Source organism: Callorhinchus milii, unplaced genomic scaffold (genome assembly GCF_018977255.1).
Source record: "Callorhinchus milii isolate IMCB2004 unplaced genomic scaffold, IMCB_Cmil_1.0 Scaffold3, whole genome shotgun sequence".
NCBI lineage: Eukaryota > Metazoa > Chordata > Chondrichthyes > Chimaeriformes > Callorhinchidae > Callorhinchus > Callorhinchus milii.
The window spans coordinates 24,083,459-24,294,950 of record NW_024704744.1 but is presented as its reverse complement, the minus strand read 5'-3'; the positions used below and the strand labels follow the sequence as shown (position 1 = coordinate 24,294,950).

Genomic DNA, 211,492 nt, shown 5'->3' with positions numbered 1-211,492 from the left:
GATGGTTGTTATTGTTTTAAAAGTGCCCACGGAAATTTGCGCGTATCTGTGGCATATCTATGTGGAACTCTGGTCTGGTGTGGATACTCTTAAGTATGGTGGTGGCTTTCCCGTGGTGTCAAACTCTTAACTGACCAAAAAAAAGGTGAACAAATCTTCCATATGTTCCCATGTGCAAATGGATTTGCATTCTGTGTTGATCATTATTGTCACTCCTAACATTTTCTTGAAGTTGACTATTCTGCGTGTGCAGTCAGTCTCTATGGACACCATAGTGTTAACCCATGTTTTTTTTAAAAAAAAGGCTTGTGTATTTGGCAATATGACGTACCCAGTCAGTGAAGAGTCCAAAATCATACCTCTAAACTCTAATCTGTTGCACAATGTTTAGCATATAACGACAACAAGATTACATTTGTATAGCGTCTTTCACGTTGGGAGGACGTCCTAAGGCGCTGAACAGTGTACAGCATTTCAGACCCAAGCTGGGGTCAGGAGGGGAGAAGGGAGGGGAGTGGCCAATAGCATGGTCGAAGAGGAGAGTTTTGAGCTGGGACTTGAAGGAGGCTAAGGAGGGGGCGAGGTGGAGTGACTGGGGGATGGAATTCCAGAGGTTGGGGGCAGAGTGGCTGAAGGCTTTCCCACCAATGGTGGGGCGGATGGGTCGGGGGGCATGGAGCAGGCCAGAGCCGGCTGAGCGGAGGGAAACAGGCGGGTTGGTAGGGGGTTAGGAGGTTGCAGAGGTAGGGTGGGGCGAGGCCATGGAGGGCTTTGTAGGTGAGCACCAGGATCTTGAACTGGATCCTCTGAAGGATAGGGAGCCAGTGGAGTTGGGCGCGAATGGGGGAGATGGGGTCACAGAGTTTGGTGCGGGAGAGAACACGGGCTGCAGAGTTCTGGATTATCTGCAGTCTGTGGAGGGAGGAGTTGGGAAGGCCATTATAAAATGTACAATATTTTTTGTGATGCCTTGTGTCCAAATTTATTGTGAAGTGAAAGTGAAATAAAGCTTTCATTCGATTTTGCTGATATTTTGTGATACTTTAGAAGAATGGCATAATAATGATATAATGGCATAAAACACATGTAAATGAATAAGTAAATTAGGATGCAAATAATGGCTATACAATGTTTCACAATTCTTCTAGTTACAAAATTGCCTGGTAGACTTCTATTTAATCCAAACACAGACTCAGACCACTTTCTTCCCACACTATTTATTTAAAGGATTTTTGAATTTAAGCACTCTTTTTGTTAATACTGTGAATTGTGGTTTACTGTAGGAAACTTTATTAAATTTATTTTGTTTTTTTAAAAAAAAGTTCCTGAGCATGCCCATAGTATTCCAGGACACTGCTGATGACAGCACAGCCTGGCTCATTGGCAGAACTTGAATAATTATAATGATTATAATTGGATATATAACCCATTAATGAGCGGTTTCAGCACTTGGCAGAGTCTAGTCATTATATCTGAGGTACCACAATATAAATGTTTGTCAACGATTGTATATGAATGTTCTTGAGTCTAGATGATTAAGCCTTATATGGAAGGGATGTTTGTTTGGTGATTTTTATGCAAACTGGCTAGAGTGAAACAGGGAAGCCTGAGGTTGAAATGGGAGGTGTGCTGAGTACAGACTGAGGGAAGTGTCCTGGTATCACTCATGTGCCTTGTAAATGATCTGGATTTGCAAGTTTTCAATTTCCAGATGATGATCAAATCAGAAGATGAATCAGTACTGTCAAATCAGAGGTTGTAGCCAATATAGACTTAAGGAAAGGATATGTACCTGAGTTAATCATTGACAATTGAAGTTCCCTACAGGTGAATGATGCAAGTTCCTGCATAAAGACAGTAAAAATAGGAGCCACATGTGCTCCATAGTTGCCATAGTATTAGTTGACTTGACATTTACTATGTCCAAACTATGAGAAGTACCAATAAATAATGCAAACAGGATAAATAGCCAATTCTGTACCAACCATGCTCTGATCAGGCTATAACTGGACTTGCATTTTAGTCGGCAAAGCCCAGATCCAAGACATACTAACGACAGCAACAAAGTTGATTCCACCACTGTTCGAGAGTTGTACTATGATGAGGAACCAAATAAGATAGACTTAAAGAGATGTCTTAGAGAGGATATTGCCAGCCTGGCTGAGTTGTAGATGTATATAAGATGGTTTAATAATAATCCTTGCATTTGATATAGCACCATATCACGTCTTCGAAACGTCTCAAATTGCTTCACAGAATGTACTCTAAAGTAAATTGACAGTATATTTTTGTGGGCAAAACACGACAGCCAATTGCGCATAGTAGTGTCCCACAAACAGTTGTGGTTTGAAGTGACCAATTTATTATTTTTTTTGAAGGAATTATTACCCCCGGAAAAGCGATTCACCAATTGACTAACAACCGGATTCCTACTTACTACTAGGTCAACAGAAGCGTGTGGATTATGGAAGCTTGCCCAACATTTTGCCCTGCCAGGCATCAAACCCAAGTCTCTCTAACCACTACAGAGCTACAGGACTCCACTGTACATGGTTTAAGGGAAAAGATGTGTAAATCCTGAGCAGTACTTTTGGATATGCAAAGGCAGTAGGCAAAATGAATAGTGTTCTTAATTTTCTCACTGAGTCACTAGATTAACAGAACCATAGAACCATAGAAATGTACAGCAGAGAAGGCCATTTGACCATTTGATTGTGTCTTTGCAATCCTTTCAGTCCCATTCACCTGCCTTTTCCCCATACCCCTGTAGTTTACTCCTCTTTAGCTATTTATCTTGTACCTTTTTGAAAGTTAATTCTAATAGAATAATAGGGAAGTTTGAATTTCATAGGAGATAATCCTAGCCTGAAATGAAGTTCCAGGAAGGTGGTTGAGGACGAATACATATCTAAGAAATAATTTGATGCTATTATGAAAAGAAGGTTTGGCTTGCTATTCTGGAAGTATAATATCAATAAGTTCTCTTGTGAACTGAAAGATCAACAAAGAGATTCAATAGTTTATATCCTCATATTAGTAATACAAATTGTATTTAATTACATAATGGTGGAGATCCAAACTTACCTTTTACCTTATTAATCTAGAGACCGAGTGAGTAGTAAAGTGTGAAATATTTTTAATTTTGCTAAAACCATTATCAATATTTGATCACATCAAATATTTTTTATTTGATTACAAACCACAATAAATGAGCTTGGTTTTGACATTTTATTAAAGTATTATTTGAAACAATCTTTTACAAATACCTAAAATAATAATAGGTAGACTTTATGTTGATCACCTGTTCCTACCACCTACTGCTTTGTTGGTAAGGTATCAAGAGTAGTTTGAACAAGCTGCAACATAAATGTACATGAAAATCTACACTGAGGCAAATTCATTATTTTAATAGAAGCGTTGAGACACATTTGAATGTACTTTGTTAACATCTGCAAAGCTGCTCCTTTGTAATAGGCAGATTAAATAGGAATGCAAAACAGTATTGGACCATTTTCCAATGTAATACTACAAGGGCTGAATCACCTTTCCCCCACAACTGCTCAGAAAATCCTACAACAGAGAAGGATTCTATGATTCTATGAGGATTCGGCCCATTGTGCTTGTGCCGGCTCTTTGAAAGAGCTATTCAATTAGTTCCACTACCCCCGTTCTTTCCCCAAAACCTTGCAATTTTTTTCTTTTCAAGTATATATTCAATTCCCTTTTGAAAGTTATTATTGAATCTGCTTCCACCACCCTTTTTTCGCTCTGAGAGTCGTTATATATTTACCAATCATATTGAGTGGAATGGACAATCAGGTTGGAAAGAAAAGGGAATGAAGTTGATTGAATGGGAGCAACTCGAGATTAAACAGTAAATAATAACCACATCACTTTAGATTGAAAAAGAAAACCTATCTTCACCAAAATTAAAGCATAGAAAAACTATTTTAGCATTTCTAGCTATTTTCTCGGTAGATTTGCACAATAATGTAAAAATTAAAACCAGGATAATAAATGTGTGGTCAGAAAGCTCTGCAATGTTGGGGATCTTCCAGCTCAGTGCATTTAACTTGGAAACCAGCAGAGGGAGCAGGCATTTAATATCATGCCTTATCAAGTCTTCAAAACATTTCAAAGTGAACTACAGAATATACTGGAAAGTGGATTGACTGCATATTTTGTGGGTGAAATGTGGCAGACAATTGTACACAGCAGTGCCTACAAACAGTCGTGGATTGAGTGACCAAATTCTTCTTCTTTTGAAGGGATTATTTTTTGAAGGAAGGACAGTATTCCTTCCTTATGTTTTTTCCTGTGATAAATACCTACTGAAGCATTTTTCTTGGGTTTCCCTAAAGACCTCCATCTTTCTTCTGAAAAAAAATCTTTTTCTTGTTTGCGAAATAGCTGCCATATATCACCAATTCTCTGTCCCCCTTCCAGGGTTTCTTGTTTTTCACTGTCCAGATTGTTGCAAGCATTCAAAAATCTACTTGGGACGGGATGAACAATCTAACATTTGTGATTTTATTCTTGAATAGATTGTCAAGTTTTAGCTGAATAAATTAAATATTTAGGTTTGAGAGTTCCAGAACTTGGCTCATTTTGCTGCTTGGTTGAGTACGGTTCAATCTTATTGTGACTATTGTTAATCTGAATCCCAACTAAGGCTGTGTTTTGAACTCTAACATTCCAAATAAGCATCTGTTACCCAGGATATAAACGATGCCAAGCCAGATATAACTTATGGTTTGGTATTTTTAGCAATATTCATCTGCACTTAGATTATGCGGCCACCAGGTGACAGCAGAAGCTGAAACAAAAGAACCGGAATTGACTGTCAAGTTTCTCTGATCACTATTCACTATCCAGTGACACCTATTGGAAAGTGCTCATTTATGTATTGAAAACGTGGAAGTTTCACTTGCGTACCAGTTACTACCGTGTTTGCGGTTTCCTTTTTTGATTTAAAAAAAAATCAAAGGCCTTCAGATCACTCACCCTGCCCCTATCAGTGTCGCTGAAACACTCATTCGTGCCTTCGTCACATCCTTTTTTCAGGTGCGTTTTCAATTCTTGTGCCCCCATCTTCTGGAACTCCTTCCCTTTACCACTCTGTTTTGCTCCTGCCTTTCTGTCTTTAATTTCCACCTCTACCACTTTGAACATGCCTATGGCACTTCCCTCTTAGATTTTACCAATACTCTCCTCGCTAGTCTCTTTGCTCCAGTTTATAAGTGGCGTCTTATCTAAAGCTCTCCAGCCGACATCCTTATCAAACTCCACACGAGCAAACACCCCAGTCCTCATCAGATTCCACTGACTCTCCATCACCCATTTGATCGATTTCAAGGTTGTCACCATCATTTACGAATTCAGCCACTCCCTGGCAGCCCCTTATCTCTCTGATCTCCTACCTACCTACACTCACTCGTTTAATTCAGCTAACGTGGGCTTGGTACACACTCTACTGCCCTTTCCCTGCCACAACTGTTGGCCATCTTCAGTTCCTACACCCCTAACCTCTGGAACTCCCTCCCTGTACCACTCCGTTCCACCCCTCTTTCTGCCTTTGTCCCACCTTAAATCCTACCCATTTCAACACACCTATGGCGACCATCCTCCCCCTCCCCCCAATGCCCCTCGGCTCAGGGTGCAACCCTGTCCCGTTGAAGGGCTCTGAGACATTACCGTACATATACCTGTGCTGTTTTTGTGTGCTTATCAATATGTGGGATGTCAATCTTTACCACAACTAATTGAGATTGCCAATTTTTGTTGATTTGTATACATTGGTATACAGTGGGTTGATGTTGCTATCTTGTATAATTTACAATACAAATCGTTTGGGAAGATGGAATTTGAATTTGAATTCCATTTTCCTCAAACGTGAAAGTTGTGCTTATCAATTGTTTGAAAAGGTTTTCTGTGATTCAATACATTCATCATTCTAGGTTTAAGATAAGGCAATAACAAGAAAGTCAAACCTTCTCTTATTTTTGATAGATATTTTGCCAACAACTGATCCTAACCCTTTGATCACCGGAGAATGGGACAGACAGATTCAAGTTCTTTTTGTTTACTTTTGTATTCAATCTGTCAAAGCGAAACAAATCACTGTAAAGTACCACAAAAATTTTAAGAGTTTAATTTTTGAAAGAATTGATGCAGAGACAAGAAATGCAACATCCTCCCAGGATTTTGGTCACAATAATTTCAGAGGTTACTTTAAGCATGTTCAGTAATGCTCACAACATTCCAGAGATGGTCCACACTTTATTTTGTAAATTTACTTTTTATTAAGGCATATGGGTTTGCATTTTAAAGTATCACCTATAATTTGCATGCTACGCTACTGTTTCTACAAGCAAGAGTGAAATTCTATCCTAAAATAAGCTTTGAAACAACTCAAATTTGGGGAAACAAGATCAAAAAGAAGTTGTTTTAAAACCTCTTCTACTTTTCCCAATTAATACATTTCAAGATTATAAATGTAGTTGATTGAATTTTTATTGACAACCGTAGATGGTGGTATGTACAAAGCTATTAAGAAGGTATCTCCACAAAGCGGCAAATGTTTTTTTTTCTGAAATCACTCTTCCCCTGCATTGGAATGGCATTATTTTAAACTTGTCAAATCAGGAGCACGTTTCACTATTGGGGATAGGTTTCCACAATCATTCCATGACCCTGAAAGAAATTAATACAAATTATCATCACACTTAAACAATTCAAGGAAGAATTTTTTTTAACAGCAAGGAAGATAATTTGAATAGATGTAGTTCCATCAATCAGCCCAGATTATGAACACAAGTCTCAGAATAAATTTAAACGAGGTATAAATTTCAAATTTTTCGGGCTTGTAATGAAAGAGTAGACACCAGGATAGCACTGATTTGGAAAGCGCTTTAGGACGCTACCCTGGGTTTTGTTGTTGATAGTGTATTGGGTAGAGCTGCAGTTTATGGACCAGGAGCTCACTGGTTCAAATACAATACAAAATTACATTTGTGTGGCATCTTTCACGTCAGGAGGACGCCCCAAGGTGCTATACAGTCAGGAATTTGGACCTGAGCAGGGGTTTGGGATCAGGGAGGGTGGAGGGCAGGGAGGGTGGCCGAAGGCACGGTTGAAGAAGAAGGTCTTGAGTTGTGCCTTGAAAGAAGCAAGGGAGTGAGCGAGGTGAAGGGAATGTGGGCTGGAGTTCCAGAGGATGGGGGCAGTGAGGCTGAAGGCCCGACCTCCAAAATTGGGAAGGGTCGGGCAGGAAACGTGGAACAGGCCAGAGCCTGCTGAGTGGAGGGTGCAGAGAGGTTGATATGGGGTAGTAGGTCACAGAGGTAGGAAGGAGCAAGGCCTTCAAGGTGAGAACAAGGATTTTGAACTCTATCCTCTGTGGGATGGGGAGCCAGTGGAGCCAGGTGAGGGTGGAGGTGCTAGGGTCACAGAGCCTGGTGCGGGAGAGGACATGAGCTGCAGAGTTCTGGATGATCTGCAGCTTGTGAAGTGAAGTGTTGGGAAGGACGACAAACAGGGAGTTGGTGTAGTCGAGCCTAGATGTGATGAATGTGTGTATGAGGGTTTCGGTGGGTGGAGAGGCGAGATAGTGGTGGAGTCGGGCGATGTTGTGGGGGGAGGCAAAGTGCGTCAAGGCGCAGATGTGGGGGAGAAAGGACAGGTGAGGATCAAACAAGACACCAAGATTCCAGACTGCCTCAGTGAGGTGGAGTGTGCATCCATGGATGGTGATGCTGCCAGTGCCTGGTCCGTGTCGAGTTTGTTAGTTTCTCAAATATACGTGGAGTCTTAACCTGGTTTACATTCACCTTCTAATCCATTTTAATTGTCTGATCATCTCATTTTGTTTATGAGATACTGATGGTGCAGATGAGCTGCTGTGTTTACTTATTACAGAGTATTCACTTCATTTCTAGTCATTTATATTTGATAAAGTATTTTAAGATATTTGTTTTATGTCAAAAGTGCTTGCATTATTATTCCAAAAATATGTCAAATCAATGTGATCCATTGTAATGATTTATTCTAGAAAGCATACGTTTCAGCAACTTGATATTCTTTACCTTCACTATGACTTGCTGGAAGAACTGCTTTGATGTTAGACTGCACAAAACAGTACTTTGAGCAATGTTGCCAAGTCATTTGAAAGTATGACTTGCTGAAGAAAAAAAGTCACTGTCCACAATATTAAAGATGAAATATATATTTACAATACAAACAAAAGCCATACCTGCCCACCAGCAGCACAAGCTGCAACCAGTGCATACTGTCCACCGTTCTTAATCAGTCTATGAGCAGCTGTTGTCACAAGACGGCAACCAGTGGCACCAAAAGGATGTCCCAGGGATAGTGAACCACCCCAACAGTTCAACTTATCGAGTGGGGGAACCCCAACCTAGCCAATAGTACAAAAACAGTGAGTCAATCTAAAGACAGGCATCCTGCAGACTGCATAGTTTAATGTGGTGGGCGCCCAAATAAAGGTAACTGGAGGTAGAGGCACTAAGGTCATGAAACTGAAGGTGTATGAGTAATTGAAGACCTGGAATATCAGGATTATATTGCCATTCTTATTGTGGGTAATCTCTGGCCTGACTGACCAGCTTCCTGCACATAGTGCACAGGGCCTCTTGGTGTCAGTGCCTTTCATGAGCGATTGCCACTGGCCGCAGGCTTGTTGTACACAGTGGCTTAGTGACATTAGTGGTGATGTCATTGGCGACCAGACATCATGCAAGTGAGGATTGGTAGATACATTTCTAATGCGTTCATCAAAAGGCTGGGTCTAATTTTATGGACCCAAACCACTGTGTTATAATGAGGTCTGATTGTATCAGCTTCCCAAACATTATGTTAAAGAGGAGGTTAATGCTGAGGGGATATAAGTAGTGAATGGGTTTCTATTGGGCTGTTGGTTATACAGTGAAGGAGAATAGAAGAGATCTTGATCTTGTAGGAAGTATTGTTGATGGACTATGGAAACTATTCTGGAGGAGACACGAACAGTGAGATGTATAGTGTTATATGAGGCTACCAGCTGAACCCTAAAGACGAAGCATTTGATATGTTAAATGCAAGGAGATGTTAGGTATTAAACGGGAGATTGGAGAGGCAAAAATTGAAGTCGTGAGTGGTTTTTAGACCGCAACATGGTAAACTGCAAATTGAGTTTGTCAAGGTGTATATAAAATACAATGGGAGGACACCTATATAATTATATGCTATATATCATGAATACCATATTGGCAGGAGACTAGTGTCTCTTTAAAGTAATCAAATTAGTTCCAATTTAGAAAGATTTATAGAAAACAAACTTGGACACTTTTTTTGGTCAGCTGAGTGTCTGATACATGCAGAAATCGATCACCATGCTTAAGAGTATCCAAACCAAACAAAGTTCCAGTAATCCCAGCTACACATTCCAGAAACTGTATCTGATACATTGGAACCGGCAAGGCAAGGAGCAGTGAGTTGGCATGACAGGAGATTACGTGCTTTTTATGATCTGACCCATTACAATGGCTGCTGACCCATCCATCCAGGAACTTTGTTAAAATGACAGGGATTAAAAATAACTGGTTAATGTTGAACACACCTTCGATTTTCTTCCCATGTAGTTCTGTGCAAACCAGTCAGAGTCCATTGCTTTTAAATTAGATAGAATCTGGGCCTGGAAACATAAAATAGTAGCAACAATTTAGATCCATCAATGTCACGCAAGTAAAATATTGAACTTGTAACATTACATACTCAAAAGATAATAAATGCTGGTGATCAACATGGAAACAACTGCTCCAGTGCTGACTATAAATTTTGAGAGACTCGTAGAAAGGACAAGATTCTGCCGAATGTTAACTAGATTAATTGTGTCAGCATGTCTTGCTGGTAGCACAGAAAGGTGCTATGGCATGACAATCACAACTAAAATGGAAGGTTACCTTTCAGCTGATCCAATACTATAGCAATTTATTATTTTGTTTTCAATGTTGTTTCCTGTTGCTTTTTACCATTCAAAATGAACTTACTGCAAAAGCTTCATGCAATTCAAAGGCAGCGATATCATCAAGAGATAATCCAGCTTTCTCCAAAACTTTAGGAATAGCATACGCTGGCCTACAGAAAATAGGAGTCTTAGTTTAAAAATAACATTAGAAGTATTCAAATTTCTTTATTATATATTTTAACAAAAAACACTCTCACCCCAACAGTAGCTGATCCTTGGGATCCTGGGAGACGTATACAAAGTCCCTGAAATAATCCACAGAATAAATTGAAATTTATTGTTCATTAGCATTACAAATATGTATTTATTTCCATTATCTATCTGCTCCAGAGAGGATTTACAAAGACTACTTGCCTCAGATAAGCAATTGGTTTGTAGCCCATAGACAGTGCCTTTTCTTCAGACATGAGCAACACTGCTGATGCACCATCGGTCTGAAATTTGAGACAAATTCAGGGTTTAACATAAAAATATGAAGCTAATATGAATAGTATTGACTTAATTTAAGCAAGATTTAATATGAATAATATTCTTGAAAAGGCACATAAAAGTTCTCATACATTTATTTCTAAACAGAATCAGTTACCCTGTATAAAGATCAGCAAATCTAAATTCAGGAAAGGAACATGAATATTTATAGTCTATCTGCAATCATAATCTCAATTCTTGTTAAAAATAACATTTATATAGCACACTTCATGCAAGTAGTATCTTAGAGAGCTCAACAGCATTGCAGTTTGACACCTAGCTGGAAAGAGAGGGTAGGTGATCAAAGGCACAGTCAAAGAGGAAACGTCTTCAGGTCTGATTTGAAGACTGGTAAAGGGAAGCAAGACAGTGGGATTGAGGCAGGGAGTTCCAGAGATTCAGGGCATAGTGGCTGAAGGTACGCAGAAGAACCCAGGTGAGCTGAGCGAAGGCGACAGGTAGTGGAGTGAGCAATCCCTGTGGAATTAAAAATTCACAATTCCACAAAGAAGAAAATTCTTAGAAAATAAGAAATGAATTAGAGCAAAGGAAATTAAAATTACTTTTTGTCTCAAGTTAGTATGTTATTACCAGAAATGAAGCGTTGGCAGCAGTAATAGTTCCATGTGGTTTGACAAACGCTGGTTTCAATTTGGACATCATTTCCATAGAGGACGGTCTAATCCCATTGTCTTTCATGACTGTCTGATTTCCTGGTTTAAAAGAAAATTATTTTTAAAAAATGTCAAATTTCTCATTCATATTAAATACATTCCTTAGTTGAAGGAATAACTTGTAAAAGGTGAACTAGAAACCTCCATCATCATACATATTTCTGTGCATTAAGCGGGATAAAAGGCGTAACATAGCTTTGTTGAAATAGAAGAGCTGAATTTGTATGGATTAATCGGCTAATGGTCAGCACAGAACTGATGCATCTGATTCACCAAATTTGTTCCAACATTGTGAACCCGTTTTAAGGTGTATGCTCACCTGAACCACCAATGACTAATTTGTGCTTCACACTTCTTGGATTCAGCAAGTCAAGAATTGCACAGAAAACTTGACCTAACCTGTCAGTCACCATGAGGTCAAGCTTGAATAATCTGACTTCTAATCATCTGACAGCCAGATTCAAAGGTTGTTTATTCAACAACAACTTGCACTTATATAGCACTCTCCATGCCGGGTAGTGTCTCAGAGCGCTTAGACGCTAGTTAAACTGCATTAACCGTAAAACAAAACGATAACCTGAATTATAGAATATTTACTTGTTTCAACAATGAGGAACTAGGTATATACCAACTAATTTTCTGCACTTTCCAGTAATACTTAGAAGATTGCTTGAAGCACACATTGTTTGATTATAGAACAGTCACACACACAAAGCAGATTCCCTAGGCTCCCCGCTAGTTTGCTGGAGTAAAAAGGAGGAATAAACGATTGTTTCATGGTGTCTACAGAATATATATGGGGTGTCTAAAATGTGCTATTTGTAATGGATTTCTAAGGATTCCCATAGGACTGCAGGAACCTCATAACAGAAAGAGATGTAGATGGAAGGGAGATCAGGCAGTTCAGCATGACTTACTTCTTGTTACCCAGAAAAAAATCCACATTGGTGAACTTGGATTCCTTTTTAATATATTTAAACCCCTCCATTGTATATACATACTTAATTAGGATTATAATATTTTCAATAATAAATCCTTGCTCCAGTGTTCCCCCAACACTGCACTGGTGTCAGCCGAGACAATGGGGCTTGAGATCATAGCCTTCTAATCCAGAAGCAAGAGTGCTGCCAATTAAACCTGATTGGCAGCACTTAATATTACTTAAGGGAAAAGTTTTGTCTTGAAAAGTTAACTGCAGATTGATTTAATTATGATTATATTTCTGCGCAGACACAAGGCAGTTACCTGGAACTTTCAACGGGATGACATCTTTAAGCAGCCCTTCAGTCTCGGCTTTCTTAGCCAAAATATGAGAACGCAAAGCATACTCATCCTGTTCTACACGTGATATGCCAAAAGCAGCTGCAAGTCTATCTGCAGAGTGACCCATGACCTCATTGGAGGAAAACTCAGCTACAGCTGGAAGCTAAAGAAATAATGACAAGCAATGTTAAATCATATCTATAGAAATGTACTTTGATTTAGTTGTTAATTTCTCCTACCCGGTTTACAATATTAATTAGGATTTCACCTCTAACCACCTATTATGTAAGACTTGTTTTACATACTGCAGTTCACCTGCACCTTGGATAACTTGGGACATTGGATTGAAAAAGTGAACGTTGAGAAAACGACAATGTAAATGGTTCCTGTGACGCCAGAAAAAGCAGTTTAAGGAGGAACCTATTTGAAGTGTTTAAAATTATAAAAGGGTTTGAGAAAGGTAACATGAATAGGATGCTTCCACTGTTTGGGGAGTCCATAACCAGGAGGCACAAGTAAAAGATAGCGACTCAGGGATCTAAGAGAATTTAGGAGGAACAACTTCATGCAGAGAGTAGCGAGATTATGGCACTCACTGCCTGAAGCGGTGGTTGAATAGATAGCACTGTTGCATTTAAGAGGAAGCTAGATCTTCATATGAGGGAGAGGTGAACAGAAGTGTATGGAAGGTAGTAAGGAATGCGTAAAAACCTGTGTGGAGTGTGTATACCGGCACAGACTGATAGGGCTGAGTGATTTGTTTCTGTGCTGACACATTCTTTGTAACACTTTGTAAATTCAGCATGTAAAATGCATCTCTCTAGTGAGTATGATGCACATCATTGTGACTAATGTAAGTTAAACTCTGACCTAAATTGTTTCAGAGCTATACTCTTTCAAGACAGTGTGGCATTCATAAGGTTCTTGAATTCAATGCACTGGATGATAAGAGCCAGCAGAGCTGAGCAAGGATGGGGGTTGGATTCAGAGCTTGGTGTGTACATAGAGAGGGCACCCAAACATCACAGTTACAGCATCAGCTTAACATAAAATGAAATAAACTTTAAAAAAATAATTTACATCAATAAAGATAGAGGAAAAAGATCCCAAACTTTTTTTGCCCATTTTATCACAGAAACGTGCTGTGTGTATACCTCAGGAGCAAAATAGTCCGGTCGGATTTTCCCGATGAGAGACAGTCTTTGTCCTACTGTCTTAGCTCTATTAAGTGAGAGCAAGGTTTTCCTCATCTTCCTGCTGTGACGGATGGGAACGTCTGACATAAACTCCACACCACCAGCTACCACTGTGTCGCACTGGCCAGAGGCAATGAGGCTAAAAGCTGCAAAAAAAAACAAAAGCATTAATTTATGTGCGTCATGTGCATATACAAATGTAATTTTGTTGTTGCAGGATGTACCTGTGGTCATGGCCTGATTTGAGGAAATACAAGCCATGGTGACCGTGTGAGATGGAGTTTTATCTGAAAATCCTGCTCCAAGTGCAGCCTGGCAAAACAGTAGAAATAATTACTTCTAATGCAGTGAATGCACAGATGCACATGCAAATACATAGAATTCCTAAGCATAGTTAGAGCATTAATTCAGTCATATAGGATATGAATGTAGTTAAGATTGTCAGTACACTATTTCAAAAGTAGTATCCACATAATTATATATTTACAGTTGATAGATAAAACAGCTGGTATGTCAGAAGCAGAAATGTCACTGTTGCAGTCCAAGCTCTGGAATTAAATCACATTTTTGGTACTGCTTTTGTTTTGCTAAAATCTACTTCTAATACCACATTATGCCCTTTGGTATAGCACTGTTTTTTATATAGCTCTTGTATACTGTAGATTTGTGTTAATTGGAAACCAAGTGGGATCGACTCCCAAAGCTAAAATATGTCTTAACTGCTGGGTCGTCAGGTTGCCTCTGATGTCGCTTAGTAAAATCCCACCACTAATGTCATTTCTCACATATTGCTTATGTGCAGGAAGTGTTGCTGATGTCCTTTTGTGAATAATAATAATATAATAATCCTTGCATTTGATATAGCACTTTTCGCATCTTCTAGACGTCTCAAAGTGCTTCATAGAATATACTGTAAAGTGAATTGGCTGCAGCCAATTGCATACAGTAGTGTCCCACAAATAGTCGTGGATTGAAGTGACCAATTTTATTATTGTTTTTTTTCTTGAGGGATTATTATCTGGCGTGTGGCGTAAGGAAACTTGCCCAAGGTTTCTCCCTGCTGGGAATCGAACCCAGGTCTCTCGCTTGCAAGGCGAGTGCTCTAACCACTGAACCTCAGGACTCCTGTAAAGTAGTCAGTACACTATTTCATTTCTTTTGCAAAGGAATTGATCACAGTGGCATTTCTCAAATTTACTGTGAGTGTGCAGCAGAAAGTGACATAAGTGGTGCATCCTCCAAATAGCATCCAACCTGACTACAAAAGATGGCTACTTTTTTCAAACATCTCTTATAACACAGCCTTTCAGACAATGGACCAACATGCCTGCGCTAAAAAATGGGTTGCCCTACAGGTTTTGAATATGATATTCGCATTTTTCACAGTACAATTTATATCTTAATACACAGATTCAGCATAATTATTTAAAAATATAGTATCTTAACATACCTCTCGAGCAATATTACTCGTCTTGACTTCTTGAATAACAGTTCCATACACAATGTAATCAACAGCTGATTTAGGTATGTTGGTCCTTCTCAGAAGGCCCCTGTAACAAATAATTTTAAGTAAGCTTCCAAAATACATTAGAAAAAACCTTGATTAATGGAGACATAGAAACACAGCAATGTGAGCTTAACTTACTGCAGTGATGCTCTGGCCAAGTCATGTGGCATCATGTTGGCGTATCTATAATAAAAGAATACAAGTCAGATATTCTCCACATCATTAACGTGCAACTGTTTTTAAGTAGTCAAATAATAAATAATAATAATCCTTACATTTGATATAGCACCTTATCACGTCAAGACGTCTCAAAGCGCTTCACAGAATATACTCTAAAGTGAATTGACTGTATATTTTGAGGGCGAATCGCAGCAGCCAATTGCGCACAGCAGTGTCCCACAAACAGTTGTAAATCACAATTATTTTAAGGGAGAACCCCTGGAAAAGCAATCTACCAATTCCTCAATTTAGTATATGGACTATCTGAAGCAGAATTATTTTAAAAAAATAGGAAATAGACAAATATTTGAAACAGAAAAGCATAGAAAATGAATGATTTTAGTTATCATCCTGCAATCTTTTGCTGCAATTTTTATTTATTACACTAACTAGAGTATGTCTTAATCTGTAAAACCAGTCTTAAACTGAAAAATGCAAAACCATTAGACAGGATTAGCAGCCTCTCTACAGTAAAAATCCCTGGATTTATGTGCAATCTGGTAATTGAAAGTTTGTTTCATAATTTTTCTTCCAAGACCCTCTTGGAACTGGTTTGTAAAAATTCTGCACAAGTAGCTTTCTGCTTATAAAGAGAAGCAAACATACTGGCATTCACTGCATTCAACGGGGGTGTCAAACTCCCACGTTCACGTGTTTGCTGCTGAATGGCTGGGTTCAGTAGATCAGTGTTAGTTTGTAAAGCACTAACACAAGTGCATTTTTAAGATGACTTCTCTTCTTGGCAAACAAGAAAAGCAGCTTTTATTCCAGTATATAGATAATTTGAGAATCCTTCATAAACAAGTTCTAGTTCAGGAATGTCATTAAATTCAATTCCTTAGATTTTCTAAAATAAGATGGCAAAGAGAAACAGAAACAAAACACAAGAAATTTGGAGGTTTCACTCCAGTGGAAATTCATTTTGCTTCAACAAAAGAGAAATTGTGCTTGCAATGTGAAGTAGCTCCATGACAGATATTAGGGACAAGCTAAATGGCCTTAGACTCCAATACAAAGCTTTCAGAGAATGTAAGATAGGTAATGCAGATTTGAACCTCTCATTTAAGGCAATCATTATTACTTACGTGGTACCAGACATTAAGAACGGAGTCCGGACGCCTTCAACAAGAACCACATTGTTGAGCTTTTGGTTTACTCGAGCTTTGGGGATTTTTACTTGCACTGTTGAAGAGAGAATTTTAAATAATAATAATTATCCTTGCATTTGATACAGTGCTTTATCATGTTGTCAACACGTCTCAAAGAACTTCACAGGATATACTATGAAGTGGTGTGACTGTTGTGCTATTATATCTATATACATTATCAAAAAAGTCCAAACTATTTCATGTAACACAATCATGTAACATTTGGTCATTCACTTCATGGCTGTTGTGGGACATGCTGTGTGCAAACTATCTAACAATTTGCCTACAAAATATATAGCCACTCCACTTTATAGTAAAATGTTGTGAAGTGCTTTGAGATGTCCCCCTGACGGGAAAAGCGCTATATCAAATGCAATGATTATTAAAATTATTATTGTATATGTAAAAATGTCAAATGTTGCAAAGCCACATGTTTCAGACTATCAGAAAAATAGATAGAAAAGTACTTACCTGCGGTCCGAAGGTCAGATGTTGTGCTCAAGGAACGTGTACCTAATTTAATGAGACAAGACATGATCTTATTATAAATACATTAATTTTCTTTCTAACAAAATTCAAACATCTAAATTGTGTAATGCTGTTTCTCTAGCACTAGCTGAAGAAAAGATTACAATAACACTCAAAACATCTAGATTCAAAGTTTTCAAAAAATGAATTTGATTCAATATTGCTTTCAGTTTGTTAGCCAAAATTATGAACATTCAATAAGGTGTAATTTGTCTTAAGAAACATCTTTCTCAATAAGATCAAGAAGTGAAATGCCCTCTACCTTATCTAACAATGTTGCGATGACTGTCCTAATTAGGTAATATAATCATATTAATTCAGTTTATTAGTGTGCCAAAATCTGAAAACTGCACGTTTCACCTACAAATATACGGTCAATTCACTTTACAGTCTGTTCTGTGAAACGCTTTGCGATGTCGAGAAGACGTGAAAAGCGCTATATCAAATGCAAGGATTATTAGTATTATTATATGGCCAGAGATTTTGAATAAAAAAAATTATGCAGGAATAGAAACAAATTACAGTACAAATTACAGTGCCTGCCAACTAGAATCAATAACTCTATCATAACTGTTCTTATCCATTTCCTATACGAAACATGAGAGGCCTGGGGATGATTTTCTACTCTTCTCCAAAAAAATGCTGTCTGTCTCGCACCCTCACCATTACTGGGAAGATTTGAATGTTAGCAGAGGAGATGAAATCTAATTTGCAGTCCCCCACTTGATTACTAATGCATCAGACTTCAGCACTCTATGTTATCAATCACATTATATGTAAAATAAGAGTGGTACTGGAAGAAGATCATAAATACATGCAGTGAGCTTCACAGTCCACCAAAAGTCTTCAAAACATTTCAATTAGTAGTGGTTTACACCACATCTTCTGGTCTCAGTATGAACTTGGTGTTCATGCTTCGTATATGATTCAAGGAGCTCATTAGGAAGAAGAAGAATGACAACTCGAGTTTATGTGAAAGTTATTCTTATTGACCTCATGTTTATTTTGGCCTGCTTTTCTTGTTTTGTAATGGGAGTGCACACTGCAATCGGCTATACAAAATATATTGTGTTTAGCTCCAAAAAAGGATCATTAGGAAATAAAGAACAAATAAAAAAATCATATCTTGATATAAAATGCATAGTTTGAAAGAAATCTTTAAACTGTACACATACTTACTTAACTTGACAGCCCATGGTGAATTGATGGGGATATTTCTGAATGCGTGTGACAACATGGAAGCCATGTTTAAATGTTAATTTCTGAATATAAAAAAAATTAGTCATAAGAGTTTAGGCACAAATTGAAAACTACTACCTAACAAGACTGTAAAAGCTTTCATTACATCATCAAGCACTGAGTGTGAAATAGTACGATGTGCTATCAGATCTCTCGAGAACAGAATTCAAATACCTTCAGTCAGAACAATGTATGTCAAACTTTATTTTCTCTAGGATTTCCTTGCCTGCTATTACATTAGATTACTAAGAAATCACAGTATATAGTTAAGAAAAGTCAAACTATTTTATTTTAAAAAAATTCAGCCCAAAAAGGAGACAGGTTGGGAGGGGCAGGGGATGGGGGGGCTTGGGTCGGACAAGCACGCTGATTGCATTCAAGCAGTATTTGAATTTAACATTTACCTGAGCATTCTTGTTCACTTTAGTCAATGCACAATTACACCAAGTGCAATTCAATAACCAATGGTATCTTCCAGTGGCTCAAGGTGTTAAAGGTTTTCATTACAGAGAATTATTCAGCATAGGTTGACGTAACGTATGACAACTATTCAAACCACCTAACTCTTATTTAAAACCATCAAGATTTGTCCAGTCATAGGATTGCAATTGCAGCAATTTTGAAGTTTTATCATCATAATTAGAATGCCTAATATATTGGGGGAAATAGCGGATCTGGGGGTGGGATGCGAATTATGATTATGTGATTAATTATTACTAGTGATAATTAGCAGAAATTCAGTAATTTTCTGGAGATGGTTTCAGGATTGAATTATCACCTTGTTTGATACTGAAATTAAATTTTGATTCTTAGTCAATGGAACTAATTTACAAAATTATATTTTTGACTTTTAAAATAATTTTAAAGCTACTGAATGGCAAAAAGCTCATTCTCCACATGTTCTATGGTACGATTCCAAATTTTCCTGATACTAAGAGAAAAGCACCAAATTGTACTTTGAACCCTTGAGCGCCAACGAGATAACTAATTTTGAAGGTACTGAGCCAACAAGCTAACTTGTTTGCTTCAAGCTGCCAAGAGTCCAGACATGATGTCAGGGTCTGACCTTTATCACTCCAAAAATATGATCGGATCAACCCACCAGGTTTAGTCCCTTAATTTTCTTATGAGACATCTTTGGAACCAGTTATTTTATTATATCAAGGTCCCCAAAAAGATCTTACTGAAGAATGGTATTCAAGATCCTAAAGGGCATAAATAAAACTGAAGCACAATAATATAATTAACATAGTTACAAACTCTACAATCAGGAGCACAGACAAACCTGAAAAAGTGGAGATGAACAAACAGTTTAGATTAATTTACTAAACATATGTTCATATGGACCAATGCAATATAAATTTATACGATCTCACAATGTACAGAATAGTGGAGGTTCAGAAAAACATACTTTTTTAAATATAGTTCACAAAAAAAGTGCCATGGATCTAAGTACAGTGATCTACAAAGGCTTACAAAGACTGTATACTATGGAAGCAGACCACTCAGCCCAACCATTCCGTGCTGATGTTTATACTCCATGAGTCTCCACAATTCCTTCCTCCCTCCCATACCCTCTCCCTCATGTAAAGGTCAAGCTTCCCTTTGAATGATCTGATCAGAATTACACTACCGTTTACATCAATACATTTGGAAATGATTTAACAATGGCACACAAGCAGATCGGAGTCTATCGTAACATTAATGTCACGATAAAGGCGAGTGGAATATGTGCACACATCCTTTATGACACTGTACAGATGTGGAACCGAGGTTACATTAGCTATAATTATTTTGAAGCTACACTGAAGTTAATATGAATTGATCCTTAAGGAGAGTCCTTCACAAAGGAAATCTAAATTCATGCTACACTTCATGCAATTTTTTTGGTCAGCTGGGTGTCTGGCACATGCAGAAACCCATCACTGTGCTTAAAAGTATCCAAACTGAGGGTTTCACATACTTATATCACCTACACATGGAAAATTCTCTGTGAAAGACCACATGTAAGAAAATCAATTTATACTGCACTATTTGTATCAGGTGGATTCCAATCATACAAAAAAGGGAAATAAATAAAGGAAAATGCCAAAAGATGTTTAGATAATAAATTATCTAAAAATTAAAAGCAAATAAAATAGAGGGAAGGTTAAGGTGGAAAGAAACTTATTTTTTTTAAAAAAATCTATATAATCTAACGTAAATAATAATGTAGGAATTATACTGCCAACATCACTTTAAAGTAGTCCTTGATGTTGTGATTGGAGTGAACATCTAACAACAACAACTTGCATTTATATTGCACCCCTCCTGTAGGGTAGCGCCTCAGAACGCTTGACAGTGGTCCAGCCTCATGCCAAGCGTGAGGGTTGGGGGGCTGCGGGTGGTGGGGGGGGGGGGGTAGGGGACACAACACTATTCAGAGTCCCAGCTCCCCAAAACACTGTTAATTTAATTGAAACCTACATCAAGTCAATACAATCTGTGCAATTAATAATTGCTGGATTAAACACTTCCTGACATTTGATATCACTATTACAGTAATACGAAACTTGCAGCATCCCATGGAATGAATTGAATTATTAATGGCTGACTCAGGAAACTGAATTTCTCAAAATTTGCTATTACATGGATAAAGCCATTTCAATTTCAGTTTTGGTAGTTCTAACACTATCTGAAACAAATTCTAAATACATGTACATTTATGTTAGTTATGTGCTTTCTTCTTTTTGGTCTTTCAAATTAATGTACTTAGAAAACTGAAAAACAAATGGATCTCTTTTCACTTTTCAACAGTTCCCCATGTTAGTTCAAAACTATATCTAAGGTTGGAAATATTCTTTATTCTTAAAAAAAATTTAGTCCAAAATAGCTTTCTGAAAACGGATTAGGAAGATGGATACTCTGAATCTGCTGCATTGGTAAAGGCAGCAATAGCTACACTGCAAGCATTGACTGTTGCTATCCTTCCACATTTATTCACAAACGACCAAGTATCAAGTAAAAAGCTCACAATAGAGTACATTAATAAGACTTGCAGAGTAGCAGCTAAGCTGCAACAGGCTGCCTTGTGTTTGCATTTCAGTGACAACATGCAACAGTGGAGCAGAGAAATGTAATAAATGCGAAACTGGCGATAGTGTCGGCCTTACATGCGTGTGATTAACAAAACACCTGGAGAAGAATCAGGTTGAAATGCAGCGGCAGTGGTTGGTTAACCACTGAGATCCGTTTCTACGATTCATACTTTTCTTCCTCTCAGTCAGCTTGACGCCGCTCGGCAACTCTCACCAACAACCCTAGGGCAACCACAACCCCGACAAAGTTCTACTAAAGCGACCACGGGATAGATTAGCATTGATTGTACATTTATATACATTTAGAGGTTGCTTTATGTGCAGGGGTAATAACGTGCATTGGATATGATGAGTGGAGTCCTGTAGCTCAGTGGTTAGTGCACTCGCTTTGCAAGCGAGAGACATTCCAGGCAGGGCGCAACCTTGGGCAAGTTTCCTTACTCCACATGCCTAATAATAATCCCTCCAAAAACAAAACAATAATAAATTGGTCATTTTCAATCCACGACTGTTTGTGGGACATTGCTGTGCGCAATTGGCTGCCGCGTCCACCCAAAAATATACTGTTTTGAGACGTCTAGAAGACGTGAAAAGCGCTATATCAAATGCAAGGATTATTATTATTATTATCTTCAGTACTAATGCAGTTCTGACACACTGCTTGTCGGACATCAAGCCCTGAAAGAGCCTTAATTTTCTCCAACCACAACATCAATAAAACTGTCCCTCCCTGTTCGGCTTCCATCAGTTCATCCTCACTTCATGGGTTGACCTCTCTGGTTGCTCACTCCAATTCATGAGTAGAATCTCACCATTTTGTTCAACTCTCAATTCTGCTTTAAATCAGGCTCAGACCAAGTCTGTTTCTCTTTATCACCACAGCATCATCTGCCTCTGCCACTACCTCACTAATCCCATCCACACGTTTATCACTAGACTTGACTTTTCCAATCACCTCTTTGCTAGTCTCTCTGGATCATCCTCCATGAGCTGCAGCCCATACAGAACTCCATTGCCCGCATCCTCTCCTGAACAAGACTTCACAACCCCATCCTCATCTGTTTCCACCTCAAGATAGATCCTCATCTTTACCTTTAAATACCTTCATGACCTTGCCTATCCTTCCTCAGTGACCTCCTGTGACATATTTCTCCATCAATCCCTCTGCTCCGCTATATCTGACCTGCTTTATGGACTTTTGGCCATCTGCACCCTATCCCTCTCCATCTCCATCTCCCAGCTGGGGGTCCTACTCAGTCTTTGTGCAGTATTTTGAGGCATTTTCCCTATATGAAAAGTATTATATAAGTGCAATTTATTGTTGATATACACTCAAGAGTATCACTATACACCCAGTTATAATCACACTCACAGACAAAATTGTACACTTAGAGATCTAATAATTGTAGTTATATTACACATTTAGAGATGTAATGAAGGAAGAATACTGTAGCATTGAGGAGTGTGTAGCACAGATTTACAAGAATGCCATCAAGGATGAGTGAATAGAGCGATCAAGAAGATTGAAGGGTTGAAGCTTTTCTCTCTGGAGATGAGATATTTGAGAAAGGATCTGACAAGAAGTTTTAAGATTCTGAAAGGTTTCAATAAGGTGGATATTGATGAGCTGTTTCCACTCTGCGACCTCCTAACCCCCTACCATTCTGCCCTCTCCCTCTGTTCAGCGAGCTCCAGCCTGCTTCACATCCTCCATCTCGTCCATCCGCCACTCTGCTCCTACCCTCTGGAACTCCAGCCCGTAGTCCCTCCGCCTCGCCCTGCCTTGCCTCCTTCAAGACCCATCTCAAGACCCTCCTCTTCAACAGTGCTTTCGATCTCCCTGCTTCCCCCCCGCTCTCCACTCTCTCCAATCTCGACCCCCAGCTCGGGTCCGAAACTCTGTCTGTCCGGCACCTTGGGGCATCCTCCTGACGTGAAAGGCGCTAATACAAATGTAATTTTGTTGTTGTTGTTGCTGGTGAATCCAAACAGGTCAGACACACTGTAAACCCAGTCAGACACTGTCAGACACACTGTACACAGTCAGACACTGTCAGACACACTGTACACCCAGTCAGACACTGTCAGACACACTGTACACCCAGTCAGACACTGTCAGACACACTGTACACCCAGTCAGACACTGTCAGACACACTGTACACAGTCAGACACTGTCAGACACACTGTACACCCAGTCAGACACTGTCAGACACACTGTACACAGTCAGACACTGTCAGACACACTGTACACAGTCAGACACTGTCAGACACACTGTACACCCAGTCAGACACTGTCAGACACACTGTACACAGTCAGACACTGTCAGACACACTGTACAGTCAGACACTGTCAGACACACTGTACACAGTCAGACACTGTCAGACACACTGTACACAGTCAGACACACTGTCAGACTGACTGTAAACAGAATCTCACACTGTAGTTAGTTACCTGTTCTATTTCTGACGTTGGTCTCTTGACCTCTCCTCTCTCTCACACTCTTTTTCTCCCTCTCTCCTCTCTCTCTCTCTCACACTCTTTCTCTCTCTTACACTCTCTCTGACACTCTCTCTCTCTCTCACATTCACACTCTCTCTCTGACACTCTCTCTCACACTCACTCCCTCTCTCTCTGACACTCTCTCACACTCACTCTCTCTCTGACACTCTCACACTCTCTCTGTGACACTCTCTCTCCTCTCACTCACTCTCTCTCTCTCTCACACTCACTCTCTCTCTGACACTCTCTCTCCTCTCACACTCTCTCACACTCTCTCTGCTCTCTCTCACACTCTCTCTCCTCTCTCACAGTCTCTCTCTCTCTGACACACTCTCTCCTCTCTCACACTCACTCTCTTCTCTCTCTCACTCTCTCTCTCTGACACTCTCTCACACTCTCTCTGCTCTCTCTCCCACTCTCTCTCTCTGACACTCTCTCTCACTCTCTCTCTCTGACACTCTCTCTCTCTCTCTCTCTCTGACACTCTCTCTCACACTCACTCTTCGGTCCTCGGGGACACAAACCGTCTCCGCGGCCCCGAAGCCCCCGTTCCCGATGTGGCCAAACCGCGCCCGAGCGCAGGCGCACTATCCTTCCGCGTTCGTTACAACCGCCTGACAGCCGGCGAAGCGCTCAAACCGACGCAGTTAAACATTAAAACGTCGGGGAAGCTCTCGGGAGGGGGAGGCGGAAACGGCGTGCGACGCACTTGACGGCAGACGGGCTTGAGGTCAGGCGGGTGCGGGGCGCCTGGCGTGAGCTCAGGACCCCTCGGGCTGGGCTGGGCTCGGCTCAAGATGGCGGCGCTGAGAGCGGTGGGGATGTGGCGGCGCCTGTCGGGCCGGAGTCTGCGGCTCTCAGGTACTCAGCGGCCCCGGGGGAGCGGGCAGTGCCGGAGGTTTAAACCTCTCCTCCATCCCCGACAGCCGAGCGAGGGGAGGGGTGGGGGGGAATGAGGGAAATAAATAACCGGAAACCTGGTTCGCGTCGGGTGGGTCTGAGCTCCGGGAACGTCGCGGTCACTTTCTAAATAATATTAATAATCCTCGCATTTGATATAGCGCTTTTCACGTCGGGAGGACGTCCCAAAGTGCTTCACAGAACACACTGTAAAGTGAATTGACTGTATATTTGTGGACGAACGCGGCAGCCAATTGCACACAGCAATGTCCCACAAACAGTCGTGGATTGAAAATGACCAATTTATTCTCTCTCTCATATTCATTCATTCGTTGGTTCGTTGGTTGTTGTTCCTTCATTTAATGATTCTGTCACTTTTACTTCCACGGCTGTTCGCACGGCTTCTCTTTCATCAAACACGTTACCTCTGCCCCCACCGGTCTCTCCCGTCAGCACTGTGTCGCCGCCGGTTGTGTTGCACCGACTCAACCAGGTTTATAATAATAATACTATAATAATAATAATAATCCTTGCATTCTATACAGCGCTTTTCACGTCTTCTCGACGTCTCAAAGCGATTCACAGAATACGCTGTAAAGTGAATTGACTGTATATTTGTGGGCAAACGCGGCAGCCAATTGCGCACAGCAATGTCCCACAAATAGTCGTGGATTGAAAATGAGCAATTTATTATTGTTTTGGAGGGATTATTATTAGGCTCTGTGTGGAGTAAGGAAACTTGCCCAAGGTTTCGCCCTCTGCCTGGAATTGAACTCATTTGCAAAGCGAGTGCTCTGACCACTGAGTTACAGGACTCCACAGGTTTGGGTTCATTATGTGAGATTTTATTTGTGAGGGGTGGTGTGGTGTGTTGGTGCTAATATACCACAGAATATATATATGTGTGTGTGTATATATATATATATATTTAAGTTGTGTTTTAATGCTGTGACCATTCACTGAATTCATTCTCTCATTGCTGCTCCCATAGTTACCACCTGATGTTGATAGCACTAAGCGTTGCTTTCTTGACGGAAAATTGTGGAAGGTGGAAATCTGTTATTAGTTTTTTAACCCCCTCTCTCCCCTCATAGTTCCAGTGGATACAGTAGAAACATCTTGCACTTTATTGAATTCATACTTGTAAATTGTTATACAGTAGTAATATTATTCCTTGCATTTGATATAATGTTTGTAATGTCAGAACTTCTTAAAACTAGTAATTTATGTTATGTGTTATGGGTGTGCGTATGTATATATATTATATATATATGTGTAGCAAGTACATATAAGTTGAGATCTTTTCAAAGTTGGAAGAAAATTCAGTGGTTCAATTCAGTAAATTTTCAGTTGTTTGAAAATGTCAGTTCTTGGCAGACAAGTTCCAAATAAGTAACCAGCTGGAGCCCACTAGTCCCAAATGCCTTGTCTGCCAGTTTTAGTTGCAGCCACCAGACAGACCTTGACCACTGTACTTTTATATTTATATTGTCAACATTCATGAAAAAGTGTAGTATAATGGATCTTCTCTTACAATAAAACAACAACTTGTATTTATACAGCGCGCTTCACATGGGATAGCGTTCTGGAGTGCTGGACAGTGGCAGTCTGACAACGAACCGGGGGAGAGGGAGGGGGAGCTGTAATACTTATTCTCCTATGTGAAAGATGCTATGTGAAGTGTAAATTGTTGTCTTCGACACCTTATATAAATGATTGTGTTGTAATCTTCGTTTAATATATTTGTAGAATATAACTAATTCTAAAAAAATTATTTTTTTGAGGGTTTAGATCGAACAACAAAGTTGTTATTTTTGATGTTAAGCAAAAATATAAATTTACGTTTATATAGCGTTTTTCAAGTCGAGAGGATGTCTCAAATGGCTTAAATAATGATGAAATTGAAATATGGGGAAACAACAAATTGCATTTATATAGCACCTTTCACAGTGGGAGGATATCCCAAGGCACTGGACAGTCAAGGGAAAGAAAATATTGATAGAAATTATCATTGACAAGGCAGCTACTTTATTTGAAATTAACTCTCCTAGTACTAGGTTGGGGTTCCAAATTATATTTAGACACAATCATTTTATCTTGGATCCTATTAAGATTTAAATGAGCATCTGCCTCAGTCCTGGGGTCAATGCAACGTACAGTAAAACTTGCATAAGTCTTATCTCTATAAATTGTATAATTGCCAAAGTCGTACATTCACTTAAGTCCCATTCAGTTTCCTATCAAAACCACTTTGATTTATTTACACTACTCTTATTACTCACCTCCTAACTTATAAAGCCGCTCCACTACCCTCTATTACTACCGCGCTTACCGGAGGCCTTGAATCGCGGGCAACAATGTCCTTACCTGTCAAAGCATGTACACTTACTAGGCGGAAACCGAATAGGGGTTTAGTGAATGTATGTTTATACAATTTATAAAAAAATGAGACTTGTGCAAGTTTTACTGTATACTTAAACTGTTAACTCGGACTTTGCATAAGTCACATTAAATGTTATGGTCCCAACTGATATGACTCGTGTGAGTTTTACTGTATATAAATACAAGGTTTATTATTATTTACTGCTTCTTTATATATCAAATGGGACCAAAGGCCATGATTTGATATGTAAAGATTCTGATGAAGGGTCGTGGACCCGAAACGTTGCCTCACTTTCCTTTCTCCATAGATGCTGCCTGACTTGTTGAGTGTTCCCAGCGACTTCTGTTTTTGTTTCCAAAGGCTATATCTGACAGACCAAATACATTTTGATTTCATCTTGAATCAGATCAGTTATTAGATCAGACATCAGTTCATGGTTTGTGAATCTAAATGATGAATACATTTTAATATTTCATCAATAACTACTTGCCTTGTATGTATTTTTTTGTTCAGCCCGACACACAAAGAAACTTAAAATCATCCGAACTACTGAGAAATTCACACATGGATAGTTTAAGTTGTCTGGTGTAGTGTGCACTCTTTCCTGGAGGGATGCACTCTGTTTACCTAGTCTCAGAGATGTTATGCATAGGATTGCATAAGCCAAGGTTTGGGGACTCCAGAGGGTGCATTGTGATGATGCTGGAGTTTAATCAGTTAAAACTGATTAGCTTGTCATGATGAACACTGGCCAGTTTCCTCTTTTTTTTGTCCAGCTAGGACACTCTACATTTTTGGTATCTGATTTGCAAGGCTAACATGAGTGGATCCAAGCCCATAGTGACAGCTCTGATCTTCCAAGTCCTGCTGATGAGCCAGACTGACCGACTTGTCATTAAAAGTGCTTTGGAATATTGTGGTCGTGTATCTCTCAGGCACCAGACTACTGAAGCAGAGGAGCGACTCAATTCCCATATTCCATTGCCAGGCATGTCACTTGGGAGCCAACTGAACCCCAGAAACCCTGCACATCCGGGGAATAATAATAATAATCCTTGCATTTGATATAGTGCTTTATCATGTCTTCGAGACATCTCAAAGTGCTTCACAGAAGAAACTATAAAGTGAATTGACTGTATATTTTGTGGACGAAATGCTGCATTGTCAGAGGTGCCATCCTTGGGATTAAACCAAGGTCTCATCTATCTATTCAGGTGGACATTAAAAATCCTCTGAAAAATTATTGGAAAAGAGAAAGGAGCTTTGCCCAGTGTCCTTGCGAACAGTCCTCCAGATAAAACGGGTCATTCACTTCATGGCTGTTTGTTGAACATTGCTTTACAAAAATTGGCTGCCGTATTTGTCTATAGAATACTGTCTTAAGGAAATTCTGTGAAGTACTTTGGAGCTTATACGGTCTTATATCAAATGCAAGAGTTATTTATTGAATTTGTGTGGCAATTCAAGGGGATTCATTAGAACAGCCAGGATATCCCTGGATACACTTGACAATAGCTGTTTATTAAAGTAAATAGCTACAGACTTGAGGAACTTGTAAGGTACCTTATGGTGACATTTCTTAACTTTCTCAATCCATTTTCTTCCCTGAAACAAGTAGCCAAAGCATAATATGTAGATAGTAGTGCAATAGTTCCAGGTAAACCTGTAGAAATATTAACATAAAAAGATGCATATTAACTAAAATCTAATAGAATTAACTAATTCTGGAAATTGAGCTTGTCCTGTTGCTTCAACACCTACCTATCCATTCATTCTCTGAAAGCTTCCAATTTTACTGGTTTTATGCATTGCTACATTGTTTTCCATCCATCTGCCTCAGCATTATACAGATAGGGATAGAGTGTAGTATAATGCAAAATTTTGGTTTGATCGAGCTAAGCGGTACAAACAAGTGCAAGGCCAACAGAAGGGGAGATACATTAGTCTGCTGACTCATTGATTTTTTCCATGCTGGAATGGGACAAAGGTCATCCTTGCCCTGGTATTTAACCATGTAAAGAATCTATGCCAAAGTTCAGCAATAAGTAGAACCCAAAGTCCTGTATGATTCAGAAAGTGAATGAATTCAGCAACAAAAAAAAACTGAGCTGCTTATTCTCAAATCCAACTGCAATTCCAAACCATGTCCAATAATATCATTTTTTAGATATCCGATGGTTTGTGAATCTAAATGATGAATGCATTTTGCACATGTTATACATTTAGAATGGTAATATTCATTGCTGCATGGCAGTCAGTATCAAGACGTGCAGACCAAATAGACACTAACTTCTAGAAATACTGGGTGCTACAAGTTTAGCTTTTGTATTGATAGGTTTAAGCAGTTTTAATGCATTTCATGGTATATTGTGGCATATTCTAAGTAATGTAGAGCTCATTCCTCCCACTCCACACAGCCAGGCCCATAACCTACAGATAGGCAGCTGCGACATTGACCTTTATCCCACTTATATTAGCTCAAGATAATATTGTGCAATTTATCCATGTGGTTGTTTTGTGCAGCAAAGTAAATTGCACCATAGCGGTTATTTTAACAGCAAAAAGGTGAAAGGCCATGCAGCAGAGATTTTTTTTGTTGCAGCTTTGCAATACTTTTAACAAATGTTTCTCAAGTAGAGTATATATTCCCTATAGCGTACAGTTTTCAAAAACAGAAGGGAGTTTCTTTCTCCTAGTGTCTTGGCGAACAAATCCTCCTAATAAAATTAGTCACTTACTGTTTGTGGGACATTGCTGTGTGCAAACTGGCTGCTGTGTTTCACCCACAAAATAGACAGTCAATCCACTTTACAACACCATCAAAATTACATTTGTAAAGCGCCTTTCACGTTGAGAGAACATCCCAAGGCTGAATAGTTGGGGATCAGGACCCAAGCATGGGGGGGTGGGCAGGGTGGGATGAGGGAGGGCAGATGGGGTAGGTGGGCGGCTGAAAGCATGGTCGAAAGCAGTGTCTTGAGTCATGCCTTGAAGGAGACAAGGGAGGTAGCAAGGCAAAGAGATTGTGAAATGGAGTTCTAAACGTTGGGGGCAGAGAGGTTGAAAGCCCAGCCGCCAATGGTAGGGCGGGTTGGGCGGGAGACTTGGAGCAGGCCGGAGCCTGCTGAATAGAGGGATCGGAGCTGTTGTTAGCGGATCAGCAGGTGAGAGATTGAGGAGGGGCAAGGCCATGGAGGGCTTTGAAAGTGAGGACAAGGATGTTGAACTCTGTCCTCTGAGGGATGGGAAGCCAGTGGAGCCGGGCAAAGGTGGTGGTGAGGGGTCACAGAGCCTGGTCCGGGAGAGGACACGAGCTGTAGAGTTCTGGATGATCTGCAGCTTGGGGAGTTAAGAGTTGGGGAGGCTGACGAGGAGGGAAGTTTCCTTAGTCGAGCCTTGAGGTGATGAATGCATGTACGAGGGTCTCGGCGGCCTGAGGGTTGAGGCAGTGGTGGAGTCGGGCAATGTTGCGGAGGTGGGGGAGCTCGGAGCGGGTTATGCACGGATATGGGGGAAGAAAGAACAGTTGAGGGTTGAACAAGATGCCCAGGTTCCTGACTGGCGTAATGAGGAGGAGTGGTGTGCATCCGTGGATGCTGATGCTGCCAGTGCATGAGGTGCTGAGGTTCTGGCGTGAGCCAAACAGTAGGGCCTCGGTCTTGCTGACATTCAGCTGTGAAAAGTTAGCTCTCATCCAGGACTTGATGTCTGACAGTCAGTCTGTCAGGATGTCAGTTGTCTTGAAGTCAAGGGTGGAGGCAGAGAGATAGTTGCGTGTCATCCGCGAACATGTGGACGTTGACCCCATGTCTGCAGATGATGTCGCAAAGGGGAGCATATCGAGGTTGAAGAGGAGGGGCGACCGGGGACAGAGCCCTGGGAGCACGACACGACACTGTGTGGGCCTGGAAGAGAAACCGTTGGAAGAGACAAATTGGAGACGGTGTGAAAGATAAAACCTAAACCATTCAAGGACAGAACCTTGAAGATTGAGATGAGAGGAGAGGCAGTTGAGGAGTCTGGAGTTGTCCACAGTATTGATACTTTACAGTATATCCTGTGAAGTGTTTTGAGATGTCTCGATGATGTGATAAGATGCAATATGAAATGCAAGGATTATTATTATAATGCCACAGTTTCTATAAACCACAAGTTGTCACTCAGCAATGTAGATTGCAAATACAGATTCATTCCCTGTTCACCTTATTGGTCCATTTTGTTTAGAACAGGCATAGTTGTAACATACTTGCTTCAATTAATGTAGTAGTGGAGTCCTGTAGCTCAGTGGTTAGAGCACCTGAGTTCAATTCCAGGCAGGGCGAAATCTTGGGCAAGTTTCCTTACTCCACACGCCTAATAATAATCCCTCCAAAGAAAAAAAACAATAATAAATTGGTCATTTTCAATCTACGACTGTTTGTGGGACATTGCTGTGCGCAATTGGCTGCCGCGTTCGCCACAAATATACAGTCAATTCACTTTACAGTGTGTTTCTGTGGGACGTCCTCTCGACGTGAAAAGCACTATATCAAATGCAAGGATTATTATTATTATTAAAGGGGAGTTGAGTGAAGGTTGGTTTGCTGCTGGATAATTTGAGTCCACTTTCCCATTGTGATAAACTGCATGGCATCAGAGAAAGTTAGGTCTGCAGTAGCCAGAAAACCCTCCACCAGCCTGCCCGCTCCCTCACGCAGTGGGCTCCGGCCTGCTTTACATACCTGCCTCGCCCGTCCCACCATTGGCGGATGGGCCTCCAGCCACTCTCCCCGACCCTCTGGGACTCCATCCCGGAGTCCCTCCGCCTCGCCCCCTCCCTTGCCTCTTTCAAGACTCGTCTCAAGTCCCTCCTCTTCGACCGTGCCTTCAATCACCCTCCTCCCCCACCCTCCACCCTACCACATTCCCGACCCCCAGCTCGGGTCTGGAAAACTGATTGTCCAGCTCCTTGGGAATTTCTCCTGACGTGAAAGGCGCTATACAAGTGTAATTTTGTTGTTGTAAACCATTGTAGCTTTTCTGAGCAAGTTGAGTGGCAAATTGATTTTTATTTGAGAGCTTTAATTATTTAAAAAAGGAATAAACTATGGCTTGATTAGAATTAACCTTTGACGTTTTCCCAAAAATCTATTCAATATAATAGAAACCTGATTATAACTTTTCTTTGTAAATGTGTGGACTATTTTATGCTTGGCAGTTTTACCTAAACTTACTGTTCTTTCATTTTTATTATATGTGATGCTGTAAACCTTTCATTTTAGGTTATAACTGCCACAACTTCACAGTTTCTTCAGCTACGATGAGTAAGTTGTTTCAAAACTATCTGTTTGATGTGAATCACAATGCAGCTAAAACTTTTCCATCCACAACCCACACAATTGTATTTTATATACATAACATTATGTGCCCTACTATATGAAGTTGTGCACCATCTTTCTGGGAAAAATACATTTTGCTAAAATCTGTAATAGTCAATTTAAATTATGAAATTCCAAATAATTTGCATTGATGAGGTAAATGCAGCATAATTATTTAAACATGGATTGTTGGGTTTCTGATTTTGTGTGATATGTTGAACTGCAAGATACAATAGAAATGGGAACCCTGCATTCTAGCATTCGTGGGTAGTGTTCCACCATTGCTGCCCCAGTTCAGATCAAATCGAATCCGAGCAACCAGGGATTTAACCTGGAACCTCTAAATTCCACGTGATAGATTTGTCATTGTGTGTCAGCCTTGCTCAGTTGATAGCACTCTCATTTCTGAGTCAGTAGGTTGTAGGTTCAAGCCCCATGTCGGCACTTGAAACTTGTATAGTCTAAGCTGTCACTCTAGTGCTGAGGACTCTATTGTTGGAGGTACTTTCCTTTGGATCAAATGTTAAATCATGTTCTGCCTGTTCAGGTGGACATTAAAGATCCCACAGAACTATTCAAAAAAAAAAGGCAGTCTTGGCCAACAGTCCCCCAAATAAAATTGGTCACTCACTTCATGGCTATTTGTGGGATATTGCTGTGTGCAGATTAGCTTTTTAATAATATGTGTTATGTTGTATTTTTAAATTCCTGTTTTGAAGTTATGTTCTTTTACTCTTCAATCTCCCCATGTGGCTAGCATCATTGTTAGCTTCAAGGAATAGGTATGTAGGTAACTTGCTTCTAAATTTTGCCCAATATCTAATCTGGCAATCACAAATCATGCAAAGCAGTGCAGGGAGATTTTCCTGCCAGTTCCTCTTTCTGCATTTCTTTTGGAGAAACATTTGAACTTGCAATCATACGAGGATCAGAAACTCACCATGTACAGAATCTGTTTTTGTTTCCACAATTGTCTTGTTTCCAACTTTTTTGAAACGTATATTTTACTTCTAGATATGACCCATATTAACTATGAACTTAAAGGAGATGTGGCGGTTGTTCGCTTCAACACACCAAACTCTAAGGTAATTTTCCATGAAGTATGCATTACACTTTTTTTTAAAAAAAAGAAAAATTTAGAATATCTTTGCTTTGTAGATTAGGCTTTGCGCAGTGGAGTAGGAAGAAAACCTGATTTGGTCATTAAGGGCATATTTGTTGTTCAGAAGTGAATTGGATACTTTTTGTTCAGAACCAGTGATTTTTCTCTTTACCCACCCCATTACAAACTCTTATTTGTGTGTTTTGAAACACTGTTGTGAGGGATGCTATTTTCCTAGCTTCTGAGCTAGGGAAGGGAAAACTCAGCCAGAGTTCATGCTCCCAGTTGCTATTGGGACACATTTGTGGACGCCAGCATAAGACACAGGAGTCAACTGCGATGCCCATAACAGTTGAGTAGCTGCTAATACTCGCTCTCTAAGGTTAAATATCATCTCAGAAAAATATCAATCGAAGTCATATCGAGTTTTATAATCTGATTTCTTATGTGTTCTTCACAGGTGAACACCCTGTCCCAACAGCTACAATCAGAATTTCTTCAGATAATGAATGAAATCTGGTCAAATGATGCTGCTCGAAGTGTTGTTCTGATCTCGACTAAACCAGGTTGCTTCATTGCTGGTGCTGACATCAAGTAAGTTAGTTACATTTTTTTAAAGAATCCTTTCAGACCATAATTTGCATATAAAATCTTTTCCGAATCCAAATTATTTTCTGGTGATTCTGCCCAATTCCCTTAATATTTAATACCATGTTTATAGGCTAATTCACAGAATTGTTTGTAATCCTTCCATCGAAGCAGTGACATTTTTTTAATATGTGCTAATAAACACTTAGCCCTTCTGACAGTGACATTTTCGTTGTTGTTTCCTAGGTCTCAGTACTAGTGTAATCGCTAGTTATTTTGTCAATGGTAATGTTCAAATTCTACAGATTCTGTCTGGAGGGGTGAAGTGAGGTCATTTATAGAGACTGACCATCATGTCTACCTGTCATGTTTTCACCAAGCATACTTCAGAGCATGAAATTTGCCTGAATCACAGCAGTTAGGCATGGCTAGGAAGACTGAAGTAATGGAAGATTATCCTTGAGGAAAAGATAACAACATTTTCCAGTGGTGAGCCAGCAGAATTAGAATTAGATTTCTGAGATAAATCTTTAAGTAGTACAAACATTCAAAAGTCAAGAAAGGGTTAGATAAATAGTGTGTATTACTCAGGATTGATCTGATGAGTATAAACTTGAATTACAGATTCTTCATTGACATTCTTTGTCAAGTGTCTTCATTTGCGGGGTTGGATTCCTGCATTTTTGAGTGAAGCATTGAAAACATTGATTTATTAGCTTTTTCATAGAATTATCCAGCACAGAAGGAGGCCATTCGGCCCATCATGTCTGGGCCGTCTCTTGGAAAAGAGCTACCCGAATCAATCCCATTCCCCCGATCTCTCCCCATAGCCCTGCAAACTTGTCCTCCCCAAATAATTATCTACTCTCTTAAAAGTTGTTATCGAATCAGCTTCCACCGCCCTTTCAGACAATGCATTCCAGATCCGAACAACTCGCTGTGTGAAAACATTTCTCCTCACCTCCCCTCTTTATCTTTTAACAACTATTTTAAATCGGTGTCCTCGGGTTACCGACTCACCCGCCAGTGGAAATAGTTTCTCCTTGTTTCCCTATCAAATCCCCTCATAATTTTGAAAACTTCTATTCAGTCTCCTCTTAATCGTTTCTGCTCCAAGTAGAATAATCCTAGCTTCTCTAGCCTCTCCTGATAACTGAAGTCCCTCATTCCTGATACCATCCTGGTAAATGTCCTTTGCACTCTTTCCAATGTTTTGACATCCTTCCATACATGTGGTGCCCAGAACTGAACATAGTACTCCATCTGAGGCCTAACCAGTGTTTTATAAAGGTTCATCATAACTTCCTGACTTTTGTATTCTATGCCCCTATTTATAAAGCCTAGTGTCCTGTATGCTTTTTTAACAGCTTTATCTACTTGTCCTGCCACCTTCAAAGATTTACTTATATTAACCCCCAGGTCTCTCTGTTCCTTCACCCCCTTTAAGATTGTACCATCATCTTATATTGCCTCTCCTCATTCTTCCTCCCAAAATCCATGACTTTGCATTTCTCTACATTAAACTTCATCTGCTACATGTCTGCCCATTTTACCAGTCTGTCTATGTCCCCGTACAGTCTGCTACTGAACTCTTCACTATTTACTACTTTTTCTAGCTTAGTATCATCTGCAAACATGGAAATTGTACTCCTTATGCCCAAGTCCAGACATTTATATAGATCAAAAACAGCAGTGGTCCCAATACTGATCCCTGGGGGACACACTCCTCTCCAGTCAGAAAAACAACCGTTCACCATCACTCTCTGCTTTCTGTCTTCTAGCCAGTTCTGTATTTATGTTGCCACTGTCCCTTTAGTACCATGGGCTTCTATTTTGCGTACAAGGCTCTTATGTGTGACTTTTAACCTTCTCTGCTCCAAGCTTTACCTGGATGTCTCAGAAGTTTGATTGCTACCTTACTGTTCCTATTGCCATCTCAGTTAAGATCAGCTAATTCAGCACAGACCAAGAATTGTACCTGAGCTTTTCTGGTTCATATGGCTTGGCATTGTACTTAAGCTACATGCAGTGCCAAGAACAGCCTGGGACATAGAAAAATCATGCTTTTATTGTATTTTTAATGGTATATTTCTGACAATGTGCATAAAAGTGCAGCAATGGATGCCAGCCTCATAAATCATACAATGGGTCTTTAATTGAGGTACTATTGTACCATGGGATATTGAGGAAGTTTTTGGGGTTTCATTTCACCTTGTGTTGGGGTATGTGTGTGTTATAACTAACAGCTGCAATAACATGCAAACATGGTGGTTTGGGAAGCAGATATTGACACTTAGGAAAAATGACTTGTTTTAATTGCAGAATGATCGAACAGTGTAAAACTGCTGAAGAAGTGACGCAATTATCTCAGGAGGGACAGAGAATGTTTGAAAAGATTGAGAAATCTGTCAAACCCATTGTGGCTGCTATAAATGGTTCCTGTCTTGGTGGTGGATTGGAGGTATACAATCTTAAACCTTTTTCCTTAATTTGTTTCATTCAGTTTTCTCTTCTCCCCTCACCTGAACATCTTACATATTTTTATTCATGTGAATCCAGAGAGTGAGTGCTATCTAGGAGCCTATTTGACTTTGGGACTTTGTAGCTGACTGGTGTCCTTTTCTGACATCTACCCATGCACACTTCACAGAAAGCATTAATGGAGTCGGACCTCTGACTTTTCTCCGCCCTGCTCCCTAGCATATGGTTGCTTGTGACTATTTATAGCACCCCGACTTCTCTGTTTGAGAGAAACTATCTCAAGCACAGATCAGTACTAAGGCCTGCAATCTTTTGTTATACAGTATATCGCTTAGGTGTTGCATTGAAAAGTATGCCTTCATCCAGTAGGCAAGAGTAACGTGTTAAAATATATTGTTTTCATTTTATGTTAGAATGGATTAATTTTATGATTATTACATTTTGTTACAGGTTGCAATCGCCTGCCAATATAGGATTGCAACAAAGGACAGAAAGACTGTACTAGGTACCCCAGAAGTCATGCTTGGTTTGCTGCCAGGAGCTGGTGGCACTCAGAGACTGCCAAAAATGGTAATTGTTAATGTGTAAATTAATATGCAATACAAAAATTAAATAATCATTGCTTGATCATAATAATCCTTGCACCTGTAATTTAACAAGAAGTCAATTGTTGTTTGTTGCTTGCAATAACTGTTTATTTGTAGCTAAATATGACAGTCAACTTGTGCCACACTATCCGAAAACAGTCAAAGGATATTTTTATTATTCTCTTTCTTTACTTGCTTACTCTAGTAGGTCACCTTCTCCCTCCCCCTGGCTCGGCCTCGGGCTCCGCCAGCGTGGAGGGTGCTATGTGAATGCAAGTTGTTGTTGTTATTTTTACTCTGTTCAGAATGAAGGTTATTATTATTAAGGTTCTGCAAATATAGTTTTTCATAGTTTGTGGAAGAGGGCAATCCAATGATTTCCAATCGTATTCGCAGTTTGCCTTGCTCACTGGCTCATTCTTATTTGCCTCATTTATCATGGGCCAATTGACACTTTCAATCAGGTATTCTGTTGCTTATCTCAGATTAATTGATGTCTCCAGCTCCACATTTGGATTCCTAGTTGCTACTAAGATTTCTTTTAATTGTGAAGAGCTAGATATATAGTAGGTTGCACATTACTTGTGAGGTGCTTTGAGGAAGCTATCATCTCTTAAGGTTATCTGACCAGACACTAGAAGTTCAGAGAACGTATGAATTTTGTACATTTGATCAAAATTAACCCCTTCTATAAAGATTTTGAGCTGAGCCTTTTACAACTATAGTTAGATAGAGTGATTCTTGAACTCCCTTTGAATGCAAGTTGCAGAACCAGGTGGCTGAATTTGTATTTTTCCTTTGCATTACTTTCTGAATTAAATTTCTGAAGACCGGATCCTCCACTTCATTGTACGTTAGATTATTAAACCTTTATCATTATTTTAACCTGTTTGAACCCATAGTTTTGATATCTGAAAGTTAGAAATAAATAAGAAAATAGAAAATTAGCAATATGAAGAGCGGGTGTAATTATATACTGGAAAGTATATTTGATTTATTATTGAAAACATCTTTATACAAAAGAAATTTGAATTCAAACATTTGGATAAAATATTTACATTTTAAAGATTGAATCTTAATATGCTGGTTCACCTTTCAAAACACTTTTTAAAACCAATTATTTTATTTGTCAGGTTGGCCTTCCTAATGCTTTTGACATGATGTTAACTGGGAGAAATATCCGTGCAGATAAAGCAAAGCGAATGGGTTTGGTTGACCAATTAGTTAATACAATTGGTAAGCTATTATATTTAAAGTATCCAGGATTTTTTTCACTTTTTAACAATTAATGGAATAAGCAAAAGGCATTTTTAGTGACAGTAACATATTATCTTTAACACCTATTACCTTTTAATGTTTTTGGTTGCTCTGCTATAAAATGCCTTGAGGTTACTTGACTGACCTTTTGTAGCTCGTAAAATGCATTTGCATTGAATATGCTAGATTACATCACATGCTGTTATGTATTCTAGATATTGTGGAAAAATTGTTGTATATAAATGTAGAGGTTTTAATGCAGTTAAAAATATATATTATACACTATATATAATGTATTTTAAGGGCCAGGTTTGAAGACTCCAGAGGAAGGGACCATTGAATACCTAGAAGAAACAGCAATTCATTATGCCAGAGGAATTGCAAACAAGCAGATCTCACTTAAGCGGGAGAAAAAACTATTTGACAGTAAGTCCTTGTATTTGAAATACTGAATAGATAGCAATTCAAGAATGGTTGAAGTACATTATAAATACTTAATTTAGTAATGCCGCCTATATTTTGAAAAACAGTCTACTGTATTTGTTAAACAATTATGAAGATTGCATTTTAGATTTAGATTTTTGTTTAATTATTAAAAACTACTAAATTATTTCCAGTTTCATTTTGTATATTTGGTGGTGGTTTTATTAAGTTTATTGTATATTGACTGGTATCCTTGAGGAGAACAATCCGCAATACTGGAACATAAGTAAATGCAGTCCATAACTTAAATTGAATACATTCAAGGCTGAAATGAAAAGCTGCTTTTATAGTACAGTGTAGAATACTCCTATTTAGATTTATCAAATGATGGTATAGAGATTTTTTTTCTAGTGTACTCACTTTTAATTTGATTTAATACAGAGTTGCAGGATTGGGTTATGAGTTTCCCTTTCATTAGACAACAGATCTACAAAAAGGTGGAAGAAAAGGTAAAGAAGCAGACAAAAGGACTCTATCCTGCTCCATTGAAGATAATTGAGGTAATGATTGAAAATGTCACTTTTATAGAGCCTTAAGATTATTTTGTCTTTCAATAACATTAATGGAATTCAAACTATTGATTTTACATTATTTTAGGTAGTGAAGACTGGATTGGAGAATGGATCAAATGCTGGGTATCTGGCTGAATCGCAGGTAATTAACGAAAATAATATAAATTATTATATAATATTTGCTGTACTGTGCTACTACCAATGCTATTACTGTGCTACTAATGAATTTCCAATGTGACTCACTAGTTGCTGCTTGGATTAATGTGAAATAGAAAAATATTAAAAGGAGTACACCATTACTTCAGGTGTATAATGCAATACATTTTACTTAAAAATGTTTAAAAACCTGTGCCAAGAGGTTCTTGATAGCCAGAAAAAAGATGAGTTTTACGCTGTCCCGCCTAGTACTAGAGTGTTTAAACCCCATCCTTGCCTGGATCCCATCCCCAGAGGATTGAGTTCAAGTCCTCACTTTTAAATCCCTCCATGGTCTTGTTCCACCCTACCACTGTGACCTTCTAAAACCCTACCATCATGCCCACTTCCTCTGCTTGATGCCTTCTTCACCATCACCATCGAATGTCTGGCCTTCAGCCTTTCTACCCCCACTCTCTGTGGAACTCCATCCTGGAGTTCTTTCCCTTTCTTCAAGGTCCGTCTCGCGACCTTCCTCTGACTGCATTTTCAGTCATCTTCCCACCACAATCCCCCTTTGGCCCCCACAACCAAATCCAATCCCAGTTTAGGTGCAAGCTGTCGACAGTCCAGCGCTTTTGGACATCCTCCTGACATGAAAGGTGCTATATAAATGCAATTTGTTGTTGTTATTGAGTAGAAATTTGGAGAACTGGCAATGACGAATGAATCAAAAGCTCTTATTGGACTTTATCATGGGCAAGTTGCCTGCAAGAAGAACAAGTTTGGAAGTCCACAGAAGAACTTGGAGTAAGTGCAATTTTTGTTTAAAATTGTTTTCAATGGTCTAGCCAAATCTGGCTAAGGTTGTTCAACTTTACTTTTTTTTCTTGTATACATTGGTATGTCTCCCAAATGTTTTCTTTTGATATTAACATTACACAATGTTATTTTGTATATTGTTTTGAAAGTATTTCTACGGTATTTCCTTTAAACTCTTGTGACTAAATAGAAAAATTCCTGTGTATAATCTTTTTAATATACAGTTGTGATGGGGCATTGGTAATTGTTACAATGGTTATTTCTTTCTTTAGGAAAGTGGCTATTTTAGGTGCTGGTCTTATGGGAGCTGGGATTGCACAGGTCACTACAGATAAAAATATTAGAACTATTCTGAAGGATGCTACTCTGGAAGGTCTTGATAGAGGGCAACAGCAAATCTACAAAGGGTACGTAAATGGATTAGTATAACATTCAATATTTGTCCTTTGAATAATGGATATATTATCCAGCATTCCCAAATTTGTTTTGAATGTAATGCATGTGGAAAAAACACTTGATTCAATTAACTGAAATAGTTTATTGTTAATGTTTGTAATAATTAAAATAACATTTTATTTCATTCTTAGATGCTCTGTTTATTTTTTATTTAAAACTATGATTTCTTTTGTGAACTTTTCATCTTGAATATTCTGAAATGTTTGAACTACAAGTTATTATTCGTTTGAATAGTTGTTCTCACAGTTGGTAAAGAAAGATTGCGGGTCTGAAAAAGTTTAGGTGTCTGAACTGTCTAATGAAGCACTGAAATCGCTGGATAAACAGCTTTACTGTAACAATTGAATTCTCATTGGTATCTAAATAGGCTGACTGATAAAGTGAAAAAGAAATCATTAACATCATTCGAGCGCGATCAGATTCTGTCAAACTTGAACAGTCAGTTAGATTACAGTGGATTTCACAACACGGACATGGTGATTGAAGCGGTATTTGAAGACTTACAAATCAAACATCGTGTTCTGAAGGAGGTTGAAGCCGTGAGTGTTGCAACAATGACTTGCATTTATATAACAGGATAACATTGTGAGGTGCTTTTCAGAGTTGATGACCGATACCTGGGGAGAAGGGAGATTGACTGTTGGCACAGTTGAGACCAATGACAATTGGTGGAACTTGGTAGAGAGATTTATAATAATAGATTTAGGTTGGGTGTTTCAGATTGTCTGTTCATGCAATAGGCGTGAGATTTCCGAGCGAAGGTTGTGAGCAGGAGAGTTTGGCTGCAGAAAGTTACGAAAATGGGGAAGGTCTTGAAGGGATTTGTCAATGTGAGTGAAGATTTTGGAATTGATCAGCTAGAGGAGCCCAGCAAGGTCAGAATTTTTGGGCATGCAAAACTTAGTGCAGATGAGAAGAGTTTTGGTTGGTTTGTAGCTTGGGAAAAGGGCATTCATTAGGATAGTAAGCAATTGTAATACAGTCAACCTCTGGCAAAGGATGGGGGGAGATCTAGTCTAGCTAGTTAGATTTTCGAGCTCACTGTTTGGCATAAAAAATAAAATAGACAACAAAAATTATATAGTTCTGTTCTCACCACGGATGCAATGTAGCTGTGTTGATGCCCTTGGCAAAACCAATCAGTGTGGCCCTGTGGGCCTCATGTCAGCTGCATGGTCCGTGTCGTGGGTCTGTACCAGGAGAGTTGGGCTGGCGGGAGTTTGAAATCGTCTAGGATAACAGAATGTTTTCTCCCCCCTCCCACCCCTCCCCCTCCCGCCCCAGACAGACTGGCTAAGTCTGAATTTCCAGTTAATTGAGGTCTGTTAGATGGAGGTTGAGTGTAAATATAAAATTATCAAATACTCAGGTGGGAAAAATTTCAAATGCTCTGCACAGTTAATATACAGGAAGTGTTTCTCTGAATTAAACTAATGTTTGAATACCTAACTGCTACAAAAACCTATAAATATTTGTTAGTAATTTTATCAGTAGTCTGCACAGTTACACTATCAGAAGCTGAATTGTATTATTTGTAGACACAATGGACTACATGGCTGCCTTCTGTGCTGTAAAAATGTCTACAGTGTCTTTTTGCCATTTGTAGAGCATTATTCCTTTCCATGGCTTGAACATGTGCACTAAAAATCCAGGTTTGTCTAAATAATTGTCATATACCCCACATTGCTTTGCAAATCATTTGGCAAATTATTGATGTATAAATCGGCAAAAGTAAATTCATTAATTAATATTATTCCATGATTTTCTTTGCAGAATATTTCTCCTGATTGTATATTTGCCAGTAATACGTCAGCTCTACCAATTTCTAAAATTGCCGCTGGCAGTAAGAGACCAGACAAGGTATGTGACAAAGTCTTGGTTATTACATTCATGAAGCAATAATGAAAGGTACTTTTTCTTAATAGTAATAGTTCCTTCATTTAATGTAGCACCTTTCAAGTCCCGCCTCAAAACCCTCCTCTTCGACCATGCCATTGGTCACCTCCCTTCTCCCCCCCAACCCCAGCTCAGGTCTGAAATGCTGTACATTGTCCAGCGCCTTGGGACGTGAAAGGCGCTATACAAATGTAATCTGGTTGTTTCATATTGGGTGGACGTCTTAAAATTATAGGACAACAGAAAATGTAAAGTAAGAAAATGGATTCCATTTTCAAAGAACTGAAAGTGTTTTAAATATTAATTTGTATACACTATTTGTATTGATATTAATATTGATGTATTTAATATAAAAAATTAAAGTTATAATTATGTTGCATTTTGGAATAATCTGACTGTTTTAAGTCATCTGAGCCATTGCTCAGTTGTAATATTCTCCTTTCCTGCTGGTATCCAGGTCATTGGCATGCACTACTTCTCACCTGTGGACAAGATGCAGCTCCTGGAAATCATCACCACAGATCAAACCTCCAAGGATACAACTGCAGCAGCTGTAGCTCTTGGTCTGAAGCAGGGAAAAGTCATCATTGTCGTAAAGGTTAAATGGCCATTTTATTTCAATGATTTTTGTATCTTTACTGTGGTGTGTTTTGAAGTTCAATTTAATCTGCATTACCTAACTGTTTGTGGAACGTAAAATTATTTCTCCCAAATGATTCTGACATTTGATAACGTTGTAGTCGTACTCACTATCCACTATCACTATTTTAAAATCTGAGTTACATAAAATGATACAACATGGAAATGGGCCATTCGGCCCAATCAGTCCACACAAGCCTCCTCCCTTCCTATCCCCCTATTTCCTTCTGCCTAGTGTATACATTTAGTTTCTTAACTGCATCGATTATTTTATCTTGAGCTTGCTGGTTAAACTAATATAAAATGATTTTAACAGGTTTAAATTACATCATTATCAATATTTTCTTAATTGTAACTAGATTAATATAGTTAAACTAACTAAACCATGTAGCAGATAGTGGAGTGAGAGAATCTTTGGTTTGCCATGCAGAGCTATACCTGATTTCTGACATATTCAGTCCATGCAGGACATTCATGTATGCATTCTACTGGATGTCTGTCCTGTTCACAAAATGTCACTCAATGCTTCGTGGCCTCAAATGGCCAAATTCAGTCGGTTGTCACTTGACCTGGCTCCCTTGCATGACCTTCCAAAATAGTGCCCCTGTCTCCCTTTGTACTGTATTTTGACGGTTTTAACTAAATTCTCTGTATCACTTGCTCTGTTTATGTTTCTCAAAGTTGAACTAATTGTTTTCTGTTTTAAATGCACGTGTTATATACTTTTCTTCCTGAAAAGGAAACTGCCTATTAAATGGCAACATACATCTTATTTGCAGTAGTTTGGATACTTTAGTATGGATAATGTCAAACTTGGTATGTATGAACAAAGTTTTTTTTCAAAAAAAGGATAGGTGAAAGTTGAGAATTTGATTGAATTATATATTTTACTCACTGGCTTCCTGGTAGGAAATAATGCCACAACCGTGCTGTGTTCTCTTTAGGATGGCCCTGGTTTCTATACCACAAGATGTCTTGCACCTACGTTAGCAGAAGCGATCAGAATCTTACAGGTGTGTTTGGCTCAAACCTTTGTATCTTTATTTTAATATTATATTGATTTTTTTTTTAAATGTGCAGTGTACACATTGTTATATCGTTTACCAAAAAAGTAACAAATTTATTTGCCTCCTTCACCCATTTTCTCTCCTGCTTTAAATCCTACTCTGGAGGAATCCATGGAGTTTGGCAGCCAATACATTGCCACTAACCATGTATGATCCATGAGAATTGATGTGTTATTGAGCATGAAAGGCGTCACACTTTAAATAGATAAATAATCCTTGATATGGTACCTTATCACGTTCAAATATCTCAAAGTGCTTCACAGAAATTTTATGTAACTGTATTTTTAGACAGGTGCCTACAATTTGAGCCTTATGTTCTTTCTTGTGGTTAAGATGTGTACATTCCAGCCTCAGTCAATGGACAGAGATCAGGAGAGGAATCTCTGGTTTAATTTTTTGAAAGGAGATTTTCCTATTGTTGAGTGAGTGCAGGATCCTTGGATGAGGTACTGAGAACCTGCTGAGACAATGAACTTGTATTATGAACATATTGATCTTTATTTGGATTTGTTTGGACCTTGTTCGGATAAAAAAATATTTTAAGTTAATTTCAGCCTATGAATTAAAATAAAAGTTCTTCCAATCTGCAAAACATTTGGTGGGAGACTGAAGGGTGAAGAATGTGGGTACCTAGCCAGCAGTGTTAAGTGTTTGAGACGTGCTCCTGACTTGGAAAGGTGCTATATAAATTATTGTTAGTATATTGTTACGGAATCATTTTTAATTTTTAGCCAAAATATAAATGACAAATTAGTCATAAAATAATTGGAAAACTGTGAATGTGTTGTTCAAAAATCAATTGGTTAGGTGCTCATTATTGTAGAAATAAAATGGAGCTACTCCTTACATTTAAGTAGGTTTATTGCTGCATTTGTGTTTACATCAATATTGGAGCTAAAATGTTTTTAAAAAGGAAAGGAGTTGCTACAGGGAAATGTTATTTCTTTGGACCTCATGGTTGTTCAGAGATTGATTAGATGTCTTCCTTTTCCCAAATCGATCATCACTATATCCTTTTCAGTGACTCATTTTAAATAATTGCTGTATTAATATAATCCTTACATTTACAATACAAATTTACATTTATATAGCGGCTTTGCAGCGCCTTGGGACGTCCTCCTGACGTGAAAGGCGCTTTATAAATGGAATCTTGTTGTTGTTGTTGTTGTTTCACATTGGAAGGACCTCCCAAGGCACTGGACAGTTTTCAGATTTACACCCGAGGTGGGGGTTGGGGTAGGGGAAAAATGGCTGAAAGCTTGGTCGTTTCATAAAGGGGGACGTCTTGTTGTGCTTCACAGGTAGTTAGTGACTGTGTATTTTATAGGCAAAGATAGCTGCCAATTTGAGTACAGCAATGTCCATCAAACAGCCACAAAGCGAATGACCTTATGATTGTTCGTCAGGATGCTTGGAGAAATTTGCTTTATCTTGTCGTCAAAAATCTGGGTAAACTCGTAAAATCTTGTGTGTGTGTTTTCTTTGAAGGGTTTCCAGGTTTATTTTGTGTAAATATTTAGATATTTATGTCTCATTTCCAGGAAGAGGGTGATCCTAAGAAACTTGATACACTTACAACTGGCTTTGGTTTTCCTGTTGGCATTGCTACACTGATTGATGAAGTTGGTATTGATGTAGCAGCCCATGTTGCAGAAGATCTTGGGAAAGTCTTTGGCGCTCGAATGGGAGGTGGAAATGTAGAAGTACTAAAGAATATGGTAGCAAAGGGATTTTTGGGTAAGTAAAACTATATGTGATGTAGTTCGTCTAAATACAGCTTAGAAATGTGATGATTCTCCATTTATTCATCCCCTAGGAGTGGAAAGCATGTAATTGAAATAGAACTATGTTCAGCATTGTATCCTCACTAACCGTATGATATGATGATCTCCAACCCACATTTTATTTAACTCCTTTTTAATGGAATGCTATCTCAAGTCACAAATGAAATCAATCCAGTCACTCAAGTTCATAAAATGGCTGGATAGAAATCTGGATTGGGAAACACTGGCTCAAGCTGCAGTAACTGGAGGGTATCAATTGTTCTTGAGGTAGTCGGCACGGACACGATGGGTCGAATTGCTGCCTTATATGCCGTAAATTTTTATGGATTAAGATACTTTTGGCAGTAAACTGTTAGAACTCCTAATTGCTTCATTTCTGAACCACATCTTGGAAATTAAGTGGTTGATTTATTATTCACAGGTATGTTTACAATTCGTTGCAATAGGGAAATTGACTGACCCAAATGAAACCCAAGATCTCTCTTGGCTATATATTTGCTACCTATAGATTTGCTACTCTGGTGAAAGTGCGAATAGCCCTGATGCTGCGGTGGATAGTAAAGCTGTAGCTTTACAGCTTTTAGAAGGGATCTTGCTCAGTCGAATCCTAGTTTGTGCTGATGCTCTCGGCTGGGGTCGCAAATGGAGACTGAATTGGCCCAGGCATTCCCAGATGTAGACTCGCCAGGGGAACAGAGGTTGGGCGTGGCTGTGATGCCCTCTACAGTCACATGGCCTGCTCACATTTGCTATTGAGGGCATGTGAACAATAGCCATTTGGGTGAGGTACTGGAGTATAACCAGTGCCTGTGAAACTGCACCCCACCAAGAGAAAGGTGGAGAACAGGAGCAGAGGCATATGCCAATGGGGCAAAAATCAGGGAAATAATTTGACACGCTAAATTTAAAAACAATAAATAAAATGGGGTGATCAGTCCCTTATTGCTGTGTACCCTATTTCAATTAGCTGTGGCTCTTTTATTTCAGGACGCAAGTCAGGGAAGGGCAACTTCATCTATCAGCCCGGTTCGAAAACCAGAGCTTTGAATCCAGGAGCAAAGGAAATCCTAGAGCAGTTTAAGCTGCCTATAAACCCTGCTGCGTGAGTAAAATTGTGATCTAATTAGTTGTAAATACGTGTTTCAAATACAATATGTTGGTTACAGGATCAGTGTAAATATACATGTTTACATGCATTTTTGCTCACTTGTACATGTCTTGCTCACTTCCAAGATTTGATATTAGCTTGGATCACAATAAATGGCTCATAAACTAAATTACGATTGGGGAAGAATTCATATTCAAAGTGCTCCTAGAAAGCATGGCAGGTGGTTGATGCTTTGTTTATTAAAAAGTAAATCACTTATTTGTGCTCTAAGCATAACTTGCTTGTGCCATTAAATGCCTGTGGTCACTTAGTATTTTGATGCTTTTTTTTAATATATAATGTGTGTGTGTGTGTACATACAAGTTGATTTTTTTAAAAATTGCATTTGTCTAGAACTGGTAATGGTTGCGCAGTGTGTATTTGAAAAGAACTTGCAGTAGTATAAATTAAGCGATCCTCTTCAACAATGCCTCATATCCCTCAGATTTATTTTGTCTAAAAATCTGAATTTAAATTTGCATTATAAATTGATGCATTAATACACAATTTCCTGTGTGAGTAACTAATATGTAGTGTATTTTTAAGTTAATGAGTATATCCACTATCACAAAAGAGGACAAATCCTCCATTACGTATTTTTACTTCTGAAAGATAATGCAGAGCCTTTATTTTAATGTCCAAGTAAAAATTATTTTAACTGTACACTAATTTATTCAGGTTCTTTCAAATATTATTTCTGGGTGCACAAATCCAAATACGCTCATGTTGGTAAAAATTGATTCGCATGTTTCTTCCCTTTTCAGTTCATCAGATAACGATATTCAGTTGCGCTTGGTGAGCAGATTTGTGAATGAAGCCGTTTTATGCCTTCAGGAAGGAATTCTAAGTGACCCAGTTGAAGGAGATATCGGTGCTGTTTTTGGGCTGGGATTCCCACCATGTCTTGGAGGTATGACACCTGTTGCTTTTGAGCAAAGGACTTATTCAGTATGAGCCACTAAGCAGCTAAAATTCTTTGTATGTTTTTGTAATTTAGGTTCAGTATAATAACAGCCATATCTAGTGCCACCAAGTGTGTTGTGCATTTGAGTACAATGGTATAAAATTTGCTGGTGTGCATAAGACGATGATTAAATTCAGTTGTTGCAGCTTTTGATTCAAGTATCCTTATCAATTGAATGGCTAACTGACCTGAGAAAAGCAACAATATCATGAAGAAGATGCTCAAGAAAGAATCTTAGGCATGGCTAACTATTTAGCTGTTTGTGGATACCTTGAAACAATACTAAAAATGAAGTTTCAGCTCTAGAACAGATAGAGAAATGTTTAGTATTGCACAAATGTTAAATATTTGCTTATAGATGTCAATATTCAGAAAAAAATAGATGTTTAATGTGTATTTTCATCCATTTTAGGGCCATTCAGATATGTAGATAGCTACGGAGCAAGCAATCTTGTTGACAAGATGAAGAAGTATGAAAGTATTTTTGGAAATGAGTTCACACCTTGTCAGTTGCTGCTGGACCATGCTAAAGACACTAACAAGAAATTCCACCATTAAACCAAAGCTTGCAGTTAACAATTACTGAATTAATTCTGCTACATAAATATGTATATATAAACAAAATTGTGATGCTGTCAAGAGGTTCAGATCACATTTCTCTTGAGAAATGTATACATAAGGTAGCACTGTTAAATAATTTCATTGATATTAAATGAGGTTCTTGAGTATACAGTCTAATTATGCCCATTTTTAAAATTGAATAGTTCAGCCTGAATCTGCTTTGATTAGTGCCTTCAGTTACACTATGCAAGAATGTGTTGTTGCCTAAAATCACACCTTCAATTTATGCACTTAATATTGTAGATTTGTTTCCACTCAATTTTTTTGAATCTTGGTAAGTTCGTATTGTCAATTTGTCTACTCGAGTAGTAATGATTGACGCCATTTCAATGCAATGTGTAAAAATAAAAGGTGTTTTGGAATTTGTGTGTAGATAGGTTTTGTTGCCACTAATTGGAATGGTTATTATAAACCTCAGATGTGAAATATTCTGAGGCTAGACAACATGTTCACTATCCTCCCCATAAAAATTAAATCTAAACTGTTCACATGCCCTCTAATGAGCTTGAGCAAGCATTGACCTGACCAACTGAAGATTTGTTGAGGAAGAACAGTAGGGCATGTTTATTTAGTTTGTATCCAATTAGTCTTTTATTGGCATCTTGAAACCAAGCAAAAGGTTTTAGCTCTAATTAGGCCAGTGAGAATAAATCGCACAGAGGTAGATTTCCTATTAGCCGACTTAGAGACCAATAACTAGGGCAATGAGAATTTTTCATCTCTAGATAAATTGGCAGTTTACTGCATGGCTATTTACAGGACCTTGGTATGCACACATAACCTCTATTTGCTTACATATGAAGAGTCACTTTGACTGCAGCTAGCATCAGCACTGGGAATGCCATCTTACGCTATACACGCTTTAAGATTCTATATCAGTATTTTAAATACACATGTATTCCTCTTCCAAAAAAACTGATAAAATGTGCTTCCAGGTAGACAATTTCTATAAACGTTCAGATCAGCAGTGCGGGATACTTTCATACAACCTAAGAAGAAAAATGTTGAGAAAGAGAGGTGAGTTTGTGTGTGCAATGCATGTAGATGGAATAACAGATTTAAGAGACTGAAAACCCAAAGGAAAGATGGATCTATTCTTCAAGCAGCCGATGTTTATCAACAATCAGTATATCCTCGAATGTAGTGGAGGCTTAGTTATAAAACAATTTATAATAATAATCCTTGCATTTGATAGCGCTTTTCACATCTTCTAGACGTTTCAAAGCGCTTCACAGAATATGCTGTAAAGTGAATTGACCGTATATTTGTGGGTGAAACACGTCATCCAATTGCACACAGCAGTGTCCCACAAACAGTCGATTGAAAATGATCAATTTATTATTGTTTTTTTGGAGGGATTATTATTGGGCGTGTGGAGTAAGGAAACTTTCTCAAGGTTTTGCCCTGCCTGGAATTGAACCCAGGTGTCTCGCTTGCAAGACGAGTGCTCTTAACCACTGAGCTGAAGGACTCAATTTTAATTTGAAGGTCTTCCCGCCACACTACGACAAATGTATGACAGATAGTTGATGGGTGAATTCTGAGGTGACAGCTGCTGGAAGCTATGTTGCTCACCATGAGGCTTGCAGAGAGTTCCTGGTACCTCGTCAGGGCTCAAACCTGAGCTTGTGGCTGTCCTCCCGGGGGTGTGCTTAAAGCTGAATCATCTGAGTTGAAGTTGAACTTTGTTTAAGGTCCATATTAAGATATACCTCTTTGATAGCACATTTAGTTATTGCCCTTCCCAACCCTGCACCCACCCTCTCCCTTTTCCCCTGATCTGAGCCTTGGGTGCTCAGCCGCCAGTGTTAAATCTCCTTGGGGCGTCGTCTGTACATGAAAGATGCTATATAACTGTAAATTTGTATTGATTGCTTGCAATAGAATTTAATAACAATAATACTTGCATTTCATATAGCACTTTCCATTTCGTTGAGATGTCTCAAAGCACTTCGTAGGATATGCTGTAAAGTAGATTGATTGTACTTTGCGAGCGAAATGTTGGAATCAAGTTGGCTCTCTGTAGCAGTGTCCTGAGCCAGGTAGGTCCACAGTACTCCAGGGTACTGTTGATGTCTCGTGCGGTGTTCCTCAGTGCTCTGTCCTTGGTCCTCTCCTCTTCAACCTGTACATGCTTCTTCTTGGTGACATCATCCGCAGACATGGGGTCAACTTCCACATGTATGCAGATTCCACCTTCAACCCCAGGACAATTGATGTCCTGACAGACTGACATCAAGTCCTGGATGAGAGCCAACTTTATATAGTTGAATGTCAGCAAGACTGAGGCCTTTTTTGATTGGCTCGCACCAGCTCCTGGACCCTCAACTGTCCTTTCTCCTCCACATCCATGCCATGACCTGCTCTGCCTTCCCCACCTCTGCAATATTGCCCAACTGCCACTGCCTCAGGCCGCCGAAACCCTCATATAATTGCCTTCATTACAACCAGGTGCAACTGCCAACTCCCTGCTTGTCAGCCTTCCCAATTCTTCCCTCCACAAGCTACAATTATCCAGAACTCTGCAGCTTGTGTCCTCTCCTGCACTAGGCTTCATGACCCCATCACACTTGCCCGGTTACACTGGCTCCCCATCCCTCAGAGGATCGAGTTCAAAATCCTCGTCCTCACCTTCAAGGCCCTCCATGGTTTTGCCCTCTCATACCTCTCTGACCTGCTAACCCCTTATCAACCTGACAACTCCCTCCACTCAGCAGGCTCTGGCCTGCTCCATGTCCCCCACCTGGCCCACCCAACCATCAGTGGTCACGTCTTCAGCCTCTCTGCCCCCACCCTCTGGAACTCCATCCCACATTCCCTTCCCCTCACTCCCTCCCGTGCCTCCTTCAAGGCACACCTCAAGATCCTCCTTTTCAACTATGCCTTCGTCTGCCCTCCACCCTCCCTGATCCTAACCCAACCCCTCGCTCCTTACCCCACTGCTCGGGTCCTAATCTGACTGTTCAGCACCTTGGGACGTCCTCCTGATGTGAAAGGCACTTTACAAATGTAATTTTGTATTGTATGACGGGCGAGCCAGCCTGGCTCATTGGTAAGAAGATAGAATTCTTCCTACTCGACTCCTATGAAATCCTGCCAACGAAGTCCCTCATAGATAGGTTAGCCCAAGCTGGACAAGCAGCAGGAAAGCTTGCCAGACAATGCTTTCAATGGCAATGGTTTAGCTGGTTAAAACTCTAGCAGTACCCCAACCATTCTCTGGGGTCCCAAACCTTGGTTCTTGCCCAACTGCACCTCTTTATACTCTCCAGATTTAGGCAAGCAGGATGCTTTCCTTCAGGATAGGGTGCACATTCCATTCCAAGCACAGGAATTTCCATGTGTAGGTGACATGCATGGAACTCTGGTTTGGATACTTAAGGCATAATGATGGGTTTCTGCATGTGTCAAAATCTGATTGATGAATATTAATTAAGATGGCACAGAGGCAAATTTGCAAAATGAGAGATAAGGTAAGTATTTAAATAGTGGAAGGATCTATCATAGTCAAACTCTTTTAATAGGAACCCCTGAGTGATATATGGGCAGTATGTAATGAATGGAGAGCAACTTTTGTCCAGTTACTGGTATTGACTATGACATGTCTTCTGTCTAACATTACCTTTTATTGTAGCTATTTCCACAAATAGACAGCCCAGTTTAGATATGTTGTCTGGAATAAAACTGTTCAGTGATTGTACATCATTTGTGTAGATTTGGGTGGAGAAATGGATTTGCTGGAACATTCCTGCAAATCATATGGCAGCAAATCAATCTATCTGTGAAAGAAGAACTGAATATTGAATAAATGCTGGGGAAAAAAAAATTAAAACTACTATAGCTGATGGAAATTCAAGTTGCTGGATAGCACAATGCATCAATCTTATTTATATATTTTTAAAATCTGGGAAGAAAATGGCTTCTGTCACTATGAACATCCAGCAGGTGGTGCTCCTTTCATATAAATTTCAGGAACCCAGCTCTCCTGGGCAATCTACCTAAATACCATTAAGCAAAAGATTAGTTTATTTTCCAAACTGTATTGACCTGTTTTGAATACTGATCAATCACACTGGAGTTGCTAGATTTCTAAACAAAACATCTCAAAGCACTTGACAAGATTTACTGTAAAATACCCTGCCTGTATTTGTAGCTGAGCACAGCTGCTAATTTGCACACAGCAATGAAGCAATTTCTGACAAAAAAATTGATCAGACAAGTTGGCCCTCATATTAGCATGTTATCTGAAGGAAAACGCTACCTACAATACAGATTACCTCCCCCCCATCGCTGCATTGGAGTGTTAACCTAGATTGTGAACTGGATTTTGAAACCACAACATTTTGGCTCAAGAGACAAGAGTGCTACCAACTGAATTAAGCTTACACCCTAAAGATAAACAGTTAGAGATTAGAAATGGCATTTCAACCCATAAAACTGGTACATTATTAACTATCCCTGCATTGTATCTAATTATATTTCAGCTACTTCCATTTTCTATATTTATTTTCTCACTTACTATTTTTTAACTCCTGTAACTTGAGGCAAAATATTATTTTCAGATTTGGTTTCATTTATGTACTCTAGACCTGCTCTGAAGTAATAGTGTGGATCATTGATCTACACTATTTAACATTTTTTTGGCGTCCATTTTCATGAGGTAACCCCATAACCTGCAGAATATTTAAGATTATTCCTTTAAATTCTGGTAACATAAAATGTTCACGCTATTTAAGCAGAAACTGAAGATAACATTTGAATTATAAATTAACAAGATGCTCTCAACGTCATGATAAAGTGCTATACTATTATTATAATACCAAATGCAAGAATTATTATTGTAAGATCCTTTCAAATAACTGAAGATGCATACATACAATTAAACAATATCCTCACAATACTTACTTTTTTGCTTTTGTTTGCAACTCTGCCATTTGCAACATACAATAAGAATCCTTACATTTGATAGCGCCTTATCATGTCTTCGAGACATCTCAAAGCATCTCGTAGATTATGCTGTAAAGTGAATTGACTATTTTGGAGGTGAAACACGGCAGCCAATTATGCACAGCAGTGTCCCACAAACAATCGTGGATTGAGTGACCAAATTATTAATTTTTGTAGAAGGGAATATTACCTCTGGAAATGCGATCCACCAATTGACTAACAACCGGGTTCCTACTTACTGGTAGGTGGAGTTCGGAAACTTGCCCAATGCTTCTCACTGCCTGGGAATCAAACCCAGATCTTTCCGTAATCCAAAATACCCACCCTCATTTTACAGCATCAAGTGGTTTCTTAAATAAATCCAGTGTCACTTAATCGCTATGTATCTTATAGTCATCTTCAAAGCAATCATCATAGATCAACAGAATATTTCAGCTTCTAAACACGAGTTGTACAGCAGTTTTCAGACCAGCTCTGGACCAAGAGAACTTAAGGGTTTTCATCTTTGCGTGTTTAAAAGTGTTGCTTGATTTATTCATTTTTCTGCACAATAACGTTCTCAACAGTATTCAAATGTGGGCTTCTGCCAAAGGAAGTACTTTATTTAGATTACCTTGTATAAAGCAGTTGCACAATTAAATTTTAGTGGTGCTTTAGAAAAAACACAACTGCTTGTGCATAAGATCTTTTTCATATTCTTTTTAAATTGTTAATTTTGTGAACCAGCTGTCATGCAGAGGACAGGATGGTAACATTTCAAGGCTGTTTACTGGCTATTAAAAGGACAAAAGTAGGTGGGAGGAAGTAGAGATGCCATTACGTGCAAGGAATGAGAGTGGAGTTCACTTACTGTTCAATTACTCCGCCTGCAAGTTGGTTTACGCCTTGGAGCCACATCCGAGATGGATCTTGGCCAAGATATCCAAGGCGAGTTGTTGAATTCGAGAATGTTTAGTATTCCAAACGAATGTTAGATTGAGTAAAATTTGCATGCAAATTCCACTCTTTAGAACGCTAAATGGAGCGTTGAAGTCTGCCCGAGAACAACGATTACTTATTCCACAATGTAATCATTTCATGGTATGCTCTGACAGGTTCCTTAAATAACAGAAATATGTTGAAGAATATTTGTTCTTTCCTACCACTTTAAGTTTACATGAACAGAATTTGAAAACAAACAGTGAGCTTTTGAAATGAAGCCCATCAAATGGATGTGTTTATTGGACCCTATTAAGACTGTTGGAAGTCTAAACAAAAAAGCAGCTGGTAAACCATAATGAACTTTGGATCATTTGCACATCCTGGTTTAAAGCAACCAAGCTGCTTACCCTGTGCTTAGTGTTTGAATTTCTGCTATCAATGCATCTTGTTTTTTTAAAAGGGAGCCTGATAATTCAGTGGATTCTTATTTTAATCCTATGATTAATGTTTCAGTTTAGCCGTGCCAATGACCGTTACAAAGATATTGTTTGGTAGATTGTGTAAATCACAATGCAATATATCTAATTAATATATGTTACTTCACTGTTGTATGCATACGGTTTTGTGAATGTGGCTATTAAAATACAAGAAAACAAGATTTCAGAACACATTGACTATCCTGTCTGGTGGAGAACAAATAGTTCCAGCACTCAATGTGAAGGCTGTCAATCCCTGTTTGACTTATTCCAAACACCATGAGGTATCAACAAACAATAATAACTAAAACACTCTATTGCCAAATCAGTTTAGTTCAGATATCAAGAAATCATGCACAAGTTATACTTGGTTAGCATCAGCTCCACCTTAAGTAGTTTTCCCACTCTAACATAGAGGAGCTTTTTCTTTGATGATTTAATTGCATAACTGTTTTTTGGTGCAAAAAAGTGTCAGCCATAGATACCAGTGTTTCTCTTCTCCCAGCATTACTTTCTTAGGATCAGTGCTGTTTGGATTAGGAAAATTCAATTGAATAAGATGGCTGCCAACGCTCACTTTGCCATGCACTAAGAAAAATAAAATTAAGTCAGGCAGAACAAACATTTGTGCTTGTGCATTCACTGGTAAGCAAACTCCATTGTTGAGCTAATAAAAGTTACGAAGGCAGCAAGAGTTTAGACTGCCATTCACACAGTAAAACACCAGAGCCATAAATGCTTTCTTTTTTTATCTTCTATTCTCTGTATTGATTTGTATAGATTAAATTAGACGTGAACTCGGGAATTTCAGTACAATTATGGTACTATCAACTTTCATTGTTAAAAAATCAAAATTATATCAACAAGAACATCTACATTGAGAAATTTTGCTTGCTCAGAAATATACATATTCAGAAATCTCCCAAAAATTAGTTGGAAAAACCATAACCATTAAAAGGGTATAATTCAGAATTGGTGCCAACAAATAACAGACTACACAGTTTTTGAGACAGCAGAGTTAGAGTGGTATATTTTTAGCTGAAATTACCATCTTAAACAATGTGCTAAATTATAGTCTTATATGTTTAGTGTACTGTGGAGAAGGGGCAAATATATATTCCCTCATGGACATGTTTTATATCTTCTTCTTATAGCTGTCACAATAACTGCATGTTGCATAATAGTTACCTTGCAAGCTGTGAATGTTACTCTGGATTTTCTTTTAAAAGGGAAAGAGGGAGGATGGTCACTGAAGTCTGAACATACCAATAAATTGTAATATAAAACCTCTGTTTTTTACTTTGAGTTCCAAAGTTTCATTAGTACTATTAGAAGGAAAGTATCCATGATTAATCTAATTTATCCTCAGTAACACGTGCAGCAGGCACGTGTTTGAAGAATTGATGATTGAAGAATAGCAAACTACATTTCACCACTCCAACAGTGAATTTTTTTCAATAAAACCTTAATTAAATTGTTCAGAGCTTGACCAGAAAAATGTTAGCCTGCTGCTTGCATAAACTGATGATTATTCTACATCCAGTAAGTCAGCTTTGATTGCATTGTGGAAAGAATTTTCAACTCTTTAGCTCATACCTGATCCTACAAATTGCATTGCATTATGTAGTTAATACTTTGATTATTTCCATACTGGAGATGGGAGAGGGAAGTGGTCTTAAACTGTTCACTGTCAAAAGCATATTATATTTTGATAACTTCTATTCATTAAAACGACACAAATTGTACTTTGTATGACAAACAGTATTTTCTGAGACACTTCAACCATCTAGAGATGCTAAATAAAGATATCCAAAGGTGCTTCTGTAGAAATTCTCACAAATTTTCAATGATGTTCTTCTGTGAGTTAAAGATTCAAACCTTAACCCAATAGATTAAGCAAGGAATCAGATCAAATCTTGGGCCTCCATCCTTTAATGAACTGCATAATCTTTTTTACTTGCAGTTTAGTAAGTTTAAAATCATCAGATAGAATTTCCTCAGTCAGCTGAACAAATATGCTTCCATCAATTCGCTCTCGCACAAAGAACGTCACCACATCTTCTGAAAGACCTATGAACCTCAGGCATTTGGAGACTTCCTCTACTGACAGACTGGATAGATCAGAGGGTGGGTGCCATTGTGAACTACTGCAATGTAATCTGGGTATTCCTGGAGTATGAGACAAAGGGAGGGAGATGGGTATCTCTGCATTACTTCTAGACGAGACAGGTGGGACCTCTATAACTCCTTGAGTGAGATAAACCCTTGTGACACCTCCTTCAGCACCTCTCACAATAGTAGGAGAAATAGGAGCCGTACTTCTGATGATGATGTTGTTGTCAGCCTCACAGACTTTTGGAGGGCGCGGAGGTGGGACTGGGCAAGATATGCTATCAGTCTGTTTGTACAATGTGTCCTGCATACAGTTTCTAAACTCCTGGTTGTACCTCAGGTCTCCAGCATTGAGGATAGAGCCTGGATCGGGGGAAGAGCTACGGCTGACCGTGAGGTCATATGGATCAAAATGCTCTGAAGTTGCAGAAGGAGACTTGTAATGGTCAGACGGTTCCAACCATTCCACTGCTGATGGGCTAGAAGAGTAATTAGGATTAGCAAAAGGGTTCAATGCCCCAAAAGGGGCAAATCGTTTCTGAGAGCCTGGCGGTTTCAGTCTGGGGCAGCTGTAGTAACTTTTGAAGACAGCATCTCCGGGAACCAGCTGTGTAGGTCGTCCACTGACAACATTTGGAACATTCTCTGAGTACGCCCACGGATCAGACCAGGAAGGCTGCAGAGGCTGGATATTAGATGAAATATTCCCCGACACTGGATGACTGGAAGAATCTATAGCTTTGCAGTCTCCCCATGTGCAAGGATAGCAGTAGAGCGAGTATGAGTCCGGGGATGGTGAGCCATTACCACTGCGATTTCCAGACCTGAAACCAGAAAGAAATATATAATGATCACTTTGTACTCATGTAGTGTTGAAGAGGGACTTTATTAATCCTGTTATTTTTATTTAATTACCACGTTATGAAAATAAATCTACTCAACAGCACTTAGCCTTGACCACTTAGCCTTGGGTTACAAAGAGTTAAACCTTAACCCAATAGATTAAGCAAGGTGTCAGATTAAATCTTGGGCCTCCAATGAACTTTAATGAACTGCATGATCCTTTTTACTTGCAGTTTAGTGAATTTAAAATCATTGGTAAAATTTCCTCAGTCAGTTAAACAAAACTAATAGGGAGCAAAGTTAGCAATGGAATTTCCCAGGTAAATTAAATTCAGAATGTAACTTACACCCAATAGGTTCTCTCTAATGCTGGTATAGCTTTCAGCATTCCCACACATAGGAGGAATACAGAAGGCTATTCAGCCAAATGAGCCTCCTCTGATGGTTTTTTAGATTTTGCCAGATCTTTCATCCCAGTGTCCCACCTTTTCACCAAACCTCCTTAATTTGCTTACCAGCCTAGTATCTGTCTTTTAAAACATCCCTATTGATTATATAGCACCCAGAAAAGCAAGATCAATGATGCCCATCTAACCAGAGACTAAACTCTGGCAGTCATTGATCGAGAAAGAACTGCATTTAGCAAATAGCCCATGCATTGACAGATCCATTTGTTTGAAGTTGTAATAGTTGTGTTCATTATATTCCCATATGTACAAGACAGTGCAGTGGGAGAGATGTATGTAAAGGCACGCTTCTACTAATGTGAACAATCTAGTCAGTTTTATTTTATGAATTTAGTTACTCTTTATAAACAGTAAATTTAAAAAAAGGTTGTCATTAGTAAAACTGATCATGTATCGATATCTAAAAAACACTCTAGAGGTGTAAACATTGCATGACTGCAACCCAAAATGGCCACAACATAAACAGTATTTTGCCTAGGAAATCCCTTGTAACCGGTGTAGAATCATGAGACTTCAGTTTTGATGAGAGATCTCATTTCTGTGGTAAGGACTCGCAGGGACACTGGGACTACAAGCATCAATTACCCCCACTACAGCACTTTTTAGGATTTTGAAAAATCAAATTGTTGCCTTAATAATAGTTACAATATACAATAGTATACTGTGTAATGGAAGCTTTCTGATTGATATTTAGTTTTTATGATCTTTTGTGGCAAAAGGATTTCAGAATCAGGCTGACACTTGCCTCTTGTATGAAGTGTTGATCAACTATTATTGTCCCTGGATCTGCATAAAGGTTTTCAATGCACATGTACTCATATCCAGGAAACATGGGCTATTTGTTAGCTGGAAGAATAGTATTGGAGGATATAGCCATAGACATGCTGAAATAAACAAATACTCCATGGAACAAACCGTTGTTTTGCGAAAGGGCAATAGTAGGCATAATGTTGTCTATGGAAGGAAAGAGGTCAGGGTTGAATAATTGAAAACATAGGGATGAATGAATAGTCAGGTCTGTCCTCAATCATCTTTGACAATCCAACTGTATCTATAAAGTGTTCCCCAGGAAATACAGTGGGTGAAGTCCATATAATAATAATAATAATCATCCTTGCATTTGATATAGCACCTTATCACGTCATTGAGATATCTCAAAGTACTTGACAGAATTTACTGTAAAGTGGTGTGACTGCTTGTATTTTGTGGGCAAAACAGAGGATTACTGTTTGTGGAACTAGCAGACTTGATTTTGATTTGCCTAATGGTCTTTTCTTTTCCACTCTTTCTTTCGTCCTCTTTCTTGGGACGTCCTCCCGACGTGAAAGGTGCTCCATAAATGGAATCTTGTTGTTGTTATGCTTCTCTCTTGATTTAGGACAGTGTAATGGTGTGGAAATCCTGTATGAGTGTACGCTTTTCATTGAATTGTGAAGGAGGGGAGGAAGGTGGAATTCATTTGCTTTCCTGAGCAAATATGAATTAATCCATAGATTTTTTTTAACCAGGAAGGGAAAGAGGAGCTCAACAGACCCTGCGGTGCCACAGAGTTTACACACACGACTTATATTTATTAATACTCTTAACTATAATTGAATTGAAAATCACTTACATTTCATGTAAACCTGATGAATAATAGGAGAGGCTGGGGCTTGGAGAATGCGCTTGCTGCAGTTGAGCCTTTGGGAACCGAGGTGGGACAGGTGGACTTGCAGTCTGAACTCCTTTTGTGCCTCGTGGAGGAATGGGCGGGGCATTTAGAAGACGGCATTCCTCTTTCACCTGTCAAATAAAACAACCAAACGTGACACACTTCAAGACTTAACACAGTACCAAGTAAAGTCACACAGTGTCAGAAACCTGGATACAAATGAGATGCTTGTCACTCAATGGGTTGTAATACACAATAAAAAAAACTACAATCATCACATAATAAGTCATTTGAGACATTTCAGACCAACCTTATATGCCGACTGGAAGACTATCCTCTCTGAGGACAACAGTGGTTAAATAAATTTGTTGAAGGCAGAATATATTTCCATTGAATCTTGGAATAGCAGTCCATTTGTTTCACAAAGAGAGCAAAATAAATACTATAGATGATTAATGATTTCCAGGGCTAACTCATGCATACGCATATTAAGCATATTTTTTGTTATAAACAAAATAACAAGTGGCATCTCTTGAAGTCATTACAATTAAAGCACAATGAGCTGGAATATTTGCTGCTCAAAGAGTCAGAGCTGATCTCTTCACATTGCACTCAAGCTAACTTATCGTAGCATTTGTTATCCCACTGAGGAAAGCAATGACTATGGTGCTTTAATTAAACTGTCTGAGTTGTCACTTCCAGCAAAGGCACTTTACCACATAGTTCAATACAGAAGAATTAGTGTGATCTTTATACTCTTCTAATTGAACACTGAACTTTCACAATAATAACACTGAAGAGAGTAACTGAAGAAATAACACTCTCACATCACTACCATGTTGCTGTATACAGTGTATACGCTTGTACATTCTGACTTCTCAGGCACTGATTCCTTACTTAAATGATCCTTTTTAAAACATACCTTCTCAGGCTTTTTCAGGCTCAGATTCAGCCCCATTTCTGCAGAGAGCAGATCAGCTGGAATTCACAGACTGGCTCAGCTCAGTTCAACGTTTTCTTGCTGGTGCAAACAGGCTGATGATGGCCTGACGCCTGCTCTCAATTCGAGACGAACACAGAAATGAGTGAATCCAAATGGGATCAGTTACATTGGCTGAATGTCAAGTAATGATCACACAAAGAGCAAATAAATCCAAATGTGGCTGCTTCAATTAGGATGATTTTCAATCAGAGCTGTTATCAGCTTCAGCACCTGGCCACTAGTGTGATACGAATTAGATCAGATTCTCAGACAGGCTCCTTTCTGCAGATGAAACCTCCAGCCATAAAAAGTATCAGGTTCACTGTCCCTCCTTAACCCGACTCTTCCACTGACTCTGTACTATTGGTACTCAAAAATATCACAAATCTCTAGTGCCACGTTGTAAATCTAACTACTCCTAAAGGGAAGCAATACTGGTTTCTACAGGCAAGTGATTTGTCCCCAAATTTCACCTGACCTATTATAATTCTCCTCACTGTTTTCAATCCCTTATTTTTCTTTATTTGAAACAATCCATAGATTTCCTCAACTACAAAAAATAATAATGATGATAATGATCCTTGAATTTGATATAGTGCCTTATCATGTCGTCGAGACATCTCACAGTGCTTCACAGGATATACTGTAAAGTGGATTGACTGTGTATTTTATGTGAAAAATAGCAGCCAGTTTGTGCATAACAGTGCCTCACAAACAGCCATAGACTGAGTAAGCAATTTTAATTTTATTGCGGGGATTGTTGGCCAGGACACTGGAAGAAACTCCCATCTCTTTACAAACAGTGGTGTGGGATCTTTACCGTCCACCTGGACAGGGTGTCGGGACTTCGGTTTAACGTCTCATCCGAAGATGCAGCACCCCCCAGCATTGCATTTGGAGTGACAGCTTAGACTATGTGATTTCAAATCTGGCCATGGGGGTTGACCCAACAACCTTCTGATCAGAGGCAAGATTGCTACCACTGAGCCAGATTGACATACATATGTAAAAGAATACATAAGAAGAATCTGGGATATGAACTGGGAAAGGCTCATTTAATAATGCTCTCTCATACATATGTATACGTATGTTCAGTAAACTGCTTCAATCCAATTGTTTCTCCTTCATTGATTAACCCGCAAGTAGCTCCTCTAATAAACTCTTCTGATCTCCTCAGGTTTCTTCCAAATGGTGTCAAGCCAAGATCATGAAACTAACCTGTCTAATTCAACAAAGCAAGCAATAACCATGGATGAAATAACTAGAAGTTTTTACCTACTCTACTCTGGATATTGACATTTTGAATATCCTGTGCTGCAAGTGCTTACGTTCTGACTAAAATAGGTCATGAAACGAATCAAGGTAACTGTCTGTCATGAAGATATTTGTATATATTTTAAAATATTTACCTCACTTGTAATGGCTAAATGAAGTGCTCTAACAGTCAGTGCTCATATGAAATGCAAGAAAGCCTTAAAGATAGATAACTGACACATACCGCCTCTGAAAATATTTCTTGCCGGTTGCATTAAAAACCATATAAAGTGCCATACATTATTTAACATGAGCAGAACGAAGGACCACTTTGTCAGTTGGCAGACCATCTGAGCTACAGGAAGAGACGACTGCAAGCTAAGCACATCCCACAGGAACAGTTCCTGCACCCAAAACCATTAACTAGCAACCCTAAAGCCTGCAGATTACCAAAACATATAGCCCTCCCGTTTCTCAAGCAGCACTGTGCTGCAGATATGTCTGTTGCCACTTTATAAAGGTCAATAGTTTTTTCTACAAACACCTGTTTGCTTTTTTTTAACCCTTCATAGTGGACGAGAAACATTTTTTGTCAAAGTTACATTTTGAGCGTTGCAGCAATCAGCGATTTCAACCTAACTGGTTTTAATTTCGCTTAATTGGAAAGTTGATCCATTTCCTACCATTAGAAGCAGCTACAGGCCTTATAGCTCATGATCACAACCAGCCATTTGCATTTGGGGCAGTTTCTTGGGAGAGAAAAGATTCGGAAAGCAAAATTATCTTTGCTGGCCTTTGGAGTTATTACTTCTGAAATTTTTAACTTTTAAAGCAAATTTGATATTGGATTTTGTAGTGAATTTCACACACAAACTGGAAACTTAAATTAGTCCAGTTTGTGAATTACTGAACTTTCAACCCCAAATGAACATCAACTAGACTATTTATCATAGAATCATAGAATCGTACAGCACAAAAAAGAGGCCATTCGGCCCATCGAGTTTGTGCCGGCTCTTTGAATAGAGCAATTAATGTCAGTCCCACTCCCCAGCCCTTTCCCCATAACCCTGCAAGCCCATCCTCCTCAAATACCCGTCCACCGTGTTTTTAAAAGTAGTTATCGAATCGGCCTCGACTACCCTTTCAGGCAATGCGTTCCAGATTCGAACAACTCGCTGCATGAAAAAAATTCTTTGCACCTCCCCTCTGCTTCTTTTAGAGATTATTTTGAAGCTGTGACCTCGAGTCACCGACACACCCACCAGTGGAACCAATTTAAGTGAGGACATGGGTATTAAAGTAGATAGATTTAAAGCAAAGAAAAAACAAAGTGAAACAGGATCTGCTAAACGGATGAAGATGTCAATTGGCTCCACTCTCACCTCTAAGTCCATAGGTTTTGTGCTCAAACCCCAAGTTGGGACCAAGTTGAGCTAACACTCCAATGTAATGCTGAGGGTGTGCTGGGTTTTGGAGGTGCTGTCCTTCAGATGATATGTTAAACTGAGGTCCCATTCTCTGGTTCGGGTGAAAGCCAATGACTCCATGGCACTATTCAAAACCAAAAAGGTGTTTCTCCCAGTCCTCTGGCCATCAACTCCGAGATAAAATTGATCATTCACACCATCACTGTTTGTCGGACATTGTTATGCACAAATTGGGTGTTTGCAATGTCCTCCTGATGTGAAAGGTATTATATAAAATGCAACGATTATTTTATTCATTCAGTCACACAAAGAGGCACTAAACGTGTACAGGGGACTGGTTTCACATCTCCTGTAGTTGTACATGTAAATCTGGTCACCATATTACAACAAAAATATATTGGCATTGGAAGGAGTACAGTAAAGGCCAATTGGATATATAACTAATGAAACGGACAACAAAAGGAAAATGTGATTGCACCTTCCGGTTTGTGGTTGTTGCCAGCAATTGGCTTTCAGGCTGAGCAAAGGCTTGAAAAATCCAAAATGTTAGTGAGTAGCTAAATCCTGGTGTTAAATGGACTCCATTGACCTTCAAAACTCTGTTCAAATGTTTGGACTAATATGTTATTAGTTTTACAAACAATTAAAAATTTATTTGGATGATAGATTCTTTGCTGGTTTATGTTGGTATCTGCATTCAGTACCATTTGAGGGGAAATTCCAGGTTATGTATGATTTTATACAGGGTGAGGTAATACATTGTGCAGAATAACTGCCTAGAGTATACCTGCTATTTTGACAACAGCATTGAAATGTTTAGTTCTGTTTAGTCATAGCAGATAACAGTATTCTTGTATTGTCATCAGCACCAGTTTACAATTGATCCCCAACTGTTTTCCACTGTTGTCGGTGAGATAGTGTAAGTGTTGGCCAATAGATTCTCTGTAACTTCTGACATATTTGTTCTTTTCATCAGCCAGGTGTCCAACACATGTGGAAATCCATCACCATGATTAAGAGTATCCAAATCAAGCTGAGATTTCCATGCATCCCACCTACACATGGAAATCCCAGAGATAGATTGTTCGAATGGAATGTGCACTCTCCAAAACTGCATAGCTTGTCAGTGAAATCACTGACTGACAAGCTTCCCTTTGTTTATCCAGCTGGGACCAGCAGTGCCCAGTAGACCTGCAGGATTAACATAAGCTGAGTAGGAAGAATCCCTGCCCCAACAAGTCCTACTGATTATCCAGGGTGGCTGGGCTATCCTCAGCAATGCCCTGGAGTACTGCATGTCTGCCTGGCTTAGGAACCTGACTACTGAGACCGCCATAGAAGATTGATTCAATTCCAAGATTTCAGATCAGCTCCAATTAAGCCCCAATTACCTTCCTTTCCACTCCTGCTCCCTCCCCTCGGAGGATAGGGAGAGGAGAAATTTGAGTGGGAAAATTGGAGGGGTTACAAAAAGTCATTACAAAATCTGCATTTTATTCAGGTCTTGTTTTTTTTTGAGAAATTAAATATTAAACCAGCCTCAATAAGTAACTAAAGCAGATATTTTCACACTTTTTTCTTTATAAAATTAAATGACATGCAGTTTACTGGGAATGAAGGTTACATGTACATCAGCTGTGAGGTTTTACCTCACCTTGCAAAGTGAGGGGCATTTTACTTGGATTTTGAGATTATTTCAGGCTTAGACTTGAACATCACGCTTAGAACTGTTTTAAGGAGTTGTCTGCAAAACACCTCTTCATATTAATTTACCCCAATCATATGGTGGGAGGGTGGGGGTGGGGTTATACAATGTGAAGTTATTTCATGTATTTTCTGGCAATGAATTCGGAAATATGCTTTTTTTTCAACAAACAAAAATAAACGTGAATTTGTCATTGTTAAATGTGAGAGACTTTCACCAATCCATGCTGGGAATGTTCCAGATTATGTCACTGATAAATTATATAGCTGATTTGAGGGCTTTATGTGCAAGTCACTGAAGGATATAATTCTCACTGTTGAATCTGTCAACAATTGTGTCTGGAAAAAAGCTATTTTTCCATGTTCCTCAGTCTTGAAAGTTCAATGGCTGATCGAGAGAAATATTTAGCGTTTAATTATTTGACAATGGTGAAGCTTTCGTGGCTATTTTTTACAGGAACAATTCTTGGGAATGTCCTCTATGAAGTCCTCCTTTACACTTCCTGTGCTTTGGACAATTTTACGCACTTCACAGAACCCATTAAGCAAGCCTTGCCAGACAGACGTGACTGGAAGCTCAAGCAAATCTATGCATATGCAATTTGTTCCTTCACAATGTGGCCTTGGGCCTTGTTCATTGTAAGTGAGGCTGAGCTTACTTTGGCTTCCAATTGGGTACTTTGGCCCAACAATGTGGTCTGTTTACCAGAACACAGATTAAAAAGACCACAAGGGCAAGGTTACAATCCCACTTTTCCCTGGGCAACACCAGATTTTATATATATGTATATTAAAAACCTGTGTTTTTTTATGAGCATTTGGCCAAGAAATGTTATGCTTAGATTAAGATTCTTTTATAGACATTTGTTTAATTACCTATTTGTACCTTAATTCTTTTTGACACAACAACTTGAATTTATATCTGCTCTCACGCAAGTTTTCCCTAAAACTGAAAGTAAGCCTTATAATATAGAAAATAGGATAATTGATATGTGATAAGGTGAGCTGAAATGACTATATAGCAGCCACTCACGAAAGTGATTTGTCAGAAATATGCTCAGATCAGTTGTATATTTAAATAGAATTAGCTGCACAAGACTAACCTGTTTGTATAACTCATTTTGTTCAGTCACTAAAACTGGGGAAAGACCCTGCACAAACCCCTTTAAATGTGAGGGTAAGGTATGCGAATGCCAGTTTTAAGACCAGGGCAACTGATCAGAACAAGCTCGGTTTTTAGAGTGGGGGCATTTCACACGAAAATTGCTCGACACATGTGCAGCTCTTGGCATATGTTCAGTTTAAGCCAAATAAATTGGAGGGAACTAGCCCCACCCAACAGCAACTGGGAATCACTATATCAATAATTTGGCCTCAGACTCCTTCCTGGACTTGGATTCAAATAGGGGTTGACAACCCTCTTGGATTGTCCTGAAGTCTCCAGGAATTAAGGGTTAATCTCTCAGATACTGCTGCGAGCAATCTGGGAGAAAAATCACAGGGAATTCTCGGGACATCATAAGGACAGTTTATATTTCCTGATGCTACATAAAGTCAGTGATGTCTCATTTTACAATAGCAAGCATTCCTCCCGGAATATGTCTGACCAGAGTTGGAATCCCTTGGTTCAAGTCCAAATTAATCTTGTGGGGTTCTTTGAAAAATCCTGGTTATGCCACTGACTGAGCAGAACATCTTTAAATGACCATTTGTGAAAAACGTGATCTAGTTCAGTTTAGTTTGATCTCAATTGTCAAATAGCAAAACACAGCCTAAATATACCATTTAATGAATGCACTTATAGAGCTCCAGAGCCCTACAGACAGCTTCTGTGAAATCATTATAGATTTCAGTGCCATAAATTTTCCCAATGTCTAGCCTACATCTTTAATGTAAGATGCTGTTCAGACAATCCTCTTTTTCATGTACGCAATTAATATTAGATCAACTCCAGCACCAGACAATAGCCGGATGTCTGAACATGGCCTGTTCTTGGATTAGAGCCGGGTAGAATTAATAGAGAATGACACTATTCCAATATCCTTCTCTTAAGCTAAAATCCGATCTTGATCAGTGTCAGATGCATTTACCCAGTAACGTATTAATGAAATATTCAGTTTACAACAAATTATTGAAGGATTTTCAGCTCAAAGATGCTTATCACATTCACTTCACAAGCAGGTGGACTTCAGCCAGACCCAGAAAGGGGATATATATTTGTTTAAAAACTTACACCTTTTGTATCTCATAAAAATGTACACCTCCCATTTTCCTCATCCCTCACCTGTCAGTCTCATGTTACTGCTGTTTTGTTTTTTGTCACTATTGTATTTTGTTGAATATTGTGATCATCAAGCTGAGGAGTGACAGTGCTGGTGAATGAATCATTTCGTCCTGTGAGCACTCAATGTGAACATCAAGCATTCCCAGGTCAGGTAAAGCATGGTAAAATTAATAAAGTGCCTGAGTTCCAACCTCAGAAAAGCATTCATAACTCACCATCATTTTCAGGGCTATGGTTCTGACTAAATATATGTCTTGAGCTAAAGTCCTGGTTAAACCATCACTTTCTGAATATTAACTAGACTGAAGAAATCTAGTTAAGGCCTTGCTCGTACCCAAATGCCTCTGGGTCTGTTGCCATCAACCTCTCTGGGTCTTCAATCAGGAATCAGCTGCTGCACAACTTCACCCTAAACCAATTTTCAAACCCACATTTGACCCTTCGAAGAGACTGCATTTTAGCATCAAGATCAGCTCTTTGTGTTCTTCTTCCACATCTGTGCCTTGATTATTCAGCTTTCTCCCACTTCCCCTCAGGGCGCCAAGACCCTCATTCATGTATTCATCATGTCCATGCTTGATTGTGCTAACTCGTGGAGTCCTGTAGCTCAGTGGTTAGAGCACTCACTTTACAAGCGAGAGACCTGAGTTCAATTCCAGGCAGGGCGAAACCTTGGGCAAGTTTCCTTACTCCACACGCCTAATAATAATCCCCCCCCAAAAAAATAAACAATAATAAAATTGGTCATTTTCAATCTACGACTGTTTGTGGGACATTGCTGTGCGCAATTGGCTGCCGCGTTCGCCCACAAATATACAATCAATTCACTTTACAGTGTGTTCTGTGAAGCGCTTTTGGACGTCCTCCCGACGTGAAAAGCACTATATCAAATGCAAGGATTATAACTCCCCCTGATCTCTGGACTTCCCTACTCTTCGCTCCACAAGATGCAGATTTTTCAGAATTCTGCAGCTCCATGTCTGCTCCCACACCAAGCTCCGTGAACCAATCACCTCTATACTTACCCAGCTCCACAGTCTTCCCATCCCCCAGAGAACTGAATTTAATAATAATATAATAATAATAATTCTTGCATTTGATATAGCGCTTTTCACGTCGGGAGGACGTCCCAAAGCGCTTCACAGAACACACTGTAAAGTGAATTGACTGTATATTTGTGGGCAAACGCGGCAGCCAATTGCGCACAACAATGTCCCACAAACAGTCGTAGATTGAAAATGACCAATTTATTATTGTTTTTGGTTTTGGATATTTAAGATACTTGTTCTCACTTTTAAAGCCATCCATAGTCTTGCCCCTTCTGACTTTTGCAACCTTAACTAAGTGTCCGCTCCCTCCACTCGGCAGGCACTGGCTTGATCCATGTTGCCTGCCCTTTCCATCCCGCCACCTGCGGTCGGGTCTTCAGTATTTCTGCCCCACCCTCTGGAACTCAATTCCGTAGATCCTTCGCCTCACTCCCTCCCTTGCCTGCTTCAAGGCCCATCTCAAGACTTTCCTCTTTGACCGTGCCTTCATCATACTCCCACCCATATCCCACTTGCTCTACCTTCTCTTGATTCCAACTCCCAGCTCGGGATCAAACTTTTGATTGTCCAGAGCCTTGGGATATATTCCCGACATGAAAGGTGCTATATAAAGAGCAATTTGTTGTTGTTATTCTCTTTATCCTCTCCAACAATATTTGTAGAAGATTCATTATCATGATTTTTTTTGTTGACCAGAATTGGAGATGGCAATCATCATTTGATCAGTGCATCATAGCGCAGCACCATAATAATGTCTGGAAACTTTATACTCTACTGAGTATATATTTCACCCCTCTGCTTTGGAAAAAACAATGCCCCTACAGAGGCAGGAATCACTTAAGGTGGTCAGCCCACTGGAAGAAATTCCCCTCTCTTTTCGAATAGTGTCATGGGTTTTTAACATCTGCCTGAACAGGCAGAAGAGGTCTCAATTTAGTGTACTATCCAAAGGACAGAATCTCCACCAATGCAGCACAACCCCAGCACCATACTGGAATGTCATCTTAAATTATATAAGTTCAAAGTTCTTTTGTGGGGTTTGAATCCACCACTTTCTGACTCAGAGGCTAGAGTGGTAACAATTGAGGCAGGCTGACACACAAAGCTGTGATGTTGTGAGAGAAATGGGGAGAGAGTGGAAAGGAGGAATGAGAACATCAGTCTCATTAGTCGTTGCCTGTAATCCTTATACTGGCTGGCTGTAGAGCAGCAGTGAAGGGAGTCTACAGATGATCCACTTGACTGGAAAGGGTGTTGGGAAATGGGAAGCTACAAAGGGGAAAAAACAAACAATAAGAAAGTAACTCAGGGGAAAAACATGTATCTGAATAAGGGCAAACCATTGAATGGGTGGCTCCTTCATGTATATCCATGTTCTACATCTGTTCAGATCATCTTTAACGACAACATCAACAGCAAATTTTCAACAAAATCCACGTTCACTGTGTAGTTGCAGTTTATCTATTCAGAAGTAAAAAATTACAAGATGCAAGTATTGATTATTTCAAATAATAGTAAGTGACAGGTTTTTTAAATATAGCAGTATATGCCAGGAAGTTCCAGTATGACATTTAATATGATATTAATAGGATTTAGAGGAAAAACTGTAGGAATGAATCTAGACCATTCAGTCCAGCCAGACTCCTCATTATAACCCACTTGACCACTTTTCCTACCAAAAAACATCAATGATTGATTCAGTTTCCTTCTGAGTGCTTTAAATTAGTCAGTATTTATTAATCAAGATGAAAATCTATTCTTCAAGTTGATGAATAAATATAATGAAGCCATTTCCTTCAACTAAAAGTAGCATGTGGCTTTGCAGCCCACAATCATTTCCTCTTATTCTCCTATCATGAGTTTGGAAAAGAAAACTGTCTCTCTATATCCACCGAATTGATGCTGGTCATTATTTTAAGAGATAGAGATCATGTTGCCCTCTTAATCTGATTTCCAATGACAATAAATCAGGTTTGCTCAGTCTTTCTTCACACAGGTCTAATTGATGATATTCACAACATAGATTCATTGCTTTATTTGCAACTTTTGGTTTGCGAATATGGGAAGCCGTTCAATTGACCTAAGTTTGAAATGCCGCTTATTACAAATTTTGAAAGCTGAAAATTTTGCTGTATTTCTGGATTCGCAATTTGCCATTTTGCAAACCTCACAAATCAAATGGCTTCTAATAATCACAAAGAATGATAGTCACATTTAACAACAACTTGCATTATGCAGTGTGCTTCACGTGAGGTAGAGTTCGAATACAGCAAATGAACACAACAATCTTAGTTTATCTATATCACCAAATAGACCCCACAGTTTAATCTTCCAAAACTGCCAATCATTTATGCTGCTCTTTTATGAAACCCACTCCACTGCCTCTGTTCAGTGGGAACATCAAGTAACCATATAATCCGCCAAATAAAGTCTGGCTATGATGCTGGCAAAAAGGTGTGCCCCAAGTTACCAGGTTTACAATTTATCTAAAAGGAACATGAACCAGCAGCATGAAGTGGAGAGATCAATTCTAATAAGTACTTTACACAGCCAGAGATCCACACTCACCTATACAGTACACAGATATGGTTTTGGATAAGCAGAGAGAGACAGAGAGAAACTCACAGAGACTTTAGAGAGGCAAAGAGAGAATAAGAGAGAGAGACACACACTCACACACATTGACACACACACGATATAAGCACGGTTTTCATAGCCACAATAGGAAAAGCCAACTCATGCTGGTCCCAAATAAAGCCCAAATATCAGGCTTTCTATAATAATATAATTATTATTAATAACATAATATAGTATATTTACAGTTACACAGACCACAACTACACACAGTACCTGACATATGATATTACTGATGCTTTGTAGTGTGTTAGCAACACTTAGTGTGTCTATATACCCAACATTTTGATCTTCATAATTGGTGGCATGAATTGTGCTAACATTTATAAATTTCAGTGACCCCACCGCACCTAAATCTTTTTCCTGCCTGGCTTAATGAACGACTTGCCTTCATCAAGTTCCATGGTAAATATTGTGAACAGCAATGATCTCAGGGCTGATCCCTTGAGTGCTCCACTGGGCCCCATTGTCCCATTAGGAACACTGTCATTGATCAATGGCCTTTTGACTCCTATTATTTAACCTTTTTTTATTTGAATTTACTACTTCCTTTCCTTCCCAAGAGATTATATCCCACTTGAGCAGAAAAGTCTTGGGAGAAACCTTGATTGAATAATTTCTGAAAATAGATTTTTAATGCTACACATACTGTCATTCTCCCAACATAGGCAAGTTTGGTACATTCCTAAATGTCAGAAAATGCCTTGGGTGTATACAGTGGGGGGACAATTTCAATATTTGCAAGAGATCTAAGATATCTGAGAATTGTCAGATTTGTAAATGCGCTAATTATGGGTCTTTCTTATTCCAAATTATCAGGAATCATAATTAACTCTTGCCACTCCATTCCCACCACACATAGCTTTGGCATGTACAAATGAAAGCTTAAACTATGAATTCAAAGTCCTGACGTGGGGTTTGAACAAGTTTGTGACCTAGAAGAGAGAGTGCTACCCAGTAAGCCAGACTGAGGGAGAAAGACAATCCTGAACCTATATCATCAGGGTGGGACTTTGATCTCCTCGCCTTGGCTGATACAATACTGGGGAGCACTGAATTGTCAGAAGAATTGTCTTTTGGTTGGTCCTATTTGCCTGTTCAGATGGTTGTTAAAGATATCATTGTACTACTCAAAAAGAGAAGGGAGTTTCTCCTAGTGCCTTGGCCAACAATCCCCCAGATAATAAATTGCTCATTCACTTCATGTTTGTTGTTGGGGCATTGCTATGTGTAAATTGGTTGCATGTGTTTTGCGCAAAACAATACACAGTCACTACACTTTACAGAAAAACTCTATCAAGCTGTTTGAGATGTTTTAATGTGATAAGGCACTAGATCAAAAGCAAGGATTCATTATTGTATTATTATCTGAAAATAGTGATTTGGGTTTTCTTTATACTTCCTATTTAGAATCTTATATCTTTTATTCAGTCCCTTCTAGGATGTCTCTTTTCAAGGCTAAAGTTTATTCGTAGCTCATTCCTCTATCATAATGACCTGGAGCTAGGTGTCATAAGCACAGTGGTTAAATTTGTGGATGACACAAAGCTAATGAAGGTGGTAGACTGCAAAGATGAACAGGATAGGTTGCAGGAGGACTTGAACATTTTTGGGGAATTGGGCAGATTGATGGCAGATGAAATTTAATGTAGAGAAAGGAGCGATTAGAAAAAACTGGGCATGTTCACACTGGAGAAGAGAAGATTGAGGGACGATATGATTACGGTCTTTAAGATTCTGAAAGGACTAGATAATGTAGGCCATGATAAGCTGTTTTATCTTGTACTGAACAGTAGAACCAGAGGACATGGCCTACGATTGAAGGGGTGTAAATACAGAACTAATCTGCAGAAACGCTACTTCAGTGAGGGAGTAGTAAATTTATGGAACAGGTTCCCTAGGAAGACAGTGGAAGCAGAAAATGTAATTTATTTCAAGAACAAATTAGATAGATTTCTGCTAGAAAATAACATCTCGGAATACAGTATATAGTTTGGGACATGACCTATCACGCAACTGCCAGGATGGTGCAAGGTGAACTAGATTGACCTTGGTCTTCTTTCGCCTAGCGAATTCTTATGTTCTTATATCACTGGGGATTATCCTTGATGCTCTTCTCTACATTGGATCTAGGGCCTGGCGACCCTTTTAAAACAGAGTAACCAGAACTGTATGCAGTTTTGCAGGTGTGCCCTACAAGAGCATTGTACTGCTTGAGAATGGCTTATAACGTTCTAAACTCAACAGATTTAGCAATACAGGCCAGCATTTTATTTGCATTTACTGTTGCTTCAAATCTGTTTTAACATGGTGATCAATGAGTCAATCAATACCCTTAGATTTCTTTCAGTTTTTACCTGGCAAGTTCTAACCCATACATGGAATATATGTGCTTTTTATTTGCATTTCCTATAGCATACCTAGAATTTATTTGTATTGAATATCATTTGCTCACTTTGAAAGATCTTTGCTGCCTTCTCTAATTTCATAGTTCATCCAATTTGGTGTCACCTGCAATTGTTATTTCACTGAATCTCTTAATTCTAAATATGTACAAGGAGAAGGGTGGGTCCCAGTGCAGTCTTCTGAGGCACCCCACTTAATATTTCCACCCCCTACCCCACAATTTTGACCTAACTTCCCTATGTTTCCTTCCCTTAACCAGTTTTCAATCCATGTCCATTTACTCTTGAATTAAGGAAGGGATCAAGATTGACTGTGATGCCCTCATGGCCTGCAACCTCACAGAAGAAATTCCCTTGTGAAGAATTGTCACTTGCTAAGTAAACAAGGGATCGCTGAACTCTTCCAAACACGAGCTACTACCTTCAGACAGAGGAGAAAACTGGAAAAAATCATTATGAAGACACAATAAGACACAATACGTGGCATTTCTACATCTTAATTACAGTCCCAAAAGGTATAGGAAAGAACAGCTTAACGTGAAATGAAGGAAGATTAAATCAGCAATTTAGTTTACCTGTTTTCGCGTAAAATAAGAGGTTGTCTTGCAGTGCCAATGTGGTATTCTGATTGGCTGGTGGTGACAAGATTTATAAAATACTGTAAGCTTCTTGACAACCGAAAGGAAATGTTTGTCACTGGGTGCTACACTAAGGTTGCAAAGAACGGTGGATCACAGTCTTCATTGTTTTTATAATATTGTAAATAAGACATGTTCAACATCTTAAACACCATCAGTTGTGAAATACCCACACATAAAAATACCTGTTAGCATTAAGAATCCCCAATGACCTCATTTACATAAAGCAAATCATTTTGATTTCCATATCAACTAATATAATTGTTTGTTACCAGGAGGATGGTAAGAAAGGCTTGCTTGGCTCTCCCTCAAATATCTCTCCTTTCCTTAAGATACCTCTTCAGCTCTCCTTGTCTACCTGCCGCAAATATTTAGATTATGGTGCTACTGTCCTCATCATTACTGCAAAGCCAAATGCCTTCTGCAAATTAGAAGGCAACTAGGAGGTGCCTATTTTGGTTCAGAATTTGGCTCAGAAACATTTTCTCACCCACTCTAAAATGGACCTCAGGTTCAGGGTACCATTTAATGACCTGGACAAGAAGAAATAAAATCAGCCACGGATTGAGCTGGAATGGCAGGCTGCTATTTAAACTAGAATTCTTCAATTGTTTTCAAAACCCGACCTTAGGCACTGTAAAACAAATAAATTCCCCTAGTTTTACATTTATTTCTCGTCCTTGCTTTTCAATCCCCCAAAGCCATTTGTGCTATTCCCTCCAGCCTCAAACATTTTTCACGGCCCTTATGAAGTGAAGACAAGTAGGATGAGGTCCTCCCTCATTCCCCCTCCCCTTCTCTTCCCTCCCTTTTGGAAAGCATGTAGTCTCACATTGGTTTCCTACATTTTAAAGCACTGTTGCGTCTCAGAACTTTCTGTTTGAGAATGACCCCTCCACACAGAGAGTATCTGAACACCACTGCCCAAAGCCATAATACCGCCCATCCCAGGTGAAATCTTTTCAAAAGAAGACTTGAACTTGATCTCTTTGCTATGATACTCACAGCTTCTGATTTTGGAGGTACTGGGGGCGGGCTTGGCACTCTGGACTCTCCCATTTGTAATATGGACAAGTGTGATGAATTAACGGGGCCCTCATGTGAGGAAGCCGAAGAATGACATTGGAAAGGCCTGGAGCTCTGCTGAGCTTTATTCTCACTTTCTGCCAGCATGCCACAGGCATCCTTTGACCTATCTGGTATTTGATTACTCCACAGCTCCTCATAGGGAATCTCAGGTGGCTCCTGAGTCCTAAATTCACTTTCCGCCCAATCAGGCGTCACATACTCTCTGTCCACATCCACCATCTCTGACGGTGTCAATAATTCATGGGGCATAAGGTGGTGCTCCCCAAGAGAATCCCTGCAGCTCTGAATGTTGATCTCCCCGTTGCCATGTAACATAGCGCCAGTGAACGCACATAAGGAGAGTCTTTGAAACGATTGGGTTAGTTCATCCCGGGCATAGTTCAATGAATTGGATGTATATCCCTGCAGGCAAACCCTGATTCTCCTTGGACTGGTGCAGTCATCAGTAAAATCAGTCTTCACCTCCCGGACTGCTTTTGAGTACTCATCAGTGTTGAAGTTCTCCTGGGCAAACAGCGTGATTTCCTGTACTAACTTCTCAAAATGAGGATCGCCCCGTATTAATCCTTCGGGCAGCACGAACCTGGGCATATCTGAGAGCAGCAAAAAGTGCAACGGAATAATGTCGTCCCTTCGGACGATACAACACAAGACTACAGTCTTCGATATAATACTGACGAGCTTGTAGCGATGTCCTTCACGGATGCAGTGGAGGTCATATGAATTTCGGGGCGGCCGAGACGGAACCGTCACATTAACCGGCAGCCGTACTTTTTCTATAATACTGCGGATAGTGTGCTCACCCTCCTGCATTTGGATCTCAAGGGGGCTGCGAGTGCTGAACTTTCCTCGGCACTGGAAAGGAAGGCTAAGGCTCTCATTGGTCCTGTGGTTCATGCAGATGAGACATGGCATCTTGCCTTTGACCTGCTTGCTCAAAGTGCCGGTCTTGCCCAGTTTTCGCAATATGGTATTAAAGCGGGATTTTTCTTTCACAGTCTTGGCACAGAGAATCTCCGCCTGACCCATCAGCGTCAGCTCATCCCCAGTGCGTAGTGTGAAGTTATAAACCTCACTGTCCTCACAGAACTCACCGGAGACCACCTGAAAGTAAAGGGACAAATTTAAGGGAAATAAAATCTTACAGTGATGCAGCGCCTTATCATGTCAAAATGTCTCAAAGCACTTCACAGCGTTTTCTGTAATGACTGAATAATTTGTGGGCAAATGTGGCAGCCAATTTGTACACAGCAATGTCCCGTAAACTGCCATGAAGTGAATAATCAATTTTTTTTGGAGGATTGTTGGCCTGGGAAAAACTCCCTTTTCTTTTTAAATAATGCAACTGGATCTTTAATGTCCACGTAAACAGGCAGATGGGATCTCAGTTTAAAGTCTCATCCGAAGGACGGCACCTCCGATGCAACACACCTCCAGCACTGCATTGGAGTGTCAACTTATGTGATTCCTCATGTGGGACTTGAACCCCCAACCTCTGACTCAAAAGTGAGAATGCTACCACTGAGCCAGGCTGATACATAAATGCTAGCGTGATGTTAGATGCTAATAACGGGATTTTCACATTATCAACACTCAGTGTCAAATGCCACATTTCTGACATCTTTGTTACACAAGCAAAGGGTATCCCGATAGACATCAGTTAGATTTCTACAAATATTAAAAAATGCACTTCACATTTCAATGGTTTATTAGCATTCAATCCTTATAGTGTGGAACTGAACCATGAAAGGTGGCAGTTTTGTATCAAGTTAGCTTCAGTCAGTGTGTTCAATAGAAGAGCTACAACAGAAAAAATGTTGATGTACAGGTGGCATATATATGGCAAACTCTCAGTCTGGTTTGGATACCCTTAAGCACAGTGATGGGTTTTTGCATGTATCAGACATGTCAGACAACTGACTGACCCCCACCCTCACCAAAATAATAGCCTGAGCCAGGAATCCCTCTCTTAATTGCAGTGCCCTAGAAGGCTACTGAGCTATCAGGTGTGTTTAAAAGGGAGATAGATGGATACTTGAGAAGTAATTTAGCATTAGGGTATGAAGAGGTATGACGATGAGGTAGACAAAAGGGATAAAAAATCCTATTAAATATTAAACTGTTGGAACAGGCTTAACAGCTTGTTTGACTCCTCTTGCTCCCATGTTGCTATCCATTAACCCTTGCAGGTTTCTGTGTGTGTATGTTTGTGTTTGTGTGTGGGTGGGGGGTGAGGGGGGTATTGGTTGGAATAAAGCCCTTCAATCAATGGCAACAACCACAAATTGAAAAGAAGAGACTCTATTTTAGTGTATTTGTACAATACAACTTAATTTTAGTGGCTTAGCAAAATGACATTGTGCCAATACAATAAAATACAATATTGATGTACTCGGACATTGAGACAATTTTCTCCAACTCTAACTTATCCTTTCCTAGGATCTCCGGACTATACCACAGTAGTCCTTACCTCCTACAATTTGCAGGGTTTCCAACCTTTTAGATACCTAACTACTTCTTCACTTATTTTGTTTTATTTTCCCACATTATTTACACAGGAACATAAAGATAATAGCAGGGAAATAGCATAGGACCAGAAAGATAATAGCAATCCATTGGACCTGTCGCAAATTTATATTTACTTAAAATATATAATCCTACACTACTCTCATCTTTCATGTTGTTTCAATTCAATCATTCACCAAGTAGCTAGCAAAGGTGATCTACCCTTTACAAACCGTGTTGATTAATTCCTAATTTTTTCTTAAATTTGCTGACACCATTTCTGTATTAATGTATATTTTTGCATCTTTCTTAGTTTTAACTAGACAACTGAAACATTTCATAAAGCATTCACCTCACAATCTTTGGGATAATAACTAATTGCAATACTACAGCCTCCACAGTTTGTCAGTAGCTTTGTGGTATTAAACCTCCACTCATTTGTGAGATAACCCATGTCTACGCTGTCTGGAAATTACAATATCTGTCAATGGTTTCTTCTGTACAAACACAGGATATGGCAGCTCTCTGAATACAAATATTTGTAAAATACAGGAGGAAACATGTAGGAATCTGAATGGCTTCCTGCCAAATCACTACTTACGCTCATTAAATCAAAGCTGACTGATCTGGGCAAACTGAAAGGACGCCTACTGCTCTATATACCCGATCATAGAAACACACACGCACACAGTGTGGTCCTATTCTTCAAACATTTACACTTCCTTTCAGGAGACTGTAACAAAGGATCATACACAGGATCTGGAATATTAATTTGAGGAGGCCATAGCAATTTACCATCGCAGTGTTTTATTGCAGGATAGAAATGAAAGGTTCCTGTATTGTACTGAAGGGATGTCCTCAAAAATGGTAACACTAAGCACATCGGTCCAAGACAACAATTTGCATAGAAGTATTCAATAGTAGGGACACCAATTATGATTCTTCCAAATATTTCCTCATCTTTCATAACAAAAACGGGAAAAACTAAAGACTCCAGTTTTTGGCTGTGAGGAAAAGAGGTCAACTATCAAGTCTACCCAGCACAGTTATGAATAATTCCTGCCATTCTCATGCCAAATGGTGGAAATCATTCTGTCTACTATTAAGAAAACGTCAGCCAATACAAATTATCAGACAGAATCTAGCCCTCGGCAAACACATCTTCAAAAATATTAAGGGACATAGGGAGACAAAGTGTCATTATTTTAAACAAAGTTGATTTAGAAAATAGATTACAATGTCAAATACAGTGTTAGTGTTTCTATTTTTCACACCACTGAGTACTGACCTAATTTTCCATTTGGAAGATTAAAAACATGAGATTGCAGGACCGCTCGTTTGTTCAGTATCACATTAAAGATCCCATGACCCGATACAAATGAGACAGGGGTTCTGGCCATCAATCCTCAAGATGACATGGGAATTCTCATGACTGCTTGTTGGACCTTGCTTGCACAAATTGACTGTGCATTGGTCCACAAACATCAGTCACTACATTTGACAGTAATTAACTTGTGAAACAATTTGAGATGTTTTGATGTGATAAGGCATCATAGTCTATCATAGATAGTCCAATGTAATACTTTGAAATCACTGTTAGAGGTGCTGTCCTTCGGGTTAAGATGTTCAACCCAGGCCCATCTACATATTGAGGTGGACGTTAATGATCCTGTGATACAGTTTGAAAAGAGAAGAGAGTTTTTCTCTGGCCAACAATTCTCTGGATAAAATCATCATTCACTTCATGGCTGTTTGTAGCACATTGCTGAGCTCAATATGGCTGCAGTGTTCACCTCCTAATGCTCAGTCTATGAAGAGTTTTGGTGTTTCGATTTTATAGATGCTATATTAATTGGAAGGAATATTGTTCTAACAATTGGACATCAATAGTGCACTTTAAAGAATGATAAAAGGTTATCAGCGCTGTAAGTTATAAAAACCATTGGTTTCATTTTCTGGTGTAATTGCAAGTCTTTATCTTCTGCTCCTTTCCACGATGCTTGCCTGTAGAAGGCAAGGTGATTGTACCAGTTAATTCACCAAGAGCAGGCATTGTGGCATTTATGTCTCCATAGTACTTCCTGCTGTTTCTTTAAGCATAGGCGCTTTCTTGAAGCGCTCCAGGACGTTACCCTGTATGAAGAGCGCTATATAAATGCAAGTTGTTGTTGTAAGCATACTACCTCATACTTTAGTTTTTGCAGCTACTTTGAGAGATTGTTTACAAGTGACGGAACTTTTCTGAATGGAGAATCGTTATCTTAATACATACGAAACATTACAACATCTTGAGATACATCAGAAGACATGAAACAGGTCTATGACTAGGCATATTTAATGGTGGTAGGGGCCACTATGAATCCGTTTTAATTGCAATACATGTTTAGTGCATCGAAAATGAAACGGTTCCATTACTGAGCTTATTTTAATCTGTCTGTCCATAAAAATAGGTTTTATCAGTGATTTTTTNACTTACATACATAATATTAATCCTTGCATTTGATAGAGTGCCTTTCACCTCAAGAGGACATTTCTAAGTGCATCACAAGATTTTCTGTAAAATTAAGTGGGCGATAGATAATTAATGTCTATAATTAACTCACGGGTAAATGCGATTTTGCGAAAAGGTTTAAAGTACATTTAGCACTCCCAAAAACATATTTGGGTGTGATTTCTTAATTAAGGACCAATCCCCTCTTGCATTTGATACAGCACCTATAATACCAAGAATGTCTCAAAGCAATTGACAAAGTTTTTCTAAAGTGTTAATTTATAAGCGAATGTGGTAGCCAAATAAAATTGAATGCCCAATTTTATTTAGAGGGTTGTTAGCCAGGACACCAGGAGTAAAGTAACTCCCTTCTCTTTTTAGTGCCATGGGACCTTTAACAAACATGTTAACCGGCAAACAAGACCTTGGTTTCATACAACAGTTCTCAATGCTTTCTCCCCTCACATTCACAAGCACAAGTAAAAATAAAATGTATAAAATTAAAAATAAATCCCACTATTTTCATAACTGACCTTCACACTGAATGTTATTGCCTCCATAACGAAGACACGATCTGGAAAAACATTGGCCACCTCTTCAACACTGTTAAAATATTGCACTGGCTCCCTCACATCCCGGTCCTGATCCAGCAATTTAAACTTCCCTAGAAAAAAAACACAAAGACTGAATGACAATATGAAAGAAAAGTGATTTTGATGAAAACATTTGTGGATTCTGGGCAATAACAATGGTTGGAGAATAAAAGCAATAGTCATAGCACAGCAGATCAGAGACTTGAAATTTAGCCTTAAGACCATTGTCCCCAATTTGTGCAGAGATTTGGAAAATTCAGCCTTAATTTTGAAGCTGGTTTTCTTCTTACAAACAAAATGTGGAAGACCGTCTTTCAAATTCCAACTGAATTTAAGAATTTTCCAAATTTCTGCACTATTTTTTAATGAAAATGTTCTAAAGGCTAAAACGATGAGGCGGTTTATGTCTCAGGGATGAATAATAAATAAATAACTCAATGGTAATGAATGTGCTGCTTGTGGAAAGTAAATCACTCCGAGATCTGATGCACTAAGAGATTCTATTCAGAAACAACATGTTCAATGGATGCAGATGAAATTATATCTCTTTCTTCCAACACTCAAAGAAACAACACAAATCACACATAAAAAACACATATAAAACACTGGTTGATTTAAAATGCTTTTTACAATAGCAAAATCTCCATAAAGTCAGCCTCAGTTACAGTGATATGAGAAGTCTTTTAGAGATTGCAATCATGCAACGCAATCAATCACATTTATCCCACGTGGTGTCTTAGTTTCTGGATCAATTTTCACTAAAGAGTTCTGAATTGTGAGGTTATTCTCCAGTCACTGGTAAATTTATCCATCATGCCGATGTCCACTTCTAATGGGAATTATGATTAATGATCCATTATAAACAGCATATTGACAAAGTTAGTAAGTTTACCAACAAGCAATCCAGCGGAGTCTCCTGGCCTCCACTACCCTTTCTGGGAATTATGTTCCGACTGTTGATTACCCTCTTAGGAGGCCTGTGAGATGCTCACTATTAATGCAGCAGCCTGGTGGAAAACACTATCTTGTCATCTATCTCATTCATGTTGGGATATGTACTGTATATTAATGCAACTCTCAAATTGGCACATTACTAGACATACCTGTTATAAGCACAAGGAAAACTTTGATTCTACAAGTGAGAATGGATTGATAATTCCTTTAAAAGTGTCAATGCAGGCATCTGTAACAGTATGCAAGTTTAATTGTGCATGAAGTTGAATTGATGATTATATTTATGCCATGAGTGTTTGGTTAACTTCACATCAATATGTTCCCTTTCTGGACACAAAAAAGTATAGATATCTGTCTGATAGTTGATTTTGCTGTTAATAGTGCATTGAGCTTTCAAGCAACTTTCATCAAGATCGTGCTGATAGTTCATGTCGCTGAATTGCTTCTTCGTTCAAACCCCTTGAGATAATATGCTGACAACAAATTACTATTCCATACTGCCTCCACTATAAGAATATGTACAATTTCGGAGGGGGGAGGAGAAATAAGCCAGACACAAGTAAGACATTAGTTGTTGTATTTGAATAAATACGTAAATATTGTTGCATTTGATTTTCGTACAAATGACCAGATATTATTGACTACTCTCTGGCTTGGGAGCTGGTGTCGAAGATCCCTCAACACTATTTGAAAAAAGAATTTCTCCAATAATCCTCCTATAACTTGTTCATTTCAATAAAATTCACTCACTCCATGGCTGCTTATGGGACATTGTGGTGTGCAAATTGCCTGCCTCGTTCACCCACAAAATGTACAGTTGCATCACTTTACAGTATACTATGTGAAATGCTTTAAGACATCTTGATGACATGATAAAGTGCTACAACAAGTGCAAGGGTTATTATGTGTTATCTTGACTCTGTCGTAACACTCTCATCTCTGAGGCAGAAAGTTGTCAAGCACATTATCATGTTGGAACCAGCTCAGCTCCAAGGAGACTCCACTTAACTCCTCCTCTTTGCATACCCCACTCCCACCCCTAGACGATAGTCACTATTTGGTCAAGATACTTAGAACCATAAAATATTACAGCACAGAAGAAGCCATTCGGCCCATTGTGTCTGTATCGGCTCTTTGGAAGAGCTACCCAATCAGTCCCACTCCCCCACTCTTTCCCCATATCCTTGCAATTTTTTTCCTTTTCAAGTACCTATCCAATTCCCTTTTGAAAGTTGTTATTGAATCTGTTTCCACCATCCTTTCATGTAGTGTATTCCAGACTGTAACAACTCGCTGTGTAAAAATGTTTTCTCCTCATCTCCCCTCTGGTTCTTTTGTCAATTATTTTAAATCTATGTGCCCTGGTTACTGACCCATCTGCCAGTGCAAACAGTTGCCCTCCCCAGAGAGTGGAACTTGGAGTAGTTGAGGAGAATAACATAGATGTATTTAAGGGGAAGCTAGATAAGTACATGAGGGAGAAAGGAATGTAAGCTTATGCTGATAGGCTTAGTTGAGGAAGGGCAGGAGGAGGCTCATGTGGAGGATAAACGCTGGCATAGACCAGTTTGGCCAAATGGCTTGTTTCTGTCTGTATATTCTCTGTAATTTTATGTAATTCTATGCAATTCCACCTTCTGCCCCTCTGCTTCCACCCTCTGGAACTTCATCCTACAGTCCCTCTGCCTCGACCCCTCCCTGGCCTCCTTCAAGACCTGTCTGAAGACCCTCCTCTTCGACCGTGCCTTCGGTCACCTTCCTTCCCCCCCTGCTCTCCACCCCCAGCTCGAGTCCGAAACACTGACTATCCAGCACCTTGGGACATTCTCCCGACGTGAAAGGCGTTATACAAATGTAATTTTGTTGTGGTTGTTGTTGTTGTAGTAATTCTATCTACTCTATCAAAAACCCCTCCTAATTTTGAACACCTCCATTAAATCTCCTCTTAACCTTCTCTGCTCTAAGGAGAACAATCACAGCTTCTCGACATAACTAAAGTCCCTCATCCCTGGTATCATTCTGGTAAATCTCCTCTCCACCCTCTCCAAGGCCTTGATATCCTTCCTAAAGTGTGTCTTGAAAATAGATGTGGATAAAGTCTGCAGTAAGAATATATCTTCAGGGGAAATATTAACCAATAATAGCTGGGAGATAGCGAGGGTGATGGGTTTGGAGTCTTCAGTGGAGAGTAGATACCTTGATCTACTACATTAAAGTTAACACTAAAAGGATTGATTTGTGAGGAACTTTAAGGAGCTGACTGGTTTTGGTCAAATTTTGTCAGCCCAAATTCCTGAACTTCTAAATAGAAATCACAAATCCTCTCATTCAGCAGTGGAACAGGAGAAATAACGCGACAGCTCTCTCAAAATCAATCAAATGTCATTGCTCTCCATCTGGTCATGTCACAGGACTTTTTTTTATTTAAATGCTGAAGCTCAGGAAGGAAACATTTTATAGACAGCAACACTTTTTTAAAAAAAGTTTGATTCAGGATATTAATCAATGATAAATTGACAGTGATTACACTAGAAAATTACAGTGAGTATCTCTACTATTCCATCTACAGACATCTTACTGTTCCCATATGGCTGCTTAGGTCCATTAATACAACTAGCTAATTGTCCGATCAATCATATTCCAGGAAATAACAAGAGCTTAGTCTGGGCTACAGGAAAATCTTTACGATGAAGAAGAATGTATCTGGAAGAAGCCTGTTAACTTTGTCTGCTAATTGATGAGAGCTGCAAAAGTCCTCAATAGAAAAGTAACAACAGTCAGACAGATATGGGTGGTGGAAGAACGTAGAGCATATATAATATACAGGACAACTGCAAAATCGACACCTTCCAGAACTGAAAAGCAGGCCACAATTAAATTACAGATTGATTGCGGCAGTTTGCTATCTTATTGGTGAAAATAAATTATAATTATAATTAATAATAATTATAAACCTAATAGATGCACATTTATCTTCACGGTATATTCTGTAAAGTGCTTTGAGACGTCTCACCGACATGATAATAATAATAATCCTTGCATTTGATATAGCAACTTATCGCATCTTCAAGACTTCTCAAAGCGCTTCATAGAGCGTACAGTAAAGTGTAGTGATTGTGTATTTTGTGGGCGAAACTCTATATTTGATAAGGGCTATATCAAATGCAAGGATTATTATTATTATCTATATTGAATTTCATTTTCAGCATACTTGCTTACACTCCTAATCCAAACTGTATTATAACAGTAATAATAGTCTTTGCATTTGAATAGCACCTTTCATGTCAGAACACGTCAAAGTGCTTCACAAGATATGCATGCGGTGGTTTTGTGAGCAAATGCAGCAGCCAATTTTTAGTACAGTAAAACTCACATAAATCATATAATTCGGGACCGTAACACTTAATATGACTTACGTGAAGTCCAAGTTGCAGGCAAATTGTATAAATCATTTAAAATCCAATTTAATCAATAATCCACACTGCGCATGTGGAATTCAATGCAACTGGTATGTGTACATGCGGTAGTTCGTCACTGCAGTTGGTAAGTATGCATGCGGTGATGGGTCAAGACTATGTTTCCCACCATTTAATATGTCTTGACCCATTGCGCACTAACCGGCAAGCGTTGGAATCACATTGAATTGCGGGAAATTAAGTCCTTCTGTGCAAGCCGCGATTCAATGCAGCCAGCCTACCAGTGCGTAAGTGGAGGATTGGGGAGCGGTGATACAAGTTAGGAGATGATACATACAACTGGTGCAAAAAAATCTAAGTGCTTTTGATATGAAACTGAATGGGACTCGGGTAGACGTACAACTTAAGCAATTATACGATTCATAAATGTTACTGTATAACCATTGCATGAAGGTGTCACGTCTGTAGTCACTCTTTTCTCTCCTCCCACTCCCTCCATGAGCCCTTCCAATCGAGTTTCCGTGCTGCCCACAGCATGGAAACTGCTCTGGTCAAGGTCACAAATGATATCCTGACCATGTGTGACCAGGGCTCCCTCTGCCTCCACGTCTTCCTAGACCTCTCCGCCGCCTTTGATACTCTGGGCCACTCAATCCTCCTCCCACCTTCAAGGTTCTGTCCGACTGGTTCAGGTCCTACCTTTCACACCGTCTCCACTTCATCTCGGCAAATGGCTTCTCCTCCAGCCACCACACTGTCTCGTGCAGTGTTCCTCAGGGTTGGGCTCTGTCCTCAGTCCCTCTCCTTCACCCTCTACATGCTCCCCCTTGGTGACATCATCCGCAGACATGGGGTAAATTTCCACATGTATGCAGATGACACCCAACTCTACCTCTCTGCCTCCACCCTCAACTCCAGGACCACTGGCATCTGACCAACTGCCTGTCTGACATCAAGTCCTGGATGAGGGACAACTTTCTCCAACTCAACGTCAGCAAGACCGAGGCCTTCCTGATTGGCTCCCGCCAACGCCTCCGCACCTCGAGTGTTGGCAGCATCAGCCTCCACGGCTGCACACTCAACCTCACTAAGCCAGTCAGGAACCTGGGTGTCTTGTTTGATCCAGAACTGTCCTTTCTCCTCCACATCTGCTTCATGACTGGCACTGCCTAACACCACCTCCGCAACATTGCCAGACTCCGCCACTGCCTCAGCCCTCAGGCTGCCGAAACCCTCACCCACGCATTCGTCACATCAAGGCTCGATTACAAAAACTCCCTCCTCAACTCTTCCCTTCACAAATTGCAGATCATCCAAAACTCTGCAGCTCGTGTACCCTCGCGCACCAGGTTCTGTGACCCCATCACTCCCACCCTTGCCTGACTCCACTGACTCCCCATCCCTCAGAGGATCGAGTTCAAGATCCTTGTCCTCACCTTTAAAGCCATCCATGGCCTTGCCCCCTCCTACCTCTCTGACCTGCTGACTCCCTACCAACCTGCCCACTCCCTCTGTTCAGCGGGCTCCGGTCTGCTCCATGTCTCCAGCCCGACCCGCCCTACCATCGGTGGCCAGGCTTTCAGCCTCTCTGCCCCTACACTCTGGAACTCCATCCCATAGTCCCTTCACCTCGCTTCCTCCCTTGCCTTCTTGAAGGCTGGTCTCAAGACCCTCCTCTTCGATCGTGCCTTCAGTCACCTTCCCACCTCTCTGCCTTCCCTCACCCCTCCCCCATGCTCGGGTCCTGACCCCTGACTGTCCAGTGCCTTGGGACGTCCTCCCAACATGAAAGGCGATCTATAAATGTAATTTTGTTGTTGTTGTTGTAGTTCAAGGACAACAAGCGAGAAAATGTGGCATTTCCCCAACACTGCACTAGAGTGTCAGCCTCCCTGAGCTCAAAGTCCCGACATAGGGCTTCAACCCACAGACAACCAAAAGGTTTTAATGTGCAAAGTATTTAAAAGCGCTGTGAAGAGGCTGCACACTGTCTAAACTTCATCCATATGCAATGGTCACTGAGCATTACGAGACCCTGACAACCCTCAATAAGTGGAATAATCAAAATGAACTACATACAAACCCTCAATATCCATCTGCAAGTACCAGACAACATGTAATGTTCCATGACCCAAAAAAGTATGTAAACCTCACTGAATTCAATACAATTTTTGTAAAACAAAGTGTTAAATTATCATCAGCTCTCTGTGGTACATGTAGCACTTCATATGCTGGCCCAAGATAAAATTATGTTATTCAAAACAGTTAAATAATGCAATGGATTTTATTGTTATGCATTGATTCATCATATTCTTCTTATCAAAATGATAGAAAGATGGAAAAATTTGAAAAGCTGAGGTTTTAAAAGTACAAAATGTCTTAAGAACGATTTATCACTGTTGGAATAGTTAATATTTTAGTTCAGCTGTTGACAGAACCAAATTTAATTTCTTCTATCTTCTATACTGATAAAACAACAATGTCTGTCTGCAGTTCAAGAAGGATCTCAATAACCGATTGATGTAGAGGCATGACTTATACCTCAATGGAAAGATCTTTCAACTGGGAGTGACATGGACGTATTTGTTTGCGGGTATCTCCTATTGTTCATGAGTTATGTTCTGGTTCACGTTTTTCGCTGCAGTTACATCTAGTGGCTGCCGAGTCAAAGTGGCGCTCTGGCATCGTGTGTCACAGAGCACGTACGTATGTACGCACGCACTGCAGTTAAACCTGGTGGCCACGCCGGTTGACCGTGGCGCTGTGGCATCCTGCGTCACAGAGCACGCACACAGCCAAGCGGCGGGAACAAAATAAAGAACACAGACAATGCTAAGTTGCGGCAACAACAACAAAATTATATTTTTAAAGCGCTGAGTTCTCCCATTGAGTCCTCCCACAGAAGTCCTCCCAGATGAGTATAGATAAAGACGAAATGTGTGTCTGTCTGTGTATCAATCTACATTCCATATTGGATCCTTTAGTTGCAAGCGTAGTTACAACGGATGTAGCTAGTGTTTACTAAATAGGCTGTGAGTGAGGGGGACAAGAGTTAAAAACAGGAAGCATTCTTCAGACTCCACCATTTTGAATCACACACAACCTCCAACATTGAATCCAGATGAAGGCCCTTTGGCCCATCCATCCACCTCCCCGCCCCCCACCACCCATCACACCATGAGTCCAAAGTCCAGGCCTCTACACCTTTCCTGGCAACCTGTTCCAGTCATGGATTCTGAGTAATGGTCTGAGAATACTGTGGTTGGATCCTGACCTTCCCACTCAGTGGGTTGTGCAGTGATAGATGTTGCTGCAGCTCTGACACACCATCTTAAGTAAGTCACACGGAGGCAAAGTAAGAGCTAAAGGTAACTAAAGTTAAATATTTGATTAATTTCCCTGAATAAACATATGCTGCTGTTTACACGTTGCAAAATGCCACGTTTCGACAGAGTGACAATGTTTCCATATTTCACAGAGCCTCAGGGCAGGAATCAGACACTTCAGATAAGGGTCCAATTTTGGGAGGATTTGGGGCTTTCAAAATGCCACAAAAATACTCATAAAAAAAGCACTTTTTATAACGAAGGGAAGAAAAGAGCAATATAAGCAATGGGAAGGAGGGTGCAATAAGATAAAGCAACCACCACAGGGCAGCAGCAAGCTCTGCTACACCAGACAGAGAGAGAATCTGCTCCACCAATGAGTGAAGAGTCTCCTGTGTCACTGAATGAGAGAAAGAGTCCACCACAACCTTGCATCAGAGTCCACAATGTTAAATTAAAGGAAATGCAAGATTACCTATATGAAACTAATCTGATAAAAGCCATCATGGGTTCGGAAAGAGTAGGTCTTGTTTGATCAATCTCATAGAACTTTTTGAGGAGGTGATGAGCTAAATTGACTGTGATAAGCCATATAATATAGACTTCCAAAAGTAGTTTGGCAAAGTACCACATGAACGACTCCTTCACAAACTTTAGTGACTGGGTATCAAAGGTAAGATACGGACATGGATTCAAAATTGGCCGAGGTGAAGGAAACAGGGTCTTTGTTAGGGGAGCTAGGTCAAAATGGGGTGAAGTATTAAGCAGAGTGCCTCAGGGGGTGTACTGGGACCTCTCTTACTCCTTATATATTGATGATCTGGATTTACAGATCTAATGTAAAATGTTATTATTATTAATAATGTAAAATGTAGATGGCGCCAAGTTGTGAGCAAATGTGGAATTGGAGGAGGCAGCAAAGGTCCTACAAAGGGAGCTTGATAGGGTATGCACATGAGCATTAACTGGCAAATAAAGTTTAATACTGATAAATGCAAGGTACTATAGGATCTAAGAATAGGAAACACAAATATGGCACACATGGGATTAAATTTGCCGAGGGTAAAGCTGAAAGAGATCTAGGGGTGTTAGATGAGTTGTCACTCACTATGTGAAAATAGTATAAAGCAACAATAAACAAAGCAAGAGGGGGGAGGTGAATGTAGGCACGGTCAAAGAGGAAGCTCTTCAAACATGATCTGAAGACAGGCAATGAGGAGGCAAGGTGGAGGAATTGAGGTAGAGAGTTCCATAGTTTCAGGGCATAAGTAAAGTGAACCCAGATCATCACTTTAGGATGTATCAAGAAAGTAGAACAAGAGGCCATTAGTCTAGAGTTGTAAAGCACAATTTCAGGACAAAAATCAGGACATTTTTCTTTACTCGGGGGATAATTAATGACTAGAACTGGTTGCAAGGAGAGGTGGTGAAGGGCGGGACACAAGGCACCTTTACAAAGCAGTTTGATGCTGTGATTGTGGATGATAGGGTGGCTACCTGGAAGAATAAGATTGGATGGGCTGAAGAGGCTTCTTCATCCAAACTAATTTTGTGATCTTGTGAAATTATCCTTGATATTAGTTTTGCGATGTTCTGTGTTAAACATTAAGTGATCACTAGGTGGCACTACCCATCCCACAGATTGACAAACTTCTGAAGATCAATCACACCGTGAAAAGAAACTTTCAGGCAAATCACTTTATTTGTAAAGTATAGAGTGCGAATTAACGTTAAATTTTTTTTTAACTTTCTTCCAAGATGAGGAGGAGAACAAAATCTATACTTCTCTCCAGCCCACAATTAGTGTTTTGTTCAGGTCCAAAGCACAAGGTCTAAGGTGTTCAAACAGTAAAAAAGTACATTGTTAAGACTCAGTAACTCTATGTTGTTGTATCTGGTTCTGGCCTTCAATACAGCATAGTCTGATCATACACTGATCACTGACACCCAATATTATCTGAATATTACACAATCAGTCCTGATTACTTGTTAGCTCTGTTCTGCCCATTATAATTCTGGAAAAATGACTTCCTTCCCATATCGTGATAATTAATTGCAGCCTCTCTTTTACTTGATTAAACAACCTACCTACCTTACACTTTGCCTTACTGTTCTATGTAATGTAAACAGAAAACATAGATAGCCAGCTTCTAGAGTACAAGTGAAAGGGTTGTATTACCTGCAGTGTTAATGGAATGGCACACATAGACATATGGAGCAGGATGGTAAACAGAGGCAGACACAAAGCAGATAAGATCCAATAACAACTATCTACCTCCTCAAGAAAATGACTTGAAAAATGCTCAAAGCCACAAACAAATTTACACCCTTCTCCAATAATCACAGATCCCTATTTGATCCAGAGAATTGGCACATTTCCAAAATAAGAGAAAGATAAGATTAAAACTAAGACAGATTTACTATCAGAGAATCCTAAACCAGTCCCTCGGAATGGCTTGCATGAAAACAGAGAAATATGAACAGTAATTTCTTATTTTTGCTCAACTGCAAAATATACAATCACTACACTTCACAGTAAATCTTGTGAAGCCTTTTGAGACATTCTCCTGATGTGAAAGGCACTAAATTAAATGCAAGGATTATTATTACTATACCTAGATAGAGAAACAAATTCAGAGCAATTAGAGAATAGGAAGATTTCGGTTCACTGAGCTAACTATTCCAATCCCAATTCCCTGCTGTCTCTGTATCCTTTAATGGGGGTGGGAAGGGGAATCTAGAGTGAGAAAGTAAAAAGGTAAACCCGGATTAATCTCAAATGCTCTGAGACATCAACCTGTGTGAAGGGCACTATATAAATGCAAACTATTGTTGTAACTGTGGTCTAGTACATTATTTCTTATTTTGCTTTTTGGGGAAATATACAAATTGCATATAATTATAGCACGTGCTTAATAGGCACGGGAACAATGAATTAATTTTATTAATAGCATTTTTATTTGTTTTTGGGCGTAAAGTAAATTTTGTTCGGTATATGTTAATCTACGGTTTCAATATTCAGAAAAGAAATGCATAAGCAACTCATAGTGTATTGTGGGTTGGTAGTAAATAGGCGCATGTCATATGCAGAGACAAATCTAATTTAATACATACTACATAACCCAATAAAAGAATGCATCATCATCAAGTCAAACATTCTTCTTTTCACTTGAAGCCATTACAAAGCAGACCTAGCGTAATCCCACAAATTAATTTCTTCCTATCAGAGATTTAGACAATAGCTACAGACATCAAAGAGATTCTGGTTTGACATAATATCAAAGAGAAAATTCCTCTGGCTCCTTCGAACTGCTATGTATAAAAACACAGGCAAGAAAAAAAAAGAGCTTTTTTCAGTTTAACTGTCCAGCACAATCCATGTCATCAAAAAAATTCCTGTAACATTTTTAAGGTAATCTGCTACAATAAAACACTAAGTGAGTAAAAATACTTAATTAATGGCATAACTAAAATGGCATAATTTTATGGTTGAAACTATACTCCACATTTATAAATGCAGTAAGTAAGAATCCGGTTGTTAGTCGATTGGCGGATTGTTTTCTGGGGATAATATGCTCTGAAACAATAATAATAATTTGGTTACTCAGTCCATAATGGTTTGTGAGAAACTGCTGTGCGCAATTAGCAGTCGCGTTTCATCCACAAAATATAGTCAATTCACTTTACAATACAATCTGTGAGCACTTTGAGACGTCTCAATGACATGATAAGGCGCTGTAACAAATGCAAGGATTACTATTATTGTAATAATTGCCACAAAAAGGGCCCAAAATATACATTGCGTTTTCTGAAGAGAAACTGCTGTACACCAGTATGTGAGACTCACTTTGTCCCAAGATCTCAGAGCTGAAGCCTTGTAAGTGGGTATGACATAGAGGGGTGCTCTGCAGAAAACATAGTTTTCATGCCTGTGAAATTTTAAACTCAGATACAATAATTTTATCTTAGAAATACAAATTACCTTCACTGGCAATGCAGTAGCATAGCACAATGGATTTCACTCGGAAAATGCTTGGAGAGACACAAGTCAGGGGTTAAGGGATTCTCCAAATAACAACAACAACAAAATTACATTTATAGAGCACTTTTCACGTCGGAAGGACGGCCCAAAGCACTGAATGGTTAGGTGTCAGGGCTCGAGCATGGGGGAGGGGTGGTGTAGGGGTGAGGGAAGGCAGAGAGTTGGGAGGGAGATCAAAGGCACGATCGAAGAGAAGGGTCTTGAGACCGGCCTTGAAGGAACAAGGGAGGAAGTGAGGCGAAGGGACCATGGGATGGAGTTTCAGAGTGTGGGGGCAGAGAGGCTGAAAGGTAGGGTGGGAGACATGGAGCCGGCCAGAGCCCGATGAACGGAGGGAGCGGGCAGGTTGGTAGGGAGTCAGCAAGTCAGAGAGGTAGGAGGGGGCAAGGCCATGGATGGTCTTAAAGGTGAGGATGAGGATCTTGAACTCAATCCTCTGGGGGATGGGGAGCCAGTGGAGTCAGGTGAGGATGGGAGTGATGCGGTCACGGAGCCTGGTGCGTGAGAGTACACGAGCTGCAGAATTTTGGATGATCTGCAGTTTGTGAAGGGAACAGTTGGGAAGGCTGATGAGGAGGGAGTTCCCGTAATCGAGCCTTGAGGTGATGAATGCGTGGGTGAGGGTTTCGGCAGCCTGAGGGGTGAGGCAGTGGCGGAGTCTGGCAATATTGCGGAGGTGGTGGTAGGCAGTGCCGATCATGGCGCGGATGTGGGGGAGAAAGGACAGTTCAGGGTCAAACAAGACACCCAGGTTCCTGACTGGCTTAGTGAGGTTGAGTGGGCAGCTGTGGAGGCTGATGCTGCCAGCGCCTGAGGTGCAGAGGCGCTGGCATGAGCCAATCAGGAAGGCCTCGGTCTTGCTGACGTTGAGTTGGAGAAAGTTTGCCTTCGTCCAGGACTTGATGTCAGACAGGCAGTCGGTCAGGTCGCCAGTAGTCCTGGAGTTGAGGGTGGAGGCAGAGAGGTAGAGTTGGGTGTCATCCGCATACATGTGGAAATTTACCCCATGTCTGCGGATCACGTCACCAAGGGGGAGCATGTAGAGGGTGAAGAGGAGGGGACTGAGGACAGAGCCCTGAGGAACACCGCACACGACAGTGCGGGGGCTGGAGGAGAAGCCGTTTGCCGCAACGAAGTGGAGGTGGTGTGAAAGGTAGGACCTGAACCAGTCAAGGACAGAATCTTGAAGTTTGAGGTGGAAGGATTGAGTGGTCCACGGTGTCAAAGGCAGCGGAGAGGTCGAGGAGTACGAGGAGGCAGAGGGAGCCCTGGTCACGCATGGTCAGGATGTCGGTTGTGACCTTGACCAGAGCAGTTTCCGTGCTGTGGGCAGCATGAAAACCCGATTGGAGGGGTTCATGGAGGGAGTGAGAGGAGAGGAAAGAGCGAAGCTGGGAGGCAACGGCTCTCTCAAGGACCTTGGATAGGAAAGGGAGACTTGAGATGGGCTGGTAGCTGGATAGCTGTGACGGGTCGAGGGAAGTTTTCTTCAAGGTGGGGGTGATAGTGGCTGGACTATGGGAACTCTCTCCTCGCCGGCCTTCCCGCCACCTCCCTCCACAAGCTGCAGGTCATTCAGAACTCTGCAGCTCGTGTACTGGCCCGCACCAGGCTTCGCGACCACATCACTCCCACCCTCGCTCGCCTCCACTGGCTCCCCATCCCCCAGAGGATTGATTTCAAGATCCTCATCCTCACCTACAAGGCCATTCACGGCCTTGCTCCCTCCTACCTCTCCAACCTACTATCCCCCTACCTACCTGCCCGTACCCTCCGTTCCTCCGGCCTGCTCCACGTCCCCCGCCCCAATCGCCCTACCATCGGTGGCCGGGCCTTCAGCCTCTCAGCCCCTAGGCTCTGGAACTCTATCCCCCAGTGCCTTCGCCTTGCTTCCTCCCTCTCCTCCTTCAAGGCCGGTCTCAAAACCTTTCTCTTTGATCATGCCTTCAGCTCCCCTCTCGACTCTCTTCCCCCTCCTTGCTCCCTCCCTTCCCTCCCCTCACCCTGACCATTTCCCCCGCTCGGGTCATGACCCAACTGTGCAGCTCCTTGGGACGTCCTCCTGACGTGAAAGGCGCTTTATAAATGGAATCTTGTTGTTGTTGTTGTTTTGAGGGGGGAAGGAACAGTGCCAGATGACAGGGAGAGGTTAATGATATCGGTGAGTAGTGGGGCAAGGAGGTGGAGCTGGGATTTAAGGAGAGGGGTAGAGATGAAGTCGAGGGAGCAGGTGGTGGACTTCATGGAGATTATCGTGTTGAAGACAGAGGAGGGGGTGACAGGTTCAAAGGTGTGGAAGGAGGAATGGGTAATTGTCGGATGGGTAATTGTTAGGATGGAGGTAGGGAGGGGTTGGAAGTTGGGAGGGCAGTGGCAGCTGAGCGGATTCCCTCGACTTTGGACTCGAGGAAGTCCAGCATTTTCTCACAGTGAGAGTCAGAGGGAAGTATCTGCAAGGTGTGTCAGGGAGGGCAGAGAAGCCGGTTAGTGGTGGAGAACAGGAGCCTGGGATTGCCTTTCGCCTCCAGGATTAGCCTGGAATAGAAGGATGATTTGGCTGAGGCGAGAGCGGAGTGGTAGTTCTTGATGAGGTCCAGCCAGATGTAGTGGTGGCCTGGCAGGCCGGATTTGAGCCAAGTGTGTTCGGCAGACCGCACCTGGCCCTTAAATAAGTGAGGTGTCAGCCTTTCTCAGTTGATAGCACTCTCACCTCTGTCAGAAAATTGTGATTTCAAGCCCCACATTGGGATGTTGAGCTTACAATCTAGGTTGACACTTCAATATAGTGCTGGGCATGTGCTGCATTGTTGGAGGTGCCATCCTTTTGGATGAGATGTTAAACCAAGATCCCATTTGTTTGGGGTGGATGTTAAAGATCCTATAACTCTGTTCAAAAACAGAAGGGAGTTTTTCTTGGTGTACCACTTCTAACTGCGGTAACCCATCACCGTGCTTAAGAGTATCCAAACCAAACTGAGATTTCCATGCATCCCACCTAAATATAGAGTTCCCAGAGATAGATTGTTGGAATGGAATTGCGCTCTCTCCCTGGAGGGACTCATCCTGATTATCTAATTCTGCAAAGTATTAGGCGCAGGTTGGCAAGAGCCAAAGCTTGCTAACCCCAAAGTGTGTGTTGGTGTACTGCTGGAGTCTAACCAGCTAAAACCGCATATCTTGCCATTGATATCACTGTCTGGCAAGCTTTCCCGCTGCTTATCCAACGAGGAACACCCTACCCTTAGGGCTTTGGTTTGCTGGATTAATAGGAGCTGAGTGGGATGACTCCCGGAAGCTAGTGACTGGTCTGCCCTTCCAGTTTCTGCCGATGAGCCAGGCTGGTTGTGTTGTCATCAGCAGTGTCCTGGAATACGACGGACCCCCCTGCCTCAGTAACCGGGCTAGCGAGACTGCCACAGAGAGTTGGCTCAATTCTGATAATCCGTTGCCAACCATGTCACCTTGGAGCCAGTTCAGCTCCAAGGAGATCCTGCTTAGTCACTTGAACTGGATGATGTGATGTGCAATGAGGGGACAGGTAAGATTGACATAAATCTAAAAGAGATAAGCTTATTGACCATTTCCTGGGCCTATATATTCTTATGTCCTCGCGTCTATCTTATACTTGGTATATTGCCACAAAAGTTAATCAAATACTTTGACAAGTCTTGCTCTGCTGGGCCCAGCTTATCAAAATGTATTTCAATGCCTAGATTATCAGTGGGAAACCAAGGAGTCCACCTTACCTCACCACAGAGGATTATTAGATACGTTACATTAAGTAATAATAAAATAATAATCATCCTTACATTTGATACAGTGCCTTTTATGTTGAGAGAACGTCTAAAAGTTATATACTGCAAAGTGTAGTAACTGTGCATTTTGTTGGCGAATGCGGCAGCCAAGTTGCACACAGCAAAATCTTACAAATAGCCATGAAGTGAATGATCAATTTTTATTGGGGAATTGTTGGCCAGGACACCAGGAGAAATTCCCTTCTCTTTTTGAGAAGTACCATGGCTTCTTTAACGTTCTCCTGAGCGGGCCGACAGATCCTCAGGTTAAATATCTCCTCTGAAGGACGGAATCTCCGACAATGAAGTGTTTCTCCAGCATTGCACTGGAGTATCAGCCTTGTCTATATGAGTTCAAAGTCCCAACTTGGGGCTTGAAACTTCTGATTTAGAGGCAACTAGCTGAGCCAGGCTGATACAGTTAACAACTTTGAAAGGGTTGAGTAAAACTTCCACGATTTGAAGCAAGAATTTTTCAGTTCCCAGTTAACTGAACGAGATACCTGGGATGTTTGGTTGCCCTGTTTTGAATATTATTAAGCAGACCTGAAATTGAAAAGCAAATCTTTGAAAAAAAAGATACCATGCATTGTATTTTCCTCTGAAGTATAAAAACGAATCCAAAAATAACTATAAGTGGAAATTAAAATACTTTCACATTAAGCACATATCCTCTGCATATATAATGGACAATTGAAGGATTTACTCTCTTTCTTTTTAAGAATTCCTATTTGTATGGTTTGGGACTAAACAATCTAATGATCTAAAGAAAACTGTTGCTACTTTCTGGAGCTACTTTCACAGAACAAACATCATTTCTCCACTTATCTTTATCCTATTATTATATTTCTAGACTGAAGGCCCCTTAAGCCTCTGCCAATCATCCTTAGCCTGGAGACGGTTGAACTGCTTATCAACTGCTCCATAGGTCAGAAGGTGCACAAACAAAGTTCCACCTTCATGAAGCAACCAACTTACTGTCAGGGAGCTGAGCATAAACTATCACAGAAAATGCAAGGCTCGGCCAAAACTGGACCTCCTCCTGAGGGCAGGACGTTATGAACTGTCAAGACACCAGATGCAAGATCTCTATCCATCTTGCAAATGATACTCTTTCTTCAGTGACAAGGGCTTCACATTTATTTTCCATTTATTAACACTGCAGAATTATTACAATTTCAAGCTTTTTATTTCTCTTACAAAGATGCGGGTTGTAGATTTCTCTTTGCACAACCTTCAAATATTTTTTTCAATCAAGGCGAATAATTGAAATCCTTGCCATTGCCTCATCTGACAGGCTTTCTTTCTCTTCCCCCTTAGCACTCCCTGGTATTGTTTTGCCATGGAAACCAACGGTAGCTCAGAAAAGAAGCCTCAGCCCATTCAGTAGCTTGTTATTCTCACACATTTTCTCTGTCCACGGGCCCTCACGAAGACCAACCACAAAGCAGAGCAATCAGAAGCCAGGCTCATTGTTGTGCAAAGCTGCTGAAACTTCAGCCAGCAAAAGGATTTTATTACATCCATGAGACTACTCACTGCGCACTCATTGTCCTTCTCTTCCATTCACTTTGCTGCTGTTCCAATCATCTCTTTGTTAATACTTTCATTCAGAATGGTTTCCCTCTGTAATGCAACTGTTGCTCCACAGAGGTCTCTGATGCAACGGGCATGTTAATCCAGGCTCAATTTGGAATTGAGTTTTGTCCTCAGTTCCATAGCGAACCGGAGAAATGTAGCAACTAACATTGGAATACCTCCACCATGTCTTTGACGAATTTAATTTCAGGAGAAATCAAACCAAGTTTTCACCAGATCTTGGTTAACATAATCACACCTCTGGAAAATGCGAGTCTACTATAATTGTCCGTGTCATTTGCTACCATAAGTGCTCTGGGACACTACCCTGTATTAGAGGTGCTATGTAAATGCAACTTGTTGTTGTCACATGCCCACGGCTTTGCTTTATTTAGCAGTGTGAAGCAGAGCATTGTCAACATTGTATTTAAATAGGGATAGTGGTGAAAGCAAAGAGGGTGGAGTTACAGTAACCAATCTTACTGATAAATAGTTTTCAGAGGTTTTCTGTGAACTTACGACAAGCGTCTCAGAGGCTATTTTCAGCCCTTGCTCTATCAGTGCCGAGCAGTGGGCGCACAAGTTCAATCACCGAAAGGGATGGGAACACCTCTTATGACTCACTTAATTTGTCTTTTGTTCCCAGCAGTAATGTTCTGACATCGCACTCAACATAGCCCAGATCATTTAGGTTGCATTTCTCAGCCATTGCAAATATCAGAAGCCCAGCAAATAAATAAGGGCTACAAATTCATGGCAGCTGGTTAGCTATGCAAAGTAGAGCAGAAACCTACTGTGAGAGTGATCTAAACAACTGGTCACCATGAACCCAGTTCAGTGTTTATTCCTAGTATTGGTATCAATGCTGATACTGTGAGAAATCTGATGCACTGAGATGCAAATATCCACTCTGCTAAGCAGCACAAAGTTTGAAAGTGCCATATTTAGGTTTAAACTTTAAACTAACAAATAATTTTGGCACCCCGCCTAACTATGTTTTGTCTGACTGATTAGCGAAGCAAAGCCACGACAAGCATTGTTAAACCATTCCCCCCTCTTCTGACTAAATGTGAAAAACAACAATATCCTGTGTATTGACGCAGGCAGCTCCAACACTCACAGCCTACATCACAGAATTTGAGGCATGGACTGAACCCATCACTGCAGTATGTAATAGGAGGAGTAGACACGTTTTGTTATGTTTATAACAGAGCTGAAAACAACTATTGTCATACAAGGCTTCTAAATTCAATAACACCAATATTATTTCAATATTCTGAGCCCAGTTGACAGATTGAGGTCCACAGTGCAGCGTATGGGCAGAGTACAAAATAAGACATGACACAATTCAACATGTGTGCTTTAAAACTGTGCAGATTGTATGAGGAAGGGAGTACTAGATAAGGTAAACCTTGAGGGCTTGGGAAAGAATGAACAAGAGTTTGGTCTATAGTCAGCATATCCTCAGGAAGTCCTTGTATTAGGCTTCTTGTCTCACAGAGATGGTGTTATCCAAATACCAAGTGCTCTAAATTAAACAGTATCCAGTTATTGGTGAATAACTCCAAAACGATCCATGTGTTATGCAATTTTGATTTGCCATGAATCTCAAACAGCCTATCTCATCTCCATTGCTAGGCCTCCTTCTGTTAGTTGACTAAATAAGAGCACTCATATTGAAGTCATGGATCACCTCACTTCCTAGCTGAATGATTCTGTATACATTCCAGTGATTATGGACAAAGGGCAGAGTGAAGGGTTGCATGGCCTTGACATAATGATTGTCACTGAGGGTTTCTTCACTGCAATGCTGCGATCCCAGAGGTTAACATTGTTGAATACAACAGTAAACAGCTAGAGTCCAATATGTACCAGTAACAGCAGAATCTCCCTGTAGTGATACATGACACCTAATCAAATATACTCTTGATATATTAAAGGAATTCCTGTGGTTAGCTTGCTTGACATTGCACAATAGGATGCAGATGTGGGGGTGGGGGACACCAGTTAACATAACACATTTCATGAAAAGTTGTGACTCACAAGAGAGAAGGACAAAAAAGAAATTTGTGGCAGAAATAGCATGTTCCTGTCATTAAGTTTTTCCCTTCGAATTATTATTGAGGTTTGACATAGCAGGGACCATTCATACATTTAAAGACAATCTTTTTTCCCAGGGCACAGTTTCAAGACAGCCATCCACCTTCCAGTGCCTTTCCCAAATAAATATTCTTTATCTAAGCATCCAGTCATAATTCATATTGGATATCAGATCTGGATCATGAGAGGCAAGCCCAACAATAATACAACTTACATTTGTATGGCGTCTCTCACTGGAGAACATCTGAAAACGCTTGACACCGCTGTCTGGGTCCCTGAGTTGAAAAGTTGACAAGTCCCATCTTCACCCTTTGCTCCTTACTTCTTCTCCCTCATTCACCTCCCACTTCCATCTTCCATTCCCCCCATTCTTGTGAAACACTTTGACACGTTATCCAATGTGAAGGTTGCAATATTAATGTACCTTGGTGGTGTTGGAGTTGTTTTAGCAATTCAGTTCATTGAGCCTGTTCTGCTAGTTTAAGTCAGTCGATTCCACCACTTCAGTATCTTAAACCAGAATTTAGTAGATTGAGACTTTGCTGCAGCTTTTGACTGTGCAGTTTGATTGTGATGAACCAAAATAATTGCATTTGAAGCTGCAATAACAGGAAGACTGCTACTCAAACATGCAAGTCAGATATTTATGTGAAATGTCATGCACATGTGAGTTATGTGCATCAAAATACATGGATTACATAATTAAATGAGAGGTATAAAAANTGGAGAGATCCAATAAAAAAATACACTGACTTACAAAGGAGAAAATACAAGAGATAAATGCCAGGCTTCAAAGAAATATTTATCTGTTGCTTGCTTATTTGGATGTGTAATTGTAACAAGTATCCATCTAGCTGCAAATCTGATGGAAACAAAACCCAGTATGTGCAAATAGAATATTTTTTGTTGTGTCTCACCCACCCAAGTGTGTGAATCAAATGGATAAATTGAAGATGACAGATCAGTGAGCTAATAATTAAGCATCCACTGATATTACCATTTTACCATTAGCATTTAGTATTCTAACTGAACACAAATACATATAGACTCCCAGCGAAGAAATGTTTTGCACAACACTTATGTTATCATCCTTCTAACAGGTAAATTGATAATGGGTGCGCTGCAAATCTTTGCTTAAGAACCAAAGGCCCAAAATTTAATCTATTCTTAGCTTGCGAGACTATTTTGTCTAAAAATTTCAGGGGACTCAGAATCATTGAAAACTATTACATGCAGTCTGAATCTCCAAGATAATTCTTCAGGTTTTAAAAAGGCCACATTAAAAATGTTTTTAAGAACTTCCCAACCTTAAAAAAATTACAAAATAGTCCGACAGGCTAAAACCAGGTGGAATTCAGACTCTCAATTGTTCCTGAGCATCCAAGATTATTCGATTATTTATAACTGAAAGAGTTTATTCTGGAGAATCCTACATTCATTATTGAGAGAGGCTAGGATCAAGTAGTTGCTATTGATATCATGCCTAGGGGCAGGCTTTTCAGAGTATAACTCCATTATAGCTGGTGAGATTGTGGCCAATGTATCTGTACTGAACACATTTTCTGTGTAGTAAGCAAATAAATGGCATTGTATTTTTCACTGTATCTTCAAAGCTGGAAAACGTTTCATTGTTACACAGTAATGCAAAATCTCATTATAAGCTCATAACAAGTGTAGGGTAAGCACAGATGTTGCATTAAACCCCAAATGTGTTTTATTTCCCCCCTATACTGTGTCTGAGAACTTATATCAGTGTCACTCAATAACCAGTCTGAAGACTGGCACTAGTCAGTGATAACCTTATAGATAGATGGTCCATACCAAAGATGACTTTCGACTGGGTGACCCAAGAAGTTCATTTACCAATGATCTGCCACATTGCAAGAAGAAACTGAGCTGGTCCTTGCTATCAAAAAGGTTGAGAAACTCTGATCTAAATGAGTTTTGCACAGTGCTCTCGCTCCCTTTCTCTCTCTCTCACTCTCTGTTGCTATTTATGCTGAATCAGGAGACATACTGATCTGATTGTCAATGCTAACTTACTCACGTTAGATCATTTGCTCAATGGATTAAATTAAGAATGACAAACTTGTGCAATTCTAAAAATAGCTATCACTGACTGGTTTTATCAAATCCCATGAATATGAAGGATAAGCATTGCTCTGCAACCAGATATATTTTATTTACAAAAATTGAACAATATTCAATTATTTATAACTGAAAGAGTTTATTCTGGTATAATTAACATAGATTAACAGCAGCAGCATGATTAGAGATATCATAAATTGCACTCAGTCAATGTGCTTAGGATATTTAACTATCATCTTAGCTGCAGAAGTGGAGTTAATATGTCTGTGAAAAAGACACCAGAGGCTAAAACCTATTATGGGTGAAAGCTTCAAAACAGTTGATTAATTATTCTATTCAATGGCATAAACATTTCAACAAACGATTCTACAATGGCATAACCTTAGATTTGGATTCTAACAATGTATTTTGTGTATTTCATAAAATATACAAGTCACGACACATTACAGCAAATCCTGTGAAGCATTTTGAGGCGTCCTCTTAATATGAAAGCGCTAAATATAATGCCAGAATTATCATTAAATTTATATACCAACCTTCAGTCCTGCATAAGGCTCCAGTGAAGTCTGTTATAAGGAATGAGATTCCAGGCATTTGCATTTCATACCATGCTATGTTGTGATCATTTCCTGCAGCACATATCTATATTAATCTAAACAACAAAATTACATTTTTAAAGCGCTGAGTCCTCCCAAAAGAAGTCCTCCCAGATGAGTATAGATAGGGATGAAATGTCTGTCTGTGTGTCAATCTACATTCCATATTGGATCCTTTGGTTGCAAGTGTAGTTGCAATGGGTGCAGCACGTAGTTAATATGTAAAGACATTGTGCTTCATTAAGTTTGAATGTGAGGATATTATTTTACTCTATTGTACATTCATTTGCTTGTACATTTTATTGAATTTCAGTACCTTAAATTACATGAGTTTTGAATCTGTGAATAATGACAGAATCTACTGCAGTTCATAACTTGAAAATGAAACACAGTTAAAAAAAGAAGCAAAATAAAGACCATTAACAGCAAAAGCATTGGAAATCATCCAAAGAAAACATGTCCAAAGTGATAAGCAGAACGGAACAAAGTCAACTGAAGATGACAAAGGGAAGCGTTTATCTGTGGTTTGTAAATGTTACTTATGATAGATAAGCTTTCAACACTGTTGTCTGGGAGAAAAGAAAAAAAGACTGTGTACATAGCAGAATCATTAAAGCCCAGAATCTATGAAAATATGAACAAGATTTACCACCACACTGTGTGAAAAGAGTCAGGTTCAACAGGTCTGTGAACCATTTTGCTAGTAGTTTGATTAGAGGAAGCCACTTGTCATGCTCCATGCCAAATTCTTGGTGAGTTATTTATTGAGCTGCCAAGTTAATATCTTTTCAGCTAAATTTTATTCCAAGGTGAAGTTGCCTTCAAAAGCTTTCCTGTATCGATGCTTATGGATTGGAAAGCTGTTGCACAGAAACAGTACCATTGCATGACTCTATCCCCAACCTATGTTATGTAGTGCAACAGTTTAGTCTTAGGATGTACTTTGTAAATGCTAGAAGACAGAGTCAAATCCAGGCCAATTGAATGGGATAGAAAAGAAATACTTCAATATGATAATGGTAAGACAGCAAAGCTGGGAATCTGGAGGCATTAGGTCAAATAGCCCAAAGGATCTTTTTCATCCAAACTTCTCTTGTGATCTGGTAACATTCTACTCTCTTGGCTTGCTGTAAGGATACATAAGTGAAACATGTTGCTTTATTCCTCAATTTTGTGGGTGGATAACAGTCTCCTGAAGATCACTGAAAGAGCTGATGTGAGAAATAGAACTCTTCTGAGATTGGGATTAGAATAGGCCTGAGGTTTCTGCAATGTTGCTAGGATAGTAATTCCTAAATCGCTCTCTCATTAGTTAAGATAAACCTTCATTTTACTCCCCTTATAAGCAGACAACTCAACACCCACCATGTCATTGCAGAACCAAAAGTGTTGTCCAACAATAGTTTTCACATCCACAGCACAGATCTGGGTTTGCCTTGAGCTTGGATGCAGTTCTAAAGGCTTCAATAAAGGAAAAAATCACTGTAGCTTAGGCACTGCTGTGTGCTTGAGCTACTGATCCCTTCAGATCAACATCCAGAGTTCAGATGAATGAAAACCTTCAACTACTTGATGACAGATTTGTCACTTCCATTCGAAGAGAGATTCCTTTCCACGTTGTTAATGATGCTAGAAAAAAGAGGTAGGGGTACTCTTTATTATCCTTTCACTCTAACTATATATAGAGGATGTTACATTAAAAGATACCTCCCTGGTAGCATGGCTCAGTTGATAGCTCTCTCATCTCTGAGTCAGAAGGTTGTGGGTTTAATGTAATGTTCTCCATTAGCAACAACAACAAAATTACACTTGTATAGCGCCTTTCACATCGGAAGGACGTCCCAAGGCACTGGACAATCAGTGTTTCGGACCCAAGCTGGGGGTCAGGATCGGGGAGAGTGGTGGACGGGGGTGAAGGGTAGTGATCGAAGGCACGGTTGAAGAGGAGGGTCTTGAGAATGGTCTTGAAGGAGGCAGGGGAAGGGGCGAGGTGGAGTTCCAGAGGGTGGGGACAGAGAGAAAATATGGCCTGTGTGGAGATAATTATCATCAGGCATAATTATCACATCATATTCTTTCACCCTCTCTCACCACTTGGTCACTTTTAACTGACCTAGCCTTAATTGTTGAGATTTACTCTAAATCTGATCAATGTTATGCTTGGCCTGGGAATGTTGGTATTCACTTACCAAAATAATGTCTCATTCCCCAGCATTGATGACCATTTGTTGGCATGAGCAAGAGCAAAGTGAATTAAGAGCTACCAACTACTATGGTATGCATGGAGGAAATAACTATTTTTATTTTCAATAATTCTTCCTGTTAAAATTCCTTTGCCATACTTCGGGGAAATATCTATTTGCTGCCAAAGATCTTAAATTACTATTCTGGCTTATTGAGCATTTGATATACAGTAGGTTTTTTCTGGCCACTTGCATTTCTCATTCTTTGCCATGGCTCCTTTCCATTACCTCCCCTACCGCGTTCTCTCAGAGTGCTCTGTGCTCTTGTGCACACTGAAGCCATTCAGACATTGCTGCTATTCAGACTGAAGCGTTGATGGAGAATGGTGCAGTTTCTAAGAGAGGTTACAGCAAACAACAGTTCAGCACCAAACCATCCAGGGAAACCTTTGTGAGATTTAGCCAGAGCAGACAAAACCCTGAAATTCGCCCTATGAACGGTACCTCTCAGTGCTTACAGAACTCTTCTGTACTGCACTACTCATTCTATACCCAGGCATACCATCAGAAAGAGCAATCACTATTGCAGTATCACAAGTGTTGGACCACAGCACATGAATTCTTTTTGTCATGTATAGATTACGAAAAAAGACAGAAACGGGTGTGATGTGGTGATGGGGAATGATTATGCAGGGAACCAATGATTGTATACGAGTCATCATGTCCAATCATTGGTTCCAAGCTGTGATTTTTCACCCTGTTAGTTTGTAGTCAGAATGGGCCATCAATGTGGAGAGCTAGTACCAGGACAAACGCAATGATCTTTTTCTGTCCTGTAAACGTTCTAGCATTAATTTATTTGGTTACAGAATCATTTTTTTCTTCTGACTTTGGTTAGGCGCTAAAGAAGTTATTCCTAGGATCACCAACTCAAAAGAAGCAGCATACTGTTGGGTCAGTTGTTGGATTGCATGCCAGCATTGATGAACTCTGCTCTTTGACTCTGACCATAAAGATCACAAATTCACCAGTGACAGAACACAAACTGATGTCTGCTGAAAAAAATCATAATATTTTCAAAATATATGACACACATGATTTTTTTCAACACAGAGGCTGCAGTTTCTGCTCTTAGACTACTCTAAAGAATCTGACAATTGTAGATTCCCCAAGGTCTCTTATTTTGTGCTGCCGGCAGATTGTAGGTAGCAAATTCAAGAGGGAAATAGATAACTATTTGGTGAAGAAATCAATTGAGGGGCATGAGAGATAAATTATCAGATTATATTTTTCTATTTTATGTTTTACTTTGCAAATGGTCAGGTGGCATAGTCTTTTCCGGTCCCAACTACATGATCCTTTCAGCATAGAATCCCAATTCTATGCTGAAAGGATCATGTAGTTGGGGGCCAAGTGCTAAAAGCAAGGAAAGGATGAAAGCTTGTTACAGGAAGGCACAAGATTTATAAATGAGATGGGATTCATTATTTCATGAGATATTACTATCACTATATTAAATTTTAAATGTTTGACTTGATGGGATGCACTTTAATCACCAGGCTTCAGCCAGTTTCCTGAAATTTGTTCCTGAAAATGTAACATTCCATCCACTTCTCTTTGGAATAGTTTTGATGCCATTGAATTCCTCTATTTCATGTTTAAAATTAAAGCTGATCATGAGAAGCTGGTTTTATTTATTCTTAAATCAACATGTCTTGCCCCACAGTCGCCCAACGACTCTTGAAAAAGCTCATATTTTTGACATTGAAGCCTTAGACATTTGTCTTGGATTCTTTCTAGCACCTCACACACGCCTAGACATAACACAAGCAGAGACCTGGTGTCTGGGAGATGATTCTTCCCTCACCTCTCCTTTCTTGACTTCACTGATACTTCATTGGTCTTCTAAACCTTCCTCATTCCTCCCAAGCTCACAAAAGGGCAATGCTATCCTCTTGTACTTATTGTGTTAAAATTAGATATTTATCACATTATCTCCTGTTCTTTTCCAGCATCTCAAACCCCTGGAACTCAGCTCCCTCTGTCTTTGGTTCCCTCTGTTAATCTATATGCTTTGAAATCCACAAGCTCAGGATTACCAATTCAGAGAGTTGAGGCTCTGTCGAGAATTTTCCAAACGTTTTTAGGTCTTCCAAATGTTTTTGAGGGTGCCAGAGCATTGGAGGGTGGCAGATGCAGCGCCAGGAAATTGCAGGCCAGTTAGGTTACATCAGCTATGGGTAAAGTTTTGGAAGCAATAATAAGGGACGAGGTTGTGAGGCAATTCATTGTGGTATTAAATCCTGTGAAGTGCTTTGGGACGTCCTCCCAATGTGAATGGCACTATATCAAATGCAAGGGTTATTATTTATTATTATTATTATTGGGTGGGCTGTTCAAAGACTAACAGTCCACATGCACAAAGAACTCAACTAGCAGGTGTCAATTTTCGATTTGCATTATTCTTAACAAATTTCGTATTATAAAATTTGTAAATTTAAAATTTCTAATGCATCAAATTTTAAAACATCAAATTAACATTAACATAATCAATTAATATTCAATGCTTTTGAAATTTAATAATTAAACATTTTATATTAAGAAATATAGTACTGAAATTAGATCCTGATTTTAATAATTTGCATGGTTGATTCTTCAATAACATTCATTAAACAAGAGCACTATTGCCTTGGAGTCTGAAGATTTGGGGATCAAGACCCATGTGGGGATCAAGAGTTTTGGGGCATAGTGGCTATATGAAAGCGCGGTTATGAATTCTATTGTATTCTCTTGGTTGTTCGATGCCAAAAGCTTTTAAGGGGAATATAATAATAATAATAATAATAATTATCCTTGCATTTGATATAGCCCTTTTCACGTCGGGAGGACGTCCCAAAGCGCTTCACAGAACACACTGTAAAGTGAATTGACTGTATATTTGTGGGTGAACACGGCAGCCAATTGCGCACAGCAATGTCCCACAAACAGTCGTAGATTGAAAATGACTAATTTATTATTGTTTTTGGAGGGATTATTATTAGGCGTGTGGAGTAAGGAAACTTGCCCAAGGTTTCGCCCTGCCTGGAATTGAACTCAGGTCTCTCACTTGCAAAGCAAGTGCTCTAACCACTGAGCTACAGGACTCCACATGTGCAAGTTGAGCCTGTCACGTTCCCACTGTTACATTTATACTGCTACTGAACCAATGAAATGCTGCCAAAATTATCTTTCCAAGGTGGCCTCAGCAGTGGAGCTCTGGTGCAGTTCACTTCCACAAAGAATCATAGAATTATACACCACAGAAGGAGACCATTTGGCCCATTGCGTCTGTTCTGGCTCTTTGAAAAGAGCTACCCAAATCAATCCCACTCCCCCACTCTCTCCCCATAGCCCTGCAAGCTTGTCCTCCCCAAATAATTATTTACTTCTCTCTTAAAAGTTGTTATCGAATCAGCTTCCACCACCCATTCAGGCAATGCATTCCAGATCCAAACAACTCGCTGTGTGAAAAAATGTCTCCTCCCCTCCCCTCACCATCTCCAGTGGCATCATCTTGCTCAAATCAGATTTATGCTATGCTTATAATGAAATTACAGTGAAGCACTTTGGTTTTCATTGTACTAAAAGGAGGACAAACACAGCATGAAATTCATTAGAATTTGCCTGAATATTCAAAGTATACAGGTCAACAAATCCATAGTCACTACACTTTACACTTTATCCTGTGCAGCAATATGGGATGTCCTCCTGACGTGAAAGATGAAATACCAACAGTAAGGATTAACTACATTTGAAACCTAGAGGAGCAAATATGACATGTTGGAAATAAAAGAGAATTATTATTTTGTGAAACATTTACTTTGCTCATGGAATCTGATATCAGAGATCTGCTTCAAATGGTTTATTAACTATAGTGGAAATACAAGACACATTAACAGTAAATGTACCTCTTGTTAGCAGAGCCAGGGAGCATCACTGCCCTCAAAGGTTCCAGAGGAGCCAGTGGCCTGTTTCAGGCAGTCTCAGGAGAAGGAAGAATGTTTTCAGGTAAGTACCCTAAATTATTTATTTTCCCAATAGTTTCTAAGGTCAGTTGAGAAAACCAAGGGCAGCTTGGTTTGCTGTGGCTTCCTGTCCGCTGGGAGCAGATTTGTGCTGTCATCTTAGCGTCAACCCATTTCACTTAGAATCTTGAAGGCAATCAAAGAGGTGACTTTACTGGGTGTGTGATAGGAACATATTGCAACTATACAGAGCCTCGGGACACTTGAGTCAATGAAAGAGAGGAAGACCATTTTTTTGTTAAAACTAACAGTACACCTTAAATGTAATTAAGGGTACTTAAAGGTATTAAGCCACACAAACTGTGAAGAGCTCCATGATCAATTAGGAAAATGGGGAAATATCAGCCAAGATTCCCATTCCCATTATGACACAGCCATTTGAATGCTGCATGACATTTAAGAATTGAAACTTGGATGAGACACTACAGGGCTGCCTTAGCTATGGTAACTCACCCACTGGAATAAACATGCATTTAAATGCTTGATGAGGACAGGATCAGGTCCAGCCATGATGCCTCCAATTGTTGAATAGCTTGGTGAGCTAATCTGCCTCACCTCCTCTTAATTTATTTTTAAATCCAATTTTAAGACCTATCTCTTCCAACACACCTATGGTCACCTCCTCTCCTTGCTAGCCATCCAGCCCTGGCACTGTGCAGCACTCTACAACAACAACAACAACAAGATTCCATTTATAGAGCGCCTTTCACGTCGGGAGGACGTCCCAAGGCGCTGTACAGTTGGGTCAGGACCCGAGCAAGGGGGAAATGGTCAGGGTGAGGGGAGGGAAGGGAGGAAGCGAGGAGGGGGTAGAGAGTCGAGAGGGGAGCTGAAGGCACGGTCAAAGAGAAAGGTCTTGAGACCGGCCTTGAAGGAGGAAAGGGAGGAGGCAAGGCAAAGGCACTGGGGGATAGAGTTCCAGAGCCTAGGGGCTGAGAGGTTGAAGGCCTGGCCACCGATGGTAGGGCGGTTAGGGCGGGGGATGTGGAGTAGACCGGAGCCAGAGGAACGGAGAGTACGGGCAGGAAGTTAGGGGGACAGTAGGTCGAGAGGTAGAAGGGAGCAAGGCCGTGAATGGCCTTGTAGGTGAGGATGAGGATCTTGAATTCTAGATGCTGTTCTGCATGAAGTGGGCATGGTATAAATGCAAGTTGTTGTTGAGACTTGTTCATTAACCCATACATTAAGAATTGTCACTTGGATGAGATACTGCAGTCTGTCATACCTGAACAGTACTCAATATAAGTCGTTGCCTTCAAAAGAAATGGGTGAGAAGGCAATAAGATTGGAGTAAGTAGAAGAAATGGTCTGATTCAGTGGATCTGATCTGATGAATACTTTAGAAAAGGAACAGCTTAAAGGAACATCACAGCACTGGTAACACAGTGAAAAACAAGGGTCGAGGATTAACTGTAGGATATTTGTAGAATGGCGTTTCCATGCATTAGGTCATTATCTTTCTAATAAGTACAGTGCAAATTCCCTCCACCCACATGGAACTACTGTATTTGTTACCATGATACTTTTGAACACTCTTTCTCTCTCACATACACAGATACACCCATGCACACACACACACACACAGAACTCAGGAGGCAGAGACCTGAGGACAGCAATGGGCAATAAAATCAAGCTTTTACTGCACCTATTCTTAAAATGACTGAATGAATGAAGGCTAAATTGAAGAATAGGGAATTAAAGAAACGCAGACTGGCACCAGGGAATAGGATTCCGTTTCGACCTTACAAGTATACAGAGAAAATTGCTATCATGTTGCAGAACAAATTAGTTTTATTCATATGTGTGCACACAACCATAGGGAATCTTAAATTAGAAACAGATATTTGACTGCTTCTTTGAATGGACACCGCCTTCAGCATTTGGCAACCCTTATCCTTTCATTCACAAACAATGTATCCTAGTACCACTCACAAATGAAATACAGTTAAACAAACTGAAATCAGACACTGATATGAAAAGATGCCAGTGTCACCCTGGCTCAGTTGGTGGCACTCTCGCCTCTGAGTCAGAAGGTTGTGGGTTCAAGCCCCACATCAAGACTGAACTAGCTGTCCAGCCAGACACTCTAATGCAGTGCTGGGGGGGTGTTGCATTATTGGAAGGGCCATTCTTCAGATGAGACGTTAAACCGATGTCTCATCTGCCCGTTCAGGTGGAAGTTGAAGATCCCATGGCACTATTTGAAAAGAGAAGGGAACTTCTCCTCATGTCCTGGCCAACATTCCCCCAAATCAAATGTGTCATTCACGTTATGCCTGTTTGTGGAACGTTGGCTGCCACGATTGCCAACAAATACACAGTACTGAACTTCACAGTAAAAATCCTGTGAAGTATTTTCAGACATCTCAACGATGTGATAAGGCACTGTATAAAATGCAAGGATCGTTAAAGAAATTATCTAAATATCTATGTTACAGACTTTCTGGATTCATTTGGGGGGCCTGGGGGTATTTAGCCATCAGTGCTAAAGGCAAGAACATTGTTCTGAGCTGATATCCTTCCCCTGGCGCAGAAAATCAAACAGATCACCTTGGCATAGGTCATAGGCTATTTGCATTCAAGGTAGCTATATTTTATTGAAATCTACTGCTTATCAAAGCTCCAGCCATCCCCTTACACCCTCCACTCCCTCACCAATTATTGAGCGCATCATCAGCTGACAGCGGTTCAGATGCTGGGTCAGCACAAGACGGCAGATGGCTCAGAGCATAGCGCAGCAGGTGGTGACTGCATCCAGGGACCTGTCTGCCAGCTCTGGACGCTTCTCAGGTTACAGCCACATCCTGATGAGCTTTAGATGGCATAATTACAGAAGCCATTTATCATCCTCTCTTCCTGTGTAAATGCTTCATCACTTAGCTCACCTTGACTTGCAAGCAGAAAATAAGAGCAGCCTTTTTGTTGGTGAAAACTCACCCATCATCACTCCTATTCAGTGCACACTGCATCTGTTCATATCCAGGAGCTTAATTTGCAGCATTTCTTCACGGGACTAATAATAACAATAACTTGCATTTGTATAGTGGTCTTCATGAAGAATAATATCTCAGAGTGTTTCAAGCATAACTATTCTCTTTGATCCAGATTTATAAAAGCACTCACAATTCCAAAAAACATTTTCTTGCTTAGTTTGGTATATAGAAATACAACAAGATTTCACCATTTATATGAACAAAGCTTGTCAGAAAGGAACACTTGAGAGGAATCAGGGTTATGTTGGTAATTTTTAGTTTTTTGGGGGAGTTTATCCTTATCACAATAAACTTTCAGATTTAACTATTTTAACAAACTTGTATTTTCCTAATCCTTTATAATGACTCAAAAGTGCTTAACAAGCAATTACTATCAAGCGCAGTGACTATAATAATGATAATAATCTTTACATTTGATACGTTGCCTCTCATATTCTGAGAATATCTCATAGGATTCACAGGATTCGCTGAAAAGGGTAGTATTTTGTAGGCGAACGTGGCACAGAATAATGTCCCACAAATAGCCATGAAGTAAATGACTGATATTATTTGGGGGATTGTTGGGAGAAGCTTTCTTCCCTTTTCAATCAGTTCCATGGAATCTTTAACATCCATGTGAACAGGCAGACTCTTCAATGTCTTAACCAAAGTGCAGCACATCTAACAACAACAGCAAAATTACACTTGTAAAGTGCCATTCACGTCGGGAGGCCATCCCAAGGCCTGAACAGTCGGAGATCAGGACCTATGGGGAGCAGGGTTGGGATGAGGGAGGGCAAGGAGGTAGGAGGGTGGCCAAAGGCACGGGGAAGAAAGGACAATTGAAGGTCGAACAAGACGCCCAGATTCCTGACTGGCTTGGTGAGGTGGAGTGAGTATCCATGGATGCTGATGCTGCCAGTGCCTGAGGTGTGGAGGCGCTGGCACAAGCCAATCAGGAGGGCCTCAGTCTTGCTGACATTCAGCTGTAGAAAGTTAGCTCTCATCCAGGACTTGATGTCTGACGGACATTCTGTCAGGACATCAGTTGTCCTGGAATCGAGGATGTAGGCAGAGAGATAGAGTTGGGTATCATCCAACAGTGCAGTACATCCCCGACCGCTGACATCCATAGGGTTTAAAATGTGATATTTGAAAACCAAATATCATATTAATTGTGACTTCCCACTTGCAAACATTGGATCACAAGATTTGTAATGGGGGAAACCCTTATCCCCAAATCGACAAAGTCTGGGAATAAGGCCAGGGAAAAAAATTTTGCTTGTTTTTCGTCAGCATTTGGTGGTTGTACTTTTTTAGATTTTGGAGGCTTGAGGATTAATAACTTATCGTTTACAAATTAACTTAAATCTTACAGTCCGATATTCCTCAACAGAAATCATAATGAATGCATCAAATCTAGTTTGTAAATTTTACCTAAATGTGTGCGAAGAAGGTGTTTCGGTCCATTTGATCTTTTCAGAACATTCACCCTACTATCCTCCCATTACAGCATCCAATAGTTTATAAAATGATGTCCTGGAGACAACCATCCTTCCTGTTAACCTGTTCCAGTTATTATTTACCCTATGTGTAAAAATAATCCTGTGTGTTTATCCTGAAATTGCCCTCAACAACTCTGAACCTAGATCGCCTTCTTTCATTATCAGGTAAAGGCAATCAGAATATACGTAATTTATCTTTAAACATTCTAAGAGTTTAGTTTTCTTAAAGTCACTCAAAATAATTTTCTTGCTTTTTAACAAATATATCTTTCTTTGTGCTTTGTGTTCACATTTCTTTGTGACCTAATATAATCCCCAATGTTCTCTAATGACTTGAAGCAATAGCACAAAGAATAATCAATGTTGCCATGGCATTCCTCACCGGAGTTTCGGGATAATGCAAGATTGATTGAGCAAAGCGCACAAACTGAGGCAGACAGTCCACCCAAATCCCTGAAGTGAGAAACAGCTTTTACCAACTATTTGAACCTGAGGTAAAAGTAATATTGGCTTGCTTCATTGGGTCAGTCTGGCTCAGTTAGCAGCACTCTTGTCCCTCAGTCAGAAATCTGTGGGTTCTGGCCCCACGTTGGACTTTCAATTCACGTAGTCTGGGCTAACATTCCAAACCATTGCTGTGTTGGGGATGTCCTATATTGTGAGAGACCCTGTTCTTCGGATGAAATGTTAAAGAAAGCCTTTTCTCACAGTGTTCTGGCCAACAATACCCTAGATAAAATGGTCACACATTTCATGGTTATTTGTGGCACAATGCAGTGCACAAATTGTCAGCTGCATGTGTCTACAAAATACAACAACAACTTGCATTTATATAGCACCCTTCATGCGTGGCAGCATCTCGGAATGCTTAATACAGTCACTACACGTCACAGTAAATCCTGTGAAGTACTTTGTGACATCCTCCTGATGTGAAAAGTACTATATAAATTCAAGGATTAATACTTTAAATACTTTTAAAAAAATAAAGAGCTTGTATTTTGGGCTGTTTTCCCTCTATTTCCTTTTTAAAACTACATTTGTTCCTGACCATCCACGATCGAAAAGGAAGATTTTTAAGTGAATTTTGAAGACAGATAGAGAGAGGGTTGAGATGGTGGAGTTCAGGAGGGGATCTTCAGAGAGTGGCTGAAGCCTAGATCACTAATAATAGAGTAAAGAAAATACGGCAGGCCCAAGAGGAGGGGCAAGTGGCAGAGTGAGGCTGAGGATCATCAAGGTAAGGAATGAAAAGACATGAAGAGATTTATAGGTGAGAGTGACGATTTTGAAATTGATCCACAAAGAGCAGTGGAGTTTGTTGAGGGTGGGAGTAATGGGCATGTGAAGCTTTGTGTGAGTAAGGATGATGGTGGAGTTTGGGATGAGCTGGAGTATGTAAATGGTGGAGCTGGGGAGGCTGGCGAGGAAAGCATTTGAATAGTTGAGTCTGGGGGTGAGGAAGGCATGAATGAGATTTTTTGTAAAATTGGGTGTAAGATAGATATGGTGGCATGCAATATGATGAAGATGCAGAAACGCAGTCTTGGTCAGAGACCGGATGTGAACAAGGAAAGATAGCTGAGGGTCGAACTGAACGCCAAAGTTGAGAACTAGTTCATGAGTTGGAGAGAGAGGCCAGTATTCTCATTAGAAAGGAAATACTTTCTGGTGATTGTCCTTAACCTACTCTGCATGGCCTGACCTTGTGTCCTTCTGTCTTGCATGACTCAAAATTATCTTCCTGTTTGCTTCCTCTATCAAATGCAAATCAAATACAATTGAAAGGATTATTATTCCATTGTGTTAAACATTTTGCACACTTCTATAAGGTCTCTGTGAGATACTTTGGCTGTGAAGCTGAACTGCCAGTTATAGCCAGTGAGGATCCAGAGTCAGAGTGAAGGAATTAGCTTTGAATCAACAGTGTAATTTCCCCTAATTGTACTTCAGCCAACATTTTTCAATCACTTTAGGGAACAAAGTCTCTTTACTTTTAATTTAGCACAAAACAATAATGGATTGAAATACAGTATGTGTTTACAAGAAAGCAATCTTTTACATTTGAAAGTATGTTTACAATCAATATGTATCGAAGAGGATCTTTATAAATATGTAACTCCTACAGTATCAGAAAGTTGGACCATTGCAGCAAAGCAATGGTCTTAAAAAACAGCTTGGTACTTAATAAAGTTGGAGAGCTTTACAGCTTGTGCTTAAGTCCTCGGCTTTCTTTTTGATACATTCTGCTCCTGTAACCCTGTTATAATGACAAGTTGAATTGAATGGAAACTTTGCTCTAGGGTCCTGATAGTTCCAGCATTGTGGCAGGACCTCCTTGCAATGAAGTCTCTCAAAGCTGTTCGGAGCCAATAAGTAAACCAATTCTCTCCATTATGTGACACCATGCAGTCATTTATTACCTACTATTCCCCCTTGGTTTTTCTCCATCTTTGGAGAAAATGTAATTGACTCTTTATCCTGTTGCACTTTGCTCTTGTAGGTTTTCCCTCAGGAGCTCCTTCCTCTCTGTGTTTAAAAAAACATTTCTCCCTACAGGTACCTTAGCCCGACCTGCGAAACATAAACAAACAGGAGCCTGGAGCTACAATTAAGTAGAATTGAATTGTGTGGGATGACTACATGCAAAAGTGCTGGTGTTCATACATGGAGCAAGCAAAGCAATCAGTCGCTTTGAGACAGTCACACTCTCTCTCCCCTTTCACCTCTTCACTGCGAGTCAGCTGTGAGAGTAAGGGAGTCAAATCCAGTTGGTAAACTGTTGATTTATTTGGATATAAATCTGAATCAGATTGAATTGGTTGACATCACCTTTCTGAAATGGGGCAGATAAGAAAAAAAATAACCTCTCACAAATCACATCCCCGTTGCTAAGCCCCTTCCCCCTCCTGCCAGTTGACAACTCCAAGCGCGATGATTAAAACGGCAAGGCTCTATGTTTCACATTATTTATTTATTGGGAAGCTTCAATGCCAAAGTAAGCAGCACTCAGACCATTAACAGTGTTACAGTGGTTAAGTGATCTCATTCTCTCAAAGTAAACTAAAGTCAGCCCATCACCATCTGTCACTAATGAATGTGACAGAGAACGCGCTTGGGCTCTTTTATGGCTTGGATTTCACCTTTTGCCACTAAACTCTACACAGTGTTTTGACACAGTTAATATAGTCACGCCAGTTAGTTCAGATGATGTATCAATAACACATCTATGGCTCAGAAGAAATAAAAACAATTCCATTAATTTTTTTTAAGCTTTAAGATCCAGGGTAAGCATAGTTGGATAAAATACTGCGCAAAAAAAATCATTAAAAACAAAAGATATTGATGTTCCAATGTACCTGTGTTGAAATCAAATTGTTTCAAATTGAAAAAGAGAGAACTTGCATTTTTCACGCTGGAATGTCTCAAAGTGTTTTGTACAAATTACTGTCAAGTGCAGTTGCTGTTTTTGTAAGCAATCTTGAACAATTAAACACAGCGATAAGGAAAATTATTTTCTGATGAATTTTGTGTTCATCAAAATGGCTGATGTGAGTGCCGTACAGCCTCTGTACAGCCTCAATCCTTAAGCATTCCAGGTCAGGCATAGCACAGACATAGCTGAATTGGCTCCAAGGTGACTTGCCTGGCAACGGAATGTCGGAATCGAGCCAGCTCTCTGTGGCAGTCTCGGTAGTCCGGTTCCTGAGCCAGGCGGGTCCACAGTATTCCAGGGCACTGCTGATGACAGCACAGCCAGTCTGGCTCATTGGCAGGATCTGGAAGGGCAGACCAGTCACTAGGATCAGGGAGTCATCCCACTCAGCTCCTGTTAACCCTGCAAATCAAAGCCAAGCAGCAGGAAAGGTTGTCAAACAACAATATTAATGGCAAGCTATGCGGCTTTAGCTGTTTGGACTCCAGCAGCACCCCAACCCGCATTCTGGGGTTCCCAAGCCTTGGCTCTTGCACACCTATGATTACTTTCCAGAATTAGGTAAGCAGGATGCATCCCTCCAGGGGGAGAGTGCGTATTCCATTCCAACAATCTATTTCTGGGATTTTCATGTGTAGGTGTGATGCATGGAAATCTCAGTTTGGTTTGGATACTCTTAAGCATGGTGATGGGTTTCCACATGTGTCAGACACCCAGCTGGGGTGGGTGGATGTGGGGGGGGGGGAGGGAGGGGTAGAGAAAAAGTGATGAGTAAGCGGAATTTCCTTGTAGCTGAGCTGGCTCCAATTTGATGTGCTTGGAAACAGAATGTCGGAATCGAGTCAATCCTCTGTGGTGGTCTTGGTATTCGGTTTCTGACACAGGTAAGTTTGCAGTACTCCAAGTCACTGCTGGTGACAGACAGATAGACAGCCTGGCTCATCGGCAGGACTTGGATGGACAGACTTGTCACTGGGAATTATTTCCTCTCAACTCCTGTTAACCCTGCAAGGCAAAGCCCTAGTGGGTAGAATGGTCCTAACTGGACAAACAGTGGCATACCTGCCAGGCAGAACTTTCAATATGTAGCTTTAGCTGATTAGTCTCCAGCAGCACGCCAGCGCACACTTTAAGGTCTCTAAGCTTCATTCTTGCCAACCTGGATCAATGTGCTCAAAATTATGTAACTAGGTACATCCCTCTGAGGAGAGAGTGCACATTGCCTTCCAGACACTGGGAATGTTCCTTGCATTAAGTGATACTATATAATTTGTCTGGTTTACATACTCTTAAACATGGTGATGGGTTTTCATATGCATCATATCAGGCTAACTAAACCTCCCCTCCCCTAAAAAAAAACACGACTTAGCTCCAGAGGAGTTCTCTCGTGCTGTACCACTTTCCCATTTAGCCATTCAGGCTGCATTTTAATGGAGAATTTAAATGTGCATAATTCAAGGCCAGGTGCTTACTGTGGATTCCACAGATGGCTCAGTCTATTTATAGTCCAATAATAATAATAATCCATGCATTTGATGTAGCGCTTTTCACGTCTTCTAGACATCTCAAAGCGCTTCACAGAATATAATGTCAAGTGAATTGACTGTATACTTGTGGGTGAAACGCGGCAGCCAATTGTGCACAGCAGTGTCCCACAAACAATCATGGATTGAAGTAACCAATTTATTATTGTTTTTTTTCTTGAGGGATTATTATCAGGTGTCGAGTAAGGAAACTTACCCAAGGTTTTGCCCTGCCGGGAATCAAACCCAGGTCTCTCACTTGCGAGGCGAGTGCTCTAACCATTGAGCTACAGGACTCCACATATCCTTGGGAAGAATATTTCAATATCCTTCTCTAAACCTCTACCGTCAGTTACTGAGGCCCAGCTTGGTTGAACACAGTCGAGATCACAGTTCACAGCCTGCTAATTAAAGGGCAGGAAACCCCAACAGTGGCTGACCCAAGCAATCAGTCATCATAACTCTTACATTTTGTTACATATCCAGCTGGCTAACACAGTGGTTTCCATTAACAGTATCCAACCCATTCTTGTTTCTGAATTCAATAACATCCTAATAGCAGAAAAAAATCAAGGATAGATATAGGATATTGAAGTATATAGTATTACGTAAAATTCTACAGCATGGAAACAGGCCATTTGGTCCAACTGGTCACGCCAGTGTTTATATTCCACAGGTCTCTCCAACCCTCCCAATCCTCTCTATTATATTTCTCTACTCCATCTCCCGCATGTATGAAAGAAAGAAAAGGAAAAACACACAAAGCAAGCTGTTAGAGAATAAACAGATATACAGTGTGTGACTGTGAAAGAGGAGGAATCAGTGTGAGGGAAGAGAGAGATGGAAAAGAGCAAGTGAGTGTGAGAGACAGTGAGCAAGAGATAGAAAAAAATACTCACAAAGAACAAGGGAGAAAGAGAGAAAGTGAAGGACACAAAGAGAGTCAGAGATGCACAAGAACAAACCTACAAGGACGGGCTTAGAGAGCAGGTCAGAGAGAGGAAATGAGGGAGAGACAAGCAAAAATACACAGGGATAAAGAGGAGACAAACTCATTCACAAAGTTTACTTACGGTCCCTACTGATAGCTCGCTCCTGTAAACCTTTGTTCTCAGGTAACCCCCGTGGGGTGGGCCACTTTACTAGTTATTATTGTTAAAGGTAATGGAATTCTACAAGGAACATGATAGCTTCTGAAGCAGCGAGTCTCTGGTTGCTGCTTTCCCTGATTGGATAACAAAGGCTGGCAGCTCGCTCTATGGAGTAGATACTCTGATCACAAACCTATGGTTTACCACTCTGGTGACCACTAGTGCTCAAATTCAATGGATGCCTGATTAATACTACAAGATTAATATTTCCTGGAAGTGTTTGCAAAATCCAAACACTGAGTGAGCTTCCATACGGATATTTGATAACAGTATTGAAACCACCTGATTCATGATTCTTGTCGAGAGCCCAAGCTGAACTTAAATGACAAAGTTTAATGTGAGCTACTCCAGCTGTATCCCTGACAGTAAACATTCAGATGATTAATCAATGCTTCGTCCGTAAGTAAACACAACAATCTCCACTGATGTATTTTGCACGACAGTTATTACCATCCGCTGTTGGTACAGTTCAATGATTCAGAGGTAATAAGTGGGTTCAGATAAAACTTTGTTGACAATGACTCTGTTGAAATGTCAAGGTGGCAAACTAACCAACCAACCAGCCTTACAAATATGTGGGCACCGCCAGAACAACTGTGCTGTATTTGATATTCAGCATTAAAGTTGGGTTCCATTTTTCCTGAGGATCCAACCCAGTTCTTGTAAGGATATCTTTGACACTTAGCTTGGTGTCCTGTACCACTTGATATTATGCCACAGATCTGGGCCAATATGCAGTCTAATGATAATCCTTGCATATTTCAGAAGGATGCCTCAGCGTGCTTCACATGGAGTTTCTCTGTATCTGTAGGCAAATGCCTACAGGGAAGTCTTGCTGCAACTGTACAGGGCCCTGGTGAGACCGCACCTAGAGTATTGTATGTAGTTTTGGTCTCCTTATTTAAGAAAGGATGTACTCGCCTTGGAGGGGGTACAACATAGATTCACTAGGTTGGTATCTAGGATGAGGGGGATGAGTTATGAGGATAGGTTGAGCAATTTAGGCCTATATTCTCTAGAATATAGAAGAATAAGAGGTAATCTTATAGAAACCTCAAAGATTGTAAAGGGGCACGATAGAATAGATAGTGGGAGACCTTTTCCCCTGGTTGGAGAAACTATAACCAGGGGTCACAGTCTTAAAATTAGGGAGAAGCTCTTTCGCACTTAGTTGAGGAAAAACTTCTTCACTCAGAGGGTAGTGAATTTATGGAATTCTCTACCCCAAAGGGCTGTAGATGCTCAGTCCTTGAACATATTCAAGACTGAGATTGATAGATTTCTTGTGGATAAAGGGATTAAGGGATATGGGGGTAAGGCGGGTAGGTGGCGTTAGAATAGATCAGCCATGATCTTATTGAATGGCGGGGCAGGCTCGAGGGGCCGAATGGCCTACTCCTGCTCCTAATTCTTATGTTCTTATGCGACAGCTAATTTGCATATAGTTATGTGCTTCAAATAGCCATGTAGTGAATGACCAATTTTATTTGGGGGATTGTTAACAGGACACCCGGAGAAGCTTCCTTCACTTTTCAAATAGTGCCATGGGATCTTTAATGTCCATCTGAACAGGCGGACGATCCTCAATTTCATATCTCATCTGAAGTCAGCACCTCCAACAATGCAACACACCCCCAGCATTGAATTGGAGTGTCTGTCTAGAGTATATGAGGTCCCGATGTGGGGGTTGAATCCACAATCTTCTGACTCAGAGGCGAGAGTGCTACCAGCTGAGCCAGACTGACACTCAAATTTGCAATATTCGCAGCAGGTTTTGATGCACAATTGTGGCAGCGGTTTAATTTGCAACATTCATGAACTAATTGTGATTTCCAAAAAAGTGCAGAGTTAAATGTAATTAAACCACCCTGCATATATTGCAAGTTAAACGGAATTCACAACTGGTGCATCAAATCAAGGTTATGAATAGTCCCCTAGCAAATTAGGCCCCCAGTTGGGTTAGGAAACTGTTTTTGACCTGTTGTGCCAGTAAAACTGGTGTTAACTTTTTAGAGCATCACCCATAAATACCGGCTACAGACCATGGTAATAAATCAGATTTGAACCTGCAGTGGCAAACAACCATAGAGAGAATCTAGTAAACTCTGTAACTAACTAGTGACTGTGTGGCTTCACAGAGCAAACACAAAAGCAGGCAGCAATGGAATGGTACATTTACAACTGAGTTGTTCCCTCACTCATTGAAATCAATAGGGAGCACAGGTCTTTAGTATAAAGCCACTTTCTGGGTGTATTCCAAAGGAGTCAGAAAAAGCTTATTCACATGCTTATCAAAGACATTTGCTGTAAATCAAGGAGTACTTAGATCAACCACAAGCATTGCCATTCTACATCTAAAGTGTCATAAGTGAGCTCCAGTGAACTTCTCTCACTCATTGTCAACTAAAATGTATCAGGGTTGGATTAAGCCCTCTCTACCGCATCTAAACCCAGTATTTGGATTTAACAATATATTTAAAGAGGCAGCTCTTCAGAAATGGACCCTGTCAATGAGGGCACCCTTTTCCGTCACAAACAATGGACGGAAGAGCTATAAATTATTATAAGGAATTGGATGGCAATCTGAAGCACAAATGAAGCAGTGTTGCTCAAAAGCCATATTTGGTACAAAACAACCCAAGCTGCTCAAAATAGTACACTTAGAGTGGACTGCAGCTGCTGCTGAGCAACCTCCACATTGTCATACAGATTTGCTCATTGTGCTGCTGACACTATGATCACAGAGGAGGATTTAGATTTCCAGTCTGTGTAAAGATGAAAACAAAATCTTATAACAGAAGATTCAGAAATTATTCATGACTTTCGGTGTGTGTGATATTAAGTGCGCTTCTTGATTCAGGTTATCCAGAGGATTTGATTTAGTTTCTTTCCATTACTGAGGGCAGAACAATACTGGTTTAGCTTCAAATTTTCTTAGTGCAACTTTTGAGAAGATTGAAAGAAATGTTCATACTATCTTCTGAGTGTGGGCCTCCTACATAAGGCACTGAAGAAAATGTTTCCAGGGTAGATTTAACCAGCCAATGCTCAAGTTATTATTTATGACTGTAAGATGAATTGAGTTTCGTATTTATTTCTTCCTCTACTGTACTTTGAGCTGGTCTTGCTGTATATTTACCTGGCTGAAAAAACACCAAAAGCATGTCAACAATTGAACAACTTAGACCTAAGCAGGCTGAAATTCCAGCCAGTACTATGCGCAGTGACTGCCTTTAGCTGACATTGCCAAAGGCACTACATGTAGCTCAGACTGGAACTTAAGCCCAAAGTTGTGTGTACACAAGAAAATCACCATGGATATAGAGCAAAAGGCTCATTTTCATTTTGTTACTTGACTCCTTTCTCACAAGATTATAAATGGGAAGTACGGAAAAAATGACCCTTCTGGCTTTTAATTACCTTCTGCGTAAAGAAATACTTCCTGGTGTCTGTCCTTCAATTTCCTTTCGCAATCCTGAACCTGTGCCCTCTTGGCCTGCTGCCTTGGCTTATCTAAAGGGATTCTTCTGGGTTTACTTTCCACATCCCATTCAATATCTTATATGTCTCTGAAGAACCCCCTCTGAGTTATCCATTGTGATGATGGAAGAAACCTTGTTTTTCTGATCATTCCTCATCTCTCTAACCACGATGAGCTGTGATGGATAACTAGAAAACTAGGACTCACTGCTCTCTTCTACATTGCCTCTTGGGCCTTGGAAGCATTCCGGTGACCTGAACTATAATAATAATAATAATCCTTGCATTTGACATAGCGCTTTTCACGTCTTCTAGACTTCCCAAAGCGCTTCACAGAATATACTGTAAAGTGAATTGATTGTATATTTGTGGGCGAACTCGGCAGCCAATTGCGCACAGCAATGTCCCACAAACAGTCGTAGATTGAAAATGACCAATTTATTACTGTTTTGTTTTTTTGGAGGGATTATTATTAGGTGTGTGGAGTAAGGAAACTTGCCCAAGGTTTCGCTCTGTCTGGAATTGAACTCAGGTCTCTCGCTTGCAAAGCGAGTGCTCTAACCACTGAGCTACAGGACTCCACAACTATAATCGATATCCAAGTGCAGCCTAACCAGAGTACTGTAGACCTTGAAGATCACATATGGGGATCTGAATTCAACTGATTTGGTTATTGCTGCCTCACACTGTTTGGACACGTTGGGCAAAGAGTCAACGAAAATCCCTAAGATTCTTTCAACTTCCTTCTTGCAAACTTTATCCGGTAGCATGAAGTACACCTGCCTCCTCTTTTTACTTTTTAGTTGTATTTAGCTGCATGAAATTTAATTTGTTGGCTGCTTCCTTTGATTCCATTTTGGTGCCTCGCAAGCTTAACAACCTAGCAGTGAGCTGTGAATCTATATACTGATTATACTGGGAATAGAAGGGGTCCTAGTACAGTCCCAAGAGACATCCTACTCAAACTTAGTCATACAAGTCAAAGGCAACTCAAACTAAAGCTTGTCATCAAATAGAACCAAGAATGTTCACAGAGTACAATTTACCAATCGAGAAATTAACCAATGCACTATTTTTGCTTCAACTGTGGTATTCAGTTCACTTGAATTAAAATACTGTAACCATGGCTACAGATAAAGCTGAAAGACCAGCTCTCACAGTACACACCGCGAATGAGATCTGCAGTGAGATACTTTTTTTTGTTGTTGGAACTTCTTAGTTGAGCTATTTTCATTCAGGATGTAGGGATTCTGGATTCATTCGATTTATATTATTGTCCAACATGTGTGTCATGAATGAGGAATTAACTGTTAATTTGAAAAACTAGGCAGGTGATGGAAATTACAGGAAGAATTAAATTTAATGCCCTGTAGGATTTTCTTCATCCAAATCTCTCTTGTAATCTTGTGTCCTTCATACTTTTTAAATAACAGTGGAGACAATGGTTTCAATATCAGGATGGGCTTGTTAAGAATTTCAGGTTCAGATTGTATTTTGTTGTTCAGCTCCCAGTACAAATTTAAAATTTCTACTAGACAGCATAATCCAAGCCTACAATCTCATGAGTGGAACTACTAACCTGATGCTGTTGCCACACAGCTCCCCAGTAAGGAGTGTTCCACTTAACAGATAGGACAGAAAACAAGTAATCACTAAAATGCTAAGTGGCAAATCCCAAGAGCAATTTCCAGTAAATCCAACAAAAGAGATTCATTCTGACATTTTAAAAATACACAAACAAGCTATGCAATTATTGTGTTTGAGCTGTGGTGCACTGGCAGAACAGTGTGCTAATAAGCAGGCTTTCCACCTTTAGATTTCTCATTGTAAATAAATAAAAGTAGATGAAGGATATGAATAGCTCTTTGAAATGCCCTACCATGGTTTTAACCACCCCCATGTTTACTATACTGAAAGGCCTAATTTTGCAAAGAACCAGATCATTTGTTGCAGATTACTCCCACGTGTCTTCAGCGTAAAGCACATTAACATTCCATAGAAGTGGTTATGCCAATCCACTGCTCTGTACAAGACTAAGAACTTCACTGTAATTTCGTACAGGTTTCTAAGGAGACTGAACATTAGCAATTAGTTATTACTTTGCTATCCTGCTAGTTGCTGGCCCTGCATACAGAATCAAACACTGAATGGTCTTTTCTGGTTTCCACTTTCCCTTCTAAAAATACCATTACTGTCTTTGTACGAAATGTGTTCAGGACTGGGCAATAATGTGAATGGATCAGGATAATGTCTGAATATTGATTCATATCCAATTTGTAATTCTGATATTCAATTGTCCCAGAGCAAATAGTGCTCAACGGAATTTGGCAGGAAAACAGCACCATAGGTGGTACATCAGTGCCACAAAAAGCACCTAGAGCATTAAATGCATCCTCTCCATGGAAAACCATTTACATCACACTGCCTCCCAAGACCTGGACACTCAGCCAAGATCACTTCTGAACTGAGGTCTCTCAAGTCGGCATGACCTACATTAAGTTTCCTGGAGGAGATGAGTTTTACCTCCCTTTTCGAGGCACTATTTACCATTATTCCGTTCAACATGTTTTCAGCCCAATGTGTTTTTAGGTCCTCAAAAAACACTCCAGCAATAAGTAAAAAAAAATTAGTCAGGCTGAATGACGAACAGCTCTGTTCAGCTCTCCATCGCATTTTGTTTTCTGTACCTACCCTTTTTGAATTCAGCAGCTTGGAAACACTGCACCTATCAGCATGGTTAACAGATTAGTATCCATTCAGGTTAATGACAGTCACACTGGCACAGCTTCTGTTATCACCAGCAAAAAAAAAGTTTAATGGTAATTGGCTGAGAGTTTGGGAAATACAGTTGACATACTTTCCTTTTCGCCTTAAAACGAATGTGATATTTGCCTGTTCTGTACTGCCTTAAGATGCATGTGATGTTGCATTCGATTATAGTTACAATACTAGTTGGGTTGGGTTCACTAATGTAAAACTGAACTCAGCTGGCAAGCTATCCAGTTATTGAACCAGCTCATATTTTCTATCCAGACAAAAAAGAAAACTAACTTACCAGTTCAGTCACTTTCTTACCTAGATATTGCAAAGGGATGTCAATCTTCGGTCCAATCACATAGTGCCCTTCCTCCAAGCTGTGTGCAGTCACTGTAGTCCACTGCCTACATGAATGGATTAGAAGAAGGTCCTGTTCTGTCAATCCCTCTACATGCTCTCCTGGAATACAGACAAACATATTCAGGTGGATTTCCTGCAACAAATGTGCAGTGCACAAAAATATCTGCCTGATAGGATATGAATAAAAGCTAGATCTTTGCCTTTAAGTAAATAATCAGTTGCACAGTTAACAAGCCAGAATTGCACTCCATTCCAATGTCTTAAGAGGATGTTTGTGAGTTTTCTATTGACTCTTTTTACAGATCATTTAATTCATGATTGTTTATGGGTTACTGCTAGCTGGACAAGCAATGCTTGCAGGCACTGCTCTCAATGGCAAGCTATGCAGTTTTAGCAGGTTAACCTTCAGCAGCACCCAACATATTCTCTGGGGTCCTTAATCCTTGGCTCTCACCAACCTCCGCCTAATAATCCCCAGATTAAAACCTTCTTGATCACCTTCCCCCCTACCTCCTTTCGCTCAACTTCTCCACCCCCTCCCACAATTGGGATCCCAGTCAGTTGGGTGAAGTACTCTCAACAATTTTTTTCTGGTCAGACCGATGTCTGAAACACGTGGAATCCTATCACCACACTTAAGAGTGGGAATTCCCATGTCTGAAAATGGAATGAGCACTCTCTCCCTGGAGGTACACACCCTGTTTCCCTAATTTCAGAGCGTGTTCAGGGTAGTTTAAGGAGAAACAAGGTCTAGGGACTCTAGAGTGTGTGTTGGGGTACTGCTGAATTGTTGCTGTTGTCCAGGACAGTGGGAGAAACTCCCTTCTGCTTTTGAATAGTGTCATGAGACTTTATTGTCCATCTGAACAGTCAGACAGGACGTTGGTTTATCATCTCATCCGAAGGACAATGCAGTGCTCCACCAGCAAGAACTACATTGGAGTGTCAGCTTTAGACTATGAGTGCAAAGTATGTGGGTCTTTATCCCACACTTTCTGATCCAAAGGCTGCAGTGCGACCAAATGTGATAGGCTAACATCTTACCAAACTTACTAAATTCGGTGAACAATGCTTTGTTTATATCAGGAAATGTGTGACATGAATTGAACAAAGTATAAGGCCAATAAGATTTTATAGCGAAGTGGCAGATGGGACCACAACAATATTTTACATGCCCTGAGAAGCTGTATCTCTCTGAATCATACCAGTGTGCCCTGTTTTAGGTCATGAGGTAGCTCTAGTGCTCGAACAATGGTCATATTTTGGCATTGATCCAAAATGTGTGCTACAAAACACTAAAGCCTTTGTTTTAGAAATTTATTGTCTTACATCCACTACACAATCAGATTAAAATGTGATGAAAATAATTCAAATTAACATCTATTCTGCATCTCAAAAAACACAAACATTTACCAATCAGGGGTAAATTGACAGTGAGCTCATTTGATTTGTCATAAATCACTAAATTTTCACTGATCTTAACAGTGTGGTTTTAGGAACAGTAAAAAAAAGGTCCACAGTCAGCATGGCCTGACTCATTTCCACATGTACTAACCAGCATGAAGCCTTCATTACATTAACAGAGTCTCAACCTCGAGATGCTAGTCCCAAAGCTGGATATTTATCATGGTTTTAGTCTTAAGAAGATTTGGGGAGAAATTCTATCCAAGTCTAGACTTACCCTATTTATGCAGTATTTAGAGACTCCAAATTAAAATTAAATTATAAGAACTTTCAAAAATTCTGCTTGATCTTAAATTTTAAGACAATTGGAGAGAAATTCCATCTAGGTCTTGTTTACTCTATCTTCTTAACATTTCAGTGCATCCAGAATTTGGCAGTTTTTAAAATATATTTTTTGATTTTTTAGATCTTTTAAGATCTGCAGGAAAAAAATCGTTAAAAATTAAGGTTGAATTCAACAATTTGCCAAATTCAAATGCTACATAGAGAAATCTAGGCTCTGGTATAATTTCTCCCACAAATGTTCTTCAGACTAAGATAAATTCCCAGGCTCAAGATTGGCATCCCAAGGATGAGGCTCTCTCATGAGACACTGCCTTTCAAGGGCTATTAATCTAGTTCATGCAGACTTCTTCTTGGTTAGTGCATGTGGAAACTCATCAGGCTATGCAGATTATTAACCCTTCCCCCTCACCACCACTAAAAAATGCCTCTAAAATCTAGTTGTGGCTTCTAATCTAAGTTTGACATTGACCTGTTGCTGCCAGTGCACAAATGAGATTGTCTAAGAGACAGTGAGCAGAGCTTCAGCACTTACTGCATCACTACAGTAGTTAACTAAAATAGAGCAACGTAGAAAAAACATTCATGAAGTGCACACCGCCTTTCAAAGCATTTTTCTCTCTTTCTCTGTCATAAGCAAAATCTTGTTCCAAGTTGTTCCTCTACATTCTACTGAACTAAAGACTGCACAGATACCAAGTAGGGTTTGATGTTTTCTCAGATGCCATGATGTTCAATGTATTATCTCTGCCACCACCAACTTAAAGAAGAAGTGCTCTGTTGATGGGCACACGGTTGTGGACTTAGCTGCCAATAATGAATGTGGGCATACTCAGGCCCATTTGGGGCTTGTAGACCAGCAGCTCAATATTTAAAAATTCATGGTCAGGGACTAAAGAGCTGTAAAAAAAAATGTAGAACAGGGAAAATCCATCATATTTCTCAATATCTGAAGTACAGGCCCCATTTATATGGGTTTTATTTATCATTAGGACTTGGATTCATAGTCTAAGATGGCATTCCAGTGCATAGAATTACATTACATGGAATTAATTAACTGAATTAAAAGAGCATCAAAACAGGCCATTTAGCTCAGCTAGTCCATGCCAGTATTTATAATCTGCAATAGCTTCCACCCTCCATCACAAGATCAGTTTGGATGAAGAATGTCCTTCAGCCCATCTGATCTCATCCTTCCAGAATACCCACCCTGACATCCTCTTATCACAGCATCAATTTGTTTTCTAAACCGTTCCTGGCAACCTTATTATCTTCTAGGCAAAGAAAAACGATCCAGTGATTCACAAGGGTGATCCCAGAACTGAGAGGTTAACCTATCAGGAAAGGCTGAACATTCTTGGACTCTTTTTTCTTGAAAAGAGGAGGGTAAGGGGTGACCTGATAGAGGTCTTTAAAATGACAAAAGGTTTTCATAGGGTATACATAGGGAAGATGTTTCCACTTTAGGGGGAGACGAAAATCAGGGGCCATCAATATAAAATAGTTACAAATAGATCAAATAGGTAAGTTAGAAGAAATTTCTTCACACAGAGAGTAGTGGGAATGTGGAACTTGCTACCACAAGGAGTTGTTGAGGGAAATAGCATATATGTATTTGAGGGAAAACTAGATAAGTACATGAGGGAGAAAGGAATAGAAAGTTATGCTTGAAAGCTTAGTTGAGAAAAGGCAGGAGGAGACTCATGTGGAGCATAAACACCGGCATAGACTAGTTGGGCTGAATGGTTTGTTTCTGCACTGTAAATTCTATTCTATTCTAATGGTGTGTCCTGAAATTGTCCTTTGTAGCTCTAAACCTATGTCCTCTTCTTCTACTTTCTTATGCATCCTAGTGTATTATTCTTTGGTTTAATTTTTTAATCCCATTTACAATTTTATACACTTCTATGCGAACCCTCTGAGTCATCTTCTCTCAAGACTGACGAGCCCTAACTTGTCCAATTTGTTTCTCTTTGTTTCTCATACTTCACTCCTCTAACACTGGGGATTATTCTTGTTGCTCTCCCCTGCACTGTCTCTAGGTCTGAGTTGCTATCTTATGTTTCGGTTGCTAGAATTATATGCATTACTCTAGATGTGATCTGACCAGAGCTCCATACAGCCTAAATATGACATCTGGGATCTGTACTCAACTGATTTCGCAATATAGCCCAGTAGCCAGTTTACCTTATCTCCCTACCCTCATCTATTCCCTTCTCTCTCTTGTATTCACTGAGTGGAGTCCTGGGAGAGTGTTACACCATTGGATGCATTATTTTTTAGATGAGAAGTTAAGCCAAGGCATGATCTACCTGTGAAGCACTTTGAGACATACAACAACAACAAAATTGCATTTGTATAATGCCTTTCACGTCAGGAGGATATCCCAAGGTGCTGAAATAATAACAATACTCATATTTGCTAATGCACCTTTCACATCAGGATGTCTCAAAGTGCTTCACAGCATATAATGTCAATTATAGTGGCTACATTTTTTGGGGTGAATGCAGCAGCCAATTTGCCCATAGTAATATACTATAAACAGCTATGAAATGAATGACCAATGTTATCTGGGGATTCGTTGGTCAAAAGAGCAGAAACTCTCTTCTCTTTGTGAATCGTGCCATGGGATCTGCTTAATAATAAACAGGATACATCAAATATTATTAAATATAGAAATATAAAGTAAATGCACATTAGGAAGTGTCAGCCTCAGCAAAATTGCTCATACTCTCACAAATAATCAACTGCAGCATTACATAATTCGAAAAGAGAAGGGAGTTTCCCCCTCCAGGTTTCCTGGCCAATTATTCCCCAAATTAAATTGGTCACTCATTCCATGGTTGTTTGTGGGACATTAATGTGTGCAACTGTCTGCTGTGTTTTGCTTATAAAATACTCAGTCAAACCACTTTACAGTATATTCTGTGAAATGCTTTGAGATGTCTCAACGGCATGATAAGGTGCTATGTCAAATACTAGGATTATTATTATTATAAAACGAAAGTGGTTTCTATGAGCAGAACTGAGCATCAGTTTGATAATGATATTCTGCATGTAGGAAGACAGTGCACATTCCACTCCAAGCGCTTCTGTTTGCTTTGTGTTTGACACATGCTTCTGCATGTGTCAAACACAAACTAAAAATCATGCAGTTTACAGGTGTTCTCAGATTTTATCTCTGGTGAGAAGTTGAGAATCTTTTTGCATTAGAATTTAATCTTCCCTTTGGCTGGCATCCACTGAAGTATTCCTGTCTTGGAACTAATACCTTGGCATGCATTTGATTAAGCCACAACTGTCAGCCAGTGCCAATGCTTAGCCATTTCAATAGAATATGGCAATTCATTGGGAGTGGTACATATTATTGGTGGGGGTGGGGGAGGTTGTTTTAAAGTACAAGTAGCTTAATGTTAAAATGTAACAATAAACAAAATTTAGACAGCTTAAGTGGGTTGAGAAAAATATGGTCAAAGATTTTGTTTTTTAAAAAAAATTCCACAGGTTTAGCAGAAGCAGCAGAGCCATCAGAGCAAAGTGATGCTCTATGTGTTCAAGCTCCGCAAACCTATCACCCCATCCTCGCCTGGCTTCACTGACTTCCTATCTCCCAGAGGATCAACACCAACAACTTGCACTTATATAGCGGCCTCCATGCAGGGTAGCATCTCAGAGCACTTAATAGTGGCGGAGCCTGACTCCGAACCGCTGGGGTGAAGGGTGACCGTAAGCACGGTCGAAGAGGAAGGTTTTGGGGCATAGTGGCTGAAAGCGCGACCTCTGATGGTGGGGCGGAGAATGTGGGGGACGAGCAGGAGGCCGGTACTAGTAAAGCAGAGGCGTCGGGTGGTGGATTGGGAGGTGAGGAGGTCACAGAGGTAGGGAGTGCCATGACGTGAATGGATTTGAAGACGAGTGTGAAGATCTTGAAGTCGATCCATTTAGTGATAGGCAGGCAGTGTAGCCTGGCCAGAACTGGCGAGATGTGGGTACGGAGTTTGGTCCAGATCGGTATGTGGGCGGAAGAGTTCTGAATGAACTGGATCTTTTGAATGGTGGAGCTTAGGGAGATCGGCCAGGAGTGCGTTTGAGTAATCAAATCGATTGAGTTCAAGATTCTCATCCTCACATTCAAAGCCCTCCCTGGTCTTTTCCCACCCTACCTCTGTGACCTTCTGAAACCTTAGCAACCCACCCACTACCTCTGCTCGGCAGGAATCGGCCTGCTTCATATCCCCTGCCCCACCATTGTCTATCAGGCCTTCACCATTTTTTCCTCATTCTTGCAACTCCACAGTTCTTTCCCTCGCACTTTCCCTAACCTCATTCAAGGCCCCACCCCTCCCCAATCTAATCCCAATTTGGGTGCAGACCATTGACTATCCTGTACCTTAGAACATCCTCCCAATGCGAATGCAACTTGTTGTTGTTTGTTAGTGCACTGTCTTTTTGGGGTGGTTTCAAATCCAGGGCCTACATGACTCAGAGGAGGGTAAAGATTTCGATGGCACTAGTTTTAACAAGTAAAGCCCAGTATATTGGACAATATATCCCCAAGAAAACCATTCTAGAATCTATCTTCCATGAGAGAACCAACCTCAGGAATTTCCATTATCTTTTCAGGAATATAATCTCAGGAATTCCATGTAATCTCGGAAATTTCCATGTAATGTTGGGAATTTTCATGTGTAGATGGGATGTATCAAACTCCCTGTTCAGTTGGATCCTCCATGTCAGACACCCGACTGGCCAAATAATATCAGGAAAACAATGTTACAGCCATAAAACATTACAGCACAGAAGGACCACCATGTCTATGCTGGCTCTTTTAAAGAACAATCCGTTCAGTCCATTTATATGCCTTTCCCCATAGCTCTGTAGATTACTTCTTTTTAGATATCTATCTAGTTCCCCTTTGAAAGCTAAATGAAATGCAGTTTGTGAATGCGTTATTCTGATTGAACATTGTCAAATACAGAGACCTAGGGTGTTGGAAGTATAATGTGCAATTCCCTAAAATATTAAGAATGGGTTTACACTTTGGGTTTCCCACTTTGTTGAAGTATTGAGCTTCAGTGGAGGGATATCGAGTGGCTGCCAAGGGGAAATCAGAGGCCAAGTCAACATTAGACTCTCTCACACCTCCAGTAGCTCGCTCAAGAGCTCCATTGGTAGGAACCTGGGAGCATCTTCTGTGTAGCAGTATATGCCGGGTCATAGGAGATTTATGTAAGGGAGGGAAACAGTACAGAATAGAGGGATGAGTGTATTCACTAAAGACACCAAACTACAAATAAGTACACTATGGATCCACAATATATCAGAACGTCAGGCCTTCCTAATCATGACTACCTACACATATTTGTGTACAGCATGCAGTACATGTACACTGAAAGCAATGTCTTGTCGAGACGCTGAACCTATTTATCTGGTCAAACAACTGATTAATTAATAATCATGATTCCATATCCAATAAGTCAGAGATGAACAAGCTGTCTTTTGATTTCTTTATAGAATTTAGTCCAACTTATCAAAGCATATCATGATGATGGCTATTGTGCATTCAGAATGATGAGAAGGTATGATTTACTATGCTTCATTTAGATCTGCTCATGAATGAGTGTTACACCTTATCATTTGGCAATGCTGTTATGTACAGAAACAAACAGCCAAAATCAATGTTCACCCTGTGCCATGCAGCAATCAGTCTAATCCAGGAGACTGCCACAAGCAGCAACTACAGGGCTCTTTTTTAGTCTTGGACTGCCCTATACCCTCCACCCACTGCATTTCAAACTACTGGAAGTCCCAAACAGGCAACAGCAGACTTATTAGAAGAAAAAAGTTGAAGTTATATAAAGCATTTCATCAAGTTTCATCTCAAAGTGCTTTGCAGTAATTACAATGAACAAGCTATCTTTTGATTTGATATTCCATTATAACATGCTGTTTTATAGTGCAAATTCAGTTTAATGTGGTTACAGTGTGGACCTCAATCCCTGTGCTTGTGATTGAGAGCCACGCAGCCAGGCCGCTCACTTCCTGCACATCAGTTGGCTTTCGCGCTAAAATGACCGCCTTCTGAGTCATCAGGTCACTGCTGATATCACTTCCTATTTGTTCCACATAGTAAAGGAGGAAGTCAGCACTGAGCCGATGAGCGGACATCGGCCATTTTAACTTCCTGCATTGGAAAAGAGACCCAAAAAAGGCCAATTCAGGGAATAAACGATATACCTAAAAGATTCATCCCTGACTCTCAAGGGCATTCTCGTGAGCTTCTTGATAGACTGAGCCATAATTAACATGAGAGCATTCCTCAATCCTTTATCCTGTTACCCTGCTGTTAGTAACAACAATAAGCCTTGCATTTGATGTTACACCTTTCACATTAGGAGGATGTCCCAAGGCACTGCATAGGATTTAATATAAAGTGCAGTGAATGTGTGTTTTGTTGACAAAACACACAGCAATACTCTGAATCGTCAAAACAAACAATTGTTATCAAAGGTCACCCTGTGCTGTGCAGCTATCATTCCATTCAGTCCACAATGAATTCTGTCCAGATTTCCCTAGAATGTACTGTTCTTATCAGAGCCTTATCGAGTGCTCTTGTCTTATGTAGGCTGTACCGGAGGGTTTCCCTCTTTAAGTCACAGGAGCTTTTACCACTGGCTACAACGCAGTGATGCTACTAAAGCGAACCATAGACCCTAATGAGACTTTAAATGAAAAAAGAACTACCAATAAGCCTTTATATACACTGCCTACAGGAAACAGTCAAGGCCAGCAGACATACTCTCTGAGGAAGTCTTTAACAGGTCAATAACAATGTCTGACCCTGTGTTCCATGGAGAAGCCATTTAACTAATGATTACTCTGTTAAACATGAAAGGGGTCAGAACTTCAGTGACGGCACTTCCTCCTGCACTACCACTCTCCAGTCATTAGTTCTCTAACCCATCACCCATAATTATGCCATTAAGCTAATAAATAGCTATTCGGGAAATCATCCAAATTAACTAAATACGTTTGCAGTAAATTCAGGTAAATCGGGGCAAGCTGAATACCAGCTTTTTATTTAAATTAAGGTTCTATCTGCCGATGCTGTGAAAATGTAACTAATGATATAGAACATCAATTCTGGGATGGAACAAATGAAGTAAAACAAGCACGTGTGTGCATGGTGTGAGAAAGGAAGAGAAGAGAAATTCAATTAAACAAGTAATATCTATAGCAGACGGATTATGGATATTAAAAACAAAAGCAACTATTTACATTAGTCTTTCATGTTGGGAGGTGTCAAAGCACTTTGCACAGCTGACTTGAGCCGGGGTGGGGGGTAGAAGTTGGCTAAAAGAGCAGTTGAAAGGATAGGTATCAAGTAAAGGAGAGAGGGGTAAAGAACAGGGACTCTGGGATGGAATTCAAGAGACCAGGGCACAATGGCTGAGGTGGGACACTAAAGGTGGGACAGATCAGGTGGGGGAATTGAAAGTATTTGCTAAGAGGTCAGTTGGGGCTGAAAAAGTGTTTGAATGGTGCCAGACGACTGGAGGGTTCCAAATGTTACTCCCCTGCACAAAAAGGAGCAGAAGGATAAACCAGGGAACTACAGGCCAGTCAGCCTAATATCAGTAGTGGGGAAACTTTTAGAAACTATAATCTGGGACAAAATAAATTTTCACTTAGAAAAATATTGGTTGATAGAGGACAGCCAACACGGATTTGTTAAAGCAAATCATGTCTAACAAACCTGATAGAGTTTTTGATGAAGGTGGAATAAGGTAGTGTAGTTGATGTAGTTTATATGGATTTTCTAAAGGTGTTTGATAAAGTGCCACATGAGAGACTTCTAAGCAAAATAGTATCCTACAGTATTACAGGGACAGTGGCAGCAGATACAGAACTGGCTGGGAGACAGAAAGCAGAAAGTGGTGGTGAATGGTTGTTTTTCTGACTGAAGGAAAGTGTGCAGTAGTATCGCCCAGGGGTCAGTATTGGGACCACTGCTATTTTTGATTTATATAAATGACCTGGACTTGGGTATAGGGAGTACAATTTCCAAGTTTGCAGATGATACTAAGCTAGGAAACGTAGTAAACAGTGAGGAGACATAAGGGACATAGACAGACTGCAAGGGATATAGACAGACTGGAAAATGGGAAGACACGTGGCAGATGAAGTTTAATGTGGAGAAATCCGAAGTCATGCATTTTGGGAGGAAGAATGAGGAGAGGCAATATAAGCTGATGGTACAATCTTAAAGGGGGTGAAGGACAGAGAGACCTGGGGTTCATATAAGTACATCTTTGAAGGTGGCAGGACAGGTAGATAAAGCTGTTTAAAAAGCATACAGGACACTAGGCTTTATAAACAGGGGCACAGAATACAAAAGTCAGGAAGTTATGATGAACCTTTATAAAACACTGGTTAGGCCTCAGTACTAGAGTACTGTGTTCAGTTCTGGGCCCCACACTTTAAGAAGGATGTCAAGGCATTGGAGAGGGTGTAAAGCAAATTTACCAGGATGGTACCAGGAATGAGGGTCTTCAGTTATTAGAAGAGGCTAGAGAAGCCAGGATTATTCTCCTTGGGCAGAGAAGGTTAAGAAGAGACTGAATAGAAGTTTTCAAAATTATGAGAGGATTCGATAAGGGTGAACGAGGAGAAACTATTTCCACTCGTGGGTGGGTTGGTAACCCAAGGTCACCGATTTAAAATAGTTGTTAAAAGAAACAGAGGGGAGATGAGGAGAAATTTTTTCACACAGCGAGTTGTTTAGATCTGGAATACATTGCCTGAAAGGGTGGTGGAAGCCAATTCAATTGTAGGGTTATGGGCAAAGAGCGAGGGAGTGGGATTGAATTGGATAGCTCTTAAGAGCTGGCACAGACACGATGGGCCAAATGGCCTCCTTCTGTGCTGTAAAATTCTATGATTCTATGAATTGAAAAGACATGATGTAAATGACTGATTCCAAGAACGAGCCTTTTGGGGCCGAAAGTATATCTTATGCAGGAAACTCCATATAGGTCATATTAAGTCTGAGTGATCTCGAGTCAGAACCCAATTCTCAGGAGTTAAAATGTCTACATAAGGTGCGTACATTACCCCTGCATGAAACACACTATGTCCTGAGGCACATGTTTCATTATTTGATTGTTATTTCCCAGTTCAAGTGTTTTTTCAATGCCAATAAAATTTTTGGATCCCTTACTCTTTTGGGCCTTTCAAAACTACCATTACTTTGTAAGTATTCTCAGTGTGAATCTTGTGAGCAAAACTGCATTTAGCAAGTATAATTACGTTTTTTTTAAACAGTGAAATGAATGGTATTGGCATGTGCAGTGTTGAGCACAGAGGTGCTTTAATACATTGTGGCACGTATTGCCAGGATATGGCAAGACAGATCTATGATTTCCTACACTGCAATAAAAAAGGGATAATAATTGTGGTATTCTTTATGTATTCCTTAAATTAGCACTGGTGTTATTTAAGGAATAATGCAAATTTTACTCCAATGTCCTAAACATTCAGGAGAAATATATTTTAAAAATCTCATAAAAAATAAAAATATTTTAAAAAATCTAATAATAATTCTTGCATTTGATATAAAGCCCATCATGCTGAAACATCTCAGAGGGCTTTATTGGTAATTTTTGATAAGCGTAGTGATCATATATTTATAAATAAACACAGCAACTAATTTGTGTATAAGAAGGTTCCATGAAAAGTCTACAAATACACAGTCATTTAACTTTATAGAAATTTTGTGAAGCCCTTTGAGACATTTGATATTAAAGATACTATATTAAATCAAGGATGGTGATGATTGTTAAGATCATATCTGCCTTCATCCAATATCCATACATGCAAATTTTTCCTAGCTGGGTTCCCTGACTAATATTTCCCCTCTCTGGCCAAGGAATACTGATGCCAACTGTAACACTTGTACTCTCATCCTGGCTAAGCAGATTCTATTTTTTATTCGTCTGTGAGCCAAAATGATTTCACGTCAGACAGAAATCATTATTCAAAATTTCTGTCACTCAGAGACAATTCAGTAAACAATTGCATGGAACTGATGCATTTCACATAGGACATAGTTGCATTTCATATAGTCTGCAGAAGTAGAAAGGGGCTTTTTGTGTACATTTAACTCGACGATGTTTTGAAATCTAGGTCAACTAATAGGATTTCTTCCCTTTCACTTCAGTCCATAGTCAATTTCAGAAACTTCTGACAAACAATACAATTCTGCCCTAATCAGCAAACCATAACAACAGTGCTTATTGATGTTCATCAACATTATATCAGCTCTGAGAAATAGCAGCTTTACCAAACTCTCAAATCAATGCTCTGGCATTAACTAATATACAGCTGTACGGTACTTTGTAAGCACCTTGGGCTGTCTTCCTGACGTGAAAGGCATTTTATCAATGCAAATTTGTATTGTTGTTGTGAAATCTGGGGAGTGGGGACACTCAGAATGTTAAGAATGGCAGTACAATATTAAAACAGGAAACACTCAAGTGGGTATGCAATTCCCCCATCAGTGAGCGGATCAGTGCATCCTGGGTATGCTTTACTGAGGTTGTCAAATGGGACTGTGTATTCACTGTACGCCAATTCCCTGGCAGCTGAGCTGCTCAGTGCATCCCTGTTGTGCAATTTCCCTGCCAGTCGTGGATCTTCCAGAACAAGAAGCCCCCTGCACTGATTCATTCCTTTCAGCCAAAACACAGAATGTCGCAAGTTTATTTCCAAGGAAACCCAAGCCAGCGATGCTTCCATTGATACAAAAAAAAGGAAGCTACAAAGCAGATTGGCCACCAAGAGGAAACTGACCCTTTTTATTTACTTGTTTTTTTTATTTTGATTGTATTTTGGTCATGGGGTGTTGCTTTATTTTATTATGTAAATTACGCTCTCTCAGCTAAGAGGCGGGTTTATCCTCTGTTCAAAATCCGTGCTGATTCATATCACTGTTTATTCTGATTCAACCGTTCCCTCTAGCTTGGTGCCATTTGTAAATTTAACGATTACATTACACTAAGCCTACGACACAATGTACAATGAATTTCACTATGTAAAACAGCTTAAATCCAGTTCATCTTGTGTGTGGACCAGCAATGTTAATTCGTCACAAGCCTGGCATTAAATTGATGATCTCAAACCTCTCCCAATAGCCTAGTGATTAAATGCACCCCTCCCACCCTCCCCCAGTCATATGGTTTCTGATCTAAACCATATAGACCGTGGAGGGATTTAAAAGTGTCAATGAGGATTTTGAACTCGATCCTCTGGGGGATGGGGAGGCAGTGGAATGAAAATGAACTGAGAGAGATAAGGTGCAATAACAACAAATTACATTTATATAACACCTTTCATGTCAGAAGGATGGGAGACATGAAGCAGGCCAGTGCCCATCGAACAGAGGGAGTGATAAGGTTGGTTTGGTATTAAGAGGTCACCGAGGGAGGGAGTAACATGGTTGTGGAGGGTTTTAAAGGTGAGGATTGCACTAAGCAGAGTGCAGCTAGAGACAATTGTAAAATGGATTAGTGTCCCAAAGGATTTCTAAAAGTACAGGAAAACTTGGGAGAAAATGACACTGGGTGCCACTCAGCAATAAACCTCTCACTGCCCAATGTGGCCACCAGGAAGCTGTACAACAATTTTAAGCCACCTCAATGCCATTCAGTTGTGCTTCACAATAGCCTTGAAATTAATGGTGCAGTGCTCAGACACAAAGCAGGGAGCACCAATCCTCCATCTCATGTGGGGCCAATTGGGATAAAACAGTTTCACTACTGTTTCTAAAGCAGCTCCCAGCTAGTGATTGCAGAGTGATGCCAATTGTGAGAGCTGACAGTGGACAAACATCTGGCCTTGTGCACAAGGCCTATAAGCCTGTCATCACCCTCGCCCACCCTACATACAATTTGTAGAGAGCAGCAATGATGGGTTATGCCACCAGCAGCTATTATTTCATTCCAAACAAAACAAACTCATAAACAATTGTATTAGGGCAAAAAAAAAGTCATAAGGGAACATGAAAACCTAACTATTAGGATCTGGCTACCTTCCTTTGGCAGCTCATCCTTAATACACATAATAATAATAATCCTTGCCTTTGATACAGCACCTTATCACGTCTTCAAAATGTCTCAAAGCGCTTCACAGAATATACTGTAAAGTGAATTTACCGTATATTTTTGTGGGCGAAATGCATTGCACTTTTATTACACATTGTTATGACCTTCAAACCATAGGATATTTTCACTCTGTAATTTATTCATCATGTTCAACGTAAAAACAGCTAGTCAGTGTTTGTTATGTTTGTTATGTGCTGTACTACAAGGGTCCTTCAGGAAAATGATTGAACAAATGTATTCCTCCAGGAACATTCCTGCGGCTCAGTACAAAATAGATAATAATATTATTGTGTTCTAGGTACAATTAAAGTGATGTTCCAATCAATCTCCAAATTATATTTTACCACTGGAGAGTCAAAATGTGTGACTGTATGACAACTGATGATCTGAGAAATGTCAAACATACAAACAGGCAAATCATAGAATTCCTGTGGGAAATGCATCTTCCAGGAACTGTTGTTCATATGAGACAAACAATTGAAGGTTTAGAAAGTCAAAAGCATTCCAAATAGTAGGTATGATTGAAAAGCTCTCGAAAGGGATTAGCACAGCGAAATGCAGGAGTGCTAGAAAAAGCACTACAAGCCATACAGAGCACCCCATATGCATCACACCAGCTGTTAAGACCTTGATTCTGATGTGATAACTGGTGGGATTAGAGGTCTTGTGAATTAGTCTGACAAACATGGAGCTTCTGCACAAAATGCACTTTACACCCCAATATACTTTTTCCAGATCTCAAACCTTTCACGTTACGATTTTCCCCATTCAAGCTCAGAGACCCTATCCTGTTTGAAGGGCACTAAGTAAATGCAAGTGGCTGTTTTGCATTATCTTCTGACCAAGAAAATATCCTTTTGTACTTTTGAAACAAATAACTCACCAAGGGGAGAGTTGTCATTCCTACCCAATGCTTTTCTAACACGTCACTCCCTCTGCTCATTCAGCATCAAGAACTCTCAGGTCAGATACTCTCAGGTCAGGCATCGATCAAATGTTTAGGGAAAAATCTCTTTGAACGCTGAACATCTTCTTTCTATTTGCAATTTAATCAATCAGCAGGTACCATCAGGAATTTTTTTAAAAGTACCTATAATTACGAGAGTTACAGATGTCAGAGCTCCGAGACCTTATCCTGGTTAAAGGATGCAAGTTGTCGTTGAAACATGTTCAGTATAATCTCAGTCGGAACTTTCATCCATTTATCATCAGTTCATCACTTTCTATGTCCTAATGGTAGATCAGTTTTCATTCCACTTAAAATGACATTAACTCCATGATCCGTAAGCTTCCTTTAAAAGTCACACATGGAATTTTATTAACTCCTTTCAAAAATCCACAGCGAGTTACATACACTGGGTAATTCTGATCCACCAGTTCAGTTACTTTGTGAAAGATTTGTGGCAGATTAATGAGGCATGAACTGTTGTTTTTAAATGCATGCCGACTACTTATGACCTCTCTACTCTTGTTGAATATTGATAACATCCTGGGTGATATTCTCAACCAGTTTCCTTACTTTAATTGTTCCGGAAACTGATCTATAAAGGAATGACTCCCTGTTTTCAATGGATAGCTGACAGAACTTTGGCTATGATGTGTAGATGTGTTAGGCATTCACCTACAAAATACACAGACACTACACTTTACAGAATATCCTACAAAATGCTTTGAGTCATCCTCCTGACATGCAAGTTGCTATTGCAAATGTATTATTATTATTATTATTAATCAACCCACTGCTGTCCTGATAGAATGTCTGTCAGACATCAAGTCCTGGATGAGAGCTAACTTTCTTCAGTTGAACGTCAACAAGACTGAGGCTCTCCTGATTGACTCCCGTCAGCACCTCCACACCTCAGGCACTGACAGCATCATGGTTGCACATTCCACCTTACTGAGCCATCCGGAAATTTGGAGTCTTGTTTGACCCCCACCCTCTGTAACTCCAGCCCGCAGTCCCTTCGCCTCGCCGCTTCCCTTGCTTCCTTTAAGACCCATCTCAAGACTCTCCTCTTGGACCGTGCTTTCAATCACCCTCCTTCCCCTCCACCCTCCCCAATCCCAACCCCCAGCTCATGATTCAAAACACTGACTGTCCAGCACCTTTGGATGCCCTCCTGACATGAAAGGCACTATACAAATGTAATTTTGTTGTTGTCAATGTTTGATGCTCATGCCTAGAGAATACATTTGACATCTTCAAGAACTCTGATGTGCTGTAAAACTACTAATCACAAACAGAAGTGCTGGCAGAGGACAATTTCTAGCCAAGTACATCTACCATCAGTTATTTTTAATAACATTGTGCTAAAACATGTTTGACCTTAATTGTCCTCATGTCAATACACCAAACACTCGGCAAAATCAATTCTGAGAAATATGAGCTAAAAGTAAGCATGCCACACATATGTTTCTACATAATAAATCTGTTAGTTTCAATGCTGCCTCTATCCAAGGCCCTCTCATTGGCAGCCAGGATATGAGTAGCAGGCTATATGGATCTCTATTCTGTTTCAAATGGAAGGATAAATAAGGAGGCAGAATGTGAATTTGAGAAGCAGTGACCAACACAATCAGTCAATGATTCCAATTTTCCAGATACACAACGTTGAGGGGTTCCATTTCATGGTTAACCTTTCGCACTCATAAAAAGGAAACTCCTTTCTAAATAGAGAACACTGTATGAACCCCCCAGTATCAGACAACCAGTTGTTTAAACCTCCCCTTTCACCGATCATGATTAACCAGGCATGGAAACCAGCTGTTGTTTTGCAGTACTTCATATAGATGTCATTTGGCATGAAGGGCGCTATATAAATGCAAGTTGTTGTTATGTCATGGTTCTAAAGTGCATTTCATATGTGTGAAGTGGATGGTAATACTGGAGTAATGATAGTAATGCGAGTTTTCCCAATCTCTTCAACTCCAGGGAAGGAAGTCGACAGATTTAGATGAGGTAGAATCCATCACTCAAGGAAGATTGCATCATGTGTCAGCCTGGCTCAATTGGTCGGTCTCTTGCCTCTGAGCCAGATAGTTGTGGGTTCAAGCCCCATGTCAGGACTTTGAGTTCATAATCTAGACAAGTGGTGGCCAACCTTTATGATCGGCCAACAAAATACATTTTATTCATTGAATATTTCTTGATTTATGCCATTAGATTGCCCACCATTAATCTAGACAGACATTTCCAGTGCAGTGCTTGGCATCTTCTGCATTGTTGGAGGTGTCGTCTTTCGGATAAACCGAGGTCCCGACTTAAGTTGGACCTTAAAAGATACCATGCCTCTATTCAAAACGAGTAGAGAGTTTCTCCTGATGTCCTGGCTAACAATCCCCCCAAATAAAATTAGTCATTCACTTCATAGTTGTTTGTGAGTCATTGATATGTGCTAATGGGCTGTCCGTTCACCTAAAAATACACAGTCACTACACATTACAGTATATCCTGTGAAACACTCTGATGTGAAAGATGTTTTATCAAATGTAAGAACTATCACAACTTGCATTTATATAGCACCCTTCACGTAGGTAGCATCTCAGAGCACTTAACAGCATGGCTTGAAGCCATGCCAGAAAGGGATGGGAGGTGACTGAAGGCATGATCAAAGAGGAAAGTCTTCAGGTGTGATTTGAAAACTGGCAAAGAGGAGGCAAGACGGAGTGATTGAGGCAAGGAATTCCAGAGATTTGAAGCAAAGTGGCTGAAAGCACAGTTGCCAAATGTGGAGTGGAGGAGACGAAGTACATGCAGAAGACCCGAGCCAGGCAGAGGGTAGTGGAGTTGAGTGTGAGCAGATCGGAGAGGTAGGGAGGTGCCAGAGCATGAAAAGATTTGAAACTGAGATTAAGGATTTTGAAATCAATCCATTGTGCAACCAGAAACCAATGGAGTCTAGCAAGAACTGGGGTTATGGAGTGCCGACACTGGTAAGAATCAAGACACAGGCAATAGAGTTTTGAATCATTTGGACCTAATTAATAGTGGAGCTGGAGAGACTGGCGAGGTTCATATTACTATTATCTGAATGCTTCAACTCATTTACCAACTGAGAAGACAAAGGTAAATTGAGTCTCATTACACTCGGTTTGCAAGCGAGAGACCTGAGTTCAATTCCAGGCAGGGCGAAACCTTGGGCAAGTTTCCTTACTCCACACGTCTAATAATAATCCCTCCAAAACCAAAAACAATAATAAATTGGTCATTTTCAATCTACGACTGTTTGTGGGACATTGCTGTGCGCAATTGGCTGCCGCGTTCGCCCACAAACATACAGTCAATTCACTTTACAGTGTGTTCTGTGAAGCGCTTTGGGACATCCTCTCGACGTGAAAAGCGCTATGTCAAATGCAAGGATTATTATTATTATTTGATTCTATTCTTCAGAGTCCAAACCCAATTGTATTCCCGTTAGAGCATCAAACTGTTTTTTATATAACTCCAGCATCCTGGCTTCAATCATAAGGTAACTTTGCTTCAGTTACTAATGTGAAAATAGCAAAATAAAAACATAGGATATTATAGGACAGAAAAAGACAACCATCTGGTCAGCCCCATTTTAAAATAACTTCTCTCCTTATTAGACATATTCCACAATTCCCTTTCCATCAACTGTATCCAATTCCCTCTGGAAACACTAATACTATTCACCCAGGTCAGCTCTTGCTCATCATCCAGCAGTAGGTGATACATCATTAACAGAGGCTCCAGGGAGAGAGTGCACATTCCATGTATGGGTGGGATACATGAAACTCTAAATTTGGTTTGGATATTCTTAAGAACAGTGATGGGTTTCCGCACTGCATAAGTCAGACACCCAGCTGTCCAAAACATAATCACTAACAGTGCTCATTTGGGAAATGGTGACTGACATAAAGAGATTTATGAGGAGGATTTCTACCTTGATTTAAATTTAGTCTATTTATTTAAAATTTCAGAATATCCAGAATTTGGCTTATTGTTCAATTCAGTATATCTTTGAAGTCGGTTTTCTATAAGTCTTAAAAGAAAATGTACAGAAAGCTGTCTTCAAGAGTAAGACTGTGTATAAGGGTTTGCCAAATTCTGAAAGGACTGAAATACAATATAAATAAAATAAATCTAGATCTGGGTGGAATTTCTCTCCACCATAAGAGGGCAAAAAGTAAATTATGTGGGATCATGCTTTCAGCAGTAAAGGGGTCCAAGGCAAATATTTCCTGTTTTCATTCACATTATGCAAAATTCAGAAAGAACTTATAAGAAAATGCATTAAAAAGCCTCTTGTCTCTCAGACACATGAAAGTCTCACAAATCAAATACTGGAGTTTGCAAATTGGAACATCTAGTTTAGAAGTTTCTGCATCCAGGTAACAATAGAAAAAGCATGCATATTGGTCCAGCTCAAACATGCACCAGAAATACAATGACAACAATAAATTATATTTGCATAGCGCCACTCATATCGGGAGGACATCCCAAGGTGCTGGAGAGTCAAGGGTGTGCATCCGAAATGGGAGTTTGGATCAGGAGGTGTGGAGCGCAAGGAGGGTGGGGGTAAGACGATGATGGAAGGATCGGTTGAAAAGGAAGGCCTTGAGATGTGCCTTGAAGGAGCAAGGGAGGGAGCAAAGGCAAATGGGACCTGTGGTATGGAGTTCCAAAGGGTGGGGACAGAAAGGCTGAAGGCCTGATCGCGGATGGTGGGGCAGGCAGGGCTGGGGACATAGAGCAGGCCAGAGCCCGCTGAGTGGAGGGAGTGGACAGTTGGTATGGAGTTAGCAGGTCACAGAGGTAGGGAGGAGCAAGGCTTTGGAGAGTTTTACGATTATCACTGACAGCAGCTCCAATGTAAAGAACATAAGATCACCAAGGGAAGAGAAAGTCAGTGAAGAAGGGCCCTTTAGCCCATTTGTGGAGTCCTGTAGCTCAGTGGTTAGAGCACTCGCTTTGCAAGCGAGAGACCTGAGTTCAATTCCAGGCAGAGGGCGAAACCTTGGGCAAGTTTCCTTACTCCACACGCCTAACAATAATCCCTCCAAAAAAACAAAACAATAATAAATTGGTCATTTTCAATCCATGACTGTTTGTGGGACACTGCTGTGCGCAATTGGCTGCCGCGTTTGCCCACAAATGTACAGTCAATTCACTTTACAGTGTGTTCTGTGAAGCGCTTTGGGACGTCCTCCCGACATGAAAAGCGCTATATCAAATGCAAGGATTATTATTATTATCCTCCTGACGTGAAAAGCGCTATATCAAATGCAAGGATTATTATTCTTATTATTTGATTCTATTCTTCAGAGTCCAAACCCAAATGTATTCCCGTTAGAGCATCAAACTGTTTTTTATATAACTCCAGCATCCTGGCTTCAATCATCCTTCTTGATTCCAGGAGTTAAATACCCTTCATGTAAATCAGGGTTTTGCCCATAAAATATAACAGTCAATTCACTTTACAGTATATTCTGTGAAGCGCTTTGAGATGACTTGATAAGACACCATCAAAATGCAAGGATTATTTTCATACACACGTACACACATACATACATGTTGGTATCTCTCTTAAGCTTACCCTTTACAAGTCATGACCTATTCCCTCTTACTCTGCTGCCTTCTCACACCTGAAAGCATTGTTCCAGCTTCTCTGCTTTTCCATCTACAGACCACTGTGCGAAACAGTGTTTCCCAAAGACAGTAAATTGCAAAAGCAATCCATCACCACAGAAGTTACAAAGTTTAAACAGTGTCTGCGAAATACTTTTTAAAGCCATATGGATACTTTACAAAGATGTGCTAGGGATCTAATTACCGACCTTCAGTTACCAAGACAGTCGTTCAAAATTTGTCTCCACAGGATTCACAAACATCTGTTAGGTACACAATATTTATTGTAAGAATATATGTCCTGAATACATTAAATTGCAGTTTACCTCCAGATCAAAGTACTTTAAGTAACAACCCTTAGACCTTTAACATGTAAGGAGATATTTTATGTCCAGTCTGAACTACCCCATTTCTCTGTTGGCCAGATCACTCAACTCTTCCCTTCACAAGCTGCAGACTATCGAGAACTCTACAGCTTGTGTCATTTCCCGCAATAGGCATCCAGAGCCAATTGCCCCATCCTCACCAGCTCCACGGGCTCCCCATCCCTCAGTGGATCAAGTTCAAGATCCTTGTTCTAACCTTTAAATCCCTCAATTATCTTACCTCATTCTACCTCTGCGACCTTCTCAAACCATACAAACTCAGCCATTGCCTCTGCTCAACAGGCACCAGCCTTGCTTCACGTCCCCGCCCTACAATTGTAAAATTGTTGTTGTTCATAACAGACAGATTAAGATCTCTGTGGGGTGTATTTTGTAAATATAAAACTTTTTTTTCTCTCAGTAATTTTAGTAAAAAGCTGGAGCTGACAAAAGTATAATAATTTATAATAAATATATTTATAATAAACTGAAACTAAATCACTTGTGTTGAATTATTTACTGAAAGTTACACAACTTCTCAACTTTGAATTATTTTACTCTTGGGTCTAAATTCCAGGCGGTGCATCAAGATTTATAACTAACAAGTGTCGGAAGTGTCTCAGCTCAACCTTTGGGAGCTGCACTTGGACATCAACTTCACAGAGGTCAAAGCTGAGATCAGCGTCTGATCAGCAGATAGGGTCATCCTAGGTAAGATCCAGGATGTGATAGTTACAAATCATTCTGTGATTCCCACAATTTGGATTCCCCCTCCCCTCAAATGTACCACCTCTACAGCTACCCTGCTGAGAACTGCTATTGTAACATAAACTAGGGTGTACCTTGACACTTTGCAGTTCTCAGTTTCACTCCAAACAGTGACTTTACCACTTCATGGCACAGAAGGCCAATGCTCTGATACACTGCGCCTCAGACCCAACCCTACAAAACAAAACTTCTATTGGGCAACGCAAAGTGGACTCATTGTGTCGCTGCATTCAGCTTAAAGCCATCTTTCATCCTGGGAGCTTTGGAATTGAAAAAGAGCACTGTGGAGGAATGGCCTCACAGAATGCTGAAGGCTTTTCTCTTTAACCAAACGTCTGTAAATACGATTATTTACTTTTGCTTCAAGCAGTTTTGTGTTATAAATGAAACCACCAAACGTTTAATTACTTGGGTGGGACTATATACAGAAACTATTTGAATAATAAATATATGTGAATTTAACAGGCTGGAGATCTGCTATAAGAGCTTCACCATTGCTGTTCTACATCTGAAGATGTGTAGAGTAGAATGAGTGATTAATCCTTTTGTTTTTCTAATTGGCCCTGAGGTCAGTGCTCAATTGCTCTTCACAAAATCCCTGTTTAAGCAATTGATCAGAAATGTTTAAGCAATCGATAATACTAATAATAATCCTTGCCTTTGATATAGCGCTTTTCACGTCTTCGATACGCCTCAAAGAGCTTCACAGATTTTACTGTAAAGTGAATTGACTGTATATTTGTGGGCGAAACACGGCAGGCAGTTGTACACAGCAGCGTCCCACAAATAGTATTGGATCAAAGTGACCAATTTATTATTGTTTCTTTTTCTTGAGGGATTATTAACAGGCGCGTGGAGTAAGGAAACTTGCCCAAGGATTCGCCCTGCTGGGAATTGAACCCAGGTCTCTTGCTTACAGTGCAAGTGCTCTAACCACTGAGCTACAGGACTCCACGAATGTTGCTGGAAGAAAGAGTAGTTGTAACATTCTGCCTTGTAGATTATGAATTTGAAAGATTCTCTTACTTTGTTGATTCCACCGAGTAACATTATTTAATCAAGACAATATTCCATCAAGTGCTTCTGAAGTTACAGTACCAGCTGTTATTTTATGTCATAAAAATCATAAATGAACAATGTAACGATTATAAATATAAGGATTAATGTTATAAATAAACACATTTATGTTATTCAAGAAAGCGCCAAGCTCTTCTTGCATAATTTTTTTTTGGCATAATTTCCATACAATCATCTCTGATTCTCAAATGTCTCACGGCAAGATAAAGCTTTGGATTATACTAAGCAAGCAAACCTGAAGGAAGCAAAAGGCAAGTCCATTACTTCTCCACAGCAGGAATTATCATATAATACCTCTGGTCAATACAATGAAGCTAATGTGCCTGAGAAAAGTGTACATTGCAAAGAGATGCAAGTAATCCCTGTAGAGAAAAGATCTCAGATTGTGAGTGTGCTACAGGTGTCAATCTATCATGTAAAGGTGCTCTATTTATATTTCCAACTTAAATGAAAGGGTTTAACCAAGAGTTCACAGGTGCTCTTCATCTTCCTATCAAAGTCTCAAATTACACAGGAGAGAATTTAGTCATCGACACTTAGCAATATCTCATCTGCCTACACTGGTACTGAAATACATCACAAATTGGTTTGCAGTGTTTTGGAGTCTGTTTTTGTAACCACAAGTCAATTCAGCGATAAAAAAATATAAACTTGTGGGATGCCAACAGCCGTCCTTACTGTACTTGCACATCTTCATTCAGATCTTCATACAGCCAGCTGCTGTTCATTTATAATCCAGTGCATGAATTGTGCATTTTACAATGAGATTTTTAGCACACTATGATTTTGAGGTTTAAACACAGGGCATTTTTGTAAACACTTAAAGCCAATAGGAAAACACAAGGCCTTAATATTGGCCACAAGTATAGATGTCTTGGAAATCTCCTAATTTACCTACACATAGATAAAGAACAGAAGACCTATCCAATAAGGTCTTCAACTGAGGTCTTCATGGTCCATATTACATCATGATTTTCTGTTTAGGTTAAACAATATCTTATCATTCTTACATGTGAAAATATATGAATATACACAACAAATAAAAATTACCTAGCACACAAAAAAGTAAAATGGTCAGGTGACTATCAATGTAAAACTGGGAGGAGGAGAAAGGGGGAAACAGCACTTTTGGCTACATCTGTACAGGAACATCACTGCAACTTGATTTTGATTGTTTTAGGCAATAGAAAGCAGGGGGTTCAAATAAAATTAGGCTGTAAATTACAGTCAATAAAAGGAAAAGGGTCATTATCTTAAGAGCTTATCTTAGATTCACATTAAAAATGATTACTCTTTTATAAATATCCTGCATCTTAAGATAGATAATGCTCATTTTTTTTACTGGTATCTCAAACTAATTTGCAAAATACATTAACGAACCACTACAGTCTGACTACACAAACTATATTCAAGGGAACAGTAAAACTCAGAACACTGAATGGCAACAAAGCACGAATACAATAACATGTAACATAATAAATATTTCATGAACAAATAGTCCACTTAGACCCTTCTCGATACAATCAGTATTCACAATAGCCTTCCAGATTGCCTCCCTACCTGCAAGGGATTTCTCTTGACCACATCTTGTGAGTTTCCAATGCAACATTAGGACAGTTAAAATTCATTCAGAAACTGTTTAAAATGAAATGAGAGACTGCTCAGCATTAGTCGCATGGAGATTGAATTTTAACTCTTAAACCACAGAGAATACCCAATGTCATAACTATAAGGAAATACAGGGTGACCCCATTATAATGCAGTCATCTGGATCCATAATAATCCTTGCAATTGGTATACAACAACAACAAAAAATTACATTTGTATAGCGCCTTTCATGTCAGGAGAACGTACAAAGGCGCTGGACAGAGTCTCGGACCCAAGCTGGAGGTCGAGGTCGGGGAGGGTGGAGGGCAGGGGGAAACAGGGAGAATGAAAGCATGGTCGAAGAGGAGGGTCTTGAGATGGGTCTTTACAACAACAACAAGATTGCATTTATAGCGTGCCTTTCACGTCGGGAGGACGTCCCAAGGCGCTGGACAGCTGAGCAGGGGGGAAATGGTCAGGGTGAGGGAAGGGAGGGAGCGAGGAGGGAGTAGAGAGTCGAGAGGGGAGGTGAAGGCATGGGGTGCCTTTAAGGTAGCAAGGAAGGAGGCAAGGCGGAGGGGCTGCGGGATGGAGTTCCAGAGGGTAGGACAGTGTGGCAGAAGGCCCACCCGCCAACAGTGGGGCGATCGAGGCGGGGGACGCGAAGCAGGCCGGAGCCCACTGAGCAGAGGGAGCAAACAGGATGGTAGGGGCTTATGAGGTCGCAGATGTAATGGGGAGCAAGACCATGGGGTTTTTGAAGGTGAGGACCAGGATCTTGAACTGTATCCTCTGTGTGATGGGAAGCCAATGAAGTTGGGTGAGGATGGGGCTGATAGGGTTGCAGAGCCTAGAGCGGGAGAGGACACAGGCTGCAGAGTTCTGGATGATCTGCAGCCTATGGAGGGAGGAGTTGGGGAGACCAACAAGCAAGCAGTTTGCATAGTCAAGCCTCAATGTAATGAAAGCATGTATGAGGAATTCGTCAGCCTGCCATGTGAGACAGTGATGGAGACAGGCAATGTTAGGGAGGTGGGAGAAGGCAGAGTGGGTCATGGCGCAGATGTGGGTAGAAAGGATAGTTGAGGGTCAAACAAGATGCCAAGTTTCCAGATTGGCTTAGCAAGGTGGTGTGCTCAACCATGAATGGTGATGCTATCAGCGCCTGAGGTGAGGAGGCGCTGACGGGAGCCAATCAGGAAAGCCTCGGTCTTATTGACATTCAACTGAAGAAAGTTAGCGCTCATCCAGGACTTGATGTCCAACAGATATTCTGTCACGACAGCAGTGGTCCTGGAGTCAAGAGTGGAGGCAGAGAGGTACAGTTGAGTGTCATCCACATACACCTATACACGAGCAAATAGATATTGAAGAGGAGGGGTCCAAGGACAAAGCCCTGAGGAATGTCACATGAAATGGTGCGGGGCTAGAGGAGAAGCCGTTTGTGGAGATGAAGTCGCTTTCACAAATGGTGACTCCCTCTGATAATCAGATGTACTCAACTGCTGGAAACTCAATTCCCACTCAATCTACATCCAGTGTGAGTCCCCATGGGTTAACAGGATTTTTTATAAGATTTCTTATTTCCAAAACATGTTACAAATACCGCAAATTGAACCAAAATTTATTCTGTAGTTCTAACTTTGTAATGTCTATAAACTTACCTGATGATCTCTATTAGCAATCTGGGAAAGCTGCAATCAAAAGCAATGACTCCACATGAGAAAAGAAAATCCCCAGCACCAATGTACGACTACTGGCGCCGTGACCGACTGCCTGTCCGACATCAAATCCTGGACGAGGGATAACTTTCTCCAACTCAATGTCAGAAAGACCGAAGCCTTCCTGATTGGCTCGCGTCAGCGCCACCACACCTCGGGCGCTGGCAGCATCAGCCTCCACAGCTGCACACTCAACCTCACTAAGCCAGTCAGGAACCTGGATATCTTGTTTGACCCTGAACTGTCCTTTCTCCCCCACATCCGCGCCATGACTGGCACTACCTACCACTACCTCCGCAACATTTCCAGACTCTGCCACTGCCTCACCCCTCAGGCTGCCGAAACCCTCACCCACGCATTCGTCACCTCAAGGCTTGATTACGGGAACTCCCTCCTCATCGGCCTTCCCAACTGTTCCCTTCACAAGCTGCAAATCATCCAAAACTCTGCAGCTCGTGTACTCTCATGCACCAGGCTCCGTGACCGCATCACTCTCACCCTCGCCCGACTCCAGACTCCCCATCCCCCAGAGGATCAAGTTCAAGATCCTCATCCTCACTTTCAAGGCGATCCATGGACTTGCCCCCTCCTACCTCTCTGACCTGCTGACTCCCTACCAACCTGCCCACTCCCTCCGTTCGGCAGGCTCTGGTCTGCTCCATGCCTTTAACCGATCCACCCTACCATCGGTGGCCTTTCAACCTTTCTGCCCCCACACTCTGGAACTCCATCCCACGGTCCCTTCGCCTCATTTCCTCCCTTGCCTCCTTCAAGGTCAGTCTCAAGACCCTTCTCTTCGATCGTGCCTTTGGTCTCCCTCCCACCTCTCTGCCTTCCCTCATCCCTACACCACTCCTCCCTCATGTTTGGGCCCCGACACCTGACGGTTCAGCGCTTTGGGACGTCCTCCCGATGTGAAAGGCACTCTATAAACATAACTTTGTTGTTGTACGAGGCTAAGAAACTTTAGATGAGGAGGTGTTGTTTTTGTTTTGTGGTGTAACAAATTATATTTCAAATAATTAGAAACTACATTTGTTTCACATTGGGAAAGATCAACTAAAATGGTGCCAAATACATTGGCCATCTATATTACAAATAGTCAACTCATGTGCAGAATGAGACTCCAAACTAAGAAACCCAAGACTGGATCAAATAAAACTATTATTTGGTGAGATGTTGGCAGCTATTGCAATGTATAATGTCTTTGGTTGGCTTGAGGCACTGATTTTCTTATTCCTATCCTATCTGGGGGTAGAAACAGACTAAAACATTCTTACCTCAGTGATCTCTTATCCTGCTGAACCACAAGTTTTAGTTTCGTGAGGATTTGAGAGCAAAACAAGCCTCACACCATGTAGAAAAATATATAGAATCTCCACCCTGGGAGAAGAAACTTGAACTTTTTTAAAACTGTATACAATTGACACCTGATCCATTTCAAATCAATTGTAATTTTTAAAAAAATAAAACAATAAATGGGAGTTGCGAAGTAGATATTACAGTCAGTTCTGAGGGGAAATCTGACTATAACTTGACATTAACAGTGACTGAGTGGCAACAGTAATACCAGGTTTGTACCAATGTCAACTGCAAACACTAGCAAATACCTTGTCTCATGATCAGACTTTCCAAACAGTGTGTATTTAGGGCGAGCTACTGAATATTAATGCTCTTTTTTTCAGACTTATCCATTCACTTGTAACAAACTCCACATGGGAATGTGGGCACGAATCAACCGCCAACGGTGGAGTATTACATTGCCATTGGGTTCCTGAAACTGGGCCAGTGAGACGATCCTGAATCAATAAACGTGCAGCAGCACTCAAACAAGTGGACTCCCAATTCTCACTGAGAAAGAGCATTACAGGCACTCACAGGGGATGCTCCTCACTGAACTCTTTGTAAACTATAGCAACATGTTTGCACTAAACCAATGCAAAGCACCACTATTGTGTGCAAATGTTGAATAATTGGTACATTCAGTGAGATGAGAATTTGAATCACTCTTTTGTCCCTCAATTGCTCAAAGCACCAATAGTAACAAGGGTTCTGGGGAATTTCTTTAAACATAATTAAAAACCTATTATCCCTCAAACTCGGTCTGAACAATAATGAAAGTCCATGGATACTTTACAAGACATCCAGGGAAAGAAACCACCTGAAAACTCACAGCATGAACATCACTGGGACCTTAGCAGACTTCAGGGGTTTTCAGTTTATTCAGAGAAAACTGTAAAATACTTTGAAAGCTGATTTTTTGGTGACATGGGGTGCATTACAGTGTGCCTGTGCATTTTGACGAATGCAAGTGGAGGGGTTAAATCTCTCAGAGCAGTCAGTCCCAAACTGAAGCTGCCCCGCTTCTGTGCAGTGGTGTTTGAGGCAGTGAAACCAATGGGTTGCAAATGAGTCTGATCACTGCAGCGATCAACTGCACTCCTTAACAAACTCTCTGTCTCCGCAAATAGATACCAGAACGTTGCAACGCTGAACACCAACTCTCCATGTAAATGTAGCATTGCCCCTGTCAGCAACATGTCTCAAAAAGATTACAGGCTTAACGTGCAAAACCCATTCACGTAGACGTGTCAGCGTTAATCAAACTGCTCCTGTCGTCAAAACTATTTTCCTAAAAGAAAAGGAGCGTTTGACTGTATGAAACAGGTTTAAAGTTTGCACATTGAGAAGGTTGCAACATGCTGTGTGATGGCTGCAACTGGGGGGACGGGGGTGGGGGGGGGGGAGGACGGTGCATCACACAGATGGTCAGTCTCAGTCTTCCCACTCATGGCTTTATTTTTTTCTGGATGTTAAAGCGCTCCACCGAACCCGTTGCCCATATTGCGGTCAATGAAAAACACACCGAAAAAAAAAGAGCGAAAGAAATAAAGAAAGGTCCCACACTTTTTGGAGCCCAGGTTTCCGCGGGCACAGCCCCCCCCACACACCCCCACCCCACCAAGTCAGCAGAGAGGGAAGTTTGCAAAGGAGTTGGGACTGTCTGCGCTGTGGATTTGCTGCTGCCCTCAAACCGGTTGTCTCAGCGGTGAATCCGCTGTGTGCGCGTTTGTCCCGCAGTCACTGACACGCAGCGCACACCGAAACCTCGCGGTCCCCCCCACCCCCGCACACCCGCGAAGCGCAAACTTCCAGCAAATGCTCCAGTGAGAGATCCGAAACGTTGAAGGACATCTCACGCAAAGGGGAGTCCTGACAAAATGACAAATGCATATCAGAGAGGAAACATAACGCAAAGATCCCGCAACGCTAACGCCTCCCGGTGTGTGTGTGTGTGTGTGTGAAGCCCGAAAAACCTTTCCCAGACAGTGAGAGTGAACTTTTTTTTTTGGAGAGGGGGAAGAGGGTGAGAGGGGGAGAGGGGGAGAGGGTGAGAGGGTGAGAGGGGGTGAGGGTGAGAGGGTGAGAGGGGGAGAGGGGTGAGAGGGGGAGAGGGGGAGAGGGGGAGAGGTGGAGAGGGGGGAGAGGGGGAGAGGGGAAGAGGGGGAGAGGGTGAGAGGGGGAAGAGGGGGAGAGGGGGAAGAGGGTGAGAGGGGTGAGAGGGGTGAGAGGGGTGAGAGGGAGGGAATGCAATGCAGAGCGACTTCCAATTTCGCAGGAGAAGCTTCAATATTTAAATGAAAAGAAAAAAATCCGATGAATCTTTTGCTCGGCTCTCGCCTGCGGGATCCGTCCCGACCAAACATTTGCGATTGCACAGTCAATCCCGAGCCCGGTCCCGGTGCGGGCGATCGCCCCCTTACCTTGGCTCAGACGGGCCAGGGTCGGTAAGCGGAATTTGCCCACAATCAGGTCCAGGGGTAAGGATATGGCGCTCCATTTGATTTCAGAACTGCCCCAAGACTTCTCCATCTTCCGGCATCGTAACTTTAATGTCATCGGCCGACAACGTGGGGCAGCGAACAGCGCACACCGACTGCTGCACACAGGGCAGGGGATGCTCCGAACGCCATGTGGCAGACAGGCAGATGGATCGCCCACTCGCTCGCCCACTCACTCACTCACTCACTCGCCCACACCACCCCACCCCAGCCCACCCCACCCTGGCACCCCAGCCCAGGGTTTGCTGCAGCACCTCCTCTCAACAGCTCTCAACACCGCGTCTCCTCTTTGCAAACTCAACACAGCACCGCCTCTCCCGACCCACAGCAGCAACTCCAGGCGCCTTCTCCTCTCACCCGTCTGACAGACGCAGCTTCACATCAAACTCTTCCTCCCCTCTCAGAAAGCGAGTAAAGTCTCTCAGGCACAAGCAGCTCCTTCCTCTCACTCACTCACTCACTCTCACTCACTCACTCACTCTCTCTCCTCTCTCTCTTCTGTACACACCCAACCTTGTCTATCCAATGCCTCATCTCCTATAATAATAATAATCCTTGCATTTGATATATATAGCACCTTATCTGACCTCTCCAAGCTCTTCACAGAATATATTGTGAAGTGGACTGACTTTATTTTGTGAGCGAAACGCAGCAGCTAATTGCATACAGCAGAGTCCCACAAACATTGGTGAATTGAGTGACCAATTTTTTTTGGAGGGATTATTACCCCTGGAAAGTAATCTGCCAATCGACTAACAACCCAGTTCCTACTTACTTCTAAGTAAATAGGGATGTGTGGAGTAAGGCAATTTGCCTCAGCTTTCAGCCCCGATTAGGAATCAAACCCAGGTCCTCTCATTTGCAAGGCGAGCGCACTAACCAATGCACTATGGGACTCTTCTCTAAACACACTACATTTAATCTATTCTTTCCAAACCATCCTGCACCCTTCTAACCAACAATGTCTCTTATTAGAAATACTATGTCCCCCTCTACCCAATAGTGCATCTCCCTCCTCCCTTTACTGCACCCCTCTAACCAATAGTCCCCCCTCCAAACAATAATGTCCCCCAACACCGCACCTGCCCTACCCAACATTGCATTACTGTGGAGACCTGAGTGCTCAGTGGTCAGAGCACTCGCCTTGCAAGCGAGACACCTGGGTTCAATTCCAGGTAGGGTGAAACCTTGGGCAAGTTTCCTTACTCCACATGCCTAATAATAATCCCTCCAAAAAACAAAAACAATAATAAATTGGTCATTTTCAATCCATGACTGTTTGTGGGACACTGCTGTGCGCAATTGGCTGCCATGTTTTGCCCACAAATATACAGTCAATTCACTTTAGAGCATATTCTTTGAAGCGTTTTGAGATGCCTAGATGATGTGAAAAGCACTATATCAAAAGCAAGGATTATTATTATTATTATCTTGTTCTGGCCAGCTGAGTATCTGACACATAAGGAAACCCATTTCCATGCTTAACTGTATACAAACCAAATTGAGTTTTCCCTTTATCTCAAATTGGATACAAATGCTCTGCCTGGAGGGATGCTTCCTGTTTACCTAATTCCAGAGATTTTTAGACACAGATTAGCAAGAGCCAAGGCTTGGGGACACTAAAGTGTGTGATGGGAGTTTAGCCAGATAAAAGTGCATAGCTTGCCATTGAGAGAACTCATGCTTTCTGCTGCTTGTTCAGCTTGGGCCATTCTTCCCATTAGGGCTTTGGTTTGTTGGGTTAATGGGCATCAAGTGGGAAGAGTCCCTGCACTCTGCCAGGTCTACCCGTCCAAGTCCTGTTGCTAAACCAGACTGGCTGTACTGTGCCCTGGAGTATTGCAGACTCGCTTGGATCAGGAACCGAAATACCAAGATGGCCATATAGGGTACTGCACTTAGCCCATGGTACTATAGAAGTTCATTTTTTGATAGTTATTTAAATAATAAGAATAATCCTTGCATTTGATATAGATCCTTTCACATTAGGAGGATGTCTGAAAGAGCTTCACAGGATATATGTAAAAGGTAGTGGCCGTGCATTTTTCAGGCAAAACACAGAACTAGAGGACTCTGTATTTCAAACTCAACATCCACTAACATCTACTCAAGATAACTTAGTTGCTTTTCATGATAAACATATTCTATAATGTATTTTCCATTGTTGGAATATTCACCAACTCACTCATGTTAACATTCACCATGTTAATCCAATAACTGTACCATATGCTGCTGAGTTTTGGAACCATAAATCATCGAAGTAGAATATATTCAATTCATTTCTTAGGATATTTGGAAAATATTCTTGTGAAATCTGTTTATAAATTCATGCATCGGTTGTTTATTCATTAGCTGTAAGTCTTAGTGGAAACTTTTTGTTCTGCTAGAGTCTATTAAGAAGCAGAGTTTTTAATCGTCAGTTGTGGAGTGCGCAATCTGTCCAGGATGGGGGGAGGGGGGTTGTATTGTCTATATTCTATAGAATAAAGACATTGGGTGGCAAGAGCATTAGGGACTCAAAAGTGTGCCCGGAAGTATTGCTGGAATTTAACCAGCCAAAACCCCATGGTTGAGGCCATAGTAAGCTTTCCACTGCTTTTCCACCACGGATGTTCCTACCTGTTACAGCATTGGCTTCAGGATTATGGAACAACATTGAAGTGGAATAGCTCAAATTACATGAATACTTCCTGCACTGGTGGGACTGTGTACATCATTGCACTGGACACTATGAAGAATACAGGTGGAGTAAAGATTTTCTGAAGACTCTTTCTATCTATCATCTCAATATCTCCAGCACTCCTCTGCTCTGTAGAATGCTTTCAGACCCATTTATTTGCCCTTTACCCTTCTCCTGTAGATTCTCCTTTTTAGGTATTTATCTTCTTCCCACATGAAAGTTAATATGCAAGTCAGTCCACATCCTAACTATTCTGTAGGTGAAAATAAATCCTGTAAGCTCTCCATTTGCTCATTTGCTAACTATCTTAAATTGATGCCCTCCTGTCTCCAATATCAAATGTTTTTTTAAATACTAAATAAATACTTGAAAACTGTTTCTGCAATTTTTCCTCACAGTTTACCTAATTTTTTCTTGCTGGTAGGTCCGCTCACCTGACACCTCCCTCTTGTTTCCTAACCTGCCTCCCAATCTGTTTCTCCATCTGCGTTGCACACTGTCCTCCCCTGTGTCTGCAGTTTCCCCTTTCCTGCATCTTTACACTCTGTTCACCAGGTTCCAGTTTGGTTCTCTAGGCAGCATTCTCACCTGTGAGTCAGAAGGATGTGCATTGGGGTATTGCTGGAGTTCAACCAGCTAAAAACACATAGAAATATAGAAACAGGAGTAGGCCATTCAGCCCCTCGAGCCTATTCCACCATTCTATAAGATCATGGCTGAACTGTACCTCAAGTCCGATTACCAGCCCTTGCCCTGTATCCCTTAATACCATGACCTAACAAATAGCTATCCACCCAAGTCTTGAAAATGTAAATGGATCCAGCATCCACAGCCTATTGGGGATGAGAGTTCCAGATTTCTACTACCCTTTGGGTGAAAAACTGCCTCCTACTTTCACTCCTAAATGGCCTAGCTCTAATTTTAAGATTATGTCCTTCTATTCTGGATTCCCCTACAGTGAAATACTTCAGAAGAATATACCAGAGGCAAAGATTGTTTGGTAAACCTCTCACTGCTGTCCAGCTGGGAGAGACCAATCCTACCCATTTGAGACCTGACTTGTAGAGTTAAGTTCTTTCAGCAAAGACTTTAGTCAAAAATCCAGCTCAATGGAATATAATACACAATTTGGTAAATTTAGCGATAGACTTTTTTTTAAAAAGAAAGACTTGCAAGTTCTTTCCCCAAGGTTTGGTGTATAAGTGCACAGCCTGGTGTGGGGCAGAGAGCCATACAAAGCTGGACGGCCCCAGATAGAACGTCTAGTCTGTGTTAAATTCATTGTTTTCAGCTGTAATGGTCTTTTCCCATTCTGTGCTTCCTCATTTTCTTACCCATCTTTGCTGCTATCTACATGTGTGAGCACACATGCTGAGTGTTTTTGTGTGTACTTGTATAATTTGTACTTACACAAGTTGTTGAAGACTAGCCTCCAGTTAGAATGGAATAACATTACTAATAATCTACTGTTCAAACAAACCATTGATGAAAAAGCACAAAGGTAGTTACCAAAACACAATCTCCTGTCCTAGAGTTTAAATTTAGAACATTTGAATTGCATCTTATTTTTGACCCAGTAAAGCAATCCATACTATTCTGGAGGCTATGACCCAGCAGGAGCTGACTGTTGCCATGGCAATGGGACATTAGCCAACACTTACCGTGTGTTTTTATATAACACTTTAAATGTTGCTAAGTGACAGAAATACGGAAACCAGAGTTCACATTGGGATTTAAATCATTTACATTCTTTTTGATCAGCCGGGGGTCCTGCACCAGGCTCCTCAAGCCTTATCACCCCCACCCTCACTCGGCTTCACTGGCTATCCATGCACCAGCGGATCAAGTTCAAGATCCTCCTCCTCACTTTTAAATCCCTCCTCAGTTTTGCCCCACCCTACCTCCGTGACCTTCTAAAATCCTACCAACCTGTTGGCTCCTTCTGCTCGGCAGAAACTGGCTTCACTTTCCCCCACCCCAACTACTCCACCACAGAAGGCCAGGTTTTCAGTGTTCCTGCCCCCGCCCTCTAGAATTCTATCCTGGAGTCCCTCGACCTCGCCCCTTCCCTTGCCTACTTCAAAGTCCATCTCAAGATCTCCCTCTTTGATCGCACCTTTGGTCATCTTCCCACTCCACCCCTCTTGGCCCCCACCCCTCCCAATTCCAACTCTCTGCTCGGTGCAAACCCTCAAATGTCCAGCTCCTTGGGACATCCTCCTGATGTGAAAGGCACTTTATAAATTACATTTTTTGTTGTTGACCCGTGCAGAAACCTATCAGAATGGTAAAATATTCAAACCAAATTAAGTGTCCCATGCATCTCACCTACCATTGGAAATTCCAGAGATAGATTGTTGGAATAAGATGTGCATTTTGTCACTGGAGGGACACATCCTGCTTATACAAAAACAATAATTCTTGCATTTGATATAGCGCCTTATCATGTCTTCAAGATATCTCAAAGCACTTCACGGAATATACTGTAAAGTGAATTGACTGTATATTTTGTGGACAAAACTTTGTCAACATGTCATCTTGGAGCCTGTACCCCACTTACCTCTTCCCCACCCACCTAACTCGGACTAGTAGGGCTTGGAGCAGTAGACTGATCACTGTGAGGAGTGATTCTTCCCACTCACATCTCTTCAAACCAAAATCCTAACTGATATGGTGGTCCTGGTTGGCAGGAAGCTTGCCAGACAGTGCTCTCAGTGGCAGAATAAATGGTTGTAACTAGTTAAATTCCAACAGTTACCCCAACGCACACTCTGCCAACCTGTGGCTAATGCTATCAGAATTAAATAAGCAGGGTGCATTTCTCCAACGTGAGATACATATAGACACAGGGCAATTTCCACGTGTAAGTGGCAAACGTATGTGTAACTCAGTTTGGTTTGGACAACTTAAGCATGGTGATAGATTTTTGCATGGTCAGACACCCCGTTGACCATTTCTTTTCAACCAGAGATGATGTTTGAGTAGGAGGTTTACCAAAAGTTAACCCCACACCATTGGCTTTGGAATCTCATTGTTGCTGATCCTCATAGTTACTGGTAATTTCTCAACTAATTGGTTGAAGGCTGTGCTGTGTGTGGTTGGAGTCAAATTAGGAACACATAAATTTAAGAACAGGAGAAGGTCATTCGGCCCATCAAGCCCATTCTGCTACAACCCATTCCATAATCCTGCACACTACTATCTCCCAATTGGTTGCCTTCTCAGCACCTGTTAATGTTTCCGCTTACCAGTGATCTTCCTATCTCCTCTTTGAATGCCTCAAAATTGATCCTCTCATCTGATTATAAAGCTTTAGGTGTAAACACATAACCTGACCACAACTCTCCATATGTAAAGTTACAAAATGAAAACAGATGAGATGGACATTGAAAGACAATTCTTAAAAATATTTAACACGAAGCTTTGTTTTTAAATGGAATGCTTCTATGGCAGCATGAGTCACTGTACTTTGGAGTACTAATGTGTACCTGCAGAAACAACTTGCACTTATATAGCGTTCCTCACACAGCGTAGCGTCCTAGAATGCTTGACAGTGGCAGAGCACGATATGCCGTTACCCAATCAGTATTGGGTGAAGGCATATGGGTGCAAACCCCCAACATCCACACTGTTGAAGTCCTGATCTGAGCTGTGTACCTATGGAATGTATCAAGTGAAGCCCAGTTACCACAGAGAGGAAAATCGCAGGAGGAAAATCATCTTCAAGCAGCAAATACAGCAGAGCAGGTCTTGGAGCAAATTGCTTACCCATTTTGTTGGCTACAGTAATGTATGTTGTGGGAAGATCAGATAATTAGAAAAATATTATAAATGGGCTTCAACTCAAATATAACACGACTAAAGTGTAATTTGTACAAAAATACTAAAGTGGTCATGAAGTGTTTTTTTTCTATTCAAGGAAATTACTGTCATATTGTTCTGAGTTATCAAGGTCTATTATTTAAATGGATGCTTGAAAAAGAATATTAAAAGCATAATGATGTGGGGACTGAGCAGGAGAGTGAAAACTGGGACTACACAAGATGACATATGGAGAAAAACACAATCACTGAAATGACTTGCTCCTGTGCTTAACATTCTGTACTGATGAAGTTAAACGGCCTAGACATCCACCTACAAAATATGCAGTCCCCATACTTTGCAAAAATCTTATGAAATGCTAATATCACAATCATACTGTTGGGAGTTTTTGGCTGTGGCAAGCATATTCCCAAACACTAGAATATTTATAATAAATCAGATTCACTTGCTTGGAATGAGGTTGTGCTTGCCGTTAACCCTTCCAGTGATCGTCTTTCACTAAAATATGTATCATAATCATAAGGGCAACATTCTGCTTTGAGCTCCACCCAGTGCTCAAGGACTGTAGGCACATTCTCAACCACATGTCAGCATCTTTTTATTCAGATCCTCCCACCATCCCAGAGAACTCTGAATGAAAAGCCTATCATTTCAAATTAAAATCCATACCTTGACACTTGCTCCAGATTCAAGGAGTTTTTTGTATTGCAATTCAGCCACAGTGGAATTTATATCAATTATTTTGACAGCAACATGATTGATCGCTGTGTCTGATTTCTGAGAATCAGTGACGATTTTTATCAGGTTCATGCCATTTCTGCCTTTGCAGTCCCCACTTTGAATCTACAATTAATAATCCTGTAAATGTTATTTGCAGTCAGCAATGCATTTGAGGTGCAATTATTCATCCAAATCCAACTGCTGCACTGAGATTCAGTCAAAGGTTCATTTCAGCTCATCTATTAAACAGCCTTGAAATCCCTAATAATAATCATAGCTTTGATATAGCACCTTTCACATTGGGAGCGTAAAATACCTCACAGGATTTACTATGACTATATTTTGTAGGCAAACATGACAGCCAATTTGCGCACAGCAATGACCACAAACAGCCATGTAGTGAATGATCAATTTGATCTGGGGGACTGTCTGTCAAGGCATTGGGAGAAACTCCCTTCTTATTTTGAATAGAACCATGCGAATTTTAATGTCCATCTAAACAGGTGGATGAGACCTTCATTTTATCTCTCATCTGGAGGACATTACCTGGATTGGTAATCAACTCCTGACAGGGGTCTTAGACCCACAACCTTCTGATTCACAGATGAGAGTACAACCAACTGAGCCAGGCTGACTGATTTACTCTTCTCTTCAGATCACTATCACCTTAATCTCTATCGGGTTAGATTATTATAACATTATTAAGTATATTTTGTGAAATGCTATCTTAAGGAAGTGATGAAGCACTATATCAAATGTAATAATAATAATCCTTGCATTTGATATAGCACTTTTCACGTCGGGAGGACGTCCCAAAGCGCTTCACAGAACACACTGTAAAGTGAATTGACTGTATATTTGTGGGCAAACGCGGTAGCCAATTGCGCACAGTAATGTCCCACAAACAGTCATATGGATTGAAAATGACCAATTTATTATTGTTTTGTTTTTTTGGAGGGATTATTATTAGGCGTGTGGAGTAAGGAAACTTGCCCAAGGTTTCACCCTGCCTGGAATTGAACTCAGGTCTCTCGCTTGCAAAGCAAGTGCTCTAACCACTGAGCTACAGGATTCCAAATGTAATGATTATTATTTTATAATTATTATTATTGTTATTATACTGCTGATCAGCAGTTATTCAGTTTGTGAACAATGAGCTCTGCTATGTTTCTTCAACCAAATTCCTTTATTAACAAATACAAGAGTCTGTAGGAATATAATTCCAACCCAATCTATTTTCGAACCTATTCTCCATTGAGTCGGAATGGTGTACTGCTAGTTACCAGGAGTCCCCTCTTAAACTTATTAAGAAATTGAACTCTGGATGCAGATTACATCAGAGCAGAGTTCCTGCAGTCAGTGTGTTGGCAGTAGACTACTGTGTTAACCCTTTCTGTTAGCAGGCGTCTCCGTTTCGACCCCGATTTCATTTTTCAGTTAAAGATGTCTAAATCGTCGAGTGGTTCCCACCAGTTAAAATAGAATTTATATTTGTACTTACCTTTTTTTTAATGTATTCATTATATCATTGACTAAAATGTCAGTTGTTGATGAAATAGATAATTACTGACTTATTCAGAAAACTCAGGTGTCAAGCACATGCCAATTTTGTCAAAGAATCCCTACTCCTTGTACCATGTCCTACCCATGTGAGCCAGGCTGGGTGGTTTGTCATCAGTAGCGCCTTCAAGTACTCAGAATCACCTGCTCAGGAAATGTTCTACTGTGATTGTTACATATTGCAGGGCAACCTTGATCAGTCAGATATCCCAATCATGAAATAGGTGAAGTATAAAAAAGGAGGACGGGAAGCAACAAATGTCAATCACGATTGATGTTGCTTGGTGTTTGCCCATTCCCTTTAAACAGAAACTGCTGGTTAATGTTGTGATTTCAAAGACTATTTATCAAGAAAATCCTGGCTGAAAAGTCATGCTGCAAAAATGTGGATATTTAGACGTACTAAAAAAAGTTATTAAACATGCTCTGTTATAAAGCAGAGTAGCCTTCAAGATGACACATTTATACAAATATAACCAGAGTGGTATGAAATTGCCAGTTGAAGCATGTTTGACTTGTTTCCAAACATTTATAGACAAAAATGGCCAGCAGTTTACCAAATAACACATTTTTTTTCCTTCTTATGGTCTCATTATGGTTAGTGTCTATACCATTTGTGATGCACTGAAGCTAACATGTTACACGGGATTGGATTTGGTTTTCAATGCTTACATAACACAAACTGAATCAAATTTCTCAAAATGTCCCTTATTTCAACAAAACAACAAGCTTTTTCTCTCCTTGTTGCAATTATATATTCAAAGCACAGTTGAAAAGCTAGTTTTGTTCTTATGGAAGTTAACTGACATACTCCTACAGATGACTTGCTGCAATATAATCTAAACTTGCAAGTTACTTCAGTCACTAACAGACTTTAGCACCAAATGCTTACCCTTGAGAAGAATTTACACAATAATGTCTTCAGACATCATTGACAGAACCAGAGATAATAATAGGAACCATAATCCAGTTGAAAGGAAGAATGTTGAATTTTTATCATGTCTTAACAGGTCAAAATATCTCAAAGTGCTTCAGATGTAACTATTCAAGTGCAATTGTTGTTTTTATTGGCACGCACAACTGCCATTGGCACCAGTAAAATGTTACCAAGCACGCATGAGGCGAATCACCAATTAATCAAAAAGATTTTTGTTCAGAAGACCAGGAGTAACTCCCTTCTTTTTTCAAAAGTTAGATTGTCTTTTTGACCACCACCCTCCATCACACCTGGTATAATTGGGTGAGAGAAATATTTTTATATTGGACTGAAGAGCAGATAATAAAATGTTAAAATGATAACAACAACAAGATTACATTTGTAGAGCGCCTTTCACGTCGGGATGAAGTCCCAAGGTGCTGGACAGTGTACAGCATTTCAGACCCGAGCTGGGCTCGGGGGAGGGGGAGGGGAGGGGGAGTGGGGTGACCTATGGCATGGTCGAGGAGGAGGGTTTTGAGGCAGGACTTGAAGAAGGCTAAGGAGGGGGCGAGGCGGAGTGATTGGAGGATGGAGTTCCAGAGGTTGGGAGCAGAGTGGCTGAAGGCTCTCCCGCCAATGGTGGGGCAGGTGGGTCGGGGGACGTGGAGCAGGCCAGAGCCAGCTGAGCAGAGGGAACGGGCAGGTTGGTAGGAGTTAGGAGGTCACAGAGAGAGGGTGGGGCGAGTCCATGGAGGGCTTTATAGGTGAAGACCAGGATTTTGAACTGGATCCTCTGAAGGATAGGGAGCCAGTGGAGTCAGGCGAGAATGGGGGAGATGGGGTCACAGAGTTTGGTGCAGGAGAGGACATGGGCTGCAGAGTTCTGGATTATCTGCAACCTGTGGAGGGAGGAGTTGGGAAGGCTGATAAGCAGGACGTTTGCATAGTCGAGCCTGGAGGTGATGAAGGCGTGAACAAGAGTTTCAGCGGCCTGAGGGGTGAGGTAGTGGCGGAGTCGGCAATGTTATGGAGGTGAGGGAAGGCAGAGCGAGTCATGGCTTGAAGATGGAGTGGTCGACAGTGTCGAAGGCGGCAGAGAGGTTGAGAAGGACAAGGAGGCAGAGGGAGCCCTGATCACACATGTTCACAATGTCATTAGTGATTTTGACCAGGGCTGTTTCCGTGCTGTGGGCAGCGCGGAAGCCGGATTGGAGGGATTCAAAGAAGGAATGGTGGAAGAGAAAGGAGCGGAGCTGGGACACGACGACTCATTCCAGGACCTTGGAGAGGAATGGGAGTTTAGAGATGGGGCGGTAACAGGAGAGTAGGGATGGGTCCAGAGAAGGTTTTTTCAGGATGGGGGTGATGACGGTTGTTTTTAGGGGGGTTGGAACTGAACTTGTTGACAAGGAGAGATTGATGACGTCATACAGGAGAGGGGCCAGAAGGTGGAGCTGGGAGATGAGGAGAGAGGTGGAGATGGGATCAAGGGAGCAGGTTTGAGTTTGCAAACAATCGCGGAGAGGGAGGAGGGAGAGATAGGCTTGAAGGAGGATTGGGGGTATGGGTGGAGGGTGGGTTATGAGGGAGAGGTTATGTGGGGGTGGCTGTGGACGGGGTAGAGGTGGCTGAATGTATCCCCTCAATTTTGGTTTTGAGGAAATCCAGCATCTCCTCGCAGTTGGAGTTTGAGGAGAGGATGGGCGAGGCGTGGCAAGGTAGATGCAGGAGACGGTATGTGGTGGAAAAGAGCAGCTGGGGGTTGTCCTTTGCCTCCAAGATAACCTCCAAGAAAACTTCTGAGTACAACTTTTAAACTTTTTTTTCTGATCAAACAGATGTCTGACACATGCAGAAACCCATCACCATGTTTAAAGCATATCCAAACCAGACTGAGAGTTCCACAACAACAAAATTACATTTGTGTAGTGCCTTTCACATTGGAAGGACATCCCAAGGTGCTGGGGTATGCCACCAACTAATAGATATTTCCCTGTGTCTGGAATGGAATGCACATTCTCCCCCTGGAGGGAAGCACTCTGCTTAATTAATTGCACATGATTTAGATTATATGTATGTAGGTTAGAGATGGGGCGGTAGCTGGAGAGTAGAGATGGGTCCAGGGAAGGTTTTTTTTCAGGATGGGGGTGATGACAGCTGTTTTTAGGGGGGTTGGAACTGAACCAGTTGACAAGGAGAGGTTGATGACGTTGGACAGGAGAGGGGCCAGAAGGTGGAGTTGGGAGATGAGGAGAGAGGTGGGGAAGGGATCGAAGGAGCAACAACAACAACAAGATTACATTTGTATAGCACCTTTCACGTCAGGAGGACAACCCAAGGCACTGGACAGTGTACAGCATTTCAGACCCGAGCTGGGGTTGGGGAAGGGGGGTGGCCGATGGCACGGTCGAAGAGGAGGGTCTTAAGGCGGGACTTGAAGGAGGCTAAGGAGGGGGCGAGGCGGAGTGACTGGGGGATGGAATTCCAGAGGTTGGGGGCAGAGTGGCTGAAGACTCTCCCACCAATGGTGGGGCAAGTGGGTCGGGGGACGTGCAGCAGGCCAGAGCCGGCTGAGCGGAGGGAGCGGGCGGTTTGGTAGGGGGTTAGGTCACAGAGATAGGGTGGGGCAAGACCATTGAGGTCTTTTTATGCGAGTACCAGGATCTTGAACTGGATCCTCTGAAGGATAGGGAGCTAGTGGAGTCGGGCGAGAGTGGGGGAGATGGGGTTGTGGAGTTTGGTGCAGAAGAGGACACGGGCTGCAGAGTTCTGGATTATCTGCAGCCTGTGGAGGGAGGAGTTGGGAAGGCCGATAAGCAGGACGTTGCATAGTTGAGCCTGGAGGTGATGAAGGCATGAACAAGAGTTTCAGCGACCTGAGGGGTGAGGTAGTGGCGGAGTCGGGCGATGTTGTGGAGGTGAGGGAAGACAGAGCGGGTCATGGCTTGAATGTGTGGGAGAAAAGACAGTTGAGGGTCAAACAAGACACCTAGGTTCCCGACTGGCTTGGTGAGTTGGCTTGGAGCAGGTGGTGGGTTTGAGCTTGCGAACAACCTCTCCTTGTCATCCGGTTCAGTTCCAACCCCCCTACAAACAGCCGTCATCACCCCCATCCTGAAAAAACCTTCCCTGGACTCATCTCTACTCTCCAGCTGCCGCCCTATCTCTAACCTACATACATATAACCTAAATCATGTGCAATTAATTAAGCAGAGTGCTTCCCTCCAGGGAGAGAATGTGCATTCCATTCCAGACACAGGGAAATATCTATTAGTTGTTGGCATACCCCAGCACCTTGGGATGTCCTTCCAATGTGAAAGGCACTATAAAAATGTAATTTTGTTGTTGTGTAACTCTCAGTCTGGTTTGGAATAAGCTACATTTTGTGAATCAAAGGGACAAGGATTAAAGATTGATTAAAATAAGAGGCAATGCATGTAATTGCACAACAGTGGTGAAGAATCACATCAGTAAGACGAACCTCACCGAAAATTGTAAATTGCAATATTTAGATAAATGGTTAAAAATCTGGTTAAAAACATGTGCAATTAATTAAGCAGAGTGCTTCCCTCCAGGGAGAGAATGTGCATTCCATTCCAGACACAGGGAAATATCTATTAGTTGGTGGCATACCCCAGCACCTTGGGATGTCCTCCCAATGTGACAGGCACTATACAAATGTAATTTTGTTGTTGTGGAACTCTCAGTCTGGTTTGGCTTAAACATGGTGATGGGTTTCCACATGTGTCAGACATCCGTTTGACCGACATCACTTGAAAAAAGTTTAAAAGTTGTACTCAGAATTTTTCTTGGTGATATTTTATTTAAAATTAGACCAGAATAAAGAACAGGTTTGTGGACTTTTTATTGTGGACAGAATTTCTACATTGATGGAGTAACCAATATAGACCAGTAGAGGGAAACATCATCCTTCTAATAAATTCACATTTAACACAAGTTAAGGAGAGGAGCAGCTGAATTCAAATTACATTTTGAAGCTGGCAAGCTCACAAACGTGGTATCGACTAAAGAATGTTTATTTGCCCAAACTGACAACAAGTTAATCAAGTTGGTGATCCCCAACCATTTCAAATTCCTCGTTCTTACGTTCAAAGCCATCCACGGCCTTGCCCAACCTTACCTTTGCGACTTCTTTCAACTCTACTAACCTGGCTGCTCCCTTCGGTCAGAGAACACAGCCCTGGATCATAATAATCCTTGCATTTGATATGGTGCCTTATCACATTTTCGAGCCGTTTCAACGCACTTCACAGAATTTACCGTACAGTCAATTGACTGCATGTTTTGTGGACGAAATGCGGCAGCCAATTGCCTAGAACGGTGTCCCCCAAACAGTCGTGGATTGAGCGACCAAATTAGTATTATTATTTATTTTTGTTTTGAAGGGATTATTACCCCTGGAAAAGCGATCCGCCAATCGACTAACAACCGGCTTCCTACTTATTGCTAGGTAAACAGAGGGGTGTGGAGTAAGGAAACTTGCCTAAGGTTTCGCCCTGCCCAGGAATCAAACCCAGGTCCTCTTGCTTGCGAGGAGAGTGCTCCAACCAATACACTACTGGACTCCACACATGCCCTGTCCTAGCCATATCACAATCTGGTGGGCTTTAAGCCATTGTGCTCCTGCTCTCTGTAACTCCATCTCAGAGCTCCTCTCTCCACTCGCTCAAGGTTCAACTCAATCTGTACCTCTTTTGACTATGCTTCAGGTCATCTTACTCTTCCGTACCCACTTCGGGCTCCACCCCAGCCCAGGTGCCCAGCCTGCAGTGTTAAGCACTTTGAAACATTCTCCTCACATGAAAAGCACTATATAAATGTAAATTGTATTATACTTATCTAATTCCGGAAAGAATTAGGCATGGGTTGGTAAGAGCCAAGGTCTGGGGACAGAGTGTGCATTGGGCTACTGCTAAGTCTAACCAGCTAAACTGGGGGTCTAACCATCTAATACCAAATAGCTTGCCATTGAAAGTACTGTCTGACAAGCTTCTTGCATTTCGTTCAGCTGAGGCCACCCTACCAGAGGACTTTGTCTTGTTGAGTTAACACGACTGAGTGGGAAGAATCCCTGCTCCCAGTGGTCTATCCCTCCAAGTCCTGCTGATGTGCCAGTCTGATATCAGCAATGCCCTCAAGTGAAAGAGTAGATTTCCTGCAAATTCTTGCACAAAATAAACAAGGTAACAATTTCATGTAAATATACACTGAATGCAATTACAATATCGGACCTGGATTTTAATTGAGGATTGAAAATTACCAGTTACAGGAATGAGTCATCGTAACTTTAGATCAGATAAAATAAAAATATTAATTCATAGATTCATAGAATGTTACGGCTCAGAAGGAGGCCATTCGGCCCATCGAGTCTGTGCCGGCTCTTTGACAGAGCAAATCACTTTCACTATCCCCAATCACCAGCTTTCTCCCCAGAACCCTGCAAACCCATCTTCCCCAGATACGTATCCAGTTCTCTCTTAAAAGCTGTTATCGAATCGGACTTCACTACCCTTTCAGGCAGATCATTCCAAATTTGAACAACTCGCTGAGTGAAAAAATTTCTTCTAACCTCCCCTCTGCTTCTTTTGGTAGATATCTTAAGACTGTGATCACAGGTCACAGACACACCTACCAGTGGAAACAGCTTTTCCTTATCTAGCCTGTCGAAACCTTTCATGATCTTGAAGACCTCTATCAGATCCCCGCGTAACCTTCTCTGCTCTAATGGGAAAAGTTCTAACTTCTCCAGCCTGTCCTCGTAGCTAAGGTTCCCCATTCCTGGGGAATAATCCCCATTCCCCATAATCCTAGCATTTAATATAGCACTTTGCATGTCAGAACATTCAAAGCACAGGATTTACTGTATTACTGTAGTGTGTAGTGACTGTATTTGTCCTCCTGACGTGAAAGGCATTATACAAATGTAATTTTGTTGTTGTTGTAGGTGAAGATAGATCCATTGTGATAATTTAGAAGCGAGAATCAGCCATTATAGAAGATCAGAAGATGTGTTAAATAGATTTATTAACACCACAGTATTTTGGATATGGTGATGGATTTCCGCATGTGCCAGAAACCCATCTGATAAAGGGGTGTCCTTTAAGTATAGTTACTTTAAACAAATTAGCATTATACATTAAATGTCAAGACATGTAAATGAGTAGGACAGCAGAGAGAACAATGAGTTAATACAGTATGTACAAATTGTTAAAGCTGCCAAAGCTGTAAACAAAAAGGTTGATGGAAAGCTTGGTTTTATAAATAAAAATATAAGATATAAAAACAAAGGGATAATGCTAAGCATGTATAAACCATTAATTATCCGTATTTAGAATATGGTATCAAGTTTAGGGCACCCCGTTAAAGGAGGAAGTCAAGTCCATAGAGAGGATATAGAGATTTACTAGGTTATCAGGGATGAGAGTTTCACTGACGAGGAAAGACAAGAGGATTTGGAGCTGCTTTCACTAAAACAGAGATGTTTAAGAGGAGACTGATGGAAGAATCTGAAATTCCTAGAGATGTTGATAAAATAAATGAGGAGAAACTACTTACACTAGTTGGTGAGTCAGTAAGTAGAAAGCATTCAGATTTAAGGCATGTCGGTTAGGAGAGGTTAATTATAAACAAGCGAGGTTAAGGGAGGTTAATTATAAGTAAGCGAGGTTAGAGAGCTACTTTTGCACAGAGGATTGTTAGGGCATTTCTCAAACTGTGGTTAAGCCAGAATCCAGATTAGCATTAAAGACGGAATTGGATAAATATCTGAAAAGGAGAAATATTCAACAGCAACAAAAACAAGATTGCATTTATAGACCGCCTTTCACGTCGGGAGGATATCCCAAGGCGCTGGACAGTTGGGTCGGGACCCAATCAGGAGGGAAATGGTCAGGGTGAGGGGAGGGAAGGGAGGGAGCGAGGAGGGGGAGAGAGTCGAGAGGGGAGGTGAAGGCACGGTTGAGGAGAAAGGTCTTGAGACCGGCCTTGAAGGAGGAAAGGGAGGAGGCGGCGAAGGCACTGGGGGATGGAGTTCCAGAGCCCAGGGGCTGAAGGCCCGGCCCCCCATGGTAGGGCGGTTAGGGCGGGGAATGTGGAGCAGACCGGAGCCAGAGGAACGGAGGGTACGGGCAGGTAAGAAGCGGGATAGTAGGTCGGAGAGGTAGGAGGGAGCAAGGCCGTGAATGGCCTCGTAGGTGAGGATGAGGATCTTGAATTCGATCCTCTGGGGGATGGGGAGCCAGTGGAGGCGAGCGAGGGTGGGAGTGATGTGGTCGCGAAGCCTGGTGCGGGACAGTACACGAGCTGCAGAGTTCTGAATGACCTGCAACTTGTGGAGGGAGGTGCCGGGAAGGCCGATGAGGAGAGAGTTCCCGTAGTCCAGCCTTGAGGTGATAAACATGATGGGCTGAATGGCTTCCTTCCAAGCTATAACTTTGGATACTATAAATATAGATATATAAATATAAATCTACTATAAATATTTATCTGAGAGGCTACCCTGCTTGGAGGGTGCTACATAAGTGCAAGTTGTTGTTGTTGTTGTTAAGGGTATGGGAAATGGTAGAAAACTATGCAGTTTTCAGAGAGCCAGCAAGAGCACAATGAGCTAAACAGTTTCCTGTGTTTAAAATTTCTATAGCTCTAGGGAAAGGAAAATTATTTGAATGCAAGCAGCGATCATTTATTGAAAGTTTGTGACATTGTGGAATAATACGTAGGGCTTTGTACTAAGAGGCAGAAATTGGGAGTGTAACTAGAAAATAGGAAGTGTAGCTAAGATTAGTTGATTGGGTAGAGAAATGGCAAATTAAATTTAATGCAGACAAATATGAGGTTATACATTTTGGAATGAAGAATAAAGAGAACAAGTATATGTTGGGTGATAAAATATTAAAGGTAGAGAAGCAATGGGACTTGGGAGGTTAATGTACATGAATCCTTAAAGGTGGAAAGGCAGGTTGTCCAATAGCAATGGAATCTTAGATTTTATAAATAAGGGTATAGAATACAAAAGCAAAGTGGTAATTAAACTTATAAATTGTTAGCCAGACTGCAGTTAGAAATATTGTGTCCAGTATAGGTCATGCCATTTTTGGAAAGATGTCAAGGAGATAGGTTTTGGCCTACAAGCAGAGACTGGAGTAACTGGAACTTTTTCCACTGGAACATGTAATGTTGAGGGGTGACCTGACAGAGGTCTGAAGAATTGAAGGATTTTGAGTCAATAGGAAGAAATTATTTCCACTGGTTCATGAGTCAGTAACTGGAGGGTGTCAATTTAAGATACATAGTAAATGAGCAAATGGGGAGGTTAGGAGAAAATGTTTTCATGTACAGAGTAGGTAGGATATGAAAAGCCCTGCCAGGAGTGGGGGTTGAGGCAAAGTCCATATTGGCCTTCAAGAGGGAACTAGACCGGTACATTTAAAAAAAAGGGAGCTGTAGGGGTATGGGAAAAAGGCGAGTAAGTGCGACTGAAAGGATTGCTTGCGAGAGAATCAATCCAGACACAATGGGTCGAATGGCCTTGTGTGTCATGAATTTCTATGGTTTACGGTTGCAAATATGAAGCCATGTGTTTTTTTGGTAAACGACACTTAGATCCCCTTCACCAATCTCAAGTATCCAAAGCAAACAACTCCGAATTCCAAATACATATAGGAATTTCTCTTTGGCTGGTATGGAGTTTGGACTCTCTCCCAGAGAGATGCACTCTGTTTACCTAATCCCAGAAAGGTTAGGTGTAAGTTAATAAGAGTCAAGGCCTGGGGACCTGACAGTGTGTGTTGGGGGTATGGCTGGAATATAACCAACTAAAACTATACACTTACAAGGTTCCCATTGATTGTCCTCTGAGGACCACCCTACCCATTTTGCTTGCTAGAGTTAAGTGGGAAATAAAGCAGCTCCCAATGACTAGTTTACTCTCCCAAGTTCTGATAAAAAGTCAGTAATGAGTTGTGCCTTGCAGTATTGCACAAGTTCCTATCTCAGAAACCCAATCACCAAGACCTTCGCAAAGAATCTACTCGATTCCAATATTCTATTGCCATGCAGGTCACATTGGAGCTAACTTCAGCCACAGAGATCATGTTCAGCTCTCCACTCCCCTCCCCCAGATAGTTATGGGTTGGTTTTCAACATCATCAAATCATGGCTAGTTTGAGCCCTCACCACCCAGATGTGACTCATACCGAAATTAGAGACTCATATGGATGCCAGCCAGTAAAGCCCAGAGTCAGGAGATTAGCAGATACCAGGCATTCTATTCTACATACTCACATCGTCATTTAACTAGAGCAAAAATAAACCAATGAACTCCTGCAAATATATAGATTTGTTTTGTAAATGTTGAATTGAAAGAATTGAAATGAAGTGGTCACTTTTCATTTGTGTTCTCTCACACTTCAGCTTGTAAAAAGCTGGAAAAGATTATGCCCTGCACTTATTAGAAGGTCAATTAGTCAAGAACAAGCAGTATTGATTTCCATTATAAGATGCATTGATGCAATTGTTCCAAACAGCTTGCACATATTGAAAATAGTCAGGATCTAAAGTCCACTATCTTTATCTAACGAAGAACTACATGAGGGAGGAGTGTACAGCCTGTCAGTGTGTGAGTATAGGTTCACTCCTCCCTGCAAGCCTTTGGCCTTCAAGTTCCCCATTTCAATATTCCAAACTTTCCTTCCCTCCCCCAGTTATTTGGCAGCTACAAGGGCAGTTTCTCTATTCACATTGCTCTGGAATGTGACATACTTGACTGGCATAAGGTGAACTTTTATTTAAAATGAATTATGCATAATGGACCGCATCTTGTAACGTTGGCAGATTAGGTATTCGACTGAAAAAAATATCTATTGGGAAAAAAGATACAATTTGTTCATTGGCGAAAAACACAAAAAGGAAGACACATATTGAAATCATTGCAATAATTGATTGCCCTAATTAATTGGTTTTAATAATTAATAACTGTTTTTAATAGTAAATCTGTTTAGGCAATCAAGCTTTAAGGCTGAACCCATTCAGAATTTCCTTCCTGTATAATTTTCACATGCATTAATAGTTTATTTAACAATTTATAGTAGTAGTAATAATAATCCTTGCATTTGAATATAGTGCCTGACCATGTCATTGAGGAGTCTCAAAGCGCTTCACAGGATGTACTGTGAAGTGGATTGACTATATTTTGTGGACAGAACATGGCAGCCAATTTGCACACAACAATGTCCCACAAACATCCACGGAGCGAAAGGTCAATTTTATTTGGGAGATTGTTGGCCAGGACACCAGGAGAAAGTCCCTTCTTTTTTTTGAATAGTGCCATGGGATCTTTTAATGTCCACTTGAACAGGCTGTCGGGATCTCGGTTTCACATCTCAACAAACAACAACAACAAATTGTATTTAGATGGCTACCATTGAGCCAGGCTGACACACAGTGTAGCTTTAATTGCATTTTTTTTAAAATGTACCAGTTATGTTATATTTTCCTGTACCAACAGGCAAGTTTTTGGCTTCCTCCATGATCAGCTGACAATTTCTTCACCACAAAACTGAAGCTGCAGCTGTGTTGGAACAGTAGTATCAAGATGTGAGAGCTGAGCCAAATATTTGCACACACACACTGGAAGGGAAGGAAAGAACCTCGATCAATTTCACAGAGTCATCCACCTCACTTTAATAAAAACTGCATTGATATTGGCTCGGGAGCAACTCTCTCCAGCTTACCCAGTGTATGTCAGTGGCATATAGTTAATGCACAGTAGTTATATTGCACAACTATTAGATCAGGGCAAATTTCAAAGTACAATACAAAATTGCATTTGTAATAATAATATATTGTATAGAACCTTTCACATCGGGAGGACATCCTCTCCTCCCGATGTCCCGCTGGACAGTCAGGGATTTGGACCCGAGCAGAGGGGTGGTGGTTTGGGGTAAGGGAGGGTGGAGGGCAGGGAGGCTAGGAGGGTGGTGACATGGTCAAACAGGAGGGACTTGAGACTTGCCTTTAAGGAGGCATGGTAGGTGATAAAGTGAAGGGAAGTAGGGTGTGAAGTGGACTCCAGAAATAAGATTCCATTGGAGCAGCTTCCACAGGTCGCAGTTACAATGCCAGCAGTCATCCATTGTGCTACTCGGGTTCCTTAATAAAGAATCTATAAAGAAACATTGCAAATTAGGCCCTGAATGTTAATACATCAGTTACCATTAAGGCCTTTTAGCTAAGCTGAAATGTTGCTTTTACTATGCTTAGTTACCGAAGTTGATCTGGTGGAAGAGATCATACAAAAAATGATCACTGGTTCATTGACTTGGAAGCAATTCTTTGCTTTGGTAACAGGAAAGTTGGTTTCAATGACTGGGTTAAATTAATGACATTGTCCCTCTTGATGCAACTATGTATCTGGGGTATTTATGTAATGGGACAAATTCAGAATGAGAGACAGTTTACGCATATGGTGATTGCAAATAAAAATGCATTTTTAAGCATATCCTAAACTAACAATAAAGTGTTGGATGAAAACCTCGGACAAAAGCAAATTAGAAACAACAGAGTAATATATTGCAAGCATTATATATTTTTTATATATAAAGTATATAGTGAGTAAAGCTTCTCCGCTTTACTCAATTTCACGGATCTGCCCTTGCCTGGTTCGATTCCTATCTCTCTCACCATTTCCACTTCGTTGCCTCTAACAGTTTCTCCTCCAGCCCCCGCACTGTCACATCTGGCGTCCCCCAGGGCTCTGTCCTTGGCCCTCTCTTCTTTAATACATGCTCCCTCTTGGTGACATCATCCATGGACATGGGGTCAACTTCCACATGTACATGGATGACACCCAACTCTACCTTTCTGCCTCCACCCTGAACTCCAGGACCACTGCTGTCCTGACAGACTGTCTGTCGGACATCAAGTCCTGGATGAGGGCAAATTTCCTACAGTTGAACGTGAACAAGACTGTGTTCCTCCTGATTGGCTCGCGCCAGCGCCTCTGCACCTCAGGCTCTGGCAACATCAACCTCCATGGTTGCACACTACAACTCACATAGCCAGTCAAGAACCTAGGTGTCTTGTTCGACCCTCAACTGTCTTTTCTCCCCCACATTCAAACCATGACCCGCTCTGCCTTCCCTCACCTCCGTAACATCACCCAACTCTGTCACTTACTCACCCCTCAGGCTGAAACTCTTGTTCATGCCTTCATCACCTTCAGGCTCGACTATGCAAGTGCCCTGCTTGTCGGCCTTCCCAACTCCTCCCTCCGCAGGCTGCAGATAATCCAGAACTCTGCAGCCCATGTCCTCTCTCGCACCAAACCGTGACCCCATCTCCCCCACTCTCGCCCGACTCCACTGGCTCCCTATCTTTCAGAGGATCCAGTTCAAGATCCTGGTCCTCACATACAAAGCCCTCCATGGCCTTGCCGCACCCTACCTCTGTGACCTCCTAAACCCTACCAACCCGCCCGCTCCCTCCACTCAGCCGGCTCTGGCCGGCTCCACGTCCCCTGACCCACCCGCCCCACCATTGGCGGGAGAGCCTTCAGCCACTCTGCCCCCAACCTCTGGAAGTTCATCCCCCAGTCACTCCACCTCGCCCCCCTCTTTAGCCTCCTTCAAGTCCTGCCTCAAGACCCTCCTCTTCGGCCGTACCATCGGACACCCCCCTTCCCCTCCCCTTCCTTCCCCCCCCAACCCCAGCTCGGATCTGAAATACTGTACACTGTCCAGCGCCTTGAGACGTCCTCCCGACGTGAAAGGCGCTATACAAATGTAATCTTGTTGTTGTATATACACATACACACACACTTCCCAAATCACGATTGTGAAATTATTCTGATAAGCACTCAATAAAATCCAAATCCACGAAGAGCAAGGTTGTTTGGATAAGGCTTGGGAAGAAAATATTCAATGATAGGAGCTAGTAGGAAGTTTACATTTCCACAGACTGAATCAATTACTTTGTAGAAAAGTTGCATTATCCATGAACCACAGTCATGAGGGCATGAAGGAAACAGCTGATACAGTGAACATTGCTGCTGATTCATGTAAATTATCTATGGTGGGGTATTTTTTTACAAATAAATGAATGTCAATTCAATTCATGCTGTTGGCCGCAGAATGTCAAATTACACCCTCAAACACGGAAATAAGTTTGTATAAATTATAATTTTAGTTCTTTACTTTGAAGTGTTTTGTTCAGTTGACTAATTTTTCTGCTTTCACCACAATGACCTTTTGGAGGCATCAATAGGCAATTGAAATGGTCAGCAAATATATACAGTAGTAACAATGCCCTTTACTTCTCTTTTTTTTAAAAAAAGTACTCAAACTGATTTTATGGACTTGAAATGACAATTTAACAGCAGGGTGCACTGGCACAATTTCATAATCTTCAACAAATCAGTGGTCACCTTGTGAGTACTGTTGACCATATTATTAGGAACTGAGGCTGAGACTATACTTTGGTGTTTCACTAGTCCAGCCTTAGAAATAGCTCAAAGGTACGGACACCCATCAGGCAGCCAGCTATTATATAGCAAGAATTCTTTGAACATTGAAAATTTTGAACCCATATTTTATTTCAAATATTTAAGCAAAATGGCAATCATAAGCAGAGCAAATTAACTAGATTAGCCCCATCAAATTTCATAATTAGTCTCATAACAGGAATTCAGGTTTTAACAAAATAACTTCAATGCAACTTTGTTTTATTACAGGAATAGAATTTCTGCAAACAATATTCTGTGGTGTTTCTTTAGGAACAAAACATTTTGATCTTTTTATTTCGACAAAAGAATCCTGTCACACTTCTTCAAAAGCCACCTGGCTTCCTCTTTTCTGAATCAGAACACTAATTCTGATACCATTAGAAACTGTCACACACACTGTCTCGTGGTCAAACAAAATTTTGGTAACTAAGTTTCAAACATAAGATGGTGCTGTTGACATCAGGATCATACTCGAATTACTGACCACTTCCCATTTAAGATATTTTGGATCTGGACCACTAATGACAATGATTGCAATTGGCACAAAGTAACAAAGCTTAAAATTGAAAGTTTACACTGCAAAATGATTGAGGGGATGGAGGGACTACACTACAAGGAGCAATTAGATAAATTGGGCATGTGCATGCTGGAGGAGAGAAGGTTGAGGAGCGATATGATTACGATCCTCAAAATTCTGAAGTGGATAATGTAGATTATGATGAGCGGTTTTATCTTGTACTGAACAGTAGAACCTGCGATTGAAGGGTGGTAAATTCAGAACAAATCTGCGGAAACACTACTTCAGTGAGTGAGTAGCAAACTTATGGATCAGGTTCTCTAATAGTCTCATAACAGGAATAACTTCAGTGGAAGCAGAAAATGTTGTTCGTTTCAAGAAATTAGATGATTTCTGCTGGAAAATATCTCAGGATACAGTATAAAATAAAAATAATAATCATTGCACTTGATATTGCGCCTTATCACGTCTTTGAAAAGTCGCAAAGTGCTTTACAGAATATACTGTAAAGTGAATTGACCGTATATTTTGTGGGTGAAACTCGGCAGCCAATTGCGCACAACAGGGTCCCACACAAACAGTCGTGGATTGAAGTGACCAAATTATTCTTTTTTTGAAGGAATTATTATCCCGGGAAAGTGATCCACCAATCGACTAACAACTGGGTTCCTACTTACTGCTAGGTCAACAGAGTAAGGAAGCAGTGGAGTAAAGAAATCTGCTTAACATTTTGCCCTGCCGGGAATTGAACCCAGGTCTCTCACTTGTGAGGCAAGTATTCTAACCACTGAGCTACAGGTCTCCACGATATAGAATATAGTTTGGAATACAACACATCAAGTGTCTGACAGGATGGTTGAAGGCACATTAGATGGACCTTGGTCTTCTTTAGCCTAGCAAATTCTTATGTTTTTATAAAAATTAAATTTCAAACTATTTTTATATGTTGGAGGGCTTGTGTGCACATTTGTGGCTCAAACATGCATACAATCCTACAAGACGAAGGAAATTGGGTTCAACTACTAATCTTTAATACACAATTCCTAAACTGAATCCTGGTATTTTAGTTCTGAAGATCCCGAAGAGAGCCGGGGAAGAAATAATATAGGCTCTACTAGAATTTGTTTCAAAATTCCTTTGAAAGAAAAATTTGCCAGAGATCTGAAAAGTGACAAAAAGTGGAAACTAAGGAAGACCAAGTGAGATTAGTTGGCTCATGTTAAAGGGTAGGGTGACTTTATGGGCCAAATGGTCTGTTTCTGTTGGACTTTTAATTCTGCACTCAATTTTAAATTGACATGAAAAACCTTCCATTCATTTATGACTCAATACTTTTGTGTGCAGTAAATTGCCTTAACTTCAAATGTAATTTGTTGTTCTTCATTTCTTAAGCATTTAATAGCTTTAGGTTTCAGTGCTTTAATGGATCAGTTAGTTCTACTAGTCCCAAACTTTGTCTATATTGGTAAATTTTGGATTTTGGTCAAAATCAGTTTCAGATGAAAAATGTGAAAAGGGTAGACTGGATAGGAAGTTGACCACAATACAGTTATCTGATGTATGTAGTTCACTTATTTTTATATTGTAGCAAGCAAGAAATCAACAATTCAGCATCTGACTGCAAGGATTTTTTGCTGCTGCAAATGAACGATTTCACAGCATGATCCTTAGCATTGTAGTTTATGATGTAAATCTAATTTCAAGATCCTGTTTTAAATTTGGTCAGCATTCGTTTTACCTCTCTGCATTCCAGGATAGAAACTGCAATTTAGCTCAGCATTAATCACCCCAAAACACTTCATTAGAAGCATCTTAAAACAAAAAAAGGAGAGAAATTGTTACCACCACAGAGATATCAAATGTAAACAGAAGTGCTCATGTATCCTGGAAACAATTGAGTTTCATGAAATCAGCAATATATATTCTATCAATAATTAAACTTCTTTTGATCCTAAGTGACAGGACTCTAAAATACCCAACACTGAAAATACATTGTGACGTAACAGTGGGATTATAGCAACACTTCAATATTGCACAAGGTAAATACAACAATATTTTTACACTATACAGTACACCCTGTGAAGCTCTTTTGAAATGTCCTCCTGACTTGAAAAGCATCATATCAAATGCAACGATTTATCAAAACACAAGGATTTATTTTAATGTGCAGTAACAATGCTAGATATGAACACATCGGATGGAGAAAAATAAAATTTTATTTTGTAGCACTTTATAATGAAGCGCAAGGCAAAAAAAGAGCATTTTGTCAGAAAAATTGAGGGGAGGGAATATACAGGGTGATATTACAATCTAATAAGTCTTAAAGAATTTTCAGTATATTGAATGGCATTATCTTGCAAGGAGCAAAGGGAGATTTGATAGAGTGCAAGTGCTCAGATCCTTGAAAATGGCAGCACATGTGGAAATGCTGCAAAAAGAGGCTGATAGTATTCTGGGTTTTATACATAGTGGTATAAAAGTAAAGCAATACATACTGGAGTACTCGGTTCAGTTTGGGGCACCTCACTTCAGGACAGATGTTGAAGGTTTTGGAGGGGTGCAAAGGAGATTTATGAAACCAGGGATGACTGGTTTATAGTTATGAGGAGAGATTGGAGATGGTGGACCCATTTTCACTGAAGCAGAGAAGGTTGAGAGAGGACCTGATAGAAGTGTACAAAATTGAGGGGTTTTGACAGGATGAACAGGGAAAAGTTATTTTGACTGCTAGTTGTATCAGTGGCTAGGCACAAGAGTCACAAGAGGAGTAAAAGGAGAGGTTAGGAGACATTTCACACAAACTATAGGGAAGTGCAACTCTTCCCTCCACAAGCTGCAGATCACCCAGATCTCTGCAGCTCGTGTCCTTTCCCACACTAGGTTCTCGGTGACTGTACAGTGCCTTGGGACATCCTTCTGATGCGAAAGGCTCTATACAAATGTAATTTGTTGTTGTAGAGGCTTGAAGGTGTATGCAGATAGAGCACGGCAGTGAATTGAAAGAATAGCTTGCTCTTAAGATCCGGTGCAGACTCAATAGGTTGCATGACTGCTTTCTGCGCTGAATATTTTTATGATTCTATAAACATCTCAAAGCATTTCACAGAGCAGTTGAGTCTAAGTTTTCTTGTTATGCAAACTGCACCCATTTGTACCAATGAGGAAGGCCAACCAAAAGTCATAAAACAAATTATCAATTAAAATAGCTGATGTTGCAAATCTAGCAAGATCAACGGATGTCATGGAACTGCAAGTGAGCAAAAAACACTGCAAGAGGACAAGTTACATTCAACAACAACAAGGTTACATTTGTATAGCGCTTTTCACGTCGGGAGGACGTCCCAAGGCACTGGACAGAGTACAGCATTTCAGACCAGAGCTGGGGTTGGAGGGGGAAGAGAGGGGAGGGGAGGTGACCAATGGCATGGTCGAAAAGGAGGGTCTTAAGGCGGGACTTGAAGGAGGCTAAGGAGGGGGGCGAAGCGGAGTGACTGGGGGATGGAATTCCAGAGGCTGGGGGCAGAGTGGCTGAAGGCTCTCCTGCCAATGGTGGGGCGGGTGGGTCAGGGGACATGGAGCACGCCGGAGCCGGCTGAGCGGAGGGAGCGGGCGGGTTGGTAGGAGTTAGGAGGTCGCAGAAGTAGGGTGGGGCGAGGCCATGGAGGGCTTTGTATGTGAGGACCAGAATTTTGAACTGGATCCTCTGAAGGATAGGGAGCCAATGGAGTTGGGCGAGAGTGGGGGAGATGGGGTCACAGAGTTTGGTGTGGGAGAAGACACGGGGTGCAGAGTTGTGGATTATCTGCAGCCTGTGGAGGGAGGAGTTGGGAAGGCCGACAAGCAGGGCGTTTGCATAGTCAAGGCTGGAGGTGATGAAGGCATGAACAAGTGTTTCAACGGCCTGAGCGGTGAGGTAATGGCGGAGACGGGCAATGTTACGGAGGTGAGGGAAAGCAGAGCGGGTCATGGCTTCGATGTGGGGAAGAAAAGATAGTGGAGGGTCGAACAAGATACCTAGGTTCCTGACTGGCTTGGTGAGTTGTATTGTGCTACCACGGAGGTTGATGCTGCCAGAGCCTGAGTTGCTGAGGCGCTGGCGCGAGCCAATCAGGAGGGCCTCAGTCTTGCTCACATTCAACTGTAGGAAATTTACCCTCATCCAGGACTTGAAAGAGAGATGTAGGTCAGATTAAGAAACGCAGATAGGAATAATAGAGATGAAACGTTGTGGGTGAAGATGAGCAAAGAGATTTTGGTATCCAGTCTGCATATCATTGAAGATAACTCACTGATAAGAAAATCAAAAAGGCTAATTGAGATGCTGAGTTTTCAGTGGGTATAATACACAAAAGCAGTGTTGCATTGGAGTATGGTTCCATTTCAGGGAGTCCACTTTAGGAAGGATATATAGTAGAGAATTTATCCATGGCAGGATACTGCATAAACTTGTACTATATTCCAAGGCAAGGTTAAGTTGTGATCTGATGGTTTAACAGATGAGATTTTTAATGTTGTTCAGGAATGTCATCATTCCAGTTGACTAATTCAGAAGATATGGACAACCCAAATTAGAACTAAATCCAGAAAACATTTATTCATACATGGGATAAGAGAACATGAAATGCATTGAAGCAGATGACCATAGATGCAGGGTAAAGCTTTCCATTCACAATCAGTGGGGAAATTATACTCTGATAAATTTTAACTGTGGTGAACTCCTAGAAACAGGTTGTTAGCTGCTATTCATCAACCACACCAGACTACTTTGTTTAGTTTCTCCTCTTTTCCCTGTCCCTCTGCATCTTCCCTTCCTATCCAAGATCCTTGAGAGAGCCGATGCCTCCCAGCTTTGCTCTTTCCTCTCCTTTCACTCCCTCCATGAACCCCTCCAATCGGGTTTCCGTGCTGCCTACAGCACGGAAACTGCTCTGGTCAAGGTCACAAATGACATCCTGACCATGTGTGACCAGGACTTTCTCTTTCTCCTCGTCCTCTCTGCTGCCTTCAATCCTCCTCCACTGCCTCTCCTCCCACCTCAACCTTCAAGGTTCTGTCCTTGGCTGGTTCAGGTCCTACCTTTCACACCGCCTCCATTTCGTCGTGGCAAACAGCTTCTCCGCCAGCTCCCGCACTGTCTCGAGCGGTGTTCCTCAGGGCTCTGTCCTCAGTCCCCTCCTCTTCACCCTCTACATGCTCTCCCTTGGTGACATCATCCGCAGACATGGGGTAAATTTCCACATGTATGCGGATGACACCCAACTCTACCTCTCTGCCTCCACCCTGAACTCCAGGACTACTGGTGTCCTGGACGAGGGACAACTTTCTCCAACTCAAAGTCAGCAAGACCGAAGCCCTCCTGATAGTGTTGCGCCCACGCCTCCGCACCTCAGGCACTGGCAGCATCAGCCTCCACGGCTGCACACTCAACCTCGTTAAGTCAAGAAACTGGGTGTCTTGTTTGACCCTGAACTGTCCTTTCTCCCCCACATCAGCTCCATGACCGGCACTGCCTCCCACCACCTCCGCAACATTGCCAGACTCCGCCACTGCCTCACCCATGCATTCGTCACCTCAAGGCTCGATTACAGGAACTCCTTCCTCATCGGCTTTCCCAACTATTCCCTTCACAAGCTGTAGATTATCCAAAACTCTGCAGCTCGTGTACTCTCACGCGACAGGCTCCGTGACCCTATCACGCCCACCAGCGCCCGATCCCACTGGCTCCCCATCCCCCAGAGGATTGAGTTCAAGATCCTCATCCTCACTTTTAAGGCCATCCATGGATCCATCCATTAAGGCCTACCATAGGTGGCCGGACTTTCAGCCTCTCTGCCCCCACTCTGGAACTCCATCCCACGGTCCCTTCACCTCGCTTCCTCCCTTGCCTTCTTTAAGGCCGGTCTCAAGACCCTTCTCTTCAACCGTGCCTTTGGTCTCCCTCCCACCTCTCTGCCTTCCCTCACCGCTACACCACCCCTCCCCCATTCTTGGGTCCCGATACCTGACTGTTCAGCGCTTTGGGACGTCCTCCAGACGTGAAAGGCACTCTGTAAATGTAATTTTGTTGTTGTTGCACTGAACACCTGCTCATAATGGGTGATTATAACCTCCACTTTTTGTCTACCCTTGTACTATCTCCTCAGATTTCACTGCCCTCTTCTCCTTCCTAAACCTCACCCTCCACATCAACTCGCCGACCCACAACCGTGCCCACGCCCTTGACTGCGTCATCACATATGGCTTTGACATTTCCAACCTGTCCACCATGGACAAGGCCATCTCGGTCAACTGCCTCATCTCCCTCTCCTCTCTTCGAAGCCCTCCACCATTTTTTTTCCGCTCTTGGAAAAAGCTTCCCCGAGTCCCTCACAAATGCCCTCTTCCTCGATCTCCTCTCCCTCTGGCCCTCCACCCAGTGTTCCTGATGCAGTCATCAAGCTGCTGAATGGCCTTCTCTCCACAGCCTTTAATTCCTTGGCTCCCCTAAACCCAGGCTGTTTCCAAATCCACCTGCAGCCCCTAGTACAACAGTGATCGCCGCTTACTTGAAACCCAAACCCGGACTCTCGAGCGCAGATGGCAGAAATCCGGCCTAACGATTCAACCGTGCTTGTGGTCACTTCCCCACCAGCTCGGAGTCAGGCTCCGCCATTGTTAAGCGCTCTGAGATACTACCCTGTGTGAAGGGCACTGGTAGTGCAATTTGTTGCTGTTTAAAAAGTAAAATCTAATCTTTTTCAGTTCCTAACCCATAAAAACATTCCCCCAGACATCCAAATGAAACTGACCATTCAGTGACCGAGTTCAAACGACTTTAATTCATTGCATTTAATATTTCTGTTAATTTACCAGCATAATATAGGTAAATATACAAGCCAACAATACTCTACTTTCCCAAAATTCAACATTAACATAACAGTAAACATCTAGAAATTTTATTGACAATTTAGTAATATTAGAAGTATTAAACTAAATCTACAGCCTCCAGTGCTGGAGTGGACTGCTAACGAGATTTATTCAATTCTGTTGTTGGTCACCACAAGGTCTACACAATGATCCCAAAGAACTGTACATAAAGGCTAAGCACCACTATATTAGGCAACAGCCCATTAGCGTAAACAAAGAACTGATTACATTGGTTGCCGGTACTTTGTATATTCCCTTATGTTCAGTGGGGATAAAAATTAGGGTGAAAGCAATTTTACACTGAAAAAGGACTGTGCTCAATATATCAGGAACGTAGCCATTCGGTATAGTCTAGGGTCCAAGCTTTGGTTTTTGTCAACTTAATATACATTAAGATCAATCCAGAAAAAGCAGCAAAAGAGCTGCCTGAAACATGCCTTTGATGGACATCACATTGTGCAGCATCCCAACATTTTCACACATTTATAATTCTCATTCATTGGAAAGTAGTCCATTCCAAAAGGTTTTTGAACCATATCACTTGCAAACTTCCAAGAGTCTATGCAGCAACAACCACCTGAAGATCTTAAAAAGCCACAACATTAAAAAAATCCAATCAAGCGATTAGAAAACTGAACACATTTAGCAATTTGAAAGTTATGCAGCAAATAGTAAAACCTAAGAATATATACTTCTAGTGGCTGAAGGGGGGGGGGGGAGGGGGGAACACTGATTAGCAGAACAACCACAAGAAATATACCAAGAGTTCCTGCAAAATGTGACATGCTGATATTGGCAGCATGCAAAGAGCATGTTTCAGGCTACAGCGCTGCTAGCTTATCAGGACACAGTCGACTGCCTTACTCAGAAATCCCCAAATACATAGCCGTCCTGAAATATGTGTTCAGTGGTCCAATTCTGGAGAACTGCACAGTTAAAGAAATGAGAACCACGTCACCCTTGATAAAAAAAATGCAGCTATTACATGCAATAACAAACTTTCAATTTCCTCCTCAATGGAACAGCATAAAACCCGAGAAACAGCATCTGCCGAGAAAGTCTGCAAAACCAGGAAATATTGATCAAGAAATACTGAAGTTAAACAAAAAAACTGTTCCGACATCGACAGCTGTAATGGTTTTGTATCACAGTAATTGTATAAAACAGCCAACTCCAAGAACTGGTCTTCCACCTCAGCAGCTGTTAACATTAACGCCCGTTTCCAATTAAGGCACAAGACAATCAAATCCCACCTACAAAAGAAAGCAGTCTACGGGGTGCCTCATATTTCACTTTTTGCACAAATGTACAAATTAAAAACAAGTACATTATACATGAGAGGAAATTCCACTGTTGTACAAAAAAATTGTTAATTCTAACTTTTATTCTTATACAATTTGCTGAGTTGAAACCATTGTTACTTTGATAATGAATTTTAACTATAATACAACCAAATGTAGTGGTGAGCTGAGCACACACATTTAAAATGACAGTAGGTCACAGACATGATTCTATACATTTTTCAAAATTCGTTCTGTCATCAAGCAGGCAAGATGTAATAACTAAGGGTAATGAAGAGTTTTGTTTTTGTTTTAAATGGGAAAGAACATTTTAGATAGAACGCAAAAGTTGGATTTGCACAGAGAACGTTCAGCTACAGCATTTCTTCAGTCCTGTTACTCCGCCCGTGCTGCTGATATCTACGTTTTCCCTGTCAGGTTCTTTTACAGGAGTCTGGTGGGAGGGGGGTAGAGGAGAGAGAAAGATATAGTGCACAAGTTCAGTAACACTGCAAATGGCATTTAAAAATAAATCCTTCAAACTATATGAAATTTTCGATTAGTTCTATAAAAGGTCTAAGGGTCTGATGAAGTTTGTCCCTTGCTCATTTTAATTCAGTAACTGGTACTCAATACATGCAATAAATTTTATTTGTTCTGAATTAGATTAAATTAGCGCTGAATCCTTTTTTTTAAAACTCTGAAGTTAATAAATTTTGCAGACAGTAGATCTAAATGTAGTTCATATTGATATTGCAGGAGGGAGTCTATAATGAAGTATTAGCCATTCACAAAATCATTCACTTTCATTAATAATGGATGGTGAAAGAGAAAAAAAATCACTGTGCTAAATGTCAAGTAGCCTTTATTAAAACTGCAAAAAAACTCGCAGCTAATATTCAGCATCAACTAATATAATAATGTGTTAGCAGGTGTAAAGTTATTCCAAAGATATAATGGAGGTCAGGAAAGGAATTATACAGTGGAAGAAGGAATTTATCAAACACATTAAAAACATTAATATATAGAACTGAAATTATAATTCAATATCTAACATATATGAGAGTGACCATTTGTGGGAGTTGGGGCTGGAATTTTATCCTCCCCAAGCATTCTTATTTATGCTCTGCTTGCACAGCATGCAAGAAGTGATCTAATAAAACCAAAGTGGGACTTTTTTAAAAAAGTGTATGGGGAGCAGCCTGACAGGAGAGTTTTTTGGTAAATATTGGTTCAACATTCAAACAAATAATACAATAAATTTTTATACAGCACCTTTCACATTAGGATGACATCTCAAAGTACACAACACTACCTGCTGGGCACCTGAAACAAGGTTGCACACTGAAGGAGAGGAGAAAGATGAGCGAAAGTGGTAGATCTCGAAATGGACCTTGAACAGAGGGAGGGTGCGAGTTGGAGAGACTCTAGGACACAATTCTGCAGAGCAAGGTGGAATGGCTAGACGGTATTTCCTGAGTAGCTGAGATGGTAGGTTGAAGGTAACAGAGGTAAGGTAACCGTGGAAAGATTTGAAGATGACACTGAAGATCTTGAATTCAACCCTCAGGAGAATGGGGACCCAATGGAGCTGAGAAAGGATGAGGAAGATAGACTCGCAAAGCTTTCGGTGGGGTGGGGCACGGGCTGCAGGGTTCTGAATAATCTGCAGCCTGTGTAGGGAAAAGCTGGGGAGTCTGACGAGCAGCGGAATAGCAGTCAAGCCTTGGTATGATGAAAAGGTGGACGTGGAAAGAAGTTGTGGAGGAGGCAGACAACGTTACAGAGTTGAGGGAAAGCTAGACTGGTAAGAACAGAGATATAGGGTCTGAAGGACACTTGGGAATCAAACAAGACATTTAATTTCTGCACCAGCTATGCAAGATGGAATGCTCAACTATGTAATTATATAAGCAATCCGCTTTATAACAGGATTCCATTACATCAATTAAATTCTCATAAAAGTTCAACATAATATTGGCTTTCTGCACGTTTTCTGGAAAATAACCATGGTAAGATTTGGAAATTATTCAAGAGACTAAAAGACCTTGTAATTTCCTTTAAAGATTAAGGATATTTCAAATGGATGACTCATTGTTCATTTATTGATAGTTCCTTCCTCATAATGAACTGTTCTAATCTCCTGTATCTTAAGTTGATTCCAATACAAAACCTCTCCTTTTTACAAGTTTATAAATAGCTAGATAGAATATAATTTAATTTTCCAGAGATGAACCCTATTTCAGTCATTTGTGAAAAGCACTTTGAGACATACTCCAGACACAAAAGGTGCTATATAAATGCAAATCTTTGTTTTCTCGTTCCCCCTAAGTGTACAACTATATCCTTAGCTGGAACAGGCTATAACAGATGAAATTGCACAAATCTCTTTTGAACATTTCTGGTTTAACTCTCCAAATTACCAGAAATAAAAATATGTTTATTGATCTAGGTTTTTAACCATGAATTGATGTCAATAACAGAATTACCTTTCGAAGTATATCTTCCGCTAATGTGAGGAATGCTTTCTCAATGTTGATATTAGCTTTCGCACTAGTCTCAAAAAACCTAATCCCATGTTCTCTGGCAATCTGAAGTGAAAAGCATAGCAGAATTAGATAAAATGCAACATAAGTATGGTTAAAGTACATTACAAGTATACTGAACCTAACTGTTTAGATGCCATAAAATGTTTATAACATAATTACCAATTTCTCAGCAAATGGAACTGCAGTATTTACAGCTTGCCTTTGGAAATGGCAGCTGATCAGTCTGTTGAATCAATTTTTAATATTAAATATGGGGATACATTTCGTTATCGTATCATACAGCAGGTAATCCATTTCAGTTAGCAGCAGGTTCCCATAAAAGAACTGACACAATATGAACAAGTAATACTGCACCACTTCACAGCCACATAAATAAATAGCTACAACTTTTTCCTGTGTTAGATAGGAGTCCTGTAACTCAGTGGTTAGAGCACTCGCCTGGCAAGTGAGAGACCTTGGTTTGATTCCTAGCAGGGTGAAACCTTGGGCAAGTTTCTTTACACCACACGCCCAACAATAATCCCCCAAGAAAAAAATAATAAATTGATCACTTCAATCCACGACTGTTTGTGGGACACTGCTGTGCGCAATTGGCTGCCATGTTTCATCCACAAAATATACAGTCAACTCACTTTACAGTATATTCTGTGAAGCGCTTTGAGAAGTCTAGAAGACGTGAAAAGCGCTATAACAAATACAAGGATTATTATTATTAGATAGACACAAAATCATGAAGTCGCACATAATCTTCCAACTCAATCATGCCATCATGTTATTGAAACATTTGAACCGCAGGCTTTTTTTGGGTCATTCAGGTGTTTAAAATATATAGAAAAACAGAAAATTTCCCTGTGTCTGGAATGGAATGTGCACTCTCTCCCCCAGAGGGATGTACCCAACATACTTATTTCCAAAGAATATTAGGTATGAGGTCTATGCTGGTAAGAGCCAAGGCTTTGGGACGCAGAGTTTGTGTTGGGGTGCTGCTGGAATTTAACCATCATTGAGAACACTGTCCAGTAAACTAACCTGGGTAATCAAACAAAACATTGGCTACTCTTAATGACTGGGGAAAAAATAGGTGAAATGAAAAAACCTTTTTAAAAAAGCATTAACCTTCAAACAAAGTCCACATAGTCCTTCCCATATATAAAAAAAATCACTCAACTATTGCTCATTTTCCGTGTAAGAAAAAACAAATCAGCAACTAAACCGCTTTAAGGTTAACCTTAAAGCACTTGCTGACTAGCTGTAACATCAAGCTAAGCAAGCAGGAATTCCCTTCGGTCAGAAAAATTAGTCTTCCCAACAGGTTTGTTGAGTAAGGGAGCAACCAGGCAATGAGTTTCCGAGCCATATAAGCATCCAGGTTTACCTGTTCTCCTTTTGCTTTTGGCACCACTCGCTTGTCTTCCATGTCACACTTGTTGCCTAGCAACATTCTCTCTACATCTTCATTCGCATGCTGAAAAAAAATCAACGTGTTCAATACCGTCACAAGACACTGCGCAAAAAATGAAACCTTTACAAGTTATCTGGATGTTGCACCGAGCATTACTCTGCTTCCGGACTGGTTCGTCAAAGAACTACTTGTCAAGAAACTGGTGGAGTACATTTCAAGCGCTCATACATTACAATGTTGATATTTTCATAAATCAAGTCACAAACGTTGTAGATTTTAAATATTCTTTTTTACAAAGCAACTAGTAGGGGTTTTTCCTTACATACCAATTAAAAAGTTTAAAACCGACGTGAACAACAATTTCAGTAGCAAACAGAAAATTCTTGGATTCATAATTTAGGAAATTAAAACAAATTCAACATTTCCACAATGGTTTGCATTATATTCGTAACATAAAATGTACAGAATGTATTTAGCATTCTTCCTCCACAGTAGTTTGAATTAGAAGAGTAAGATCCTAAAAGAAATCTTATGTTCACATAGTTCTTATAAATGCAACCCACGCAAATGTAAACTGAACACATTCATAGTCTGCCCCTTCGAATCCTGCTGACAAGCTAGACTGGCTGATGGGTCATCAACAGCAACTTTGGAGTGCTGGAGACGTGCCTGGCTCAGGAACCAGCTCAGGAACAAAGGATTGACTTCATTCTGAAATATCACTGCCAGGCACATCTTCATGAAGCCAATTTAGTTCCAAGGAGACCAGAAGTGCCTTGCACCCAAAGACGATAGTCACTAGTTGGTCAGTAGACATCTGATAAGCAAAGGTTTGAGCCCTCACAAGGTGCACCACAGGTACCAGGGATTCCCTGCAAGCTCTTTGAGAGCAGCACATTTCAGCATGAATTTCAAGAGAGCATTGGCACCATCCTCCGGCCTAGATATGTACCCATTGAGTGAAGCTTCATCGAGTTTGAAGTGTGGAGCTTCAGCAGCAGCTGTTCATGTCTGCATACAGATAAAGCCCTGGATATGCACATGCGTGAACCCAGACTCCAGCTAACATCTATCTACCAGCAATTGTTGGCCCCAGCCTCAGTTTCTTACTCAGCTATTTGACAGATATCTGGCTTCAGAGGGGTGGAAGCACCTACTAATATGTGGCATATTCACCCTAACCTATGATTAACAAATGCCTTAAATTCAGCATTTTTGGATTCAGAAACTGTTACCTGTATTCAACAGCCACTTACATTAAGCAATGGTGTTCCATATGCAAAAGAATCACTACGAGTGTCCTTCCAAAAAAATCATGTGTCTAGATCACAGAGCTATTTTCAAAACTAGAGTGCAATGTATCCCAAAATACTAATAATCCCTACATTTAGTACAGTACCTTTCACATTGGGTGAATATCTCAAAGCACTTCACAGGAAATAAAGTGGAGTGACTGTTTTGTGGGTGAATGTGGCACCCAATTTGTACATAGGAAAAGGTTTGCTTCCTGAGGGAATCAAAGTTGCAGAAACATAATCTTACCTCATCTATGTTCCTCAACCATTTGCTGATGTTTTCAAAGCTTTTGGCATTTGTAATGTCATAGACTAGCATGATTCCCATTGCTCCCCTGTAATAGGAGGTGGTGATCGTGTGAAATCGTTCCTGTCCTGCTGTATCCCTTAAAAATAAAGATTTAAATATCAGCAAAAGAACGAATGCTGCTCATTTGTTTATATTATGACTTGAAATTTTGCAGACATTTCCTTAATACACATTTAAGTGTCCAATTAACCTGTCCACATGTGCAGTGTCAAACAGTCAAACAAACCATGGGAATTCGGTGTTCTTAAAACCAATGCTAATTCCAGCTGGAATTTTCAAAAGCATCAACGTCTCTGAATTCAGTACGAAAAGAGCAGAATGCAAATTCACTGTTCATTGAAGCTTTTGACAGTTAAACGTGACAAGGAGAAAAGAGAAAAAAACTACACTCCAACCTTTAGGCCCATTGCAGTAACTTGACCAAAATTGTACACATCTTACTAGAAGGAAACTGAAGCTACCTTCACATTTCTCTTTTTTATTAAAAAACAGATCAGGCTATTAATCATAATCCAATACAATATTACATTTGTATAGAGCCTTCCATGTCGGGAGGACATCCCAAGGCGCTGGAATAAACATTGCAAGCAAAATGAAGAACAATGAAGCTTTTGTGCAGAAAATTGAGTCACAACAGATATGATTGATGGAAAAATTAAGAAAATCTTTACAGGAAAGGGGGAGAAGAACTTCAGTTTCATACTGCCTCACCACCATGAAACATCTAAAACTGCTTCGCAAGTACAGTTATTAATGTTAGGGAAAAACCTTTAATTGGCAAATGCAGCAGTCATTTGAGAGAGCAATGTACCACAATTAGCCATGATGAAAGGGAGAACAATAATTCAAGTAGTTGTGAATGTCTGCTTTGTAATTCATAGTCAACAATAACAATTAAAATTTATATTACACTTTTCAAATCGGGAGAAGTCTTAAAGCGCATCACACAATTGATTCAAGAGCCCAAACTGGAAGCGGTGGGGAGAATTCTAACCTGGAGGTGATGACTGAGGTATACTGCTTGACCCCTGTTATGCTGTGAAACCCTAAATTCAATCCTTGTTTAAAACCTTTCTTTGGAACATTGCCCACTGGTGCTCCACATTTCACCCCCTCTTACAGCTGAAAAACATATTCATGCGGTAGCCATCTCATGGCCAGATTTCTGCTGGCCTCCCTAGCTCCACCCTCATATTATCCAATTCTACAGCCAAAGCCAATGCACATCCCATAGTAAATTTGATCACACATACAAGACTCAGAAGATCCGTACCCAACACTACTCAAGGTCACACATTATGTTTTAAGTCCATCCTTGACAGATCAGAACACAAACTAGACACCAATCTATATTCAAATAGTATCTAATAGCCACAACAATCAGTAAGGACTTCAGTTGGCTTATCTGAGCAGAAAAATAAGTTAGTTGGAGACAGAACATGATTTTGTTTTGTTACTTTGTTTTCAACACTATCTTGCATGAAGGGTGTTATATAAAATGCAAGTAGCTGAAATTGATTCACAATTCTGCTGTCCAAATCCTCACCCATAACCAAACTCTGCATCCCCATCACACCAGGTTCCACTGGCTCATGGATTGATTTCAAGATCCTCACACTCACCTACAATCTGAGTCTACAATGGAAAACACACCCACTCCCTGGGATAGTGTTGTGTTCAGAATAAGATGTGGAACCTCAAAATGTCTAGCCTTACTCAGAAATTGCACCACAGTCCCTTCAAGCTCCATTTCAGGAGTAACTGAGGTTTAAGAGCACCTGGCATTCTACTTCATGGTGTCACTAAAGTGCTTTTGTTGACCACCAAAGGTGTACATTTGTTTCTTTAGCAAATTAGAGCTCAAGGAAGGAACCTTACAATCAGTAAATCAATGATGAACGGGCACAAAGTAAAGATAATCACAAAAGGGGAAGTTTAGGGGAAAAATGTATTTACAGAGGGCTTCCAGAATGTGGAATTCTTAAGCACAAACAATTGAGGCAGTGTCCATAAATTACTTTAAAAAGAAATTAGATACTGGAAAAGGAGGATTACAGGTTACAAGGAATGAACGGAAGTGTGGAATTAGATTCGGTGACTCATGTGAAGAAAACAGACTTGATGAGCTGAACAACCAGCTTCTATAACACGATAACATTCTTCGATTCCATATAAACTAAATATTCCCGTGTATTTAATTGAAAAACAAAATAGAATATTGAGTTGGTCATGTTTTTACAAAAGTATGCACAACTATGATGTGCATAACCCATGAAAAATGTAATTAAGAACACATCTCTTTCGTTACAATTACAAACAAAATTGCAGGATAGCACATGGCCATCACTACACCACCATTAAATAAAAATATAAAACATGTTTCACATCACCACTGGATCCTTTAGTTTACACAATCAACTTCAAGAAAAAGCTAACAGTTTTTTTTAAATATAAGGGTACACTTACCATATCTGTAATTTAATCTTTTTTCCTTGTAATTCCACCGTTTTGATCTTAAAATCAATTCCTGTAATTAAAGACAACACATTTAGAATGTAATGCAGCACTAAGCCCAACTTTCAATATAAAGTCCCTGCAAACACTTCATCTGAAAAGCTATTGGTGGATTATACAGTATTCATATTTTTTTTTAAATCGATCAGGATTCAAAGCTGCTCACATTCAGCCTCATGCATGAAAAGAGACAGATTGTATTTTATTGGGCAGATTACATTTATCTCCTTTAGATTCTCAACAATTGGCCAAACTTAGACCAATAGCACAGAACAGACTGCATTATGAAATACTAATTTTAAGGTTTACAGTTAATTCGATCAACGGCTGAATGTACACAAATGTACTACACAAACATTTACACTAATATTTTTTCAACACAGCAGTGAGTGTAACAATATTATTTAAATTGCTAAATTCCCAATTCAAATATGAATTACCCAGATATGCAGGAATCTGACCCCAAGTCGGACATTCAGTTTCTAATCTACAGAATTTAACAACCAGCGAATGACTCAGCTAATATTTTGTTTAGCAAATAGTAACTATCCTTCTTTTGAATACCCCTAACCTTGTCGAAAGCACAAACTGGTTTCACAAACAGTCATTGATAAGCACGTCTGGGAGGGGAGGATTAGTTCACCTTCACATTATCCCAGTTATATCTGAGTAATTCATATTTGACCCTTCTGGAATTTCCAAATGTGAAGTATAAATCCTGTAGCAGTGGGCCAGAAAACACCAAACCTTGTGGTGTAACTTTGCTGGAACTCAATTGCTTTATTTTAACATCCAATTGTAAAGAATAATTTCATTTGATAGTAACTCAAAGCTCCAATAAAAAAGAATTCTTATATAAATTTAAAATCTCAAAATTCTAGACAGCGAATAAAGATTCACAATCCGTATTGTACACACAGTAACACGTGACACACCAGAGGTTTCAATTTCACCAAGTAGGTTAACAAGGACTTTTGAGGCAAATATTTAGTTAAGCAGCAATAGTTCACTATATACTCGAATTTCATACATTTTATAGATCCTAAAGTATTTTTGAATAAAATCATACATATTCATGGTTTGGGACTATCATTATATGAATGCTCATTGTACCAAAATAAAAGTGTGATGTTAGAACTCTTATGTAGAGTTAACCAATTCAGCATTTTGTAACATTTGTACCCAATGTAAAGAATTGAACAACATCCAGTTTGAAACAGCAAACTGGATCATCTATATTTACCACCCTCCAGAAATAGTTTAACAGATGTTGCACTTGGTGTCAGTCAGCAAAAACTAAATCTATGCCTTATGCAGTCAGATCTCAGCTGCCTATGTGCAAAGTACAACAGACTGTACCCAGTCATTGCACACCATGCAAATTAGTGCAGTAAACCTGCATTCAAACTGTAATATCAAAAGTACATAATGAGGCTTCTTGCATCATAATAAGTTTGCAAACTAGAAGTTGACATTTTTAAAAACATGTTTGAGGATTTCATTTTCCTTTAACAAATACTCACTGGAAAGACATGAACTTAACATTTTTATGAACAAGGGAGTTAGAGAGGAAGGCAAATAACAAGGATAAAGATTTATCTTGTGTACCAGTTCAAATATTCTGTGAGGGACTGCTGTAATGGACATAAAACAACTTGCATTTATATAGCGAGCTTCACTCAGGTTAGTTTTGGAGTGCTTAACAACGGCATAGTTAGATGCTGACCTGGCTAAAATGGGGACGGGGATGAAACTGTAGGCATTATTGAAGAGGAAAGCTTTCAAATGCAATCTGAAGATGGGCAAAGTTCTGGATTCAAAAATTTTGTACGACTGGATTCAGGCAGAGAATTCCAGAGATTCAGGGTGGTTGCCGAAAGCAAGACTGCTGGTGGTGAGCACTAGGTTGAGGGATACCAGAAGAGCAAAAGGTAGAGGAGTGGGGTGCAAGCAGATTGGAGAGGTGGGAAGATGCGAGGGCACAAAATGGTTAGTACATAAATATGAGGATTCTGAAATCAATCTGCTCTGCAACAGGTGGGAACAAGTTTGGTAGGGGTTAGGACATGGGCAACATAATTTTGAATCTGTTGGACTTCGTGAGTTGTCATTTAAATGGCATTGAAAGAAAAACCCAGACCAAAACTTTAGGATGGAACAAACAATAGAACAAGAGGCACATATTTAAGAGTTGTAAAGGGCAACTGCAGGACAAATACCAGGTAGGTGTTCTGGATGATAGGATTGGATGGTTCAAAGAACACCAATCCGACCATCCCATCATCAAAACGTAGCTTGATGGAGTAATAAGGGAAAGGCGGGTGGATTTCTGGATGGATGAGATCAGATGGCCCAAAGAGCCTTTTTCATTCAAACCAGTCTTATGACCCCTTACAAACCATTACTCGAGAAGGCTACTTGTAAACCACCTCTTAAAATATCTCTAGTGGGGAATAATGCACAATTCCATAGATTCTTTCTTGTGGAAAGAAGTGTACATTCAAGGTGAGGATTTTAATGTACCAAGCAAATTTCAGGGAGTATTTATACAGATTTCAGGAAGTATTTATACAGATAAAGCATTCAGTTACAGCATAACGTAAAACCTCATTGGTAAATCTCCCCAATTAATCCCAAATTTATCTTTATATCTTTCACCTTACAACAGCTCTCACTGCAATAACGTGCTCATTACCATTATCTACTGGGTGAGCCAGTCGATTTGTGCCTGTTGCGATATGGATTTACACCAACAAACAAGAATCCACACATTGATTACTCTTAATTAATTTAGTTACATATACTTATCCTAGTCTGGTATGGAACCAAAGCCAGGTTCCAGAAATGAAAGCGCTCTCATCCAGCATGTTCCACGATTCCCTACACAAAATAAAGATGTTTCTTCACACCTAATGCTATCATAAGGCCATAGGTGAAAAAACCATGTGCCTTACAAAAATTCACTTCTCTGACTCTCCATAATGGCATTTGTATTTGCATTTATTTTCTAAATTGGTCCCACCAAATCACTCTGAAATTTACAATAACGTGCATTTATATAGCATCTTTCACACAAGATAATGTCAGAGTGTTAATTTAAAATGAATATTGAGAAAGTTAGTAGAATGATCAATGACGAAAGTAAATGAGCACTAGATCAAATGTGATCTAATCAAGGAGTCAACATTGCTCTGTGAAAGCAAGATCATGTCTATCTAATCTAAAAAATTCTCCGACTGAACACAGAAGTGATAATAGATCAAGTCAGTGGTAAGGATTTCCAGAAGTGGTTTGATAACAATGGGCAGAATGAAGGGCCTTCTTCTGAATCTCTTCTTGCCTTGTGTTAAGAGGTGTCCCTGCTCGGCATTATGCTCCACCACCTTCAAACGCTCTGGGACACTACCCCTGATTGAAGGGCGCTATATAAATGCTGGTGTTGTTATAAGTGGGCAAAGCACTTGATGATCATCAAGGTTTTAAAATCAAATGATAGAATTGCTTCAATAGTCTACTTCTGTTCTGAAATACAGGGGGTTGGTATCCAACAACAAATTACATTTGTATCTAGGTTACTTAAGTAGAATAAAAATAATTTTACCAGTTCCTTCTTCAGTTGAACAGTCAAATCCCAAGCTTAAATTCATTTGATTTAATGGTTCTATATTAGTTTGGGATTGAGAAGCCCAGTACTAATCATGGCCATGGATCAAGCCTACAAAAGTACTGTCAACTCAGTCCACTTATCCAGAGAATCTGCAAAAGCTTCTGAAACTAAGACATGGAGGAAATAAAATAAATAATGCCTGTAGTTGATCTAGCGCACATCAGGAGCCAACTCAAAGTACTTGACAGGATTTACAGTGTAGAAAGAAGTCTCTCCCATTGTCCTGACCAACAATCCACCACATAAAAGTGGTCATTCATTCATGGATCATTGTGGAACATTGTTGTATGCAAATTGGCTGCCACATTCGACCTACAAAGTACTACATAATAGGGTCACTACATGTTACAATAAATCCTATGAAGCATTTTGAGGGATTAACAACTTGCATTTATATAGAGCCCTTCGGGCAGAATAGCATCTCAGAGTCCTTGAGACATCCATCTGACATAAAAGACGTTATATCAAATGCAAGGATAATTATTCCTGGAAAGTGTAATGATCACTCTGAAAGAGAATGTGACAGCCGTTGCCCACAAACAGCCATGAAGTGAAAGACCAATTTTATTTAGGGAAATGTTGGCCAGGCAACGAGAGAATCTCCCTTCTCTTTTTGGAAGAGTGCCATGGGTTTTAACATCCACCCGAACAGGCAGATGGGACCTTAGTAATGACTGATTTGAAGGATAGCACTTCCAACAATGCATTACATCCTCAGCACTGCAGTGTCAGCATAGACTATGACCTCAGAGGTAATAGTACAAAAAAATCGCAAAAGACTTCTGCATACAAAAGAGACCAATTTGATCACAAGGAATAGAAACTCCAAGATATTAACAGAAGCATAGTAACTTAGTCTGTCAAGTACCCAAGAATTAGTTAATGTGTACGTTAACTGTTAACTGATCAGTAACATCATGGAAACTGAAAGACAGTCTATGTTGCAAGGTTTGATAAGCAGCACACTTTTCTTGTAACACACTGGGCATCAGTGAAATTTATTTTGGGGGTAGACGTAAACCTGTAAAGGGTATTCCTTACATTGCTTCTCAAGTACTTATGATATTTATCACCTTGTTGATAAGCACTTCCTTATTACCTCAAAACCCTTCACAGAATATACCATAATGAATGGACTGCATATTTTGCGCAGACAATTGCATACTGCAGTGTCCCACAGTTATGGATTGAGTGACCAAATTATTATAATTTTTTTAAGGAATCATTAGCCCAGAAAGCAATCCGCCAATTGACTAGCAATCAGGTTCCTACTTACTGCTTGGTAAACAGAGGCGTGTGGAGTAAACAAACTTGCCTAAGATTTCACCCTGCCTGAGAATCAAACCTGGATCCTCTCGCTTGCGAGGCGAGTACTCTAAACCACAAAGCTACAGAACTCTTTTCCAAGGTCTACTGATGGAAGCATTTTCTAACAGAAGATATCTCCTAGAAAAGTAAACAAAGGTCTCAAGCTGTTATTCTCGTTAGATACAGAGAAGCTAAAAAGGATATTGAATGTCAGATGATCAAGAAGTCAGGGTGTAAACTCAGGCAGTGTCGTCCTTTCCAGACCTCATACTCAGGAAACATGCTACAGCACACACAGAATGGAGTCCCGCCCTGAAACAAATGCAGCATGACAGATGTTTGGCACCTCGTTTAAGTACACCTGAAGTAAATGTAACCCAAAAGTTAGGTCCTCAAGTCAATAGATATCCGCCTTCGCACCTTGCCTCAGGAAATTTTGAGTAATCCCAATAATCTCAACAATGAAGACAAGATACGGTCATAAGAATCCATCTCTTTTCATACAAGATGACAAACAAGCCCTTTGCTTGTTTTTGTTTCACATCTAGAAGACGTGAAAAGTGCTACGTCAAATGCAAGGATTATTATTATTATTGTGATGCAATTCTATATTCTAGATTGCATAGAATGTCTCTACAGAGTTGCTCACAATCCTATCTCAATAATGTGAAACTATGCGAGTTCAAAGTTCTCATATGGGACCTGAACCCACAACCTTCTGAGGCAAGAGTGCTCCCATCTGAACCAGGCTGACACTGTATTTGTAGCTTTGATTCTTGTTGGTTGAACCTTAAAAACTTCCCATTCGGATTTGCATGCATTTGAGATTCAAGTCCCTGTTCTAACAGGGTTCCACATATCTACAAGATGCAATTGCATCATGAGTAACATCATCGCCCAAGGTTGTGAGTTCCACGAGTAAGCGGAACCACACCTGAATGGGACTGACATTTTCCAAAAGGTAGAGCAAAGCAAAAATGCCACCTGTTAGCACCTGCAGTAGGGCAACAAGCAACATACTCTTGCCTCTGAGTAAGAAGGTTGGGACTTAGATTCATATAATCTAAGGTGAAACTCCAATGCAGTACTTGGGGGCGGGTGTTGTATTGTCGGAAGTGCCATCCTTCAGATGAGACTTTAAACTGACCCGCTGTTTACTCATTCAGGTGAATGTTAAAGATCCCATAGCACTATTCGAAAAGAAAAGGGAGTTACTCCCAGTGTTCTGGCCAACAAACCCCCAAGTAAAATTGGTCACTCACTCCATTGCTGTTTATGAGACATTGCTGAACATAAATTGGCTGCCGTGTTTTGCCTGCAAAATATAGTCAAACCACTTTATAGTAAGAGGGATATCCCAAAAGCAATGTCTATTTATTTTGTGAAGAATGGCAATTGTTTGGATATTGAATAACGTACAAGATACTTGTATATACCTGAATTTATATATGAATTTCAAGATAGGTCTTGTAATGGGCGGTCGGCAGCAGCGGTTAACGAAGAGAATACAGAGGAAGTTGCTGAACTGATCCACAAAGATCGACACAACACTTAGCGTGAGTTGAGTGAGAGTCTCAGTATCGATCATCATATCATAGATGAGTATTGATAACCTTGGTTTGTGCTCGGTGGGCTCCATAAATGTTAACAGTGTTTCACAAGGAACTCAGAAAGACCATTTGCACATAATTTCACTGTAATGGTGACTTTATGGAAAAATAACTGCATCGGTGTATTTAAAAAAGCTTCTTTTGTGTCTACGATAAGGTTTGTAAGTTAACAATTAAAGAATTTTGAGAAAGTAGAAAGGAGGCATTACTTTTGGGGTGGTCTTCATATATTCCGTGAAGCGCTTTGAGATGTCTCAAACACGTGATAAGGTGCTATATCAAATGCGAGCATTATTATTAAAATCGAATGACTCAGAATCATATCCTCGTTCAAATTTTGAAGAAAGGCCCAATCAAGTAACCACTCTGTGAATCCCTGTATGGTTTCATAACCAGTATCATCATGTAATATTACAACCTTGATTTCAAAAGATTTGGGAAAATTGATGGAATGTGTACAGTTCAAGATAACCTGGGGAGTTTGCACTCAACACAATCCGTTAATGCTTGGACTCTTGGAAGTTTGATGGTAAAAGATGACCTGGACCAGTTGGAAGCACGTTTGCCTCTGAATCAGTGGGTTCCTAGCCCCAAACTGAGCCTTTGAACTCAGTCTACCTTGGCTGACACTCCAATATAGTGCTGGGGGTGCACTGCATTGTTGGAGGTCCAATCTGCTTATTCAGGTGATTGCAAGAATGTAAGGTGACACCTTTAAAAAAAGAGAGAGAATCCCATGGCTCTATTGGAAAAAAAAGGAGTTTTGTCCAGTGTTCCAGCCAATGTACCCCAAGATAAAAAAGGGGTCATTTGTCAGATATTGCTGTGCACATGTCATCTGCCACATTCACCTACAAATACAGACATTTCAAGATACGGAAAATTTTGTGAAACGCTTATTGCTTTTAAGCAAAAAAAAGGTTAAAATGATTAGAACCCTCATTCCAATAACTCAAGGTCAAACCCCAATATAAAGGTACCACCATCTAATTTTGGTGCCGCGATTATAAAAGTGATTTACAAGCAATTCTGGGAGAAAATTCTTGAGATTCCACAATCATTTCAATAATTCCTGACTTGTAATTGGACTACTGGCTTGAAAAACATTTCAAGTTTTTAATTTTTCTCTAGCATTCCTGAATACAGAAAATCATGCTTTTGCTCAGCACAATACAATGGCAAATTCTGCACAGCAATGACCAACAAACAGCTATGAAGTGAATAACCACTTTAGACGGGGAATTGGTCGGTCAGGACATTGGAAGAGTTTCCCATATCTTTTTGAATAGTGTCATGGGATCATTAACGTGCACCTGAACAGAAAATGGGGGCCTCAGTTTAGTGTCTTTATCCACAGCCTGGCACCTTCAAAAATGAGATGCCTCTCCAGCATTGGACTCAAGTGCTAGCCTGGTTTAAATAAGAAACAAATTTTACTAGGTTGCTTGAGTAACTATATAACTTCAGTGCTCAGGTTTACCAAATGGCCATCGGATAGGGTGAGCCAAAGACTAATAATATAAACATTAAACCTGAAGCAAAAAGGTGAATTGGTAAGTCACAGTAAATTTAAGAAATTTACCAAATATAAATAGTGCAATGATGAAACAGAAAATACAGAAATAGAAGAAACAATGTTTATATCTACATTGTTATAGTAACGCTTATCCAAAGCACGACATAATAATAATCCTTGCATCTGATATAGTGCCTTACGGAATGAAATAGGAAAACTAATTATTCAGGCGATGTGTTCACTAAAATATTAAAGTACTGTTGTAGTCCCCTCAATGAACTTGTGGCACTGACTATTGAATACAAAGCCATACAGATCAGAAGAATGCAAGTTCAAATGAAGGCCTATGCTGAGTTTGCCGGATTAGAAAGAAGTCAGTCAGGGTTCCTATCGTTATGCAGAAACCCCAACTGGAAAGTTCATGCGAGGGCATCAGATGAGGGTCTAGCTTTGATGTCAGCCCAGCTCATTTTCCTCCTCCACAATCCCATGGTGGAATAATCTGTCAACACTCACTTAATGGCCCCTTTGGGAGAAAATACTGGAGGACACTTGGAATGCAAAGAACTGTGTCCCAGTAGAAAGAAAAAGGAGGCCATCCTTCTGGGGAGGAAAAGGGCATCAAGTCAATAGTCAAATATTTCCAGATTTTAGGCTATAATATTTTTCTTTATTTACAAACAGATTTCTACCAAATCAAATGCACACAAATCACCAGACAAGCAAGTTAAAAACTTTTTAAAAAGCAACATAAAATGCCAATACGGTATGGGCATTTTGGAAAATATAACCTACTTTACTAAATGTTAAGACATTGCACCAACATTACACAATGAAAGTGAAACCCCAAGTAAAATCATGGGAATTAAGTGTCAATACTTTGTACATACAACAACTTGTATGGTTGAACTGTACAAGACAAACATTTTAGCTTGAATTTGGAACCCATGCTTATAGTAAGAAGTCTATATCGTATTAGCAAGACATTTTCTACAGATATATTAAGATTTGAAAGCGCAATCTCAATCGAATCTCAACTATTTCTTCCATGAGAAATGTTATTTGATCATTTCATCAAGCAGAAAATTACTGAACTTGAGGAAGAATAACAGATACTAAACTCAGATATGTACTCACATCTCAGCAAAACATGAATAGAACAGACTTATTATAGCGTTAGAAACAGACCATGAACACCAAAGCTCTCGTGATCATAATGTAGTTTCACCTGACAACAGCACACATGAGAGTTCTAAAATAAGAACAAGAAATCTGGAGTTGAAGTACAGACTAATGAGAGGAACTGAAGACACCAAAAACTAAGTTACAGATACAGTATGCGCAGGTTTCCAAATAACTGCACAATTAAGAAATCCCTCCTCTCACAAAAGTACTATTTATGCTGTGATTTAGTTTAATAGATTATGGTGGACATCATGAACTTCAAACAAATGTCAATTTTTCGTATATAACCCAACCCATTGAGTGTTCAGCAGGTGACCCTACCGGGCAATTTCTCTTTCCTCACAAAATACCCATACAAATGCATTTTTAGAAGAGATTATTACAAAGGCATCAGCAGCGACAACTTTAGCTGGTTTTTCCCTTCTGCATCCCAGGTACAGAAATAGTACTGACCATCATTACCCTGGTTGAGATCAGCAAATTCCTAAGCCAGGCAGGACTGCAGTATTCCTGCACACTGCTGACAACAGACCGACCAGCCTATCTCATCAGCAGGGCTTGGAGAGGAAGCCTGGTCACTGGCATGAGGGATTCTTCCCACTTGGCTCCTGTTAACCCTCTAAAATCCTAAAGTTAGGCTTGTCCTAGTTACACAACCAGTAGGAAGCTTGTCATATGCTCTCAATGACTCTTAAGCTTGGCAATGGGTTTTGTATGCGTCAGACACCCAGCTAACCAAAACAAATTCCATCTGTATCTTCTTACTTCCGGTTCTAGCATCAACTAATCCAGCTCAGTTAACTCTCTTCCCTCCCCTCACCCTGACCATTTCCCCCCTGCTCGGGTCCCGACCCAACTGTCCAGCACCTTGGGATGTCCTCCCGACGTGAAAGGCGCTCTATCAAATGCAAGGATTATTATTATTATTAGTCACTTCAAGGCCCGTCCCTTCTCAACCCTTCATAAAAAAAGAACTTATTTAATCAAACATGTCTTCTTCCCACCTTGCCTAGTGACCTACATCATCCAAATAAAGTGCTTCAAATCAATTTTCCTATGTGAAAAACGCTAAGTGCAAATTGGTGTTCTTGAACGTGAAAAATGTGCATTACCAACTCCTCTAATTCGACTTCCTTTCCGTACTCTCCAAATTTCTATGATTTGATTCTGAGATCACTTTTTCGAGTCTTGCTTTACAAAATCTCACCACTTTTTGTAAGAAATGTATTCTTGCCTGAATCCTAATCAGTTTTGTCTTAATGTCATATATGGTGAATCGTAGTAAACTAAAATTGAAAAGTGAATTTATAGATTGAACTCATTAAAATCATTGTTCAGTACATTCATTGGGCCCTATTTATCCTCAATATTTTATATCGCACTGCTAAAATTAGCAAGACATGTCATTTCAATATGTTGATCTCTAAAAGCCATTCATTGATACACCATTTTTTTAAAAAACTTTTAAGAGTTCATAGTACAGCAATAGTAATGCTATGCTACCTCTTCAATGTTGTTGCAAGATAAAAATATTTAATGAAAGGCCTTGTACCCATTTAATTTTAGAAAACCAACATCATTCTCAGAAAGCTAATCTTCCTTTCAACTCTTCCAGCTGTTAATTACCCTCGGCATTAAAAACAGTTTTCTTGGGTCTGTCTTAAAATTACTTCCACCGCCGCTTCCCTTTATCTTTCGGCCTATGACCACAACTGAAAGTTTTATTCAACATTTACTTTCTCTACCCTACATATCTCTGTATGATTTCAAGTGTTAATAGCCCTAGTACATGTATATGTCAAAGCTCAATACAGATGCATTCTTAAAAATAAAGTTACGACTGTGGAAACCTAGTTGTTATGAATCACCTTTTTATCTCATCAAAAGAATGAATGTTAGCTGAAGAATCTTAGCAGAGTGGCCATTTTAATAAACGTTTATAATGTCAATAGCAGAAAAACTGCTATACAGTTATTAGTTTTAACCTCTGTCATTGGAATAGTATTTCGACAGTTTCAGCATTTTGCTAACTCCAATTCCACCCTCTGCCCCCATACCTCCATGCTAAACAAGCAAACATGAACAAGCAGACTTCCACACTGCCTTCTCACAGAGAAAGAGCTCATAAAAACTAAATAGAAAAATATAATCTTAAACATTCAAAATGTCTAGTGTGACACTGAACCAAACGAAACATTATAAAAAGGCTAAAATGCAATACAATACCAGCTTTCAATGCTCAAAACAATACACAAGAGTCCAACTGTCAAGTTGAAGACAACTTATTACTTTTCTGAATGTGCAATAAAATCATTGCTTGGACAACATAGAATAGACTCCCAATAAAACCTTAATTAGACAAAATAGGTTTTAAGTTCTCTGAATTACCATCTCACTGAAAATAGCTGTATTTTTGCAATACAAACTACAAAGGAAACTTGGCACCACTTTCAAGCAGCATTCTTCACTTGGTGGTTTCCTACCAAAATTGCTCAATTTATCTGATCCTTTACCCACACCAACCATGAATTCTTAATTGCTTTAGGTTTATTAAATGAAGCAAAACTAGAAGGTCAATTCAGTATCTATGACAATTTCCCAAGATTTATTTTCGATCCACAAACTGTTGAGGATATTTTCTTTTAAAAATCCAAGTAGAATACAGGGATAGGAGTCAGCTGTTAGTTCTTTCTGAACCTCAACTGAATATTCTCCATGGTTTTAATCCATCACAAAATTATTTTTTACACAACACCAAAAGCTGGAAATAAGCAAATTCTGGATTGTGTTAGCAAAACATGCTATTCCTTACAGAAATTTATACTCACAATAGTATGGCTACCGAGTACATTGCTGCACTTTAGCTTAACATCAAGACAATGCTGGCTACAAAAAAGGAAAGGCACCACCCAATGCAATAATTGGAATTTCTGAAACATTTACATCAGCTTTTTCAAAAAAAAGAAAAATTTGTTTGGCCACCATTCAATATTTTTCACTTATTGGAACTCACAACACCAATTTGGTCTTGTAGCAATTTCACAAAATTAAAGGAATTTGCTTAATCTGATTTTTGCAAAACTGGAGTACTCCAAATTCCACCCATTTCAAAATAATCACCCTTCACTTCCAATATGGACTCTAATCAACCAGTTTTATAGTAAGACATTGAAATACAAAGCTCTACATAAATAACATGGGCTCCAATAATAACTGCATTAATACAAGCATCTCAAAAGCAATTCATATTTATATCCAAAACAACATAGAGCAACTTGCAATTTATATTCCATGGAAGCAGTGGCGATTTAAACCACTGTTAACTGAAAACAGCCAATCTTTGTTGAATTACACTGAACATCCGGAGACCCACCCAACCATACCTTTTTTGTACAAAATTCAGCACCACCTCGCCATCGCGCAGCTTTCTATGAGTTGCTTTTAACTCTTACAAAGCTGATCAAACATTAAAAATAAGGAACTACCGTAGAAATTCCCATAGACTCAATAGCAAAAACGTACAATATGAACCCAAAGTAATAATAATTTTTACATTTCGTACAGCACCTTTCACATCGGAAGGATGTCCCAAAGTGTTTCACAAAATAAAGTATCACTGAATCTAACCACACTATGGTTTCCACTTCCGAATACATTTTAAAAACATGAGAACATGATGCATATGTACTTTCACTTGCATTGTCAAATATATTTAAACTATTGACAATTTAATTAAAACAATAATACCTAATTATAAAGGAAAAGTTTTTTTTAGAATTTTCCAGTGCAGTACAAATGTACAGATCAGTATTGTGTTCAGATGCAAACATATGCTTTGCTACTCTGCAAGGAACCCAATAGCATTCAAGATTCTCTCCACCCAATCAAAATGGATAATGTGGATGTACAGTAATACCAACTTACAGTATATAGACTTGACACAAATATCCTCTAAGCCAACAGGATTGTGCTATTATCTAAACAGGATATATTACAGAGTACCAATTAACTATAGGGTTAACTGTGAAAAGAGACTTCAAAATTTAAAGCTAAAGATTCCACTGCCTCAACTTTTTTTTAAAATCCGATTATAGTGTGTCTGGCATGTTTTAGAGAATTACCAACAAATGAAATGATACATGGTGAGAAACCCTAAGATACGATTTAGATCACTGAAGTGGGCTGACTTCAACTGAGGAGCAACAAAGTCACAATAGAGTTATGGTCAAGTGAGAAATGTATCAAAGTCTCTCATCTTGAACTGACATTACATTTTTAATTTGAGTTCGACTTCAACTTTGGGCCGAACGTTTATGCCATTGATGGAAATTAGACCTATTCTGAAGTTGAATTAGTATATTTGAAACCACACATATTTTTTAATTAGCTCAACAGTATTTAGCCATTCGTATGCTGTATTAGTTTGTACATTTACATACTGTATTGCCACCCCCAAAAGATCCTGAAGGGTACACCATATTTTCTGCCGTGAAGCTGGAGGGGACGTGGGGGATTTCCTGTTGACACATCTATCTCGACAGCAGGAAAAACCCACAGCTTCACGGCAGAAATCACTCTTTAAAACAGGGAAAACCCTAGCAATGGTGAAACGCATTTTTTTAAAAAAGGAACTTCTTACTCATCTGATGCTCAACATAAAGAATAAACGCCCAATGCCCGACAAGAAAAATTATAACGCAACCAGACAAAACACAACCATTATCCAGGCATATTAAAATACTGCAAATGTATCGCAATGCAAGGACTCTGCACTATCATTATAACAATGACATATTAAAACAACTGGCCTGGGTGTCAGGTCACTGTGTGGATCGAGCTCTTATTTGAAGGGAGTGCTACGTTAGGTCAAGGCCCAGGGATGAGCGCCGCCGCCCAACACCGGCTCTTTTCTCTCATCCTTGCACGAAAAGAGACAGCGGAGAAATGCAGCAGAGAGTCGAGAAGCTGCGCTCCCGCGGTCCCCGCCCGCCCGCCCACCCGCCGGGCCGAGCCTCACTCACTCACTCACCTATTGTAGAGATAAAAGTGGTGTTAAAGGCGTCGTCCGAGAACCTGAAGAGGACGCAGGTTTTGCCCACCCCGGAGTCTCCGATCAGCAGCAGCTTGAAGAGCAAGTCATAGGTTTTCTTCGCCATAATCTCTCTCGCTCTCTCTCTCTCTCTCTCGCTCTGTCAGTCGGTCGGTCGGTCGGTGTCTCTGGGGGGGGGGGGGTTCAGTGCCGCGGAGAGTTTGTCTTACAAAAAAGAGAGGAACAAAATGGCGCCTCTGTGCTACTCACACTTTACCACCGCTTCCACCGCAACAAGTTACATGCTACGGTTTCTTTTTACAACCCCCTCCTCCTCCCCCCCCCCCCAAAAAAAAAGAAACCGACAGACGGACTAATCGTCCTCCTCTCGCTCGCTTTCTCTCCCTGATATTTTTTTTAAAAAAAACTTTTGTTTCACTTCGCTAAGACATTCGGTCGGCGACCGCGGAGGAGAGCTCACTCGACGTCAATACATATCCCCTGTGTGA

General features: G+C 40.5%; 4 protein-coding genes and 1 non-coding gene across 8 annotated transcripts in view; 1 reads left to right on the top strand and 4 right to left on the bottom strand.

Moving 5' to 3' along the window:
• Positions 1–6,282: 6,282 nt before the first annotated feature.
• Positions 6,283–24,608, bottom strand: hadhb (hydroxyacyl-CoA dehydrogenase trifunctional multienzyme complex subunit beta). Of its 4 annotated transcripts, none has more exons than XM_007900462.2 (16): positions 24,554–24,608; positions 18,207–18,289; positions 16,971–17,012; positions 16,437–16,533; positions 15,271–15,315; positions 15,076–15,175; positions 13,850–13,937; positions 13,584–13,771; positions 12,412–12,592; positions 11,084–11,205; positions 10,379–10,458; positions 10,222–10,269; positions 10,047–10,134; positions 9,617–9,691; positions 8,252–8,416; positions 6,283–6,693 (listed from the first exon to the last, which is right to left on the bottom strand). In XM_007900462.2, the coding sequence occupies exons 2-16, from the start codon at positions 18,271–18,273 to the stop codon at positions 6,658–6,660; spliced, it is 1,422 nt and encodes a 473-aa protein (XP_007898653.1). In that variant the 5' UTR covers positions 18,274–18,289; positions 24,554–24,608; the 3' UTR covers positions 6,283–6,657.
• On the top strand, positions 24,591–49,387 carry LOC103183149 (hydroxyacyl-CoA dehydrogenase trifunctional multienzyme complex subunit alpha). The gene is made up of 20 exons (XM_007900463.2): positions 24,591–24,705; positions 32,389–32,430; positions 33,499–33,569; positions 34,047–34,180; positions 36,497–36,635; positions 37,106–37,225; positions 38,376–38,478; positions 38,803–38,925; positions 39,364–39,482; positions 39,580–39,636; positions 40,330–40,439; positions 40,724–40,858; positions 41,275–41,446; positions 42,681–42,767; positions 43,261–43,401; positions 44,387–44,455; positions 46,051–46,246; positions 47,281–47,395; positions 48,205–48,350; positions 48,817–49,387. Exons 1-20 carry the CDS (start codon positions 24,642–24,644, stop codon positions 48,960–48,962), a joined length of 2,289 nt encoding a protein of 762 aa, XP_007898654.2. The 5' UTR covers positions 24,591–24,641; the 3' UTR covers positions 48,963–49,387.
• A 6,116-nt stretch (positions 49,388–55,503) lies between these two features.
• gareml (GRB2 associated, regulator of MAPK1-like) lies at positions 55,504–156,865 on the bottom strand. Its single transcript, XM_007900461.2, has 7 exons — positions 156,598–156,865; positions 126,778–126,918; positions 81,438–81,568; positions 75,825–77,012; positions 74,757–74,813; positions 60,404–60,573; positions 55,504–58,305 (listed from the first exon to the last, which is right to left on the bottom strand). Exons 1-7 carry the CDS (start codon positions 156,731–156,733, stop codon positions 57,279–57,281), a joined length of 2,850 nt encoding a protein of 949 aa, XP_007898652.2. The 5' UTR covers positions 156,734–156,865; the 3' UTR covers positions 55,504–57,278.
• trnat-ugu lies at positions 149,328–149,399 on the bottom strand. The gene has a single exon. It is a non-coding gene; the product is annotated as a tRNA-Thr (tRNA).
• A 30,342-nt stretch (positions 156,866–187,207) lies between the features above and the next one.
• Positions 187,208–211,492, bottom strand: part of rab10 (RAB10, member RAS oncogene family) — a 24,372-nt gene continuing 87 nt past the window's right edge. The window contains exons 1-6 of the mRNA XM_007900460.2: positions 210,984–211,492; positions 196,621–196,681; positions 194,092–194,230; positions 192,523–192,612; positions 191,088–191,189; positions 187,208–189,052 (exon numbers count right to left, since the gene is read on the bottom strand). The exon at positions 210,984–211,492 is cut by the window's right edge and continues 87 nt beyond it. Of these exons, the coding sequence (XP_007898651.1) occupies positions 188,969–189,052; positions 191,088–191,189; positions 192,523–192,612; positions 194,092–194,230; positions 196,621–196,681; positions 210,984–211,110 (603 nt within the window). The 5' untranslated portion in view covers positions 211,111–211,492 and the 3' untranslated portion in view covers positions 187,208–188,968. The remainder of the gene's footprint in view (positions 189,053–191,087; positions 191,190–192,522; positions 192,613–194,091; positions 194,231–196,620; positions 196,682–210,983) is intronic.

Coding starts and splice junctions, on each gene's coding strand:
- hadhb (XM_007900462.2), bottom strand. CDS start 18,273: ATGGCTTCCATGTTGTCACACGCATTCAGAAATATCCCCATCAATTCA. Junction 13,938..15,075: donor CGAGTAATATTGCTCGAGAG/GTATGTTAAGAT, acceptor CTGTTTTGCCAG/GCTGCACTTGGAGCAGGATT. Junction 13,772..13,849: donor AAATCAGGCCATGACCACAG/GTACATCCTGCA, acceptor TTTTTTTTGCAG/CTTTTAGCCTCATTGCCTCT.
- LOC103183149 (XM_007900463.2), top strand. CDS start 24,642: ATGGCGGCGCTGAGAGCGGTGGGGATGTGGCGGCGCCTGTCGGGCCGG. Junction 39,483..39,579: donor CTCCATTGAAGATAATTGAG/GTAATGATTGAA, acceptor ACATTATTTTAG/GTAGTGAAGACTGGATTGGA. Junction 39,637..40,329: donor GGTATCTGGCTGAATCGCAG/GTAATTAACGAA, acceptor GTTATTGAGTAG/AAATTTGGAGAACTGGCAAT.
- gareml (XM_007900461.2), bottom strand. CDS start 156,733: ATGACATTAAAGTTACGATGCCGGAAGATGGAGAAGTCTTGGGGCAGT. Junction 60,574..74,756: donor CTTATTTTACGCGAAAACAG/GTAAACTAAATT, acceptor TTTATTTGACAG/GTGAAAGAGGAATGCCGTCT. Junction 58,306..60,403: donor TCATCAGGTTTACATGAAAT/GTAAGTGATTTT, acceptor TTCTGGTTTCAG/GTCTGGAAATCGCAGTGGTA.